The sequence below is a fragment of the Patiria miniata genome, unplaced genomic scaffold (assembly GCF_015706575.1).
Source record: "Patiria miniata isolate m_02_andy unplaced genomic scaffold, ASM1570657v1 HiC_scaffold_28, whole genome shotgun sequence".
In the NCBI taxonomy this organism is placed as follows: Eukaryota; Metazoa; Echinodermata; class Asteroidea; order Valvatida; family Asterinidae; genus Patiria; species Patiria miniata.
This window is the reverse complement of record NW_024037067.1, coordinates 1,032,778-1,276,355: the sequence shown is the minus strand read 5'-3', so window position 1 is coordinate 1,276,355 and position 243,578 is coordinate 1,032,778. Positions and strand designations below refer to the sequence as shown.

The 243,578-nt window shown below is 39.3% G+C and overlaps 7 protein-coding genes across 13 annotated transcripts in view; 4 read left to right on the top strand and 3 right to left on the bottom strand.

Annotated features, from left to right (window-relative positions):
• Positions 1-20,934: 20,934 nt before the first annotated feature.
• On the bottom strand, positions 20,935-32,966 carry LOC119734750 (monocyte to macrophage differentiation factor-like). Its single transcript, XM_038208295.1, has 7 exons — positions 32,259-32,966; positions 30,372-30,453; positions 28,199-28,356; positions 26,847-26,921; positions 25,122-25,223; positions 22,875-22,944; positions 20,935-21,875 (listed from the first exon to the last, which is right to left on the bottom strand). Exons 1-7 carry the CDS (start codon positions 32,282-32,284, stop codon positions 21,636-21,638), a joined length of 753 nt encoding a protein of 250 aa, XP_038064223.1. The 5' UTR covers positions 32,285-32,966; the 3' UTR covers positions 20,935-21,635.
• Positions 32,967-35,194: 2,228 nt separating this feature from the next.
• On the top strand, positions 35,195-85,088 carry LOC119734998 (myosin phosphatase Rho-interacting protein-like). The gene is given in 7 exon segments (XM_038208669.1): positions 35,195-35,886; positions 40,050-40,130; positions 61,088-61,153; positions 66,488-66,639; positions 77,371-77,470; positions 84,385-84,926; positions 84,928-85,088. Coding segments are annotated over 7 exon segments (1,218 nt in total). The 5' UTR covers positions 35,195-35,733; the 3' UTR covers positions 85,052-85,088.
• Positions 85,089-85,122: 34 nt separating this feature from the next.
• LOC119734996 (protein outspread-like) lies at positions 85,123-130,802 on the top strand. Of its 2 annotated transcripts, none has more exons than XM_038208665.1 (16): positions 85,123-85,250; positions 86,570-86,716; positions 98,502-98,594; positions 99,323-99,376; positions 101,921-101,992; positions 104,129-104,218; positions 104,640-105,554; positions 105,969-106,127; positions 107,911-109,635; positions 117,912-118,059; positions 120,487-120,592; positions 123,189-123,492; positions 124,403-124,489; positions 125,465-125,735; positions 126,054-126,130; positions 127,499-130,802. In XM_038208665.1, the coding sequence occupies exons 2-16, from the start codon at positions 86,573-86,575 to the stop codon at positions 127,520-127,522; spliced, it is 4,269 nt and encodes a 1,422-aa protein (XP_038064593.1). In that variant the 5' UTR covers positions 85,123-85,250; positions 86,570-86,572; the 3' UTR covers positions 127,523-130,802. The 2 variants fall into 2 exon arrangements, with proteins under 2 accessions (XP_038064593.1, XP_038064592.1); XM_038208664.1 differs by having other exon boundaries at positions 107,911-110,253.
• Positions 130,803-133,121: 2,319 nt separating this feature from the next.
• On the top strand, positions 133,122-200,412 carry LOC119734997 (regulator of G-protein signaling 9-like). 2 transcript variants are annotated; one of them, XM_038208666.1, is made up of 14 exons: positions 133,122-133,417; positions 145,594-145,690; positions 150,343-150,558; positions 157,588-157,652; positions 166,085-166,161; positions 167,389-167,470; positions 169,770-169,871; positions 176,508-176,569; positions 192,068-192,181; positions 193,477-193,680; positions 194,806-195,024; positions 195,856-196,038; positions 197,897-197,968; positions 198,959-200,411. In XM_038208666.1, exons 1-14 carry the CDS (start codon positions 133,367-133,369, stop codon positions 199,227-199,229), a joined length of 1,815 nt encoding a protein of 604 aa, XP_038064594.1. In that variant the 5' UTR covers positions 133,122-133,366; the 3' UTR covers positions 199,230-200,411. The 2 variants fall into 2 exon arrangements, with proteins under 2 accessions (XP_038064594.1, XP_038064595.1); XM_038208667.1 differs by lacking the exon at positions 197,897-197,968 and having other exon boundaries at positions 198,959-200,412.
• Positions 200,413-202,101: 1,689 nt separating this feature from the next.
• On the bottom strand, positions 202,102-216,385 carry LOC119734870 (protein-lysine N-methyltransferase EEF2KMT-like). 2 transcript variants are annotated; one of them, XR_005272125.1, is made up of 11 exons: positions 216,125-216,385; positions 215,098-215,163; positions 214,687-214,767; positions 213,352-213,462; positions 212,087-212,223; positions 211,234-211,376; positions 209,829-209,993; positions 208,022-208,174; positions 206,974-207,092; positions 205,151-205,292; positions 202,102-204,658 (listed from the first exon to the last, which is right to left on the bottom strand). XR_005272125.1 is itself a non-coding variant. In XM_038208476.1 (10 exons), the coding sequence occupies exons 1-9, from the start codon at positions 216,197-216,199 to the stop codon at positions 206,977-206,979; spliced, it is 1,047 nt and encodes a 348-aa protein (XP_038064404.1). In that variant the 5' UTR covers positions 216,200-216,385; the 3' UTR covers positions 202,102-204,658; positions 206,974-206,976. The 2 variants fall into 2 exon arrangements, 1 of the variants encoding a protein (XP_038064404.1); XM_038208476.1 differs by lacking the exon at positions 205,151-205,292.
• Positions 216,386-216,704: 319 nt separating this feature from the next.
• On the top strand, positions 216,705-225,988 carry LOC119734836 (coilin-like). The gene is made up of 6 exons (XM_038208415.1): positions 216,705-216,976; positions 218,634-219,903; positions 220,477-220,572; positions 221,317-221,364; positions 223,353-223,520; positions 224,960-225,988. The coding sequence occupies exons 1-6, from the start codon at positions 216,738-216,740 to the stop codon at positions 225,017-225,019; spliced, it is 1,881 nt and encodes a 626-aa protein (XP_038064343.1). The 5' UTR covers positions 216,705-216,737; the 3' UTR covers positions 225,020-225,988.
• Positions 225,989-239,022: 13,034 nt separating this feature from the next.
• The window catches only part of LOC119734924 (heparan sulfate glucosamine 3-O-sulfotransferase 2-like), a 10,526-nt gene continuing 5,970 nt past the window's right edge, over positions 239,023-243,578 (bottom strand). For all 4 annotated transcript variants that reach the window (XM_038208562.1, XM_038208559.1, XM_038208561.1 and 1 more), the window contains one exon: positions 239,023-241,348. In XM_038208562.1, the coding sequence (XP_038064490.1) occupies positions 239,846-241,276 (1,431 nt within the window). In that variant the 5' untranslated portion in view covers positions 241,277-241,348 and the 3' untranslated portion in view covers positions 239,023-239,845. The remainder of the gene's footprint in view (positions 241,349-243,578) is intronic.

Genomic DNA, 243,578 nt, shown 5'->3' with positions numbered 1-243,578 from the left:
TAGAGCATGCACATTCGTCACATGTAAGCAGCATGTGATTGAACACAGATTCGTTCACAAGACGTTGGGTGCTTGGCAGAAGGGCATATGAGCGTTCTGAAGCAAAAATCATTTAAACAAAACTGCACTGAAAGGTTCTATTGTTCCCCCACATGTATTATGAATCCAATGTTCTCCCAGCCGTATTATAAATCGTATGATTTTGAAATTTTTTCACACGTATTTATCATGAGTTTTGGAACAACCTGTATTAATTTCTGACGAAAAAGACAGTTTTCTGCCTATGCCCTTTTGCTGGGAACATTTTGGTGATTACCCGCTATTGCATACGCACATATGCCCTTCTGCCGGGCACACGACGAAGTGTATGTAAAGTTGATACATTTTCAAGGGCGGATCCAGAGAGGTTACTGGGGGGGGGGGGCTCTCACAAGTGAAAAATGACCTTATTTGTGCCGTGACGCAGATACCTTCTTGTTGTTTTTTTTAATGTAAAGTTTTATTTGAATTATTTATTATGGTTGGGGTTTTTTGTGTTGTTTTTTTCCCGCCTTGAATTATTTTTTATATATTTTCATCAGTCTTTTTGAAAAAAAAAACAGTAATAGTTTATTTTGTGAATACTTCTGCACAGTATATTGTAAATTGTATTATTTAATCAGTACTTGTATGCTTTATGAATGATTGTTATTTGTGATGATTATTTAGACAGCATTTTTTTCCTTATGTGGCTGTGTATGATATTGTAGGAAAATCCTGCAATAATATGAAACACTGTTCTGGTCACTGTGGTGTACCTGGCCAGTTCAAATTCATGGAAGTCCACACCAAATGGAGAATTTCTGGGTCATCAAAAGAATCAAAAATTACGTTGACCAATAAAAAGGGATACTCAAGGACAAATCAGTACTGCATACAGAAAGCTCCAATTGCAGTGAATGTTTAATTCCCCAAAAATTTGGAAGAAAACTGAAAATTCAGTTGTTTTTGTACATAGTGAACAGTAACACCACTCCTTGATTAAAGGCATATAGGATCATTTGCATTTATCCCAAAAGTTATCTACCAAAATATTATCAAAAAGCTCACTTGGATTAAAGATCGCACTCAGGTATTTCCCGTGAAATTCTGTCTGGCATGCTGTCATGTAAAAGTATAGTCCATCATTTGTAATTTGTGCATTTTGTTCGTTTGAAGCAACATACCTACTCAAAATCTGAAGAAGGGTGCTAAACAACTAACCTGATGAAGTTTCTGCTCAGCTTCAGCTGTATATGTCGAAAAAAAAACCAGCATTCTAGGATCTCGATTTCAAATCAAAAGTTGCTGAATCATGTTTTGAATTGGGCCTGAATTCAGCATCCGAGACACGTTCTTACTGAGCCGATTGCAGCTACGCGATGTCGCGCACTGATCCGACGAATTATAGATGGTGCGCCGGTGCGTGTGCTTCGTGTCAACGCTTGCGCGCTTCGCTGAATAAAAAAAAAATGAACTACTAACGGAAATTTCCAACGGTGCGTCTTAAGAAGCACCGTTGGAAAAGCCTTCTTTCGTTGATTTCTTCAAAATGACAGCATGCCAGAAAGAATAATTTCACAGGGAGTTTAGTCCCCTTACTATCTTTCAACCAAGTATGTTTTTCAACAATAATCACGTCGGTCACTTTTTGGATAGCTATAAATGATGGACTATAGCTTTAAGAAATCAAGAAATGTCAGTGTGATTTCTCAAAAAGTATAATATCCACTGAGCTGAAACTTCAACAGGTTAGGAATGCATTTAGCCCATTATGGGATAATCCAATATAATAACACTGCCCGACGCTCTCGCACCAGCCAATAACTAGGCCAAGTCGCAAGTGAGGGTCAGTAGGGGAGTCAGTCAGTCAATTGGGGAGTCAGTCATTCAGGTACCAGCGGTGACCAGCAATTACACAAGCATATGCTTGTACAAAGCGTTTAAAATGCACAAAAAGGTACTAAAGGAAAGGGGAGAAAATAGCCTTTTTTGTACATTGATGAAGAAAAAAAATTCTAAGGCTACTAGGCTGGATGTAAAACAATACCACTTGATATAATATATATTCTAAGAAGCATAGCAAACCACTGGACAACCCAAGGCTAAGGACATTTACAAAAACAAAAATGGTTTATATTGAATCATTTTATGCCTTAATTGTTTTCAAATTCTGTAGTAAATAAACTAGTCCGTCTCTAGTCCCTGTAAATGATGATTAATTTGATTCCAAAGGAGAAAGTCCTTCATTTCAGAATTTTTCTGTTTTTCAAGGTCAAGAAATAAATGCAGGGACAATTGTTGGGAGATGGTAATATTTTTGTGGAAAAATGATGGATGGAGATACTTTTTCCTTTTAATAAATCCATTTGCACGGATAATGTCCATCCACTGAATGAATGAAGCTATTAACATCATATTTAAGTCTGGAAGTCTCAGTATAATTAAATTGACTCAAGTTAGAACAGGGTCAACTAAAATTGTTTTATTTTATTTTTCTTTATTCCTTGAGAAACATCAACTGAGGAAAATTTACTTGCATTTTTAACCCTTACACCTAAGACATCCTTTAGGGCTGTGCAATTCCGAATAATTTAGTATTTGATTAATCGGATATGGATTCTGTGGATTATTGGAGTATTTGAAACACACCCAAGTGACCCAACAAGTTTGACATGCGCCAGCCTTAAATCGCTCGTGCCTGGCGGAAATTGCTGCATATGCCTGCCAGGAAGTACGTGCACACACCCTGGTTGAAATTCGCGTGCATCGATCGGAAATTGAATGGTCAAATGATCACGATAAATTCGTGCACAATGAGCTTATAATATTAAGAAGTCATGTACAGGGTGAGTCAAAGAGAAAGTGACCAAATCAGAAAAATATTAAATAAACTACGTGGCTTGCTCCATATCACAAAAAAATAACCTAGGGATAAAGAACATAATTTATTGTGAATATTTCACGTAATTTGCATACTCTACACGCCTATTTTAATATAAAGATCACAAAATTTCACGCTTTCCCACCTCAGAGGAAAATTGACAGAGGAAAACATTTCAAAACAGAGACAAATCACCATCAATATTTAAAACACAAAACCTGACAGTAAAAAAATGTTTCCGTCCCGAATGAAATGATTAAAATCTCCTTTGTATTTGAATGCCTGTGTGTAACCTGTAATTCTCACCCAGTTCAATAGCTTCCAATGGCATTCCACGGACAGCTCTAAAGAAAGGTTCTTTTACGGTAAAACATGTATAACTTCTGATAGCATGGATCCATTTCAGTAATTCTCTTTTTCAGATGAATGGAAGAACATCAATGCTCTTTTGAGACATACTTCATTGGTGTATCCAATTTGATTGCTTTTAGAGAAAAAAAATCATTAGTCCAGCCCCCGGTATGTATTTATATAAAGTAGCTGACTAACTGATGTGTGATATACATGTATTTTAAAGATGCAAACGTATACAATTAAAACGGCTCATATGTTTTGAATATTCAAATTGGTAGAAATTTGAATATTCTGTGGATGATCGAATATTTGAATATTCGCTTTATTCGGTAGAGGTGGGAAGTTGTTATTGTTTTACTTACCATTCTTGCTAGGAACTTTCTGAATCGTCTCAAATCAAATCTTGGCGCTAAACTGTCAAGGATCGAGCCCTAAATATAGCCTGAGATAGCATAAGGCTCTATACCTTTCTTCAATCCCGCAAAATCCTTCAAAACCTAGTAGTTGGCTTGGAAGGATCTTGAAGGCTAAGAGTGAATTCTGTTTAGATTTCAGGGTGCAGATACTGCATTGAAAAAAAGAAAGAATAAAAAGGTCCAAACAAAAGTAGAAATGGCCTCCTCCATTTTCCCTCATAGCCATTCCATGTCCTCACCATTTTATTGCTCACAATCTATTTTAAGTCAAACAACAACAACAACAACTTCCCACTTATTTGATACCAGTCATAATATTTACTTTGAAGTCTTTGTAATTCAATCCGTCGTTACTTTCTTGTGTATTTCTTGTGTATACTCTATTAGACTTCAAGATGAACCTAGACAGACCTTCCAAGGTTTGGCCGAGTTGTGTTTAAGGGACATTCTTGTCGCGAAAATTGGGATGACATTGGATCCTCAGGTACTTTCTGCTGCACCATGGGATATATCTCAGATGTGCCATTTCTCCATTAGAGTGCTGAAGACCCCAAAACTGGTTACTCAAATAACAAGTGGGCGGGAAGACCATGGATTTCCATCTATATATTGATGCAGATTAGTTGGATGAGCAAATGGATTGGCATCAGGCCCTTCCTTGTCATTTTTTCAGTGAAATACAACAGAAAGTGGAGATATTTGAAATCAGATTCCAGAAGTTTCCTTTGTTCAATATTCCATGGATATGCATTGTGTGCTGCATCGGCATTAGGTGTTTCTGCATAAGAGTGCTGGAGGCACCATAACTGCTTGCTCAAAGCTATTAGACTATGTGATAATAAGTGGGCGGGAAGACCATATGGATTCCCAACTATGTATTGACTCATTAGTTGGATGAACAAATGGGTTGGCACCAGGCCCTTCCTTCCCTAGCAAGATACAACAGAAAGCGGAGATAATCAAAATCCAATTCCAGAACTTTCCTTTGTTGATTATTCCATGGATAAGCATTGTGTGCTGCATCAGCATTAGGTGGTGTCGGCGCTAAATTCAGATCACTAGTTTCCATTGGTACTTGGTCCTTAAATAACTCGCCCACTTCCATACTTTCTTCTTCGTGTTGTTCCATTGTATTATTCATTTTAAACTTTAGTATTTCTTGTGTTTTTAATACAGTATAAAACAAAACGTATTTATAAGTATGTTTCCCAGTTGTTGTTGTTGTTGTTTCATTCTTCGAACTAACTGCAGACAGAGTTGCTATGAACATTTATATGTTGCACTTGGAAACCAAGACTTGTAGGAAGGGGGTTATTTTTCTTTGTAAAAAAAATGAGCATGTTATGTACCACAGCAATAGGTTATCCTCATAGGTTCAATATGGTAACTTAAGTCTTAAAGAAATTGTTGTAGTCATTACCGGTCAGGCACTGGCCCCTAGCAACCACAAATGATAAAACCTGGAATTTGGACACCATGGCAACACACCAGCAACCCATAACCAACAAAATGGACTGTTCCTACCTTTCCGAGTTAATACATAATGTTTGTGGCATTGTGCTCATAAAATAGATCGAGTTTCACAAAGAACCATCCAGAACAAGCTCATATACCAGTTTATTGTTACTATTGTCATGCAGATTTTTGATCCTATTTTTCATAGAAGGTGGGGGCGTGATTTTCTTTTATTCCACCAATGTGCTGGTCTATTGGATTAGCTATGATTATCGAGTTCGTGATATTTTTTTTGCATGAATGGAATTCCATTTTATTGATTCTTGGAACATCTGGTTTTGCCAAGGGGACACCACATGATGTGAAAAGAAATCTCCTCCAAAAAAAAGTCCAGGAAGAACAATACAAAGTAAGCCTATAGTGGGGTTGTTTGTGCGTTTGTTTGGGGGGGGGGGGGTGTTTTAATTGTTGCAGCCTGCAGTAAAACATCACAGTTGAAAGCCCAAGTGGCACTCTGCCAATTTGGACCAGTCGGTGATGGTGATATCAAAGAATACTGCTTGACAAATTAACTGGCTGAGCACAATTCAGCCAAGCACTTACCACAACACATGTATGTGATGTTTTGGTCTGTGTCCAGGTATGACAGAGCAAAGTTTCCTGCGTTGTGGCAACTGTGCGAAGTTAGCTTCCAACACTTACCACAGTTTAATTATTACTGTTCCATTAAAAAGCTTCACATTGATCAAAAATATCAAGTTCCCTGGCTTGACAAAACAATAACACCCAATAGAAATCATTCATTTCATTTTCACCTTTATAACATTTGTCTCAAAAATAATCCTGGTGCAGTTAAACTCGTGGGAGAAATTTTATAAATGTTGGTCACGGGAAAATAAACAATTCCATTGAAATTCTGTTGGCACCTATTATGGAATTCATGCAGGAACAGTGAATGAAGGGTGTTTGTGTATGGGACACACCACATGCATACAAACAAGTGTGTATTTGCCTCCATTCGGGGACCCCTATTGTCCCTCTTTTGCTGTACTTTTTAGGAAGACCTCCAATATGTTTTGATGATCACATGATCACCAAATTGTACAGGGGTGGATCCAGGATCAAGAGGGGGTTTAGTTGTTAAAGGGGGGGGGGGGGGTTGCAGGCATTTGCTACCCCCCCCCCTCCGATCCACCGCTTGAATAGAGCCTGTTCTTGAGCCTACTACAATACATTATAGTGTATGTTATTACATGACATACACTTGAACACCATTGCTATAGTGCATCAGGTGCTACAGTGCACCTATGGGTTTGTGCATCATTCCAATGCAAACATTTATGTGCACTATTGCACAGGAAACACTTGAGTTTATTTCTGCATCCAATTGGGGACATTGAACAATAGAGGACAATTATGGTCCCCAATTCCCGAAGGTCCCTGTTACCTTGGTACTTATTGCCATTCAAGTATCATTAAGAATGACTTCAAATGTTTGTTGAGTAGGTCGTTTGCTATTCATAATCACTCTTGGCGGACGATTGCATTAAGTGCATCCAAATTATAGAATCATCATTGTAACAGGGACAGGAACAAAAATCCGGACCCCAAATTTATAAAATGACCTTCATATTCCTTCTCATTCAAAGTACTCAGTCAGTTCAGCCTCGATGCTTAAGACTTGATACCTGCTATATTTATTGTTAAATTTCAGTCTATTTTGGGACTCGGATATGGACTTGAATACAACATTGTTCTCTTTGCCAACGAGTGAGATTTGGGAAAAAGGAAAAATCCATGAAATAATCAGCAGAGGGTTTGAGAATTCAGGTGACTCATGCATGAACACAAATCCGTTGGCAGCAGCTTCCGAGGTATTTCCGATCAAGCTTGTTTTCTATGTGAATTTTCAAAGGGAAAAAACACCTTCAGGTTAAAAACCTTGGGGATTCCAGATTTCAAAAGGGATTCTTATAAACAAAGAAAATCCCCAAATCAGGAAAACTCCCGACAACAAAACTCTGAAATCTAAAAAAAAATGTGAAAAATCTCACCCCTGCACTAGGTACTTGTGTTTAGAGTGTTTGACCGTACCAAGACATTTGTTAACACATACAAACAAGCTGCACATGTGAACTACACACAATTATTTCAATTACATCATCAGACAAAATGTCCCCATTGCAATCATGGCAAGACTTTATTTCTTAATACACGCCCAACATGTATCCATAAATACACTTTCTTGATTACTAACATTACAACGAATACTCAATCTTCTCGATGGCATAATAACACAAATCTGACAATAAATTAAGGAAAGTCATCCATTTGTACAAATAAATAATAACTTGCTATACGGAACACTTCATATATCATTGCTTGGACCTAAACTTCAAAAGATCTACTTTGAAATACTTCACTTGCAGAAAAAAACTTTAATAGTTAAAATTTCTGCATTTTTAAAAATCACTTATGAAATAGAAAGTATTGTATTCATAGCGTAACATGATATTGCAAACGTTATTAATAAACATTTATTTGCTTGTTTTTAAGACATGTACACAATTTTATTGGGGGAGTGGGTTATTAAATAACTCGCTATTGTTAAACAAAAAAATGCATTAAAATGTCTACAATGCAGAATCCTTCAAAGTTTTTAAAATTACATTTTGATATTTCTACTATGACATTATTCATAGATCGTAGCTATCTGTGCCAACTGAACATAAAATAAATACCATGAAATCTAATCTTTCTTTTTTAAACATTGAAAACATGATTAACATGATTAAAATTTTATTTTGGATAAAACTAGAGGTTTTTTGGTGACTAAAAAAATCAGACAAGTACTACACATATATAAGTATTTTCATTAAAATAAATTTATCTCTGCCTAATTTGTATCTTTTAATAATGTGGGGCCAATGTATGTGTTATTTAGCATAAAATATGGGCGTTTTGAAAAATGCTTCATACATTTTGGGTATGGCACTAAGTTGCTCTGTTACTAACCGTACCATTTTCTATCAAATATGCATACATTATCTGCTGTTCTAGCAGCACACTTGGTAAACTCGAGTGCAACATATATATTTTCTTTTACGTAAGTCACAATGCTAGCGCCACTAGAATACCCATACATCACCTACACGATGGTGCATATACATGTATTTCCACTTAAAGTCTGATTGCCACCCCACAATCAGTATCGATAAAATGCACTTACTAGGAGCCAGTCTGCTTACAAAGTGGATCTGTTTGTACCATAAACAGATTTTCCAGAGAGTTTCAGAGGTTGCAATTAGATTGCACGATAGAAACCAAGATACCAGTGTAACATTGTACATTTAGCATAGTACAATCCACCAATGAAAGAAATTGTGAGGAGAAATTACCAACAAACATGTTCGTATACAACTTGCCAGCATAGTTTGTTAATCGTTACTGCAACAGACTAGTTAGCTTTGGGTGCATACCTATGTTCCCCAACCCTAACCCTAAGGATTTTGGGGAACATTGGTATTGGGGAACATCGGGTAGACCCTGTTAGCTTCAATCATACAGACAGGATTTTATGATTTGTCCAAAATGTCGTCAAAACATTAAATATCCTGAGCCTGCAATTTGTTTTGAGCTTTGGAAGAAGATAGCTAAGTACAGTCTTGTGGAAGATACTTTAAAATAAAGTATTCAACAAGCATGCTACCTGCATACTTGAGAGAATTATTTACTTAGAATTGCTGTTGCCATGATATTTGTTTAAAATTTTTTTATTACAGTATATAATACTATTATAATAGACTGCTATTACAAATCACACACTGCCATTGATAACATTAAACAAGAAAATCAACAACTGAGCAACACATATCATTGACTGGTCCCTTCCCCCCCCCTCCCCCCCCCCCCCCCCCAATAAAATATGGGGACCGGTGTAGCGTGAATATCCGACTCCATGAAATGTGGACTCATTGGTAGTATTGCGCATCCGTAAGGACAATAATATGCTATTTTTAGGATCATTATGGGAGAGTGACCTGTGACATGTGAGTCGGATTTTCATATGACACCGGTAGCTAGCTCCCATTTCAAGCCACTGATTGGATCATCTCTGTGCGTTGATTTGTTTACTTTTGAAAGGATATTCACAGCTGTATGCATGGATGATACTTGAACACATGGTTATAAAAAAAACTGACTCTTAGTCTTGCCACAACCAGTAGGCAAAATCACCAGTGTCTATGGTGACTTTCATTCATTTCAACTGTATAGGTTTCAAATACTGACAAGTAGTGCCCCTCTCTTCATTGATAGTTGCCAGATAGAGACACTTTTGAATTCAGCAAAAATCAAAGCTCATTACCACAGAAATTGCACATTCATAGCCTTTTTGCCATTTTGAAATAGGTTGGTTCCACACAAACATTATCGTGATTTTTGATTCAAGTCCTGCATACAATATGCATACAATAGGAAGAAAACCTCTTATTGCATTCAAGATTTATTGCTAGCTACCTGTCTCTGCATTCAAAGTCCGAAGGACAATTGAGGGGTGCAGACCAGTAAATTGGTCTGACATTGCCTACGCCTGCCAAATCATGATTTGCATGCCCTCAAAATCTTCAGTATTTGAGCATACTGTGGGCCATGAACTTGAGGGTTTGTAGAAATATGGGTGGAAGCCGTGCACAGGACTGTGAGCTTGTAGTTCCATTCAATTTGGATGAAATTGGGGCCCTAAAAGCACTCTATTTTGCAATGGAGTGTAGGCACCGTTTTTCAAAATGGCGCTGGGCTTCAGGACTATTTTAAGGGGTGATCATCTTCGGTTGGAAATTTCTCCTAAAAAGTCATCAGTTGACACCCCCCCTCCCCGAAAATTGAAAAGAAAATGAAAGATGATGAAATAAGCTTTAATTTGATGTGTGTCTCGAACACCTTGGAGAGTTGTGAGTATTTTTCCCGAATTTCTGAAGTGGGAGCATTTATCATTGGGGTCTATGGAAGTTTATTTACTGGTCTGCAACCTGAGGGACGGGGAACTAGTCTACACATATCATCTTTAATAAGTCTGGTCAGTAAATATAACACATGCAATTCTCTTAAATTTCTATTTTTGAAGCTAGGGAACAAGACCTTGGATCACTGTCCAACCTTGTTGAAAGACTGAAGCCAATGGAAACACAGAGCAACCACAAAGTTAGTCTTGGTTCCAAGATGTCCTTAGAGGTGGGGTGTTTCAGTGCGCACAGGTTACTGGACTGTGCAACGACTCACCAAAGAGGGCGCCCTTTGCACACACGCCAACAAACCAGGTGCCGTTCCTCAACCGAGTCAGGTTCGCGGATGGGAACAGTAGAAAAAGGCACCCAAAACGGCAGATGCCACACAAAAGGGCACAACTTCTAAAAAAAAAAGGCATTTGTTCAGAAAGAAAGGGCAATTCTTAAAAAAAAGGGCACTCTTTACAAATTACGCTGGCTACTCCTATGATTTTAACAAAGTGAAGGATCTGCCCACACAGCAGCAATACCAGGTTTAAGGAAATCACGTTTTTTAAGTTGGTTGATTTTTCAAACTGTGTTGTCACATAGGCCTACATTTCTCCCCAAAAATTGAAAAGAGTAAAACAGCCCAGTAGTAAAATGACCATATCTTGTTTCCTTTTTCATAAAAGCATGTTTAATTAGGGAGATATTAAATACTTAACACATTTGTCACTTTGTCAAAACGGAAAAATTAGAGCATGCACATTCGTCACATGTAAGCAGCATGTGATTGAACACAGATTCGTTCACAAGACGTTGGGTGCTTGGCAGAAGGGCATATGAGCGTTCTGAAGCAAAAATCATTTAAACAAAACTGCACTGAAAGGTTCTATTGTTCCCCCACATGTATTATGAATCCAATGTTCTCCCAGCCGTATTATAAATCGTATGATTTTGAAATTTTTTCACACGTATTTATCATGAGTTTTGGAACAACCTGTATTAATTTCTGACGAAAAAGACAGTTTTCTGCCTATGCCCTTTTGCTGGGAACATTTTGGTGATTACCCGCTATTGCATACGCACATATGCCCTTCTGCCGGGCACACGACGAAGTGTATGTAAAGTTGATACATTTTCAAGGGCGGATCCAGAGAGGTTACTGGGGGGGGGGGGGCTCTCACAAGTGAAAAATGACCTTATTTGTGCCGTGACGCAGATACCTTCTTGTTGTTTTTTTTAATGTAAAGTTTTATTTGAATTATTTATTATGGTTGGGGTTTTTTGTGTTGTTTTTTTCCCGCCTTGAATTATTTTTTATATATTTTCATCAGTCTTTTTGAAAAAAAAAAACAGTAATAGTTTATTTTGTGAATACTTCTGCACAGTATATTGTAAATTGTATTATTTAATCAGTACTTGTATGCTTTATGAATGATTGTTATTTGTGATGATTATTTAGACAGCATTTTTTTCCTTATGTGGCTGTGTATGATATTGTAGGAAAATCCTGCAATAATATGAAACACTGTTCTGGTCACTGTGGTGTACCTGGCCAGTTCAAATTCATGGAAGTCCACACCAAATGGAGAATTTCTGGGTCATCAAAAGAATCAAAAATTACGTTGACCAATAAAAAGGGATACTCAAGGACAAATCAGTACTGCATACAGAAAGCTCCAATTGCAGTGAATGTTTAATTCCCCAAAAATTTGGAAGAAAACTGAAAATTCAGTTGTTTTTGTACATAGTGAACAGTAACACCACTCCTTGATTAAAGGCATATAGGATCATTTGCATTTATCCCAAAAGTTATCTACCAAAATATTATCAAAAAGCTCACTTGGATTAAAGATCGCACTCAGGTATTTCCCGTGAAATTCTGTCTGGCATGCTGTCATGTAAAAGTATAGTCCATCATTTGTAATTTGTGCATTTTGTTCGTTTGAAGCAACATACCTACTCAAAATCTGAAGAAGGGTGCTAAACAACTAACCTGATGAAGTTTCTGCTCAGCTTCAGCTGTATATGTCGAAAAAAAAACCAGCATTCTAGGATCTCGATTTCAAATCAAAAGTTGCTGAATCATGTTTTGAATTGGGCCTGAATTCAGCATCCGAGACACGTTCTTACTGAGCCGATTGCAGCTACGCGATGTCGCGCACTGATCCGACGAATTATAGATGGTGCGCCGGTGCGTGTGCTTCGTGTCAACGCTTGCGCGCTTCGCTGAATAAAAAAAAAATGAACTACTAACGGAAATTTCCAACGGTGCGTCTTAAGAAGCACCGTTGGAAAAGCCTTCTTTCGTTGATTTCTTCAAAATGACAGCATGCCAGAAAGAATAATTTCACAGGGAGTTTAGTCCCCTTACTATCTTTCAACCAAGTATGTTTTTCAACAATAATCACGTCGGTCACTTTTTGGATAGCTATAAATGATGGACTATAGCTTTAAGAAATCAAGAAATGTCAGTGTGATTTCTCAAAAAGTATAATATCCACTGAGCTGAAACTTCAACAGGTTAGGAATGCATTTAGCCCATTATGGGATAATCCAATATAATAACACTGCCCGACGCTCTCGCACCAGCCAATAACTAGGCCAAGTCGCAAGTGAGGGTCAGTAGGGGAGTCAGTCAGTCAATTGGGGAGTCAGTCATTCAGGTACCAGCGGTGACCAGCAATTACACAAGCATATGCTTGTACAAAGCGTTTAAAATGCACAAAAAGGTACTAAAGGAAAGGGGAGAAAATAGCCTTTTTTGTACATTGATGAAGAAAAAAAATTCTAAGGCTACTAGGCTGGATGTAAAACAATACCACTTGATATAATATATATTCTAAGAAGCATAGCAAACCACTGGACAACCCAAGGCTAAGGACATTTACAAAAACAAAAATGGTTTATATTGAATCATTTTATGCCTTAATTGTTTTCAAATTCTGTAGTAAATAAACTAGTCCGTCTCTAGTCCCTGTAAATGATGATTAATTTGATTCCAAAGGAGAAAGTCCTTCATTTCAGAATTTTTCTGTTTTTCAAGGTCAAGAAATAAATGCAGGGACAATTGTTGGGAGATGGTAATATTTTTGTGGAAAAATGATGGATGGAGATACTTTTTCCTTTTAATAAATCCATTTGCACGGATAATGTCCATCCACTGAATGAATGAAGCTATTAACATCATATTTAAGTCTGGAAGTCTCAGTATAATTAAATTGACTCAAGTTAGAACAGGGTCAACTAAAATTGTTTTATTTTATTTTTCTTTATTCCTTGAGAAACATCAACTGAGGAAAATTTACTTGCATTTTTAACCCTTACACCTAAGACATCCTTTAGGGCTGTGCAATTCCGAATAATTTAGTATTTGATTAATCGGATATGGATTCTGTGGATTATTGGAGTATTTGAAACACACCCAAGTGACCCAACAAGTTTGACATGCGCCAGCCTTAAATCGCTCGTGCCTGGCGGAAATTGCTGCATATGCCTGCCAGGAAGTACGTGCACACACCCTGGTTGAAATTCGCGTGCATCGATCGGAAATTGAATGGTCAAATGATCACGATAAATTCGTGCACAATGAGCTTATAATATTAAGAAGTCATGTACAGGGTGAGTCAAAGAGAAAGTGACCAAATCAGAAAAATATTAAATAAACTACGTGGCTTGCTCCATATCACAAAAAAATAACCTAGGGATAAAGAACATAATTTATTGTGAATATTTCACGTAATTTGCATACTCTACACGCCTATTTTAATATAAAGATCACAAAATTTCACGCTTTCCCACCTCAGAGGAAAATTGACAGAGGAAAACATTTCAAAACAGAGACAAATCACCATCAATATTTAAAACACAAAACCTGACAGTAAAAAAATGTTTCCGTCCCGAATGAAATGATTAAAATCTCCTTTGTATTTGAATGCCTGTGTGTAACCTGTAATTCTCACCCAGTTCAATAGCTTCCAATGGCATTCCACGGACAGCTCTAAAGAAAGGTTCTTTTACGGTAAAACATGTATAACTTCTGATAGCATGGATCCATTTCAGTAATTCTCTTTTTCAGATGAATGGAAGAACATCAATGCTCTTTTGAGACATACTTCATTGGTGTATCCAATTTGATTGCTTTTAGAGAAAAAAAATCATTAGTCCAGCCCCCGGTATGTATTTATATAAAGTAGCTGACTAACTGATGTGTGATATACATGTATTTTAAAGATGCAAACGTATACAATTAAAACGGCTCATATGTTTTGAATATTCAAATTGGTAGAAATTTGAATATTCTGTGGATGATCGAATATTTGAATATTCGCTTTATTCGGTAGAGGTGGGAAGTTGTTATTGTTTTACTTACCATTCTTGCTAGGAACTTTCTGAATCGTCTCAAATCAAATCTTGGCGCTAAACTGTCAAGGATCGAGCCCTAAATATAGCCTGAGATAGCATAAGGCTCTATACCTTTCTTCAATCCCGCAAAATCCTTCAAAACCTAGTAGTTGGCTTGGAAGGATCTTGAAGGCTAAGAGTGAATTCTGTTTAGATTTCAGGGTGCAGATACTGCATTGAAAAAAAGAAAGAATAAAAAGGTCCAAACAAAAGTAGAAATGGCCTCCTCCATTTTCCCTCATAGCCATTCCATGTCCTCACCATTTTATTGCTCACAATCTATTTTAAGTCAAACAACAACAACAACAACTTCCCACTTATTTGATACCAGTCATAATATTTACTTTGAAGTCTTTGTAATTCAATCCGTCGTTACTTTCTTGTGTATTTCTTGTGTATACTCTATTAGACTTCAAGATGAACCTAGACAGACCTTCCAAGGTTTGGCCGAGTTGTGTTTAAGGGACATTCTTGTCGCGAAAATTGGGATGACATTGGATCCTCAGGTACTTTCTGCTGCACCATGGGATATATCTCAGATGTGCCATTTCTCCATTAGAGTGCTGAAGACCCCAAAACTGGTTACTCAAATAACAAGTGGGCGGGAAGACCATGGATTTCCATCTATATATTGATGCAGATTAGTTGGATGAGCAAATGGATTGGCATCAGGCCCTTCCTTGTCATTTTTTCAGTGAAATACAACAGAAAGTGGAGATATTTGAAATCAGATTCCAGAAGTTTCCTTTGTTCAATATTCCATGGATATGCATTGTGTGCTGCATCGGCATTAGGTGTTTCTGCATAAGAGTGCTGGAGGCACCATAACTGCTTGCTCAAAGCTATTAGACTATGTGATAATAAGTGGGCGGGAAGACCATATGGATTCCCAACTATGTATTGACTCATTAGTTGGATGAACAAATGGGTTGGCACCAGGCCCTTCCTTCCCTAGCAAGATACAACAGAAAGCGGAGATAATCAAAATCCAATTCCAGAACTTTCCTTTGTTGATTATTCCATGGATAAGCATTGTGTGCTGCATCAGCATTAGGTGGTGTCGGCGCTAAATTCAGATCACTAGTTTCCATTGGTACTTGGTCCTTAAATAACTCGCCCACTTCCATACTTTCTTCTTCGTGTTGTTCCATTGTATTATTCATTTTAAACTTTAGTATTTCTTGTGTTTTTAATACAGTATAAAACAAAACGTATTTATAAGTATGTTTCCCAGTTGTTGTTGTTGTTGTTTCATTCTTCGAACTAACTGCAGACAGAGTTGCTATGAACATTTATATGTTGCACTTGGAAACCAAGACTTGTAGGAAGGGGGTTATTTTTCTTTGTAAAAAAAATGAGCATGTTATGTACCACAGCAATAGGTTATCCTCATAGGTTCAATATGGTAACTTAAGTCTTAAAGAAATTGTTGTAGTCATTACCGGTCAGGCACTGGCCCCTAGCAACCACAAATGATAAAACCTGGAATTTGGACACCATGGCAACACACCAGCAACCCATAACCAACAAAATGGACTGTTCCTACCTTTCCGAGTTAATACATAATGTTTGTGGCATTGTGCTCATAAAATAGATCGAGTTTCACAAAGAACCATCCAGAACAAGCTCATATACCAGTTTATTGTTACTATTGTCATGCAGATTTTTGATCCTATTTTTCATAGAAGGTGGGGGCGTGATTTTCTTTTATTCCACCAATGTGCTGGTCTATTGGATTAGCTATGATTATCGAGTTCGTGATATTTTTTTTGCATGAATGGAATTCCATTTTATTGATTCTTGGAACATCTGGTTTTGCCAAGGGGACACCACATGATGTGAAAAGAAATCTCCTCCAAAAAAAAGTCCAGGAAGAACAATACAAAGTAAGCCTATAGTGGGGTTGTTTGTGCGTTTGTTTGGGGGGGGGGGTGTTTTAATTGTTGCAGCCTGCAGTAAAACATCACAGTTGAAAGCCCAAGTGGCACTCTGCCAATTTGGACCAGTCGGTGATGGTGATATCAAAGAATACTGCTTGACAAATTAACTGGCTGAGCACAATTCAGCCAAGCACTTACCACAACACATGTATGTGATGTTTTGGTCTGTGTCCAGGTATGACAGAGCAAAGTTTCCTGCGTTGTGGCAACTGTGCGAAGTTAGCTTCCAACACTTACCACAGTTTAATTATTACTGTTCCATTAAAAAGCTTCACATTGATCAAAAATATCAAGTTCCCTGGCTTGACAAAACAATAACACCCAATAGAAATCATTCATTTCATTTTCACCTTTATAACATTTGTCTCAAAAATAATCCTGGTGCAGTTAAACTCGTGGGAGAAATTTTATAAATGTTGGTCACGGGAAAATAAACAATTCCATTGAAATTCTGTTGGCACCTATTATGGAATTCATGCAGGAACAGTGAATGAAGGGTGTTTGTGTATGGGACACACCACATGCATACAAACAAGTGTGTATTTGCCTCCATTCGGGGACCCCTATTGTCCCTCTTTTGCTGTACTTTTTAGGAAGACCTCCAATATGTTTTGATGATCACATGATCACCAAATTGTACAGGGGTGGATCCAGGATCAAGAGGGGGTTTAGTTGTTAAAGGGGGGGGGGGGTTGCAGGCATTTGCTACCCCCCCCCCCCTCCGATCCACCGCTTGAATAGAGCCTGTTCTTGAGCCTACTACAATACATTATAGTGTATGTTATTACATGACATACACTTGAACACCATTGCTATAGTGCATCAGGTGCTACAGTGCACCTATGGGTTTGTGCATCATTCCAATGCAAACATTTATGTGCACTATTGCACAGGAAACACTTGAGTTTATTTCTGCATCCAATTGGGGACATTGAACAATAGAGGACAATTATGGTCCCCAATTCCCGAAGGTCCCTGTTACCTTGGTACTTATTGCCATTCAAGTATCATTAAGAATGACTTCAAATGTTTGTTGAGTAGGTCGTTTGCTATTCATAATCACTCTTGGCGGACGATTGCATTAAGTGCATCCAAATTATAGAATCATCATTGTAACAGGGACAGGAACAAAAATCCGGACCCCAAATTTATAAAATGACCTTCATATTCCTTCTCATTCAAAGTACTCAGTCAGTTCAGCCTCGATGCTTAAGACTTGATACCTGCTATATTTATTGTTAAATTTCAGTCTATTTTGGGACTCGGATATGGACTTGAATACAACATTGTTCTCTTTGCCAACGAGTGAGATTTGGGAAAAAGGAAAAATCCATGAAATAATCAGCAGAGGGTTTGAGAATTCAGGTGACTCATGCATGAACACAAATCCGTTGGCAGCAGCTTCCGAGGTATTTCCGATCAAGCTTGTTTTCTATGTGAATTTTCAAAGGGAAAAAACACCTTCAGGTTAAAAACCTTGGGGATTCCAGATTTCAAAAGGGATTCTTATAAACAAAGAAAATCCCCAAATCAGGAAAACTCCCGACAACAAAACTCTGAAATCTAAAAAAAAATGTGAAAAATCTCACCCCTGCACTAGGTACTTGTGTTTAGAGTGTTTGACCGTACCAAGACATTTGTTAACACATACAAACAAGCTGCACATGTGAACTACACACAATTATTTCAATTACATCATCAGACAAAATGTCCCCATTGCAATCATGGCAAGACTTTATTTCTTAATACACGCCCAACATGTATCCATAAATACACTTTCTTGATTACTAACATTACAACGAATACTCAATCTTCTCGATGGCATAATAACACAAATCTGACAATAAATTAAGGAAAGTCATCCATTTGTACAAATAAATAATAACTTGCTATACGGAACACTTCATATATCATTGCTTGGACCTAAACTTCAAAAGATCTACTTTGAAATACTTCACTTGCAGAAAAAAACTTTAATAGTTAAAATTTCTGCATTTTTAAAAATCACTTATGAAATAGAAAGTATTGTATTCATAGCGTAACATGATATTGCAAACGTTATTAATAAACATTTATTTGCTTGTTTTTAAGACATGTACACAATTTTATTGGGGGAGTGGGTTATTAAATAACTCGCTATTGTTAAACAAAAAAATGCATTAAAATGTCTACAATGCAGAATCCTTCAAAGTTTTTAAAATTACATTTTGATATTTCTACTATGACATTATTCATAGATCGTAGCTATCTGTGCCAACTGAACATAAAATAAATACCATGAAATCTAATCTTTCTTTTTTAAACATTGAAAACATGATTAACATGATTAAAATTTTATTTTGGATAAAACTAGAGGTTTTTTGGTGACTAAAAAAATCAGACAAGTACTACACATATATAAGTATTTTCATTAAAATAAATTTATCTCTGCCTAATTTGTATCTTTTAATAATGTGGGGCCAATGTATGTGTTATTTAGCATAAAATATGGGCGTTTTGAAAAATGCTTCATACATTTTGGGTATGGCACTAAGTTGCTCTGTTACTAACCGTACCATTTTCTATCAAATATGCATACATTATCTGCTGTTCTAGCAGCACACTTGGTAAACTCGAGTGCAACATATATATTTTCTTTTACGTAAGTCACAATGCTAGCGCCACTAGAATACCCATACATCACCTACACGATGGTGCATATACATGTATTTCCACTTAAAGTCTGATTGCCACCCCACAATCAGTATCGATAAAATGCACTTACTAGGAGCCAGTCTGCTTACAAAGTGGATCTGTTTGTACCATAAACAGATTTTCCAGAGAGTTTCAGAGGTTGCAATTAGATTGCACGATAGAAACCAAGATACCAGTGTAACATTGTACATTTAGCATAGTACAATCCACCAATGAAAGAAATTGTGAGGAGAAATTACCAACAAACATGTTCGTATACAACTTGCCAGCATAGTTTGTTAATCGTTACTGCAACAGACTAGTTAGCTTTGGGTGCATACCTATGTTCCCCAACCCTAACCCTAAGGATTTTGGGGAACATTGGTATTGGGGAACATCGGGTAGACCCTGTTAGCTTCAATCATACAGACAGGATTTTATGATTTGTCCAAAATGTCGTCAAAACATTAAATATCCTGAGCCTGCAATTTGTTTTGAGCTTTGGAAGAAGATAGCTAAGTACAGTCTTGTGGAAGATACTTTAAAATAAAGTATTCAACAAGCATGCTACCTGCATACTTGAGAGAATTATTTACTTAGAATTGCTGTTGCCATGATATTTGTTTAAAATTTTTTTATTACAGTATATAATACTATTATAATAGACTGCTATTACAAATCACACACTGCCATTGATAACATTAAACAAGAAAATCAACAACTGAGCAACACATATCATTGACTGGTCCCTTCCCCCCCCCCCCTCCCCCCCCCCCAATAAAATATGGGGACCGGTGTAGCGTGAATATCCGACTCCATGAAATGTGGACTCATTGGTAGTATTGCGCATCCGTAAGGACAATAATATGCTATTTTTAGGATCATTATGGGAGAGTGACCTGTGACATGTGAGTCGGATTTTCATATGACACCGGTAGCTAGCTCCCATTTCAAGCCACTGATTGGATCATCTCTGTGCGTTGATTTGTTTACTTTTGAAAGGATATTCACAGCTGTATGCATGGATGATACTTGAACACATGGTTATAAAAAAAACTGACTCTTAGTCTTGCCACAACCAGTAGGCAAAATCACCAGTGTCTATGGTGACTTTCATTCATTTCAACTGTATAGGTTTCAAATACTGACAAGTAGTGCCCCTCTCTTCATTGATAGTTGCCAGATAGAGACACTTTTGAATTCAGCAAAAATCAAAGCTCATTACCACAGAAATTGCACATTCATAGCCTTTTTGCCATTTTGAAATAGGTTGGTTCCACACAAACATTATCGTGATTTTTGATTCAAGTCCTGCATACAATATGCATACAATAGGAAGAAAACCTCTTATTGCATTCAAGATTTATTGCTAGCTACCTGTCTCTGCATTCAAAGTCCGAAGGACAATTGAGGGGTGCAGACCAGTAAATTGGTCTGACATTGCCTACGCCTGCCAAATCATGATTTGCATGCCCTCAAAATCTTCAGTATTTGAGCATACTGTGGGCCATGAACTTGAGGGTTTGTAGAAATATGGGTGGAAGCCGTGCACAGGACTGTGAGCTTGTAGTTCCATTCAATTTGGATGAAATTGGGGCCCTAAAAGCACTCTATTTTGCAATGGAGTGTAGGCACCGTTTTTCAAAATGGCGCTGGGCTTCAGGACTATTTTAAGGGGTGATCATCTTCGGTTGGAAATTTCTCCTAAAAAGTCATCAGTTGACACCCCCCCTCCCCGAAAATTGAAAAGAAAATGAAAGATGATGAAATAAGCTTTAATTTGATGTGTGTCTCGAACACCTTGGAGAGTTGTGAGTATTTTTCCCGAATTTCTGAAGTGGGAGCATTTATCATTGGGGTCTATGGAAGTTTATTTACTGGTCTGCAACCTGAGGGACGGGGAACTAGTCTACACATATCATCTTTAATAAGTCTGGTCAGTAAATATAACACATGCAATTCTCTTAAATTTCTATTTTTGAAGCTAGGGAACAAGACCTTGGATCACTGTCCAACCTTGTTGAAAGACTGAAGCCAATGGAAACACAGAGCAACCACAAAGTTAGTCTTGGTTCCAAGATGTCCTTAGAGGTGGGGTGTTTCAGTGCGCACAGGTTACTGGACTGTGCAACGACTCACCAAAGAGGGCGCCCTTTGCACACACGCCAACAAACCAGGTGCCGTTCCTCAACCGAGTCAGGTTCGCGGATGGGAACAGTATGCCCTCTATCGGAACAACATGCTACAAGCATGCTGCTGTGCGGTACACAAAGGGTGTACCGTCTCTCGTGAATTAACCTGCGAAGAACGTCTTGCACCAAGACTACCACAAACTTAGCTTGTGCGTGTTTCTCAAAATCACTCAAAACAGAGATACAAAAAATTTGCAGTGACAGTAAAACATGCTCAGATGTTCCTGAAACTGAACAGATGTTAGAATCTCCTGATACATAAGCTAAGTTTGCCAAAAATATAAACACTTACGACTGCATCTCTCCATTCAGAAAGAGCCTATAAAGTGAACCGGGTGGGATGCGTCTTTCCCCTCCCCCAAACTGTCGGTGGAGCCCATGAGATAGGTGTGGATGGCATAGAAGTGAAGCCCCGCCCCCGCGGCGACAAACAGATGCCAGATGGCGTGGGCGAAAGGGATGATGCCGTCGCTCTTGAAGAATATAACGCCAAGAACGTAGACTAGTCCACCAAGTGCTAGTTCATAAATACCATCTTTGGAACATTGCTGCATCGACAAAGCCAAGTGAAAAAAATAAAATAAGAAAAAAAGTCTGCATGAACACGAATTTGCTGGCCTGCAGCTTCTGAGATAATGCGATTGAGCTTGTTTTTTAATCTTTAAGAAATCTTTATTTAAAGATCTATACATTAATTTAGTATTTTGGTTTGGAAAAAAATGAATACCTAGAAACTGGACTAATATTGGGCAAGGTGCATTCGGACATGCAAGTGAAAGTCAAAAAAAAAAAATTATAGTTTAATTTTGCATTCATAAATTCATTGGAAAATGACCTAGAAATTTATAATTTCATTTCCCAGCAAAATTCTAAGTTTATCCCTTGTTTATTTTTTCGCATGCCAATCAACTTACAAAAAAAAACAAAGTCCGGAAAACTGTAATTTTTGTTTTTCCCGGACCACCACACATATTAGGTGTATTCGAACCCCGTTCTCAAGAACTGTGTTCTCGAGTTGTTGATTGTGAACGCCGAAGTGGGTGTGGAGTGGCAGCTGGGCGAAAATTCAAGATGGCAGCCCCGCCATATTACAACGCCGAAAGGAGCAGAAGGGAGACCTAATTGTCTTACGAAAATAAGTTAAATCCCAGAACAGCTATAAATATGGTAAAGACAAGCCCACTCTGTGATCAATACAATTGTATTTTTTCATCATTAAAATTCTGCATGCACTAAATGAGAGCTTTCAATTTCAGGCACAAAAAACAAATGGAAGTTGGGGTAGCCCGCCATCTTTGTTCTTGACATTCTTCATTTACTCCCCGATAAGTGGGGAGTGAAAATCCTGTTCGCAAACACTGTTCGCGTGTTGCTTCTCGTCATTCGAAACACAGTTCTGGTGTTCATTCAACTAGAGAAAGGAGTTTCAAATACGCCTATTTGTGTCATTGATAGCTTGTAAAAGTGCATCTACAATGTTTTTTTCTGTAATCCTTCAACACTTGTCTTTCTTGATATTTGCGGATTTAGTAGGAAAGACAACTCACCACATCAAGAACAGCCACAGACGGACCGATGCCGAGAAGAAGATAGAGGGCGGTCTCTAGTTGTTTGTATCTTTAGACAAAAAAAAGACAGGTGAGTCTAAACAATGGTTGACTAAACAATATGGTTTAGTGGATGTTTGTATGGAACAGAGGCATCAACAACTGTTAAAGGCATATAGGATCATTTGCATTATCCCAAAGTAACCTACCACATTATAATCAAAAAGCTTACTTGGATTACAGATCGTACTGGTACTAAACACCCTGGCTTGCTGTCAATAGAAGAAATCAATTGACTGGTTTTTGGAAATAAAACGTTACATTTACGAAATCGTGTTTCATAATCAATGGTTGTGCAAGGTCTCTCACTGTTTTCTCGGAAAGTGTAATAATATCCGCTGAGCTGAAACTTCAACAGGTTAGGTTTTGCACATTCTTATTAACATTTTGAGTGGTGTTATTATTGCAACAAACAAAATGCAGGAAAAGCAAATGCTCCTATATGCCTTTAATGGGTAGTGTTGTCGAATCAGTAGATACATGAAGTGAAGGTGAATTTACACTTGTTTGAATCTAGATTATTCTAGAGTCATGCTGAACAAATCACTCTACCGGAAAAACTACTGGAACAATCATCCATTGATCGACTGTTGCGGTCATTCGGAACGACTCTATAGAGTCTAGTCAATAGGAACTTAATACATAACTGTCATCGGTCTGAAACCGAAATTCTTTTGGGGTCAAACTACGAGAAATGTATTCCACCAGCCATGGGGTACTTTGATTTTATGTCAACAAGTTGTGCTTGTTAGATAGTCATAAGAAAAAAGTGGTTAGACTTGAGTTATCTACCACTAAGAACACATTCTCTGTTTTCCAGTTCTGTCTTTCTTTTTTAAATCTATTTAATTTGTTGATTGCTTTTAACTACAACAGTAGTGAGGTTAGTATATTATACAAATAATGAATGTTTGTGAGTGCAGGGGTAAGGGTAATTTCATGAGGTGACAGAAAATGTTCCATTCCAAGAGGCAAAGCTGAGAGGAATGGAACATTCCATCTGTCACCGAATTAAATTATTTTTACCATTGCACTCACAAACATTCATTATTTGTTTTATGCAACACCCGAATAAATCCTTGTTATCTGATTGGTTGACTTGTCACCTGGTACTTACATCAATGTTCCACTTTTTCAATGGCAATAACTGGTGGTTCACTTTCAATATCCAATTTATTCTTGAGTTAAAACTGTTCGACAAGTTCAGAACTAGCCTATCCTATTCAATTTATCTCGGTTTAAAACTGTTCCACAACTAAGTTCAGAACTTTCATATCCAAATTTATTTATTTTAGAAACTGTTCTACCAATCTTATTCAAATTTGTCTAATCGTTTGGCAGCATAACTTATTTGCTTCTTTGTGTTAGCAGCGTCAGCTTCACCTACGAGTTCCAATATTTCGTCTTCTGTTATGGGACTCACAAACAGAGATTCTCACGTATGGTCTGCCAATTTTGCCATCCTGCGAATCAGATTCATGTTACAACGCCACAACCGGCAGTATAAATGAAACCGTGCAATGAAAGTTCTATTCACCGTGGAACAGAACTTCTGTTTATGTGGTGCGGCCGCGCCGTGCGTTAGGATGAATAATTCAATAACACGTGGTCAACGATCCACCAATCGGATGGTGGGGATTTATTTAGGTGTTATATAAAATACAAATAATGAATACCTATGGTAGGAATAACTTCATGAGGTGACAAAGGAATATTCTATGCCATGAGGCGAAGTGGATTGGAATGGAACATTCCATCCGTCACCAAATGAAATTATTTTTACCACTGCACTCATAACCATTCAATGTTTGTACATTATACAACACCTGAATAAATCCCCGTCATCTGATTGTATTTTGGCAGAATGGCTGGGCGGTGAGTTGGGACGAATAATTCAATGACACGTGATCAATGATCCACCAATCAGATGCCGGGAATTTATTCAGGCATGTATAATGGGAGATGATGTACGGTTTGTCTGTAGATTTGGATTTTGAATATACTAAAACATTATTGACAAAATGGGTTACCAGATTTATGGGGTTAAGTTGAGACAAAAAAACATATTCACAATCACGCACAGCTTTGTTGAAATCCCCTATTTAAAATGAGTCACATAAAAAATGTGTTGACATCAACGGTTTAGTGGATAATTACACATATAAATGACTGGTTGAGATTACTCACTTTTCATAGAAGCAGTAGGAATAGATGACACCGAGTATAGCACAGACCCAGACTACGCAGAATATACTCTGTCCGATCACACCCACTTTCTTGAGTGTCAGCCTTTCAGAATCAAAGATAAATGACGTCAAGATGAAAAAAAGTTTTAAATTAACCCACAAACTCCTATGTCTTGCCGTTCGGAATCGTTGTCTGAATAAAAAAGGGAAATTGTGCTGTGAGAGTCATGGTACCGTTTTCAATCAGTTTTTCTCAGAATTTGCATTTGAAAAGAGAAAGTGGAGGGTTACTGCTGTTGTGTCCTTGGGCAAGACACTTTTCTGCAATTGCCTCTATCCATGCAAAAGCAAATGGGCATCAGTGAGGGTAGTCCACGAAGTCAAGACGTGCAACACTACTGGTCTCTGTGCCTTAGCTGATTTTGACTCTCACTCTCCACTCTCAGTGGGAAGTCAAAATCATCCATCACCTTTTAAAAAAAAATTGACAAGGTAGGCACCAACTAACAAAATTTTGAAACTTTTTAAAGAAGTAGGCCACAACAATATATATTTTCTTCTTTGCTGTGAAAAAAATAAATAAAGATTAGGTCACAACAAGAACATTCTATAACACATCCACTGATTAAAAAAAATTTGAAATGCAACTAAAAATGTTTTGAAACATTGTAAGATATAGGCCCTAACATGAACTTTGTTCAATTTTAGTGTGAGGAAAAAAATTTGGTTGGACCACAACACGAAAACTGTGCAACATCTTACACTGACACTAAACACAAGTTTGGATGGTAGGCTGCAACTTGAAAAAAAAATTCTGATTCTAATTAATTTTTTTGTGGGATCTGGTCAAATCTGCGAATGTTCTCGGTCAGGCCATTGAGCAATGTCACCGGCTCCACGATGTAGGCGTTACATCAGTGCATCCAGATGTTGTGGCAGCCAGGGGCGTCAACCGCTTCTCAAAAGTGGGGGGACATATCTTGATCAGAACAATTAGAGCGCGAAGCCCTTATGGCGTGGGTTCGGGGCCCACTTAAGGGCCCCAAACAAAAATTGATTCTAGATGCTCTCTGTGGTGTGATCTGAGGCAATTTCTGACAACTTGAACTTTTTTGTTAGCAAAAGACATCATTTTAACATCATTTATCGAGAATGGAGTCACTGAAACAGCTACTCTGAGCTAAAGATGTGGGCTTCGGGGCACACTTAAGGGCCCCCCAAAAATTTGGATTCTAGATGGTCTGTGGTGTGATCTGAGGCGATTTCTGACCACTTTAACCATTTTCTTCTTAGCAAAAGATAATAATTTGATCATCCTTTTCAAGGTTGGAGTCACTGAATCAGCTATTCTGAGCTATAGGCGTGGGGTTCGGGGCCCGCTTAAGGGCCCCCCAAATTTTTGATCCTAAATGCTCTGTGGTGAGATCTGAAGCAATTTCTGACCACTTTAACCAATATTTTCTTAGCAAAAGATACATTGTAGTACATAATAGGGCCCTGTAAATGAGACACATGAGTTCAAAAATCTGAGGGAACATTTGATATTGTGTCCCCAATCCTTCAAAAATTGGGGGGGGGGGGAGTCCCCCTGTCCCCCCATGATTGACGCCCATGGTGGCAGCTGATTTGTCCCTCTGAGATCCAGAACATCGACCAATGAAAGAAGTGCATTTGACTCGTAAATATGTATGAGGTGTAATAATCTAGAACGAGGATATATCTTTACCATGGTGTGTAGGAAGCAGCAATGAAGAGATAAATAATGGCTCTGTCACTGATATGAAGATAAAACCTGAGTGTTCTGAAAAAGGACGAAAAGTGAAGGAATAAAAATGAATGAAACAAATAGAGTTACAAGCTTCACCAGAATCTCTAGAATAATTATAATTCTTCTTTTAACTTATTTTAACTTAGCCCATTCAGTGGAATCCACTGGTCTCCCATGGGGCCCAGTAAAGAAAAGACAATGTGAAGAATGAAAACTTATAGAGGTGGGAGGAAAACCCCAGGAAATATATTCGGGGGAAAACCCACGGAATCAGGCAAGGACTGAAAACCCAATCCACATATTGCCCTACGCAGGATTCGAACCCGGGTCACAGCAGTGGAAGGCAAGGAAAGTACTGCTACGCCAAGGTATCTCCCCCATATTAAGATTTAACAAAAAACTTAAAAACTTAGCATTTAGGCCGAACAATACAGCTATCGTGTATGAATGAAAATATACAATTAAAGTGTGTAAGTTAATGTTCCCTGGATATGAACAAGAATTCAAGCTGTTTTATAAGTTTACAAACATCCATGATTCTTTGAAAACAAAAACCAGAAGGCAGGTCACTTTTGATTCATGGTAAAATAAAACTGGAAGGGAGGTCACATTGAAACAAGGTTTTATTTTGAAAATTTGTTTTCTGTTAAACTGTTCCAGAAAATTTGTAAATGGATACACGTACATGTGAGGTTTTTCGTTGAACGGTTAAAGGCAGAGTACATCATTTGCAGCTATCAAAAAAAGTAACTGATGAAATTATTGTTCAAAAGCACACTTGGTTTAAAGATAGTATTGCCACTAAACTCCCTGTGAAATGATTCTTTCTGGCATGCGGTCATTTTGAAGAAAACAATAAATGAAGGTAATTTCCAACGATGCATCTAAAGATAAATTTTGGAAATTGCCATTAGTTCGTTTTTAATGTGGCGAAGTCTTAATGGGTGTGCGAGTGCGGTTGCTATTGTTCATCGTTTCAGCCTGCAACATCGATAGCTGCAATCGGCTGAATGAGAACGTGTCCCAGACGATGATTTTAGGCGCAATTCAAAACACGACTCGGCAACTTTTGAATTAAAATCAAGATCCTAGAATACTGTTTGTCTCGGAATATACAGCATTCACTGAGCTGAAACGTCATCTGGTTAGTTGTTCAGCACCCTTCATTAGATTTTGAGCACTTTTGTTACTTCAAACGAAACAAAATGCTCAAATGACAAATGAAATACTCTACCTTTTAACATATAGGCATCACCCCCACCCCCTCACCCAATTTATGCCACACCCCTCTGTGGATTATCCGCACTTACGCTTGCTTGCCGAACCAAGCAACCAAATGGAAGGTAGTGGAAACGATAAACACGCTGAGCAAGGCTACACAGAAGAGCACAGCGTTAGCCTTCTCTCCAGCAGTCGAGGCAGCCTCCATCATGTCATGACCTGCATAGAAGGTGGGTAGGATCCAGACCTGCCAAGAACAATGCAGCAGACAACAGAATGACCAAAGACCATTTACACAAATACAAAATTGGACTTTTTAAAATTGACTATTCTAACATTCAAGCCCATGCTGATGTGGACACAACTGCAATGTGGAAACAGGAATAAATGTATCAACATAAAAAGTGGGGGTAAAGTTGTTTTTGTTTATTTTTCATATACTGTACTTCAGGCTAAATAAAAAATACCATTTTCTCTACCCCATCTGTATCTTTTTTCTTGTTGCATCAATTTGTTTCTTTCGCTTTTTTTAACAGCGAAATCTGCCGTATTTTCTGATATTTTCACTATCAGAAATATCTATTGTCTTAACCCTCCTGCTATTTAAGCAGTCACGGACAGTCAAAATTCACTTCCAATTCCCCTGCTTTACTTTTAACAAAGGCTAGTCACCAGCAGTCAGATCATATGAAAAGCAAGCACTGTGGTCACAGCTGTTGTATCACTTTCCAGGAGTCAAACACAGCTGTATCAAGTTACTTAAGCAGTCCAAGGCAGTAAATCCTGGTTTATGTAGGCTGGGAATTCTTAACTGTTGAAACAGTCACTTTTGACTGCAAGGACAACTTGGCACAGAATGTATGTTTGCATAGGATGGTTAATACACGTATTTGTTTCCAACATGAATGAGTGGCCATTTTGAGGTTAAAAAGCAACCTAGTCTTAGAAAAGTGATGACGATTTTGGGAAAAACATCATCTGTCGTCTTGAAAAACAAATTACATGAAAGCGATGGACGTATTTAAAAAAAGACCATCCACCATCTTGGATACGTCATTGGTAACAACAAAAAGTGCCTGCACCCTCTTTTATTCAAAATGTTTGGATGAGAAACTAGTTATTTTATTTGGCCTTTAGAGACATTGTTCAGATCCCACAGCAATGAAATCACAGGCGTCCAATGTGACACATGTGTTTCCAGGGCTCATGTAAAACTTGTCCGAAAATCTGGGAATCTCAATACTGTTTATGAGAATCCTCAAACTTAAGGCAGTGAAAACATGCAACACAAGAAAATAGACTGGCACATGAAACAGCCAGTCCAACACCCCTTTAGTACTGCATCAATCAACTGTGTCAAAAGAAACATCTGGTACCCAGTCTTTATTTCTACATTCTCTGTATATATTTATCAGGTCATGCCACCAGACTACTGAAGGGTCGATCTTTTCAAAAAGTTGGACATGTACCAGTCTAGCCTTAGGCTTCAAATTGAAATCACTTGGCTTCACTCTTAGGTGCAAAACGTTGAAGAAAAGTCTCCTTTTACAAAATTAAATTGAGACCTCAAACTTGGCTGGTGAAATACTGAGGGCCTTGTCTTTGCCTCATGATAATTTTTGAGAATTTTGTCAGCTAAAGAGTGAGTAAAGTTGGCCTGATTTTGCTTTGCATGTTTTTCTACACTCAAGGTCCCAGTCTGGTGTAAAACATTTAATTTGCCTCCAAATCGGTTTAGTTTTCAGTATGTACAGACCCAGACTGGGACCTGGAGTGCTCTGAAACGTGCAAAACTATATCAGGCCAACTTTGCTCACACTTTAGCCAGCAAATTTCTCCAAAAATTCCAAATGGTCTTCAATATTTCACCAACCACTCTAATTCAATTTTTAAAGGAGACATTTCTTCAATATTTTGCACATGAGAGGGAAGTCAAGTGATTTCAAAATGAGGCTAAAGACTAGACTCGGTAAACTGGTACATGTCCAACCACGGACAAACTATTTGAAAAGACTGACCTCTTCATTCAGTGTCATTAGTCTGGTGGCGGACTATGGAGAAATGTGTAGTAAATAGAGACTAGTTCCCGGTTCATGCCACATGTTTCTTTTGGCACAGTTGATTGATGCAGTACTGCAGCGGTGTTGAACTGGTTGTTTGAGGTGCCAGTCTATGTTCTTGTATTGCATGTTTTCAATACCTTAAGTTTTGGGACCCTCATACACAGTATTGAGAGTCTCAAATTTTCGGACTAGTACAAACCCCGTGTGTAATGCAGTTTGCTAGATGCTCCACCACTGTGGGCTTGTACTGGAAACCTTTCTTGGCTGGACTGTTCATCAACCTGCAAGAGATGGGGGAAAAGGTATATGAATTGAAAAACTTGGCAACAGGATCTTAATAACTGTTGTACAATTTAGGGGGAAAATGATAATGTTACACAGAGTTAGTGGCACAATCATTGACATCACTGTTGATATAGCACTATTTTGGCAATTGTGTAGTTACAGGCCCCTTTTTCATTTTAGTCCTTAAGAGTATCTTTACATTCCAAAGTTGACTCCTGCACTCTTCTTATAATTCTAATGGCTGGTATTTTTGTATATTTGAACAGTATCTTTTGGTAGCCATGTGGGAAAGAATGTAGTATCCAGACACCACTTCTTTGGTTCTGTATCAAATCTATGGAGAGTCGAGAGCATTTTCAAAGTACTTTCGAACAAAATTGAAAATGTTTCTCAGTTTCAGATTCATGTCTTTTCAACATTTTTGCAATGACTGACCTTCATTGAGATACTATATGATGATAAAAAGTGGCGTCAGGTTGCAACAGTCTTTCCGATATATATGCAACTGTTCAGTTGATGCCATGTAAATCCACCTATGTGCACATTGTTACAGTCAGGAATTTAAATTCCATGTATCTGGGTCAGGCCAGCCGGAAGTCCGAAAATTTGGGACTCGCAATACTGTATATGAGAGTTATCCAAAATGATTTTTGGATAACTAGACCTCTGAAGGTACTGAATTTAACGATTTTGTGATATTTAACAGTCATACTATAGCTGGGTTGATTTTCTGCTGACAAAATCATTTTGATCTTTAATTAATTTTCGGCTCCCCCAGCAACGGGACCCTCCGTGCTTATACCACATGTGGGATGTGTGACGTTAAATATGGAGGTAGTCCAGTATTTCCGTCACATTTATGGGACTATGCATCGCAGTAATCATCATCTTTATTTTTGCTCCACCCCAAAAGTTACCTCAAAAAAATCAAAACCGTGCTGAAGTGATCTGTGACTGGTTTATTTGGATTTGTATACGTGCATTACTGTGCAGTATGTTTTGGCAAATTTAAAAAGAAAAAAGAAAAAAAAAGTTTTTAATTTTATTTGATGGTAATTACATTATTGTGAACTCGTCTCCTATAAAGCAAGTAGTCCGAGTAACTAGGACTCTACGAATTGAAAATTTTAACATTTGGAGATGGTCGGGCGATCTCCAAACGTTAAAAAAAGGCGATTCGTAGAGTCCTAGTTACTCAGATTATAAAGCAAGGTGGTTAATTCAAAGGAATTTATTCAACTGCAGCTAGTATAACTTGATAATCAACTTTATACAAATTTAATGTTATTTTAATTTAATGTCAAAAGTAATCAATTGTGATTTTTAAAACGCAGTGGCTATTGTTACGGCAGCCGTAACGCATTTCCCATTTTCTATCGTTACGGTAGACTGCAACTTTTATAAAAACATGACAAGAAAATATAAAATTAGAAGGAAAAAAGTGAATTTGAACGTTATGAAATTCGGACTTTATTTCCCTTTTAAAAAAAATCCTCCAAAGCCTCAGGTTAGAAAAGGAAAAAAATTCGAGTGCAAAACTGAGATTCGAACCCGCAACCTCGCGGTGCAAAATCCTACCCTCTATCGACTGAGCTGTCACACTGCTCGCTAAATCTTGTGGAAACAAATAATTATATACCTGCGTGCGTATCAAAAAAGTATCGAAGAGGGCGCTAAACAACGACTGCCGTAACAATAGCCACTTCGTTTTTAAAAACAATAGTTTCATGACTTTTGATAAATAAACCCAAGGCAGTCAGTTGAAGAACTGAAAGGGAATGCATACATAGTGCAGTCTTACCATTGTGACGAAGAAGATTTCTTCATTTTACTTAAACCATACAGCAAGGCGAGTCCAAGTCCAACTAAATTTGACACCGGGACGAAGCAGCACAGTAACACAGGGTGGTGACAATGTAAATGTTGCGCGGTGGACGTCGGCGCAGAGTGCTGTTGTTGTCGGCGGGTAAAATCTCCAAATACAGTGAAAATGTCCAAGTATCTACGATCTCAGCGGGGCATCATATTGTTTCTGATTTTAAATCGAATAAGATGGATGGATATACCGTTCATGCGTAGGCTTTTTTAATTAAAGATTCTCACATTTTTTTCTGCTGGTAGACCATATAGGCCTAGTCCGTCATTTTACCGGCATCTCATCACCCTCACAAATCATTATCAAAATAAAGGAAGTGCACGTTCAGTCGGATGACTCAACCCTGTTCTATATTTTTGCCACTCAAAGCGGCATACACTACAAAGGGTACCAGACACAGTGCTTCCGTTACCATGATCCGAGAGACCGGCATTTGCAAAACCTCGGCTTTGTTTCAGCATTACCTCTAAAGAAGAAAGATACATCATGTTCAAAAATGCGAATGTGGTACTTCGAAATTCGATGTTTCTGTACCGAAAAGGACCGCACTGAGCTGGTATTGCAAAAACAAAGCAGGAACTGTGTTTATAGCTCCATGGTATGAGCATGGCGGTCTGGCAAAGGAATGGGTGAACCAATGCAGCAGTGACCATCATATTGATATAGCGCCACCAAGAAAATGAGAGGAGACAACACCAAGAAAATGAGAGGGAACAAAGAAGTTCAGGCAAGGGCGGATCGGGGGGGGGGGGGGACGAACCCAATCAGTCGGGGAGTCAGTCGGGGAGTCAGTCAGTCAGTCAGTCAGTCAGTCGGATACAAAGAGCTCGAGGAGGCCAGGTTCTGAGGCCAGAAAAAAAAAACAGAAGCTCGACTGCTGCAATACATTTGGAGGACCTCCTGTTAAAACTTCCCTGTGGAGTCCTATGGAGGAGAACCAGCCAAGTACCAAGTACCTTTCCCTTGGAATAATTGGAAACAGAAAAACCAAATGACTTTCAATTCAGCTTCAGTGTATTTTTTTATCCTTATTTTCCAGTTTGTGTTAAACCATGGAGCTATAGCTCCATGGTTTAACTATCCTATTTCTTGTTCGGATGTTATTAAAGATGTATTTCCCGTGCTATTTTCGAGTTTCATCTCGAAAAATGGATTTGTTTATTTCAATTGCTATTTTCCATACAATATAAAAGTTATTCACTTTTGAATGATATGAGACAGTTAACAACAACATTCACTGACGTTTATTACTTGAGTTATTTCTTCACAAAATTCGAATTATTGGCTGCCAGCCAATGATAATTGGACTCAGACAAATGATACAAGACAAAAATGAAACAGACCAATAAAATCAAAGAAAGACTGAAAAAGCAAAAAAAGGGAATTTGACGCATACGGGTGGCGACACATGTAAACATTAAAAACTGTGAACAAATTATCTAAACATAATTGTCAGCATGGGGTGTGCAGAAAGATATAAAGATAAGTTTACAAAACAACACACACAAGCTTTTGCCTGCAACATTTTTGATGATAGAAATCGAAAAAGAAACAGAAAAAAAAAATTTCATCATACACTTTAAAGGGAATATACAACATTTGCAAACATCGAAATATAAAACTACCTATTTTTTACGAAATACCTTACTAGGATGTTGGTAAATGACAGTCTAAAGCATCCTGTAAAATTATGGCACCTGGTGTGAAGTCATTTTCAAGAAAATGGTATTTTTGTAAACATTTCCAACGGTGGTCGGCCGACCACCGTTGGAAAAACCTAACTATTTTTCAACTACTGCTCCAAATTAACCATTTTTTTCCAGTCCAAATTTTGTTTGTTATTGGTTACATGTTCATGAACGGGTGCAGGCTGGCTAGACTGGTTCCATTACCTTACAAGTTTCCGGCATCTGTAAATTGATCCATTTTATATTTAGTGGAGTCAGGGAATCAGACTACTTGAACATTTTTGTTTTTCTTGTTTTTTCCCCAGCATTTTCGAACACAAACCTTCAAACATGTCAGTCTAACAATATTTGATCTATTATACTAACCCCTAAAATAGTTCATTTCTGAAAATTACAGCAAAAGCCAATCATGTATATATTCCCTTTAAAAACCTTACAACAAAGTCTATTTAAACAAGCGAACAAAAAAGATCATTTATAACAACAAAAATGTCCTTAATTATCTGTCAACCGCTCAATGTTGACTTTATTACGAAAACCAAACATCCTTTTCTGCAAAAAAAAGAGAAAAAATGTAGGAAACATACCGTAAACTGTTTGATTACTTCCGACAAATAAAAAGCGGATATGGTTTGTCGCCGGGGTGGACAGAGGTTGGCATTCCAGTGGTTAAAAACTTCCGCACACGGAACAATAGATTTCCGAAAACTGCGTTACATTTTCCTCGGCACTTTAATGTACATTGTACTTCACTCGGCAGTTTGAAATGATAAAATTGTATCAACTTTGTTTGCACAAAACATAACCGCAAACGAGCCTTTTTTATTTTGAGTACCGGTTTTTTAATATTTTTTTTTACTTTTCCCATTTTCAAGTTGTTAATGTAACTTTTTTAAAGGGATTATCCTGATTTTTTTTTTTTATAGATATCATAATAACTTAAATAAGTTACATCGCCACAGGTTCAACTTTACGTGGGTGATATGGATACGCCTCTTTCACAGGGTACACGGTGCGTAATTGATCAATAATGTGTAAATGCTTTTGTGACAGTACGTACAATACAGACGGCAATTTGCATGAGAACGCGATGTAGTACATGTACGTCTGGTGCAGCGCCCACCACCAACGCGATTACTTTTACGACCACGCAGTTAGTACATGTACGCGTGTACACGCGGAGACCAGACTATTATTTACCATTTTCGTTGAATTCGCCGCCGGTGTCACGATGGTGGAGCTCGACAACTTCAAGAAATGTCGATAATTCAGGATTTCGAAGCCGCGTTTCCGCCCGTAAAATGCAGAGCAGACAAGTGTGCCGTGTGAAAACATGGCCTAGGCGTTCAGCAAACCCTTTCCGTCCACTTTGGGGGCCAGTTTGGGTCGTGAATTTTTGGGATTAAACGTGGCAAGTTTTCACCGGTTTCTGCTTGCGAGACAGCGCAGTCAACGCTTGTTGATCTTTGAGCGTGTATCGCGCGCTACCAGCACACAACCACAGCACCACCGCCAAACACGTGATTGGAATCACTTTAATACGTGTGCATTTGCAGTGGATATTTACATGAACATTCGCTTTTATGTGAACGACCGGTTAACCTATGATAGAACTTCGGTCTTGGGATTCTAGAAGGTGACTCCATTGCCCAATTCGGGCCATTTTTTTTTGACGTGGAGAGACCCGGGAACCCGCCGGTTTTCGTGCCACCATGATGGGCTTTCCGAAGCGCGGCGAGGGGAACCTCACCCGCGCCACTTCGCTATGCAAGAACTTCCAGCCGAACATGTTCAACAAGACCAAGTGCCAGAACTGCTTCAGGACCAGGGAGGCACACGATTTGGATGGCGGGGACGGTAGCAATGTATGTACTTTATTTTTATTAATCAATGTTGAAGGCATGGAACGTAACTGCTTTTTTAAAAGATAATAAAGTGTAATTTATGACACAAACATGACAAACGTCACAAAGTGTACAGTCATTGCATTAAGACACAACGGAGTCCAACCTGGGCTAAGTACTAATCCATATATACCGAGCAACACAATTCTTTCATTGACCCAAAAACCCAACATTGCCCAACAAAAACATCAGATTTTAACCTCAAAACGGCCTCACGATCGCGAGGGGAGCTCTCGGAATTGAACGGGAAATTTCACTTTTCATCTGGATTGTAAGTAAACTTCAGTACAACCATCTGAATCATCGATGTCTACTTTTACCCTAGGTGGCGTATCTAGTAATTTGTAGGCCATTTTGAGGGCGAAATCTGATGTTTTTGTTGGGCAATGTTGGGTTTTTGGGTCAAGGACAAAATTGTGTTGCTCGGCATACACGGATTAGCTTGGACCCTACTATCGCCAGACCATATCCGAATGTTGAAAAGGCGATAAGTTGGGTCCAAGTTACTCGGACTATGTTTCAAAATGAAATTGCAAATGACTGTCAAATTTTCCAAAATGACTTTTGCAGCCCCAGGCAGTGTTTTCTTTAAAAAATTTAGATTAACTCTACGTTTTTGTAATTTAAATTAGTGGGCGGAAAGAAAGTGTGTATTTCTTGACTGTTTAGACGTGCGCTGATGTTGGCGCTGTCATCATTTTAGTAACCCCATAATTTTCCTCATAAATACAAACCCTGCCCTCTTTCTACCGAATTAAGCCTGCCGATATTCAATATGGAAAGAATGTTGCAACCTGGCGCAATTTCAGCAGTTGTGTACAAAGTCTATGGAGAGTCAAGAAAATTTTTAAGTATTTCCGGACAAAATTGAAAATGTTTCTCAGTCCCAGATTCATGTCTTATCATTTCTTCAATGACTGACCCTCATTGAGATGATATATGAAGAAAAAAGCAGTGTCAGGTTGCAACATTCTTTCCTTCAATATGGTATTTTAGCACTTTCACTGCAATATACGCCATCTTGTATAAGGGGCAAAAAGAACAAGTGTTGCTAGATGCGAGCGCATATTAGAATGAACGCATGATGACTTGGAAGTGCAAAAGTTTTGGATTCACATGCATGCTCAGCAACGCATGTTGTTTTGCCAAGGGAACAAGATGGCGCATGTTACTGTGAAACATGTTGCTTATTCAATAAGTTGTGTTGCCTGCAGAACCACTAAAAACAATAAATAACAAGAGTCTTACAAGGAAAATGCATTTATCCTTTCCTTAATTAAGTTTGATGACAGGAGTAAAAGGAGATACATTTTTTAATAGTCTGAGTAGTGTCGTTTTTCTTATCTGGTCGAATTCTCCCCTTTACAATGTCAAGGAAAATGTCAACTGGAATTCCCTGTCAAACACCCCTTGGAAGAGTTTAATAACACGTATACTTTTTAAGCTGTATAGCTTTGTTTGACCATGGCCTTAAAACCAGGATGCTAAAGGCTTAAATTGTTAAGGGTGACTAGTTTGTTACAACACCGTACTAGTAAACTGATTGAAGAACCCAGGGAAACAAGGCTAAAAATAAACAAACGTAGTTTAAAATTGGAAATCGGTCATTGTACTTTTGGGAGTGGGGTTTGGAGTGAATACACGTTAATTTAATATATGGAATTTAAAACAAAAGTTAAGAAACTGAGACAAGAAAGTGTTTAACACTTTCTTGTCTCACAAAAAAGCTGTTTAATTTTTTGATTAAAAAAGAGACTTAAACCTTAGTATATTTGCAGAATATAAATAATAAAACAAGGCAAAGAGTGACTGACAATTTGCAAAAACATGTAAAACCTAGGCTAACACATTGAAAGTGACATCCATGAACATTTCCACAAATTAGATTATTCTATAAATGTTCATGTTTAGTTCATCATTTCATAGGCATGCTGTGAATTGTACTAGTTTGTACACTGCAATATGAGAATTATCGATACACACACAGTTTGTATGATTCATTCCTGTTCCTTGAAAGACATATGGAAAATCCATTAGGAATTCCCATAGAACTTCATGTAATATGCACATGCACATATATGACAAATAGCTGAAGTATTTCAGTGTTAGAAAACTAATATGCTGCCTAGGATCGGGACGTGATGTCAGTTAAATCTGTAGCAAGATTTATTGTTGGAGCAGGGGTCATGACCCCTGGCTGTATTTTGTCTTGTATAGTCTTTCAGGTTCCCCGTGCAGCTCTGCTTTTGTATGGTTGGTATCATTCAGCATGTCAGACAGTTGGATTTAAATTATAAATGTTCATGCACTCTTATGCTTTCTCCTGCCCCACATTTTGATGGCAAAGCTGTAAATCATGGATGGATAAGCACAATTTAGCAAAAAAATGTGCTTCAGTTGTTGGTGTTATCAGTAATTCTAGGGCTTGCTTCTGTAACTCCAGAATTTCAAAACAATACTCTGTTTTATGTCCATAAAGAAATCATTTACATTGTGTACATGTAGAACGTTGTACAACTTGTTTGTTTCAGAGCAATTCATATTCATATGTATGTTTCTGTGTTTATCTACAGTGTGTACGTGGACCAGACCTACGCGTACATTTGTACATCATTCATGCAAATTTTATGCAATGTGATAAAAACATCAGCTAAGCTTACCTGCGTTGTGCACATCAGGTCATGTTCACTAATAACATGAACTACATGTACATACCTGTACATGATACAAACAATGTACATTTATGTTTACATGTGGGTACACCAGAACATAACAGGTTGTAACCTTTTTTCCTGAAATTGAACACATTGCTCAAGGTCTCAAGGACATTTTGTCCTTATTTTGTTGATCGTCGGTCTTTTGTGTTCAAGTACAAGACACAACACGCAAGCCTTGTGTGAAGTGCACGTACAGGTAGTACAGCGTTGTTCAACACAATCAACTCTCACCTATAAGTGTAAGCTCCTTACTTTCAAAGTTGCTGAACAGATGAGAATGTTATTTTAGCAGTTTGTGTGGTTTTATGAATGAAAAAAATGTACATGTAGTGACAACCTAAATGTACATTGTGTAATTCTAACAATATTCAGTTGGTATCATAGAGCTATATTAAATTATTAGAGCGCTAACTCGATGTATGTAATGCCTGATGGGCGCATCCATGTTTGTGCACAAACCTATGGAGAACTAGAAAATTTGTACTGCTATTTGCATATCTGCGTTTGTATTCCATACCTGTGCGTCATCGAAGCCAATACGCCCAAAACCGACACGCACGATCAGCAAATGAGCGTGTCATTTTGCTCTACGCAAACAGCGCAATGCGTGCGCATCCCTCTGCTGCAGATGCTTTTTGCCATGACTTTCTTGAACTGTCATGACGCGCTTAAGTTGTTTGCGTATGTTCTACTTGCGCTTTGCATGTAGAGAACACTTTCAAAATTCAATCCATCTAATTTCATTATGTTCTACAAGTACGCACATGAATTCAAAATGTCTGCGCCCAGGAAGGCTTCAAAGCATCTCCGTGCGCAAGAATGAGGAGTTAACGCTCTAGTAATTTAATATAGCTCTATGGTTGGTACACTGTACACAGCAGCTACATGTAGATTCTTATTCAGATCAAGGTGAAAACTGAAAACAATCTTAGATCCCTTGAGTTGAATGGTAAATGGATGTCTACAACTAAGTTCCTGATTATTTTTACCTCCGCCAAGGAGGTTATGTTTTCATCGGATTTGGTTAGTTTGTTGATTTGTCTGTTAACAAGATAACTCAAAAAGTATAAACATTCTTGTAGGGATGGTTCTTGGTACAAGTACAAATCGTTTAGATTTTGGAAGTGATCTGGATCTGGGTCTGGATCCAGGATTTTTGTAAAGGATTCTTCACCATTTATGCGAGTATTTCTTTTGGGTGTACTTACAATATAACAGGGAATTGTTTAGCCTTGGCGGAGTTTTTTGCGCTCTGAGTGCTTTTCAGTTTATACTTGAATTTCTCCTTGCTAAGCCCAAGATTAAATTTCTGCAAATTGTTTGAATTTAGCCAAGGAAGAACAGGCACAGTGATCGAGGAATCGTTGATCCTAATCAAAACTCTATCCTTTTGTTGTTGTTACCCAGAAACCCAAGAAGGTTCTCCTGTGTGGCTACTTGTTCATCGCGCCAGGCTTGGACCCAGAGAACCCAATGTCGCGCTCAAGGGTAAGCTATTTTTACATGGTATTAATCCTTGGCTGTGGATGGCACAGCCTGCTTTGGACTATTTCTCCTTTATATTTTCATCGTCAACAGTGTGGACAGTGGAATTTTAAGAGCATTGTGTAACAGGGGACTACGGCTGAATTTCAGAATTTGCAGTAGGGCTCTGTGTGTTTGTCCAAGCCGCACTGTAAATAGAGTGCAGTAAAGGGCACTCACTTTGTCCTCTACACAGTTTATGTTGTAAGGGTGTTGTGTTCCTTTTTTCTGTACAAGCATCTTCTACTGTGGAGCACGCTTATATACTTTTTTAGAAGGCAAGGTGAAAAAGTAAAAGAGTAAAGAACAGATTTCAACCACATGCAGCCAGGTTTTGCCAAAATGTCATGTTTTAGATTGATTACTTTTCTTGTCTATACGTATTTGCCAAGCTTTGAAGTTTGAGCCAAGCTGTCAAGAAAAGACTGGCGCCCCATAAAATGTATATGAAACTCCATTGTGAGATCTCAGGTCCTGTGCGAGCTTCAGAATTATACAAATGGCAAGTGCACACGCATGTGAAGAATGTTTTGAAAAGAAATTTGTTTGACTGAAGTGATAAGTAGAGTTCCATTGGCTCAATTTGTTGTATCCCAAAATTACTTGAAAAAGTTTGAGTTTTGTGTGGAAAATCCAAGAAAAAAATGCTATTCTTGTAGTCTGGTTCCCTGACTCTACTTCAGATGAAACATCAATTTATAGACATTGGGGGAATTGTCAGGTCAGGGAACCAAACTAGCTGGCTTAAACCCGTTCATGATTGCAAACAAAATGTTGACTAACTAAATGTGGTAAATTGGGGGAAGTATTTGAAAAAAGTCATTCCCCCCAGCAATGTTTGGCCGACCATCGTTGGAAATTGATACAAGAAATTCACTTTTCTTGAAAATAACAGCACACCAGGTGCCATGATTTCACAGGATACTTGAGACTAGTATTAGGTTTTCCATAATAATTTGGTAGGCCTACTTTTGTTTCTTAACCCTAACCGCCCTGAATCCTCCAAAATCCTTTTTGCAAATCGGAGGATTTTGCAGGATTGAGGTTACATGGCAAAAGTGCGTTGCGAATTTCGGAGTACGCACTGTGTCAAGGTCTTGGGCCGGACCTTGTGTTGTTTATGCTCAGCCATGCATAAATTTAGTCCTTGATTATACTTGACATCCTCCGCACTGCTCCAGGATGTCACTGCCTCTGCCTCAGCCTATTGACAGTCATAGCCGGAGGATTTTGCAGGATTCAGGCAGTGGTCACCCCTCCATGGACCATATTCAAGAAATGATGGAGGAATTTGCAGGATTGAGGCTATATGCTATTTTTCCATGAGGCCAATTGGAGGATTTTGCAGGATTGAGGCTACATCCTAGCAAAAAGGCCTAGGGAATTAGGGTTAATGTTTGCGAATTAATTACCTTTAAAGGGAAAATACAACATTTGCAAACATCAAAAATAAAACTACCAAATCATTTTGAAATACCTTGCTGGACTGTTAGTGAATGACTGTGTAAAGCATCCTGTAAAATCATGGCACCTGGTATACTGTCATTTTCAAGAAAAGTGGTATTTTTGTATCAATTTCCAACGCTGGTCGGCCGACCAGCGTTGGAAAAAACTGGCTTTTTTTTCAAATACTGACCCCAATTGACCATTGCACTTGTTTGCAATCGATTACACACCTATGGACGGGTACAAGCCAGCTAGACTGGTTCCCTGACCTTACAATTCCCCAATGTATGTAAACTGCTCTGTTTCTTCTGATATGGAGTCAGGGAACCAGACTACAGAAAATTGATTGTTTTTTCTTGGTTTTTGTAGCATTTTCGAACCCAAAACCTAAAAAAAGTCATTGTAACTATATTTGCTATATTTTTCCAACCCCCCAATTCCATCCATTTCTGAAAATTACAGCAAAAGCAAATGATGTATATTCCCTTTAAAATGGGAGTTCATTCCTAGCTTTGACTCACACACCATGTATTGTTTTTTTTTAATCTGGTTGAAATGACAAGTGAATAAAATCCCATCCATATAAAAAATTGTGTACATCATACCAGTTTCAGATTATTTTTTTGAGTTACATGTAACTTAATGTAATGAATTTTGTTGGCCAAATGTTTCTCATCTACGTAAACCTGAAAAAGCATTGATATCCACCATGGTTGCCATGTCTCTGGTATTTTTTATTTCTGGTCAGACGTTAAAATTAAAAAGTAAAATTCTCAAATAAATTAGTTTGCGCTTTGCATGATATCTGAATCCACGCGTATTAAATAATGAACAAAATAGCCTCAAATTTTTCCCATTCAGTTGTTTGTCCAGAGTCTGCCCACATTCATAAATATTTTGGCAATAAGTTTTCAATGCAGTGTTTTGATTGTTGTCATAGTGACTCATTCCACTGGGTGTCTGCTGTTTTGCGATGCGTATAGTCAGATAGCACATTTACTGTTATTATCTAGCCCAATAGGATGTGGGTTTGCCCAGGAATATCTCATATCGAAACCAGCAGCCCTTAACCCCTGATACATATGGCCAGAAGGAACTTTCAATGTCTGTGTGTACACGTACTTCATTTACAAATTGTGCAATGTGATATGATCTATTTTTAAAGAAGAGGAAAAATTGGGCGTTGAGGTTGAAAATGTCAGGTCAGGTCATCATTAATGGGACTTTCCTTGCTGTACGTCTGGCACCCTGTCTCGGAGGCAATTATATAAAATACATGGAGTGGGTGTCAGTCTTAAATACTTCCTGAATTTTTCTTTCTGAAACTGAAACTTGCCTTGTCACCTTTGGAAAATTCTTGTGAATGCAACAGGCCTGCAAGTTTTCCTCTGATCCACTGATTTCCGCGCTTTTTACTTCTCATGAAAGCTGTTACAAATTGAAAAACACTGTACAAAGTCTTGTGTGGTCTGGAATTTCCTCTTTTTTTCCTAAATTCCCAGTTGCCTGCCTGATGCAAGTATTGCAAGAGAGAAAAGAAAAAACCTGAACCCCCAAAACCTTCCTTTAACCCTAACCCACCTCACTCCTCCAAAATCCTCCTGGCGGTTTTGGAGGATTCTAGAGGATTGAGGATGAATGGTGATTGAATCAAATGAGGATTCTGGAGGATTGAGGATGAATGGTGATTGAAGCACATGAGGATTTTGGAGGATTGAGGATGAATGGTGAATGAAGCACAAGAGGATTTTGGAGGATTGAGGATGAATGCATTTTGAGGCAGGACTGTCTGATGATTTTGAAGGATTTGGCGTTGGTTATCCTTCATTTAAACACGAGTGCAAAGTTTTGGGATGAGGAGGATTTTGGAGGATTGAAGATGAATGCATTTTGAGGCAGGACTGTCTGACAATTTTGAAAAATTTAGGCGGAGTTGAAAATTTTTGGAGGATTTTGGAGGATTGAGGATGGTTGTAAGCAACAAGGGCCTAGGGGGTTTTAAAGGGAATGTATGTACAACATTTGCGTTTGCTGCCATTTTTAAAAATAAATGGATTTGGAGGATTAGTAGGCCCTACATGTATATTATAGCAAATATGTGACCCGCTCTGCAAAAATGAGTCTGATGTCGCATAATTTGAATTCAAGCTTTTGCCATTTTGAAATGGAAACAGTAAAAATTTGCTCAAAATTTGAATCTTTTGTTTTTGTTTTATTTTGGTTGTTTGATAGTTTTAGTTCAAATATCTTACACAGAAATGTAAATATTGTAAGAAAAAGAACAAAAATATGAATCTTTGGTGCTTTTCTTGGTTAGTTACAGTGTATTTGTCATTTTTCAAAGCCTTTTTTCTCCATTGAGACACTTCTAGCTTTGCAAAAACTTTACAGAATGAAACAAGTCCAACAGTGCAACCAAATGTCCTATAGAGGTCCGTGATATACCAAAAGAAAGCTTATTTCATTCCCATTTTATTAACGTAGTTAACTCAAAATGTCAGTTTTGCCACAACAGACTCATTTTTGCGGAGCGGGTCACATATTGTTGAAATGACTTGTTTCACGTTTTGGGCTTGTAGATGCTGGAAAAAAACCAAGAAATCCAATCATGAACTTGGGAAAGATTTCCATATACGAAGTTCACTCAACACCCTGTGTCCAAACCCTATGAGATTGGACTGAACAATTCTAAGTGTTTTCTAAGAAAGTGCTTGTATTTTCTCACTGCTCAAATTGACTTTGATGACATGAAATTGCTATCTGGGGGCTTGTTAGCCAATACAGAGGAAAATTAGTGAACTTCTTATATGGAAATCTTTCCATGAACTTGTAGTCTGGTTCCCTGACCTCGCTTACGATGAAACAGAGCAATTTATGGACTTTAGGGAACTGCAAGGTCAGAGAATCAGTCTAGCAGGCTGGTACCCCTTCACAGGTGTGAAATCAATTGCAAAGAATACGTGCAATAACTTATTATGAAAAATTAGGAGCAGTTTTTGAAAAAGAGCCAGTAATCTCCAACGCTGGTCGGCCAACCAGTATTGGAAGAATACCATTTTCCTTAAAAATGACAGTACACCAGGAGCCACGATTTTACAGGATGATTTAGACTGTCATTCCCTAACAATCTAGTAAGGTATTTCGTGATACTTTGATCATTTCGTTTTGTGATGTTTGTAAATGTTGTATCTTCCCTTTAAATTTATATACTTGTCCATAAATTGGGAAATCTGAGACAGTTACATTGGTGTGCACTCATGGGTAGTACAGTTAAACATTGACATTAAGTAAAACATTAACATGGCATTAACAAAAATAAAAATGAGGTAAAATGAGACGCAACGGTGCAATTTCAAGGATAGTATTATTTTCAAGGATACATGTGGTATTTAGAAAAATTACATTGCGTGGTCCCTTTAGGCTTCGTGCACTCGTAGTCGAATATAAACTTTCATTAGTTTCGGATGATTGCGACATTATTGCATGTGTGTGTTTATTTAGCTGGGAATTAATTGCAAATAATACTGCTTTATTTGGACTTTACTCATCGCAGTTTGCAATTTTGTTGGCCTCACCCAATGATCTGCATAAGTATGATTGCACTAACGGTCAAGGGTGCCGGTAATTTTTTGATGAAAGTAGCCTTCAGGGAGAATTGATTTTGAAGCTGTCATTGGTTAGTCAGGGTGGTTATGTTTGACATCGTACATGTGTTACATGTATTTCAGTATTAGAAGAGTCTAACTTTGACCATCCTGTAAGAACCATACTCAGCCAGTTACTTTTGGCTAATGGATTGCTGAAACAGGTACATGTATACACAGGGAGATGTGTACATATATGTACATGAAGTATAGGATACTCAACAGGTTATTTTTATTAAAAGTTGATAATTAACACAGCAACATGATATGAAAATGATAGAAAACCTAAATAAAGTTCCAAAACAATTTTTTGAATGCATACCGGTACCTTTGTAAATCACATTCCTTGGTACTAATGGTGAATGTGTTTTTTTTGGTCACTGATATTCAAACTGTAACATTCATTTTTGCATTTGGGTGTCATACCGGTAGATAGCCTACATAACATACATGTAGGCTACACAGGGTTAAAATGATGCCTGACACCTTTTTGCCAAAATTGTTGCTGAGTCTCTAAAACTATTGATAAATGTGATTGATGACAGAACTGCTCAAATGACCTTGAGATGACATTGCAGTGTGCTCTTGACAATTGAATGAATGAATATCTACTTCTGTTTGTGCCTCATTCAATAATTTGTTGATGTACATACCGGTACATGTACATTGAAATGTCATGCTTGAAAAATCATTTCAATTTTCATTAGTCACACAGTATGCATTGGCAATCATGTGTTTCATATGGAGACTGTTGTCAATTAAACAAATTTAACTCAAGTCCAGTGCGGACAGCTGGTAAATTTCCAAAATTGTCAAGTGTCGATGCATGCTGCATGTGCTTTACCATTGTACATGATATACATTGTACATTTTGTGCATGGGTTTCATTACTGTGGTCTTTTGTGTGTGTGTGGAGGCATAAATGTGAGTAGACTTGATGACAAGTCGTTAGATAGTCATATTTTTTTCTGTGAACTTCACTTGAACTCAATCGGCGCGGCTGGTATAAGACGTTTTAACGGCCAAATCACTCAGCTTGGTCAATTGTGTATAGAAATAAAACGTATCATTGTGATATACTTGATTTATTTGAGTCGTGTATGCCCTATAATGAATTTTGGAATGTTACACTACACAACGCACAGACCCTCGGAGTAATGAGAATGACCTTCCGTTGTGGCCTAGAATACACGCTGGAATCTGAACCAATCAGAGTGCTTGCATAGAATAGCTAGCGATTCAAAATACTCCCATATGTTGTGTACAAAATAGAAAACGTTTTCGCCAAGTCGGTTATTGAACATCAATAGTCAGTATCATTTGGTCTGGGAACCAGGCTACGCGCTTTGCAGTGACATTTTGCGTGCGTGGAACAAGTAACGTACGTGAACAATAACCGACTTGGCACCAAGTCTAAAATGTGAGTTTTTTTTATGAGCAAATCCTTGTCCTTTTTGGCACTTTCTTTAGTTCAGATTGTGTTTCATTCCAATTTGGAAAAGTCTCCTTGTTTTTTTTGTGGGGCGTTATTTTTTTTTCGCTCCTTAAAAAACAGGAGCACGATAGGAGCGCCTTCACAATCGTGCTTCTCAACAATTATGGTCTGTAATGGCACTCACTTGGCAATTATAAAAAGTACATGTATGCCTCACTTGCTCTAGTCACTGTGCAAGTTCACAGTCATTACAAAATGAAAGTGACTATTACATTTGTCACTGCATTCTCTGTGATGGAAGATGCAGTGCCTCCCAGCGTGGGTGTAACCTGAGATGAATTAAATGGTACGTTCCCCAGTGGCTAGACAGCAGGGGAGGGAACTTGGATAATCAGCCACCAGAGTGGAGCGTAATACTGTCGGAATTCTCTTCTCTGTCATTTGACTGAGGGCAATGACCTTATCCTGGTATCAGCCAGCCAGACTGTTCCGTAATGAGGAAGATGTTCACTTGATACTGTTAGTTTTGTAAAGACCAAGGAAGGCTGGTGTTTATCAGAGCAGTTGTGGACACAGGAAAAACTCTACTCATGAAAACAACACAGGTTTAATTTGTGATGGAAATATCATATCAGTTAATGCATGTGGCACAATCTTAAAAATACAGGCATGGCCAGTTTTTTCTTTCTTACAACCCAAACATGACCAGTGTAAACATCAGTATGAAAACAAATACATGTAATCTTTTTTTCATAGTTTAGCAGTTTCTTGATCCATTTTTTAAACACTTTTTTGCAGTCTTCAACAGGTTTTACATGTAGGTTGGATCGAGAATAGGACAACTGCACTGTTGTGAAAAAATCTGTTGTCCAAATTGTTTCACTTTCGTTCAATGTGCAAATGCCAATAAAAATTTAAATAAATATTTATTAAAAATGTTCCTAACTTATCCAATAGTTATTTTTTTCTTCATCATACTGTATAAATTTCTGTTCAAATATCCAAAGTACATGTAATATGAAAGAATACATAAAATACCGTTCTTCATTGTCTGGTGACACTGTTGTTTACTTTGTACATGTAACTTAAACCCAAGGATGATGTTGTCTCGACTGTAATTAGAAAACAAATTAATTAACCCTAAACCTGCTCAATCTGACAGGATCCAACTATTTTACATACCCGCTAGAGCCTGTTGGATTGAACAGTAAACCCCTTGTATTCTTGTTGAAATCTGTTGGATTCAGCAGGCAACTGAAAACATTCAGAGTCGGATTCTGTTGGGTACTGGTAAATAACGCCAAGTTGGACTCTTTGTTGGATCCAGGAGACAACTAAAAAATAAGGCACAGTAGGGCTCGTTCAACGACGGCCGTTTCTGTAGGAGAAGTGCAACTGCGTATTTTCCGCAATCTAGCACGCATTGCGCAGTGCTGAAAATGTTCCAAACACGCGCACTTGTTGCTCAAAATGTGTTCAAAATATGAGGCAGCTGATGCACGTTATTCAAGTTGACGCTCAAAATGCCAATGCACGTGGATGGTCTGTAGGAAATGACGTTATTTGTACGAGACCTGTTGGATTCTTTTGGATTGAGCATGCCAGTCATACATTCAGGTACCCAACAACTTGGCAAGTTGGGTCGTTTGGGACTGTGTTGGATTCAGGGGTGTGAAATCTCAGCTTTAAAGCTGATTTCAGCTTTTTTTGTTTTGGATTTCAGCTTTTTTCCCTCACTTGCTGTGTACAAAAGTATAGGAGATTTCCAAAGTTCAGCTTTTTTACAACTTTTCCAGCTGTTTTCAGCTATTTTTTATCAGTGGTCACTCACACCCCTGTGGATTGAGCAGGAAACTCATATGAGTAACCGTCAGACTCTGTTGGATTTACAAATGTAGCAGGGTAGTCCTGAGGAACTACTAGGGGTTTAGGGTTAAGTGACGTTTAATAATTTTTAGCTTCCCCTGACAACAGACTGGTCCATTCAGCCCTGCCACATACATCCCCAAGGTAAACCTCCCGTTACTTTGTGTTTAATTTCACATTCTCTATAAATGTGATTGTTGTGGCTGCATTGTCTTGTCAAGTTGACAGTGCCGAGGCCTAGGGCAGGTTTTGCTGACGCATTAACTAGCTTTTCCAGCCGTCACCCATTGTGTTGTTCTTGTTCGGCTGTCCCAGACTTAAGTATGAAGAGCACATAAATTTGATCAAGTCACACGCACGACATGATTATCATCCAGACAATCGTTGTGGACTAGGTAACCGCTGACATGGGGGTGACCCTTTTTGTGTACCATGCTCTTCATTCCATCAGAGCTGGCGCTGTTTCAGTATCTTCCTAGGTGACAGTGACACACTTGATGAGTGCAAAGAAATTCAAATGTGCAGGCTCACAGATAATGTGATATTAAATATGAGTAAGCATCAAAAAGATAATTTCTGATCTCTACAGTCAAGATGAAGATTCACATTTTTGGTGCGGTCCATGTATCATAAGGGTCATTCACATTGCCCAAATTCTCTGTGTTTGACCCTGGTCAACACAGAGATTTGGTCAGGAACCCCTTTCATGCCAGTAATGTGGTGAGTGTGGTCTGGTGGTTAGGGTTCGTGACTCATGATCAGAGGGTCAGGGGTTCGAATCCAGCTGCTGGTCATATGTTGTGTCCTTGGGCAAGCCACTTCACATCACTTATCTCTCTCCACCCAGGAGTATAAATGGGTACCGGCATTAGCTGGAGGGTAACCTGCGATGGACTAGTATCCCATCTAGAAAGGGTAGTAGAAATATTCTCAGTCGTTTCATGCTACTGAAACCGGAGATAAACCCCAGCCTGATGGGCCACATTGGCTCGTGACAGACTTTATTATTTACTTTTCTTCCATACCAGCAAGAGTCCAACATGGCTTCTACACGGGCCCGGTGCTCTACACAGCTAAACTCCAACCCTTGCTGGGACCAGAACACTGCAGTGATAATGTCAAACAAAAATGTTGACATCTTCCCCCTTGACATTTTAGAAAAGATTCAGATTCAACAAAATCATAAAATAACATTCATTTTAACTTTTGCCAGAAAGTAGTACCCTGCCCAAAAATTTTCAACCAAAAGAAATGTATCAAAATAAATCTGAGCAATATGTTGTTCCGTCGACAAGTTAAATCGTGGATAACAACGATAGCGTATTTGTTCCACACACACACACAATAGACAAGACAAAACTTAGCGGTAGTTTGTTCGCTTGTTCTGTTTGGGAAAATGCGCTTACAATTTGAAGGTTTCTGTACAAGTGACTGTAGAGATAAATCTTTTGAAGCTTAATCACTTCAGTATCACATTATCTGTGAGTCTGCACATTTGAATTCTACTGAAAACAACGCCATCTCAGATTGAATTAAGAGAACTCAATCTGTGCACACGAATGTACATGTACCTATTCATGAACACTTGTAGTATACCTACATTTTTGTAAACCTTCAAATTGTAAGCCTTTTTTCCAAACAGAACAAGTGAACAAAGCACCGCTCAGTTTGTCTTGTCTATTATGTGTGTGGAACGAATACGCAATCGCTGTTATCCTCGATTTAACTTGTTCACCAGAACAACAGGTTAAAAAGACATTGGCCTTGGCATTATTCTTCAGCTGACATCAAAAGTGCAGTAATCCTACGGGAACTGTGTTGCAATGCCTGCCACTGACCTAAACCACAGGTCCTGACAATTTTGTCTCATTATTGACAACTGTAAAAACCCAAGGCTGAGTGGCCGTCAGTAAAAAATGGCTCAGTTGACTGAACAATTTTTGGATGATGGAAGATAGCGTGATCAAAAAAATGCCGCTGTTCTTCTTTTGAAAAATGCACAAAGCCATTGCAAAAATTAATCTTATTTACTCTAGGCTTAATTATGTAAATATGTACTTCATTAGCCATGCACATCATACACGTATCACTGAGTATAGGAAAAATACCCAAAACAGCAAAACAAAATCTACATTTACATACAAATTTGGGTGACAACCCTTCCAACACCGTACACGTACCGGTACGGTTGTGTATGCAAGGGTCATATCAGTGAACAGAAAAACATTGTGTAATTTTCTTTGAGAAAGCGTGTGTATTGGTGGAACCCTGTAATGTAAAGAAATGCATCGTATACGTACAAAGAATGTTGTTGTTAGCCAAAGTTGCTGATATTTTATGTACATGTACATGTAAATGAAATACCAACAGATTGTTTAATGGTGACAAAAAATGTTAAAGTATTGCACACTCACATTCATGTTGTACACAGATATCATACCGGTACATATGTCATGTTTACATGATCATGCTTACAATGTTTCTCCCGAACTTTGGGATTGATAGGCCTATTCTTCTTGTTCAAGAGAAGCTCCCGTCATTAAATTTTTTTTTTTTTTAAATGTGTAGCGTGACAGAAAAAAAATGAATTGGAACTGAGACAGTATCGATGTTTTATAAGTCAGTGTTATGCCATCCAGTTGGGGCAAAAAGCCTTTTTACACTTTTGTTGTCCCTACCCATGTTGAAATCAACACGGGTCCACCGTAAACCGAACTGGCTTCCATCGAAACATGGATAGGCAAGGAGAGCTGTTCATGGGTCGACTGTAGATGTTACATTTTCTACCCAGGTAGAGCCTCTTAACATGCTTAACCCTGGTCCCAACCAAGGTTGGATTTTAACGGTGTAGAGTGCCAGAGTCATGTAGAAGCCTTGAAGGGCTGTCCCGAATATACAAAATATTCAAATATTCAATCATCAACCGAATATGCGAATAGCTTTTTGCTGGTTTGAATATTTTGAAAAGAAAAAACTATGCACGTGCATACATGACTGTGATGTTATTTTACTCGTACAGTTGCCTTTTTTATTGTCCGATGCCATTTTGTATCGACCGTTACTTTTTTGTCTATTTATTTACACCTATTTATTGATCCCATTCTTTTACCTGGGTAGGCCCCTTGATGGTTGTACAGCACTCCTTCCTCCATGCTACAAAACACTCCAGCGGCCCATAATGTTATGCAACTTTTGACCAGTGAGGAAGGTAGCTGCAGCTGGAGAGTGTAAAACTTAATGGGCGAGTTGTGTATTCGAATATTTTGCAAGTGCATTTGGAATAATCAAATATTAAATTATTCGAAATGGACAGCACTGAATAAATAGCCTTGTTGCATGCTTGCTCTAGAGCGTGGAAGGGATTGAGGATACCGAAATCTCTGCTTTGGATACTTTGGATCCGGGTCCAACACAGTGACTCTTTATAGTGTGAAAGACCATTTAGTGGCCGATCGCCATTATGGCCAAAATGGTCGACCCCATGGAAAAACCACTTGATGCCTTGTCTGCTTTGTGTTGCATGGCCTGACTGTGTCTATCTGTCCAATGAAAGATCTGTCCTACCGCATTGTAGCTGTTGTGTACACGTGTAGCCATTGATGCTGATAGCGTTCAAATATAAGCTTTTGTGTAGGGGTGAACTCTAGCGCCAGTGTTGCGGGTTGCGGTTCGTTGGCTACAGAGACTTCAAGTGAAGCGGTCAGTCTAATCTGGTCTGATGAAACGTGGGTACTGAATGCCAAAATAGTGAATAAACGAAGAAAAACAATCTACTGAATTGGGCAAATCCACTTTAGAGGCAGCTCGTACATTGTACACTTCCAACAATCTATGCATTTCCAACCTTAACTTTCTCAAAACTTGAAACTAAATTGTCTCCCATGTGTTAAATTAAATGTAGCACGCTGACAAGTGTGTGAAAACCACACACTATTCTGTCTGTAGACAACATTTTAATAGAGTTTTGTCACAATATTTTGTCAGTTCAGAAATATGCATTATATTTATTTAGTGAAAAAAATTAACATAAACTGAAAAATAGTACTCGCTTAAAGATATAGTCCATCATTTGTAATTTGTGCATTTTGTTCGTTTGAAGCAACAAAAGTGTTCAGAATCTAAAGAAGGGTGCTGAACAACTAACCTGATGAAGTTCAGCTCAGCTTCAGCTGTATGTTCCGAGAAAAACAGCATTCTAGGATCTTAATTTCAAATCAAAAGTTGCTGAATCATGTTTTGAATTGGGCCTGAATTCAGCGTCCGAGACATGTTCTCACTGAGCCGATTGCAGCTACGCGATGTCATGCACTGATCCGACGAATTATAGCCATGATTATAGCAACTGTGTGCGTCGTGTCAACGCTTGCGCTCGCTTCGCCAAGTAAAAAAAAACGAACTGCTAACAGAAATTTCTAACGTTCGGTGCGTCTTAAGGCGCACCGTTGGAAGGGCCTTCTTTCGTTGATTACTTCAAAATGACAGCTTGCCAGAAAGAATAATTTCACAGGGAGTTTAGTCCCCTTACTATCTTGCAACTAAGTATGTTTTTCAACAATAAGTACGCCAGTTACTTTTTGGATAGCTGCAAATGATGGACTCTGGCTTTAACATTTTACGTTGTAAATGTAATGTATTGTTGATGTATAAAATACACTGCATACACATCGTGCACATTTAGTTAGTACATGTACCTGTTTAAAACACAAGTTGCATGTGCTTGGTTTCAATCAGATCTCCCTCAGAATTAAAATAAAAAAGTATGTCTACAACTTCTGGCTCACAGATTGTGGCTGATAAGCGCATACCTGACAGCCTCATAGGTGACGTTTGTGTACTTTTGCTGTCAATGTTATCTGTGTTTCGTCTTGCCTGTCACTGGGCCCCAGTGATTTGTTGCTATTTGTCAAGCCCACAGGGGAGGGCAGGTAGCGACCTTTGACCTGCGCCGGGAATGCAGCGGCTTTGTTGCCAGTGTTGATGAAACAAAAGTCAAGAGTCCAAATATGGCTGGATTCTCGTCAGGCTTTGTATTTTTATGTACATGGACAGCTGTGTAGTTTACATATGTGGGCAATTGTGTGGTTTCGTAGACTATTTGGCACCCTTTTATTGTCATTTTTAATATATTAATCTTGCAATTCCAACAATAAAACAAGTCAAGAGTCCTAAATGTGGCTGACCTCTCTTTGCGCTACGGTGTCTTTTTATTTCATTATTTGTATACATGTTGCGGTCCAGGTGAGGTCAATTAACCCCCCTTTAATTTATGTACCTAGGTTGACAATCGTTTGGCGGTCACGCCTCAGTGCTTGCCAGATGAACTAGAGGTGTCAACAATTTAGTCCCATTGCTACATCAGGCTACGTATGGTTGAATACTGATCAGGGTGACCAAAAGTGTGCTGAAAATTATGAAAGCTTGTTTTGTTATGAAAACTACATGTACGCACAATTACAAGTCAAAATACTTGCATGAAGGCTTACTTGTACTAAGTAAACAAGTACACAATGTACTATACCGGTATTTGAGTGGACAAAGGTACGTGTAAGTGTACTTGCAGACAAAAAAGATACAATTTGGAGCTGTTACATTTGTTTTAGAGTGTACACAGTACAAACATGGTATATTTTTGGGTGCAAATTTATTTTCCATAGTTGTTCGGACAATTGTGGTAAATAGTCCGTAAATATCTGACATGTAATAATAAACATGTACAATGTACATCTGACTGTAATACCACCCTCTGGTTTTGCATTCATTTCTTAAAAGAAAAAAATACTGTTTTGTGTTATCTGTTGTGATACAAACATTTATCTTCAAGTAAACTCGAATCCTCGATCCTGATTGGTCGATCCATGGCAACAAGCCGTGCTACTTATAACCATGTAGCACGGCCACGGTCCATACCGCACTCTGCGTTTTGCGGTATTCCAAGATGCGCGCGCCATTCCGTACAAACCATGCACGTGTAATAGGATAAGCACTTTGTGTACAGTGTGTGTTTCATCTTTATTGTGCATCAAGTTTGCTTGAAGATAAATTCGTTATCATGCTCGCGTTCGTGGAACATGGAAAATGTAGTGCGTCTGTGTCCCACATACCACTCGTCCTTCGGCCTCGTGGTATGTGGGACACAGACGCACTACATTATTCCGTGTTCCACTCGCGCTCGCGGGATAACTTATAGTACCGGTACATACATTTGTTGTACATAATAACACCAATCTGAGATCACAGAGAATATACTGGTATACATGTACATGTATGTATTTACTCAAATTCTCCCCCATTTTTATGGGCACATGTATGTACATGTACCAAATGGATATTTTAAAGGGCCATAAAATGAGTTTTTCTTAGGAACATATTATGTTCAAGTGCTCTTAAATGTATAAAAACTGCTTGACATCCCTTTTTGGTTTATATTTGTTGAAAAGTGCACTTCGTTAAACATTTAAAGTTTCCATGCTTTTCCAGACAACTGAGGGCGCTGTTGCTGTGATGTCATTTCAGGAAGACACTGTTCAGTTTAGGGGGTTTTCTGTTCAAATTGTGAACCCATAAATTTGCTTATTAAAAACATGCGAGAACAGTTGGCAAATTGGCATACTGCATTGTACTGACACAACAAATCAACGAATCAGCTTTTCAAAAATTGCATTCAAAAATTACATTGCATGGGCCCTTTAAGTGTTTCAGTTGGAGCCTCTGAATACAAGTTTTTATTTCACCCTGGCATCTTAGTATTTGTTGTTACAAAGGCCTTCTCTCCTAACATCCCCTTTGAAAGAATTCAAGCCCTAAAGCAAAGAAGTAAAAGAAAGTACCCAAGTCAAAAAAGATACTTTCTGTAAGCGCGAAGGGACATGAAGTGGCTATAAGTAGCATACATGTAGTTTGTGTATGGTAGTGTCCATTGGGAATTGGGATTGTTGCCTGCAATACAACTGGTGGTTGGTTGGTGACTTATCCCGGATTTCTGCATTTGAGTGTAAAAATCATTGCTGACTGCGATCGTGATCTCTTTTCAGTTATGTTTATGTACATATTCTTAGTTTGGTGATATTCTTATTTTTTTTAATGGAAAAAAGTCTTAACCCTAACCCTGCTCAGTCCAACAGAATCCAACTATTTTACATTTCCATTGGATCCTGTTAGATTGAGCAGTAACCCCCTGGTATATATTCCTGTTGAAATCTGTTTAGCAACTGAAAACATTCAGAGTCGGATTCTGTTGGGTACTGGTAAATAACGCCAAGCAGCAAACAGAAAAATAAGGCTCTGTTGGATTGAGCATGCCAGTCATTTTACATTTTTCAGGTACCCAACAACTTGGCAAGTTGGATTGTGTGGGACTGTGTTGGCTTGAGCAGGAAACTCATATGAGTAACCGTCGGACTCTGTTGGATTTAGCAGGGTAGTCCTGTGGAACTACTAGGGGGTTAGGGTTGAATTAAATACTTGCTTGTCTTCGAAATTCTACTTTTTGTCCATTTATTTGAAGGGGAGGGAAAAGTCATCAGTACTTTATCACGTGTACGTCATACCTACATGTGCATACAAAAAGTTTTTAGAACTACATTGTACGTGACGCAACCAGTAACCTACAATATAGCAAAGTCACTCGACTACAAGGTTAGGACAAAAGAGTAGGGGGGTTGGGGTTGGGAGAAGGGGTTGGTGGGAGTTTATATGGGTGCATCGTCGTTCCTATTCTTGTTCAACTGAATGACTAATGGTAGGTGATGGCACCTAGGAATAATGGGGAAGGAGGTGCTCCTGGTCGCCCAGTCCGGTCTTTTTTTTATCCCCTACTCTGGTCCGAGAGACCTTGGATTGTGCGGCCGGACTTCTTTTTAGTCATCCAGGGACGCTGAGGGGTTCTGAATTGAGAAGAAGCACAAAAAAAGAAGGAGTCCGAAGACGAGATTGAAAGTTGAATGGCCAGAGGGGGTCGTGGCTGGTCAGTTGGTTGACGCAAGTCTGTGCTGGTCATTTCAAGGTGTTTGCTGTTGTCAATTGTAAAGCTTGGGGACGTCTCTTCTTTTCTTTGGAGAACTTGTGTCATTTCTTTTTGGCCCTGCAAGTCCCAGAATGAAATTGAGAAAAAAGGTATTAGGAATCTTTGATGTACCTGGACAGAACGATTGTCATGACAATCATCCATGAAATGGGACATATATTGAAATCAAGGATTCCCTAGCAAAAGCACCTGATGCACTGTAGCTCAACAGCCTCATTTTGGCCCTGCAAGTCCCAGATTGAGAAAAAAAGGTTATATTATGAATCTTTAAAGTACCTGGATATAAAGATTGTCATAACAATCATCCATCAAATGGGACATATTGAAATCAAGGATTCCTTAAAAGTGCACGATGCACTGTTGCTCAAAAGCCTCAAGAAACCTGTAAAGATATTAGACAATAAAGAAATTACATTTTTAGACATGGGAGGAAAATCCCAGGAGAATATTCCGGGGACAAACCCACAGAATCAGGTAGGGACTGAAAACTCAATCCATGTATGTGGACCAGGGGAGGAATCGAACCTAGGCCATGGAGGTGAAAGGCGAGGAAAGAACCACTGTGCCAACCTGACTCCCAATTATTACTGTCATTTTTGATGAATTTCACTCAATCTTTGCCATTTCATGTTTTATCCCCCCCCCCCAAAAAAGCGCTAAACTAACATAAACTCTTCATTGTTGTGATGGAAGGTGGGAAAACATGTGGTTTATCTCATTTTTCTTATCAAAATGGATTCATGGTGATTTTTGTCTCTTTTGTAAGATTGTTGACAAAGACACCAAGAAAGTTAATTACTTTTATAATCACACATAGGGTATACATACATGTACATGTCATAAGTATTTATGCAAGATTGTATTCATTAACCTTGACTCCCTGCTAGGGTGTGTGGAAAATCACATTAAAATTGAAGGATTCAGGAGTGTTACTGTAGTGTTAGAGTTAAAGGAGCTACATGTAAATGATACTGAAGCCTCTTGATGAAATACATGTACCTGCAACCTAGCTTAAAGATTCTCAGTTCCCCTCTTAAGTCTCTCACCCATGGGAGCTAGAACTAACAAGCCAGTGTTACTCTAAGGAGACCCAGATACCGGTATAACTGTATACATGTACTCCCCAGCTCACCCAAGTTACTAAATCCTCATTGCCTTCTTTTCCTCCCATTGTTAAGCAGCTCAAATCACACAAGGGAGTCACGGCAGTGTTGTGTGTTGCTCATCTGTTGTCGGGCCGCTGTGCCCCTGTCCCATTTTTTTAAAATTGGGAGAGAGAGAAAAAAAAGACGTCAGCACCGAGCCCCTCAATGGGCCGTTTCCACTTGCGCTAATCCAGCTATTCATCCAGGAAAGGGGGATCTTGCCCTGAAAGGGCTGTCCGAGTCCTTGGGCTGACTTGAGGCGCTAGGTTCTTTGTCTCCTTTTGATTTTCAAGGCAAAACCCAGACCGGAGATAATAGTTTTGGAGGATTCGGTAGTGTGGTTTTGCAGCGGGGCGATGAGATGTTTCGGAAGAGGTGATTGTTGTGGCGGCTCAGATAGGTGCCAACCACAAGTGTGTTGTATTATCAGTGGGTTTGCCTATACCGGTAGCATCAGTTACATACATGTATAGTTAAGTTCACATTGCTGAGCTATGGTGCCATCCATGTTTTGTACCCCTGTAAAAAAGCTACTCAATGTAATGAATCTAAAAAAAAAAATGCATCATGGAATGTTTTTTGGGAACATGTACGGTACATTATACAGTACGCGTACCGGTGGACAGTATGTATGATATACAGTATGTACCGTTTAGTATAAACTCAGGTTTCCTACCAATCTTTCTCAGACCTGGTCCAGTCCCAGATCCTTCAAACTCCATCGAATGGTTTTGTAGGATATTGTATGAATTTAAAAGCTACATGTACATGTGGATCGTTCTATAAATTTGGGGTCCAAAGTGTTACCTTTTTCGTGTCCCCATATTAACTCTGAACTTTGTAATTTGCCATTCAAGTGTAATTAAAAATGACTTCAAACCAATTTGTATTTGTTGGATAGTTTGTGTGCTTCACATACAGTGTCATCACTCTTGGAGGAAGAATACATTGAGGAGTGCATCTAGAATAAACAAAATATAGACGGCAGATGTAACAGGGACAGAAAGTGGAAACTGCAGTAAATCCAGAGTGCCCCATGTACATTACATGTACAGCCAAATTCTTTACTTTATAGATTCCCTGTTGAAAGTTCAAGTACAAAACTATCAGGTTCCTGCAGAGTTAATGGATTGAGGAAGGTTTCTCTCAAAAATATCCCAGGATTTTTGTTATAACGCTCAGAGATTTCCACCAAGTCAAGACCTGTGTAGCTATGATAATCCGTGGAGAGACACACAGGTTCCCATGTCTGGAAACATATTAAATTAGTCTGGTGCCCTGAGGCCTCAGTTTGCATCAGGATGCAAGTTTTATCCTTGACCGGATGCAAACTCTGGGCCTTATCAGGTTCCCCTAGCTTCCTGAAGATCTAGTTATTCTCTCTTAAATCCAGGTCTCTCTTTTCCCCTGGCCCCCTTCCCAAGGTGTTGATGGAGACAGCCATAAATGCCAGTGTCATTGGTGTGCTGTAGGCAGGGAACAAGACAAGGATGTCATGTCATTAAAGTCATAGATAGGTGGACCCAGGCATGGTCACCTGTAGTTTGTCTCAGATGCATATTTTTGGAAAGTTAGTTTAAAGCACTTGGATCATAGTGTGTATTCAGTTAATTTAAGATTTTTTTTTAAAACTAATTTGCCGCGTATTTCACAAAGTAAAAATTTAGCAGGGCAGCATTACGGGACAAAATTTGTGCTTGCAAGTTACACAGGAGACAGAGGGCAGGGCACTCTTCCAAGAAAACTCTTCCTTTAAACATGACTATGATCAAGTCAGGAGGAACGCAAAAATTGGAAACAATTCCAGAAAATGACCCAAGGCCAAGGGGCAGGCTGTGTTTTTGGGTTATTCTAGTAGGGCTTTTGTTTGTTTATTTGTTGTTGTTTTTTTGTTTTTAAAAGACCTTCTTTCTACAGTATGAGGAAATGTTGTGGAGAATAATGCTTTGATTAGAACTTGTGCTGTCACAGCACACAGCACTGCTGTGTGTATGAAAAAAAAAGAAGTTCCATTCCGACACAATTTTTAAAGTGAATCATGTCTCTTTCCTCGTCCTAAATATTGGCCCCAGTCAAGGCCTTTCTCTGACTGCTAAATGTGTAATTCAGAAATTTCACCCAGACTCACTCACGGCATCCTAATAAAAAGTTCAGGGAGTTTGAAAGTTCAAGATTTTCCCTTCACAAAACCCAGTGTTGCAGAAATAAGCTTTTTAGCTATAAAATCCACAACCTTTGTACATAAGTATGCCAAGTTACCATATTTTTTTTTTGGGGGGGGGGGAATTTCATAACCCTAGGGCATTGTACAGAGTACTTTAACCCGATCAGTAAACTGGCTTTTGTTGTATTTCATTTTTTGAGAGCAGCAGATGGGAATTATGACGTGTCTTCATTATTTATGATGTGTATTATGTTACTGAGTGCAGTGCATTGAAAAACAGTTCAATACTGGATACAGTTATCACTGGATAGCAGTTGAGCTGTTGGACTGTAGGCAGTCTGACCCGATTAAATTTAGTGCACTGACTGGATGTGGCTTGTTCATTGCTAGTTTTTGAAAAAGAAAGAGTTTATTAACCCTAACTCCCTACTTTCTTTTACTAAGTACCGGACCAAGTCCAAATCCATCACTGACCCTGCTTCACATAATAATATATGACCAAATCCACTGAAATCCACCGAAATCCATAACAAGACCACCACTACTATCTGATTTTCATGGACTTGGTACAGATGGCTTGTCTGCCAAAATCCCCCCAAAGGGGGATGGCTTTTATGGAGTTGGAAAGGTTAGGGTTAGTACGGGTTTTTTGGGGGGAGGGAGGGAGGGTAAAGAACTTTGAATACATTAAAATTTGATTGCTCCAGACATGGAAAACAATGGAAGATAACCTAGAAAGAAGTTCTTTTGTATCCCACATCACTTTTTATTCCAGTATACTGCCCAAAACTGAAAAATATCTTACTAGATTCTAGAGTTATGTACATGTATTCACATGCACATTTAGTGGGCTGAACCGAAAGGTTAACTTGTTTAAATGGTACCTTTCGTAATTTGCACTTACGGAAAGAGGGTAATGCATGCATGAACATGCCTATATATATGATGAACAAAACTATAGTTTACGCACTTGTCTATTACCCCCCCCCTCCCTTGTCCTTGACGAATGTATTGTTCAATGAGAGAGACATTAGAGGAAAATTGCTTTGACCTTTTAAAAGTTCACAGGCTACATGTGATGATGTGAATTGATTAGTGTGTTTGCATTTGTCTTCATATACTCCAAAAAAATTAGCAGAATTTTTTATGTAGAGGCTTAATTGATTCTGATGTTTCCTTTTGATTTTGTTTTGCACAGAAATGGCAGCGTCGATGCTTCATCTTGTACGAGAATGGGGAACTTGCCTATGCCCTGGATGATAGCGTAAGTTGAAACTTAGAAAAGCAACAAACTGTACTAGTCTGACTTCAGGAAAAACACAGCCGGGTTTCGCATGATGTCTGCAAAAATTGGAGCAAGTTTAGTCGAGAACCATGAGTTGATCAGTGGTTGATTTATGATGTAACTTATGCCTGCGCACTAATTTCTTTCGTCTGAAGAAACAGACGTTTTCAAAATCTAAAGATGGGTGCTTAACAACTAAACTGATGAATTTGTGGCGCCTTGAATGCTGTACAATCCGAGCAAACAATATTCTAGTATCTCGGTTTTAATTCAAAAGTTGCCGAGTCATGTTTTGAATTGCTCTCAAAATCAGCTTCCGGGACATGTTCCCATTCAGTCAATTGGAGCTACATGATGTCATGCACTGAACCGACGAATTATAGCAACGGCACTCTTGTGCGCTCTGTCAACACTTGCGTAAACCCATTCACGGATTCACTGAATTACCAACCAACTACTAATAGAAATTTCCAAAAATGCATCACGTGACACATCTTTGGAAATGGCCTTCTTTTATTGTTTTCTTCAAATTGACAGCATGTGAAAAAGAATAATTTCACAGGGAGTTTAGTGTCATTACTATTTAAATCAAGTAAGCTTTTGAACAATAATTTTGACAGTTACTTTTTGGATAGCTGCAAATGATCTACTCTACCTTTAAGGGTGTGTGCAAACCCTCACCTTCAGTAATCATTGTCTTTAATGCCTACTTCCTCAAATTCTCCTGTAGTCACATTAATTGTTGGACAAATGCCAAATGATAATAATACAGGCTGAAGGGTGGTGATATTTTGAAATTCAAATATAATTTGCCACGGAGGGAAGTTACATAAATAGCGTTTCTAATTCATGACATCCTTCTGAATGTTATCTGTTTCACCTTTTGGGCTATTCCCCGGAATTATATACCTCAATGAAAAAAAAAATCTGTAAAAAATCCCAATGCCACAAATGACACTTGTGTATTATTTTGAAGCTGATTACATTTTTTTTTATTAAATTGAAATACAGTTTATTTCTAACAATGTTCAGCAGTTCAGCCATTACTTTTAACTGAAAACGTACATTAATTAACCCTAACCTTCCCAAACCCTCTAAAATCCTCTTTGCAAAATGGAGGATGTTGCAGGATTGAGGCTATATGGCAAACTGTGCTGCTGATTTCGGAGGATGCACTATGTCAAGGTCTTAGGCCTAACCTTGTGTTGTTTATTCTCAGCCTTGCATAAATTTAGGCCTACATGTAGATTATACTTGAAATCCTCCGCACTGCTCCAGGATGTCACTGGCTCTGTCTCAACATATTGACAGTGATTGCTGGAGGATTTTGCAGGATTGAGGCAGTGGTCACCCCTACAAGGACCATATTCAAGAAATAATGGAGGATTTTGGAAGATTCAGGCTGTATGCTTTTTTTACAAGGAGGCAGTCAGAGGATTTTGCAGGATTGAGGTTGCATCCTAGCAAAAATGCCTAGGGAGTTAGGGTTAACAGCAAAACAGTTGGATGAATAACTTCTTTTTAAACCATTGTAGTAACTGATTGATACATCTGAAATAGAATCCACTTTTTGATTACACTTCTTATTATGCACTGTTGAATTGTCCAAAATGTACGTCCGACACTGTGGAACAACCCTTTTACCCTATCTTTGGTTTTCTTTACATTTGGTTTTTCCTTTTACAAGTTCTCATAATGACTTGTATTGAGTCACCTGTCAGTAACAATATAATTCAGGTTTTGCTGGAGAGAGATGTTTTTTCCCGGGATTGCGTGTTGGAGGGTTAGCATCCTGGCATTTAGAAAAAATAATAATCTGCTTTCAACAAGTCGTAGGTCAAGGATTTTTAAAACCTTTAGCAGATTAGTTACACCTGTTACATTTGTCTTTACCAGTGAGACACCTTACACACACACCCCAATAGAAAAATGTATTGGAAGATTTTACCTAGAAATATATTCAGATAAAGGAAACAGGTTGTTTAAGTATCTCAATGTTGAGGGATAGATTAAATAAATTTATAAAAAATGCATACTCCTGCTAAGTCCGCCTACATCAGAGCCAATATTGTGCACACATTGTGTAAGTTTACCAGGCGCAGATTCAGAGGGGGTTTGGGGGGGTTGAAACCCCCCCCCCCCCCCTCTCTCTTTCTGACCCCCCCCCCCCCCAAAAAAAATTATAAAAAATTATAGTATTAACTAAATGTCCAGCTGTCCGCATCAATCAGACATACATGTACATGTACAAAAATCTGACGGACCTGGCACCCCCCCTGCAAAAATTTCTGGATCCACCCCTGTTTACTTTACTGATTTTCCACTTCATTCCTAGAAATAAATTTACAACATGGGATAATACACGTGTATAAAATACTAAACATGAAAGGACAACATGTGAAAGTAATAGGAAGTGGAGGGGACCCGTATGAAGCAGAGCTTGTCGAGTACTTGGCCCCTAAACTACAACATTTTGAAAAACCATGGGAACTTGCGAATCAAATTAAATTGGACGAGTTAGACAAAAGAAACAAACACGAAACAGATAACATTTTTAGAGGCAACAATTAAAATAAAAAAAGTTACATGTATGTCAACAAACAGATATTAACCCTAACCTTCTCAAGTCCTCCAGAATCCTCTTTGCAAAATGGAAGATTTTGCAGGATTGAGGCTACATATACACTATGTATGGCAAAAATGTGTGGCTGATTTTGGAGGATGGGCTGTGTCAAAGTCTTGGGCTGGACCTTGTGTTGTTTATTGCTCAGCCATGCATAAATCTAGGCCTAGATTATACCTGAAATCCTCCGCCCTGCTCCAAGATGTCACTGGCTCTGCCTCAACATATTGACAGTGATTGCTGGAGGATTTTGCAGGATTGAGGTAGTAGACACCCCTCCAGTGACCACATTCAAGAAAAAGCGGAGGATTTTTTGGATTGAGGCTGTATGCAATTTTTACATGGAGGCAGTTGGATGATTTTGCAGGATTGAGGTTGCATCCTAGCAAAAATGCCTGGGGAGTTAGGGTTAAATAAAATTATTAAAAACCCATATTTCTGCTGAGTGTCCCCACATCAGAGCCAGTAACGTGCCCACATCATCACGATCCATGTGAAAACACAAAAATTTAAAATGTATTAAAAAAACCAGTTGAGAGCTTGTGATATATTCACTTGCAGGACGCAAGTTTTTTAAGCGTACATTGAATTTTCACTGGCCAAGTTTCCCCATTTCTTGTGTTTTCCATTTTGCCATTGAAGCTTTTCAAATGCAACGTCACGCCCTGCAAGCCAATTTGTGTTGAAGTCATCTGCCCCACAAAATGTCCAGCAACCTTGACGTAACGCTCTCTGAACACCGAAACGTTGGCAGGAATTTGATTTGATGCAAGTGGGGTTTTCATCTGGAACCACATGTACATGCTAGAGTGTTTTGTTGTTATTTTGTTGTAGTACCGAAATTTTTGTCAAGTGATTCATTATTGAGGCTCTTGCTTTGTGAAAGTATTTTCTTGCCTGAATTTCAAAGGCTTGAATATAATATTTTTTATTAATAAAATAATTAGTGTACCGGTATATGCATTCCAGTTATTTGGCTAGATATTTGAAACCTCATAATAGAAAATTTAAAGATGCGCTTCACGTGAGTTTCACCTTGAAAAATACATTTTCTTTTTCAATTTACTATTTTTCTAGAAATAGGTATTTACTTTTGAATGAGACATCAAAACACAAAAAACACCCCCGTTTAGTATTTGAATGATTTCTTCACCAAATTCAAATTATTGGCTGCCAGGCAATAATTCGGCTCTCACAGGGCGAGTTCATTTGTGCGCCAAATGAAATTCCTTTTTCGGAGGGATGCCGATGTCCAAATTGGAACACAGTGGTTTTCAAAACAAACAAATTGAACATTGATTAGGAAAAACGGAATCTTTTTTTTTCGAAAAGGAATCCTTTTTTTTGAAAAGCATGAAATACACTCATTTTGACGTGTGCTTTTTTCAAACTTTAATCCATTTCTATTCAATTCTGAGTTTCTCCCAGAAAACTTTGCTCATGTACATGTACATGTACACTGTATTACCCCTCTGTACTTCTCAAATATAATTTTTGACCTTCGGCAGACTAGATTTGTGTTTAAATGCCAACAAGTTGGCATCTCTCATATTCCCAACAGGGAAAACTAGTCCTGCCCTCTGACACTTTCTCACTTCAAGCTGCCAACTTGGAGTCAACTTGGTTCATTGTTTGTAGAAAACTGATTTCACTGGCTTGGGGTACCGGGAGAAGTTGCTTACTGGGAGATTAAGCTCAAGGTTTTTTTCTTGAAAAGAAATTGACAACTTCCAGTTAACGCTTAAAGATGCTCAACATTTTAGGAAACTGCTATATTTTGTTAAAATGGTTTGAGAAATGTTTTGTCTATTTCAGATAAATGTTTTTTCCTCAATCGTGGCCTTACACGTACCGGTATGTACCGGTACTTGTAGTTGTAGCACCGAATGGCTGATTTGAAAACATGTGCATAACAACTCTCATCGTTGCAAGAATTTATTTGATTTAATAATGGGAACCAGGATAAACAGGTTTTTAAAGTTTCATGTATGTTTTAATTCCAACCAAAACCCCATTTTCCTTTTTTTGATGCTGCAAACTTCTTGAAAAAGGTTTTTGTTTTGGGCTCAAACAGATCCATTTTCCGAGCAGACTGGCTCCCTGCCCATACATTATCGATACCGATTGTGGGGCGGAACAGCGGCCTACATTTATAAGGAGAACGGAATTCTTGTCTGGCAGCCAATGATTCGAAATTGTAATGTAATAATTCAATAACTCAACATGAGCCAATTGTTTTTTTATTTCAGTCGATGTCTCATGCAAAAAAGAAAATAACTTTTTTATTGCTAGAAATATACATGTAGCAAGCAAAGGAATCTATTTTTTGTGATGAGACTTGAAAATAGCATGGGAAACACAACTTTAAATTGGCACAGGCTGGCTGGATAGTGGTCGTTTGCCGTTTTCAGGATTGAACGTGTCCGATGAGAACAGCTTTATGTTTGCCTGATATATCACTGTTAAACATCAGTCACTGAATGCATTTTTTTAAAATTCAGGTTGAAACCGACCCTTGTTCTCTAAGGTATGCCTGAAAATGTTTGGAAGATATCTTGACTGCAGATATTTTCTTTTAGGCCTTGGTGGAAATTGAAAACAACCCTTTTTTTCCTGGCCCCGTTTCTCCTCTGTACCTCATCTCACTCTTCTCATCACTGGAACTCCTGTCTCTCCTTCCCCAAACGCAGATCAACACCGTGCCCCAGGGTGTCATCAACATGTATCAATGCACTACGGTCTTCAACGCTGACACGCAGACCGGCCAGAAGTTCTCACTAGGCATACAGACGACCAAGGCGACGACGTTCATCCGCGCTGAGACGCGTGAAGAGAAAGACAGGTGGGCTTGCTTACGTCTTTTTTAAAAAAAACCACGTAATAGAAAAATAAATTATTTTAGAGGAACTAACTAGTCGGAACCAGCTAATTACCGGTATCTCTTATCAGGAACTATTTGCTGTTGTCGCAATTAAATTTCTGTATTTTGGTGACTTGCACGTTAAGTCATCCAATTACTAAAACATCACCGGTGTAGAAAGCTTTATATCCTGTTGGGCGTGTTTGGTCAAATCCTCCATAAAAACATTAGGACTCTATGAATGTTGTTCTTCAATCCTGGATCAAGCATGAGGAAATTTAATATTAATTGCAACAATAATGAAGACTCCAGCAGGAACCATCAGAGACTGATGTGATTTGTGTGTGTGTGTGTGTGTGGCAAAACACTCGAAAAGAGAATGCCAAAATGCAGCCATAATTTACGGCATTTTGAGAATGGCTATAAAAGCTAACTGCAAATGTACATAATGTATGAGGTCGTGCTTCCATTGGAAAACTTCTTTTCAAAGAACTGGTAGTCAAAACACCTTTTCTTTCATAAAACTCACACTACACACCGGCTCGCATTTTGCCTTTCAAACGTGCACGTGCATGTGCCAAAGTGTTATTTATTGTTGGCAAAGTGTAAATGAATACAGTTATATGCTGTGAGTGCCAATACGTTCCCCCCCCCCCCCCCCCCTCATTGAGAGCATGTCAATAAACAAATCCCACGTATTCATGATTGAAAATGAGGGTCAAAATTCCATGCCTTTTGAGAAAGAAGTATATGGCTTCCGTTCCGAAACCAGCCCTGTCATATGCGGCAATCATAAACAACATCAGTCCCCTGAAATCCAATATGAAAATTCCCGCTTTATTACACCGAAGCCCCTAGCCTGGGCAGGTCCACTTTGTCAATGATTCCTCTATGGGATGCATATGACAAGGCTAGGTGCAGTGAAGGGCTTGTCACACAAGCCATAAATCAGATGGGCTGTGTCTGTTGCTGTCCGCAAGGCAGAGCCTGTAGGTACGGAGCGTTTCCATCGTTTTTGATGTGTTGTTTGTGGAGGGAGTATGGTGATTAGGGTTGTACATGTACATGTATGTAGGTTGTGCTGGGGTCAGGTAGGGGTCAGTGCTAATGGCAAGGGATGGAAGGGTATGGTAGTGTTCAGCGTTTCAGTATATGACAAGATTATGTCATTCAGCATATATACATGTAAGTACAGTACACATACCTGTAGACAATTACATTTTACATAATGTACAACCCTCCTGCTATCTGAACAGTCACAGAAAGTCAAAATGTCAATCCTCTTCCCCTGCCGTGCCTTTTGCACAGGCTAGTCACCAACAGTCAGATCATATTTTAAGCAAGCACCGTGACTAGTCAAATTCTGTCAACAGACAAAAGTAGGAAAGTGGTAGGCACAGCTGGCTTATCAATCACCTACAGTCAAACATAGCTGTATACATAAACAGTCACAGCCAGTCAATCCTCCTTTATGCAGGCTGGGAGCTCTTAACTGGTGAAAACAGTCACTTGATTGATTTTGACTGAAAGGACAACTTGGCTCAGAATGTATGTTTGCATAGGAGGGTTAATGTGAAAATTCTTTCGTGAAATGATGGTCCAAAATATCATCTTGAAACTTTGTGGTCCTGTACATTGTACATTATGGTAAGAGTGGTGAGAGTGGTGAGAGTGGTTAAACCAGTGATTGGGACCAACCTCAGATGGCTCTTCCCAAATAGTCAACTAGAGACCAGTCCAATAGTCGACTAGCATAGGAACGGGCAAAGGTAGTCAAACTATGGTCAAGGATAGTTCTTGCTTGAACTTCCCCCTTGGCTATACATAATTGTTTTTAATATGAAGTCGCGTGATTAACAAGGCCAGAACGCAGATGCCGACATGCGAATCCTCCAGGAAATGAGAAAATGATGATGTAGCGTACATTTTTCCCAGGGATGCTCAATAAAGTTGAATAATTTCCTACTGCCATCGCGCAGCAATCACGTTTTGATGCTGTACGGAGTAGGGTGATTCATCAAATTGCTAACAGATGACACGCTACATTAAGACTTACATGTACCGGGACCCAACCCGGCCTATCACAAGATACTCTCATATCCAGTGGAGCCAACTTGTCTGCTAACATTTATCCCTGAAGACTACAAAATAAATTGTAAAACTCCCCAAAACAAAGCCATTAAAGAAATGACATCTCCCAAGCTGTATTCTGGATTCCGTGGGTCATGAATCACATGCTTTTTGCTATCTATTAGGGTAATATCCATGTGTTGACAGTCACAGGCTCCATTAGCGAGAAAGGATGCCCTAACTTACACTGTATCTCTTCTGGGTTTTTTTATAAGGCCAAGGCAAAAATACCTGCTTTCGATTAATGCTGTTTCAAAATAGAGAAGGAAATTTTTGTTTGCACATTTTTTTTTTAAGCTGATAAAATGTAGTCAAGGTCTAGGCCTACATGTATTTCGCACCAAAGGCGTATTTTCAGCCAAAAATGTTGTCATACAGCTCATCAGTGCTATCAAAACTGGGCCCTCTAAAGTAATGAAAAAGATTGCTTTAATTGAAGGGAAACAGAAACATTTATGCTGATGAAACTAAACAAAAATGGAGAATTTTAAGTTACGTGTACGCCACTAAATGCATAATGTATTAATTTGCTCAGTGCACAAGTACGCCTTCAACGGCCAGAAAATGAGAGCTGGGGGAGACCTTAGACTGGATTCCAGTTCATCAACTGCGTAATTCGAGTGATCCAAAGTTATTGGGGGTAGGGATAAGTCTAGGAGAACATTGCAAGTTTGATACGAATGTACTCGCGCGCAGACGATGCCTGACGCTCACAAGAAGACGCTGATAGCTTTGGCACATTCAGGAAGTCATGCATACATGTACTTTGTACAATCATCGTTCTTTAAAACATCAGGGAAAAAACAACAACAGAGGTTTCCTTTCGAAAAGATTAATTGTAAACAAGAGAATGACCAAACACGGACACCAGAAATTATAGGTACGACAAAATGGAAATTTATGCCTCGTTAATGTATTATTATCCTGTTACTTGCCACTAAAAAGTGTAGTATCAGGCCATAAATAGAGGCTCAGTTAGGAATCACATTTTTTGGGGGGGGGGGGGGCGAGGGAGAGGTGGCCAATGAAAACAAGCAGGGGTGCACAATAAGTTCTGGCCTGGTTCCAGAATGTCTCGCCTCGTATGCAAAATAGACGCGCATGCGCATCGATCGAGACAAACGGGTGTGTTCCGGAAACTTTCGCCAAGAGTGCATTTACTGATGACGACATTGCATTTGGTCAATTTTTTGGTCAGTTGGTAAACTTAGGGGGCCCATTTTTGGTCAATTTTCTGGGGACAGACGTACCTACCGACTGACCTGTTGACCGACCGACCAACTGACTGACTGACTGACCGACCGACCGACGGCGACCGACCTACCGTACCTTCCGTCCGACCAACCGATCGACCGACCACAAAGTGACACGTAGAAGCGCCTGCCCGAGCTCAAAAACCTCTTCACTTTCTTACCAAATCAATTTGAATGTCCAACTGCTTTACGCTTTGACAATACAAGTTTGCATATATGCTGAAGGACAGTGGATTTTGCAGTCAAACTGTTACAATGTACATGTGCATGTAGATTATGGGTGTACTTTGTGGGTGGGTTTTGTAGAAAAGACTTGTTTATAAAACAGTGCATTTGACCCTGTAATTGGCCACAAAGTTTGAGGTTGAAAATCAATGGCCTTTTCAAGGTGGCAAACCACAGAGTATTTGAATGGACTTACCCGAGCATGAAGCCCACACGAGGGCAGCATGGCCAGTATTACAATACTAGCGAGGAAATGAGCGGGCTTTGACGCATTAACGTCAGATCATGCCTTGGCACTGGACATTGAACGCTTCATCACAACACCTCAGATGGCTAACCAACCATTTACGAATCTGAATGGACTCAGTGGCTAAATATTAGGAATTGCTGTGCACGGTAAACAGAATGAAATACTTGGAACAATTTAGTCAAGTGTGGAGGAGACTCCTGTTATTGCAAACCACAGTTATTAAAATTCAAAAGATTAATTTGGTCCATTGATTTTGCAAAAATGTTCGGAATTCCATTTTTTTTCTTTTTGAAGAGCAAGATTTGAAGAACTTTTTATGTAATTCTTGTTTTTGGAAGAATCAGCATTAAATAATTTCTTTTTTGAAAAAAAAAGTTTGAAATGCTTAGTTTGAAGATTCGTATTTTCTGCACTGTTTTAGTATGCTGAATCATTATTGGACCAATGGGTACGAGTTTGAAAGAGTAGCAAACTCAAATGTGCTCCAATGTTTAAAGCCCAGTTTGCTCAAAACTTGGAAGAAAGTGGATTTTAGCCCCCCCCCCCTCCCAACTCCCACTTTCCAACTGTTTTTTAGAAGCACAATTGCTCTTCGTTCAATCAGGTATCAGTTGGAATTTACATACGTTTGTACATGTCTCTTATCTGTTATATATTTAATTTCTATAATCCACGGTTTTGCCAAAAGTGCGCATAACTTTGAAAATTAGAAAATTATATAAATGTCCACTCAGTTCAGTAAATTGTACTTTCAACATTTCATGCAAATTATGTAAAAAAAAAGTGTCTGAACGGCACCTACACATCAGTCTGGATAGAAGCAAATTACAAACACAAAGTCAAATCCATGAATTTGAATTGCAAAACTTGAACCCAAACACAGGACAGAACATGCACACTTCCTATTTTATTCATTTTTGTTGACAAAATTGATACCTGTCTGCTTCCTGTTTGACAGCGTGACCTCCAAACAGTCCACCGATTATGTACCCATACAAGGCTTCTGGTTAAGTTTTTATTAATAGTGCAGGTCTGACTGTGTATTTTTCAGTCAGCCACTCTGCATAGATAGTGTAAATATTGATAGCCTCACCTATAGTGTGCACTGGTAGCCGGTGTGTGGTTTTACATGTAAAGTGCTTAAAAGGTTAGTTCATACTCTCGTGCAAAAACAAACACGAATGCCAAATGTGTGACGCGACGTCATGGAAGTTGTTCGTGCGGCAAATTAGCAAAATTTAACACATTTCATATCCAATTGACATTTATATGCCAGAATGATTTAAAGAGTCATCAATTTTTTTCTATGGAATCATGCTAGCATAAAGTATAACTTGTACATGAACTGACGTTTTATTGTTGGTTGCTGTCATGTATTGTAGAAATTGTGTCTTGGCTAGTTAAAGTACTTTGGAGAAATTGGGCTAAGAAAATGCATTTATCATGAAATGATTATTATTAGTAGGAAAGATAGTTAAAAAGTAGAATATAAACCTTCACACAACTATAATTTGCTTTTTTTATGTAATTATCGCGCAAAGGTACTTACATGTAGGTCCTCAAAAATTCAGCTGTTGGGGCGCTTGCTGTATTTCCAGTAACAAATGATAATGTTCAAAAACTTGCCTCAAAGGTGTGTGCTAGGATTAGTGTGTACATATTAAATCTGAAATTTTTGCAAGACCTGATAATATTAAACAGTGAATTGTCACTTTGTGATGCATTTTATGTGTTGACTTTATTGACTGCTGGAAAAAAGGCTAGGCAAGGCAAAAATGGCGTCAGACATTCTTTGAAATATGGCTAGCAAACTCTACATTTTCCCATCTTACGCAAGTTACAATGTATTGTTAACCCTAACCTTCCCAATTCCTCCAAAATCCTCTTTGCATATAATGGAGGATTTTGAAGGATTGATGGTCTTTGAATATCAAAGCACTTGGATTTTGCAAGATTGAGGGCATAACAGGATTTTGCCAATGGAGGATAATGGAGGATCCAGGTTAGCAGGCCCAGACTGAGGCTGGATGAAATTGGAGGATTGAGGCTCTGGTTGGTTTCCCCCCCCCCAAAATAAAATGATTTTGGAGGATTCAGGCTGTTACATGTTATTGCTTTATGCATATATGTACTTAAGCAGGCATCCAACATATACCACTGTTTATTGTACAGCCTCTTTACTCCAACTATTTAGGGCCTTGACATTGCCAATCCACAATATTTACAGGATAGCAATGGATGATTTGCATAAGTCACACAGGCTAATGAACTCATAAGAGCATTGAAACCCGATTATGTGATAACATGCCAGCAAACCCAGCAGAGGATTTTGAAGGATCCAGGCAGAGGCCTCCAGGGACAACAAGTGTATGATTTTGAAGGATTCAGGTGCTTAGAGTTTTGAACTCTTTGCCATCAGGGGATATTGGAGGATTCAGGCTGCTTCTGGGCAAGAGAGCTTAGGGAGTTAGGGTTAACAATTATTTTTTTAATTTTGGTCTTGGCAAACAATGTAATAAAAGTTTTCGAAATGCCTCAGTACAAACAATGCGGCATTGCCATGTTTGCGAGTTTGTTGCTAGCAAGATTTGGAGTGCTTGTGAGTCAGTGCCTCATTGACTTTCAGGGATGCAAGAAAATTGATGGATCGTCTCTCAAATCCTAACAGATTCCTTTCGTTAAATGCACTCTGTTGCATTAAATGCACTCTTTGGTTAAACGCACTCTGTTCAGAGACACTAGGTCTACACAGTGTATTTTATTCAGTTACAATTTTCATTTGCGAAATTAAATCAGCCTTCAATCAATTGAAGTTGTAATCAAAGAGGAAATTTTCTGTAGGGAAAAAAAGCAGCGTATATATTGCAGGCCTTGGAGGCGTTTGCCCACTTCTAAAATATTTATAAAAAAATTGGCAGTTACAAACAGGCGGGGCTGAATTCCACTTCCCTTTCAAAGCCATTAAAAATGTCATGGCAATTGTTGTCAACGCATACGTTTTGTGTGTGATCAAAATGGTGTGTCACATATCTACATGCAAGTAATTTGTAAATTACACTTGTGTATTTTCCGAAAACCAAGTGTGGTCACAATTGTTGTTGAGAGTGTGAAAACCCTGCTCAATCCAGAAATACCTAACAGACACAGCTGAAATGTCTTTACGAATTTGATGCTCATCAAATCCTCCAAAATCTTATTGAAATTGCCAGCAGTCAGATATTGTCAGATACAGTAACCCTAACCCCCTAGGCACTTTTAGAGGAACCATCCTCATTCCTTCAAAATCCCCAATTGCCGCCATGTAAATATCATCCTTTATATCTTGACCTTGTTCAGTGGAGGGGTGACCATTGCCTCAATCCTTCAAAATCCTCCAACAATAACTGTTATGGGTTGAGGCAGTGCCGATGACATTCAGAAGCAGTGCGGATGATATCGAGCATAATGCAGGGCTCAATTATGCATGGCTGAACATAAACAATGCTGGGTACTGCCTACAAACTCGTGACAATGTACCCGGTATCCCCCGAAATCAACCAACACTTTTTGGCTATTCAGCCTCAATCCTCTAAAAGCCTCCAAACTGCCAGGAGGATTTTGGAGGATTGGGGTACATGTAGGTTAGTGTGGGCGTAACAATTACCACTTCTTTTCATGATATTTTGTGTATCACAAACTTAATCATGGCAGCTACCGGGTACTTGTATTCATTCATAAGTTGTTAGCATGCTGTACATTTAGGTGTGGGTTTGGTTTTATGCTTCTGATGTTTACAACTCTGTGCTGTTTCTTTCAAAATGACAAGGTATGTTGTCAACAAAGTCAGATTTTTGGTGCATGAAATGACTTCATCTTAGTTTCTCTGAGTGTTTTCATAGTTAAGTGTTGCTGTTTGGCAGAGTTTTCATATCGCAATTTGTCGCATACCATGATACATACATGTACATACATGTACTTTTAAAATGCCTAAAATAAATGGAAATGCACATGTATGTACACCAAAAATAAAGTGTGAATAAAATACATAAACATTTTATAATGTGTATGTACCAGTACCCGTACATGTATACATGTACGGTACATTAGCTAATTAGAGATGAACATGTGCACCCATACATGTACATACACGTACGAACATGTACCTCACCAGTCAACGATGTCAAGGAACCTTTTATTTTATCACTGTGGATCTTGTTGTAAAGGAAGGAGGATGAAGTCACACCCCTTCCCTGTCTAAACACACCCAAAGAAGATTAGTTTCACAGTCAACATGCAGACAAACCCAGGAAAACAGAGTCTTACATGTATGTGCTTCAAAACAGCATTTGAAAATTAAGACACTCAGGATTCTTCGATAATATTTTGCCCACCTGTGCTGAGTTACATGTACATTTCAATTACTTCCTCTAACTTCAAAAACATATCGTGCTTGCTTTTCAATAGCTAGACTTCAAGAAACGATTAAGTTCAAGGCCAAGGTTGCCTCATTACTCTTGCACAGTTTGCTAATGTAAATACCACGTGCAGAATTCCAAACACTGCATTTCACAGGTATACTGAGTGACTTTGTACATAGTACATGGTTAAACAGTTTAGTTGAAGTTAAGCGAGGCTGTTGATGAATACACATATTTAAACATGAATATCTACAATGTACATGGACTGAATTGTACACGCATGTACATTTGGATTTATGAATTTTAACAACATCCCATTTTGACTGTGAGAAAATCATTGCAGTTGTGTCTAATAACTTACTGAGAACTTACTGAGAACTGCAGTTTACAATGTACCGGTAGGCAGGTACCGGTACTTGCACCCACATGTACCGTTGTACATGTACATGTAGGTGGTTTGACATGTATGCTACATGTATGTACTCTGTGCAAGTACCCCCTCAGTGGTTACAAAGAGAGAGTTCAGAGAGACTCGAACGCATTGCCCCCATTTGCATGGCACTCACGTGAAGATGCTGTGGGCTTGCATTTTCAGATGCTTCAAACAAATGTATGTTTGATGCAGGGTGGGCACGCCGTGTCTCACACACGAGAATCACAAAGTACCATCCACTGTTCATGTACAGAGTCTGTAGGCCTTTTTACAATTTCAACTTACCGGTACTTTACCATGTTGAAATCAACACAGGTCCACCTGGGGTCTGCATCCGAGACAGATCCAACATTGGTTTGCAAGACATACCGGTACCGTTTACACTCGTACTGGTTTGTACGTATGAATGGGTCAGCCATAATTTGTACCTTACACATCGGTTAGTCTAGGGGCTAGCCGTTATTATGGTTTGATGCACGATAACCCGCTACCGCGGTTAACCCGCCGCAGCGAGAGGGCACTATCACGACCAACCAATATCGCCCACAAACCCGTCTAGGGAAATCCGTAAAATCTCCCCTTAAAAAATGGGGGAAACTAGTGCGCATGCGCTAACTCTGCATTTAATTACGGTCTATTTTCAGTCCCAGTTGCACAAAAGTCTTGCTGCATCTTTTATACTACTGGAAGAAATGTAAGAGTTTGGTTCGGAACTACAATGAAATGTTTTGTTTGCGCGCTGCATGTATTAGGCCAAACAGGTGCGTGCGCATTACACAACCGAATACAAAGTTCCCAAGACGTTGTTCCGACAGGTTCATGGGTGATATTGGTATCGCGGCAGTGGGTTATCGCGTATCAAACCATAACAACATCTAGCCTCGGACTAGTATACAATGTACAGACTAGTATACCATGTACAGACTAGTATACAATGTACAGACTAGTATACAATGTAGAGCCTCTCAACCCTGGTCCCGACCAGCACGGGTCAATGCTAGTCCCAACCAGAGAGCATGTTCAGCATATTCTAGTACTGACGTCGGTAGAAATAACTACAGGGTAAAGGATTCTTGGGAAGGGGGTTCGATGGCCCGGGGAGTGGGTGGGGAGGGCGGCCTAAATCAGCTGGTGCTGACCAAGGCTGAAGTTTACCTGTGGACCCGTGTAGAACCATGCTTGATTCTTGCTGGTTGTAAATTAGGTTCCCATAATCTCAGGTTGGACTCGCTACTTTTTGGACAGTATGAAAGGGCCATATACCAGTAGGCCTGGTATTAGATAGTGTCTTAGGGTTGGGAGCCACTTCAATGTGTGTTTGTGTTGTTGTGTGTGAAAGTTCAAGGGTTCTTTTTCAGTCATTTTTCAGTCTGCCTTTTTCAACAACCTCACTTCAAATTCAGGGCACTGTCAAGTGCCACTGCCCTACATGCGCATCCAATTAGCATAGCACACCACTTACAAGTGGAGCTCACTGTATTTTCCTTCAAATTGCATGGCCACTATATTTTAAATAAAGATATCAAATTTGTTCTTCTGACCATGTTTAGGCATATTGACTGTAATTTTTCTTTGAAAATCTGTATTAAAATTGTACAGTACGAGCAATTGCCCCCCTACTTCTCCCCCCAAAAAACCACAATAGTTATCTGTTGGCTTAAGATAGAAGTTGACTGACAATATTTTTTCCTAGTGGTGAAGAGAATTAAAATCACAACATTCTTGATTCTCACCCTTTTGGAACAAGTTCCCAAAACTACTAGAATGTCGCCTTCACATCCCCTGCTTTAATTTAAAGTTCATGTAAGTTAAATTGAGGTGTACATGTACATGAATAGTATAAAATGAGAAATGAAGTGTGTCTTTACTCCAACCACGGTATAATGTACATAGTTTTAAAATCCCCTACCCCTCTCCATCACTCAACAGACCACCCCCAGTCTGACAGGATTATGAAATAAAGTCCTTCTTAACTCATCTTTCTCTTGTCTCTTTCTACTACCCCCCCCCCTTCTCTCTTTATAGTTGGTTGGAGACGCTTTCGGAGTACCCTGAAATCAACAAAGAGAATGAGCGATTGAAGCAGAGACAACTGAAGCTTGCCGCACAACACGCTGCCAGAGAGGTTAGTATTTGGATACTTAGGTGTTATCGAAACCCAGGCTTCATCTCCCAGCTGTGACTTGGGCCACTCTGATTTGGTGTTAAGCCGTGTCCGCATTTGACTTTTTTGGGGTAAAGTTTACCTAGAAGATGGGTACCTTTGCCATTTTAAGTCCGGTGCAATCGGCCAAGAGATTTTTCTTCCGGTTACTTTACTGAGTCAAGTGGTTACTTTTACCAGTCAACTTTTGCCCGGGGAAAGTTCTCGGGATGAAAGTACAGTGCAGATGGTGCAAGTGGGTAAAACTGCAAGGAAAAGTTGTATACATCCAGTGATTGTGTAAAGGTCACACTTCACAGGCACACTGTTGTTTCTTCACACACTGCACTAGAATTTGTGTTCATTTTTTTATGAAAGTCATTGTAGATATTATGTACTTTATTTGACGTGTTAATATACTCTGTAACCAGGTATTATTCACTGATATCAATGAACAACAATCCATAATATACATTACGACAATCAAGGATATAGGACAGCTGATGGCATGGCGTGGTTATGCCCGGATCAGTTCCTTTGCCCACGGTCTCGGTAAAATTTTCCCGAGTCTTAAGTCCAAGTGCAGACACTGGTACGATTTTACCCGTCCAGTTTTTACCATCGTCTCGGTTCAATCTTTAAAAAGATTTCTTCAGGAACATCCACTCCTGTACATCCCGTGAGTCACTTATACATGAGGCCAAATTTAGGAGAACCGGTACGTGTATTCATTTCGTTTGAAGATTAATTTAATATGGCCTTTAAATTGTTCCCACACTTGAGATGAAGCCGAACTGAAATTCAAGCCAGAGGTGGAGTTAAGCCCCGGTTTCAAAAATGTTATTGGGTTAAGATCAAATCCTATTAATGAGTGGCAGAGTGAGAGTAGTCTGATTAGTCTTGTACCCTGGATGAACTCCATGCTATGCAGTGGGAGCACTCCTGTGTTATCAGTCTAATAACATGCGTCAATCTGCTGTCAGTTTTGTGCTTGTTTTCATTACTGTGTGCTCAGCATAATGCTCTGTTATTGCAGTAGCTTGAAGCTTCCGAACGTACAAATTGTGTGACTGTGCAGAATGTACACCAAGTGAAACATTGCCCTGTGAATTGTGCCCTGTTAATCCCCTTTTTAATGAATTGGGTAATTGCATGTTGTACCATATGTATGCAATCGAGTCAGGATCCAATTTTGAGGCACTGCTTACCTTATTCAAGTAATTTTTACTATAATATGCAAATGATGAATGTTTATGACTGCATTGGTAAGAATAATTTCATGAGGTGCTTACCTTATTCAAGTAATTTTTACTATAATATGCAAATGATGAATGTTTATGACTGCATTGGTAAGAATAATTTCATGAGGTGACGGATGGAATGTTCCATTCCATTAGGGGAATGGAACGTTCCATCTGTTACCTCATGAAACTATTCTTTCCATTGCACAAACTGTGAAAAATTCATTATTTGTTTTATACAACACCTGAATAAATCCCTGTCATCAGAGCCATGCTATAGCGCCACCAATAATTACCTTGCAATGGAACTTCTTTTAACCGTCAAATAGAACTTCTACTTTTGCGGTGCGGCCGAGCAGGGCCATTGGTTGGGATGAATAATTATTCAATGACACGTGATCAATGACACACCAATCAGATGACTTTTTTTTTTTCCAGGCGTTTTATAAAGCTAAATATTAAGCACTAACAGAAAGCGTGTCCCACAGTTTTGCAGAGGATTTTGGCCTGTTTGAGAATGCTTACATCCTATTACTAAGGGTTCCGTGTTTATATGTACGTGAAAGAATTACTTTGCTGGCGCTCTAGTACAGAATGGTCATCATAAGCACATATTCTGGTATTAGAAGAGCTTGTTGAATTGGACTCATATCACAGGACTAGTATCACCAAAGTCACACTTATGATGTGAATTAATACATAATCCAGAACAGCGCACCCTATCAAGGTTGTCTCTCAAACCATGGACAGCCTGCATTTGTAGCTGGTCAATTAGGAATGACAGCCAGTTTTGTAGGCTGGTCAATCACAAGTCCTCAGAAGCTATCACAAATCCATCATGAGTGAATCACAAGTCCGCACAAGTCCTCACAAGACCGCAAGACTCACAAGTCCTCACAGTACCGCAAGACCATCACAAGTGAATCACAAGACCATCACAAGTCCCCACAAGACAATCACAAGTCCCCACAAGACCGTCACAAGTGAACCACAAGACCATCACAAGTGAATCACAAGACCATCACAAGTAAATCACAAGACCATCACAAGTGAATCACAAGGGAATGCAGTCACAAGAAAAACATCCAGTCCAAATTCAAGTCACAAGCTATTCAATTGAACTCTGACAAAGGGATTCCTTTGTTACTAATTATGCACCTGCTACTTGCAACCAGACTTCTGAAGTTACTTGTGATTTTCTTGCGACGGGGCTTGTGATTCACTTTGTGCTGTAGTGATGGGCTGTTTCAACACAGCTAGCAGCTCAACCTTGACACTACTGAACTGTGTGAGTACCATTGATGTGCTGGCCATGGCCATTGTTTGGGTCAGTGACATAGCCATGCATGTAGCAGAGTCCATCTGGGTTAATTCAGACGTCAAGACGATTTCCGTCACTGGGGCAGCTGATACAACACATATGCATCTTTTCTTATTATTTTAATTTGATGATTTCATATTTGAAATCAACTACATCCCCTGTATCCTCCCAGTGAAGGACCTGTAATAAATTCCTGTGCCTTGAAAATATACAAAACTGCGGAATAAATTCCTGCACCATTCCTGCACCTTGAAAATATACAAAATTGCTGAAATAAGTTCCTGCACCTTGAAAATGACAAAATTACTGAGAAAAATTCCCTCATCTTAAAAATATGCTAAATAACTAATGTGGCATCTTGTTTGAAATAAACTTTTTTTACATTGGTCAGAAGAAAAGTTAGGTGACTCAAAACAGTTTTTGAATAGATTTTGATTCCATCCCTGAATCATGATTTCATTTGGAAACGACTCCAAATGTTCCTAGCTAAAAGGCAAAAGAAGCCACAGTTTACCTCCATAATATATCACAAACGAACTATAGATGTGAATCGCTAATGCAAGGTATCGGTATATTGAAGGTAAAATCCCTTGCTGTTATTATTCATCAAAAAGTCTGCATTGTAGTGTGGAATAGAATCTCGATGGATTCGCTACTACTGAGATGGAATTCTTCTAAAAATGGGTGCCACAATGCTGATTTCCCTGTTGGAGTTGATACTATTTCTGTAATTAGTTGCCCAAGCCTGGCCAAAAACTTTACTTATCAGTTGTAAAAGCATTGCTAAATATAATCAAAATTACATTGAGCATCTCAGACATAAAGCTCGCAATCAAGGATATAATGTAATGGGCAACAAACATCTGGATTTCGATTAAAATTTTGGACATAATTGGTTGTCTGTCTTCGAAGCGACATAATTGAGAAAACAGCCAGGGACATTCGATGCACTTTATTAACCAAGAATGAATTGCTGGGATTAAAAAACAACATTCATATGGCTGGGCTCAGCATGTGAAGACAATTACTGCCATTAAGGAGTGTGCGTAGCGCATCCAATTGGTTTGTTAACCAAAAAAAAGTGCAGCCCTCGTGGATTAATTTTAAGGCTGTCCATTGTTGTCATGTGAAGTGATCTTTCAAAATTAGATTATTTTATTGATAGAGCATGGAAGTACACAAACACATCTGAGGCAGTGGTGCACAGTATGTGGAAACTTTCAGATGCAGGGTATTTAAATTGTTGCCAAGGTTTTCTCTTATACCTGTAATGTAATGTGAGTTACAAAAAAAAATTGCCAAACCAACCAAACAGTTCACTGAAATCACTCGATACATCTATGGAAGGATTAAGGCTTCACTTCCACTTGGTAAAGACATCAAAGTTAACCTCTGTGTCAATACTTACACAAACTTGCCAATAACTGTTTAAAAACATCTGGCATCTTCAGTTTTCACTTTTCAAAGACACATACATGTACATGTACATGTACATCATGATTATGTACACATACCTACATGCACTGTAACATCACAACACAAATTGTAACTTTGAAAACAAATGCTGAGTGGCAGATTTTAGGTCATTTGATTTAAATTGTATGTTTTTTCCCTCCCTTTAAATCAGATGTACTCAGAGTTACTGTATGTATTTACATGTACATTAATATTGATGTTTCCAACATTTTCAAAAAGTCCATGCAACGCTGGTTTTTGTTGTTGTCTGTGGTGATTATTTTCTGTGTCTTCCATGGTGCAAATCACAGGGAGTCATTTAAAAAGTCCTACAAACACTCCAGCAGTTCATAAGTTTTTTTCTTGGTTTTTTTTTTGAGTTGGAGTCACTAAACTCTGCTGTGAAATAAAAAAAAAATCACATTGAAGCATGAAGTAAAATTGCAAAAAAAAGAAAAGAAAAGGAAGAGACAAGATGCCCTCAAATTGTTTTGATGTGGAATTGCGCCAGGCGTTATCCCATCTGTCGTCGTCAGGCACTCAGTAATCACGTAGCCTACAGAATCTTCCATCCTGCCTGATTAAACGGCAGGATTCCATATCTAGCTGACCTGATTGCAGTCATGTATAGACTGCAGGGCGCTGTCTGCGTCAGGTGCAGAGAGAAGAAGATGAGGATGCGACCATGAACATCAATCAGAACATCTTGAGGAACCCTAACATCTTCACTCAAGCGCAGATTGGCAAATTGAATCCTTTTGAACTGATTTTGATTCCATCCAGGAGTCACGATTCAGTTCCAAACTCCAAATCAACTCCTAATTCCCCCCTTTCCCCGCCAAAAAATATTACTGTGAAAGCCTCCAAAAAATCACATTGTACATTGTAAATGAATTGTAGTGAACTGCTCATGTGAAGTCATTCAGAAATGTTATCCAACCTAAACCATGATTTAAGTACAGGCTCATAAAATTATCTAAAATCAAATTACAATGCAAATGGGCACACTCAGTAAAATTGTGTACTGTCAAGTTGTGCATTCTAAGTAAACCCTCCTATTGCACTCTGCGCAAAGTTGTCCTTTCAGTCAAAATCAAGCAAGTGACTGCTTCAACAGTTATGAATTCCCAGCCTACATAAAGCAAGATTGACTGGCTGTGACTGATTATGTAACTTAATACAGTGCTTGCTTGACATTTGATCTGACTGTTGGTGACAAGCCTATTTTAAAAGTATAGCAGGGGAAGGGGATAGACATTTCGACTGTCTGTGACTGTTTAAATAGTAGGAGGGTTAAAGGATTTCACATTCTGCTTTTGTCCGATCAGTTTCTGTATCTAATTCTTCCCCCAGTATTCTAATCTTTACCCTTCAAGTAGTTGTTTCACTTATCTCAAAACGCACCCCCCCCCAAAAAAAAAACCCCTTAAACTAAACAATTTTTTTTCAAAGACATCAAGGACAACTGAACTGAAGGTTACCACAAGGAAAAAACCTGAAGCTGGAGTGAGATAGATAATCATTTTCCGAAAGCAGTGGTCATGCTGCCTGCACGCAGAGAAGATCAAAGGCTGGAGCCATACTGAGAAGCAATCTGGCTTAGCTTAGGCTCGTCATTAATATTCATTATTCATCTCAGCCAGGTTGGGCTGTCATGTAGGATTGGTTTAATCGGATTCAAGTTAGTGTAAGGGTGCTTTGAATCTTGCCGAGCCAGGAAATAGTGTGAAAAGTATTTGAGTTAACAACCTATGAGATAATTTCGATTTTGGAAAGCTGCATACGGGTTCCGTCACAGTGTACAAGTACTTGCAGTCCTTTGGGGATTCCATCCCTTTAAACTTATTCATAAATACTTGAGACAATTACTTTTACCCATTCCTATTGGTGAAGAGCCCGTCCCGTGGGTGGTTTTAAAACGCCGCTGTGTTCTGCATCACATCCCGCAGAATGCGTCAATTGCATGCCTCGCAATCTCCATATAAGGAGATTTTTAGCCCTGTGTGGGCAAGGAACATACAAAAGACATGGCCAGAGGGTTGCTTCACAAAACATGAAGTAAAATTGTTGAACAAAATTGTAGGAATGTTGTCAAGTTTTGATTTATGTTGGCTTTTTGACCGATTTTTTTGTTACTATTTGTGAATGGGAATAAATATGTGATGGTTTTAAACAAGTATGTTTAAAACCAGCTAGGGGCCTTGCCGCGGATAATGTTCAGCTCGGGCCATTATTGGTGAGCAGGTCCCTAGCCGATTTTAACCATACTTGTTTAAAACCGCCCAAGCACATATTCCATTAAAAATAGTTGTTTATTTAGATTAAACATTCATGCAAGTTTGTGCATAAAAAAATGTACAGAGGCATGTGACCCCTAACATTTTGTTTAACTCAGATTCCATTTTCTTCATTCTTGTTGGATCATTTTACAAGAAAATCCCAGACAAAGATTCAGATTCACAAGGAGAAGTGTTTGGAATGGGGCAGATGAAATTGTCATTTCTTAAAATCCAGTGTTGGAATTTTTTTTCTTAGTAAGCCAAAGTAGAATCGATGAGCATTGAAAGTGTTATAATAAAAAGTTAGTGTCACAAGTATTGTACATGTTTATGTATGCATGCATGTGAATCTGTTTGTGAGTTGTTTGTGTTTATGAAAATAAGGAGTTAATTGGACATTTTAAACAGTGTGCTCAGTTAGTCTTAAGAACAGAAGATCTGAATACAAAGCGGGTGCATTTTTGAACTGTCAAGTGAACCAGATCTGCAAATTTGTTAATCATTGATTGTCTATCGTGCAAAAGCTACTTTGGTTCTCTATCATGCAAAACCTATTAAGAGTATTATTTAATGGATTTGCCTTCTCTCCTTTGTATCCAGGAAAAATATGGAAAGCTGTATGCCACGTCTGATAGCCCACCTCCCAAGACTGAGCCAACTCCCAAGAATGATCTCAACCAGTCCTGGCCCAAGAGCTCAGACAAGGAGGCAGTCTTGAAGGAGTTGGACCAGCCTAAGGTTAACAACTCGCTGAAGCGATCGCAGAGTTCCGTAGATGCCAGGTCCCGGTACTCGGACCAAAGTTCCTCCGTGTCATACTCTCGTAGTACCTCGGTGATGCCTGGACTTGGAGTAGACCAGGAGGATTACGGGTCCCAGCCGCTGACCTCCAAGAGGAAGAATGAGATCCCGTCCAGTCTCTCCTCCAAGTCCATCCGCTCGGATGAGGTGATCCGTTCTGCCCCTCAGGCCAGGCAGCCGCAGGATGGTGAGACCCCAGCCGAAGCACTGAGCACCCGATCATCACGCCTACGGTCTCGCATCCGGGCTTCGGACACGGGCATCTCAGAGCTGTCTAAAAGTGGGGCAGCCTTGGCGCTTGGGATCCAGAAGAGCCGTAGTGATATTGTAGTGGATCGGTCACCTATGCACCACTGCACCAGAACAACAACAATGTCAACTCGGACCTGCCGGGGTTAGGCAGCCGCAGCGACCCACAGCGACGGAGCTGGCGGCTACGCAGCACTCAAGAGCAACCGTTACCTGAACTCCCGTCCCCTCAGGAGAAATCCCCCAGGGAAGTCCTCCCCCCAACCACCGTGCGGCCCGAGGACAGCGGGGCGTATGGCAGGGAGCGCTCCAGCACCAATGAGTCTCAGACATCAACGGTCAGTACAGGAAGCCAGTCAAGTGATGACTTTGAGAGACTGGACAATCCTAAAAAGTCAGGATTACGTGTCAACAAGGTGAATGCTAAAAACAATAGGCCATATAGTTTAGCAAACGAAAGCACAGTAAATACACCATTGGGTTCAAAGCAATTTTATCTTCAATCTCAAAATTGAAGATTGCTAAAAAGTAAGTTTTGAATTATTGCAACATGTAAGCCTCTGTCAATAGTCAAGCATTCACGTCTTTTTGTACCCCCAAACTTATGTCTTATGTTGAGTACCAGTTCAGCGGCTGATTTACCTTAGAAACAGTATGTATTACATTAAACTGACAGTATGCTATGTGTAGGATTTATGCATCACAGGTGTTGCATGAGTCTTGGTAAATGTTTGTAATTTGTTGAAGACAAGAACAGATTTCACTAAAGATTTAAAAAAAAAACATGCAAAAAACATACACCTACGCAGTTTACATGTAGCATGGACTCTGTGCACAAGTACCCCCCCCCCCCTCAAAAAGAGATACAGGTTTATGACAGGCATGGATGCAGAATTATTCTCATAAGAGAGATATTAAAGGCACTGAAATGCCATTGCTACTGATGGGTTTGCACACCTTTCAATAAAATGAACATCAGTCGCGCATACTTCATGTGATATGTGTGCAAACTGTAGCATGCACGCAGTGCATCCAAAACAATGGCACTATCATAAGCCTATTTGAGATATTGTGCGCTGAATAGGAGGGCACTAATTTGCTTGCGGAAAACACAAGATTTTACCCAAACCAGGGCCTACTTCACGGTGCTGCTGAACAGTTAGCAGAAAAATTGTGCTAACCTAAAGCACTATTTCATAGCATGGATGTGTATTGTTACATGTACGTCACTTATTTAAGCAAGTTTTTTGCCTCGGAGGTAAGCATGCCTTTTGTGTGCTTGCTGCTTACTCTCTCCATGAAATAGACGGAGGCTCTGTAAGCAAAAAATTGTGTGCTTAGCAGGGCCATGTAATTGGGTCTAGATAGTGCACTCATATTGTGTCCACCATATCTCATAAAAGGCTAGCGAGTAGACAGTTTCCATGAAATAGACGGAGGCTCTGTAAGCAGAAAATTGTGTGCTTAGCAGGGCCATGTAATTGGGTCTAGATAGTGCACTCATATTGTGTCCACCATATCTCATAAAAGGCTAGCGAGTAGACAGTTTCCATGAAATAGACGGAGGCTCTGTAAGCAGAAAATTGTATGCTTAGCAGGGCCATGTAATTGGGCCTAGACCACAGAATGCCATCAACTATTCATGCACGTTTCAGTCATGCATGTTCCATCACCATGACCAACATTAGTCCAGACAAATGACCTTTTCTGCTGATATTCTGGTTGTTTTTTTCAGGCGATGCTCGATGGAGATTCACCATCACCCAGCAAGAGGACGATAGAACGGCGGAAGCATGCCAACAACAGACGCGGTCGGCACACGGTGACAATAGACAGCAGCATGCACGTCATCCCGTCAAGCGATGAGAGTGAAACAAATAAGGTAAGCGGAAATAAAAAAGTACTTCATTACTCAAGCCATTTTACCCACACTTGCCTCTGTCATACAATCCAGGAGTATAAATGGATACTGGCATTAGCTGGGGAGTAACCTGCGATGGATTGGCATCCCATCCAGGGGGATCAGAAATATTCTCAGTCGTTTTATGCCAAGGAAACCGGAGATATATGATGGCCTGATGGGCCATATTGGCTCGTGACAGACTTTACTTACTCAAATGGGAACCGATCTGAATTATGCATTAATGTGCATGGCCAGACAATGTTGACGACTTCTCTTCATCAAATAAACCACACAGAGGTACTGACTAAGATGCATATTGTTATAACTGAAATATTATAACAAAGAAATTGTCAGGAGCGAGTTTTGACTGGTGCTGTACCAACTGAGCTATCCAGGCCTATGTTAGCAGTCTTTCAAGTAGTCAATGTCTTTGTCGGAATGCACTAGTCAGAAGCTGTTTTTTTGTTGGGGGGAGGGGTTGACATTTTTATGAACTTCATCTCGTTTTCATTGGAAATCACAATCTGGAAACATAATATTTGCCTACATCCAGCATTCTCAAAAATTGCCAGCATCGTTAAAATTAGAATATAATTTTGGTCACATTTTCAGCGATTCCTATTCACGAGTTGAGTGGTATTAAAAATACATGGCATTCAAAAAATGGCGAGTTGAGTGGTATTAAAAATACGTGGCATTCAAAAAATGGCGAGTTGAGTGGTATTAAAAATACGTGGCATTCAAAAAATGGCGCACCAGTTTCTGTCTTGTTTCGTGGAATTTCAGCTCCATACACGGTTACTATGGTCTCCGGAAAAAAAAAACCAATTGGTTCTGGTAGAAAACCACTAACATGCACAGTGTCTGAAAACCAAGGTATTTTAACCAGTTCACGCCGGGATTATTTTGACGAGAACGGAACAAGGCACAGGATTACTTGTCACTCGACCTCAAGCCAGGTGGGTTGAAGCCATCACCCTCAGGCAGCACACTCATATTCCAGCCTCGCTCGCTGTGAGCAGGTCGCTGACAGATACATGTATTTCCGCCTCGCTCCCTGCGTGTTTATCTGTCATCCGCAATACCGCAAAAATTGGCTTGACATTTTGTGACATTTCACCAGTCACCAGTACCTCTACATGGTACAGGTAGTCCACCTTTTTTTCCCCTACTTACTGCATCAGCCACTTTGTGAAAATCCTTTTACTTTGTATTTGTTGAAGTTATCGTTAAACTTCGACCTTGTCCCCAGTTCCTACTTTATTTCCAACCTCATTTCCAATAGTGGGCCCTGGGATGGGAATTCCTTACTCATGCTGTGATTGGACAGTGACACTATGGTACATACATGTATGTTCCATAGTTATTGATATTTACCTGTATTAACAATGCAAACCACCCATACTTACAAATAGGCCAATGTCTCTTTCATTTGTTAATAAAATCCATACGAGTACAATGTATGCAGATTCGATCTCAGTAGTTTCACCACGTATGATAAGGTGGCTTTAACTTTTTTTCATTTCTTATTTTTTTATTTCCTATCAAATTTGACTCACGTGCATGTACGTACAGACAGCAACATGACATGGCCTTGCCATGCATGGATTTTCCAATCAAGCTATTAAATCTAGTACCAAAGAGACTGCTGTGAAATTGATGAATTGTGAATTTTAGTATTACCACCAGACTATGATGTGCACCAGAACACATCACCCACAGGAAGCCTAAATTGGGTACGTATCCAAAATGTTTGGATATGCACCAGGGTGAGAGAGCAGGTAGTGGTGAGAACATACTTCTCGACACCCTAGGAATGAGGTTGCATTAAACACTTGATTGTTAATTGTTCCTAATTACATGTAGTATGCACTGTAAAATAATATTGTGTACATGTATACTGTGTCTACCGGTACATACACCATGCAGTATTGCTGCTGTATACACATGCAATTAGCATCTCCTTTTCAGATGCAATTTAGGGGCTTGGATATATATCACAAGAATAATGGCCCTAGTATGCCAGGCAGGCAGGGTAATTACATCTTTTGTCCCCGTTCTGCATCGTTGCATTGCTTAATATTGCCAGGAGTGACTCCCTAGTCAATGAAATTTGCTATTAATGTTCGACGGATTATGCATGAACCAGTCAGGATATGAAGTGCGGTTGATAATTGGTACATGCATGTACATTGTACGAAAGTGAGCATCATTACTGTAAATGTTTAAAAGAAACGAACATGAGAAAAATGATACAATCAATTAAGCTTTTCTTATCATTGAGGTGCACCTCTACAGTATTTGAAAGGACATGGTGGTGAAACAATGATTTTTCTCACCATCCGGATATTGTTTGAACTTCTTTTTTGCAAAGTCATACATTTCAAAATAATTCAGGCTTAAATAACTAGGCATGGCACGCACTATCATGGACCCACATCAAAGAAAGATCACAAAAGCACAGCAAAACATGTCTGTTTATGCAGTTGCCATGCCAATTGTTGAATGACACAGAGTATCAGAAGATGGAACCTGTTTGATATGTGGCACAAGAGGGCGGTGTTTCCCAGCTCTGTGGTCAGGCTTGCCTGAAGCCTTTTTGTGTGCATGCTAGGCATTCCTATGTTAACTTATTCCTCCATGGTTAACTAGTTTGGTGAGTCCAATGACCTAAAAGTTTATTTTTGTTCTCTAGGAACAGGGACCGTAACTACACAGTTGGCCTAATGATGTTGTAGTCCTAGAGCTTAACACAGAACTTGACAACATTTCAAAATAATGGCAAATGAATGTGTACGAAGTTTACAAATTTTTATTTCGGATGGACATTTAACCCTAACATACTAAAATCCATCAAAATCCATACCCCTATTTTGGAGTATTTTTGAAAGCCTAGCGGTACTGCAGGATTTTGATGGATTCAGGATACCTCCATACTGAGCAGTCACCAACACCAACATTTGTGTGCATGACACAATAGGTGGATTTGGCGGATTCAGGATACTTTCTAGTAAAAGTGCTCAAGGGGTTAGGGTTAATACACGTACCACCTCCACTTGGTATCAGAAGTTGACTAGATATCTACCTGAAGTTGCCTTGAGTTTACTTCACTTTGAAATTTTCAAGACAGATTTTCCACTAACATCCAACTTCTAGTCCAATGGATTCAAACATATGAAGCCTGTTTATTCCAACAAAATCTAATGTCATGTATTGCTCTTTGCTGAAATTAGCAACATTCAAGGGCAACTGTCCATTTTGGGATTTTTTTGGATTCAGCAGGAATTTTTTTAGTGGTTGATATACCGGTATTTTATTTCTTTGGTATACAATGTTTTGTTTTGAAATCTGCTTTTTGTGGACCATTTTCTTGTTACCGGTAAATTCAGGTACTTGTAAGTTTCGAATTAAAACTGAGTTCTCTGTGTTCTTCAACAAATTCAATTTTTTTTTTCTATTGATAAATTTTCAACTTCTATGTTTCATTCTAACTAAAAACCTCCTTTTTTGGGGTGTCCGCAAACGTCTGAAATTGTTTGTTTTGTTTTGGGCAAAAGCAGATCCCTTTTTAGAGCAGACTGGCGCTGGTCCGTACATAATCAATACTGATAATGAGGTGGGAACCAGCCTACCCCGCGAGAATGGAATTATTGTCCGGCAGCCAATAATTCAAAACTGTAAAGTAATAATTCAATAACTAAACACTGCAGATTTTTTGGGGGGTCAGTGTCTCATGCAAAAGTGAATAACTTTTGTGTTGTTAGAAAAATAGCAATTTAGAAAAGGAATCAATTTTTCAGGATGAAACTTAAAAATAGCACGGGGAACGCATCTTTAAAGGGAATATCATTTGCTTTTGCTGTAATTTTCAGAAATGGATGGAATTGGGGGGTTGGAAATATATACATGTAGCAAATATAGTTACACTGACTTTTTTGAGGTTTTGGGTTCGAAAATGCTATAAAAACCAAGAAAAACAATCATTTTCCTGTAGTCTGGCTCCCTGACTCCATATAAGAAGAAACAGAGCAGTTTACATACATTGGGGAATTGTAAGGTCAGGGAACCAGTCTAGCTGGCTTGTACCCTTTCATAGGTGTGTAATCGATTGCAAACAATTGCGATGGTCAATTGGGGCCAGTATTTGAAAAAAAGCCAGTTTTTTCCAATGCTGATCGGCCGACCAGCATGGGAAATTGATACAAAAATACCACTTTTCTTGAAAATGACAGTATACCAGGTGCCATGATTTTACAGGATGCTTTACACTGTCATTCACTAACAGTCCAGCAAGGTATTTCAAAATGATTTGGTAGTTTTATTTTTTGATGTTTGCAAATGTTGTATTTCCCTTTAAAAAGCCAACCAACCGCATGCACCTGGCATTTAGCATGGTACCCAAATCCACTGAATACTAGTGGGTCTGCATGAAAAAAGACCCCCTATTTGCATTCAAGGAATGTCCAGCAATGGATGACATATTTACAAACCCTCCTAAATCGTGGCTCATGAAGCTTATCAGCTGTTGCCTCCTGAAGATTCTGTCCCAGTAGAATCTTGTGGCTGCTTTAAGACATTGATGCTGGGAAAAAAAGAAGGAATCCACCGCCCCTGAGGTTTATACCGTGATCCACCTCTGACCTTCCGATTTCCTCTTGGGGGGCTGAGTCATTTTAGTTACATGTATGCTGAACCCCAGTTCCTCTAGCGTTTACGGATTCCCCTACCGCAATGGAACTATAAGATAGTTTGCAGTTTGTGTGGTGGTTTTGCAGATGGGTCTGTGACCCAGATTAACATAGAGTCTGAAGGTAAGTCATCAGAGTTTGGCTGCGATCTTTGTTGAGTACACTTTACCATCCTGCATGGGAACCATCAACTTCAACTTCTCCTGGCTTGCTGTTTTGCAGTCTCTTGTGTGCTGAGATCCCTGCCAGGTCTTTCAAAGTCAAGTTTGCCGCACCGTCTGGTTACAGTTGATTGCAATCTAAATTGACATGGCCAGGGCACGTTAGTAGGATTGTGCCTGACATTTATGGTGCACATGTATCATGACTCAATTTTTCCCCCAAGTGGGTACTGTCAGGGCTGCATGCAACTGGCAAAAAGCAGCCAGTCTCCTTATTACAGTTGGTGTTGATTCATATTACATACTGGTATATCTCAGGGACAGAAATACCATTGGATGCATAGTGTACAACATTCTTATCGTTCATGACCACTGGGCATCAGAGAAACAAGTACATGTACCATGTACCGGTACACAGGGTTTGCTGAGCACGTGGGACAGTGAAATAGTCATTACATGATAAAAGTGAGCATAGCTGATTTGACAATCGTTACAAGAAATGGCCATCCAAATTGTATTGTTCATTGCATCCCATAGGAGAGAAATGGCACCAGAACCATACAATTTCCACAAAATTTGGAACAGATATGAATAGGACAGTTGGTCCTAGTCAGGTATGCAGCGTTTGCTCAGATCAGCTGATATCCCTGTTTTTTTTTAAATTTTATTTTCACTGTTTTTTTTAATTTTCACTTCACATTTATGCCATTAAAAATAAAAATATTTTTTTTTTTTTTTTTTTTTTTAAATCCTGTTTAAAGTCTTGTTAAGCATGAAATTTCCTCTTCTTTTGGTTACTTTCCATTTGCATGCCTGCCTAGTACTTTTATTGTGGGTTCTTTTAGATTGTAGGGGACAGTAGGCTACAAGAAGCTGTAGTGAGTATACATAGCCCCCTCTATTGGCACATCATGTATCATTTAGATAGTAGCCAGAGTTGAATGTACAGTGTTCATGTTTTGTTTCCTGTTGCTGACAGATCAGTCTAGATTTTGATTGCTGCCCTCTTGTGGCGTTTCAATTTTAAAAAGCGACAGAAACACATAGCATTTCGACTGGAAATAACTGATGCAAAGAAGATGCAAAGAACGTTCACAACTTCACTGTATACATGTACACTGTTCACATACTTGTTACTGAGTTGTTGGAACCGCACACCATGTGTATCTTGTTTGATACGTGAAGGTTTTATGGTGACCTAAAAATTGTGGGGATCTTGAAACCACCAAATATAACTCCAACTAATAGAAAAATTCTCCAGAATGCTTTCCCTGCCAGGACAATATGACCAAAGGTGCAATTGGGAGGGGGGGGGGGGAGGGGGTCACAGTTGCTGGCATTTTGGATCTTGGTTTCTCAATTAGAAAATGGTACATTACATTACAGCCAGGTGCATTGCCAAAATTTAACTCCACAACACATAAAAAAAGAACTGAAACCTCGGAGCATGAAATCTTATTATGACAGCTCCTGCCAGACAGCAGGCAGTCCACTGTTGAGGGGTTTCACATGTAGTTGATAATGAACGCAGGCCAAGGATATATACTTCCTAATGCATGTAATGGCAGACATACTGAGTCACTGTCCCCTAGGGGAAGGAACAACCCACATTCTTACAGCTGAGCAAATCTCCGATGAAACCAATTCACGGCCGGCCGTACCAACTGAGTCTTTCCTGGCATACTCAATGCCAGGTTCAGTCTGTGGTGCACGTGTTTGCAGGCTTGGGGTTAATGTGGTACCACGGTGTGTGTCACCGTGTCTGGCACCCACCAAGGAGTGACATCAGAGAGGATTGCAAATCAAGGTGAGACCCTTGGGTTGTCACGGTGGAGTCTAGACTCTGTTTTACGATCCCTATTCCTCCAAGGTTAGAGGAGAAGTGAACCAGGGATATACCGGTATGTTGTAGGGGATTCTGGTTATGTATTACTGCAGGTGCTGGGCTGGACTGTGTCCCCATGTGAGGTTCGGTGGATTTGATCTTGGTAAGAGCGTGAACTGCATCATTTTCAGATCCTAGTGTTCTATCGGTGTGGCCCTCTGGAACCCACTGGTAGGCCACATGGAACAATACGCAACAAAGCAAAGTTGGGAAACTGTTAAGTCTGAGTGAACCACATAGACAGTTGCAGATACATGTATATATGTGCATGGCCTATAATTGGACATTTGCCCACCTCTGCCATATTAGTCAGCACACAAACAGTCCTGACACTGCTCAAAATTGAAAGTACTACATGAGTTAAAGTTGTCGGAGCAGTTTTTGTGTGTCCAATTTCTACTGTGACAAGATTGTTAAATAGTGCAAGAATTTGAGCCTATCGCAATACAGTTTAGAAAGTTGAAGATGGCTCTCGGCCAATTTGTCCAATTGGCATGGATTGTACAGGAAACGCTAATGGCTCGTTCTCATTTCCTGGATAGCTGGCTATACGAATGACGAATGACATCTAACCTGTGGGATCTATGGACTCTGCATGTCTCTTCTGGCAAGCAAAGGGCTTTTGATGGTTTCTTTCAAAGTGCAAAAACCGTGAAACACCATGGGTCCTCTGTGGTGATAGGGAACGTGTTGTGTGAAGTACCTGGATATCAGGAAGACAGTGCCCGGTGAGTGCTTGTGTAGTTGAAGGGGAGAACAGAGAGGTGAACAGATATGGTTAGGGCACCGGATAAGTCATCCATTTGTGTGGTCTTGTGATGTCACATGCAACTCACAATCTGCTAAGTGTGTTAAAACCCTAACCCTGCTAAATGCCACAGAATGCACCAGTAGTAAAAAGTTGTTGCAAGTTGTTGCATTTAGCAGTGTCCTGATCTGCATGCATTCCATGTCTGCATTCTGTTGCATTTGGCAGGGTAGGTACTTGGTACCAAGGTTGGCACTGCATTCTGTTGCATTTGGCAGGGTACCTAGAGAATACCCCATGGGGGTTAGGGTTGTTAACTTAATGGCATGGATATGTTGTGTGCTACGCGTCAGTGTGAAATGCATAGTAGTTGATTTTCGCCCTCTTCTGTGTTAATTTATTTAAGCATGTATGATTTACTTGAAGAGAAAGAATTGCTGAACATGTACATGTATGCTCCAGTTGTCTGTGTTTCAAAAGAGGATTTGCAGCGTTCATGAGGCTTTCATCCCAGGCTGCCATGTTGGGTTACTACATTTATTGGTAACAGTTGCGAAACAAGGAGTGTCAGTAATGGTTACAGACAACTAAACGTTTGTGTACACGTATCCATTTGGATACAAAACCTCTGTAAAGACTCTTTGGGATTTTTTTTTTTTTAATGAATTTTTTTCTTAACAATATACTTGTACATGTAATACAATGCAACTAACAAAAACAACTTCTACTTGACTTTGTGGATACAAGAATTTCGGAATGCGTGCACTGAAAGTGAATTGAAAAAAAAAAATCAAAAAAATCAGATTTAAAAAAAGAAAAAAATGGGAAAATTGGCTGGAAAAAACCCTCCTCTGCAGAACTATTTTCCAGTGGAGGTAACACGTTTTCTGGAAAGTTTAAAGGCTGTCTAAATTTATCTTTAAATAGGTCCTGCACTCTGTTACTTGTGCAAACATGTTTTTACGGTGATCAGTTGACAAATGCTACCCTTGTTGATTCGGTCTCGCTTGAGAAGCACTTGGGCTTCAATTTGGAGGAAGCATGGCAATTACACTCAATCTGACACTCACTTTCAACAATGTTTAGCTTCGTGTCAGGGCAAAACCTATTTGTAGCTGCGATCACTGAACTAACAAAGTTACTTTCAGTCATCCCAAGACCTTTCTTGGTGCACCACTATCTGTTCGTAACTACGACCCCTATTAGAGGAAATGCAGATGTACCTTTTCAAAGGAAGAACCAAGCTACCGGTAGTTGCTGCCAATAGGGATGTGCATCATCCTCAATCAAAATCAGATGTGAAGATGAAGTACATGTACCTAATACCAAAGATGCTGATACTCAGTATAGTTCAATTTTATAAAACAAATTAAGAAAAAACTTACAAAGATAGATATTGTTCAGGCAAAAAGAGAGAGGGGAGGGGTTAGCTTGAAAATTTGGCAGTTGAATATTTTTGAGTTTGGTCAGTAACCAAAACAATATCAATACTTTATTTGTTTTCTTATTTTCTTTTTTCAGTTATGCATTTAAAGTAGAAAATTGTATAGTAACTATGTTCATAATTTTCCCTATTGACCCTTTTTGGATGGGTTCCGTGCATAAGTACCCTCTCCAAAGTAAGAAAGGGAGAGTTGGGGGTGACCACTGGGAGAGACAAATGATTGCCGACAGCGCCTGATGCTCACACAAAGACGCTATGGCTTTGTGCACATTCAGAATGAAATTAGTCGTGCGTACTTACCACTATACGCGAGCAAACCGGTACGGGCATGCGGTGTGTTCCGTCCACGGGGCTCTCAAAAGTGTTAAAATAGCGCCTTGTCTTGTATGCAAATGGAGCCCATACCCATTAAAGGTATGTTTTTTGCACTGTCGGACTGGATAGTAATTGTACTATTTCACAGCACAAATTGTGCCACATCGCAACACATGATACGCCTTCTCTGCACACTGCAGGTCTATCCAAAGTCTAGGTATAGAGAAGTACCACAAAGTAGCCTTAATTAACCCTAGTCTGAAGAAAAAAAGTTATTTAAAGTACTGAGCAGTAGGATTCCAATTGACCCAGTAATTTCAGCTGCAGATAGTCATAATTTTCAGAGCCCCCTTCTCAACACAAATTATTAAAAATTTTGCTGACACACTGGATGTGAAGCATGATGTGCTCTGACCAGAAAATAGTGAATTTGGGGCCTGAAGATAATAAAAGACATTATACATGTACCGTAGGTACCATACACCTTGCACCATATCATTTAATTTGAAAGCTTCACCAAAGTCACGCCATTACCAAAATCAAAACAGGAATTTGTAATTATAAACCAAATGGGAATGACACCAGGAATTCCCTCATGTTGAAATTATTCAAATGGAATGAACACAAACACTCATTTGATACAGCAGTGGACATTCCTCCAATTTCCTGAATCTTGCCCGCTGGTGTCAAGTTATAGTTCCAGCCATTCCAGATGTGTAATAGATACGATTGCAGGCCACAGATCAGATCTTATCGCAAGCAGCTGCAACAAGAAAATGCAACCTCTTTCCTTGCAGCATGATTTTGTCCTCCATCCATGCTGACTAGTTATTTTTTCTTTGATGGGCTAATGATAAGTCAATTCAATGTGCTCTGGTGAATCACACGAATTGTAAATCACAAAGTTAATATTTTTAGTATGTGTGGGATAATTTAGAGGTAAAAGTAAGGTAAAGTCTGTCACGAGCCAATGTGGCCCATCAGGCCGGCGTTTATCTCTGGTTTCAGTAGCATGAAATGACTGAGATTATTTCTATTCCCCCTGGACCGGATGCCAATCCATCGCAGCTTACTCCCCAGCTAATGCCGGTACCTATGTATACTCCTGGATGGGGAGAGGCAAGTGGGGTTGAACTTGAAGTGGCTTGCCCAAGGACACAACACATGACCAGCAGCTGGATGCGAACCCCTGACCCTCTGATCATGAGTCACAAACCCTAAATAACCACTAGGCCACACTCCCCACATCATGCTTTACATTGTGGTTGTAGGCTATTGTGCAACTGTCATATCATATTATGGGTTCTGTTGCATGGATCAGACATGGTAAATCATCCTGCCACCCTTCCCTGTACCCTGCTGGGGACAGCAGGCAAGCTACTGTGTTAGTAAACACGGCCATGGACATGTATCAACACAGGTTGTGATGTGTGAAGCAGGTGACACAAGTACTCGGGAGCCAGACTTGTGACTTGTATGTTATAACTCATCAGCCATGATCACAGTGGATTTTTAGAGGGCAAACCAAAATCTCTCATTGTCAATGGTTACTTCACACGTTTTACATGTAAATCCAGTGCAAAGAGCCCTGGAAACTTCACCCTTCGTCACTTTCCTGGAGTCAAATGGTTACTTTTACAGACTTACCTCTGCCCAATAATTCTGCCCAGGGCAATTCCCCTTGACCCAAAGTCAGTACAATAGTGCAAGCCAGTAATTAGGCACGAACAAGCGGTCCATCTGGATCTATAAATACTGCCAGTTTCATTACTTGGTACAATTTTGGTACAAGTTGAATGTGTTTGCAGATGTAAATGCTCCCGCTCCCACAAAAAGTTTAATGTGAACGCAGCCTTATTTTTTTTACAAACATTTAGTATGCTCAGTATGTGACAGTACAGAAAGGAAGACAACTTCTGCTGAATTTTGTCAATCGGCAGGAACAAATGTTTTGTTATTGATGACATTGAATATAATTGGATTGAGCAGGTGTCACACTTTGCTATCTGTTGGACTCACTCACAGATTTGCAGGGGTTTTTTTGGTTTAACACAAAGAACTCAGGGATTTATAGTAGAAAGATAACAGAAATTGGTGACTTCTTACATTAGATTCTGCATGAAGAGAACTAATGAACAGTTTTGTAGTTTAGTCCATTTCATTTGGAAGTTTTGCAGGGAAGATTCAACATTGATTGATTTGAAAGATTAGCATCAATGTGTTCAGGTGTTAGCCAAAATGCTGAGTTTAAAAGTTGCAGCAAAGATTGGAATACAAGTGTAAATGTATCTCGCATAGCAGAAGGAAAAAGTGACGTTGTTTTGATTTTGACTTTTATTTATCGACAGGTATAGCTTCCATGATATTGAAATGCCCTCTTATGTGCAATTATATGTTGGTTCTGTATTTCCTGGTTTGTGTCGGGCAAATCCTGAAGCATGTCATCCGACCACATCCTAAACTTGGACTTATTTTATAAAAATCTCTCTTCCCGTTTGTTCTTTCCACATTCTCGCTTTGCAGGACACACCGACGTTAAAACGCTCCAATTCTGACCCCAATCTAGCAGACAGCGACGACATGTTGAAGCGCAAGCAGATCGCGATGACCTTCCCAGTAAGTACATAACGTGTAGCCTCTGTTTCTTTTGGAAATAGAATCTTTTGGCAAGATTTCAAGAAAGGAAAGGGCGGGGATAGGTGGATAGGAACTGTAAATCTTGTTGCGTGATAATTTGTGAGTGGGTTACACCTCTATGTTCTGACACCCCTATGTTCTGACTGCACATATTCCTAACCCTAACCCTAACCCTAACCCTAACCCTAACTGGGAGTAACACAATATTACATGAATGTGCAGGTTGTCGGAGCATAGGGGTGTTGGAACATAAGGGTGTCGGAACATAGAGCAGTCACCGATGCAGTGTATGGGACACACTGTGTATCTGTACAGATTCCCACATGTTTTGCACAAAGTACGCACAGTGAAATTTCACCTGATATATTGGCTCAAACCAATAGCTTCTTTGCGTAGGCCCCGGCTGCATGGCAGCAGTAATGTTTAATCATGACTATCTCCCATTCCTTGACATTGTTGACAGGGATTATTGTGCGCTGAGTCCATAGCAAGTTCGATTTGGTAATTGGTGATTATGTCCCTGGGCTAGATAGTTTACCACAATTACTTGTACCATGCTTCTCATTGTGGATGTTGGAGACTCTTCTTAAGGCAGTGCTGGTAGGCCAAGTATACAGTCAAGTAAACAGCACTTAAATTGCCAGTTTTTGTTCATGTTAAAAGATTGTTTAAAATTTAAACCACTCTTGCGATTATTTTCTGCGCAGGGTCTCTTCCATCTGAAGAAAGGATGGTTGATCAAACAGGGAGATGGCGAACAGGTGAGAAACCACATCTCTTTTTTCCATCAAGATTTTAAAAGCTCCATTGCAGACTGCAGGCATAAACTGGCATTTACAATGGATAAACCAAATTGTCAACCTTTCTCATTATTCCCATTTCCCCCAGTCTTTCTTCCATAATCCTCGGCAGACATTTTGCACAAAAACGAAGACATCTCTCAAAAGGAGAAACAAATTTCTATAATTGTTACACTCGGGCAAATCTTCAGTGGCCCATTACATGAAACCACTTGCACACTGGGTGGCATGACTCACTTCCATAATTTCTGGTATAATGAAAGTTTGAATGTCATCCTTAGGGGTTTGAGCAGTTATCAGCACCACCCATACATGTTCATGGTTTCCTTGGTTGTCATGGTAACCCAGGAGTATAAAAAAATCTCTTCCCCTAGTCCTGGAGTTACATGGTACCGTAAAAGAGAAATTTTTGTGTTGGAGGTTCCACTCCACTAGATACGCACTCATAGGAAACAACAGAAAATTGGACAGAAAATGCACTGCACGGTGGCACCCACGAGCAAGGCGGTAATCGGTTATTCACAGGAAATTAAAGATTACAACCTCTAGGACAATGTTCTTTTTTCATTTTACCAGAGATAGCGTAATTAATTTGTGTTTATATTCGCCTCCCCCCAAACCACCCCTAACATGGTTCCCAATTTCTGGCCCAGTTCTAAATGTAGGGCCCCCCCCCCCAATTCTATGCTTGATAGATCCAGACGTTGGGGTTTTTGTGAACGAAATCCCCCGAGTTACAAAGCCGCTAATCACAAATGCTTGATCTCCAGAAAGAGTTTTACAATCTGTCCCAAGAATAGGCCGCAAGGACCTCTTATACAAAATTATCTGAGGGATCACAAAAAAATCATGAGCTCGGGGGAAGATTTAGGTGAAATGCACCCTGAAGAGGATGAAGAGTCTGCTGGGTGCCAGGAGACCGGTTATAAGTCAATTAGGTTTGTTTACTGGATACCAGCCAATGTGGCATCTGTTCACCCATTGGCTGTATCTAAATCCGGTACTTTGTGACTTTGCCATTGTCATGCTGCAGTAGACAGCCATAGCCCTAGACAGCAGTGACTTTGTCGGACATGAATGTAGGCGTTTGTTGCCTTCCTTCCATGTCCAATCATTATGTAGGTGATTTCCAACGATCAGTCAATTGACTGATTTTTTACAAATACAGAGTATGGACAAAATCGTGTTTCGTGATCAAAAGGTTGTACATGGTTGTTCACTGTTTTCTCAAAGTGTAATTTCCACTGAGCTGAAACTTCAACAAGTTAGGTTTTGAACATTCTTCTTTGGATTTTGAGTGGGATACTTATTGAAAATGAAACAAATGCATAAAAAGCAAATGATCCTACAAGCTTTGTTGCATTGGGCCCAGTAGGCAACTACACATAACTGATTTTTGCAGTCTTTTACATTTTGTGGTTTGACGTTCAAATCCTGGTGCCTGACCTTTACTGGCCGGATCACAATGATAATGTGACCCATGCATATCCTGACTAAGGAAGCTTGGCACAACCAAAGCATCCTGGTAGATAAAAAAAAGGCTGTCCATTTGACATGTGATCCACTGGGAGTAAAATAAAACAACTTAGTACTTCCACATTGCATGAGGGGTGTCAGAAAACGTGGCTGCTGGTGAGTTTAAAGGTATAGAGTTACTTCTTGTAATATGGTAGTTTTGTTGTTGATAATTTCATTTGTATGCTGTGGAAAGATGTGAGATGGATTGTATTAAGTTAAGTTCTGACTGGTTGGTGAAATATTTGTAGTAGTTACTGTAATTATTTGTACAGCACATTTGTGAGTCATTCTGGCAAAATGAGACAGAACTAAGCAGAGGTTGAAATGAGGGTTTGCAGGTATTAGGAAAGAGAATGAGTATTATGAGATTCTCCTTAGAATACTGTTTGTTGCACTTCAATTGGACACATCTTTGACAAGTTCTGGCTGTTTAAAGTTTGCATTTTATTGACATGTCAAAAAGGTAGAACACTGAGAAAAAGGCCTTTAAATTTTCGAGTTTTATATTTGAATTGAAAGATGCCAATTGTTTTTTCCTTAAAAATACTTACATACTTACATACAAAATACATATCGTGTTTTATACTGTATTTTTAACATACATATCAAACATTACAAATATGAATAAATCTGAAAATTGGGGAAAAAAATCACCCCCATTTAGTTCATCACATTTTCTCCACTACGGCCTGTGCCCAGTTCCGTCTCATTTTGCAACAATGCCTCACATTTTATTGAATTGCTGAATACCAGATCGTTCTCATTGTAAATTACATGGAAGCAATCACACAAAAAATGTATCAACTGTAAAAAGTGAACAAATGTAATGAAAGTTTTTTGAACAGATAATCTCATTGTGAAGATACTATGTTTCTTGCTTTACATGTTCCAGTGAAGTACATGTTCCAGTGAACTGAGAAATTAGGGATGTTCATATTACCACATCTCTCAAAGTATTCTGTTTGTTTTGTTTTGTTTTCTCTCCAGGACTGGAGTAAACATTGGTTTGTGCTGTGTGACAACAAGCTGAGTTACTACAAAGACTCAAGTGACGAAGACGTAAGTTGCACATAGTAGAAATCCACAGAAAATAATATCCCGCCAAAATAAACAAAAACGCTGTTAAAAATGATTGCCATTTCTTAACTAGCTTTTAAGCACCATTATATATCACACAGATCAGATTTGTCAGGATTTTTCCTGATTTCAAGATCTTTTCCAAGATTTTTCCTTATTTCAGTATATTTTTTTAAAATCCCATTTGAAATCTGAAATTCCTTAATTTTTACCCTTTAAGTTTTTTACCTATAAATGTTTTTATAGAACACAAGGAAACAGGAAATTTCAGGGTGCTTTTAGGCAAATACAAACGTGTACCATGGACCTTACACTGCTCTGGGGCCCTTGGTGACCTTTAAATCCTCTGCTGACTGTTTCTACGATTGTTCATCCCCCCCCCCTCTCCCCCCCCCCCCCCAATCTCACCCCTGATATTAACATCTGTAACAAATGGTTCAAAAAGTTGAGTCCATGTTCATGTTCCAATCGTCATATTTGCTTTTTGGTTAAGCTTCAGAGCATCCATTCCCCTCCGCACAACTTAGAAGCTAAAATGTACAATGTCATGTTCAGTTAACAAAAAAGTCCACATATGGCCGCATTCACAGTGAAATTAATTTGTGAAAAGTTACTCTGAAATGTTAACATTTCATCCACACTTGGAATTAATTTCGGCCTGCTGAAAATCATTCAATGCGTAAACTTTACCGCACCGTTCTCTCTCTGAATCTTGTGAGGGCGCCCTACCATTGACTTTTAAACCTAACACCGATGTGGTTGTGGAAAAATGCACCAAATAATATTGCAGAACACATAACAGTGACAGTCTGCACAGGACTTTGCAGTTGTGTAAAACTAACAATGTAATTCTTTCGTGACCTAGTTGGCTGCGGACCATCAAACAAAAAATCGACATCTACACTGGACAATTTAAATAGTTTGCCAGCTGGCCGCACTGGTTAACTTGACAGTCTCTGTAAAGTTGACAACTGTCTTGGCTAGTGTAACCAAAATAAGTCCAGTGCGAACACAGCTTATGACAGAATTAAAATGGTTGCTATTGTCCAGTGCGAACATGGCTTATGGCAGAATTAAAAATGTTGCCAGTTTTCTCATTGTAATAACACTCCATTGACATCCTCACGCTTTGCTAAATATCCTCCCCTTGTCACCACTCTAAAGTGTCAAACACTTCATCGGTTCCTTTGCCCCGGAGGGTTTCCCTTTTGTCACAGGTCCGTGATCTTGTAGCAGGAAATACCTAATCACTTAAGACTGATAACGACTTGTTGCCTCCCGTTTTTTGATTCCAGTGATAAAAGATTCCTGCCTTGGGAGCCAATTAGATAGGGGATCGAGGGCTCTTCTTAATGCAAGGTTAAGAGGAAAATGTCCACTGTTCCTTTTAGTTTATCCTGAGGGGGAGTAGTTTAATAAGTGGCATTAGGAATATGTAGGATGGGGTTGCTTGGGGGGGGGGGGGGGGGGAGGTTGATGACCGACCTCACATCAAAGGAAATCCAAAAATGGATCCAGAAACTTCCACCAAATTCTTATATAATATCAGTTTATTTGTTCTGGAGAATTCTTTATTCTGGAATTGTAACTTAAAACCCCCAGAAACTAGACAGTGCCTGGTTTAAATGGCTTATTGAGTAAGTAAAAAAAAAATTCTGACATGAATGTCGGTGAATATGATCTTAAGCTCCATTTCATGAGAGATTTTGTTTTCTTATAAAAGTGACTACATGTGGGTACCGCAGTCAGTACAGATATGGGTCATTCCATAAATGTGGGGTCCAAAAGTGTGACCTTTTTGTGTCCCTGTTACACCTGACTTGTGTAGTTTGCCATGTAACTATCATTAAAATTGACTATTTTTAAAATTTGTTTGGCAACTACTTTGCTTTAAATAATCACTCTTGGAGATAGAAGGCATTAAAGAATGTCTCCTGAATTTACAAAATCTTACATCAGATGTGACAGGAACACACAAAAAACATGACACCAAATTTATGCAATGGCCCATAATATGATATTGCAGGTACTTTATTTGATTCAAAGTTAGGGACAATGAGTATCTGCAATAATGGTTCACTTACCATTGCAACTTTTGTACCTTGTTCTCTTTGCCAGCCCAATAGCCTGGACGGAGTCATTGAGCTGGCCAAATGCAATGAGGCTTCTGAAACACCAGTCAATAGGAACTATGGCTTCCAAATAGAGGTAACCACCAAACTGTTTTTCTTCATTGTATACAAAGAGTTTAAATGAAAAATTAAATTGATTATTGAACCTTTGGTATTTCTTACCAATAGTCCAATACAGTTGTGTCCATGCGACAGTTCATGTGGTAACCTTGAATGACAGGAAATTCAGTCCCTGTATGGATTAGCATTACTCTGGTTCCTGCTGCTTTCATTTCCTTGATAAGAATGCCAAATGTCCATATGCATTGTTTGGTGCAGATCTGGGCTCCAGAATACAATCATAAGCATGCTTTCAGCTGTATTTGTGTATTTATTCAGAAGCAGCACTTAAACGAGTGGAATGAAGTGACAATTGATTCAAAGTTTTGGTTTTTAAAAGCGAAATCTGTTCAACGTTCTAAAGATAATGTCTTGATTGTTCTTCTTTTGCGGATCAGCTTGATACTGGCGTCATCATTCTGGCTGCAATGACATCAGGCATCCGCAACAACTGGGTTGGAGCCATCAACAAAGCCATCAAGACAGCTAGAGAAGACAGTGCCAAGAAGAGCAGTGAACCCACCTCTCTGTTGAAGGAGAACCAGCCCCTAGTATCCAGGACCAACAAGCCCAACTCCCTACCCCTATCCAAGAGCACCTCAGATGTGCAGCCCAGGGAAGAGCAATCCTCGCCCCTGCAGCCAGCCAGAAGGAGCCTCAACAATGTGGACTTGATTCCGCCTTCCAGCCGCCTGACGCAAACTGACAGTAAGTCAGCCACTCAGTCTCCAGTCGAACTGAAACCACACCTGGAGAGGAGATCAACCTCTCCGTCCCAACCCACCAAGACATCTCCCTCAGAAGGCCTTCCTCCGCACTCTGGCAAGCCTGAAGGCAGGCGCAGCTCAGTCACCAAAGCCCCGTCCTCTGAATCGAGACCCAGGCGAGGATCCGTCCCCAAAGAGGGCGCATCCTCCACAGGGGCCAGGCGGAACTCTGTCACCAAAGACCCTGGGATGAGTGCCGACGGGAAACAGAAATCAGTCACAAGGGATCGTTCAGGCTCAGACTTGACAAAACCAAAGGAGAAGTCCAAGGAGAGGCGTGGTAGGAGAGGGTCACGGTCAGAGAAGAGATCCCAAGAGGATACTGCAGCAGCCGTCACAGCCGCCCTTTCAAAAAGGACTTCCAACACAGACTCTAAGCAGAGCACCACAGTCAGAAAGTCTAGGAGTAATTCACAACCTGAGGAACCTGTCACACCATCCTCAAACTCTGAGCAGGAGATTTCCCCTCGTTCTAGGACTGATTCGAATAGTAAGAAGCAGCCAGCTACTGTGGATACTACTGTCATGTCGCTTCTTGAACAGGAGGTATATAATGTGAATCTCTTGTTTGTCCTCTTGCAGTTTAATTCTTGTGTAGTGTTGTTGATTTCAAGTTGCCTCAGAAATATTAGCTTTAAGAGAGAAGGTTTGTTCTTAAAATCAAAGATTTAACAAGATGTTTTGCTTGTATTTTTATTAGTAGAAGATTCAATCATCTGTAGAGCTCAACCACTTTTATTAATATTGGGGCTTAATACCCAAAAAGTCAAGTCCAAAAGAATGCATATTAACAGAACAACATTAGATTTGATTGGATGATATTAGGAACATTTTAAGGGTTAGAGTAAATATATAAATGAGATGATTGGTGTTTGGTTTAATGATGTCATTGTGAAGGACATTATCTTTATTCCATTGAAAATCACACAAATTATGAAACAAACATTGTTTTTGCAACAGGTGGACACACTGAAGGCCCAACTGGAGCAGAAGCAGAAGGACTGTGCCCGGCTGCAGCACCAGAATGTCAACCTGAAAGCGCAGCTGAACTCTGAGCAGAGAGACCACAAGGAGAGCTTCCAAGACCTTGAGAATGAACAGTCAGGGTACATGACCCAGGTAGGACATGATCAGTTGCCAGGATGCAAATGTTTTTCCCCAAATGACATAAGCAAATAGGGGTGTAGGGTATGAGGTTTTGGACTTAACTTCCCTAAAAACATGAGAAAAATATATATTTATAAAAAAAGAAAATGAATTTGAACCTAATGAAATGCGGACTTTATTTCCCTTTAAAAAAAATCCTCTCAAGTGCAAAATAGAAAAGAAAAAAAAGAAATGGAAAAATGTGGTTTCATACTCAAACCCTCCGATCTCAAAACCATGACGTTATCCAGCTGAGCCATCGGAGAGCGCGACAGCAAACCGTAATTCATGGCATTATATACCTGCATACGTATGATAACAGTATTGTAGAGGGCGCACAACAACCATCCATGCAGTGTTGTTGGGAAGGATTGGGGCACAGCAAGGGCGTTATAGTACGGCAGATAGGTGATGGGATTGTGCCTTTAATGATACACGCATGGCTTTGGGCACACAGTCAGAGTATGTCATGAAAGTATGTCATGGCCAAATTTGTCCTTTGAAAAAATATAGGTAGAATGGCAAGCAATGGCAGCTATTTTGAAAATTTTGAAAATTTTGAAATTGCTTGTTATTCTACCTATATTTTTTCAAAGGATAAATCTGCATTTGCCCTTTAGCCAAATATCTTTCTCAAGACATACTCTGACTGTGTGCCAAATGTCATGCTTGTATCATCAAAGGCACAATTCCCCCAAATATCTCCCCTATCTGCCCCACAATTATGTAAAGTCTGGATCCTAAGACCAGTGTTAACTCATAGGCAGTGTTGTAGTCAAGGTACTTCTGATGGAGTACATGCACATAGCAAGTCCGGTCACAAGTCAATCACAAGTCAATTCACCAGTCACAAGTAAAAAGGCATGAATCAAGTACATGTACAACAACATAGGAATGCCTTTGTCTCAGTTCATTTGAATAGTTGTTCAGTTGACTTAGGAGTGGATGACTTGTGATAGGCTTATGACGACTAGTGATCTGATACAAGTAGCTCGCCTACATGACTGCTGATAAGCTTCCTTCGCACACAAACAGATTCTGCAATCATAACAATGATATTCTGTAATTTCTTGTGCACGGATTATATTGATATATACAGGGTGGTAAAAAAAACCGGAATGGCATACTTCCACTACCCTGAGACTCAAACCACCTATACCAATGCATGGAGAATCTTTTTAAAAGACAAATGATACCAAGATCGCCCGATTCAGTCCAGTAGTTTTTGTTGTAGAGCTTATTTTGTGAAGCAAGGTGGGGGTCATTTTTGTCCCAATGAATTACTAACTGCGCCTGGGGATTTGACTTACATTGTAATTGATAAAGGGATTTTTATGTAATAACAACCACATGAAAGAAGTGTGCTTCACAAAATAGGCTCTGCAGCAAAAACTACTAGACCGAATCGGGAGATCTTGGTATCATAATTCTCCTTAAAGGATTCTCCATCAGTTGGTACAGGTGGTTTGAGTCTCAAGGCAGTGGAAGTATGCTGTTCTGTTTTTTGGGACCACCCTGTATATGTCTGTGCTTGCATTGTAGAAAGCTTGAATTTTTTTTTTCAAAGTGAAGCCTTTTCCCTTGTCAATATATTATTGAATAAATACCAAAGACTGTAAATCTTACAGACTTGGAAAAAATTCACTCTGACTGCAATGCCACACCTTTGTTAAGGAAAATAAAAACCACTGCGTGAAGTTGACTTTAAACACTTGAGTAATCTAATCTTTGGTTTATTTTTTAAAATCTTTTACAGATTGAGCAGATGGAAAAGACCAACCAAAAACTGCAGGCTGAGCTGCGACAGTCCAAGAATGCAACCCAGCAACTCCAGCAGCAGAACCAGCAGCTAGGCAGCAAATTCAACGCTGTTGAGTTGGAGGCCCAGGGACGTGACCGAGAGTTGGCGACACTGAAAGCTCGATTTGAGGACATTGTCCGAGACCTCACTGTGACCCGTTCAAATCTGAAGGAGGAACGCGAGCGCAGTGAAACCCTCGAAACAGAGTTGACTGACACCTGGACAAAGCTTAGGGAGAGCGGTCGAGAGGGAGTCGATGTGGATGTTATTGGACGTTTGTCAATAAAACTGGATGAAGCACGGGTGAGATTGGAGGAGAGTGAGAGTGATGCCATCGAGAAGGAGAAGAAACTTGAGGAGCGCTTCAGTCTCATGCAGAGTCAGTATCACTCAGAGAATGCTTCCTTGCAAGGAAGGCTCCAGGCAGCCATGGATGAGACTAACAAGCTTCAAAGGAGGCTTACAGAAAAGAGTGAGCAGGTTGAAAAGACAGAAGCTGCCGTGCAAAAGGCAGGACAGACTGACAAACCGTCTTCTGAGACTAATGTCGGAGTTGCTGAACTTGAAGCTACTGTTCAGAAACTGAAGTCTGAGTTAAAAGCAGAAGTGACAGCAAAATCAGAGGTGCAGCGAAAGTATGATGACTTGGTAGCTCAGTCAGCCCACCAGTTTCTTGAAGGACAGGGTGATATGGCCTCCACAGGTAGTGATGACAATGCCGTCAGGCTGGAAACAGAATTGGATCTGGCAGAAAGAGAGCTTGAGAAACTGAAAAAGCATAGTGCATCTGAGAAGGAGAAAAAGATATTACTTGAGAAAGCCTTCCAAAAGGAGCAAGCTCTCAGGAAACAGCTGGAAGAGAGAATAGGTCAATCAACTCAGGAAAGTGGCAGCTCAAAAGTTGACATTGAACAAAAGAACTCAGAGGTTGCAAGCGTCCGTGATGAGTTGAAAAAGGCAAAGAAGGAGCGGGAAGCAGTCAACTTGGTTCGGAAACAACTTGTAACAGCTGTGGACAGTTTAAATAGCCAGTTAGCCGAAAAGGAAAGAAAGATTGAGACACTCAGTGCTGAAGTGGAGACCCGCGGCAGTCAGAATAGTCAATTAGAGCAGCAGTTACAAGCAAGTCTTTCTAAAGGGTTGAATTTGCAAAGTAGAGTGGAGAATTTAGAAGCAGAGTTGAAGCAAGTGTCCGAGAAGAGAGAGACAGATGCTAGTGCCCAGCTGGGAGCACTACAGTCAGAACATCGACAGCTTAAACGACAAATTGGCACCTTAGAGGAGCAGCATGCATTGGAGATGCACAACCGACAAAGTGAACTGGAGACAGCTGGAGATCGCATAAATAGTCTCCAGGATAAAGTGGCAGAGCTGGAGATAAAGCTGAAAACAGCAATGGAAAGAGCTGCCAGGATTGAGGATGAGGCAGCAGCCAGCATACTTGATATGCAGAAGGAGGATGAACTGCTGAGGTCCAAATGTGAGCGTGGAGAGAAGGAGATCAAACGTCTCCGTGGTGAGCTTCATGGAGCACAGGATAACTATGATGAACTGGAGTTTCAGTTCATTACACAGCGCGAGGACCTGAAGCGGATGGAGCACGACCGTGGAAAGGAGATTGGGCAGATGGGATACAGGATCCAGGACCTCACCAACAAGTTGGCGGCAGCGGAGCGAAAGGTGAGAGATCTGAGGGGGGTAGATCACAGAAATAGGGCAAAAGGTGGAGTGGGGGCAGCTGGAGGGATGGGAATGCAACTAACCCAAACTCGGCAGATGGAAAATAAGCTGAAGGAGCTGGAGTCTAAGTTGGGGGATGTAGAGAGCACCTTGCAGGACCAAGATCAGGACACTACCAGTCTGCTGGGCAAAATTGTCTCAGTAGAGCAGCAGGTCCAGGCTAGGGCTCAGCTGCCTTCTTCCAGCAGCGTATCCAGTGTGGATGCTGAGCATCAGCTGCAATCCCAGGCAGTGCAGCCACTCTCTCGTGGCTCTTCTGCTGCTAGTGTACCCTGCGATAGTGTCTCAACTTCAGGTGCTGACCTCTCTGAGGACTCGGAACCAGCCGAGTCCCCAGACAGAGCAAAGCAGAATTTCCGTGCCCGGTTCCTAGAGACGAAACTGAGCGAGACGGAGCTGAAGCTGAAGGAGGTGACAAGAAAGCTTGTTGATGTAACAACTCGTGAGTTGGAGAACCGGAAGGCTTACCAGGGGAAGAGTGTCTCTGAGAGCCGTTTGAAGGAGAAGTTGAAGGTCATGGAGCGTGAGGTGGAAGCAGTGACCAAGGAGCTCCAACAGGTACAGTCAAACAGTCGAACCTTTGCCTGTGCTATGCGGGCTACCTTGACTGACTGTGGACAACTCTTGGGGGACATTAAATCTGGCATAGAATGGGTTGATTTAGAGGTGGGCTTGGACAGGAATGCCAGGGATGGGCTGCAGCGGGTGGAGGTAGCCACTAACCCAAATACTACTAGTCACACCAACATGCTTTCATGCCTCAAATCCCTGCTCACCGATGCATGCCACAAAGTAGATCAGTGTAAACAGACTGCCTTGTCCCAACAGACCCATATTGAAAAGCAGAGTAGGGAATCTGTAAATTTGTTGATTAGGGAACGGAGTGGTGAGGGCAGTTCGGCCGGTAGTAGCTTTGCATCAACCGCAGCTTCGAGTTTTGAGAGCACAGAGTTACACATTTCAGAATCTTGCTCAACAAAACCTCGCCAGAGAAACCCAAGTGTCATTGGGACATTGGAGCGTTTTGCTAACAGGCTGTCTGCTGAGGTGATTCTTCTGGGAGAGTCCACCTTCCTCCTCCATCAAACAGATAGGCAAAAACTTGCCAAGATACAAATGTGTTTCAGGGAAAGTGAGTCGCTCACTACAGCCATGACAGAGCTAGAAAGTGCATTAGGTTCAGAGCATAGTGATATGAATCAATCTACTCTCACTCATACTTCCCAGACAATCAATGATCTTCTTTCCCCAAGGTATCTCTTGCAGGCTGAAGCTTGTTACAACAACCAGGCTCCTCCTAAAAATCAAATGGAAGGTTCAACATCACAGTTTACTTGGCCCTTTATTGACAGGCATTCTAAATCAAGATCCCCTCTTAAGAGGCAGAAAAGAACGAACACACCGACGAGTCAGTTCACACATTCCAAATCTCTTGAACACTCCTCAGTTTGGACCCCAACATTAGATAATTTTGCAAACTCATTGGCAAATACAGTTATTAAAGCTGGGCAGGTTGAGTATCTGTCAAACACTAAGAAGGGTATGAATGTTGAACCATCTGTAGTAGGAAATGATGTATTTTCAAAGCTGCACAGCTCTGAGCTTAAGCTTGAAGAGATAGCTGTCTCACTCCAACACAAACACAAAAAGTTCAGTGAAGTATTTGATGGACATCTGAAAAGGGTGACACAAAGACTGTCGGAAATTCTGGCTCATGTAAACAATAGGCGGGTAAGGTCTGAGAAGGAGCGAAATCGGAAGGCTGGCCTGTGTGTTCATGATGATGATGTATTTGGCAGCTTCAATGACATTGTTCCATTAGCTGCAAAAGATGTGGATATTGTGGGTATACTAGACTCAGTGGGTCAAGACCTAGTGTCATACGCAAAGCAGATAGCTTTGCAGGAAGCTAGAGGGACGGCTGTGAGTTTGGTTGAGGACAAGATGCTGCTTGTTGAAGTCTTCCATCTGCTACAGGTGAGGGTCACTGACTTCCTGAAAAAGGTCTCTCTGGAGCGCAGCACTTGTCAAGTGGTTCTCAGAGCTCTGAGTGATGTTGGGAAGAAGAGATACTCCTACATTGAGACCCTCTTAGAAGAACAACTCGTCTTGGTCAAGCAGGAGCTCTTTCAAAGTTATCAGAATGCTGTTGCTGATGTACGAGAGGGTAAAGGCGTGACTTGTGGAGATGGTGTTGATCTTCACCACATGTTGGGTGATTACGTTGGTCTCTTAGGAAACCTGATGATCAGGAAGGTAGTTGTTGGGGGTCTGGTGCAGCACATTCAGGAGCAAATGCCACACTCATGCAACTATGAAATTGTTCCTTTGAATGATCATGATGTCAGTCTGGACCTGATGGCAGGTAGCTTTGAGCAGTTTGAACCTGAACGTGTCATTTCACGTGTCCCTGAGCCAGTCAGTGCTGAATATGAAAACATGGCAATCTGTTTGGCAGATGCAGCCATAGAGCGTGCCGAGATCGCACATTTGTCCAGCCAGTTTCAGGATGAGTGGGAGCAGATAATGCAGAAAGGGCATTGCAGTCCCATTGCACATATCACAGCTGAGCATGCCCGGAATATGGCAGAGGTTCGGCGACGTTATGAGACCCAACTCAAGGCTGAAGAGTTGCAGCACGAACAGGAGTTGAGTGCTCTACAAGAGAAGTACAAAGAAGCCCTAATGAAAGTTGAAGAGTTGGAAGCAAAGTTGCAAGGAATGCAATTCAGGCGTGCCAGCAAACCGGAGATTACCCTGACCTTGGAGGAAGACTTGAACGACACGCTGGATGACCTGGTGGCGACGCGTTTAGGAGAAATTCTTGCCGAGCTGGAGAGTACCAGGGAAAATCTTGCCAAAGCCAAAGAGATGACGGCGACTGCGGAGAAGGAACACATCAAGGAAGTGGATGCCATCACAGATGTGATGGAGAACATGGAACAGCGGTATCAAGCTGAGATACAGACTCTTAAGACAGCTCACAGAGAGATGGTCTGGGACCTGCAGAGGGATTTCCAGGATCGCCTAGAGCAACTGAAGAAGCAGCATTCGCTGGAGATGACCCAGTTGAAACACCAGCAGATCTACAAGAGTCCGCAAAAAGAGACGACCTCAGCCACCAGTCCTGACAAAATGGGTCAGGTAAGAACCGGTCGGGGCTAGTTTTTGTCATGTTGACATGATGTGGACTGGTTTGGATGTTTTTCAGTTTAAGGTTGCATCGTTTCTTCCCTGCTTCTGTTGTTGCAAACCTCTGGTCCCAAGTCAAACCTTGTTTACTTTTTTTTTGCTACGGGCTGCAACTTGCATGTTGGCTGGGATGCATTATATCTACAATTTGAGCCGTCACGTACAACTCACACGCTTCTCTGCAGCTGCATCAGCACTCCGTGTCTTGTGCCCCACCCTCAAGTTCTCAAACACACTCTGCTTTGTTCCGTCCCCTAGTTTGGCCGTGTACACGCATGTTGACATGCACGATACCCGTGTTGTCAAGCCCTTGAGCATGTACACAGTGATGCATGCCCGTTGTACTAATAACCCATAAGTTTCCCTATTCTAGTATTGTAACACATTGTCAACATTACTCTCCTCTTGAGTATTCTGTCACCCCCCCCCCCCCCCCGAGATATGATAAGTTAATAGCATGTTGTCTTTGTGGCATGTATCGTGTAATAACGTATCTATATACTGTATATATATATCTCACAATGCTATTGCCATAATCAGCATTTGTCAGCATTATGTTTTGTTTTGCTTTCTGCGCCGCAAGCAGCTATGGTATTCAATAATATGTGTTCTGTGATAACCGGTAATAAATGCCTTGGTGTACTAACATTGGTGTTTGAGTGTTCCGTGTTGTTTTGTTGTCAACTCAAAGCATTAACCTATTGTACTCAACCAGAAGCTGTGCATTGCGGAAGGGCCTAGATAAAACAAAGTTTGATGTGATGCAAAAATAACCACAGCCCTTGGCTTTACTACCAAATTGTAAACATTTGCACGACTAAATTGTCATTGAGTTGTAAAGAAAGCAGGGTGGTTTAACTCTCCAAATCGGCAGTGATTGGTTTGGATTTGTCTTTCAAGGAATGGAGGTTTCAGACTCTTGAGCATTTTTAAGGCCATGAGAGCACAGTGCTTTGATTTAACAAGTCAAGCACTTGAAATCTTGTCTAATGAGTTATGCAGTAATGTGAGCCTGTCACCTCAGACCGAGTATTATCTAGACCCTACCGCTCTCAGATTTTATTTTCTTTATAGGTTGTTTCGGCATACATCGGTGTTTGTTTTCAGCGCCATTCTTTTTTTTGGATGTTGAATGTTTCAGAACCTGTTGGTGTCATTTATTTGTGTATATGGTTCGTTGCAAACTATGTTTTGTTTTGTTTTGAGGTTTTCATATCGGTATTCACTGCAGATATGTAGTGTGATGTAGTCTTTTGAAAGAGGTTGGAAAAAAATTATTGTGATCACGCTGTTATGTTTGCTTTTCTTTGGGAAGTGTGCAGTAGACTTCAAGACATGTTCAGTACTAGTATTGAAATGGTCTGTATATTACCCAAAGGGTGTTAAAGTTGCCTTGTCAAGTGCAAGTCAGGGAAAGTTTTTTTGTGACTTTTATGGAACTATATATAAGCTGTGTTGTCAAAGCAACAATTATCAAGTAGAACATCTTCTTAGTTTGTTAAAATGCATAGATAGATTGTTTTTGGATGAATCAGATGTACATGTATGTTGCATAGTCCCTTAGCTTTGTTAGCCTTGCATGTTCACTGTTCTTTTCATGGCATGATGCATTTGATGCTGCTTCTCATCCATGCACTGTGATCTTCCATTTTAATATTTCATGACCAATATTTCAGTGAACATTTGTCAGCGGGTTCCCTGGGAATTGAGAATTGTTCAGAAGTTGTACTTTTCCAAGAGTGCGATTTTTTAGTCCGCAATATGACAAAAGATTGCTAGGTTTCTTAAATCTGTGACAATTTTTTAATGAGAGGTGTGAAACATTTTTAGCTTGTCTTGATTTGTAAAAGTTTCCAGAATCAAGATGGTCCCCTCCCCCATAAAAAAGTGAACACAGTTTAGAAATGTTTCTCTGTAATATTGAAAGGAATTGAAGATAACTCTGAAAAGATGTTTACTCTTTCCAATGTTTTGATTTAACATCAGTGATTTTTTTTTAGCAATACATTGAGAACCCCCCCCCCCCAAAAAAAGAGTATTGGCTAATGTAAAAAAAAAAAAACATAACAGATAAATGAAAAAATGGTTAGTGGCACTCACTTTAAAAACACTTCTAACTTCAAGTACTGAACCTTTCTGTACTTCATTCAGATTATTGTAATTCAATGTATGTACCGTAGCATCTTGTGCATGCTTGTAGTATGTCATTGCAGCATATGTAGCTTGCTTCCATGTCAATTCTTTACAAAAAAATGTTCGTCACAGCAAAACAAAATCATCCCAAGATACATTAGAAACAGTGAAAAAGTCTGTTTGACAAAGGTAGAGAGCAATTCCAAACTTTGAAAGTTACTTTCTTAAGTTGAACAAAAAATCTCAAAATGTTTTGAATAAACAAGAACCTTATTAACAGTTCTGTTTTCTGTGAAACAGGCAATACATTTCTTGTTTGCTTAGGAAGCGTACACACTTGGTTGCCTTGGAAGGAGTTTTGTAAAATACTGAGCATACATGTAGCATTTGGGATGTTGCTGTGAAGTACACAACCATTGTCTATAGTTCATTGCATGAGGGGAAACCGTAGACTAAGACCAGATTGTCAATAATACTGTCATCCATGATCATGATCCATGTAGCATTCAGGATTACACATGGGGTGACCATGATCCATAACTTTCAGGATTACATATAGGGTGACATACAAGGTTACACATGGGTGACATACAGGGTTACACATGGGTGACATACAGGGTTACACATGGGTGACATACAGGGTTACACATGGGTGACATACAGGGTTACACATGGGTGACATACAGGGTTACACATGGGTGACATACAGTGTTACACATGGGTGACATACAGGGTTACACATGGGTGACATACAGGGTTACACATGGGTGACATACAGGGTTACACATGGGGTGACATACAGGGTTACACATGGGGTGGCATACAGGGTAACGTTGGGTGAGACACAGAAGCAACATGATAGCAATATACATGTAATATTAAACATGGTGACAAATAGGAAAACACACAGGTTGACACACACAAGGTGACTCACTGACTGACACTCGGGGTGACACAAAGAATGACACACATGATGACACACAGGGTGACACACACAGCCTTACACATACAGGGTGATGCACAGGTTGACACTCAGGATGATGCATGCATGTAGGTTGACACACAGTGTGGTACAGGGAACTGAAAGCCTTGATACATGTACATATTCGAAAGTGACAGAAAGAAAATACTTGTAGTGCAACCCTGCATATTTTTGAAAATCGAAAGAGCATGCAAGGATTAAAATATTTTATCCACAAAGTACTGAAGCAAAATTTTGACTACAGACAGCCATGACATATGCTGCTGTACATGAAGAACAAAAATCATTCAAAAATAGCTGGGGTAAAACAAGAAATTAGTAGGGGGAAAAAGTTCTTATGAACAGCAATATGAGGCTTGAAATAGCTGTTGCTTTTTGCACCCATGTAGATATTTCAGTTTTTGCACCAGTTGAATTCATGCACAGAATAACTGAGCAAAAGTTGATCCAGTGAAACGATGTCAAATATTTTCTGCTCTTGACAAATTGTTGTCCAAATCTTGTTATTTTGCTTCCGTTTCCCCTGAAATTTAAAATTGTTTTGGTTGCTTGTAGTATATGACTTCTCAAAGGAAATAACCTGCTTATTTGAAATGTCATGTATGTTAAGTGTGTTTGACACAGCTAACTGTGACCCAAACTGAAATGTGAATTTTATTTTGTTTAATTCATTTGAAAGTATGTATTATTTTGTTTTGCCTTAACCTGTTTTTGCAGCTTACATAATTTGCCGATGTAATGCACAATGCCATTTTCAAGTAACTTGTATGTGCAAGTGCATTCTGATCTGCCTGGAATGTTATAGTTTGCGGGGAAACAGTCGACCAACCCCAAACTTTTTTATTTTTGTCCATGAAATTATTTATCCAAATCATGTTGGTTTGTAGCCGGCATTTATTGCAAACCTCATTAACCCTAACTCCCTAGGCATTTTGATATGATGCAATAGAATAGAAGAAGAAATGATTACAGCATACTGTAAACATACAGTGATTGTTGCAAACGTTTTGTACTCGTAAATTCTTTCTTTTCTTGTTTTAAAATGAACATTTTGTCAACCACTTAGATTTGGGGTTTGGTTGGCTGTTTCACCGATCACTCACTCCATTGCAGATTATACTAATCGTTGTCTCTGTTTCCCTCCCCTTTTTCCTCCTTGGTTCCGGGTTCATGGACATTTTCACATCTGTATTTTTCTCTTTGCCTCCTGATTCCCATTCTCCCTGAACACATGACATATTCCTGTTTGTTTATCCCTCCACCACGCTGACCTTTGTTTTTTTCCACCACACTGACCGTCCTGTCTCACCTCCATTTTACCCCCTTGATCTGGAAATCTCCATTCGTGCTGCTCGTCTTCTACTTTTTCTTCGCGACTTGTTTGTTGGCTTCTTTCATTAATTTAATTCCTTGTCCACTCCCGCGTGCTTCTCTGTGTTGCCTTGTGCCCGTCTGACTTTCCAACCCTTAAATGCTTAACTTCGATATCCTCTTGAAACTCGAAACTCTTTTTCCTTATATTTATCTTGTTGTCACCTTTATTTTTCTGTGTGAAATTTCCTCAACCATCCTCACAAAATGTTTGTCATCTTCAACATCTACCCCTCCACCATTTCCCCCTTCTTATGTTCCTTAATTCATGGAATTCCATTCCCATTCTTGTGCTTTTAATCTCTGGAATTCCATTCTCATTCTTGTGCTTTTAATCTCTGAAATATCGTCTTTTTTCTCTACTTGCAACCACCCTTTTACTCTCCCGTAAAACACACACCCTACACCCTTCCAATCCCCGCTCCTCTCCACCTTGCAATATCAATCCCCTGTCATTAAAACTCTTCCCTCTGCATCTCTTTTCCCCTGCCCTCTCTGCGGTTCCCCTTATCACCTCCAAACACCCCTCCGACAACAGACAAGGAACAATGGCGACCTGGTTCTCCAGGAGAAATCTCACCGGGAGATCCTGGAAGAGATGAGGCGATCTCACAACCAGGAGATCAAGGCGCTGGAAGAAGAAAAAGAAACGGAGCTAGAGGAAGAGAGAAAAGCTACCTCAATCAGTAAGTCTTTGTCAATTATTTGCTTATCCTGCCCTAAGCAATGAAACCTCTCATTTCCATGAGGGGGGGGGGGGGATTTTGTGAAGCTGCGCAGGATGTAGTCTTAGTCCAAGACTGGATTTGAATTTTTATTCCCCTATTTTGCAGTTAGTCCTGTGACAAATGCGGTTAAGTTGCTGCGGCAGTGGAGTTCTCTATCAACAAGATCAATCGAATCCAGACTTGGCAATATTGGCAGGCTACCCAGGAAATTCTGAGCATACCTCACACGCGTGCATTAGCGTGAATACAGCGCGCATGAGGTATGCTGGGAAATTTCCTAGGTAGCGCTGCCATCATTGCCAAGACTGAATGTGATTAATCTTGTTGATAGTGACTTCGCTTGTTACGGACTGGCTGTATAAGGGGAGTAAAAAACAAACCCAGTCTTGGACCAAGACTACTAAGCACAGAAATTTGCCAAGCGCAGAAAGTATTTGCTTGACAAAAACAGAGTACCAGCCAAAACATTATGCAAGGTATATTGATTGTCACCGGTTCTCAGCTGATATAAATTTTCCAAGCAAAACTTTCTTCTTAGGAGCTCTATAAAATTGGGCCATACATGTATTTCTTTTTCGATTCAACTTGTATCAGAAGTCTTTTCAGTGTTTTTGAAACAGGTCTACTTTTAGATGTAGCTTTTTTTTTCACTAGACTTGGTGTTCATTACAGCATGATTTCCATTTCCAAAAATCATTTCTTAAACCCTTGAATCTTCGCCCTTCACTAAACACTCCCAATAATGCTCACCGTTCAGCCATTGCGATGCTGAAGGACGCCCACCGTGAGGAGTTGGAGAGAGAGCGACAGATGCTGCGTCAGATCGTCCCAAAGGGGGGTACCCCACCCCTCCTGCCTCCCTCGAAGAAAGAGAAAAAGTTCGCCAAGCCATCCAAACGTGCCACCGGTTTGTTGACAGACACTCCCTGCTGTTCAAAATCCTTTGCCTTTATTTTGTTTTGTTCGCCTTTGCCAGCTTCAGCTGTTGTGAATGGTCATCCTTCTAGTCCAGCTGAGTAGTTTTATACACTGAGATGCTGCTCTCTGTGGTGCACGCGATGGGGCGCTAAGGAAACTAACATTTTTTTTGCTGTGTGCGGTCACACGTGATCCCTGCACAGAAGAAAAACTAAACGAGCATTCAGAAAAAAGTCGTTTCTAGTTTGCCAACATATTGATTAATTCTAAAAGCACATTCTTAAAAGTGGTCTTTCTGGTTTGTGTATAGATTGATACAGCTTTGTGTGTTCTTAGTATTAAAAAGCACCTTCTTGGCAGAACTTGACTCCTCTTCTTTGGTTACTGTTGTGATTACATGTATTGTGAAAGTTGCTATATTAGTAGTTTTTGTTGTGCATTATATAGTGAAGACTTGTCGGCTGTGCAGGTTAGAGTACAAATCTACCTTTTTCCCCCTAGTAATTTAGAAGGGAAAATACTGTCTTTGTTAGTCCTTTTCAATAAAAAATTATTTCCACACTCTTGCTTTCTCTTTGCTATTCCCTCTGGTTTTTTTGTGTATGTTGGTTTTTGGATGGTTTTCTTGTAACGTTCCGCCCGTGAATTAAAGCTATTGCTTGGATCAGAAGTTAGGTCCTCCTAACAACTTACTTCACACAACAGAAAACCCAACTTTCTTCACATTGTAGTTGGTGATCTACTTGGACAAATCGGTGTAGTTTCTTGTGGCAGGTTCTGGGAAAGCACCAAGCATACTGTGCTACACAGTCAGTTGTCAACCTTTAGGAGTGACAACAGCGTTGCTGCGTTATCAGCACTTTCACTCTCGCTTGCTTTTACACCCTTAATTTTCCTGGTAGTTTTCTCTCTACTGTAGATACTCATTCTGAAGCAGTTTGAGTGAATATTGCCAACTTTCTTATCTTCCAAAAAAGGATTGCCATTTTTGTCCTGGGTCATTTTCTTCTATGGTGATCTGTAGTTATTGAACATTAACACTACACAGATGGGTCCTGAAGACGCAGGTAGACTTGGGTAGATTTTTTAAGGTGTGTCACATATCTCTCCCTGTTCTCAGTCTCTCTGCACCAAGTACTTGTTTTACATCTTCTTGGAGGCACACGCAGAACTGCATAAACAACCTTTGGTGGAGGATTGAGATTTTTTTTGTAATTTTTAAATAACAAATGCTCCAGTGTATGAGGTTTTTGTCCAGTAGTTGACAACAATTCATCTGATTCAATATTGAATATGTTAGGCATGTCATTTAGCAGTTTTGTTTGCCATTTTTTCCCACATCATAATATACTTAATGTACTAAATACGAAGTGAAACATTTTTTTTTTAGATTTTGAACTTTGACCGTTTGACCTCTGACCTTTGACCTGATCGGTGACCTTTTGCTGGTGCTTGCTTACTCCCCAGGCATAACGGCTCTGCACAAAGCCCACAAGCATGAGCTGGAACAGCAGCGGGCAGATATGCAACAGAATGTCTCCAATGATGTGGAAGTGGTCATGAAACGGCACAGGTGAGAGGACTGGTAACAAGTCGTTTGTTTATGTCCCTCCTATAGTGGAATCCGGCGACCAGAATTAGAAGTTTTTACTACAGTGGTGTCAGGCTCACGCGCATACTGCATGCGTTCTTAAAGACGAGGTGCACGCGCATTTTGGTATTCCTATTGGTCAAAGGAGCCCAGAGTGCGTGTGTGATACCTGAGCGCGAATCGCGCGAGCCTTGCGCCATTGCAGAAAATGGCTGCTGCCAGATTTGTCTATAGAAGAATTCAAATGTACTTCAGTGTACATCTGCCAACCATATACATGTATGAGTGTAGGGTTCTCTCGCGACCTAGCCTACATTCAGGTACTGGACAGACTGCGTCGCCATTGTAGTAGGCAAAGATCGTATAGTGTAACGCGTAGTAGGTAGTATGCAAGCCTTCGAACTGTAATGGATGGCAAAAACCGAGAAAAAACGTGGAGCCAACACCCAGTGCTGGGTCGGCATGATTGTGACAACTGTACACAGCACAGATAGTGACCATTTGGACGTTTGATAATGAATTCGCGGTTATTTAATGTAAAAATAACTCCTACTATCTATCTATCTTACAATGCAACGCACGACGTGGTTGCTAACCAAATGCTTGCCTACTGCATAGCGGCCTATCACAGGGAAACCAGATGTTCACGTGGTACTTAAATGTCATACGATTGAACCCTGTAGGTACACACTGATAAGTGATGCATACATTTTCCTTCATAAAGTAAATCATTCACAGTTGCAGAAATACAGTTAAAGATTAAGATATATCGAATGAGAAATCAGTTTAAAGGGAATGTACAACATTTGCTTTTGCTGGAATTTTCAGAAACAAATAGATTTGGAGGATTAGTATGTTAGAGAAAATATTGTTAAACTGACTTGTTTCACGTTTTGGGCTTGTAAATGCTGGAAAAACCAAGAAAACCTATCATGTTCTTGTAGTCTGGTTCCCTGACCCCACTTAAGATGAAACGGAGCAATTAATTCACTTTGGGGAATTGTAAGGTCAGAGAATCAGTCTAGCAGGCTTGTACCCCTTCATAGGTGTGCAATCAATTTCAAAGAAAAGTCAGAATAACTAAATATGAAAAATTAGAAACAGTTGTTGGAAAAAGCCAGTTTTCTCCAACGCTGGTCGGCCGACCAGCGTTGGAAAAATAAAGTTTTTCTTCAAAATGTCAGCACACCAGGAGCCACGATTTTAAAGGATGCTTTAGAATGTCTGTCCCCAACAATTCAGTAACCTATTTCGTGATAATTTGATCATTTCGTTTTTTGATGTTTGCAAATGTTGTATCTTCCCTTTAAGGGAAGAAGTCATGTCTTGTAGACAGAAATGGAAAATTTGCTATTTTAGCTGAGAGAAGTTTTTTTGATAACTTTTTAAGAACCTTGTAGGATGATGGTTTTACAATGTTCTTTGTGCCCAAACGTTGACCGGTTGAAAAAAAATAAATAAAAAACAGTTTTAAAGATAATAGTGGAAACAATGAAAATGTACATGGTTCCGTTACAATGTGTCTGTGGTTTGAATTTCTTCGAATTTTTGATGAACAGTGGTTTGTTGATTTGTTCCCAACAACGTGACTAACATTTGAATGTTTTCTGTTGGATGACTTTTTTCAACCTTTCGTTGGATTGTTTTCTTGCTCACAACTTTATTAGGTCGACTTGCACGATTGTGCTGTCAGGTCAGTTTGAAACGTTGAAAAGAAGTTTGAAAGTCTGACGAGTTCAAATGTTGCACGATTTGTAAAATAGTAATGCACTATATATTTTTTTCCTTTTTCATTCTTGAAAATGTGAACCAAAGAATGAAGTGAACTTTAACTGTGCATGACAAAGTACTTCACCAAATATGGTCGTCTCTTTTGTGTACTTGCTACTTTTTGTAATTTGTATCATCACAATATTTGTTTATATTGTCGTGTCATATGTGCAAATCTAAGATACCTTCAATGATTCTATTTGTTTAGTGTGATGCTTTGAATCTTTCTTATGTCTGTCAATTTAGTGTGGACTACTGTCATTCGCAAACGAGACATATAGGTTGTTGAAATTTGCCCAGCACTATTGTCGGTCTGAAAAGATGTGATGTCAAGTTTCTTTTGTGCAAAAAAGATTAATTCAGGAATCTTTGTTCAAAAATGGTCAGTCCACATTTCATTATGAAGGCTTTGTGTGAATGTTTAGAAGCTTATTAAACTGTTTCTCTTTTTCAAGATCATTTGAATGTTTAAATGTTTAAAATTTCACAGCCTTACTCAATGCCGGTGTTGTATTTGTCCTCAATAGCCCTCACAAGTCCATCGCAAGTCAATCATAATTCATCCAGTCTCAAGTCAAGTCCCAAGCTGTTCCATTGAACTGTGACAAAAGTGTTCCTTTGTCATTGTTCATCCCATGTTGCTTGTGACTGGATTTGTGACTGGACTTGTCATGTGACTAGAGTTGTTACGGACTTGTGATGGATTCGATTTCAACACTGCACAATGCATGATTTGTCATGGGCATTCTTACGGGTGGATGAACTCTTACATTAAGAAGGTGACTTTATGTCCCTCGTTCCAAATCAGGGAGGTAATTACCAAGATGGACCAAGAGTGGAAGATCATCTCGGACAAGTTCACCCATGTCTGCGCCAACAACGCCACCCTGAAGAAGCAGGTGGAGACCCTGGAGAAGGGCCTGGTCGAGACGCGGCGGGAGATGGAATCCTGGAAGGCACAGGTTCGGCTACTGGTCGGACAGAAGGCAGAGGACATGGCGGCACTCAAGGAGCAGAGAGGGGGCGGGGCTGGCAATGATGGGGAGGAGGAGGAAGGCGGGCAGGATGACTGGGGAGTGGATGGCAATGACAATGAGAAGAATCCCTTGCAGGTTGGTGTGATAATAATAACTGTAATGCGTATATATAAAGTGCACGTATCCACCAGTTTTGGTGCTCAAAATGCTACATTATCATTACCCTGCTCATTGGGCCAATGAAACATTCCAAAGACAATCTCAGCTCCCTGGGGAGTATACAGCTCGATAATGCCATTTCAGCACAAAGCAGCTAAAACCAACCACAATAACCATCTCTGCCCTTGCAGTTACCCATTTTCTCCTGGGTGGGGAGAGGCAATGAGTAACAAAGTGCCTTGGCCAATGGCTTGTTGCTTGGGAGTGGTAGGGAGGGTGGGGGAGTGGTAGGGAGGGTGGGGGAGTGGTAGGGAGGGTGGGGGAGTGGTAGGGAGGGTGGGGGAGTGGTAGGGAGGGTGGGGGAGTGGTAGGGAGGGTGGGGGAGTGGTAGGGAGGGTGGGGGATTGGAGGGATCTGGTCAATTTTAGGGGATTGCCCTGTCTGCAGTCCAGATAGCATTATCCATAGAGCTGCTAAGAACACAGATGTGCTAAAGTGCAGAAGAACATGATTTGTTAACTGACCAAAAGGTCATATAATGTAACTTGCTTTCACCTGTTCTCTGCTGGCATGTACTTTGCATGTTAAGCAGTTGTTATTATTATTGGGTATTTTAAATTTTGTTGGGGGGGGGGTAAGTTTGTGTTTTGGAGTCAATCAAATCAGGACTAATCAAACGGAAGCACGATAATAAAGCAAAACAGCAAAGTTTTAGTCTTTAAATCAAATGTGAGACAAAGGTGGTTGATTTCTAAAGCTTTGTTGAAAAACCAATATTCTTTTCTAAAAACAGAAAATGTGAAGTAATATTAAGCTTTATGTTTTGTGATGCAGCTTCTTAGATGTTGGAATATCCACCTCTTTTCTTATTTTTGAACTCTTGTAGGTGTTGTTGAGATTTCGCGAGGCTGAGTTACAGTGCATCAATAACGAGATAAACCAACTCACAGCAGCTCTAGAAGAGGCTGAAAAGGTAATGAGAAACCAATCTCTCCAGATGTTCTTAAGGTAGACCGATCCACTAGGCCCTGCTCACTGTGCGCAGTTGCAACAACAAGTCCACCTTTTTAATGCCACAGTGCAGGTTCCTGCCCACTGCATGATTAGTCAGTCGGAAAGCTGTTTTAAGTCGGATGGAAATTGTTGCAGCTGTGACCTTGGTTTATGTGTACACCTCATTAGAGCAGTGGCGTTATTAGGGGGAGGGGGGTGTTTGGGGTTGGTCCCCCCAGCAGATGTCCATGCCACCGCAACCCTTCCCCCTGTTGAATTGAGCAAAAAAATGTATTACTTGCCTTCAGTCCCCCCCCCCCCCCTTGAAAAAGTTGTGCACCCCCAGGTGCCCCCTCAGAAGTTTGACCCTAGTTTATGCCACTGCATTAGAGCCACTTGGTTACAACACACAGCATGTACGCACCCAGCCTTTCACACATATACTTATGGGGAAGACCTTTGTTTCCCTTCACTTGTTTTCCTTTGTTCCTATTGAAATCTCAAACTTTATTGCGTTCCCTTATGGGGCAGATAGATTTCTAAAGACTTCCTTATGGGGTCTATTCTATTGTGTTTTCTACCCAATTGTGTTTTCTACCCAATAAGAAACCATTAATATTGAAGAAGTGCTTTTGCGGGGAGTCCAATGCAAAATATGGACCTGTTATGAATCAGCGTCCCCAAACGAAGGTGTTTAAACCCCTTTTAAAAATAAAAGTCATATAGGTTTTATTAGTCTTGACACACTGTTATGGGTGTTGTAGTGAGTTCAAAACAAGTCTTCACCAGTTCATCACAAGTTATCAAGGCCGTAAGCCAAATTACAAGCTATTCAAATGAACCGTGGCAAAGACATGAGTTTGTTATTGTTCATCCCCTGTTACTTGAACTTGAGATGGAATCATAAAGGACTTGATTACAAGGCTGACTGTTATTCCCCCTCCCTCCCCCACAGCAACGGACCAAAGCGATAGAGCAGAACGTCTTCCTGGAGGGCCAGCACCAGTCCCAGGAGGAGCACATCAAGCAGCTGATGCTGGCCCTTGAGGAGTTACAGCACCAGGTGGAGATTGTCCGGACCAGCGGGGAGGGCCAGGCAGCCCAGGACCAGATACAGGAGATGTCTGGGGCAGAGGGCAGCAGCAGCCAGCACAACCCCCCACAAGGCAGCGGAGATGCAAAGCAAGACGTCAAGCTCAGATCATGGCTGCCTTTCCTTAAGAGAGGTAAGAATATTGAGAAGTAAAGTCCGTTCCGAGCCAAATGGCTCATCAAGCTGGAATTTACCTCCGGTTTCCATGACATGAGAAGACTGAGAATATTTCTACCCCCCCCCCCACCCCAAATGTTCTAAACACGTGCTTGTTGCTCAAAATTTCTTTGAAATACGGTGCAGCCGATGCGCTTTCAGGAAATAAAAATTTGACTCCCAATCTGTAGGAAGTGACGTCATTTGAGAGAGACCTATTTGAACTAAAATCACTGTTGTGTGGTGTATTATGAGACGCTAAGAGGTGCTATGTTTGTTTATTTTTTCAATCTAGAACGAAGTGACTCAGCAGGGAAAGGATCAAGGAGACGGACGGGTTCCGATGGGACCCAGACAGCTGCCAAACTCAAGGTGAGAAATTTTGCTTGTCGGGAAGGGGGGGGGGGGGGATAGAGACGGGTTCAACAAAAACAATTACGCCTGTTTAAATGCATTTCTATACTGAGATTGCGGTTTTACACAGTTGAAGCCATCACAAGCCTGTCACAATTCATCCAGTCTCAAGTCAAGTCACAAGCTATTCAAAGTCACTCTGACAAAGGCCTTCCATTGTTGTTATTAATTTCCTCTTTCTTGATGGGGTCGACTGCACCAGTGATTTGTTCTACAAAGGGAATTTCATGCACAAGTGGACATGGGTCATTCCGTTTCTGACCTCATTATTATTCGTAATTCAAAAACAAAAAGAAGTATTTCCAAATATGAAAGTGGAAATGTTTTGAAAATGTCTTTTGTTTATGAATTACGAATAATAATCAGGTCAGTAACAGAATGACACATGGTCACTTTTGCATGGAATTGCCCACAGTGCAGTGTACTGGTTACACATCATTTGACATGCCAATGCAAGTAATTTCTATACATACTGGTACTGCACTAAAAATCAGGAGATCGTTAAAAGAAGATTTACAAGTTAGATTTTCCAATCATGACAGAGTATATAATTATATAACAATGAATGTCTACCCATGAGTATTCCAGTGAAACGTAAGCAACACCCTCCTCAAAGGTGGCCATATACATTAGGTCAGTCGTGCAGTCAGACATTGCATTTGCGATGTCCAAATGCTCTGCACACTTTTGTTCGGGACTGAACTATTTAACTATGGAACTTATCGCCTTAACTAGACGAAATTAAAAACAAAGTGGCTCAACATATACAAAGTATTCATAAATGAGTTTACCAATTCCTGTTGGTTGAGACCCCATCACGTGGGTGGTTTTATACGGCCGGTAAAACACCGCTGCGTCCTTCGCTACATCACGCAGTATGCGCCCTGTCTTCCAATTTCCATATAAGGAGATTTATAGCACTAGGCCAGTGAGGCACTTACCATAGACATAGACACTTACCATGGCCAGAGAGGTGTTTCACAAAACATGAAGAAATATTGTTGCACAAAATCAGAAATTTTAGAGTTTTTGTCTTGTTTTGACTTTTTGACGGAAAGGTATTTATGAATGGGAATAAAAATGTGCTTGGCTGGTTTTAAACAAGTACATTTAAAACCGGCTGGGAGCCTGGTCGCAGATAATGACCCTCACCTTCTGCCCGGTCCACTATCCGTGACCAGGCCCCTAGCCGGTTTTGATCGTACTTGTTTAAAACCAGCCAAGCACATGTTTATTCCCTCATTAAGCCACAGTGTCCATTCAGTTGTAATGTAATATCAAAATGTTAAATGTTAGATTTGATTTGGTGTGTCTTGTTACATGCAGAAGGGTGCTTCCACGACTGAATGAACTCTGGAAATCTCAGACAACTCTCACCGATTGATCTGCCAAGTGGAAGTCCGACCGATGGTGCACGCACGAACCTAATTGAACAGAATTGTCCGCACAGGGAATTGCTGATGGATCTCCACACGCCTCCGACCTCAAAAACACCTGAGAAGAGAATCAATATTGCCTAGTGGTTGAGGTTTGTGACTCATGATCAGAGGGTCAGTGGTTCGAATCCAGCTGCTGATCATATGTTGCATCCTTGGCAAGCTACTTCACCCCCACTTATCTCTCTTCACCCAGGAGTATGAATCGCAAAAATATTCTCAGTCGTTTCATGCCATGGATTTTCAACTCGCAAGACCTTTCTGTTTTGGAGCCTCATTGAACCCTCCAGTACCCATCACATTGACCATTAAGCAGGCACCCCATAGCACCTTCTTTTACCTTCTATTAAGGGACAATCAAGATAATGGACACCATTTGCAAAAATTGTAGGATTCTGTTAAAAGCGCCATGTGAGAAAATGATGGTAATTACTCTTTTCTTGAAAAATGACAGCATACCAGGTGTAATGATTTGAAGGATGCTTGATACTATTATCTACCTACAATCAGGTAGGATATTTCACAATATTTTGACAGTTCCTGTTTTGAATGTTTGCAAATGGTGTCGGGTTACCTTAAGCCCCTATGTTTAGACACACAAATGGCTGGGTTTGACTTGCCCGAATTCTGCTCTGTAACTCCAAATGCTTGGATTTTGAAGTTTTTAAGGACGATTAGTTAAATTTGAGTACAGCAGCAGCCAATTTCACGAAACTTGACGCAATGGTGCAACTCCGCTTGCGCCACAATTTATTGCGTAAGTGTCGCAGTATTTCACTACTGGCAGATTTCACGTAAATACTGTTATTATCCTTGTCCAAGATTATTAGATTATTTAAAACGTTGCGCAGCTACGCAAAGTTTATGTGAAATCGATCGCAAGTTTATCGCGCAGCTGCGCAACAAATTTGTTGCGTAGGTCTTACACATGGCGCAAGCTGTGCACTTTTTTGTGAAATCGGCTGCAGGTGATTGCATGAAGCACTGCGTATCTTCCTGAAGCATTTGAGGAATTGCTTGGACGATTGATGCACACATTCTTGAGAAAATCATGGCCGTGAATTACAGACATCGAATTATGAATTGTTGATAATTATTTTGTACATGTATCTAAAAAAAAAGAGCAATTCACTCTGCCTAGAAGTAGTTTCTACCTCAAATTCCAATGCCAGACGAACATACACAACGAGTGCCTTGATTTTATGTTAATTGAATGCAAGAAAGTACATTGAAAATACATACAATATTATGTCAAGGGATGTTGCAGTGTCACGCTGTAACACTGCATCCAAAACTGTTCTACAATGTATACATTTTACTCTTTTTTCCTGAGATAAAGTTTTTCAGTTTTAGGACTATGTAACCCTTGCAGTGCCCAGTGCTAATAATGGGACCAAAATGCCATCTTTTGACCATGATAGTCATGTGACCTTGCACTTTACTGAATAACCCATGAGGTTTTGTATTACACTGTATTACATTGTACTACATTGTATTTATATTGTATTCAGTGTATGACATTGTATATGTTCCCTGATGAATCTATGAAACCATAGAGTGCTGGGGCGATTTGGGATGGTATATGGAGTTATAGGTAAGGCGGTTTGGGGCAGTACACGGAGTAATGGGTTTATGTGTTGTTTGCCAATAATTGAACTTACTTGGTTAAGATTTCATTAGTTACATACGTGTGGCAATCAGTTGCGGTTGTGTGCTCACTGGGAAAAAGTCTTTGTTTTAGAATCACAGTTGTCAGAGAATACACGTATCCTCGATGTACCGGTTTTCGAGGATGTAAGGATTTATTTCAAGCAAGAGAAAAACACCGATATCGCCTTCAGTTTCCAAATTTTTTGGGCTGGCAGTGGAACACATACTGCACTTGCAACAGATCAGCTGGTTGTGTGGTACGAATCTGTGTGTGTGCATAGCTACTAGGTCAAACCCCGAAAACAGGATTCCTCGAAAACAGGAACACGGACGATATGTCCATCTTTGGGAGGGGGTGGGGCACAGAAATTATTGTGTCTCGTTCTAAAGGTCATTTTGAAGCCTTGGCTTTAGGCTCAGATTTTGACTTCCTGCTTTCAAGCCCTGGTGGTTGTTTTTACTTGATCTTGTTTGATATGACAAGACAAGAAAAACTGGCCCAGGAATTGACAAGGAGTTGAAACTGGAATCAGGTTTTCAGAAATGGGCCCTTCTCATGTCTGGTTCCAAGAATGCAACATAGTGTCCATTGTCCAACTCCTGTTTTGCCGTCAGTCATCGGACTATGGAGAATGAGTCTTATACTGTACTCAGCCATTCTGCAATAAGAACACACATAGCTCAAATATCATGCAAGGTTATTCATAACGCAATGTAGTGTAAGATATATCGTTGGATGGGGTTGCCCTAAACACACTTCATGGTGCTGCCTGCATTTCTCCAAGCATCTTATATTTTTGTACAATATATTATGTAGTCTGTTCTTCTCTATGCATTTAGTCTTTTAAACAACGAGGCCCATTAGATCAAGTTTAGCCCAAAATGGCACAAGAGTTTTTGTTTGATTTGTAAACAAATCAGGTATAAAACCAATCCAATAACTTTTACCAACAAAAGTGCTAGAGCTTATACATGTGTTTAACTAGTGCTTAAGTTAGGAATTTTTCATTTTTGGATTCACTTGTAGGCAGCTGTTTTGTTTTGTTTTGTTTTTTTTCCATTTTGATATGCACTTTATTTCAGTTTCTAGTTGACAGTTCAAACAATTTTTTGGTTTTGAGGGCTGAACAAAAGCTCTGCATGGGGTTATAATTAATTATGCGTACAGAAATACACATGAAGAACGTGCCTTAAACAAGTTTTTGTGCTATTTTAATACTTATTTCAAAAAAGGCTTCCATATTTGATTTACTTTTTTTTTTACTTATTAAAGGTAATATTGTATTCAAGATTTGTGGTCATGTACAATGTGCTATTGTGAATTTAGGTACAAAAAGATCGGCGGGGATAGGGGGTTAAAAAAAATGGAAAATACTTAGCTTTTCACAGTGCAGCCTTGCAAACGTAGTCCCGGACTTGTATTTTTGGATGCATTGTTTTGCACACAGTAACATGGAACATATAATACTGTGATAGGTGTTTTGACTCATACAGATGTAGGGTCTGTGATGTATTCACATTATCACACTCTATCAATTCAATTTTTCATTACAACAAAAGTGGTGCACACAAATCCACTGCATCTTTGTATGCAAATCAAGTGAAATTTCAAAAGCTTGAAAATGCAGTTAACTTTTCCGTGACCTTTTGAAAATTCTGAAATGACTACCAATATTTGTTTTTTTTAGTGATTTAATGCTGAACTTTCAGAATCCTATGAAATTCAGTGCCATTTCTAATGATGATTTAAGAACTGACTTTTGCAAAAACCTTGAAAAGAGCATATTTTATACTTTAAAGTGGCTCCACTCCGATTTGACCAATTTTACCTTGTCACGTTTGAAATACATGTAGTCGCCACATATTCTGGGGGAAAACCCTGTACTTGATTTCCAGCCTTATTTAAGAGACCGCCAATTTGTGGTGATGTTTTGGTGTGGGCAAGCATACTGTTATTTGTGCATTGTTGTCGTATTAGTTGTTTTGAGATTTCCATTGTCACTTAGTTCAGCAGGAAGATAAACCTTAATTTATACGTATATACTCAAAGCTTTTAAAGTATGTTTTCAAATAGCTTTAAAGGGTAGAGATTCGTCAACTGTGCATTGAAATTCTTGAATGTATTTCAGGAGAGATTAAGTTTTGTATAGCGTAGTTCGTGTTCATATTTAACTGGCTAAAACACTAATTGTTTATACACACGCATGTGGGCATTGTTCCATTAGATTAAAGTTTTTGTTTTTACTAGTTAACTTATTAATTAATGAGGGAAGGACCTGGATTAAATTAAAAATCCGGTTTCCTTTCCGTAATTACTCACATTTGATATACAGATAACAGATTGTCACACACTAATATTCATATTTGTCATGTATTTATGCTGAAAGTTACAGAGAAAATTGGTAAATTACTACCTATAATTTCATAATTACTTGTAAACAATTGTATCATTAAAATAAATAATTAAAACAAATGGAAAGAAAACATTCAGACTCTTTTGTGGACAACTTTTTCTGCAGGTATTTGTATGTTGCAATTCAAATACGAAATAACGAATAAACGTCCGCCCACACATTCCCAGTGGGCCCCCCCCCCCAGGTGCTCCCCACAAAAAAACCCTGAAGTGTCCCGCTTGCCAAGGAAGCGTTTTTGTAAAGTATCTGTTTGATTTATGAAACAGAAGAGGAGTGAAGTTGACTATATTTGTATCGATTCTATCCCCCTTTGATTGACCCTACATAATATGGAGAAGTTAATATATTGGTGAGAAAAAAAGAGCGTTCTCTAGCGTAAAAAGAGGTCCCCCACCGCCCCGCTTTTCGAATTTGCAGCACCTGGGAATTTGGGGAAATTTTCCTTGGGGTTTGCCCTTGGTGCCGCCCCATAATATGCTGGTGCCTTCCCCCCCCCCCCCCCCCCCCCCCTCCACTGTTCACTGCCCAAGACCAATTTTTTTCCTCAAAGATATTAATCAAAATATTATGCAAGACCAAAACGTGCAGGAACAATAAGTAATTCAAGATCACATATACGGCCACAATTTTCATTCAAGACCAAAATTGTATTCAACACGTTTCAAAACCAAAATTCACGCAAGACCAGAATGAAAATTATTTAATTCACGACCAAAGAATAAAATGTTGCTCTTGCATGAATTTTTGTTTTTTAAGAAAATTTAACAAGCGAATATTTTGGTCTTGCATGAAATTGGTGTCGAACGCATTTTCGGTCTTCGAAGGTATTTTTGTTGTTCTTGCACAAAATGTATGTCTTGCGTAATATTTTGATGGTAGGTAGGCCTAATCCTTATTTAAGGACCCCGTTCCTATATAAGGTTAAAAGACTCACCAAAACAGCTGAGATCTTGACAATGACTGATCCAACACTCGCGTAAATTCACAGGAAGCCTAACAAGTAAGTGATTTACCTATTGGCAAAATTCCTATACGTGGTTATATGTAGTGGATCAAACGATATAATGATTTCGCTTGTATTTATGCCAAGGGAAGTGCGTGGCGTTGTATGCTTTGAAAATGACAACTAACATGAGTTTATCTGAAGAAAAAAGACTGCTTTAGCCTGCAAAAGTCACTTTGGTACTGGCCAGTCATCTGCAAAAGTCAGTTTTGAACAGAACTCGTAAAAATAGAGGTGTCCTAAAGATAAGGATTACTATTTTGATCTTATCTTGGATGGGAAAAAAAGCGGATGAGCGTAGCGAAGGAGCATGAAAGCGGTCTAGGATCCTTGTTTTTAGGCCATCCGCGAATTTGCATAGCGCCCTCTTCTGGTACGGTAGCCACTTGCTTGCGGTCGACGGTCGTGAATTTACGTGAGATCGTTTTCGCGAGCGCTCGCTAGTTAAGTTGCAGACGAAAAAACTGCAAAATTATTCGGTCGGTCTATATCTAGTGATCTAGTCTATCAACAAGCGTGCCGTACATGCACTTTGCCTCTGGATCATGTCTCTTTAGAGAATTGTTTTCATGTGAGTCTTTCAAGCCAGCCTTACGCCCATTTCATGGAATATTTTGGGGATATATGTGATGACAAAACGGGGACTTTGGAATAATAATCCTGCCAAGTATGCTCGTTGCGACTCGAAGAAATGATGGATTTAGACCAAAGTGCCGCACCGAAGCAACTGGTATTCGCCAAGGTAGGTTTATCATGATGGAAACACATTTCACTCTGTTGCGGCGGTCGTGCGCGCACAACATCTAGCTTAACCATCTCATATCATAATCATCAAAAGCGCTCAGGTTGGAGTGCAGTTATATAGATTTGCAATGGTGTTTTTGCAATGGCCACTACGTTTTTTTTGTAGCCTAATAGTCCGAGTTACTTGGACTGTAGAGTTAACAGCGGTTGGGACTTATTTGGGCATGACGTCTCTGACAAGTCCGGTTAGGCACTTGCGATCTAGTGGGTGTGTACTCGGGGGGTGTTACTGCTGGCTGATATTAAGATGGGATGACAATGAAGACTGAGACACCAGATGGTATTCACTGAACAGTACACCTTCTGAATTTATTATAAACTCTTCCAGATGCACACAAGAGAATAGCTGATAACAACAGACAGTTGTTGATGGTGGTGCCTACAGTTCACCGTGTCACTTACTTGCTTGCTTATGCTGTTAATGAAGTAAACAATAAACAACAGTTATAATTCAAACCTGTAACTTCTTATGATTAAAATGGAGACATGGACCCAGTTAAGTTATAAAATGCCCTCTTGACTGTAATATTAGGAACCCCTATTAAACTGAGGAATATAACCCAGATCGATGGTTCTCTGATTGAATTATCATTTAACCCCTTATAATCCCCCCTGATACTTTAACATGATTAAACACGTGACAAATCCACCATATCGCCCCCAATACCTGAACCATATAGTGAAGAGTAAAGTAGCCCATCGGTAAAATAAACATGCAATTAAAGTCCCTAAAATACGAGTTTCATGGATCTGTTCTGTTCCCCAAAGTGACTACGATTTGCTATAACTATTACAATAAGTATCTTACCCAGTCAGTCAACGATGGCCCCGTTTAGGACATACAAATATTGAATGATTTTGAGGACGAATTGGGAATTCCTCAACATGGCAGCGGGGAAAGCTGGCGCGAAAGCAGCTGCATGCTGAACAGCGCCCTCTCGCTGGCGGCACGAGCGCCCTCTCGCATTGCTGAGCGTAAGTTCCAACACGGCCGCCCTCGAATTTACTAAGGAAATTCGAATTAATACTTACCAACAGGAACTGTTACTAACAGGAACTTTGGACGAATGCCTGAAAAGTTAAACTGGAAGAACAAATACAAAAAAACACACTAACTTTACCTTTTGCGGGCTCACCTAGGGTACCAGTCTGAAGGGAACCCTGCACTGTGTGAGCACTATGTTGGCTGCGTTGGGCAGGACTCCGGGTTCATGTTTACCCAATCTGACTAGTCGGGCTACTGGACGCTCATACTCACGACCACCTACCTTAACACGAACAGCCCTGACGCGGTCGTCACTGGATGGGAGTAGTTCAGAAACTTTACCAACTGGCCATTGGGACCTAGTGAGCTGGGGATCAACGATCATTACAACTTCTCCAACTGCAAGATTTCCTACTTCCTGTTGCCACTTTTGGCGTACTTGCATGGCAGGCAGGTAGGAACGAATGAATTGACGCCAAAACTGGTCGGCCAAAATCTGACTGTGACGCCAACTGCGTCGTCCCCTTAAATCAGACTCATCATACAGAACCATTGGTAAGGCAGGGTCCCGCCGCCCCATCAACAACATGTTGGGGGTGACTGGATCGGCATCAGCAATATCTGTGGAGGCATAACCTAATGGTTTGGAGTTCATCATACCTTCGACTTCGACTAAGAGGGTATGTAGTACAGGCTCAAAAACTGTACGGTCTTGCAGCACAGCCCGTAGAGCCCCCTTCACAGAACGAACTTCTCGCTCCCAAGTTCCACCAAAATGGGGAGCGTTAGGAGGGTTAAATCGAAAGCGAACCTTGTACTTGGAGAGTTTCTGCACCATAGCTGGTTCCATCTCCTCCTTCGTCTGTAGAGCGTAAGTAGGCAACTGCGCCATAGAGTTTCTCAGAGGCATCACAGAACACATGGAGACTCCTTTTTGCACTGCCAGTGTCAACCTGAAACGGAGTGTAGCAACGCGGAAGCCGAACCAAAGGAATATGTTGTAGTTCTGAACACCATTCTTGCCACCTGTTTTGGATATCTACACTAGTCACCTCTTCATCCCAATCGAGTTTGGACATCCATAACTCCTGAACAATCAACTTTGCCCTGGCCGTGAAAGGGGCAATGTCACCAAGGGGTTCAAACTGACTCGCTAGCAACCTGAGCGCAGTTCGCTTGGTGAGCGGTCCAAGCTGAGGAAGTTTGGCTGGGTGATATAACTCATCACTTCTGCAATCCCAGTGAAGTCCTAATGCTGGTTCCGGATCCCCATCCCACTGATCTAGGGAGAGGGACCGAACATGACGATCAGATCGGGCCTCTTGTGGCAAGTGCTCGACTGCTTCTGTATGGCTACTGGCGTACTTTACCATCTGGAAGCCAGCTTCCTGCAGGCACTGGCGTGTACTGTTGACCAGGTTCCTGGCTTGCTCGACAGTATCCCTACTCGCCAGCTGGTTGTCAACATAGGTTTCTTGTTCGATTGTGTCCCGAACAAGAGGGTACTGTTGGTTGAAATCCCTGGCATGCTTTTGCAGAGCAAACGTTGCACAACACGGGCTGCAGGCAGCACCAAATGGCAAGACCACCCATTCAACAACTACCCATTTTTCTGAGGCTTCATCCCACCACAAGAACCTGAATGCCCGTCGTTCAGAAGGGGACAACCTGATCTGATGAAACATGGCAGTTATATCCCCAGAGACTGCCACTCTTCGTTGTCTGAAACGCAGGAGTACTTCCAACAATGATGGACCCAGTGTTGGACCTGCCAACAACACCTCATTCAAATTCTGGCCAGCAAAAGTGAAAGAGCAGTTGAAAACCAACCGATGTTTGCCGCTGCTGTAGACGACATGATATGGTATGTACCACCCCTGCAGTGCATCAGGCGTCAAGTCCTCCACTGGGCCGAGGCATTGAACATGTCCTTGGTCTCTCAACTTCTGCATATATGTCCGACAATATTCGGCCATGGCTGGGTTGGCTATCATCTTCCTCCGGTGGGAGCGTGCCAATGCACGAACAGATTCTGGGGTACCGGATGGAAGTTCTCTCCCTGACTTCTTCAGCAATGGCGTTTGAAGGCGTTGAACCCCATCTACCTTCACACGTTCTGTGTTTTCCTCAAGAATTTTGATTGCAAGTTTGTCCTCCTTGGAGCGGGTTACCTCCTTTGTGTTGACATGTGGCAACTTATCGATGGTCATGAACCGATCCATCATACGGTGGAGCTGGTGCTCTGGGTCTTGACACGCAGTGAACAAAATTTGCTTGCTCTCAGGAATGGTTCCGGAATACTGCAAACCCTGTCTGCCCTGAACCGTCCAGCCGAAGAGTGTGTTCACTGCTACTGGGGACCTCATCTTGGGCCCAGTGCGTACTTCAGTGGAGAGGGTCAACTCAATGTTGTCAGCCCCGATTAACACTGCTGGTTTTACTCGATCCGCAGAGAACAGAGGCAGATCCTCAGATGTGGCCACTTGGATTGCAACCTGTCAGCTGAAACACTGTAGTCAGTCAACTGAATGTTGTCGGCGGTGAACGCACATGTGATCAGGAACTGCTGGCCGGGATCTCCTCGGGCTGACACTGCAAAGTCAACACATTTGCCTGCCCAGTTGGTGTCTCCCATGACAGTCTCAACTCTTAGAGTTTCTTCCTTCCCTGGAATGTTCAACATTTTTGCAGCCCAAGGGACAATCATGGTTCTCTCTGCACACTCATCAAGTACCCCAAAGGTGTTTAACTCCCCCTCCGGTCCATACAGAGTGAGTGGAACTGTCTTTATTAAGACATCCCGTTCATAGTCAAGACTCAGGGTTTTAGTACCAACCCCTGTGCAGAGCGCAGCACCCTTTGGTTTTGCAGCTGACTTCGTAGCCACATCATGTAGGCTGCTTCGGTGATCACCCTCACACTCCTTGCACCTTTTAGGGAATTGGCAATCTTTTCCATGTTTCTTGCCACACTTGAAGCATCTGTCATTTTCTTTCAGCCACTTCATCTTTTGCTCCAGATTCAACTTGAGGAATCTGTCACACGTCTCCAGATAATGGCCTGATTCACTGACCTGGCAGAACAGACATGTTGCCCTCTTGGCCGCCCAGTCTGCTGACCCATTGCTACCAATCTTAGCTCTATCTGGCTGGGGTGAGTTTGTCTTGGCTACGTATGTCCCCGCAGACGGCGGAGCACCAAATGCAGGTTTTCTTGGTGGTTGTCGGTGACTGTTGCCATATTGTTGCTTTTGGACTGAACCCTTACTTGACTTGACCTTCTGTGACTTCTCCAAAAGAATAAGCCCAACGGGACCACTCTTCCTTTCCAGCCATTCACTGAGATGCTCTACGGTGTACGTCAATCCACGATCTCGATGCCACATCTTCGACAAAAAATCTGTATGCAGCCGTGCTGGGAGTTTACTTGCTAACTCTACAGCATACTTATGGTGCCTGAGCTCCACCTCAAAGCCCAATTTCTTGGACGTCTGAATCATCGTGGCAACCTCATCGGAAAAATCTCGCAAGCCTGCCCAATCACTGTTTGAAAGTTGGGAATACGTTTCCAGCTGGCTCAGCAAACCTTGAACAACCCTTCCTGGTTCTCCAAACACCTTCTGGAATTGCTTCATCGTTGTCGAATAAGCGTCGTCCCCGAGGACAAGATTTCTATCTGCAATCGCCAAGGGACGCCCACCCAGATGACCACGCAAATAAGCGAATTTGGTAGCCTCTGGTAAACCACACTCTGATCTGTTCATGATACTGTCCCAAAGAGACCTGAAGGTGACATATTGTTTCACATTGTGCTCGTCGTTGAACTTGGGAATGTCGAGCTTCGGTAGACTGTCCCTCAGCATACCATACCCATAGGTAAGTGGTGCAGGAACACTTGGAACCGGAGCTGGACTTGATCTGGCTTGGGAAGTGGAGACCATGCTGGACTCGTGGTCGTTCTTTCTGCAAATGCAATCACAGTCATTTTTAGATGGGGTGCCAGCACGACTCGAATCACTCAGGTTGGGATTAGCTGGTTTAATACAACCAGACTCATCCTGCTGTGAGTGTTCCGGTGACCTTGGCAACTTGTTACCTGCCGGCAGGGCCGGGTTACGATGATCATTCTCACCTCCTGGCATCTGGGAATTGGCGGGTGATGAGATGATCCCCAACTTGGCACTCGGTAGGACACTGGGAAGCCGCCCATCTACAGCAGGCTGTGGAGAGACTGAGGTAACTACAACAGTAGGAGTGAAAGGGACTGACATTGGATTAAGTACCGAAGGCACTGACCTGAAGTTAGTATTCGCTGCCCCTACATCGCCATACAGATATGCGGAATTCGACGCGCGCTGCACCAGCGTGACGGATGCTGGTGGGCAAGCAAGGGTATAGCTCGCTGGATGCAATCTCGGCATAGCTGTTGAGGAAGTTATCCCAAGGAAATCGGTAACCGTACCCCCCACTTTAGTCACTGAACCATGATTTGATTGAACTGATCCACTGAAACTCATACTTACGGGTTCACCAGATGTTGCTAAAATGGGCTCAATGTTGGGGGTATCATCGCCTACAGCCTCAGAATGGTCACGATCAGAAGCTACACTGTCATTAACCCAGTTCAAAGTTCTGCTCCTACGGTTACTCTCAAGAAGTTCCCTCTGCTGGAGGTCTGTATCCTGTGTCTCGAGTTCCTGAAGGAGCAAATCGGATTCAAGCTGGCTTTCTGCCTTCCTGAGCTCGAAGTCAATTTGACGCATATGCTCTTCATCTTCGAGACTGGCTAACCTTTGGCTTGCTTCACGCTGAATTGCCTCTCGACGAATCCTTGCTCGTTCGTTCTCGGCTGCTCTAGCCAGCACCAGAAGCTTTTGACGAGACTGCTGCTCAGCCAACTGTCGTGCAAGTTCTGATGGGGAGCGTGAGGTGACTGACCTTGAACTCCTACCACTACGTGATGGAGTTGGTCTTCTCGAATCCATAGGTCGCGCAAGGTGAGAAGCGTCATCATGTAGGTGGCTGACAGAGCTTTGGAGGAGGGGTAGACCAGGCGTCAGCGGCAAGGTACTGATTGCTGCGGAATCACCATCCACGACTGCGGTGGTTCCAAATGGTGCCGTTGAAACGACTGCTTGATCCACGGGGGCACTGGTAGACACCAACGACATGACGATCTATCACAGAGACAGTCAGGTTGTCCAAATAATCCGGCTCGAAGGACCAAATTTTGTAGAGTTAACAGCGGTTGGGACTTATTTGGGCATGACGTCTCTGACAAGTCCGGTTAGGCACTTGCGATCTAGTGGGTGTGTACTCGGGGGGTGTTACTGCTGGCTGATATTAAGATGGGATGACAATGAAGACTGAGACACCAGATGGTATTCACTGAACAGTACACCTTCTGAATTTATTATAAACTCTTCCAGATGCACACAAGAGAATAGCTGATAACAACAGACAGTTGTTGATGGTGGTGCCTACAGTTCACCGTGTCACTTACTTGCTTGCTTATGCTGTTAATGAAGTAAACAATAAACAACAGTTATAATTCAAACCTGTAACTTCTTATGATTAAAATGGAGACATGGACCCAGTTAAGTTATAAAATGCCCTCTTGACTGTAATATTAGGAACCCCTATTAAACTGAGGAATATAACCCAGATCGATGGTTCTCTGATTGAATTATCATTTAACCCCTTATAATCCCCCCTGATACTTTAACATGATTAAACACGTGACAAATCCACCATATCGCCCCCAATACCTGAACCATATAGTGAAGAGTAAAGTAGCCCATCGGTAAAATAAACATGCAATTAAAGTCCCTAAAATACGAGTTTCATGGATCTGTTCTGTTCCCCAAAGTGACTACGATTTGCTATAACTATTACAATAAGTATCTTACCCAGTCAGTCAACGATGGCCCCGTTTAGGACATACAAATATTGAATGATTTTGAGGACGAATTGGGAATTCCTCAACATGGCAGCGGGGAAAGCTGGCGCGAAAGCAGCTGCATGCTGAACAGCGCCCTCTCGCTGGCGGCACGAGCGCCCTCTCGCATTGCTGAGCGTAAGTTCCAACATGGACCCTACAAATTTCGCCTTTTTTTTAACATTCAGACATGGTCTGAATGTTAAAAACTGATTGTTTGTAGTGCCAGACCATGTCCGAATGTTTAAAAAAGGCAATTTGTAGGGTTGAAGTTACTCGGACTAGGCCTGTCCTTAGCCACGTTCACGGGTCTAGGCTAGCTCTACTGAGTGGAGCGTTGAATTACGGGTACCCCTCCATACAAACGTTTGTATGGAGGGGTACCCGTAATTCAACGCTCCACTCAGTAGAGCTAGGTCTAGGCCTACCTAGGCCCTAGTAGTACTTTGGTGATTGTGTAGACCTTTACACTTACAGGCCCCGTTTCTGTAAGCTCTCTTAAGCCGACACATTTTTTACTGTTCTAAAGGCTAATCGTTCATAAACCATTTTGTATTTAAACTTAAAGTAGGGCCTACTGTGAAACGGTCCTGCTTTTTTCTGCTCTTGTTCCTGTACTTCCTTGATCTGTGCATGGTCATAATTTAAACAAGTACACATTATGAGATATTAAATTACCCCATCGAACCAAAGCAAATGTGTGGCTTGGTGGTTTAACATGTTTAAAGGGAGAGCGCTTAAAGGGAGGACTTCCTTATCCAACCTCCAGTTCCCTAGGTTCCCCAAGGTTTTCCAGTGTCTGAGCTTTTTAAATGGGCTGAGCTACAATCACGAATATTGGCTTAATGCAGAGAGGTCACTGAGCCAAGCCCACAGACTCATTAAGAATTAGTCAATGTCACCAAAGGATTAACAGCCCAGTGGCCAACAGGATGAACAATAGCCAGCTTAATCTTCCCCTGCCAGCTGTAGTTAAGTGATTATTGGATTAAAGCATCTACCCATAAAAGCCTTTTTAACAAGTTAGAGAACTGCCTAGTTGGTTTAAGGATTGCTATTCTTTGTTTAGGCCCTACCTCTGGAACTTCAGACATCCCTGAGACAGGTACTATTAGGCCCCCTAGATGGACAAAGTTCTGACACACTGGTCACAAAAACATCCAAATGTTGCTCATGTTCAGTGCAGTGCCGGTACAAGAGCGAAAACAATTGGGGACCGGTTCATGGTAAAATAGTGCTGCCTTTTTTAACAAACTTGTGCGAGTGCATAATAAGTTCTGGTCATGTTGCAAAAACCTTGCATGAAAGTCTTGCATGAAATCGCTCAAACTGATCCCTGCCAGAGCCAAAAAAATGCGACGCGGAAAAATATGATGCCAATGGCACACATGGAACACCATTCTTTTGGTCAATTTTCAGGACAGACAGACTGACCGACCAGCAAGTGACATGTAGAAGCTCCTGCCAGAGCTTATTATAAAGGTTTTGGAAGCCACATATTTTGGTGTCAATTGACAGTCCAGTATAGTAGGCCTAAAGTAAATCTGAGCTCATAGCCGTTTTAATTTTCAAAATTGGATAATGAATCACTGAGATATAACCTTTACAAAATTCGTCTTGAAGGTACTTTTTGGATCAATTCTCTGTGATGAAACTTGGCATGAAACTTGGCATGAAACTTTGCCTTGTTTACAGACCCTTTTGTGAGGTAAACAATTTCACAATTAAATCAATTACCATTTATTCAGACAGTCTAGGATAAGGAATACAATGTCCATTTATGTATGCACGCCTAGGGAATGCCCCAGTTCAGATGAGGGGATATCAAATTGGAACCTTTGCGAGCTTGATCACTAGTTACCATGGAAATAACTATATGGAGGTGTATCCTCGACCCTCCATTATCTGCGCAGGTAACGCTTGCAAGCATACACGCGCACGTTGTCACACACAAATTGAAGGTAAATGCGTAGAAAAAGGACCGCGTAGCTTTAGGGGGTCTGACGATTATATGTTTGTCATGAGTTGACATCTATGAAACTAAACAGTGTTTTTCAAATGATTGTAAATTACATTTGTTTTCTACTTTCTGTATGTAAACTGAGTTGTAAACAAATTATGAGTTAACAAATTAAAATGGTCAGTGCTCTTTAAACAAATTGGGGGGGGGGGCAGTAAACTTGATTATGTTAGCTCTTGCACAGGTGGTGACTTGTCTAGGTTTGCCATGTACCATGGTTGCCATTGTTACTGATCTAAAAACTCGGTACTAGTCAACAATAATACTGGTAGGCCTATATGGGTGTTTTTTTGTCGGCAAAAATCAAGTTTTCTTTGCCTAAACATATCAGGCACATATTCCCTCAGGGCCCAAATCATGGTCCTGCGATCAAATGCAATGCATTGTGGGAATCAAACTTTGCTGCCTGCGACACCAAGAGCCATTTTCTAATTGACACCGTTTTTTTGCTTGTTTGTTTGCATGTTTCTTTATTTTCATAAAGCTACAATCAAAAATATTGTTTGAAATTAGTTAGTGGACTGGATCTGACTTGAAGGCCTACCATTTTGTACACATGTACATCAGGAAACAGTACTGATGAAATTTCCACATTGATCCAGACATTTTTTCAAGTTCCAATTCTCCTCTTATTTCTGGAGTTGACAGGTCCTGTGCGAATGACAATTCGTGGATAGCCTCATTGTATAGTACTTTACATACTCTCATAATTATTGTGGAAGTAAAAGTGACAGATCGAGAGTCTCTGTTTTTCCAACACATGTTTACGGGTGTACCCATAAGCAAGTGTTATGCATGTATGTGTGTATAAAAAATAGCCAATAGATATAAAAGAGTCAATGCCGTTGTATAATCTAAATCGTTTGTCCTCCTGATGTTTGAAATTTGTTTTTGATGTCATTGTTTTCCTAACTTTTCACTAGGGAAGCAACATTGTAGGTCTGGGGATGTTACAGAACCAGGTTGGTGTACATGTATGGTCCGAAGACAGTGTGATAGTTACCAGGGTGAAATGGCCCTGAGGCTGTTAGCAAACACTGATCATAGTGATAATCCAGTTATCTTATAAAGATAGTCATGATACCCAAAGGGACAGAGGGGATTTAAATTAGACCACAAGGACAGTAGGGCTAGGACAAATGTCTAGTATCTAAAAAATATCTGACCTGTAAAAAAAGCACCTTGCTTGAAGTTGCTGCCATTGTTTGCAGCGTACAATGTACACTGTATGTATATGCATCATGTACTACATTTATGCAGAGTTAAGGTACATAATATGCTCATGTAGTATGTATACATCATGTGCATGAATAGTGACTGATACAAATGGAACAAATGTGTTAATGTGGACCTAATTTCCATGCTTACAATTACATACAGTATACATGTGTGTCTACAATCATCATTCACCAGCAAAAGAAATTTTGCTGACCCGGTTAGAACAAGTTCCTGAGTTACAATGATGAGGCTCCTAATGCTAACCTTGCCTGCAGTTGACTCAATCTATAAATGCATCATGGACGATCTGCAGTCTGCTGTGCTGTCCCCTGTGTAACCTTAGCAACAGGTGGTTAATAACTAACTCACCATGGCAACAGATTTTGCTTTGATGGGCGTCTCTTTCGCTCCTGTAACAAAGAAGACACTTTAAATGTAGTAAAGCTTGATGGATAGCTGGCAAGATACTTGGTCATGTAATATTTTCTATAGCAATATTATAGTACATGTATGTAGATGCTAGTGTTTATGTCAAATTTGTGACAACATGTAAGTTAACAGGTACATGTACGTTGTGCACATGTATGCATGTGGTTCTGTACTAATAGGCCTACTGTACATCGGGAACCAGTATTTCAGTGGAAAGAAGGCTTAAAATTGAATAATTTCATGTGTGCATGTACATGAATTGTATGAATTTCCGCTATCCCATGTTGCTTGAAAATGGTGAATACATGTGAAATTGATTTTTATATACATGTACATGTACATATGTATGTATTGTCTTCAGAAATCTGATAATATTTTGACTATAGATACATGTAGAAGGTGTTCCTTTGAGAACCCTGTACAAGACCTTTCTCGAGGTCGCCATCTTGATAATCAAAGCGAGGCATAACACAAACAAACATGGCGGCGTAAATAGTGTGTGCTGTGAATGGTGACTCTTGCAAAGTTTGACGTGAACTGACACATGCTGCAACACTCCTACTAATAATTTTACTCTGTGGACATAACAAAATCTGGATGTCAGTGGTGAAGTAAATTAATCCTGTGGGAGTTGTTTCCATAGGCACTGTTCATGATCTGTAAACCAAAAATGGGAAGAGTTCTGTTTTCCTTGGGAACACTGTGGCCATAATTGCTTCACAAACAATTCCCCCATGAACATGCAACTTGCATCTGGGTCATTTTATAAATTTAAGGTCAGCTGCAACAGCATGTCCCTGTTAAATTCCGGTACATACCATTATTTTGTTTCACCATTTGGGTTTCCTCATAAATGAAAATAGTAAACGAACCATTGACCTTTTTGTCATTTTACAGTGTTTTTTTTTGTAAAACGGTCAAACGGTAATAAGTCCCCAAAAAACAATTAAATCTTTTGTTGTTTTAAAAAAAACCGATTAAACAGTTACTGATAGTTACTTTATTTTTAGAGTGTTATTTTACAAAAACATGACAATGACAAAACAGTCAACAGTCTTGTCGACCATTTTTGGGTTCAGGTTTGGCAATCGAGTCACTGCCTGGGAAATTCTGAAAAGTGTGGTAACCATGTCACAAGTAGTGCGGCTTGCCAGGATACGACCATTGACATCCAGGCTGACTTTTTTTTTTCGCGGATGCGATCCACTACTCAGGCATGATGTTTAGCAGCATCTTCTACAACTACATGTACATGTACATGTATACAGATTCTGTTAGGATTAACCTCCATCATGAGGACGTAACAGTCCACAAGCCCCACCAACTGAATCGCAGTAGATGTGGGTCAGGATCACGCCAGGAATCATACCACGCAAACACCCTTGCCCACTGGCAAAAAATGCACCACAGACTGTTAACTATGACACTGAAATAAATAACATACATACTGATCAGACTTTGAAAAAGGACTTGACAAAAAGTTGTCCCGTAAAGTGAACTTTGTCTAATTTTGTACCATTTGCAGATAGAGAAAATAATCCGGGATATGCAGCACCATGACAGAGGGATCAAGACCAGATCACAGAAGGTGTTCCTGACATCCATCCCGTGTGCATTCACAGGTAACAAACTGTACACTGATGACAACCGAGTCCCCAAATTTGTGAGGCGTTCGGGCAAAATGAGACACAACTGGGTAGAGGTTAAAATGAGGGTTTGCAGACCTGTTTTAGTAAAAAAAAATGAGATTCTTCTTAATACAGCCGTATGGTTGCGAACGCCAAAGCATGCCGGTTGTTAAGGAAAGCTTATCCGATTACGTACTGAGATGCTGTAACAGAGCAATGAAATTCATGCCAAAAAACACGGCCTTTTGAACGTTGTGTTTCTCAGAAAATATGCTCCATATGATTGGAATGTTAACGGGAGACGAAATTCTGAACTTCATGTCAGTGAAAAAATTGCTGTCATCGATGCCGAAACGTCAGTACTGGTTACTGGTAAAGCTGACCTTCAAGTCTGGAAGATATCATTCGAAAACTTCCCCAAATCTATTTCTAGGAATCTACTCAAGTTGTTATCTCACGAGTAGTTGAACACTTACATGTATATCATCCAAGTACCGGTATATTCCAAATTTCAGCTTAATCTGTTGTTAGAAATTATGCTAGTTTTACACCTTGAACTATCTCCAATTTCGACAAGGTTTTTTTGCCAACCAAACCCACGTGCATATGGTTTTCAGCAAAGATCCTATAGCGTTGTAGGCGCTATGGTTGACTGATTTTGGCCCAGCAACACAATGACGAAATGCATATTAGCGTATTCATTAGCATCACTCGGCGTAACACTGTTCGTTGCACTTTAATCGGACAGTTGACAAGTTATGAATGTTTAAAGTTTTCATTTTTCGACCTGTCAAAAGGGCAAAATACTGAGAAAACGGTCGCCTTTAAAGTTTTAAGTTTTATAGTCCTGCAAATGAAAGATGCCAATTGGTTTTCCTTAAAAAAAATATATATTCCACAATTTTTATACTATTTCTTTAAAAGATGTGTAGTAGACATATCAAAGGTTAGAAATAACAATAAACTGAAAATCGAAAACATCACTCCATTTAGTTTTTGGCATTTTTTTTAACTATGGCCTGTGTCCAGTTCCGTCTTGTTTTTGCCAGAACGCCTCACATTTTACAACATTAAGGCTTTTTCACATTATCCGATATCTCCCTGTTGAAAGTGGGTCCAAGATTTCGGGAACCCTTTTCACACTAGCAAGTATTCAACACCGCTTCTACATGGGTCTTGCGCTCTACACAATAAAAATCCAACCCTGGTTGGGACCGGGGTTGAGAGGCCGTACTCCGGTAGAAAATTTGAAATACACGGCGGACCCGTGCACACACTAACGGTATTCCTCATCTAGGCATGTTGGATCATGACACCCATTTCCACTTTTGTTGAAGCTGTGTAAGGTGCAACGGTTAAGAAAAGGCTAAATGTATGCATGTAGAGTCGCAAGTGGTATGAGCCTTTGAAAGTATAAAGAGGGCCTTTTTTTTAGGTGCGAGCTTTTGAATTTGTTTTCACCTTTTACTATTGAATTTTCGTTTTAATTGAGTTAAAAAATTAAGAGTTTGATTTAATACCAGTATGTGTCCTTTCATTCGTGGTAAACCGGTCTTAAAACCTTAGTTTTGTTCGTAAACTCAACATTTTGAGCCTAACAAAATGGATAATTAAACTTTTCATTGTGTCATGGAAGATTTTGAAATTCACTTTTACAGTTCACTGATATCAATGGTAAAACCAGGAAATTTGATACCAGTTTTGGTGCATCATACATGTATATTTATATACAGTATTGAACCATTTCTCTGGTTGTATCTGAATTGCTTTATGGGGTGATATTGGTAAAATAAAAGATTGGTAATTTTAAGTTTAAAAGATTGAAAATTATCATTTTGAATTGAAGGGAAAAGGAAACAGTAGGGTAAAGGCTCCATTACTAAACATTCAGGCAGCATTTGAACATCTAACCTCACTAATGAACACATGTAAATCCGAAACATGAATCCTTTTTATGTCTTCACATGCTGTTTAAAAACCACCCTCGATTCAAATAGTGGGGTGTAAAAAGTCATTTATAAACAGATTATTCTAGACATTGCCTACAAACATGACAAAATAGTGTTTCCGTTCTTTTTTGTACTTTGGCCTTTACGGAAATTGCTCCATGTGTATTCAAAATGACAAACACGAACTGTTTGGCTAAACGTCAATTGCGCAGAACCTCATCTTTGGAAAGTGATCGTGGTCAATAATTATTAACTTGCTGAAAGCACCTGATTGACTAATTGGACTGAATGAAGCTGAAAGGCATGCAATGAAAGGCTTGGGTGGCTAGGTGGCTTGTGCGTAAATCGTTCGCCTCTCACCAAGGTGACCACGGTTCGAATCCTGGCAGCGGATCGCATTTGAGTAGAGTTGTGCGTTGGTTTTCTCCTGTGCCATGAGGGTTTTTCTCCGGGCCCTCCGGTTTTCCTCCCTCCGGAAAAATCAAACACTTTCGATCTCAGGCTGTGCTCCGTGGTCATATAGTCGTGTTCCCTAACGTGGCGCACTTCGAAGCTTACCCGACTTTCCTCATGTAGTGTTGCCAAACCTCTTTGTTGACAAATCTCAAATTCATGCAGTAAAATACTAGTACTTTTACATCATTAATGCTTGCTATTTAACCTCTGTGAACAATTTCGGTTTCAAACATTTTAATCCGAAATTCGAAAACGGTGGCGTCCGGAAATTGGGCACAAATTGGCGGAGTGTTCCCTAACGTGGTGCACTTAAATAAATCTCGGAAAATTCCAAATTAACATTTAAGAATTTCTGTAAACTTGATAAATTCTGATAAATCATTATTATTTCTACTTACATACCCAGCCAGATGTTTGTCAGAAAATTATTTTCTTATTTTTCGGGGCATTTTCAAAGGGTTCACTTTGCACTTGAAAATAAAATCGGAAAATCATGCCAAAATACATTTTTCTTTTAACTTTGTAACGGGTGAATAAACTCGCGATTTATGAACGGGAGTGTTTAGATCTTGATGAAATGTCACTTTCTGTGAAATTTCAGTTAAAACTTTTGCTCTAGCTAGGCGCTACAGGCGAAAAATCAAAGTGCGCCATGTTAGGGGCCGCGCCACGTTAGGGTACATCAACAATACATGTGTATGGGTCGATGTGGCCGGCAGCCATAGGTGCCTTTACGTGCCAGCGGCCCGACCACGTTGTAGCCACGTCCTTCGCAATTCAGCATCCAAGCTGCGAGTAAGGATAATTAGCTTCCCAAATTATTATTATTATTATTATTATTATTAATTCAAAAATCACCTCTGTTGACACTTGTAATACAGGTGTGTACACGTATTGGCAATTCCATGAGGAAGTGGACATCGCTGAAAAAATGGGGAAATTTTCTCTGGGAAAAATCCACCCCCCCCCAAAAAAAATGGTTTGACTTAATTAACAATACAGAGTTTACAAAAGACCCCCTCGAAATGTACACGCATGTAACGTGAGTTACCATGGGATTGCCCACATGTATGCAAGTTTGTTAATACAAATACCGGTACCAAACAACTGTACGTGCATAAATGACGAGTGGAGAGCCCTGTTCATGGGCGTATTATTTGAATAAATATGAAGCTTTCCCAGAAGTGAAATTTTCAATCACAACAACTTTTTTGTATCTAAAAATATATATTCTCAGTCTCTGTTTGTGTGCATGTATCCACAGTTGACATTGTACGTGTCTTTGCCTGGGCAAATCAAATCACAATATTATTGCAAGCTCTTGGTCAGCACTGACGGTAAAATGCTAATAACATTACGTTAATAAAGGGCTCACATTATTCAAAATTCCTATCTCCCTGACGGAATATTCCCTTGTGCAGGATATTACTTTTGTCTGAAAGAGTTATTGATTTTCAAAGGAATAAGAGTTACTCAAGTAGTGTTGTGCAGCCTGTGCTGTACACAAAAATTTTACATGATGAATTTCTTTGTTAAATCTGAAATCTGAGTGAATCTGATCATTTTCCAAATTACGCAAAATTGTGTAGTCTGAAAGGGTTGCAGCATATGGAGCTTCGTACATGTACGTGTACACGCTCACGTAGTTCCATCCATGTGTTTGATCCTTAAACCTGTGAACTTAATTGGTTTTATGGCTTTTGGACACCTCAGAACAAACTCACAAAGACAATAAATAATGATTGTTGGGAGAGTATCAGCATATTGAGGGATCCATTCCAGTTGATTTCAGAGGTTTCTAATTGTAGTAATCTAGGGTTTCCCGAATAAACAGAATATTTGAATATTCTATCAAGTATTCCAATAGCTTTTTGCTGGTTCAAATAACAAAAACTGGAAGAAAAACTGTACATAAATGCACACACACGACTGTTATGTTATTTTTTTTGTAAATTTGCAACACTTTATTGTCAGATGCCACCTGTTTTGTTGATGGCGGTTCATTGTTCCCATCTGTTTTGCAGGTTGAAGCCCTTGACAGTTATAAAATACTTACCACATACAGGTACAAACTCTCCAACGGCCTATATTATTGATCACCGCACGCAAAATTTAACCAGCGCGCATTGCGTCAAGGATCCACAACATCCATTTGTAACATCCTGTGCTACAAACTTTGCTGGTCTTGTGCCCATGAAACATTTACATTGTAATTATGCCGTAAGTTTTTTTTTGCCACAGGTTCGGAGCTGATCGAATGGATAATGGACAAGCTGCATGTTCACAATGCCATAGAGGCTGTCCACATCGGCAACCTCATCTGTCACTATGGCTACATCTTTCCTGTTCAAGAGGCCAAAGTGGTCTTACTGAAGGACGACTCGGCACTCTACCGGTTCCAGAGCCCTTACTTCTGGCCCTCACGGAGTAATTTGGATCCTGATAACACTGATTATGGTGAGTCATTGGGCATCTGCAGATCAGGATTTTTGTAAATTTCATTTGACCAACCAGCACTATTCTCCCAAGGAAACCAAGGGTGCTGCTAAGCATACAATTTTCTGGTCATAGAATCTTGATCCATTCCATAAAGACCACAAACAGTTAAGTAGGACTACTGATACAAATCACAAACATGGCAAAGAACATGCTAATCTCAGAGGCAGAAGCTTTGCAACAATAGAAATCTCCAAATGCATGAGTTACATGTACTGTGTCTTTGTCATGCAACGGGCGATAGTAAGCATTTTGGTGCTGTGAGGCACCGTAGCACTGTGAAGTTATCTCAAAATCAGCTGTAGTGGATCATACCGTATGGGCAATTCCATGGCAACTCATCTTACATTTGGATTGGGTTGCCCATCTGAACTCGGTGCTGTTATTCTATAAAATTGAAGCACCGAGGGTGGATTTTCAACAAAAATACACTTAACCATACTGCATCACTGCCACATCAAATGAAAGGTCTTGTTGTCCCATATTGATACCCCATTTGAAGCTGTTGATGCTTGTAGTTTTGAAGATTTAATGATTTTTTTCATTTTTTTCAGGTCCTGAAATTGTCAATATACTAATTGCAGAACATCATTAGGGCATGTCTGATTAGTCTACAAAGTGTTGATTTGGTCTTGTAATTCTGACAACATCTCGAGACATGCTGACACTAGATGTAGAGCTGTAGCTCTGGAGGCCCGTTCAATATAAGGATTATGAACATTAGGATTGAGTTATTTCACCAGAAGTGGGTCTTGTACAGCAGGAATTGCTCTCAGTTGCAGGCGTTCAACTTCTCCTTGGATCCGTTGATTTCCTCGTTTTTTTACCTCTCATGAATGCCATTACAAATTGAAAATACTGTACAAAGTCTTGTGTGCTTTGGAGTTTCCTTGTTTTTTTCTCAATTCCCAGTTGCATGCCTGCAGTTGGCAAGTGTACCAGGGGGAATTCAAGAGAAACAAAGGAAAAGACTAAGTATTTTGTAGAAGGGACATGTGTACGTGACTTGGCATGAAGCATTACATGTCCTCTACAGTAACGAAGTCTTCCCCTATCTTTTAGAAGACATACATTGTACCCCCATTACTAACTAGTACAAGTATGTACATGTACTTCTAATGCTTCCTAAAATTACTTCAAAGTATCAGCACAGAATATGTCACTTCATTTGAAAAAGAAAGGTGTAGGCCCTAACTGAAGACATACAGTTTTACTTTAACATACATTGTACAGTAGTACATGTATACTGATGTACACATACATGTATGTACTGTACATTTTCCTGAATGAATCTTTGCAAATACCAAAGCCAAAGGTGCAGCTCTGTACCTGTACGTGACAGGGCACAATAACAAAATGATAAAAATAAATTGCTCTTTTTCTTCTGAAGTAGCGTCAGAGAACCAGACTACAGAAACTACATTATTTTCCCTTGGTTTTCTAGCATCTGTGAACACAAAACCTTGAACCCAGGTCGGTATAACAATATCTGCGATAAAATACTCAACCCCCGCCATCCATTTCTGAAAACTACAGCAAAAGCAAATGTTGTACAAGTATCCTTTGATTAAAGAAGCAAAATAAAATAATAATAAACAAATTGGGTGGCATGGGTGGCTTGTGTCGCCTCTCACCACTGTGGCCCTGGTTCGAATCCCGTCCGCGGACCATACATGTACATGTACCGTACATGCCATACATGAGTAGAGTTGTGTGTTGGTTTTCTCCTGTGACACAAGGTTTTTTTCTCCGGGCCCTCTGGTTTTCCTCCCTCCAGAAAATTTCAACCACTTTCGATCTTGGGCTGTGCTCTGTGGTCATATATGGGTCAACGTGGCTGGAGGCGCCTTTACATGTACCGGTACATGCCTGCGGCTTGATCACATTGTAGTGGCGTCCTTCGCATTTCAGCTTCTCAGCTGCGAGTAACGATGATTAGCCTCCCAAATTATTATTATAAACCCCAGCTCATTCAAAATATACGGTAGCACATCGGACAATGCTTGCTGAACGTGCATGCAATAATGCTCGGACTTGAGTTCTTTCAAAGTGCAGATTTTACACACTGTGACAAAAATACAGAAGCACATGGACACATTGATGGGAAATTATCTGGGCAATTTAATGCTCTCACTCGTCCCAGCAGGGAATTACTTTGGTAGTTGATGACGCACGACTGATAAGATTACAAGAGACTGCACATTGGGGGAGGAAACTCTTGAATCAGTTTTAACTTGAGATAAAGTGTGATGGGCATAAATTGAGGGGCTGGGTGATGGTATACATACTATGCAAGATATTTCTCCATAGAAAAATTCACACAAAAAATAAAAAAAATGTAAATTAGTGCTGTTCATGGTCATGAATATTCAATTTTCATGAAAAATGCTGGTACTTCATAATGTACAATGTATATATGCACGTATGTAGGTTTAATCTTCTAAACCAGTGATACCAAAAATGCAGTAGCCGATCTGCCGAACCAAACCAAAATTCGCCAAACATACATGTAGCACAATGGAACCGAACTGAACCACACCGAGCTGAACTAAACTCAGTTGTTCAGTTCAGCAAACATGATTTTAGGCGCTGTGTAGTTTATATTTGAACAACCACATAACTTTTCTAATTACGTGTAAAAGAAAACAATATTTGGCTGACATTGCGGGACTTAAAATGACAGGAAATTACAAGGTACATGTATACATGTGTGCACTGAGCAACCATGTGTTCACTGAGTGACCATGTGCACGCACCATGGCAATTTGGACAAATCATGCTGCTCAGAGTCACATTATGGATCCAAGTTTCAATACTGAAAATAAATACATTAAAAAATACATGTACGTGTATAAACATTTTTACAAATGAAAATTCTAGTTTTGTGAATAATTATTTGCTGAAGTTCTTTAATTAATTAACAAACTTTGTGTTACCAAACATCTTAGACAATAAAGCTTGTTTGCCAAGATATGATCTGTACAGGGTGAGTAAAAAAAAACGAAACCCAAATGTTGGGACTATTGTTTTATTGAAGTTCTGCATAGCACTTTAAAAATCTAGGATGTGAAAGCCCAATTCACAAGCTTTCTTTGAGTACAAGAATCATTCAAATCACTTATGTACTTTTCAAGTTACAGAATTTTAAACACAACCACCATTTTAAGGTTCTGTCCACGGATCACAAAAAAAGGTGTGCGTTCTTTCAGCAAAACGAAAACAATTCCCACACATCCCTATCTGATTTGTTTTGTTTTGCTGAAAGAACACTGAACTTTTTTGTGATCTGTGAACAGAACCTTAAAACGGTGGTTGTGTTTAAAATTCCGTAACTTGAAAAGTACATAAGTGATTTGAATGATGAATATGGCTTTTATATCCAAGATTTTGAAAATTTTACATGCAGAACTTCCCTAAAACAATGGTCCCAACATTTGGGTTTCGTTTTGTTTACTCACCCTGTACAGTTTAGGCATGTACAAAATGTATGTGAATTATGTACATTTACATTGTACATTACATGTATACACATGGATGTACCGGTACAAGGGATGCTTACATGTTTGTGCATCATGTAATCTTGAACCAACATTATTAATGCCCACATGTAACACGAGTGTTAATCAATAAAACCGTTAGCTGATTCAGCCCCTACTTAAAGGTTGTATAATGTTGTATAACATTAATCTTCATTGATGCATCATTTGACAGATAAATAGGGCTGCAAATTGCTTTTTTCTTGCCCGGCAAAGACTCCGCAGTGAACTTTGAATTTTATGTCCTCAACAACAACTCGATTGGCTCGTGAAAAAATTATTCCGCGCCTTCATCATCGAAGCAGGAGCCATCAAGCACTCCGGCCGAGAGATTACATTTTTTTTGCGGTTTCTTAGCAACCTGACTCGTTTACAGGAAAAGCAGTGGAGCTTGCCAACAGGCGCACTAGCTTTTGATGGCTCTGCGGTGTTTGATGCCATTAAGATGAATAATTGAGACCGATGGGGGTCTTTTGTTTGGGGAATCTGATTCAACTTGGGCCATTTCGTTTTCAGGGACGAATTGTGTAATTTTTAGGGCAAGGCCGTTTCCACAATCAGTTGTGATATATTGGGGGGGGGGGGGGGGGGTACGCCCAGGCTAAGTGCTATATTTCTAAGGCCAAAAAAAAAAAGTCTCCGGTTTCTGGTACCGGTATGGAGCTTGCCCCAAAGGTGGTGCGGTGACACAGCTTTTTTCTTTTTTTTTACCTATTTTCTTCAAATGTCGGCTGATGTCTGCAAATGGCGCCAGACTAAATTTAGTGCAAAATTTATGGGAGTCCAGAGAGGCCACATAAAGCTTATACTCGATCGTAGCCCCATCTAAAAACACGTTTCAATTGTGCTGCAGCAGGATTCCAGTCAAACCAGTGAGTTTGGCAGTTTTGAGACATCATCTTACATTGAAAAAAACTTTTTCATTTTGCCGATGCGCATGGCAATGATGACGTGCGCGCAGACCAGTAACCGGAGCCTTTTTTTGGCCTAACGTAGGTCACCAAAAAATTAGAAAGAAGCATCCTGCATTGTACATTTAGAGCATGAAGGCCAGTGCTTACAAATGTGCAAAAAAGTATAAATATGCTAAACATGCTACACATGTGTGATGAAAATCAAATTTCTGTTCATTTGGATTTTATATAGTATTGTTATACAACAAATATCACCATTGGTTCCCACTACATGTAGTATGTGAACAGTATGTGTACAATGTATGCAATACCGGTAGCTTGTAAAAATACCAAATTTGACTACAGATGAAGACTCTGTGGTTTCACCATGATGGTGTAGAATAAATAAACATACCCATGTAATGTACATTGAAACAAAAAACACAAATGCCTCTGGAAGATTGATCCAATGTTTTAGTCTAAAAATGTAACTAGGGGTGAACGTGTACATCGGAACCGGGTACCTGAGGACCTGACAACTGATGTCTGCAGGAACCGGTCTAGATTATGGGATCGGGTACCCGTAACCAACTTTACAAACATGTACCGCCTGTATAGTAACTTCTCTTCTCAGATAATGAAAGAAAGGTTTTTGTTGCCAATTGTGGGGAATCTTTACAATGAAAACCAGGCTACATGGAAAATCAAAAGGAGATTTCACGTTAATGTGCAGTTTTAACGGGCAACAGATGACGCTCACTAAAGTTTGTAGTTACACTGTAAAGCTATAAAGCAGACAACTTCCGGGATTTAAATTTTGGGGTTGGGTTTCTTTTGTACGGGTACCCTGTGTTTAACTAGTCTGAGTATCACCCGTTATCCATGGAGCCAAGTCTCCTGTATAATGTCTGATATGTCTAGACATGCAGATTTATGCAAACCACGCCCCAGCCAATCAGAGTCGACTTTACTAAATCTAGACATCATTTCATTCCCAAATCAGGATGAAATGGTTTGATTGGTTAATTCGAATGCAGTGTTTTGTAATACAACAAAAGCCGGGCGCATATCGCGTAACATGATGCAGAGCTTATGACACAGTTACCGGTACGTGTATTTTATCCATTGTCTATGACGCACAACGGGTGAATGCGCATGACCGAAGACCATATAGAAAGCGCCCGCTGCTTGGTCAAAATCTAGAGATCAAGAGGCGGTTGTCTTGCCTAATTAATTAGCGAATCTGCTCACATAGACTAGTGTTTTACTTCAAGAGGTTGTGGAATGCTCGAAGACATTTCTGTCATTTTTCGGGTATATGTAGCCTAAGGTGTGATGAAATAAAAACGACTATTGTTTCTGTCATGAAATGAGTACAAAAGGTACTTTTGAGAGCTGTTTTTCAGGTCCAGTTTCGACCCGTACCCGAACAGGACTCGTGCATGCTACTGTGCATCAGGAGTCCAGTTTATTACGTCACGATTTACTGTGTTTTGTTTGCTGCCCGCAACGACGACTTTTACACAGTTGCATGTTCGGGTCGAAACTGGACCTGAAAAACAGCTCTCAAAAGTACCTTTTGTACTCATTTCATGACAGAAACAATAGTGGTTTTTATTTCATCACACCTTAGGCTACATATACCCGAAAAATGACGGAAATGTCTTGGAGCATTCCACAACCTCTTTAAATAGGGTATCAGTTCCCATACTACAATGTACCTGTAAATGCACACCACTAAATCGTGTTCAGATTGTGAGAGCTGTTTGCCAATACCGATGTTTTCACACGCTTCTCACAATTTGGTGTAACATGCAAAAATCTGAGTGCACAGACACCTCTGACTTGTATGGTATACACACTGAATGTATACAACAGGTTTTGGCTGCACCAAATTCATTCATTCATTCATTCATTCATATTTATTTCAACTTAATCATTTTGAAGGGAAAAGGTTTAGACAATAATTTAGAGAAACGGATAAGATTAAGCGTCGGGCTTCTCCAAAACGCAAGCTTGTCAAGTGGAGAAGTCCATTATGTGTAGAAGAAAATATATATATTAAGATAAATACTAATTACATTTGTTCTTTTAACTTAACTACACAACGAAGTACCGGTACACTTAAAGTTACATACAGAAACAAGGGACCAACACAAACAGGACAAGACAAAAACAAATCAAGTAAAATCAGAACCCACATGGGATATCCTTAGAAGAATATGTTCACAGCAAATATTAAGTAAAACTAAAATTAAGCATTATTGTAACTTAATAAGCAGAGACTTTAGCTTTTTCTTGAATAAAGGGCTACTACTGACAATTCCAAAGACCTTATCAACATGGGTAGATTTCATGGAAGTTCCTACAATTCGTTCCTTGATCATAATACACATGTACGTGTACACCCTGAAATTGATACATACATGTACATGTACTTGGACTGTTTGGACACAATTGGCCATGTTTAATATTCAGATTTCACAGTGTTAAAATGAAAATGATTTCTGTGAATGAACTTTTTACTAAATAGAAATTGTTCATCTTTTGTTTCATTGTAGCTATTTATCTGGCCAAGAGATCAATGAGGAACAAGCAACAGCATGGATTGGAGGAATTTGAAACAGTAAGTATCTTTTTGTTGCATAAATGAATCAAATTTACACCCCATCAGGACCCAGATTCGAGTAAAAGGTCTGCTACGCCCGAGGCTAATTCATTTATTTGTCAAGAATAAGAATATCATGCTCATACAGTAATTTCTACAGTAGTGTTCTCTTTTCTCTCAAAACTACTGTTTTCTTGTACAATCTGTTGGCATTGATCATGTACGTGGCTTGTTTTTCCCCCTTACTGTCTTGTATTGTTTGCAACAAAACTTAATTTGATGAGATGTGTACTTCATTCCAATCAAACCTCATTAGTTTAGTTCAGTACATTCTTTGTGAGGCAGGAAATTCCTTAGAGCTTTCTACATGTAGCTTCTCATATTCAGACAGTGAAAATCTGCCTTCAAAAAAAAAGTGGGGGTACAGTGCGTAAATATACGTGTTTGTCATGAAAACAGATTGTGGATTTAATTAGGTCGCTAGCTGACTTTTTTGTACCATTATCATCAAAACAACATCCAAGGAACTGAATTTGCTCCGAGTCTGTTTCTGTTCGTACATGTTTGGCATCAAGTTGGAAAATCTTTTGTCTGTCTTTATTATCTACCGGTAGTACTTGTAAATGTTTAACTGATTATTTGTAATAAAAAATGTATCCTCTCTGAATGATGCCCGTTTGGTATTTCCTGGGTTTGCAAGATAATTGCTAATGTTGCTAGCATCCCGACTTTGAGCATGATCCCTGGATACATGGCATATTGACTTAATGGGGAAACTGCTGACATACCAGTATAAGGCTAGATAGCTTGGTTGCTAGAGCACCAGAACAGCAGTCCGAGGTCCCAGGTTCAAACCCCATGCCAGTCAATTTCTTTGTTCAATTTTTTATTGATTTACCAATGTTAATTGTTGGCTACTTTTTAATTCAGAAACCCCAGTGCATTGTGACACTATGGAACCCTCCCAAATCCTCTCAAAACTCTCCTTTGTACATAAACCAAAGGCACAGTACTTCATAACCTTCCATATGGATCAAGCTTCATGCTATTAACGTGAATTAAAGGGTTCTTGTGTCCTGGAAAGTGCCCAATTGGGCACAAAATCCGTTGTAAAACTAAATGATATTAGAAACATTATTTAAAGGGCTCATACAATGCAATGCTTGAAAATGCACCTTTACTGTATACATGTCCTATTTCCCATTTTTCAATTTTCGGTTTGCCATTTTCAAGGGTATTTTGGTGACTTTTTAGTACTCTTTTGCAAATCTCCATAGATTCATGAGCAAAAGTGTGATGTCATAAACAGGACTCCTGATGCAGCGTAGTATTTATAAACGAGTCCTGTTTATTACGTCATGATTTACTATGTTTTATTTACTGCCCCAAACGACGACTTTTACACAAATTGCACGTTCGGATCGAAACAGGACCTGAAAAACAGCTCTCAAAAGTACCTTTGTACTCATTTTATGACAGACACAATAGTCGTTTTTATTTCATCACACCTTAGGCTACATATACCCGAAAAATGACGGAAATGTCTTCAGGCATTCCTCAACCTCTTTAAAATCATCTGCCAGAAGCTGGAAATATGTATGCGTATGTCATACAAAATGTACCCTGCGTCAGAAGTAAACAACCATGTTTTTCCCCGTCTTTTTCTCAGGAATGGTGCAACATTAGGTTAGCTTCCTTTCAGACCTTTGAAATAGGACAAGTAAACAATCTTATCATTAAAATTTTGGCAATTTCAGGACGATGTGCCCGTTTAAAAGTGGCTTGTATGTACATGTACATGCTATCTTCCTCAATACTGAAACGTTATTATAAATCTCCTGTTTGAGTTTGAATAATCTTGGAGGGTTAAGACTAAAATACACACTACATGTATGTACGTTCATACTCGGCTGTTTTTTGTAAAATTTACCAAAATGTTGGTAATTTACATGTACCCATTTATTTACCCCGAGCAAAGAGTCAATCCCTGGTGGTTTTGACCAAGCAGGACTGGTTAACTTTTACTTGTCTACCCTGGACTAGTAGAATTGACATCTGCATTGGTTTGACATACCAATTAGTCTTGTGCAAACATTGCGACAAAACACAGGATGTTTGGTCGTACCATTAACACATTTACAGTGTGATTGAAGTCATACATGAATCATGCCTCACACAGGTCTTTTGCAAATATATTCCTTGTTAATAATTTTTTTTGTAATTCTTTTTTCTTGGGTATTTTTTTTTTGGGGGGGGGGGGGGAGAATTGAACAAACAAATACATGTGTACTGGTATTAATAAAACTTGAAAATTTCATTAGTATGTGTAAAAAAAAAAATTCCACTTTGCTCTGATGGACAATCATTTGTAATAAGTTTCAAACAAGAATGGAATGTACTTGCACACCATGGTATATTATGCACAGACATCCTGTGAGTGTTCAAATACAACTTTATTACATTGCTGGGTTGTTAAATACATGTACATACATTGTGAATAACTGTGTCGGCAATTGACGTTTATTGTTTGTGCTAACATCGCACACCATGCAACCAGACAAAGATGAATGACGTTCATCCTCACCCGTCGTTCCTTCCTCTTCACTCATTGTCCCTTCCTCTATTGGAGGAAATGAAACTGGTCTATTGTACAGACTTTTCCCCCTACCCTACATTGGTTGCCTCAAAATTTGACAATGAGAGGATGGACGTCATGGCAACTGTTGCCTAGAAACCAAGATGAGGCCGCGAGTGGGGAATACATTTTGATTGGACATTGGGGATTATTTCAAGCACATAAATGGTTCACTTTCTCTTCACTGACAGAGAAACTTGAGTCTTTAGGATAAGGGCACCATCATCATGGAAGAGTAATAACTGTGTCTGGATACATTTAGTGCTGCAGCCGAATTGCCGAACCGAGCTCAATTTTGCCGAACATACCACTCCAAACCTGGCTGATATACATTGTATTCTATGATTCATAACCTTCAAAAGTCTTTGATTTTGTTGGTTGTTCCCTGAATCCCTTATCTACTTGGCTATATGATACATATGTACCAGTATGTATAGGCCTACGTGTAAGCCGATTAAACAGAGGCTTACATGTATTCTAATCCAAATCCTTCCCTCACGTGAGGGACGGACATCAATGCATTGATTGCTCTGCCAAATTATTCTGAAACAGTTGTACTCAATAAGATGTTTATGTTTATGGCCCTTATAGGCATCGTTCAGACACAGTTTGAAATTCCCCTAAAATAACGGTTGAACTCGATTTGGTGTACATGTAACTTTAAGCTCGTGCTCTATGCCGAGGTGGATGTTCTACGTGAACTCCGAAATTGAGAAACTGAGAAACTGAGACTGAACTTGCCTTACGTAAAGCGATGTCTGAACGTCAGTAGTGTAATTTTTACGACCAGCCTCCCGTGGAGAGCTGCTGTTTTAACTTTTACAGTTTTAAGTTTTACCGTTTTAACTTTTACCGTTTTAACTTAAAACGCTGGCTTAACATACCACATCCAGATTAATCCTTCTTTGTAAGAGCAAATTTGAGAGCGTGAAGGACGTCCATCACTACCTTCACCTCATATCACAGTTTCAGATTTTTTTTTCATTGAAACTTGGAATCCTGCAGGTTTTATTGATAACGATACTACACTGCCACCCAGAAAATTCATAGTACATCTTCCTGTGTCTACGCAAACAAACTAATTTAATAATCTATTTCTTTAGGTTATACAGAACTTGGTCTGTGGACCTGGCAAAGATCACATATGGTCCTTGCAAGCATGAAACGTCTTCCTCCCTTCTGAAAGACCAGACAGGAATCAAACATTGGCAAATTTACCCTTAGGCAAATTCCAGGCAACAACCGTCTCAGACTGAAGTTGCTTGGCAATCCAAATTGATCGTCAAGTGCTCGTCAAGCCCCAAGGTTATTAATATGTACAGTGCACATGTACTGTATAGTACATTATATAATTTGAGGCTGTGCATAGTTGAATGAGAGTAGGCTATAATTCTCTCTGTCTTTGGCCGTGTTGAATCTCTACTGGTAGTCTAGAGCTACTGTCTAGGTCTTTGCCCATTACAACTACGTGGGAACATGGAACAAGCGGACAAAAGATATTCCGGTTCAGTGAAATCTCAATAAGTCAAAGCCTGTTAACGCAAACCCTGCTAACTCAAAGTAAAAACTCATTCCTGTCAATTGTTGTTGAATAGAAAATCCATTAGATAACTCAAAACTCGGCTTAACTCACAATTTGAGCCAATTGCCCTGAGGTTTGACTTATCGAGACTCCACTGTACCTGTACATGTAGTAGCTGTGGAAGCTAATTTCAGCCATGGCCTGTGGGCTCTGTGCACAAGTACCCCCTCAACGGTGCAAAAGGGGGAGTTGGGGGGATTCATGGTGTACATGTGTGAAAAACATGTGCGAAAAAAAGCATTTGCTCTTTGTGCCCTTTTTATTGTTCCGAGCAACAGAAGTGCTCAAAATCTTCAGTAGGATGCATAATAACTTACCTGTTGAAGTTTTATCTCGGTGGCTACTACACATTGAGAGGAAAAAGGAAAAACATATGTGCAATTCTTTGTGGTCATGTAGTTATATTCCGTTATTATTATTATTATTTATTCGGCATTAAAAACACATACAAACAACAAACATTCACAAAATATAAAAAAACAAAAACCAAGAAAACAAAAACAAAAGCAAGGGGCATATGCCCGGAATTAAAAAAGTTTACCTAAAAACTGTGGCCCGAAGGCCTTCAATTCCAATACCTCTGGCTACACAGAGAAATATATAAATCTATAAAAATCTATAAAAATGTATTAACAATGAACACATATATTAAAAATGGCAGAGGTATAAATGCTAAAAAGTTAACGTCCCCGTTAAAAAAAAAATAGATATGGTTATCCCCAAAATTATTATCAAAATACCACGTTGAGAAAAAAAAAGATAAAGAATAAAAAACAAAACAAAAAAATAGTCCAGCAAAAAGAAGGGGTAAAAAAATGTCCCCCCATTAGTTCAAAGACCCAATTATTGTGGATGTTCACATTAAACATTAAAAAGGTTAATAAGTTTCAATGCACGCAATTTAAAAACAAATATTAAAAAATGAGCAAACAAATTAAACAAAAGATGAGAAAAATGCCAAACCCCCCAGTTAAAAAAGTTTCGTTGCAAGTTAAAAGACGTAAAATTACCCTGAAAAAAAAGTTGAGAATTAGCAAAAAAACAACAAGCATGACAAGTTCTTTTTAGAACTAAACATCTGCTGAGCCGCAGTTATCATCACATGTTGTTACTGCAAACCAAAATGATACAAAAAACTATTAAGCAAAAGATATACGACTTGAAGTTTGCATGGCGGATGGCATATAAAGTAGATAAAATCACGGGCAACGCCATGTGGAAAGAAATCTCTTCCTGGAAGAAGTTTGATTCTGAAAAGAACCGGTTTTCAAGACGAGATCTCCCTCCACACGGCGCCACCCGAAACCCTGTCCACTTTTAAGCAAGAGATGAGAAAAAATGTCAACCCCCCCCCCCCCCCCCCCCCCCCGTTAAAAAACACACAAAGAGCTAAAAAGACCCAGTACAGTTACTGTGGTCGGCAGAGGTGGCATCTTAGGGAATTGATCCAGCTTTTTAACGACATTTCAACGACGCCAGATCTCAGAGATTCCGGTAGCTCGTCCCATTCACGAGCAAACACATTCACTGCAGAGCCGTGAAGTCTTTGTGTGCGAGCTCTAAGATGACAAAACCGCACTGTTTCTGTGTGTTGACTGTTGACCACAATGCCGTGTCTAACAATGTTACAAGTAATGAGGCCATACATTGCTTCATGACGTATGAGATTAAAGGGAACTTGCGTCATGCCACAAGAGAGGACCAATGTAAAAGATTCAGTCAGTCAGTGTAGTTCATTTTCATTCTCTGTTTTAGGATCATTCTTGTAGCGTGACGCTGAACACTTTCAATCTTATCAATGAGATTATTATTATGAATGTGCCACACTGGCTGACCATATTCTAAAATGGGTAAAACCAAGGCCTTGTAGAGTGCTAATTTGGCCTTCAGAGATATGTCCTTGGCAACACTAAATATGAAGTTTTTGTTGGCCTTAGAAACAACATAGTTCACATGATCAATCCAAGTTAATTTACTGTTTAAAAAACACCCAGATATTTGTAATTTGCGACAACATCAAGAGGAGAATTATTAATATTATACGTAGGAACACCGGGATTTCTAGAACAAGTGATACGCATAACTTTAGTTTTCTTAATATTTGGATTCATCCTGTTGTCTACATGTACACACCACCTGTGGATTTGGTTAAAGAGGTTGTGGAATGCTCGAAGACATTTCCGTCATTTTTCGGGTATATGTAGCCTAAGGTGTGATGAAATAAAAACCACTATTGTTTCTGTCATGAAATGAGTACAAAAGGTACTTTTGAGAGCTGTTTTTCAGGTCCAGTTTCGACCCGAACGTGCAACTGTGTAAAAGTTGTCGTTGCGGGCAGCAAACAAAACACAGTAAATCGTGACATAATAAACAGGACTCGTGTATGCTACTGTGCATCGGGAGTCCTGTTTATTACGTCACGATTTACTGTGTTTTGTTTGCTGCCCGCAACGACGACTTTTACACAGTTGCACGTTCCGGGCGAAACTGGACCTGAAAAACAGCTCTCAAAAGTACCTTTTGTACTCATTTCATGACAGAAACAATAGTGGTTTTTATTTCATCACACCTTAGGCTACATATCCGAAAAATGACGGAAATGTCTTCGAGCATTCCACAACCTCTTTAAGATCCTCCTGTAAAATATGATCCTGTTGGCAAGATATAGGTCTGAATAATAATGTATCATCTGCAAACAACAGACAGGCAGAAGAAGTACATGAGGGAAGGTTATTGATAAACAAGTTGAACAAAAGTGGCCCTAAAACACTACCCTGGGGTACTCCTGATGATACTGGAAGCCAGTTGCTAACTCACTGAAAAAAACGTGCCAGTGGGCACGCTTTTTTAAAACCACTTTCACTGATCATTTTCTTTCGATCGCAACCATATCTGGTACTCTAATTTTACAGGGTATTGGAACAGCCCTTAGTCACTTCGAGCAAGATTTTTCTCATAAAATTGGTACCTTTGTTTCTACATGTGGGGGTACGTACCTTTAAATTTGTTTTGTGAGTTCCTAACATACATACATGTACATACATTGCATCGCATATTTTGCTCATGATTGTCAGGGAGTGCAAACCAACAAGCCAGACTGTCCTCCCAATAATGGTTCTGTGACTCCAGTGTAAATACAGCTCAATCATCTCATCTTACATATAAATGGCTGACTTGGCCCCTCATGCTGATATATGACTGTCATTAATCAGGCATGTCTAGTGAGTAGGATTCTGAAGGAACTGTCATGTTTTTATAGTGGCACTGCACTGTACCTGCGTGTATAGTACTCGTATCATGTACAAGAACAGGTATTTTGTCTTACATGAACATCAGGATGTGTCGAATCAGTCACTTTTTAGTTTTTTTTCAAATTTTACATGAAAATTACACGTCGCTTATCTCCAGGAAACCAATAGAATCTCTTTGTACTATTCTCTAACTTTCAAGCGGCATCGAGCACCAAAATGCACCGTTTCGCTATAATATGCATAAACGATAAACGATATTCGTGAATTGTGGTAGGCCTACTGTAGAAATAAGCAAATGAAATGATGTACCGTATTTGCTGATCTCTACGTTTCTCAATTCTGCCAGGTTCTCCAGGCGTATTTTGAATGATCTGAAATTATTTTGTAATCCTGGTAAGGTGACAACTGTTTCATACTTGCATATCAAATCCGGCAGAATCCAATTATTCCTCTGTACACGAAACATTTGATGCTTAAAAAAAACGAGAGAAACTTCATTTGCAGGAAATTGACAGAGCGACTGTTGCAGTCATTAACCCCTTTACGCCGGTATTGTCATGCCTCACTTTACCAGCTTACACGGTGTACACGCATGACTGCACAGCGGCCTTTGTTTGGTGGCAGCAGCATGGCCCACAGACTACATTCCACGGCATACATGTAGCACGGCTTACAACACACCGGACTTATTAGCGGATGACGGCTATGCCCGTCAGCCAGGGTTAAGAACATCTCAATTTCAGACATCGCTTTATGTAGTTATTGAAAGTACCGGTATAATGCTTAAAGTTTGCCATTTTGAAACCCAAGTCTACATGTATGTTGGTCGACTTGAGCCGCTCTTAATTAATTCATTTTGGTTCGGCCCAACTCTAGAATGCTAATCTGAATACATTCTACATAAATATGTACAGAACCACATTTATGTGTCATTTTGGATTTCATATTGAATTCTCTGGTCTTGAACATTTTTCATTGACAGACTGCCTTTAACAAACTCCAACGGATGCTGAGACACAAGTGGGACTTTGTGCTCGTCCAAGCCCAAGAACAACTCAGGTAAACTTGATGTTGAATCCTCATTGGAATTTGTCTTGTGTAGGTTTGTTATTCATCAAATAGTCTTTTTCTGCTGTGGTCTGATCGTTACAATGGGTTCATACAATTTGATTTACCTCACATGAATGACATGCATGCACCACTTGTCACAAATTTAATACATGTGTATAATAAGTCTGAGGCAGTTCTTCCAATTTTTTTCTTTTCTTATATTTTTGCTAAAACTGAAAGTAATTGTTTGTGGGGTGCACTTACGTTCAAACTCGCGCAGAAATGTCTGTCGGTGTACATGTACATGTGTCACTGTTATAAAGTGGCAGCTACTTCCCCGCGGCATCCATAGAATCTTGCAATGTTTCTTGTGAGGTCTCTGGAGTGGTTCCCAATCCATTAAACAATCAGTGTTGGTAAACCTTACAATGGACTGCCCCTTTGCCACAGGAAGGTTACATGTCTTTGTAAATTTGCGATAGAAGCTTCAGCTTTGTCAAATAAATTGGCAGATAATACTCAGATTCTTAGCTTTCAAAGCCCCTTGGGTCTTGTGGGAAGATTTGACATGTATAATAACGAATGCAGGGTTATTGACTCCAATTGACTTTTTTTATGGTAAGTACTGCAATTGTACAAAGGCTGGCCACTTACTTTTACTTTTACTTTTACATTACAAATTGTACATCCTTCCAAATAAAGTAGACTGCTTTGTCGCTAACTTATTTACTTTGTTGTGTACATTTATCTTTACTTGCGTCATACAGTATTTTATAACAGTCATCAACATCAGCATTCAATACTTTTTCCAAAACTTTTCTAACTTTTGACAGTATTCCAAATGCATACTTACCGGTAAATGCATGTGTAATTTAACCCTAACCCTCAGGCCCATTTTATTAGGAACCATCCTCAATCCTCTAAAATGCTCCAAAATGTTGCATTTTTGTTCAAATGAAGGATACCCAGTGCCTCAATCCTTCAAAATCATCAGACAGTCCTGCCTGTCAAAATGCCTTCATCCTCAATCCTCCAAAATCTTGTGTTTCTCCTCAACCTTCCAAATCCTTCAAAACTGCCAGGAGGATTTTGGAGGGTTGAGGCGGGTTATGGTTAATAGGAGTCACATCCAGACAAAATTTAATTTGTGTCTTCTTCTCTTTCAATCTCTCATTCCCCTCCATTTTTCATTGAATTCCTGAAAGAATCATTTTCTTTCATTTTCTTGCCACTCAGACTGGCCAAGCATCGGAAGAAAGCTGACCGACTTGTCGTCGACAATCAGGAGAAAGCCTATTGGAAGACGCACCGACCTCCGGTAAGACAAGGCCGTTTGTTACGTCATGCCCATTTCTGAGCAAGAAAATTTCGTGAAAATACGTAAAATTTGATTTAGACTGTATTTTTCCGTAGTAGTGAGGACGAAAATTGTTTTTGAGTGTTTACAGTAACACTACAGCCTAAAAATTATCCAGGTAGGTACATGTAGGTAGGAAAATAATTGTCTTCAGTAGCTTTTGTTATGTTTGTCTGAAGTAACTTTCAAAGACTCTGTTAAAAGGAACATTGATGTAAATAGACAATATATAGTTTCCTTCACATGTAGACTGGACTATATAAAACCCAGATCCCTCAGCACTGTTGATTTGATTTGATCTGATTTGATTTGAAAACTTTCTGTGTCCTCTACAATCAACCACTGTGAAACAAACAGATATGACATATTATTACACTCACGCTGTTCAAAGATTGTTTAGAGATTTTTTTCAATTGCTATCTTCCTAGCAATTCAAAATGTATTCACTATTGAATGAGACATCAAAAGAAAAAAAACACACACCAATGTTTAATTATTGAATTACTTTCTCCCAAAATTCGAATTATTGGCTGCCAGACAATAATTGGGCTCTCCCTAGAGTAGGTTCATTAGTGTGTAAAATAAAAGCCTTTTTTTCCCAGAGGGTTACAGAAGCAAAAAATCGGAATGAAGTAGGTTTTTCCCAGTGAAAGCAAAACGTACAAATTGAAAATTTGTTAGAAGAAAAGGGTGTGCAACTTTAAGATTTTATACGTGTACAGTAGAACGCCACTATAATGAACATAACAGGGTCCATTAAAAATGTTCCTTATAGTGGTTGTTCGTTATAGTGATTGTGCATTATAATAGAATGGAATATTTCGGGAGCCTAAAAAAAATTGACCTGGTTTTCATAAGAGACTTACATGCAGGGTCACAATTGTGTGCATTATTTTACTTGTAAATTTATGCACAGTGTGTCCGTGCAGTGGGGAAATTTAAGTGTCTGTAATTCAGAGGCAGAGAAATGATTTGATTGCATTGCCTGCAGTGCTGTGCCTCTCCAACTGCTGCCTTCAAATTATAAATTGTCTTTCTTCACTTGTAGTGTTATTGTCAGGGGAAATTATTATGCAAATTGATCGCATGCTTTTATGTGCCGCTCTGGGGTACAATTGTACATGTGTATTAGTTATGTGTCTTTAGAATATGAATCTACAAAGCTCTTTACGTGTGCATTTTTCATGTACCGGATCAATAGGCCTAATCTTTTATCACAGTGTCATTCGCAATTTGTACAATGCACTTCTCATACAAGATTGAACTCACAGACTTTTGGAACGCCACACTGAATAACCATTTATATTGGTTGAATGTGGGTATTTAGGTCGAGAAATTTGTCTCATGTTTTTCGGGGTGGGGTGGGGAGGGGGCTGGGGGATTAGATTGGCTACAAAAGCACATGTACATGTAGAAGTGTGCTTTGTGCACACTTGTTGAATGTACAGTGTATCACTTTGATAATTATTGATTTTTTTGTAGTTTTGTGTTTTAATATTTGTTCGTTTAGCAACCTTAATATAAATTTTGGCATGAAAATTTATGTACATTTATGTATGCATGAGACTACATCAAAACAAATGCATAAAAGGATTATTCAATATTGTGGTAAGGCCAAAAAAAAAAATAATCGGTCTCTGGTCAGTGTGCACGTCGATTTTAATCATGCGCGTCAACCTTTTTTTTTTTTTCAAATTAACACGGAAGCTACAACAGCGCCCTCTTTTGCCGCGCCCCCTCAAATTTTTGTACCAAGGAGCACCAAGGAATGCGGAAATTGCACCAAGGCAAATGATAAAGGGCACCAAGGCAAGTTATGGAGGACACCAATGTATAATGAGGACACAAAAAAGCAAAATAGTACCCACCTTGTCTGTACAATACAAGCTTGGAAAAAAAGCCACAACCCCCCCCCCCCCAAAAAAAAACGTGTCGCCGCATCAATTCCAGAACTTCGGTCTGACCAGAGACCGAATTTTTGTTGTTGTTGGCCTAATTCATTTTTTTTTATGAGCTCAGTTGTATTGCCTTTTGTGAGATACGAAAATAAGTTGTTTTCCCACATAATGTTTATCCTCATGTACAGTGCGTGTACATGTGCGTTTACATACATGTATACACATGCAGATGATACATTTGTGTAATACAGGAATATCTTAGTTGAAAACTGTCATTTTATATGGATTCGAAGTAACAAAGATCTACCAATTTGAAATTTCACTTCCCTGAGTATTTTTTGTAACTATTTTGTTCACCACAGCCTGGCCAGATCAACTCCTTGGAGAAAGACATCCGGAGATCCTACCGGCCCTTTGCCCTGGTGCAGAGCAAGAAACGAACCGTAGAGGACTTGAAGAAAGAGGTATGTCCAGTAATGAATGCCCATTCTCTCAGATGCATTCCTCTTTGTTTGCCTTCAACAGCTGCCATTCCATGGAAGCGCAAGGTTCAAGATGTGTTTGGTCGTTAATTGAGGGGAAAATTAATTAAATTTTTGTTTGCGTGTGGTCTGAATGTGTGCCTCTGGTTAATTGTAACTTGGACTCAATAGCTATGTTTGTATAACAGATCCAATAGACCTCGGACGTAATGACGTCATGCTTTGTTGAGATTTTTGCACATATGACACAAAGCATGACGTTATTGTAGGGCCTTTTACACAGTTCCACAGAGTTTTTGTGAACCCCTTTCACACTATGAAGAATGCAACATGGCTTCTGGATGGGTCTGGTGGTCTACACAGGGAATCCAACCCCGATCGGGACCAGCACCCGATTGCATGTAACTCATCATAACGTCGTTTCCCTAGAATGCATTGCAGCTGCGACGCGTCCTGCGATTCATTTCACAAAACACGTCGTAAGTGCCACGCGTCATACATGTAGACCTGTGTATTTATAGCACAACACAGTGTTTGTTATATGTGTTTATTCAACGTACAGCAAATAGTCGTCTGATATTCAGTAAAGAGTCATCGGTGCTCCTCTTGAAAGGTTTTTTAAAACGTAAAACAAAATGGCGGACTTGTGATGCAGTTTTAAAGGAAAACAAGATCATGGTGGACTGTATAGCTACTTAGAAAGTTCAACTGCAATATTCCAGGCTAATTCATATTTTCTTCAATGCATTTTCCATTTTCAACTTCACACACATTGTTTCGGTATGATAGTCTCGTTAATGTAATTTGTATGGCATAAAGCTGGCTAGGAAAAGGACACTTCTTATTTTGCGATGACCACTAGACACGTTGTAACTTGCGACGTGATTTAAGCCATTGTCAAGGAACTTACGACGCATTCAACACATTGTAAGTTTCATGAAATGGATCATACGACGCCTTGCAAATTGTGATGTGTTGTGCGTAGCAACTCGAGTTGAAACGCGTTGCAGCGCTTCGTGAAATTGGGTGCAGGGTTGAGAGGCTTTACCCGGGTAGAAAAAGTACATATATTTAGCACACCTGTGAACACACTGATCGGTGTGACTTGCCTTGCCTAACCATGTTCGATGACACCAAGCTTCCACTTTCGCTGAAGCTGTGTTTCACCGCGTTCCCACTTGATTTGGAAAAAAGTGGATCAAGATCCGGCATTTTGGTGTGATCGTTATCTTACCGCAACGAAACCGCAAGTCGCGTTCCCACTTATGCTTGATCCACCTTTTCGTACGGAAATGTTGGGTCCGAAAGGTCACTGAGTTCGGAATTACGCGCGCTCTGTGGGAGTGCCATTGTTGCATGGTTGCATGCTAGGCCAGGATGGGTCAGTTTTCAAACAGCACTATCAGAATTCACAGACAAAAATTACGCGAATTCAACAACATAAATCACGGATCCGTAGAGGATCCGTGCGTGCATAAGTTAAAAGGTGAAATCCAACAGAGCCGCTCACGTGTGACATCACGGCAGAAACCAATGCATCGATAAGGGATTCCCTGGTTCTGAAGCTTCTCATTGGTTAGAAACGGTCACATGATGTACTACGACATCATTTTCCAATTTTCTATAATCAATACTTCAGATTTGTCACCTCCGTATGTACCGCGTTATCGGCACTATTCTCATCGCATACTCGTAAGCTTTTCAATGATTCTGTGCCAAAGTGAAGTCTTTTGGTGAGTGCGGACTCAGAGTCATTTATGGATGGAAAAATAAGTAAAATTTCAGGAATGAAAAAGGTTTAGTAATGGACGAACACGCAACAAAAATAAGGCCTATAGTGTAGTTTTAGGATACCACGTGCGCTTTTGCATGCGCGGTGCTAGCCCGTAGTTCAGCGGTTGTTTATTGTGCATGTTGTAAACGCTGGAAATGTTCACATGAGCTACACGCCTGAAAACGTGTTTCTTCGTTCATGAGACCGCAACATTTTCGCGCCACTCGTGCACCGGGCGGATGTTAACAGGTCAAATTGCCGGATCAGATCCACCTTTTGCGTTCCCATCTGATCGTGATCCGGCAATTGCCGGATCTGATCCACCAATTGGGGGATCTGTATCCTGGTCCAGAGGTGGATCAGAAAAGGTAGATCTGATCCTGATCCACCTTATAACGGTTAGCGTTCCCACTACACACAATTGCCGGATCTGATCCACCAATTGGGGGATCTGATCCGGCAATTTGGCAAAAGGTGGATCAGATCCCCCAATTAGTGGATCAAGTGGGAACGGGGTCTTTGTTTCATCACCAGTAGGCCAAATAATGGTGTGAAAAGGCCTACGTGTAGAGTCACAAGTGGTGTGACCTTTTGGAATGGTGTTGCTTTGCCACTGAATTCTAGAACCTTTCACACTATTCAAAATGGCTAGGCAAGATGAGAGTGTCCAACAGCGCTACAGTTTTAATCTTGGCTTTAATTAATGAGTATAGCCTACTGAGTATTTTCTATTGTAGTAGGTACCCTTAAATGAAACTGCAATCTGTAATGGATATCTTTTGAGTATGGAATTCATCCCCGTAATTAGACAGAATTAAACAATGTGCTATGACATTTGAGTAGATATTATTGGCTTGTCGTCTCCAGTGGTTTTAGCCGAGGTGATCCATGGAGCATTCTAATTTCCTGAGGCAAAGCCGAGGCAAAATAGGATGCTCCATGGATGATTGAGGGATTAAAGCAGTCAATATTTGTTTTATAATACCTCACCCACAGATTCTGCTTGATTTTAAGCGATAACTGATTAATTTAATCTAAAAACAATTAAAATAATTTCTTTTTCAATACGAAATTAGTTGAAAATTTACCTGAATTTTTTCAAAACACCCCTTCACAAAATGTAAGAACCCAGATCTGTAGCGCTAGCGCTTGGGAACAATACGCGCAACGTGCACACCCGTATGCATTTGCACACAATATCGGTTGCTTATAGTACTTTGCTTGCTATGCGTAAAGTACTTTGGTTGGTATGTGTTTCAGTCTTTTTTGCCGTGCACAGCAAGATAGCAAAAATAGCAAATACCATGTGACTTGCTCTCGGCCAATTGAGATACAGAATCTGTGGGGTACCCGGTAGGTGTTATAATAATAGTAATGCCATTCTTTGTACAGCTAATACACTGTCACACATTTTGAATTGTGTTGTCTTCAGGACATAATTCTCATTCAGCTGATTGTAGTTATGTGATGTCACACACGGAACCGTTACAAATAATAGTAACTGCGCGCATCTGCATCGTGTGAAAGATTGCACCCATTCACGGATTCGCCCAACTACAAATGGAAATTTCAAAAATGTGTCACCTGACACATCTTTGGAATAACCTTCTTTTGTTTTCTTCCAAATGACAACATGCCAGAAGAAATAATTTCACACTGAGTTTAGTGTTATTACTATCTTTAAACCAAGTAAGCTTTTAAACAATAATTTGGTGGGTTACTTTTTGGATAGCTGCAAATGGTATATTCTTCCTTTCAAGCAGTACCGTTCATTCTCTAATCTCTTCAAAATTATATTTTTCTCTTCAGAGAATTTTCAGCTTGTATGTTTGATTGTAATGAATAACTTCTTTATTTCTACATGTATTTCGAGCATCACCAACACTCGAAAAAGGCTTTTATGATGGGTTGCTTTTGTGCACAAACAGACCTGGGCCCAGTTGTGCTTACTAAAGTTGTGCTTACTATAGCAGAAAATCATGCTGCTACTTAGGCACTATTTCATGCCGTGAATGTTCTTACAGTTGCGCGCGCATGGAGATTTCTATTGTTACGTCACTGATTTAAGCAAAGTTTTCTTCTGAGGTTAAGCCTGCTTTTGCTGTGCTTACTGCTTAACGGTCCCTTTTAAATAGATGGAGGCTCGGTAAGCACAAAGTCGGCTGTTAAGCAGCGCTATGAAATTGGGCCCAGCTAGGATTGAAATCCAGACTTTAGCTAAAACTGGCAGAAGTTCCTGCAGTTTGAAATAATCACACATGTTTAACCTAGAAAACAAAAACAAATACAAAGTTAATATTTCACTTGAACCATGGAGGTATAATATAGCTCCCTGCTTGAACAAAGTATACCATCTGTTGAAGTACATGTCCATCCATAATGGAGTGTATATTTCACATTTCAATTTAACCCCCAAAGTCATTATATTGTGACAGCCAAGTTAAACAGACCGACTAAATATAGATTTTGCCTTCTGTGGATGGCCATCAGTGTTAACGGCTAATTTTAATATATAATTGTAATAGAATACACTATAAAAAAGACGTGCATGCAATCCACGCCATTGTAGTGTAATGAAATCACTGACGTTCACTGTGATTGACGGTAATTATATTGATTTTTGTGACCGACAAAAAGTTCTTCTTGCCCAACCCAAAAGATGTAATTCCATCTGTGTATTTTAAGAGAAAACCTGCAAATCTTTTAGGCAGTGGTCCATGTAAAAGTATTATAGTAAGTACTTTTACTGATGCAAAATATAGATTTTGTCATCAATTCCCTCTAATTTGATTCCATCGTTACCTTTGTTATCATGCGGCAGATTGAAATACTGAGTGTGTTTTCCTGCCTGCAGACGAAACAGAGATTTCTATTCCAATTCTCTGATTGTGTAATTTCATATCGGCTTCTTTCCATACTGATCGTTGAGCAGCAGGCCCTTGAGCCTGGCCCGTGCTCCTCTCCTGAATCAACAAGAAGAGAGCTAGGCTGAAAGTATGCAAGATCCCCCACCCCCGAAACAGAAGAGCAGATGTTGAACTTGCCCTAATTTTTTTTTAAAATATCTTACTGATGCCATCCAAAGCTTGAGGAATTTCTGCTTTTGTTTTTCTTGTTTCCTTTTAGCACAGATATGCAGATATTACATGTTTATCTTCAAGCAAACTTGTATCCTCGATCCTAATTGGTCGATCCTTTGCAACAACAGTGTGATATGAGGCTGTATTGCACGGTCCATATGGCTGCATGCGCTAAACCGCAGAAAGGTTCGTGTAAAGCGATGGTCCAACTTTACTGTGCGTCAAGTTTGCTTGAAGATAAATACAGTTTAATCATCATAAGTGTAATCATCATAAATCATCTTGAAAAAATTTGCTGCCTTCGCTGTTAAACATACAACATCCAACAAATATTTGCAGTTATGACTTTCAAACTGCTCAAGCATTGATGTTCAAGCACCTCCCGACATTAAACAATTTACAGGAAAAAACATGGATTATAAACTGCACAATCCACGGTCCAAATCCTATCAGTATGTTTTGCCGACAGAATAGACCTCAATTTTCAGTTCCACTCACCGGAAAAACCATTAAAGTATGAACTGCACAATCCACTGACCGCCAATAATTCTATCAGTATGTTTTTCCGACAGAATAGACCCCAATTTTTCTGTCCCACTCGTTGAAATTGAATTTGCCGGTGGTCCATGCTATGGACTCAAACCAGGTCAAACAGAGATGCTGATCAAATTGAACACGGGACAGGAATTGCATCAGCTGTCAGATTTCTGTTGTACTGATATTCCCAAGCATGGCTACAAACATGATACATTCGTATGTGTATTGTTGGCAAGAAGAATACTGCTATTTGTAACAATCATTTGGCTCTGACAGACATCACTTTTTGTCCAAGCTGCCAACCCTTCAACATTTCCTATTATAAAGCCATGTGGTTAAATAAACTATACATGTAAATGTACTTGATGAACTTAACTACATGTACAATATCAATATTATTATAATATCATGGTATGGTATTTGTACATTTGTACATCTGGACAATCCCATTTTTACGGACGTTACATTCGGGAGCCAAAAACCAATTTGAAACAACAAAATATAATACTTGCAGTAAAAGCAAATTTTATATATTTGGCACAACACTAGCTTGGGCCTTAATTAATGTACAACATGACATTGTTAATGTAGTGTTAGCTGAATTAATTAATGAGGTATAAGCACTGAAAACAACCGTTATGTACATGTGTGCGTTACACTAGATTTGTGATCTTCAGTAAGCAATGATAAAAGTCTGTGAACTTTCTTGCAAGAAATTAATGAAATAACTATGTTGTCGTAGATATAGCTTCACTCTATAAGAACACCAATGATATTTTGCAAAAAGGAACTTTGATATTATGGAAACATCATGTTTTTGTTGTTATGGACATTACATTAAACGTTACGGATCTTAGGTGTCTGAAATCAACTTCATCTACGTGATAAAAAACATACTGTTACATGATATTTACATATCATGATATTTTACGTTCTGTGTGTTATTATTATTTTTTTTAAAAATAAAATATGAACCTTTCTCTCTGCCTTAAAAACAAAAACCTCACATTAACACTTGCATTTTGCATATTAAAGCAAGATTCCAAAATGACCACCTTGTTTTGTTGTCTAGCCAATCATATATGTGCATGTACCTTTCCTCTTGTTTTTGGTTTTGTTTTGTGATTTTTTTTTTTTTTTTAAATCATAAATCTTTTCCTCAAACCTATTACTGTTTGTCAAACTATTTAAAGCTCTATTCCTGTTTTGTTTTATTATATTCAATAGGTGACTTATTTACAGAGACGGTCAGCCAGAGCCAAGATCACAACTCACAAAGCTGCAGAAGGGTGAGTACTCAAGAACATTCAATTCAATTTTTGTTTTCCATGCAGGGAGTCTTCAAATATAAATGCCAACTGTCAATTTAGATTCCCTTTGCGTGAAGTCTTCACTATGTGCCATGATACTTGCCTCTGGCATCTGTGGCAATTAGTAAGACCTTATTTATTTCACACCCCCTCTCCCCCCCAATTTGTGCTGATTTATTCCTTGGGGCTTCAGGAGACAAAGTTAAACTTGTTGCACGCGAGCGGTGATGTTTTTTTTGGCGGTTTTTGTTTTTAGAAACCTTTCAGGAGCATTGGGTTTTTCTTGTTGTGTTTTTGGGCATGTTTTGTCAACAGAATACACCAGAGGTCTAGAAAGAGAAGTGTTGATGTTTTGGATTTTTTTTAAATTGTAATTTGATCGTTCACTGGCTGTTTTGCAGCAGTTTTGGGTGTACCTGACCAGATGTTGTAGTGTTTTTCCGAAACAGAGGTGCACGGCACAACGTTGTTCGTTGAAGTAGTCTTAAAAACAAGTCTTTTGTTGTTGCAGAGCCTGCATGCGATACAGGCAGCCAACGTACTTGCACGCAGTGTACAATGGCACCTCGCGCGTGCTTCACTGCGTGCGGGCGTGTTATGTGCTAAGCACAAGTAGCATTCGGCCTGGACATCAAGTCTAGCATTTCAGTTATGGGTGGTTTCCAATCACAATGATATACATGTATGTGAATAAAAAAACGCTGGATACCAACCATGTTTTCGTCGTGCGCATTGCGTAGTGCAAAGGTCATGTACATTTGTACACCGACAGTGTTGTGGAATCGTGCATGTTTGGTGTACATTATTATTACGTTGGAAATTCGGGTAGGCAGAATAAATAATAGGAATATGGAAAAGGTCAAAGTGATTGAAGGAACCGACAGCTTAAAGGCCATAGAATCAAAATTAAAAAATAAACGGAACTGGGCTTGGCTACAAGATAAAGATGACAACAAGGACTTTGTGTCTGAGTGGCTTTTTCACAAAAAATACAGTTCCGTTTTTTTAAAGCAGCTGTTCCATTTTTTTTTTCAAGCAGACCCAGTTCCGGTTTTTTTTTTCAAGCAGACCCAGTTCCGCTTTTTTTTTTTAAGCAGACCCTGTGGCATTTCTGGTTAAAATGTATTTTAAAAAAACCACACACACACAAACTATACCCAAATAGTACTGCAAGTCATGAATTCAATTTGCAAAGCCAAACTTCAAAGTTAATATTTGGGCAATTCTTTGGTAACGGAATTACGGAATTTTGTCACTTTGTCAAGGATTATTCTTTCCCAAGAAAATATGTTCTATGCTAGGCAACTAATCTAAACATGGAAAGGGAGCCAAGACCCAGTAGAATTAATTGACCGCTAAAAAAAAAAAAATCCCACAAGATTACCCTTTAAGGGGCGGAGCTTAATATCGGTAACGGAATTACGGACGGAGGACAAGCATATTTGAGTTGTCGCATAAATTAACAAAACTCTCTGAAGTTTTGAAATTTTAAAATTGGACACTACCTGTTATTTGTAGAGTTCAGGGATGTTGTTAACTACAATGCAGAACAAAGTTGAAAAAATAATCACTCTTTTCATAATTTGCATTTTAATCACGGTAACGGAATTACGCCTGGGCGGTAACGGAATTACGCCATAGGTTTACATGTAATAGGTGAATGCAATACATTAACATTGAATTTAACATAAACTCATCACAATACAAATTTTAGAAGTTTATAAAATGCCACAAGGGGAAAGCTAAGTGAAAATTAGCAGATCAAAATGTTAATGTAGGCCTAAACATGTCTGGGCTTCATTTTTTAGGTCAAAGGTCAAGGTCAAATGAAAGCAGTCTGGTGATGGGTGCATTGCCTGTTAGCAATGTATATTTTTTTTTACCGAAAATCGAATTTTACTATGAACAATTGTATTATCATATTTCACTAGTTTATCGTGGAAAATACAATAAAACTGCACTGGTTGGCATCTCTGAGCAAGGGAAGATGTTAAGTAATGCCAAGTAGAAGTACAAGTACAGTCTGGTACCCAACTTTCATATACTTGTTGTGGAATATATTTTCTGTGGGTACCAGACAACGGCTTTGGCAACACAGATTTAAAGGGAATGTACATCATTGGCTTTTGCTGTAATTTTCAGAAATGAACTATTTGAGGGGTGAGTATAATAGATCAAATATTGTTACACTGACATGTTTGAAGTTTTGCGTTCGAAAATGCTGGAAAAACCAAGAAAAACATAACTGTTCAAGTAGCCTGGTTCCTTGACTCCACTAAAGGTTTAAATGGATTAATTTATAGATGCCGGAAAATTGGAGGGTAAGGGAACCAGACTAGCTGGCCTGCACCCGTTCATGAATATGTAACAAATAGCAAACAAAATTTGGACTGGAAAGAGTGTAAAGTTGGAGCAGTAGTTGAAAAATAGTTGGGTTTTTCCAACGGTGGTCGGCCGACCACCGTTGGAAATGTATACCAAAATATCATTTTCTTGAAAATGACTTCACACCAGGTGCCATAATTTTACAGGATGCTTTAGACTGTTATTTACCAACATTCTAGTAAGGTATTTCGTAAAAACTTGGTAGTTTTATTTTCTGATGTTTGCAAATGTTGTATATTCCCTTTTAAGCATCCAAACAACTATTAGCATTTTTTAAATAGTAAAAAAGAAAAAGTAAAAGTAAAAAATATCAATGGAACACCTGATTATTTTTAATTCTATAATAGCAAATTAAAGAGGGAAATGATTTAACAAGTAATTTAGTATTTAAAGTTATTGTCCAAGGTTACATGCAAATCTCCTATTTAATATGTCATGTACATAATCTGGAGGAAGTGTGCATACTTTGTGCATGCGTAATTCCGTTACCGTAATTCCGTTACCGTTTCGTAATTCCGTTACCACTTGGAAAAATGCCAAGAAATTACTATTTTAAAGTTTTTATTTTTCATTTATGTTTATAGTAGGGTCTTTTCTCAACATACATGTACATGATTTGAAGAAAAAAAACAAGAAAATTTGTGAAATAAGTAACTTTTGCCATTTTTTCGGTAACGGAATTACGTGCTAATTTTGACATTTTTAAATGAAGGCCTACACTATATATATATATATATATATTTAGATTTTTAGATTTTTTTTTAATGACCCTGAGTAATGTTAGTAACTTGTAACATCATAAAATAAATCAAATCTTTTCCCTATAATTCAGAAAGTAATACATACACAAAATTATTTTTTTTTACCAAATCTGAACGTTTTTAATCATAAATTGCAAAAATCACTGTTTTTACCAGAAATATGTATTTTTTTTCAATTTCGTTTTTTGAGCTGAATTCCCCATTTAATTGAGGTCTGGAAAAAGTGCAAAAAAGGTTTAATATGTAAATATTTATTTTTGACATTTTTTGCTCTCCCATGGAGAATTGCCCATTTACATGTACCTTGGTTTTCACAAAACTCCAAACTAAAGTCAGTTAAGCTGTGGATATTCTAACAAGTTGCTTTTTGATTGTGAAATCAAGTCGTTATGAAATTAGGAGAATTGTATTAAATAATAAGTTGATGTACTCCTTAAGGGCAGTGTCTTGAGTTGATCTACTTGCTATGCAGCCAAAGAAGTTGGCGTCTTGCAAATTTATGGAATTATTCACCTAAAAGATCATGTCATCCGGCAGTAAGAGACTTTGAAAATTGGATTTTGAATAGTCTGTGTATGGAAGGGACAGGTCCCCTTGGAATTCTGCGTCGGGATAATTGACACCTCAGAACCCAGCTTTGATGATCTCCCTGTGGAGATGGCTCAATCACTCAAGGTTTCAGTCAAGGAAACAAAGACTATTGGCAAAATCGTCGGGATTTGTCAAATCTCGAGCTTAATGCAAGTGCAACCGAATATTTTTCTGGCAATTGCATGAAAAAATCAACAAAAAGAGGTAGTGTGCTCACCTTCCCAGGAATTGTCACCTTAGAGGCATATAGCATCATTTGCTTTTCATGGATTTTGTTCGTTTACAATAATATTTCACTCAAAATTCAAGGAAGATAGTTCAAAAGCTAACCTGTTGATGTTTCAGCTCAGTGGATATTAATTACACTTTTCGAGAAAATGGTGAAAAGCCATTCACAACGTTTTGATCACAGAACACATTTTTGTCTATAGCACTCTTTATTTCCCAAAATCAGTCAGTTGACTGATCGTTGGAAATCCCTACATGTACATTGCTTGATTTCTTCTAAATGACAGCAAGCCAGTTGGAATAATTTCAAAGGGTGTTTAGTACCAGTATGATCTTTCATCCAAGGAAGCTTTTTGATAATAATTTGGTAGGTTACTAAGGGAATAAATATGTGCTTGGCCGGTTTTAGTCAAGTATGTTTAAAACTGGCTAGAGGCCTGGAAGCTGATAATGCGGGGACCAGGCTCCCAGCCGGTTTTAAATGCACTTGTTTAATACCGGCCAAGCACATATTTATTCCCATTCAAAAATACCTCTCATTCAGAAAGTCAAAACAAGTCAAAAATTTAAAATTTCCAAGGATTTTGTTCAACAGTTGGACTTCATGTTTTGTGAAACACCCACTAGCTATGTTTATGGTATGTGGCTCTCGCAAGCAGTACTAAAAAAATCTCCTTATATTGAGACTGGCGCGTGCGTGGGTACTGCGCGATGTGGCGCAGAACACAGCAGTGCCAGAAAAAAGTGTTTAAAACCAGTCGGTGTTTTATCAACCACCCACATGATGGGCTCTTGACCAATAGGAATGGGTGAATTTATGAATTTGGGATAGCTGTTAAACTATACAGTATACAGAAATTCAAGCCAATCTTATATTGCACAAATTTCAGAATAAACATACACATTGAACCTTTTCAACTTGGTTCCAGTTTAACTCAGTTGGGAAGAGACAGAGTGAAACAAATTAAGAATTATTCATTAGGTTAATGAATATTGAATAATCAAAATACACTACCCCAAAATGTCAATAAGATGGAGGGCAATGTGAAAGTTTGGGCAAATTGTCAACCATATGGTCAAAATTTACACAAAACCATGACTGCCAAAAATGGTGGCCAATGTTTTGGCAATTTTAGGACTTTTATACATGTAAATTTGAGTTCCATGTAAATAAACACAGCAGCAAAATTGCCTCAAACTACCAGGATATATATTTTCATCAATCTTGTGTACTTAGCTTTTCATTATTGCATGTGAGCAGTACATGTACAAATGTACAAGTACGCTCGATCATGCCTACGATAGAAAAATACCAATAAAAGTATATGGTGCATAAAAACATACGCACACAGCACGGGAGTTTCAAATTTGATTTGCTCTCTTTGTGGTGCAAATGCAGGTAGTCCATTACAAAACACACTGATGTCACTCCCTTCAGCACTGTTAAAGGAAAGGCTGAAAAAAATACAGATGGGAGAATTTTTTTTCTTCAGTTGGTTAAAGGTAATATACCGGTACAATTACATTTACAAACATCAAAAAACAAAAATACCAAATTTTTATGAAATACATGTACCTTACTTGACTGTAAGTGAATAATAGTCTCAAGCATCCTGTGAAATCATGACACCTGGTGTGCTGTCATTTTCAAGAAACGTGGAACTATTGTATCATTTTCCAATGATTGTTGGCCGACCATCATTGTCGACAAAACTGACTTTTGCAAATACTGCCTCCAATTGACTAGTTAGTCCACATTTTGTTTACAATGGGTTACACATCCGTGAACGAATGAGAAGGTTCCAGCTATTCTGGTCTCCTGACCTGACAATTCCCCGATGTCTATACACTGCTCTGTTTTGTCTGAAGTAGGGTCAGGGAACCAGACTACAACACAGAATTTTGTTTGTCGGTTTTTCCATCATCTATGAACACAAAACTTTAAACAGGTCAGTACAACAATATTGCTATAAAATACAAACCCCCAAATCCATCCATTTATGAAAATTACAGCAAAAGCAAGTCGTATAATACGGTACCTTTAAGCCTGGGGGTTCAGTACATGTACGTAAATTCCACTATCGTTGGATTAATTTGTGAAATTGACTCTATATTAAGTGCATTCCTTTAGCCTGCAGATATGGGGGCATGTTTCCATGGCCCTTACTACATGTACATGTACATGTACAAACATCTTTTTGACGTCATAGCGATGCCTAGAATTTTGGCATTTATTTTGTGGGTAAATGGCAAACCAAGCAATTGTGTGGCAGTCTGCGTTTTGCTCATCAACCACTCAGTGACTCCAGCGTATTAGCGCAGGACAGTGCTGCTGGTGCATGTAGTTTGTTTTCAAAAACCCCATGACATTTATTCTTTACTATTTTTGTAAAAACAAAGTTGTTTGGCAGTCAGAAACTTTGTATGGTTTCAAAACTATAGTTTTAGAACATTAAAGGAATTACCCTTCGTCCATGTATTATAATATGAGGGCATTTCTATGGTGTCGGACATTCATTTTGGACAAGGCAACAGTGTGCGTGATAAAAGTGATAATCATAAAAGTGGATTTCAATTATGATGAAAAATATCAGTCAGTTACTATAATGATTAAAAACAAGACACTATTCATTAACTTTCATCAAAATGATATACCGGTATGTTTCATAAGATGGAATTTACGTTGGAGTGATGTAAATTCAATATTGCTTTTTTTGTGGTCGAGTGTTTACTGCACTAATAAGCAAGAGGTTGTTGGTTCAAGTCCCACCCTAGTAGTCAGTAATTTTTTGCTCATACATGTATTCACTTGGGACAACACTGAGTATACACTGTTTAAGAAAATGTCGGCGTAAGGGCTTAAAAAACCACCATTGTTGAATATACAGGGTGGGTCAGAATGATTTGGATCCAAAATCAAAGAAAATGTCAAAAATATGTAGCAATTATCAAGACAAGTGCCCATGAGATATGTTATGGGCTGGTAGTTTGGACATATCTGGTGAAAATTCATGTATATCCATTGTATAATTTTTCAGAAAGCGCTAGCAAAGAACACTGGCTACAGAACACTCTGACCACACGGTTCCATGGTTCCACAAATTTATTGAAATCGCGTACTGATGTGACTGCATTTCAAACAATGCAGTCGCATCAGTACATGTTTCACTTGTGGCATTTGGATTTTTTAAAGTTTCAACAGTACGGTTTATATTTCCTTGGAATTTGCAAATATCTTCCTATCAGTTGTAAAAGCAAATCATCAGTTTATCTGAGACACCCAGAATATTATATGTCTTTGAGCACAGTTTCTAATACTGACTGGGTGTGGTTTCATAAGGGTCAGGTCTCATAGATTTCCAAAGGGATCAATTATAAGAATGTTTTATATCCATTTGTTGGTTTTGTTGTTGGATGAAAACACATCAGACAGTTTTTTTTACCACTCATTTCTCAAAGGCATATATTGCATTTTCCCCAAAAGTATTAGCTACCAAATTATTATCAAAAAGCTTAATTGCTGGGATTGGATTGGATTTTTGAGAAGAGATTGATGCCCTTGGTGCCAACAGGCTTTACGACCTATACCAGTTGGGCCTGGCTTGATTTGAACAGTACTCTGTACCGGTACTTTAATGGCGTCAACATTAACTTGGTGCCGGTGCCTAGGGCAGATATCTAGGGCCTACAGTACACTGGTGCCTAGGGCCTGCGAAACACTTAATCCGGCCTGATCAGTCAATTGACTGATTTTTTGGAAATACAGAGTGCTAGGGACGAAATCTTGTTTCGTGGTTAAGGGTTGTGCATGGTGTTTCACTTTTTTCTTGAAAAGTGTAATATCCGCTGAGCTGAAACTTCAACAGGTTAGGTTTTGAACATTCTTCATTGGATTTTGAGTGGCGATATCATTAGAAACAAACAAAATACATGAAAAGCAAATGATTGTATATGTATACATGTGTTAAAAAAAATTCCCTTTTTCTTTTCAGACATCCTTACTGTCTTCAAATATACATGTACATACAATCCACATTTGGTTCTTAACATTGCATTTAGTAAGTAGTGTTTTCAGTATTACAAAAGTTTCTCAGGGAAAGGAAAGTCTAATAGCAAATGGCGTAAATACTCCGTTCAAAAGTTTCTTTTGCCTATGGTAATAAATGCCTTGAAGTGATGCACATTACAAGGGATGTTGTTAAATCGTCTGCTCGTTGAAAGTGCTATAATGCAGAAAAATATTAATAAATAAAAAGGAATATGACAAAATTATCTGTGTAGTGCCAATCCCATGGTAACTGTGCAACGCGCATTACGGACCAGTGGGCACTAACGATACAAACCATAATAAACAAGGCCAGTGGCTGGCTGGTTCCAATCCGTTTCCATGGCAACCATCATAAACAATGCTGGTAAATATTGATTGCTAGGATGTAATATTTTTTTAGGGGGGGGGGGGGTTTGTTGCGTTTTAACCTTGGGCAGCCGAATCCAAAACCCTGGAAATGATCCACGGAGGAAATGCTCATTAAGAGGTATTGTGCTCTTCGTGGTGCTCGTATTTCTTAATTATACCACCATACAGACGCCCAAGTGTATTTCTCTGTGTTATTACATTAAAGGGTCCATGACATAAATTGTCGTGTCCATGCAACAAGGTTGTATCTCCTAAAATGTTATGTCATGTACGTGAAATGTGAGTTTTCAATGTCCAAAGGTCGTATCTCACTTAAAATAACCCGGATGTACATTCAAAGTCAATAGACGTCACGATACATGACATATGACCTTGTTGCAAGAATCGTATTCTCGTGAGATACGACCCTTGTTGAACTGATGCGACAAAGTTTTCTTCAAACATATTTTTTGCAACTTTCTACTCATCTTAAATGTATGAAAATTACTGTTAATTGACATCCCTTTTGGTTTATAATTTTATTGAAAAACAAATTTGCTTCTTAGAAAATATTTGCGAGAAAAGTTTGCTCATTGGCTTACTGCCATGTACTGACACAAGAACAAATCATCAGAGAAAGGAAAAACAGCAAAATATCCAGAATTCTGGCTACTTTTGGTGCAGAAAGAGCTGCAACATTGATGTTTCTGCCTGAAATGACATCACACTTTTGCTCATAAATATGGAAATTTGCATTAGCATGAAAACCAAAAAGGCACCAAAATACCCTTGAAAATAAAATGAAAATTGAAAATAAGTTTACATTGTAAATGGGACACAAAGGTGCATTTTCAAGGATTGTATAAACAAAAAATGACATTGCATGGGCCCTTTAAACCTTCTTTGCAGATTCTAACACAACTTTTCTGTCAGGGAGTCACAACTGTATTATCTGCTCATGTTCAAATGTGTTTTGAGTCCAGTTGCTGTCACAAATTTACGTTCAGACAATCAACATTGCATTTGATAGTAGGCTATTGTTGTGAATTTCTAAAGAGAGGTTTTGAGTTTTAGCTACGAGTCCATTTACTGACGATTCCCTCCATCCAACTTGCCTTTGACAATGTATCAATTATTGGTGAGAGCTTTCTTACAAATGTCCTTGAAATGTCAAGTAGTGACTAAAAGCTATCTTTTTTGGTTATTAGGCCATCGTAAATGTGTTTCTAGATGAGAGAAGTGTTCTGTATCTATTGTTAGTGTCTGTTCACAATAACTTTGAATACACATGGATATTTTTTTGGGGGGGGGGGGAGAGGGAGGTGAGCCTTGGTTCTATACGCCGTAGAAGTGTGACGTCACGCGGTGTCGTCTCCAATAGTGACCATTCACGCAATGTCTCGTCCGCCCTTTTTACCGTACGTTTCAAATGGGCGATTAAGGTGAACATTTTCGAGTTGAGATTTCTCAGTCAGACATTTAGAAAATGGGACAGAGCTTCATAGCTAACTGTATTCATCTCTGAGAACGTGACGGATGCTGATATTTATTTTTTTCTACGGATTAAAAAATTGATGAGAAAGTGGGCACCTTAGCGATTACAGCCAGGTTTGTGTGGAACGGGTGACCTTGGCAACGCATGACCTCGGCAGGTAACCACTTCTACAGCATATAGATAAAATGGGAAATAAAAATAGCGGTGTGCTGGCATATAAAAACACCAATAATGTATCCTTGGGTTTGTCGTGTTTTTAAACTGTAATTTATAATTCCACGGGGTCCCAACCATTATGACAATGGGTTTCTGGTTAAAAGATATACCAGTAAAAGCACACCCTTGTTACGTCCCCCCCCCCTTCAAAAATTTGCAAGATTGACTAAACATGCATATAATATACTTAAAGATTTTTTCATGAACATGTAGATGCTGTAACCAAAATGTATTACAATTAGATATGTTGTACACAAAGTGTTTCAGAAAAAAAAATATATATATATATATATATATATGAAAATTTAAAATAAAATTTAAAATTAAAAAAAAATAAAAAAAAAAAATTCATGTATTTAGAAAGGAGAATAGGGTTTATCTTTTAATATGGGGAAATAAATTAAACATTTTCAAATATATTGCTTTAATCATATTTACGTATTTAGTCATTTAGTTGTCACAGCATTCATCAGCACTTAATGTAATTGCTTTTACCTTCAATTCATGCGTCCAAGCTTTCATGCTCTTAAAATAAGCGCTTTTAGTTAAATTGCTCTCCTCATATTGATTAATCATCATATTTTATAACAAGGGTGTTTTGCAATCTTTATTTTGTTCTTGCCACTTCACTGACGGGCAATTAATATGCGTAGATATATACACACGCTGTGACCTTTGGCCTGTGGCTGTCGGTTATTGTTGAGGCCTTGGTTGCCATGGCAGCATATGGAAAGAAATGGGTCGCTGCTAAACATTTCGGGCATCTGAGGTCCAGTCTTAAGTACATGTAAACACTGGTCGTATGTGTTGAGCATGCTGTTAGTGTTAGCGTGTGCAACCCGTACAGGGTAGAATTGGCTAGTCAGAGATTTCCATTATGGAAATGTTTAGTTTTTCTGTAGTTGAAGAAATTATAAATTCTGCTTTAAACGGTTTTAAAAAAATCTGCATTGTTGGAAAAAAGATGAGCTTTTCATTTACCATTCCTTTTTTAACAATTTTGCCATGAACATTTCTGAACAGATCCAGTTGAGGTTGTGACTTGTGTTGAAAAATCTCTTTTGTTTAATTGTGCTTTCGTTTGTTTGTGCTCCGGCCATTATCCGCGTCCAGGCCCCTTGCCGGTTTTAAACGTACTTGGTTTAAAACTGGCCAGGTACATATTAAGTCCCTTATTTACAGTTGATACATCATTGGTGACAGTGGAAAATAATTCAGTTAACAAACATTCCCTTTTGAAATAGGAATTAGTTATGGAACTAAACACAAAGGTGTGACACAAAGAGCAAACACAGAGATTTTTCAAAACAAGTCAAAATTTCACAAATTTCCAATGATTTTATATTCAACAATTTTTGTTCATGTTTTGTGAAACACCCCTCTTGCCATGTCTAAAATGTGCTTTAAATGTATTGTCCTAAAATCTCCTTATAATCTCCTTATATGGAAATTGGCTCGTGGCACGTAGTGCCTTGATGTGGCCTAGAACGCAGCTGTGCTTTTACCGGCAGTTTAAAACCACCCATGTGACAGGCTCTCGACTAATATAGGAATTGTTAAATTGGTAAATAGAAAATTGGTAACGTACATGTATAAATGAATATTCATTCAAAACAGTTGTAGCTAGACGAAGTACGTGATAGAGAAATTTCATCCTTAGTATTTTTTTAAGACTTGTGTTAAACAGTGCCCCCAAAAAGGACAGCATATCCGTAACGTACACGTGCATACAAAATTAAGCCAAAACTCCAACCAAAAAAATGCCACTAAACTCAAAGAGGATGGAGTTGATTCACATGCAGTTATTTTTAATGCTAGGCTACTTTCTGGCAGCATAGAATGTTTATGTAAACAGGAGGATTGATGGATGTAGGTTCAACTTCCAAGGGTCAGACATGCTTGAGAAGATGCTACACATATGAGTACCGTACATAAATACGCTGCTGAAAAGTACATATGGGCAATTCCATGAGAATGTGGACATACAATGTAGCTGAAAATGGAAAATTTATGAAATCTTCAAAACTTTAAGCACCATAACCTCAAATGTGGTACAAATTAAAGGGGGCAACAAGACCTGTCATTCGAATGATGTGCCAGTGACATGGAATATTGTTAAGTGTATATTTTTTTTTACTGGTATTTTGCCCAAAATTATGGATTCTGGCACCTTGTTTATGTATGCAATATGCAAACTTGTGTTATTGTGTGTTGCTGGTTTTTAGGAAGAGAAAAGGGTTCATACATGTATCCCATGCCGAAAGATTTTGTTTTGATAATTAGTTTCTTAAATGCTTAAACTTGTAGCTCCACAGGCAGACAAACTGTCATGTGAGTTACTGTATAACGTGAGTTACCAAAACACATCCCTCTGGAGATTTTATGATTGATAATTTTTTACAATTATAATGGTAGAGTAGTATGACTTATACTCTAATGATGTAAGGGCACTAACAAGATTTTTCCATCTGCACAGTATGAGGAAAACTTGCAAATGCAAGGTATTTAAATTTGTTCCATGTTCTTTGTGTGTAACGTGAGGGTTACCAATTTAAAAACTTATTGCCAAACCAATAGAAGGTCATTTTGTTGGCGTTTAGTCACTTCATTTCAAGGGATCTTCTGTGGGGAAAAAACACACCCGAAATGCTTTGACTTTATACAGCACAGAGTTGCCCTTCCAAATGTAATGTGAGTTGGCATGGAATTTCCCGTATGTAAATAATAAGTTGTTTATTCTAGAAATGACCGTACAATTTGCATGCATACTTAAATAGTATATGGGGAATATTTGCAAACATCAAAAAACAAAACTACCAAATTATTATGAAATACCTTACTGGACTGTTAGTGAATGACAGTCTAAAGCATCCTGTAAAAACTAGCTTTTTTCAAATACTGCCCCCAATTTACCATATTAGTCCGCATTTTGTTTGCCATCGATTACACACCAATGAACTGATACAAGCCAGCTAAACTGGTTCCCTGACCTTAAAATTCCCTGACGTCTACAAATTGCTCCGTTTCATCTTAAGTTGGGTCAGGGAACCAGACTACAGGAACGTGATTGTTTTTCCAGCATCTACAAACACAAAACTTCAAACAAATCAGTTTAAAACAATATTTGCTATAAAATACTAACCCCCTAAATCCATCCATTTCTGAAAATTACAGCGAAAGCAAATGTTGTATATTCCCTTTTTACACGTAACGTAAGCTTTTCTAGATTGGCTTACGTGACTGTCTCCACATGATGTGTTAAATTGCTACAACACTGATTTGCATTTGTGCAGAATTGGTTACGTAAGGCCTCTCAAGATTTGTATTGTGTCTTTGTGTTTGCAAATCTTTAATTGGCTCATCTGCATTCTGGCTGATCAACCAGGGACTGATCACGGGCAGATCCAATTAAAGTGTTGGTCATAAAATATTTAAAGGGAATATCCAACATTTGTAAACATCAAAAAACAAAACTACCAAGTTATTATGAAATAGCTTACTAGATACTGGACTGGTAGTGAATGACAGTCTAAAGCATCCTGTAAAATCATGGCACCTGGTGTGCTATCATTTTTAAGAAAAGTGGTATTTTTGTATCAATTTCCAACGCTGGTCGACCAGCATTGAAAAAAAACTGGCTTTTTATAAATACTGCCCCCAGTTTACCATATTTAGTTAGTCTGCATTTTGTTTGCAATCGATTACACGCCCTATGAATGTGTACAAGCCAGCTAGACTGGTTCCCTGACCTTACAATTCTCCGACGTCTATAAATTGCTCTGTTTCATCTTAAGTGGGGTCGTGGAACCAGACTTCAGGAACATGAGTGTTTTTCTTGGTTTTTCCAGCATCTATGAACACAAAACTTCAGCAAGTGACAATATTTGCTATAAAATGCTAACCCCCAAATAAATCCATTTCTGAAACTTACAGCGAAAGCAAATGTTGTAATTATTCCCATTTTACATGTACATGTAAGCTTTTCTAGATTGGTTACTTGAGCTTTTCTACGTGACTGTCTCCACCACTGATTTGCATTTTGTGCAGAATTGGTTACGTAAGGCCTCGCAAGACTTGTATTGTGTCTTTGTGTTTGCAAATGTTTAATTGGCTCATCTGCATTCTGGCTGATCAACCAGGGACTGATCATTATCCAATTAGAGTGTTCATAAGTACTTAAAAGGGAAGGCCCACTTTTAGTTACCCTTTGGGAATTAATTAGATTTTATGATGTTTAATTTGGCCTTTTTTTAATGGATCCAATGTGCTGCTGAAGGAGCTGGGTTCTGCCCCCCCCCCCCACCCCAAAGAAAATCTTGGAAATGTACATTTGATTTTGTCGACCGTGGGTTTCAAGAAGAGACATCTATTTTTATAAGATATATATTAAAATGAGCTCCTTCAGACAAACTATTTAAAAAAAATTACGGTTATTATAACATCCCATACTTCGGTTATTATAACATCCCATACTTCCATCTGTAAAAGGAGTGCGTTTTCTAGTAAACGTTCACTGAAAACGAGAGATTGTTTGCGGCCCATTCCCAGGAAGTTTGAGAATTGGGAATAAGGGAATAAATGTGTGCTCTGGAGGTTTTTATCACTCGTTTAATACCGCTTAGAGTCTGGGTGCTGATAATTACCCGAGCCAGAGGCTCGGGTAATTATCAGCACCCAGACTCTAAGCGGTATTAAACAGAGTGATAAATACCGACCGAGCACATATTTATTCCCATTCATAAATACCTTATCCGTAAAAAAATCCCGATTTTGTTCAACAAGTTCACTTCATGCTTTTTGAAACATCCCTCTAGCAAAATAATGGAGTGTTCAGCTGGCGAGTAAGATGTAAACAACCCTTTTATGGAGATTGACGCGCGCGTAACATGTTCTGCGCGATGTCACGCAGAACGTACCTGGGGCGTTGCGTTTTGAATTTAGAACTATAAAATTCTGACTCGCTTGTAGTGTTGCGCATGCCTACGTGAGGATTGTGAACGTTCAACCAATGAAAGGGTAAGAGGCACTGGATTTTTAGGAGTCCACATTTTATTGTGACACTGGAAAAGTGTTTAAGACCAGCTAGCCATGTCTTTATCATCCGTTTAAGACCGGCCACGTGACGGGCTCTCGACCAATAGGAATAGCTAAACTGTCTGAGGTATTTATGAATGTCCAATAAAAAAGGTGTCAAAACAAATAAACTGGGTGGGAAGGGGGGGGGGGTTATTCTGCAAGCCCCCCCCCCTCCCCTGGCACTTTTACAGAACAACCATTAAATTTTCACTGTTTTACGGTTCAAGACACCATCCAACTGCATGACAGCACATAACAAATCCATTAATTGTCTCAACTCATGTCTTGAATTCTTTACTTAAATTTCCATCCCACCTTTCTCCCTGCAGGATGATGCGACGATGTAACCGCTACGCAGAGCATGACCCGTTCCTGGCTGGGGCGCAGCCTAGCAACCCTTGGATAACAGACGACACCACAATGTGGACGCTCAACACTATGCTGTGAGTTTCACTGAGCGCACCGTCAATAAAAGCCTGTCGATTAACTTTACGTCAATGCTCTGGCCATGCAAATTTTAGATCTTGTTTATTTTTGAATGGATCCACCAAACAATATTGTACAGTCCTTAAATAAATTTGTAGATGTTCATTCCTTTCAGTGATAAATGAAATTGATCAGCAGAGTGATGAAGATTTGTGAAATATTTGTGTTTAATTTTCTGTAGTTATAAAGGAAGGCAGGCACTATTGCAAGGCATTGAAAACCTGTCAGTGGACAGAGTACCTGAAACAAGACTAAAGTTTCGGGTGGCCTAGTTAAACACATTTTACTGTTGTTTGCGTGCGGGTGTTTCATGTGATTGTGGTAGTGAAGTATATTGCACTCTCTTGTGTATTAATATTGAAAGGCATTTTGAAGCCTCGTATTTTGATTTTCAGCTTTCAACAGTAAACAAGAAGATTTTGTTTTTGTTATTTGTGCATGTCCTCTCTCAATGAAGATTAGGAAACCAAGTCAAGAAACACGTTTGTTATCCACATGATGTTGATCAAGTTTTTCTTTAAGTAAGAAAATGACAGTATACAGAGACAGCCATCCTTGGATCAAACGTGTATGATAGGAACATGGTTTTGTTCTTAATATCGATGGGAAGTGATATTTTAAACATTTTCTGGGATTTAATTTTTTTCAGAATAACATTGAAAGGAGAAAGGAGCTATCAAATAAAAGTTATGATGCACCACTCAAAGAAAAGCACAGATAAGCTGACGTCTGTCTGAAATGTTGAGTCCACCTCGGAGCCCAAAGGAAATCATTACTTTATCCCACAAAACAATTGAGTTACGTTATTTTATCCTAGAAATCTTTGTGATTTGAGCATATCAAAGAGATATGTATCCAAATAAGTAAATCCAGATGTGCAATTGAAAATACTGTCAAAAATGTAAAAGGTTTTGGTTTAATGTGTTATTTGGTGGTTTTAGAACTGTTTGTCAATTTTTAAAAACTGTGCTAATGGAGAATATGTTTTTACAGCTAAGGCTATGCATTATAGCAGGACAATTTTGAAAGAAGCCTATTGGAGAACAATTGGAGTTGGGGATAATTTCAGCTACAGTTTGGGGTTAACAACTACATGTACAATGGTCTTTTGATCGCAAGTTCAATGGCAGTGTCAAAATCTTCAGATTTTTGCTGTTGTCCTGCTATAATGCATAGCCTTAGCTGTAAAAACATATTCTCATTTTGAAAGAAGCCTAATATTCATCCTTGTGTTTTTATGTTGAATTTCCAGGGTAGATACGCCCACCGAGCGGCGGGTACGTCGTTGGTGTATCAGCCTACGGGAGCTCCTGCGTGACGCCACGGGCCGGCACGAGTTTGAGATGTTCCTGAAGAAAGAGTATAGTCAGGAGAACATCCGGTTCTGGCAGGCCTGTGAGCAGCTGAAATATGCCCCCCAGTCCTCCGTGCCTGAGCAGGTGCATGAGATATACAGGTGATTTATCTCTCCTTCTGTATTTGTTTAAAAAAATATTAATATCGTCGATAGCTTGTCGGCAACCTGAGGCTATTTGTACAGAAAAGAACATAGTCAAGCTACTGCAGATTAGAAGTAGGCAGATGGGAGTTTTGGAACATGATGATGAAAGGCATATTACATGTACCCGGTAGGATCATTTGCTTTTTCATGGATTTTGTTCATTTCAATAATAACACCACTCCAAATCCAAAGAAGAAGGTTCAAAACCCAACTTGTTGAAGTTTCAGCTCAGTGGATATTACTCTGTTTGAGAATACAGTGAAAATCGTGCACAAACTTTTCACCACAGAACACGATTTCGTCACAAGCACTCTTTATGTGCAAAAATCAGTCAGTTGACTGATCATAGGAAATCGCCTACTGGTACATCTCTTGATTATTTCTAAATGACAGCAAGCCAGACGGAATAATTTCCCGGTCGTGTTTAGTACCAGTACGATCTTTAATCCAAGTAAGCGTTTTGATAATAATCAGTAGGTTACTTTTGGGATGAATGCAAATGATTCTACATGTTGAAGTTTTGCTGTCCTATTAAAATTGATACTGCCCAGCTTTTCCTAACAGTAACACCACCCTTTTTACATTTTAGCCAAACAAAAAGATTGTGTGACCACATAAATTCCAGATGATTTAGAAATAATGTCAAAATGAGGAAAATTAAGCAATGTAGTATAATGGAAATCTCTTGTCATTACCACAACATAAAGGTTTGAAGTCGTTAATATAAATTGACACCTTGAAAGAGTATCATATGAAATTTTTACTTGAAAAAAAAAGAACTGGAGTAAAAACAATTAGAAAAGGTTTAAAAATCATATTTGTATCTGATTGCCATTTGTGTTCAGTTAGCAATTTTAAAGGTAATGCACAACATTTGCAAACATTAAAAAAAACTAAACTACCATAGTATTATAAAATACCTTACTTGACTGTAAGTGCATAATAGTCTCAAGCATCCTGTGAAATCTTGCGCCTGGTTTGCTGTCATTTTCCAAAAAAGTGAGATTTCATCCTCTGAGAACTTAATTCTGCTTTTGATTTTAAGTGAAAACATTGCGTGTATTGCACATTTATTTGCAGGGAGTTCCTGGCCCCTGGTGCCCGCTGTGAAATCAACGTGGATGGTCGGACCGTTGAGATGACCCAGCTAGCTCTACGCAAGCCTAACCGCTTTGCCTTTGAGGCGGCCCAACACCACATCTTCCTTCTGATGAAGAAGGATAGCTACCCCCGGTTCCTGCGATCCAATGAATTCAAGAAACTGCTGGCCAACGCCATGCACACCAACACCAAGAAGAAGTAAGATGGCTGTATTATACTCTTTATATGCTGGGTTGTCCCCTTGATTGCCCCGCTTTTACCCTTCACCAACGTAATTTTTAGTTCTCCAAAGGAAAAATCAATTAAAAGTGTCAGTGAAGTTCTTCAGGATTTCTCTTAGGCTTCTCCCAAATATTCAAGTTTTATGTCACTAGGGCAGTCCTAAGGAAGGAGTTTTAAAAGATACAATATTACATGTCAGTTTAGAAGACATGTTTGTGCTTTTAGAACATGCTGTTAAAGACATGATTGCTAAACTAATCCTGGTTGATACAAGAATTCAACAGTGCTCTCTGTTTTTTAGGATAATGAAATACTTGTTTCTTTATTGGAGGATTTTTGTGTGTTGTCGGATAATATAATGAAGAATACAAAACTTTTGTGAAAATGGCATGTAAGCTAAATCAGTAACAGTAATAGCCATTGTAAAAATGGTAATTTAACTTATTCAAGTTGTATTAAAACGAGCTGGATCGGTCTCAGAAGCTGCGGGCCAACAAATTGTGTTCATGCATGAGTCACGTGACTGATTGTGCCATGCAATTTCTGGAAGGAGAAGTGTTTTTGAATAAACAAAATCAGCTTTTTGACCCGAGTGACCCCATGATGACCTTTGACCCCAGATTGAAATCAGTCAAAATATTTAGGAGCAATAGACAATGTCAGCGTTTGTTGCTAACTAATGTACTAACGGAGAGACACGATGATTTGCTACCCGCAGCTAAAAATTGTACATGTTGTAGTAACACCAAGTTTCATGGAATCAGTTGCTGATTTATCTCTCTCTCTCTCTTGCTCTATGTGACACAGATTCTTTCCTTTTGGCCGGAACTTCATGCGGACGGCCAAAGTCACGCCCGATGCCACACCCATGGCCCTCAGGAGGCGGGGCAGTCTGGGAGACGAGGAAGGGGAGGGGCAATCCATCGGTGAGACTGGCATGGTGCATTCACTGAGTGCCAGCAACCTGCAAGACTACGAAATGACTAAAATGTAAGTGCTTCCATCAACCACCTCAACATTTCCAACCTAACACAATCATGGGCTTTTAGGACCCAGCGACATCCTTCACATTTTCTTTTTTTTAACTCTAATTTCTCAAAGGATAAAACTGTGGCCAGACGTCAGACATTTACCAAAATTTTGTATTTATAATTGCATTGTAAAAGCTTGAAATTGATTGTGCCTTGTCACTTTTGTCAAAGCAGTTTATAATAAAACTAATATCAGGGAGTTAATAGCATTATAGCAAAGTCTTAAAACGCTTCACAATATTACCCATTTCATCAGGCCATGAGACCACTTTTCTACAGCCAAGATCAGCGCAATCTGGTCTCTACCTTCACTGGTAACCATTTATACTCCAAGGTGAAGTTAGGCAATTGTAGTAAAGCGTCTTGCCCAAGAACACAAGCAACATGTTCCCTGTCTGGGTTCGAACCCATGTACTGTCACTCATGAGTCAAAGTCCCTAGCCCTCTGCTTGCCCCTATAAATATTTTTGCTAGGAATCTTCAAGGATTTTGGTAGAATTTGGGTGGTCTGCACCCGATTTCATCAAACTCTTCGTAACTTATGATGCATCGCAGCGATGTGACGCGTCGTATCTCTACGATGCGTCGCAGCTGCGACGCATCCTGCGATCCATTTCACAAAACACGTCGTAAATGCGACGCGTCGTAGGTGTATTTATAGCACAACTCGGTGACTGTTTTATGTATTTAGTCAGTGTACAGTAAATAGTCGTCTGATATTCAACAAAGAGTCGTCGGATCTCAGCTCGAAATTTGTTAAAACGTAAAACAAAATGGCGGCCGTGCGATGCAATTTTGAAGGAAAACAATCTCTTATTGGACTGTATAGCTACTTTGAAATTTCAACTCTAATATTCCGGTCTAATTCATAATTATTCAATGAATTTTCTATTGAATTTTCTATCGTAATTCGAGTTGCAACGCGTCACAGCGCTTCGTAAAATCGGGTGCGGGCTTATGAAATCATTTTGAACCGTATTTTGCTGTTGACCATTTCAATCCCAGAGCCATTAAAGGGTCCATGCGATGATTTTTCTTAGGAACACATTTTGTGCAATTTTCTACTCCTCTTATAAAATGTATGAAGCGTATTTATGAAATCCCTTTTTGGTTAATTTTATGGAAAATTGCACTTCATGAAACATTTAAATTGTCCATGCTTATTTGAACAACTGAGGGCGCTGTTGCTGTGATGTCATTCCAGGAAGACACTGTTCAGTTTATGGGTTTTCTGTTCTGTTCAAATTGTGAACCCAAAATTTGCTCATTGAAAAAAATTGTGAGAAAGGGTTGGGTTGCTCATTGGCTCACTGCCATGTACTGACACTACAACGAATCACCAAAGAAAAGAAAGTTTATGACAGTGAAATATCCAACATTCCGGCAACTTTTTGTGCTGAAATAGCTGTTGAGCATTGAGGTTTCTGCCTGGAATGACATCACGGTTTTGCCCATGAAAATGGAAATTCGCATTAGCATAAAAACCAAGAAGCACCAAAATACCCCCGGTACCCCTTAAAAATGGCTAATGAAAATTGAAAATATGATAAAATGGGACACGGGTGCATTTTCGAGGATTGCAATAAAACATAACATTGCATGGGATCAAATCGGAGTCCGAAAAAAAATGACAAAACTACAACCTGAAGCCAAAGCTGAGATTTGTGAATTGTCTATGTGGTGTCCCAACCAAGATGCCACATACTCTTCCACCATGTGTCAAAGTTTCTGTGATCATATCCCCCAACCCTCAATGATTCTTGCAACAAGGATGTATATATATTGTTAATGATATTGTTAATTGTTAATCTGGACAGATACAATCCTGCTGTACAGAATGGCCACAGTGCTGAGGACAATAACATCAAACAGCCCAAGAAATCAATCAGGTACAGCTGTAGACCATGTGCCCTGTGATGTCATGCCGACAGGCAAGCGCCGGGCAAGGGCAACCCAAACATTTGAAGCATCTTTGGCATGATATTTGGCCACATTTATTGGAACTTTTTTTTTAAACCATTCATATTTTACGAGATATACATGCAGTGCAGAAGAGAACCGTTGGCTGAAAGATGGCAGCACGTCACCACAACATCCAATTTGTGAACAAATGTCACATAGTTTATAGATTCTAAGTTACTTTATAGAGTAGACAAGTACTATAATGGTATCACTACTCGGTCATGAATGTGGAAATTGACTTTGGCATAAAATCTTAAGGTTTGTTCGAATTTTCGGAAGCAGCTCTGAAAGCAGTAATTAAGTAATAACGTAGTAAGTGAAAGCAGTAAGTGCAGTGGCTTCGTGGTCTGGAGCATTGAATTCATAGTCTGGAGCATTGAAGTTGTGGTCTGGGGGTAATTCTGCAGGTTGTGGGTTAGAGTCCAGCCTGGGGCTATGGTGCGTGTGCCCTTGGGCAAGGCACTTTGTCACTCATTGCTTCTCTCCACCCAGGAGTAAATGGGTACCTGTGAGGGCAGAGATGGTTACTGTGATTGATTTTAGCTGCTTTGCGCCAAAATGGCAGCATCGAGCTGTATACTCCCCAGGGAGCTGAGATTGTCTTTGGAATGTTTCATTGGCCCAATGAGCAGGGGTAATAATGATGTAGCGCCTTGAGCACCAATAATGGTGGATACGTGTGCTTTATAAATACACTTTATTATTATTAAGTATGAAGTAATGCAAACACCTAATGCAAAAGCCTTGCACTACTACTCTCTCAAAAACAATTTCAATGTTTGCTTCAGATCATGCCCATGCTCAGTGCAATAACAGAAACAAAATGGTGAGTGCCAAGCTTACCCCCAGACGAGCACTCTCGAAATAAGTGTATTCTGAGTCTTATTACTGAGAGTATATTTTTATTCCATGTCCAGGTTTTCTTCATTACAACCACTCCACTCGGCCGCCTTGGTGCGCAACGGCTCCCTCACCAGGCTGGAGCTGGCCAGCCAGAACGGCCTAGCCGAGAGGGGGGAGGGTGGAGGACGAGACAACGGCGCCCACGTCACCACGACGACATTCACCGTCAGTAGCAACGGACACCACGGCAACATCAACAGCACCTGCCAGCTGTTCACCGTGCCCTCGTGCACCCTGCCCACCAAGAAAAGCCTCATCACGCCCTGGGAGGAGGACGGGAGCTGACCCTAGGGCAAGAGGGGTCAAAGGTCGTAATGTTAATGTTAACCCCTGGGCAAGTTTGATCAAGAAGAACCACTCAACGACTCACTTCCAATTTGTTACACTGGTTTTAGACTGGCATTCCAGAGACACGCTAAACTAAATTATTCTGACGATCTGAGTTAAGTGAATGGAGAATAACAACTTTTGAGCAACCTCATCAAAAGGTTGATGAACAAGATTAGGCAAGCCTGGGTCTAGATGGTCTTCAGAGTGAATTTTATTTGGCCAATGTGAGGCTTAAGCAAGTCTTAGTCACAGAGGGGAGTCAGTCAGTCAGTCAGTCAGTCAGGTACCAGTGAGTCAGTCAGGTGGGCTGACCCTCTCAGACCAGAAAAAATTGAATACATAACATTCACTTGTCACAAACCAAAATCTGCTTTGGTCAACTTGAGTCTCTCTCAGGGCTTGTCTCAGTTCATATCTGGAATGAGTTCCGGACATGTCCTGGACATTGCATCAGGTATAAGTTGCAGGATTCAGAACAACTTCCCCTGCAATCTTCCTACAATGATGTTATCAGTATTGGCGAGGCAAGGAATCGCTAATGAACATTTCCCCGAAGCACGTCCGGGACAAATGCAGAGCTTCTTCTGGGCAAGTGAATGATTCTACCCTCAACTTGTCCGGAATTGAGACGGGCCCTTAGTGTAATTTGGTTCACGACTCTGGGACGCCAGTCTGATAACAGGTGTTTTAATAGCTCACATCTGCTGGTATGTGAACATCAGTAGTCCAGACACAATCAAATACCATTGCAATACCTCTTGGGCCTGGCTCCCTGCTGTACATTGCATTGCATGCAGCCATCGGTAACCAGTGATGCAACCAACCTCCATGCGCTGGTTCCAAAATGTCAAGAAAATTAGTCTTGCTGTGGTTGACTATATTTTGGTGGAATTGTGATTAACCATATTTCTTGATCAAACTTGCCTAATGTATTTCAAATCGAGAATAGACAGATTTCAAATTAGCTTCAAAATCAAGGGCCAAGGTCCACTTGCGACATGAAAGGATTTGGGAAAATTATGTCCTTAAAGTTGCATTCTCCGTGCTATTTTTGAGTTTCATCCCGAAAAATAGATTCCTTTTCAAAATTGCTATTTTTCTAGCAATACAAAAGTTATTTTCTTTTGAATGAGACATCGACTGAAAAAATTGGCCTATGTTTAGTTATTGAATTATTACTTTACAATTTTGAATTATTGGCTGCCAGACAATAATTCTGTTCTAGCCAGGTAGGCTGGTTCCCGCCCCACAATCAGTACAAATAATGTACGAACCGGGAGCTAGTCTGCTTGCAAAGCAGATCTGTTTGTACTCAGAACAAAGTTTTGCAGACATCGAGAAAAATAAAGGAAAAAGGAGGGGTTTTTGGTTGGAATACAACAACATTTTTGAATTTGTTGAAGAGCATAGGTAATGCGACTTTAGTGTTCCTCAAAGGCCTTGCACTGAAATGGCTTTGTTTTTTTAATGCTAATTTGTAATTTATCTATAGAATACTACTCATCGGGCAACTTTGTTTTGCCTCAAAATATCTTTGAAATTTCAGCTTTGTAATTAGTGTAAACATTTGCTCATTCAGTTTGTGTACGTGTGCTAAAAGAAGACAGTGGCAGTGCCTCTAAGGACTATGACTGGATGGTGCTGTGAGAGCATATTCAGCAGAAGCAGCTTTCTTTTATAACTGAGCTTTCATAATTCATAGATCAGATATCGTTTGTGTGTGTGCTAATAGAAGTTGGCCGTTCCTAACTCAAAACATGATGTAAATTAACTGTTAAATTGCATTGTTTAAATATTATTGTATTTGTATGAATACAACTTCTATTTAGTGTACTCATCAAAATAAAGATGACCACATTCCAAGGGCTGGAGTAACCTTTCCTGATCACGCAATGCCACCAAATTTAGGGATGTGAATTTCTGTCTGATAGTTTTTTCTATTTGATAATTGTTAACATCTTTAGGGCAAGTTTATACCTACATGTAATGCTAAATGCAGTTGCAAACATTCAATATGGTGTTGCACATGTATCAATTGACATACCACGATAGAATCGCGTCAACGCAGTTTGTGAAATATTGTCCAATTATGAGGTTATACAAATGGATGAGGAACGCGCAACATCTGAGACAAACAAAACTTAGTGTACAAAAACTCCATAGGGTTGTCTAAGGAGCGTGGCTAACCCGCAAATGGCGATAGGTCAATTGGTGAGCTTTGCTGCTAAAGCCACTCATTGGATACATTTTCCTACCGGTTCTGATGCAGAGCTTTCAATTTTCTTTTCTAATTCTGCTATATCTTATCTTTGGGGTGGTTTAGGCTGTTGTGTGTGGGCTGCTTGCAGTGGCAAACACCTTTCTCCTTGTTTGCTTAAATATATTCTAATAATTATCCTAAAGTATGAAACGGCCTTTATATGAGGCCAACGTCCTGCATGAATTACAAAGGAATAGCCCCCGTCTCCATTTCTCACTGCAGTACAAGGCTACATGGTCATATTCTCTAGTGTTCATTTGATGGTTCTTTTGGGAAATTACTCTGCTGCAGTGTACCACGAGAGAGTGGAAATTGAGATTATGATGAGCAGTTTGGGAAATCTGACATAGATGTAATATAATAATGGTTGAACTTACATGCATTCCTTGTGTATTAATATACATGTAGTAAGTATCAGGAGCATTTCTTATTATTCATTCCCTTTTCCCTAATGAAAAGGGCTTTGATTGTGTGCTAGGTTTTTTTTCTATCAGTTTGTGTGTGTGTGTACAAAACAACGCAAACATTTGTACAGAAAAGAAGAGATTTTATAACTGTACATATAAATGTATAAATACGAATTGTACATAGATATTTATTTATAATTAAAACCAGAACTGGTGTTCAATCGGGTTGGTATTTATTATTAAAGTAATATATTTATTGACTGTTCATACGAATATTAATGGAAAATCCCATTATATTTGATAAAAATTATAACCAAAGCCTGAATAAGCATGAAAAAAAAACTCATATAATAATAGGCTTACAAGGTGCTTCACTAGGATCAAAATTCAAAACCTTACTGTAAGATATTTTACATTATACAATAGAAATAAAGAAACAAGAACAAAGGAAATTTACAACTCTAACAAAGAAATTGACTTGAGCAGTGTTTGAAGCAGCGACCTCCATATTACTGTACCTACCAACTGAGCTATCCAGCCCTATGTCAATACCTTTGTTCAAGGGGCGCTAGTCAGAAGCCATATACCCTGTATGCCAAGGATCATGCCCAAAGTCACGATGCCAGTAAATGACGATATTGACAAAATAGGGAACCACTAACATAGGGCTGGATAGCTTGGTAGTAGAGCACCTGAACAGCAATCCAAAGGTGGCAGGTTCGAACCCCACTCCAGTCAATTTTCTTTGTTCAACTTTAAAAGACAATTTAAGAAAGAATATGTGTACATGGTGAACAGGTAGAGAATCTAGATTTCTTTAAATAAAGAGGATAATACAAGCATCGTGTCAAAAGTGGTTGGCAACGAGTTTTGGCCAAAATGACATGTTTTAGAGGGAACTGTTGTCATCTAGTTTTTGTAGTTTTGTTTTTCCATTGTTAAATAATGTTGGATATTTTGACAACTTTTTGTGAATTGAATTTTTGATTTTGTTTTACCGTGGCAGCCATCTATAGTTCAGCCATTGGTCAAACTATGGCTGTGAAAATGCGCACAGAACTTAGTTTTTTCTGCTCTCCCCCCCCCCCCCTTCAACAGCAGTGATAATTCTGTTGTATATTATGTATTAGCACTGCATACTCGGTGCCATCTCAGAGCTTGGGAGAAAAAATAAGTTCCCAATCTTACTCAGGTGGGATCTGAACCCACAACCTTGTGCTAACTTGGTGCAGTTTTCTTTGTAATGTAAGCTTAGTGTGTGTGCTTGCTTCTTTTAAAGCAATTGTTCAATATAATTTGCTGCATTTTTTCTAGCCCCTTTTGAGCCCCCCCCCCCCCCCCTTTAAAAAGCACAGAAAGTGGAATGGTGCATGTAAAATGGACTGGTGCTTTCCACATGGCCCTTTCTCTTTCTCAGTTTCTAATGATACTATTCTACATGTTAAAGGGGCCTGAAAAGGAAAATGGTTTTATTATCTGTGAAACCAATTATTTTCACAGTAACTAAAGGGTTAAACATTTCAACATTCATAAATTACATACAGTCTAAAGGAGTGGTTTATTATTTAAGTATAGTGTGCATTACATGTACTAAAGTGTTAAGTGTTAAAAGGGATAAACATTTCAACCTTCAGTGAGTAACAGCCTTATTATGAACCAATACGAGTTTGTCAACTTTTAATAGTAGACGGCACAAAAACAAGGTCCCTCAGTTAAACATTTTGGAAAAGGTACAAACAGATTTTTATCTTTTTTTTTAACATTTGAAAGTTTGAAATGACACATACAAACTAACTTCTGAATTTCTGTCACTGCATTAACTTCACAGGGTTATTTCACTTTGGTTGATAATATTCAACCGGATTTAAGTAAAACCAACCTCGATTATGAAGTGGATTAAAAGTAGGTTGTGCTTCTTCTTTGAATACAAATACCAATCGACCAATTACCATTGTGTAGAAGTTAAACTGTCTTTTATCATAAGTAATTGTAAGAACTCTGGCGAAGTTGTAAATATGACATTTGTAACATTAATTTAAATGTTTATTTAATTCAATGGATGAAAGTGAAGTTTTGTCATTACTTTTTGGCTTAACTAGTTTAACGAGAATTGCCTAATAAAAAGAGAAGTTTCTTCTCTTTCTGATGCCTTTGAAGAAATTGGAGTGTCACAATCTTTCTTTTTTGTGTGTTTCATTGATCTGAAGGATGGGTGATAATTAAGATAATGGACAAAAGTGGAAGAATTCTGGGTCGGACCGAAAAAATGTCATTTTGTACTTTCTAAAAAATGGCAATTTATTTATTAAGTTTTCTACCCAATGATTGATGGCCCATTGGGCACGCTCGACCTTGTTCTGGCGGTGTGCGCCAAGGTAGTAGTTGGCGGGCGGCAAAATGACCGACCAAAACGTCATAGTTTTGGGCAATAAGGCCGCGAGACGGTCAGCACACATTTGTTTGCCTCCAAGATTGCTGTTTTGGGGGAATCCCCAGATAGTTGGTACCAACATTGATTATAATGTAGTCCCGGTTGGATTGTTGGGACTCCCAGCAGTGATGCAAACAGTCATTGAGCTCGGTCAGGTGTAGGCCCCGCTTCCCCAGCCAACGGACATTCACCACGTCGTACAGCATTTCCCCAGCTGATGAGGCTGCAACCCAGCAGGTCCACTGCACAACGGAATCTCTGACAACCCACACCAACGGCTTGTACACTGGTTGCACCATGGCCCATGAAAGTAAAAGAAAATACAAAAAGCACTTGCTTCAAAGCTGATTTTCCATTCAAAACAGTAACCGCATTATTTCTATAGATTGGCTGCATTATTATTAAGAGGTGGAAAATAAGGGACAACTAAGCAACATTACAGCTATTTTCAAGTTTCACTGTGAAAAATAAAAAATAAAAAGTTTCATTCAGCAATGACAAAAGTTATTCACTTTTGAATGAGATCTCTACCGGAAAAAATGGCGCATTTTTCGTAATTTTTGACAGGTAATTTTGACATCTTTACCAAGGTATTGTTGAGTTAGAGAGTTCCACATACATGGAAGGTACATTCCCAAGCAAAGTGTGTGGCCACGTAAATGGTACATGATCGTGCCTTCCTCATGATCAACTGAGGACATCTTTTGGTACTCTACAGACTGAGTACTTCCAGTCTATGTCTTTTGAAATAGAATTTTCAAATTGATTTCTTTTTTACCTGATGACTTCTGGTGCACAGAACTACAGCATGTTCTGTACATGTACAGCCCTCCCCAATGTCAGCACTGCATGAGCTGGGGCAACTGGTGCAGGGCTTCAGATCTTTGCATCTTGAGTTTGACAATACCGTCCTTAAAACACTGGAATTTCAAAGACAAAATCCGATATAGTATTAAGTAGCAATGATTGTGGGCTTGAGTTCTGTCAGATAGGGTTGTACGAATATGAGCTCTTTGCACAAGTACCCCCTTAACGGTAAGAAATGGAGAGTTGAGGGAGACCACAAAAATCTGCTGGTCACACACATCAAAAAGCAACATGATATTTACATGATGTTCTTAATATTCTATTAAGCTCATTGTCATTTTTCTATCCTGAGCAGAGATGCATAATATAATTCCCGGCAAGGGAATGCAATTTAGGCCGACACACTTTCAATTTGATTGGTGTGTTTCGAGTAATTGAATATTCAATCAAATCCACATTTAAATATTCACACCAAAAAAACCTACATGTACGTGTAAGCACAGCTTGCAGGAAGAATTTAGTAACGATCAACTGCGTGCACAGGGTACAGTGTTAAAGTGAGCATGATTTTGCCAATTTCTCACTACCTTTGTGATTGCTGCATAACACATGGCAATCAACGCGCCTTCTCCAGTTTTTATTGGCCCATAAAGAGACATTTGCTTGTGGTGGCCGGCGCTTGTGAATATTACACTTTTTGAGAAAACAGCCTCCACACACAGCCGTTTGATCACAATAAAAAAAAAACGATATTGTCCATAGCACTCTTTATTCCAAAAATCACTTAATTTACTGATTGTTGGAAATCACCTATATTTCTTGATTTCTTCTAAATGACATCAAGCCAGATGGAGTATTTTTAGTACCAGTATGATCTTTAATCCAAGTAAGCTTTTTGATAATACATGTACATGTCATTCGGTTGATTACTTTCGGGATAAATGCAAATGATCCTCTATACCTTTTACAAGATTTTTGCATACTAAACCTACTAATTTTGCTTTCCATGTGTGATATGCTACTTGTTTGTCTGTTTTCAACTGATAATCAGTTGTGTGTTCTGCATGCCATCCATGCATGAGAACTTTCCATATGAAATTGTAAAATGGACAAAATAAAAGGGTACACAAAAATACCAGAGAACAATATTTGTCTGGGTCTCAATTCTATGCAGACTGAAGCTATGGGCATCAGTGTGATTTACTTATAGGTAAAATACAACATTTGCAAACATCAAAAAACAAAACTACCAACTTATTATGAAATACCTCACTTGACTGTAAGTGAATAATAGTCATAAGCATCCTGTGAAATCATGGCACCTGATGTGCTGTCATTTTCAAGAAAAGTGGAATTTTTGCACCAATTTCCAACGATGGTTGGCCGACCATCGTTGAAAAAAACCCTGACTTTTTTTCAATTACTGCACCCAATTGACCAAATTTAGTTAGTCCACATTTTGTTTGCAAATCTGATTTGCCATCTAATCTGGTTCCCTGACCGGACAAGTCCCCGACGTCTATAAAATGCTGTGTTTTGTCTGAAGTAGGGTCAGGGAACCAGACTACAAGAACAGTATTTTTTTAACACAAAACTTAAACAGGTCAGTGTAACAATATCTGCTATAAAATACTAATCCCCAAATCCATCCATTTCTGAAAATTACAGCAAAAGTAAATGTTGTATATTACCTTTAAAATATGGAGATTGGCTTGCGAAATATACAGTGTACTTTTTAAAAATGCCTAATATCAATTAGATTTTATTTAAAAAAAAAAAAAAAATAGCAGTTACCTGTTATGTGTGTGTCGTGCTGACATGTAAATGCAGCAACTCTATGGGACAGCTTCGGTCATAGTGTAATGTCTTGTGTTTTGGACCATGGATCTTTTCAACCAAAATGTTGCATCTCTCTGTAAACGACCAACAAAATACGATTCATGATTTGCAAAATAATAATAGTGTGTTTGTTTTGGATAATTTACAAGTATAGGAACTCCCAAAAAGTCAACTGGAAATCAGATTTTGTGTATATAAGAACTTTTCCCTTTTTTTGTGCAGCTTAATTTGCAATGATAAAAATTGACATTTTTAGATGAATCTGAAGACAGTACGAAATGCATGGCCAATTGGTTCCATACAAATCCACACAACATAAGGGTTGATTTGAGTATTTAGGTCTGATTTGAGTATTTCTGTTTATCCTATAAACATGGCTCCTGCACCTTCAGGACAATAAAAATCCATGACTTTTTTTCATGACTTTTCCATGACCAAATTATGAAAATCCATGACCTAGTTCATCAAAATGCGGATCAAAACTGTAAAATTTGTTTGTTATAAAAGTGCTTAACAGAAACAGAAAAGCAACAAAACAAAGCAATAGGGGCCTAATGTCTTCCAAAATCAAAATGCTTGTATCAGCAAAATTTGTCGCATTTTGTCGAGTATAAAATCAGATAACTTATGAATATATAAAGTTTGAAATTAAAACTGGTCCTCATAATATTCCATGACTATTTTTTAGGCCTGGAAATTGAAAATAAAATTACATTACATTAATAAAATATCCATAACTAGAAATGAAGAGTACTTTGATGATGGAGTACAATATCAAATAGTCAAGTCCAAGTACTTTACTTCTCAAGTACGAGTACCATGAATTCAAGTCCGAGTATTTTGACATTCGAGTAGGAGTGCAAGTACGAGTGCGAGTACGAGTATTCTCAAAAAGTACTTGAGTACAACAATGACAGCTACGCAACAAATTACATGAAATCGGCTGCTGATCTGTGTCTGTGATCCCCAAGTGTTCAACATTACACTGTTCAGCGGTGCATACCTACAGCCTCCCGGAATGCAGCATATGTCTCCTTATTTCTGACAGTGGATGCCACAATTGCCACAGGTCTTCCCTGGCCGTCCCCCTGACATCGCAGTAACATGTGCAGCAGGTGGACTAATGGCTCAATGATTCTGGTGTCATACACCACATCTGTGAGGGAAACGCACAATTTATACTACGATAAAAACATGGGGAACTGTGACTGACAGTAGACATCTGTGGAATCGTTAGAAAGGACCTACATTTCTTGATTTCTTCTATTTTTATGACAGCAAGCCAGATAGAATGATTTCACAGTGTGTTTAGTACCAGTACGACCTTTAATCAGAGTAATTAGCTTTTTTTAATTCTGTAGGCTACTTTTAGGATAAATGCAAATGATGCTATGTGCTTTAACAAGAGAGTACATTGTGTCACTGATTATAAATATCATGACGCTGCTCATGTTCATATGAAAGATATAATATAGGGGGCAAACAGACTTCAAATATTTCTAGTTTTCTACTTTTCTTGCTGCTTTTTACCAACATCAGTTTGAATCAACGGCCCTGCTCATACATAGTAATTCCAGTGTAAGTACAACTCCAAAACTAAAGCCTCAACATACAAATTTGATACCTGAAGAATAAGCCTATTGATGTTTGGACCAAGAGGTCCAAACATCAATAGGCTTAATTTCTCCTCATCGTTCTCTTTATTATCGTTTTGAGTTATCTTGAGGAAACTGATAACTGAAGTGTAGTGCTAGGTTCACACATTCCCAAATGATTGCCACAAATGCCCCGATCTATCCCAAATGAAAATTCTTGATGGCATTGGGAGAAATTAGCCCCGATTCGCTGTTTGTAAGAACAACTTAAAAATGAAACAGAAATAATCAAGTACTAGGTGCGAATTGGAAGCCGAATCAGATCGAATAATGCAGAATAATTGCGATTTAGTGCAGAAAAAAATGAAATTGTAGCAGTTTTGTCAAGAATAATATACGAATAACTCCAGAATCCTCCAGAATGACCCAGAATTATGCCGATTTAGTGTATTCGTAAGTTATTTTTATAATATTCGTACATTTCTTGAAACATTCGAAATGATTCGGCATGATTCTGGACTGTTAACACCAAAATAACTCTACGAAACTTGTAAGAATACTGTAAGAACATCAAGATTGCTGTAAGAATATCCGAAAACTTTGAACATGTTCAAAATTGTCAATGCGCTTCCCGATCTTTCACCGAACTAACAGAATCATCCCTAGGCAGCCAAGTACCATTCCCCGATTTACTCAACAATTGCTATTCTCGGTGATTTGGCTTCAAATTCGGGAATGTGTGAACCTAGAACAAATTATAAACTCATGATCTTGTAGGTAATTCTGCAGGTTGTGGGTTGGAGTCCAGCCTGCAGCTATGGTGCGTGTACCCTTGGGCAAGGCATTTTGTCACTCATTGCTTCTCTCCACCCAGGAGTAAATTTGGTAACTGTGCGGGCAGAGATGGTTATGTGTTTGATTTAGCCGATTGCACCGATCTCACTCGTTGAGAAGTTTCAACATGATGCAGACATTTTTCATGTTTGTATGATCTCCAATTTTCCTCTTATATCTGAGGAATGACAAGTCCTGTGCGAATGGCAATACAGGGATAGCCTCATAATGAAAGTACTTTACAAGCACGTTCTATTTCAGATCATAAAATGTTGCGGATGTAAACGTGAAAGACCAAATGTCTCGACATTTTTCCAACTCATGGCTGTGAATACCGCCATGTTTTGGAGTCCAAGTTGAAGGGGTACTTGTGCACTATACCTGCTGCTAGAATGACTCCAGAGTTCCAGCTCTGGACTGCTTTATCTTGCACCGCTTCCCAATCCAGACATTCTACAGCAATGACTGTTTCCTTTGCTTTTCCTTCTTCAGATGCACCCAGTCCTTCGGAAGGAAATTTCTTGGGTTCTTCCCTCGAGTCCCAATCTGAATTGAAATCACAATAGAGTCATGTTTTACATATACACTAGTTACAATGCTGGTAGGAACCGTGTGATTTGCAACAAAACTGCTCATCACAATCTTGTGTAGAGTGCACACCAACTATTTAAACCTGTTGACATTTTAGCTTAGTTGCTACTACAAATTTTCAACAACAAAAAAAACAGAGAAAACGTATGAACACTTTGGGGGTCTCAAAACTAAAATTCGAGTTCCTAACATTTTTTTAAAACCTCATTCAATTATTGTTTTCTTTAGATCAAAACGATTTCAAGCGCAATCATTTCATGGGGTATTTGGTAGCAGTCCCGGCCTCACTTTGAGCAAGCTTTTTCTCATTAGGGTTCCCACAGATATGAAATTCCATGAGTTTCCTTGATTTTTCCAGGACAAAATTAGACCTTTCCATGACCAATTCCCACGCTGTTTTTGGCATCTTAGGAATCTATTTTATTTTTCCAATAAACTGGCCAGTTATAAAACTCAGGCAAGCCTTCCAGTTTGACACAAGACCACTGAGCACTACAAGAACATCCCAATGGTGCATTGAACATGCAACAAATAAAGAGCATGCATGCATAAAGAGGAAGTATCCGCTCCAGTCACAAGCACACCCCCCCCCCCCCCCCCCCCCCCACCGGCAAAGAAAATTCAGTTGGGGTGACCGACTGACGCCATCTTGCCTGACTGCAATTTTGCCGCGACGCGCGGCCGTACTACTGCGTGTACTTATCCCCTGGTGTACGTGCGTCACACACAAGGAACGGTGCCAGTCAACCAGCTAAATGTCCCGCCCATAGGACCTCGTTGCTAGGTAAAAGGGCGCCCTCTTTCGTTGGCGCACAGAGCCCATAGTAAACTGGAATGCAAACTGGAAGACTGCCACGACCCAATACAACGCATCATCATGTATGGGGTTCACTTAAAATATCAACTTGTCAATACAAAATTACGAGTTTCCACGACAGCTTAAAAATCTGGATTTTCCAGGCTTTTCCAAGACTGTGGGTAATTGTCCCAATGAACAGACCTTATGCGTAGTCTCATCTTAAAGGGCATCTTTTAATTTAATTCAGTAACAATGAAGTCCCAAATGGTTCACTCATGCATATCCAAGCAAAACAAAGGTATTGCCCTCTAAGATGGCTGCTACGTTTATGGCCTGTCAGTAGGTACGTTTCCAGGCAATAACAAAATGTTTCTACATGCCTTTAATTTGACAAACCTGGGACATTAATGTCAATATTGTCTCTGAGACCTCTCAGTACACTGTCATGGCAGTCAGAGAAGACATAGCAAGCTGGCTGGCAGACTTTGCAGATGGCTAGACCAGTCAGCCCCATGCCACTGCCAAGTTCCAGAACAGATCTATACAAAGAGGAAAAATACTACAAAGTTCCAGAACCAATCTACATGCACAAAGTTAATATACATGTACCGTGCCGTTCCAGAACAAATGCAAAAGGAAAATGTAAAAATACTAAACATATACTTAACCATAAGAATGGCACAGTCAGTCATAAAAAAAAGTATAAAAGAAAAATGGCAAGGATCCATGTTTTTTCCCCAGCTTTTGTCCATAATTAAGGGAAAAGTAATTTTGTTTTATGTCAGCCAGTGCCTGCCACTGCCATTGCAAGGCGATTAAGTAAATGAAGAGGAATCTAAATTTCTGAGCTATTTCTATTATGGGAGTAATTGTAGAATACACCGCAACTCAAAAATAAGCCCCCAAAATCAATTGCTACACAGTTGAAGAAGCCAAATGGCCAAAACAGTTGAATAAATCAGTAACAGCGTAAATTGAATGGGGACTATAAAAAAAGACCAAGTCGAAAGTGTTCCCCTGGAATGGCTACGTGTATACGGAGTGGGAGTGCAATGGAGCATGATGCGTGTACATGCTAGTTGCACTGAGGTTTATTGCGGGCAATCAACCGTGACTCCCTAGCCGACTACGAGGTGGGTAAATAAATGGCGACCTATTCTGCAATTGTGCCTTATTAAGATTATCCAAATATGAGTCGGTCACTTCCCCTCCTAGCTCAAGGCATTTTGGCATGGAACTCCCCACTTACCTCCCAGAGAATATGTCCTGGTTCTCCATGGCCCATTCTGTCAAGTAGCTGGCAGCAGGCCAGGTATTGAGCCCCGTGGTACCCAGGGATATCATGCTGACCGATTCTTTCAGAGTCACTGTACAACTCTCATCTGACTTTACCGTCAAAAACAAGAATTTAAAATACTTCCAAAATCAAAATGCTGTACAAACTTTAATATTAGCCAAGTCCATCACAAGGAGTTTGTCTCAGTTCAGTTGATTACCTTGTGACTCAACTTGGGACTGGTTGACTTGTGATTGTCTGGGGATGAACTTGTGGGGATTTGTGAGGACTTGTGATTGACTAAGTATAACACTGAAAGATGCAATATATGATTTTGCCCATCACCGACGTTATTTGTTACAAACACTGTATACACAGGAAGAGATATTTTACATGTATTTGGGGAAAATGTATGCAGCTCCTAATGTGATGCTGATTTTATTCAAGATTGTAATCGAGTCCGTTACAAGTCAACGGAAGTCATAACAACAAGTCTTCCAGTCTCAAGTCAAGTCACACACTATTCAAATGAGGCAATATCGTTCGTCACCCGTTATCTTGTGATACAGGACTTGTGCATTGACTTTTGATAAACGTGTGATTGACTCAATTACAACTCTGACTGCACCACCATTTTGTCTGGATATTTCACCCACAGATCCACATCTTGACATTCTGAAATAACATGCATACTGCCAACATAGTGCCAGATGAAATCCCAGATCCAACAAATGAGTCTTTAAGACTTTTTCTTGCACACTCCTAGGCAGTGGAAAGGGCATACTGTGCTCTTTATTTAGATACTCAGTTTGAAATGTAAGTGGAAATGTCAACTGTTACTTATTTCCATCATGTAATATTTGTAAAAAGCAACTCTAGTGAGTTGCGATTCATTTTGTTGAGTTGGGTCAAAATGTGTGATGTAACCTGCAACTTTTTTTTCCAGAACCAACTTTTTTCATATCCAGTGTTGTAGTGCAGTCCTGTTACAAGTCCTTTCACAAGTAAAAGGATGAACAATGATAAAGGATTGCTTTTATAACAGTTCATTTCAATAGCTAAATGACTTGACTTGAGACTGAAGGACTTGTGATGGATTTTTGATGGACTCGCAGGGACTTGTGATGGACTCCATTACAACACTGTCTCCTATACCCAATTTTGAACAGTCTCTAATGAATGGGCTCTGTTTCAGAAATATACAGAAATCTTGATTATTGCTAGGACTGCAATCTCACCACTATGTAGGTCCTGTAGCAGCAGTCTTGCATCTCTGGCTGTGGTGTGCTGAGCAGTGCAGTGTACGTCTCATATATCTCATCAGCAAGCTCACTATCACTCGCCTCACACTGAAAAACAACATACAACGTAAAGGTCAGTGGCTGTCTTAATTACGAAGCAAATTTGTTACAAAAGTTATATTGATGAGTATGTTAGATGTATCGTCATTTTTTTCAAAAAGAAAAAAGAATGTTGATATTGTAATAAAAGTAAGGTTTTTGGCAGTACAGAGCAACAGGCAGTGTGGTTGGGAGCGGTATAGGAACTAATGGGCATATTTAAAACCACTTTTGCATGTTGAATGAACCACGAGAATTGGGTTTCGAATGATGAGAACCAACACACGAACAATTTTCACTCCCCATTTGTTGGGGCAGATGGAGAACATCAAGGACAAGGATTATTCAATTATTCATATGATGGAAAGCTTGGCAAGCTTGGTGGTCTAGTGGTAAGACAACTGCACTAGAAAGCAGGAGGTCGTGGGTTCGAGTCCCACCTGAGTGATTTCTTGTAACTTTTACTTGGGAGGTTACACACTGAGTATAGTGTTTATACATTGGTGAAGGGCAAAACCTAATATTGAAAGAACAAAGACGGCGGATACCAAACCCTGCATTAATATTTTTGTGAAAAAAAATTGAAAACACCCATTCACTGCAGGAGCAGTAAAAATCAGTGTGATATTAAAAAAGTATAAACATTGTGCATGATCATATAGAGTGGGTTTGTCTTTGCCGATTTTTATAGCAAAAGATAGTTATAGTCTTCCCTTCTTTTCATTTGGTGTTTTAATATGGCGGCTACCATCTTGAATGCGCGGCCAGCTGCACTCCACTCGATTTGGGCGTTTGTAATCGGCAACCTTAAAACACTGTTTGCTTGTCACTTGAGAACAGGGTTTGGAATACACCAAATGGGTTCAGCGAAACTAGAGCCATATTGTAACCTTTGTTGTGAACTTAGTGTTTAGGACAAAGTTGTTTGCCCAAGGCTAACTGTTAGCGTTTTGTTACTGTTCGTTATGCGTCTGTGTGAAGTGGCTTCAGCCGCTTCCATAACCGCGTATGTGTAATTGCTAGCCGCAGCCAAGTCATTCTGATGCAGCCTAACATATTGCATTTTTTATATGCTGGGATTTTTAACGGGGTGGTGGCCAAATATCCGTTTCATAAAAAGTCTACGTATGAACGTTGTAGAGAATAAAAAAAACACAAAAGTCTTCTTTCAAGGAAAAAAAACCCTGATATTATGAACATTAGTCCAGAATTGTTTTGTTTTGAAATCCTTACCTTTTGTATGAGGGACTTAAGAAAAGACTGTTGGTATGACAATGAAGGAGGGTACTTGTTGCAGATATCACACTTCACTGTCTATTGGGATAAAGTAATAAAATAATCATAATAAAAATTAAAAAGATTTCTGTTGATCAATTGGAAAAAAGAGTTGAATTTGATTCAATCACAGTGTTTTACATGTTTCAACTACACGTATGTAACATCTACATTCGATATTCATACTCTAGTGGATATGAAATCTTTGACTTTGTGCATTTAGTTTGCATCTTCACAATCTATGTGATGCAAAGGTTATCGAACACAACTGCTTTTCTGACAACTCGTGTCAAACATCAAACATTTATTAATGCAAACTTTCAACTCAACTTGAAAGTCTGCAAAAAAAAATCTATATACAATACGTACCACTTTGAGTATTTGAATTTGTGATTCCACGCATTGTAGGACATCCACCACAAACTGGTCTGAAACCTGTTGCAACAAACAAAATACCCTGAAATATGAAAAATCACACTATACAAACATGTTATAAAAGTAAGGATTAACCCTAACTACCTCTAGAGGCATTTGTGCTAGGATGCAACCACAATCCTGCAAAATCGTCCACCTGCCTCCATGTGAAAATGGAGTAAACACAATTCTAAACACTTTCTTGCTATCACCTCATGCTTAACATGTTTAGCATGTAAACATGTTTACAAACTGATAGCAAGAAATTGTTTAGAATTATGTTTACTCGCTAAACACATTTTTGTAGGCCAGGCAATAATCCACACGGAGGCTATTAGGATACCTCTGTCCCTAAGCCTAAAATTGAAAACTTGGTCCCATGGTCAATTTGACCTCTCTTGGAAAATTACTCATAACTCTGTCAAAAATTATCAGATTTTGACATTTTGATGTCTCATTTTAAAGTGGAAAGGCTTATCTTTCAAACCATGTTGGTTACACATTCTACGTCTGGCATTCTGTTGCATTTTGTTTGCGTTTTTTTCTTATACACACTTGTACAAACCTCTTCGGTCTGTATTCTACAATGCAAAATGCAAAAGCGCATACCACTAAATGTCAACAACTAAAGTTTCATTCTACATGTATTATTGGTTGATACCAAAAGGATTTTAGTTTGATTTCAATGTACATAATGTATCATTTTGGTGTGTTTTTTTTTTTATTACATTTGCAATATATTTTGTATTTTTTATTTGTTTCTAACAACATTGTAGCTATGTATAGAAAGGGTGAGGGCTACTTTTTGGACACAATGTTGTATCAGCAAAAGAGTTGAGAAAATGGAAGAATCCATCCGCCATCTTGGAAACATGCTATCTTGGGGAAAAAAGGGGGCTGCCTCCTTCATTTTATTAAAAAAAACCAAAATGAGAAGCTGTTTGTTTTTTACTTGGCCCAATTTGGAAGCTGCTCGTCTTACCATCCACACAAAATTCCTGACTGACATCATTGACAGAAACTGTGCATGAATTGTCGCAAGTAAGGAGTCATCCATGTCTCTGCTGGAAGTACTAGACCGACTCAAATAATGTAGGTGTCTTCAAGTCTCAGTCAGTCAACCATCTGAGCTCCTACCAGTCTTGGCAATGTAAAGTGTATGCTGAGGGTGATCGTACTCGTAGTTTGTCAATGGTCCACAATGTGTCCACTTCAACCCTGGAGTCAAATAAACAATAGTTTGGAATAGATCATCTACCGGTAATTATTACATGTAGGTACATATGCTGCAGACGTATGAATAACCCTCCTGCTGTCTGAACAGTCACAGAGAGTCAAAAAATCAATCCACTTCCCATGCCATGCCTTTTACACAGGCTAGTCACCAACAGTCAGATCAATATTTCAAGCAAGCACTTTGACTAGTCAAATTCAGTCAAGGGACAAAAGCAGGCAGGTAAAGCTGGCTTATTAATCACCTACAGTCAAAGTATAGCTATCAATAGTATCATTCCATAGACATAAAGAACCGTGCTACATCCCGAAATTAAATGACCGATAAACAAGCACGCCCTCATCGGTCAAACAAATTCAAGATGGCGGCCTCCATGAGACTGCGGCTTCATTTTGATGGGAATGTTTGTACGCAGTTATCACCGAGAAAATGCTGGTTCTTGGTGAATTTAGACAACTGCAATATCGTTGCCGATTTAGAGTACTTGATAAGAGAACGATTCCAGCTCGATCGGGGCTTGAATATCCATTTGTACCTTGATGATTTTCTGCTCCCATCAATGGAGAAAATTCACGTGATTCGAGATAACGACACGCTATGGTGAGAAGTTTTATTTAATTGAAAATTTCAATGCTTATTAGTGTGTTTGAAAAGTAGTTCAATTCAATTGTTTAAATTTAGTTGCAGTGATTTAAATCACTGAGGTGATTTTACATACCCAAAATAAAATAAACAACTAGGCCTACAAGAACAGGCCTAATCAAATGATAGGCCTAAATGAATGAATGCGTAATTTTTCTAAAGCACTTTTACTTTAATTTTATGTAGTGGCTATCGTTACGGCAGCCGTAGTGCAATTTTCAATTGCTATCAATAATGGTTTTGCAAAATCAGCATTGCGAATCTATACACATTGTTACCCGTCCAATGATCCAACCAGAACGCTTTGGTAGCTCGATCGATAGTCGTGTTCCCTAACGTGGCGCACTTCGAAGCTTACCAACTTTCTTCGTGTAGTGTTTCCAAACCTCTTTGTTGACAAACCTGAAATTCATGCAGTAAAATACTAGTACTTTTACCTTATTAATGCTTGCTATTTAACCTCTCTGAACAATTTCGGTTTGATAAAATTCAATCCGAAATTCAAAAACAGTGGCGTCCGGAAATTGGGCACAAATTGGCGGAGTGTTCCCTAACATGGCGCACTTGAATAAATCTCGGAAAATTCCAAATTATCATTTAAGAATTTCTGTAAACTTGATAAATTCTGATAAAAAATATATTATCTCTACTTACATACCCAGCCACATGTTTGTCAGAAAATTGTTTTCTTATTTCTCGGGGCATTTTCAAAGGGTTCACTTTGCACTTAAAATAAATTTTTCTTCTAACTTTGTTACAGGTAAATAAACTCGCGATTTATGAACAGGAGTGTTTAGAACTTGATGAAATTTCACTTTCTGTGAAATTTCAGTTAAAAATTTTGCTCTAGGTAGGCGATACAGGCAAAAAATCAAAGTGCGCCACGCTGGGGGCCGCGCCACGTTAGGGCACATCAACAATACATGTTCGACTACTGTGCCGGGAATCTGGGTTCAGAACTGCTGCAGCGCTGCTCAAATGTTTTTCTTAATTTTTTTTTTAACATAATAGTTTCTTTACTTTCATGTTTTTAATCAAATCGTTTTTTTAATTTAAGATAGAGGATTTAAAAAAAGGGAAATTAAGGCCGAGAATCATTCGGTTGAACGATAGTCAGGTTCCAACAGTCAAAGGTCCTGACTTTGAATACTATTAGGTCAGGGAACCAGACAGTTCCGTAATGTTAGCACTTGAAAATTGCATTACGGCTGCCCTAACGATGGTTTTAATATTTTCAACAGATTTGACATAAAATATGCTCTTACCCGTTTTGGCACTTGTGGCCATGCAACTCAAACCCAATTTTCAGCACCTACTGTATATCATGTATGAGCTGTAATCGCTAACCTAATATCCAAGTTTTGTTTGTCTAATCATCATCATTTTACCCCATAAGTTCTCTCAAAAATCAAAACCCTGTCCTCTTTCCACAACGTGATCATTGCTTTTTCAACAACGCAAGCTTGTCTTTGTGAGTAGTCCCAATACAAAACTGTGGATTTCTGTTTTCTTACAGGAACAGGATCCTGATGTACATATGATTTTACTCCTCTGACAACTCAAACATTTCAAATTATCAACAAGACTTTAAGATTTTTTTATTATTATTTAACAGGGTTAAACTTACTGAAATTGAAGATCATCTGCTGCAGAGACTTGATGCATCACCAACACCACCCAGTGAACCGAATGCCAATGAAGAGATTTTGTCCACTCCAGAAAGGCAACAAAAGAAGAGATCAAAGAGTAAAACTAAGAAGAGGAAGTCTTCTTCTAGAAGCCCAGAAAATAGCCACAGAAAACAAAAAAGTTGCAAGTTTGACAACAATCTTGACCAGGAGACAGTGGGTGCAGATGGTATCAGGGTTCAGACCAAGAGACAAAAACTGCGACACAAGAAAAAACTATCAAATGAAAAGACAAAGGATTTTGACAAAGAACAAAGGGTTGATTATTCTGACGAGAGTCTCAAACCCACACTGCAGCACTGTGATGCTTCAGATGATGTTGATAAAACCAACACAACTTTGAAATCAAAGACAGGTAGCAGTCAAGATCATCAAAAGAAACCGGGTAAAAAGCCATCAAAACAAGATTCACCTACTACAACATCAAAAAGCAAAAGGAAAGAAAAAAAGAGAAGTAAAGCGGGGACTGAGAGAAATCATGACAATCTCAAAAAAGCAAAACTAGGTGAGAGGTCGAGTGAGGGTTCAAACTCATCCAAGAAACATGAATCTGCCTCGGAGACGAGGAATTTTGTTGACAAAGGCAGTGAAAAGCAGGGTAAGGTTGCAAAATTGTCTGGTGTGGTATCAAATGGGTCAACACCTAAACTCACAGATGCTGTCACTTCTGGTGGAAGCCAGGATGGGATAGTTGAGGCAACCGCTGACCAAAGTTCTAGTGATGGAAGAAAAATGCTAAATGGTCCGAGAAAAAATAAATTGACACCAGTTTGCCTCTCAGTGGGTCATATTCGTTTTGATTCAGCATCAGAGTCGGATTCTAACTCATCCTCTGAAAACCTGGATCAAGTCATTGAAGAGCCTGCCAAGAAGGTAAAGAATAAAGAGCAAATAAACTCGGAAATAGTTTCAGAGAACTCTGTAGAGAAATCGCCAACTGCTTCTGACCAGCCGTTGACTGAGTATAGAACTACAGAGGGATCAGTGCCTGCTCCTTCAGAAAGAGACATTCTGGAAGTACAACCTCCGCCCTCTGGTCAAGTCACCAATAAGGGACAGTTTCAAAGGAACAGCAGTCCTTCTCCAAGAGGAGCATTCGGTGCCAGAGGGAGGGGATTTGCTATAGGGAACAGGGGGAACTGGGACAAGAAGAGCCAATTTGCAGCAGTCCAGAGCAACAAGTCGGTCATCATTCAGGTACATGAGGTAGTTTAGGTACTAGTGATGGACCACAAATCATCCAGTCAACACACAAACTACATGTATTGTTCATCCACCGTTACTTGTGACTGGACTTGTGAATTGACGGAAAGAATGTAGTATCCAGACACCACTTCTTTGGTTGTGTACAAAGTCTATGGAGAGTTGCATGCAGTTTCAAAGTATTTTTTAACAAAAGTGAAAATGTTTCTCAGTCCCAGATTCATGTCTTTTCAACATTTTTGCAATGACTGACCTTCGTTGAGTTAATATATGATTAAAAAGGTGGCGTCAGGATGCAACATTAGACTTGTGATTTACTTATGACCGAACTTGTGATGGACTTGTGATCCATCACAATTACCTCGATTACAATGTTACTTTCAGAAAACATTTTCTTGTTGCTGATATATTTATTTGTTGCTGATATTCCATACGCTTATTCGCAAGTCTTGATAAATTCCATAAAATCTTTATTTCTTGTGTATTTATGTTTTTGAAGAACTATTTCTTTCCCTTTTTACAGCCTTTTAGAGCCTGATTTTCATTGCCAAATGTTTTCCTTTTTAGAATAGCCCAGCAGAACCTGCACCTCCACCTAAGGACTTCACCTCCTTCCCTTCACTGGTTGGTCCTCCTAGACAAGGTGACGTCATTGCTTACAAGGTACATGTAAATCCATTTTTATATAACCCTATAACCTTCCCAATATTGGAGGATGCACTGTGTCAAGGTCTTGGGCCGGGCCTGGTGTTGTTTATGCTCAGCTGTGCAAAAATTTAGGCCTAGATTATACTTGAAATCCTCCGCACTGCTCCAGGATGTCACTGGCTCTGCCTCAACATACTGACAGTGATTGCTTTTGCAGGATTGAGGCAGTGGTCGCCCTTCAAAAAACCACATTCAAAAAATAACGGAAGATTTTGCAGGATTGAGGCAGTTGGAGGATTTTGCAGGATTGAGGTTGCGTCCTAGGAAAATGCCTAAGGAGTAAGGGTTAAAGAGATGTAAACCCTTGCCACATGTGGTTCCTTCAATTTCCTTTTCTTTTTTGTCTGGGGCACAGTACAAGTTAGACAAATGTAGAGATTGTTTAGAGCATTGTCAGATGGTGATTGTATAAAACTAACTGCCTGTATTTGACATCCACGAGTTGGTTACCATTTCACTAATTTTTTTATGCATTCTCTCGCATCTTTTGAAAGGGAAGCCATCATTTTCGCTATTTGGTTCAGTTTTCAATTAATCAAACGGAAAATGGAACCTAATAACCAACACAAAGATTGATTTCTTGAATAACCAAAACTCCTTGCTGGCCTCAACATTGTTGAAAATTTTTCAGTAAGATTGAAGATACGTATTAATGCTTTACAAACCATTTGTGGTTTCTGTTCCTGTCTTCCTTGGTAGATCCTGGAGTTATCTGAATCTTACTGCCCAGAGTTATCAGACTTCAAGGTGAGTCGTTGGCCTTATTTAAAAAAAAAAAAGTCTAAAGAAAGAGCAAAATTTTGTTGAACCAAATCTGCCAGTTTTTAAATATGATTATGAGTACAACTTATTGACCAATAACATGCCTTCCCAAACCAAAATGTACTTGGAGCGAATCAACAGATCAAGTTAACCAAAAATTTGGTTTCAGAGAGACAACCTCTATGCACTAATCCCCTTTTTCGGGCCTCTCTTAGAGTAATTTCAGTTCACTTCAACAGTTGCTCCTTCACATGTAGATACTAGTTGTTCACACATCAAACTTAATTGTAATATTTGGTATACTTTAGTTTGGAACTCTAAAAGAAGGCAGGCTGATTTTACGGAACAACTTTCTTTTCTTGAGCTGCTTACTACATTTTTGTTTCTATCTAAGATTAGGCCCCCCCCAAAAAAAATATTCGGTCTCTGGTCAGACCAAAGTTCCGGAATTGACGCGGCCACGCGGCTTTTTTTTTTTTTTTGGTGTCCTCATGTACATTGGTGTCCTCCATAATTTGCCTTGGTGCTTTCGATCATTTGCCTTGGTGCAATTTCCCATTCCTTGGTGCTCTTTGGTAAAAAAAATTGAGGTGCGGAAATAGAGGGCGCTGTTGGGGCTACCGCGGAACATTTTGGAGAAAAAAAAGATTGACGCGCATGATTAAAATAGACGCGCGCGCTGACCAGAGACCGACTTATTATTTTTTTTGGCTTTACTATGATTTTTTAACTTTAACTTCAACCCCTTTCATTTTTCATGAAGGTGTCTATTAATGCAAATTGCAGTGTTGTCCATCACAAGTCCATTTATAAATCTGGTCACAAGTGACGGGATAAAAGAAAGGAATGTCTTACACTTCGTTTGAATAGCTTGTGACTTGACTTGAAAGGCCTGGTGATGGACTCAAATACAACACTTTCAAATTTAATATTCATATATTCATGGCAATGCAACAAATCTGAGCATTTCACAGAAAAAAAGTTTCTTATGTGAAGTGTGAAAAGATAACATTGATAAATGTTGCAACATGTGTCATGGGGTCTTTACTTTACAGAATAGAAGATTGCTAAAAAGAAATGGCAAAATTCTAAGTTAAATATTTCTTATGATTTTTATTTGTTCAGCATCAGCCCAATTTTCTGAGAAAAACTATCTAGAGCAGAGGCATGTACTCTGTGATGTCATGCCGACAGGCAACAGCTGAGCAACAAAAGACATTTATTTGGCCCACATTAAACAGTATATTCATAAACCCATATTCATATTTCAGAAACCTATTCATATTACCCATTCCCAATTGTCGAGAGCCTTTCATGTGGCCGGTCTTAAACGGATAATAAAGACATGGCTGACTGGTCTTAAAACACCTCGCCAGTGTCACATGAAATTTGGACTCCTATGCAATCCAGTGCATTTGACCATTTTATTGGTTGAACGTTCACAATCCTCACGTAGGATACATGCGCAATACTACCAGTGAGTCAGTATTTCATAGTCCTTTATAAATTCACAACACACTCACCAGAGCTGCATCTGCGCGTCATCATGCAGTACGCACGACGCGTGTGACAATCTCCATTAGAGGAGTTTTTAAGTCTTACTCATGAGCTGGACACTCCATTATATAGCTAGAGTGGTGATTCGAAAAACAGAAAGTAAAATTGTTGAACCAAATTGTTAGAAATTTTAAATTTTTGACTTTTGGACCGAAAAGGTATTTACCCTCGGCTTCGCCCTTGGGTAATTATCAGCATTCCAGACTCCAACCAGTCTTAAACATAGTGTTTAACACCTCCCAAGCACACATTTATTCCCTTATTTTTAAAACACTTTTAAAACACTTTTAAACCATTCATATTTCAGGAGATATACTTAACATCACACGACCACAACATCCAATAAAACAAATGCCACATGGTCTATATGTTTACTGACATTTTAATATAGTGGGTGTTGTCTGATTAAATCGCAGGAGGCCACAGTTTTGAGCGTTGATGTGCCAAGTGGCAAGGTGGAGGTTGAACTGCCGTCAGTTGCCATGGTAACCAAACCTTCCAAACAAGGGAAATTTGACCTGCAGTGGGAGGATGAGGAAGACTCCGAGGCTGTCTGCAGTGACAAGATTGACCAACATTTAACGGTAAGAAAGAATGCAATGGATAACGAGCAGTAGGGATACCCCTGAAATACCATACAAGTAATGAATGTTTATGAGTGCAATGGTAAGAATAATTTGGTGACAGCTGACAATCATTTTAATGAGGTGACAGATGGAATGTTCCATTGAGGCACAGTCAAGTAGAATGGAGCATTCTATGTGTCATTGAAGAAATTATTCTTCCGTTGCATGAATGTGAACCATTCATTATTTGTTTCATAAAATACCTCAATAAATCCTCATCATCTGATTGGTTGTTAGTGTGACCGTGTAATTGTATTGAACATGTAATGGAACTTTTGTTTTTGCGGTTCCACCAGGCCGTGAGTTGGGATGAATAATTCAATGGCACATGATCAACAACCAACCAGTTAGACGACAGGGATTTATTCAGGTGTTGTATAAACCATGATATTTAAATCGTGAAATTTCATTGGTTGGGGACGGTTCATGTGTCATGTGACGTATATTAATATACATGTACAATATTGTCTGCTTTGATGTAGTCTGTGGTGATTGGTACACCCGAGGGGTGCAATGGTGGCACAAGCATGGGGTGCCATTTACCCCAGAGTATACACAAACCTATAGACTATTGGCCTTTCACAGCAGACAATTGATTGTTCAACTGTGTTAGGTTTTTATAATTTGATTGAGTCTTTGCGTTGCCACCTGCATGCCCTACCTACATGTACATGTACCTTGTGTGCAGGGTCTGTTCTACATGTACCTGTGTTGTACAAAGCAGCAGGGACAAAATTATTTGAACAGTTCTCATTCAACCAATGAAATTCACAACCATGGTATAACAAGAGAGAGTGTAGTTGAGTGCTGCAAAAGTTAAAAAAAAGCACATTGTAGGGTATTCATCTACATGTAGATAACATGCATCAAGGTATTATAAACAAAAATTGTAACTATTTTGCGGAAATAAAGTTAAATAAGTAGGCTATGACCATACATCACTATTACTTTTAGGATTTCGAGCAAGAAATTTCAAACTTTTCCATCTCAAAAAACAGGAGGTTTGGAAATAAGACCCTTAAATGGAAAACCTCATAAAAGGAACACTCTTAAGGACAAGTCAAAGAATTTGCGCACCCTGTGTCCCATACATATGTTTAACTCCCTAAGATATTAACGGATTTCAGTGGTTTTTTTTAAACTCTGTCGTTGGGTATCTGCAAGGAGAAAACCCACAATAATTTTTGTGTTATTAGTCTTTGCAATGATTACGTACTGAAAGAAAACCTGGTGTTACGTATGGGACCTTTTTTTGGACTTGTATACCAGTCAAAGGGTCATTTCAAAACTGTAGATTGAGATGGAAAAGTTGTCAATTGAAGAAAAATTGACAATAATTAATAATCAACATTTGAAAATTGATATTTTAATTAATAATCAATATTCATTTGTTGCAGGTGTGCTTGCAGCTGCAGGATCTTGTTGATCCACGCCTCGTTCCGTCAACATCCGCTTAGATCAATGAAGTCCATCAACAGAAGTCCACATCAGAACCAGGTGTTGTGGAAGCCACACGAAACAGCTTTTCATTTCCAGAAGTACATACATGTACTTTTGTTTCAGACAGGCAAACACCGTGCCTTAAATTTTGATTGAAAGGGCAATGCTTATCAAATTTTGTGAGGTCATTCTTCCGTAGAGCTATGTGTACGTGTTCTACATAACCCCCGAGGACCGACACTCAAAGGGAGAACAACAAATCCTTTCAGTCCTCAGGAGTTGGGTCTTTTGTTGGAAACAGTCCTCTGTAGTAAGTTTGTGTGCTTAGTCTACTGGAGAGGGTTATATATCAGGGACAAAGGAAAACACAAAGCATTGTCCTCGAGAGTATAGTAAAACAAGAGTGTGTGCTCATGCTTTAGGTTCGGCTCAAATCTGAAATCAGTTTGCTTCAGAGTTTTCTAATAGACTAAAACCGTCCATCTTTGACTTCGTTGAAACTTCTTTGTCACAACTCTGGGATACAAATGTTTTTTTTATAACAACTTGTCGGTCTAAACTTCTTTTAATGTACTGCCTAAAGTCCAGCAGACGATTTCACGACACAAGTGCTTAACTAATGCCATGCGTAGTACTTACGCAACAGATTCGTTGCGCAGCTACACAATAAAATTATGATCGATTTCACGAAACTTGGTGTAGCTGTGCAACGTTTTAATACTGTAATCGAAACGTCTTGGACGAGGACAATAACAGCATTGTCAACGGCTTTTTGTGTATGATTTTGTTCGGTCATGAAACAGTCGTTGAATCCCCTCTGACCGCCATTTTGAGAAATGAAATTGTCCGACTTTCTTTGGAATCGTGCAACAACTTTAAAAAATCTGTCACAAGTAAAATAGCAATTAATGTACCTCAAACACAAAGCTGTGAGTGTCTTGTATCAACCTTGATACGGTTATGATTTGCTTGTTAAATATTTCATTTTCAGGCGCTTCCCCACAACTCACGCCACCTAAAATGATTGCACAAGTCACGCCATAATTTGTTGCGCAAGTCAAGGACTTACGCACTGTAAATCTTTCCTGAAATGTGTCATAACTGAAATGTTGCGCAACGTGAAATGTTGTGCAACTTACAAAATAAATTGTTGGGCAAGTGGAGTTATGCAATTGCTTACAGTGTTGTGAAATCAGCTGCAGTTCATACTTCACACAAAATTTGCTAGAATTGAAACGATTCAAACTTGTGCAAAATCCCTGTGCGAAAACTTGCTGTGACATCACAATTCTCATTCGCTTTTGTGTTGAATATAAACTGGCCTTAAAACTGCTGGTCTGTCATTGTACTGCCTGATTTCCAAGGCAGTTTGGGAAGGTACAGATAGTGACTGAAGGACTGTGACTATAGATACCACGAAAACAAAGATGGCCATTTCAGCAGCTAGCCCCACCTGGACTGTAAACTCATTACAACATAAATGTATACAGGGCGAGTCAAAAAGAAAGTGACCAAATTAGAAAAAGCATATTTTAAAAAATATTTGACTCACACTATTTCATAAAAAAATAGCATAGGGATAAAGTGCGTGTTATTGACTAGTAACTGTGAAAATTTTTCATTTAATTTGCATACTCTCTTCCCAAGTTATGTCTTTTTAATAAAAAGAACACAAAATTCAGCTGTCCACCACTGATCATTTATCATTTTACGAATTGATGAGTATCCATATTAAATACAGTGAAACATGAACATTTTTCCACCTCCACGAATGAACAAAAAACTTGCAAAGGAAAACAGACTAAAATCGCCATCAATATTTCAGAAAAAGAAGAGTTGACTTGCTCCTCATATTAAAAACACAAATCTGACAGTAAAATTAATGTTTCAGTCTTGATTCAAATGTCTAAAATCCCATTTGTATTTGACTGTGTGTAATCTGTAATTCTCACTCAGCTCAATAGCTTCCAATGGCATTCCATGGACAGCTATAAAAACATATGCCTTTAGTAAAACATGCACAGCTTCTGATAGCGTGGATCAATTTCAGTAATTCTTTTATTCAGATGAGTGGAAGAACATGCTCTTTTAGGACATACTTCATTCGTGAATTAAATTCGATTGCTTTTTAAGAAAAAAAAATCATGAATCCAGGTCACTATCTTTTTGACTAACCCTGTATGTACAATTATAATTTAATATTTGACTGGCACGGCATTTTGTCAGTGGTCGAATGTGGAAAAAAAAATGCCAAATTTTGATATTTATTTTTGTAGGATAACAATGTACATGTATAAATCTACCTGTCTTTATATGCATGAAGAGTGTTTTAAAATTTTAACCAGAAAGATACAAAGCATTGTTGAAGGAAATATAAAAACGAGACAGGAAGAATATGAAACGCTACTGAAACTGTAAAATTTGGAATCCCATTTTCGATATATATTTTTAATACAATGTTGAAAGTTCCCTTTGTTTCAGTTGCCGTTTGTAAATGCTGTGTGGAGACCGTGTGGAGCGTGCAATGGCCTTGTAATGCTCCGGTTATGAGAGTGAAAGAAACAAATAAAACAAACTCATAAAAAATGAAACAACATGTGCAGATAATTGCACACGATAATTCGTTTGACCAGCTGTTAGCATAAAGTGTTGGTATATGACGAGACAAAAGGCGAGGCAAAGTTTGCATTCATTACTGTGGAAACAGGTGTTATAATAACAAAACCACTCATTATTGTATCTTTGTCAAAATTAATTTGAATAATAAAAAGCCATCAAATATTTCAAGTTGAATTAATATTCCTGTAAGCAGTATATTATTGTTTTTTTTTGGTTTTTTTAAGTAAGCACTACCTGAAGTTTTTAGTCACAACATATGGAGGCCTTGGTAATTCGTATGAATTAATTCATTAGATAGATTAAACATTTGTTTATAATTTGACACCTGACTATTTTGGACCAACGGAATTATAGCATCTACACAGTGTAACAATAGACCTTATTCATGAGGAAGCCATTTTCGATCGTGTTCCTGATCCTATTTTATAAATAGTAAACTGTTGAATGGGATGGTGCCAGACTATTTTATGATTGGTGTGCATGTCAAGCATCACTTTCAAATTTTTTTAAATTGTGGCTTAAAACATAAGGGTATGTTTAAATACAATTTTATATTATTCATCAGAGCAGACTGGTATTAATTTGTAATGAACTTATCTTTCATTGCTTTCATTTCTACTCGCAAGGTCCAAAAATGATGAGTTTACATCGCTTTCAGTTTAATATGGCTGACTCGTGAACAAAGTCTATTGAGTTTGAGTTAAGCAACATTATTATATTCGTGAAAAAAAAATATTATCATGAACCCAAACATCATATAAAATAGATGAAAACACTCCCGGCAAAAAAAAGCTAGTCTTTATTAATGAACCCTCCTGCTATTTAAACAGTCACAGAGAGTCAAAATTTCCATCCACTTCCCCTGCTATACTTTTAACACAGACTAGTCACCAGCAGTCAGATCATATTTTAAGCAAGCACTGTGACTAGTCAAACTCAGTCAACAGACCATGAACAGACACAGCAGGCAAGTTGTGGGCACAGCTGGCTTATCAATTACCCACAGCCAAAGCAAAACATAAACAGTCACGGCCAGTTTTATAATCTTGCTTTATGTAGGCTGGGAATTAACTGTTAAAAATAGTCACTTGATTGATTTTGACTGAAAGGACTACTAGGCATGGAATGTACGTTTTCATAGGAGGGTTTCAATTAATTGAATTGTTGGTTTTTGTTTTGCCAAAGGTTATCCATGAATGAATTGACGGAATAAAATTCCTAGATTATTGCAAAATGAAAATGAATGAAATTTAAAAGCACCATCTGTGGCCAGTCCATTTGTAATTTTCTCCATTTCTTCAATATGTCAATATTGACAATTGCAGTGGATAAATTGACATTTCCTCCGCCATATGTTTTATGTTTCCAGATGGAGGAATTAAACTTGTGAAGCATGGAAAAAATGCCACGCTGTTGTCCTTTCAATAATTAAATCGTGCAGCATGAAGCGTGAACTGTATTGGGATTAAACATCCCTAGATGTGTTTTGTACATGTACTTGCACAAAAATAGACTTTGAGGTGTATGTCTGAGTTTACATATTTTCTTGCAAAGCGAAATACAAATCTTCACTGTTTGCCATTCATATATTCATTTTTTGGAAAAACATGTCGGCATTTTTTTTTTTTTTTTTTTACAAATGTGTGGTACAATTTTTGATACACTTTTTTCAACTCTAACTTTGTACTGGATAATAAATGAATACAAATATGTAACTTGCGTCTGAATGTTGACTTTGTTGAACGTGTTTCAAATGTGATAATTTAAATGTTATTATAAAGTTTAATTTTAACTGGAGATTAAATTTGGGAACTTAAGCATTCTATTTATTACTTTTGGCACCATTTTACTAGTAGCATAAAATTGCACAATAGCTGAAGGGGGAGGGGGAGCAGATCCCCCTACAACCACTGATGTTATGAGTTGAAGGGAGAAAAGAATAGTATATTTTTTTTATCAGTAAGTGTTTTTGTGGACAATTGTAACATTTCAACATCACATTTGATTTAAGAGCCTAAAGCAGGCATGAGATTTTTAGACTTGGCTGAATCAGACTTTTGTGAATCTGAGATTAAGACATTTTTAGTATAGAAAGATATGCATTTTGCAGACATTTTGTCAATCTTCGAAAAAAAAAATTGCAATTGACAATCTCATCCCTGCTAAAGGAACGCAGTGGTATTTGCAGCCAATCTAAGTCAATGCCGAAATTGTAGAAATGTCAAATGATATGAATCATCATAACCATCATATGTATATTATGGGCTGTCATATGATGCACTTTTTGTCAAGGGAGAATATCTAATATAATGCCATTGTCTATAGCTCTGGAGGTGTAACCAATTTTGACTTTAAACCTTTGCAAAGGATTTCCGGTATTTTGCATGTGACTTATTGGAATCAAATGTAAAATACCCTCGTAGTGTCTGGACTGAGTACCTGTGATTCAGACATTTGGAGAATGGCCAAGATCCGTATTTGGCACATGAACGAGTGTTAGAATGCAAACATGACAAAAGATTTAACTTGATGGCATGACTTTCAGCATAGTTTTAGTCCCCCGTGCATTTTTGAAATGGAATTTCTTTAAAAGTGCCATTTTTGAAATGAGTTGTTGTTTGGTGTCAATTTTTTTTGGGGGGGGGGAGGGGTTAAAAAATGTTTAAAAAATTTTTTTGGGGGGGGGGAGAGGGAGGGGCCCGCAAATGAATTAAAGGGCTGCAGAATGTGTTCCACTGATGTTGTAAATGACGGTGATACTTCCGTTTAGAATTTGATTATAAATGCTTGCCAGATAAACAGGGGATGAAGTTTAATACTCATATAGCAAAGAACCAAACAATGACCATGTGGAAGGGATATGACTAAAAGAATTTTTCTTGTATTTTATCAAATCAAAATTTAATTAAGAAGGACGCCCTGTGGAGCAGGAATAGCCAGTGTTTCCTTGGATAGCCTAGCTGTATGTGTTGGAATTTAAAAATATACTTTTTTTAGTGCCTAGGCTTAGAGTATGAAGTTCAAGGGATAATCCTATTTCCGGATAATCCTCCCCAGTCCTTGGGCTAGCTTCCGAAAGTCTAGATACTTTTTTTTTCCTCAAGGGCCTTAGATGGTACAACAGCAGAAAGTTGAGCTAACCTTAAAGGTGTATTCCCTGTGGTCTTCAAAAACTGGATTTTTTCTCCAAATAACTTATCAATTTGCACGTTTTGTTTTAATGAAACCTGTTTTATTCCAATTTGGGCATCTCACTATGCCAGAGTCACATTATTGTCTGGCAGCTAATAATTGATTTTTGCGAAGAAATAATTCAGTAAGCAAAAGTCGACGGATTTTTTCGTTCGAAATCTCATTCAAAAGTAAATAACTGTTATATTTCTAGGTAAATAGCAATTGACATAAATCTGATTTTCGAGTTGAAACTTGAAAATAGCACGGGGAAGCATATTAAGCACTGTATTTTAAGCGCAAATGGTTGCATGGGCATAGAGCTATCTATTGTTGCATCACTATTAATTTAACCAAAGAAGTGCTTACTGCAGTAAGCAGTAACAGTATCTGTGCAAAAGAAATAGGCTCATTTGCAAAATTTTGTGCGCGTAGCAGTGCCACGAAATAGGGCTTAGAGTGAACTGGTGAAGTGTAGGCTACTTTCAATACCTTGTGAAACAGGTCATTCATGTGCCCTCCAATCAGGTGGGTTTTTTTGAGGGGCAAAGATTGAGCTGAAACTCTGAGAATGGCCTTTGATAAAATACTCATGGAAAGTCTACACATTTAGCCAACATACTGGCTCAGTGTCACATACAGTGTAAGTCATCTGGAGAGCATTGAACAGCATAAATTCAACTTTTAATACTTACTTAGATTGGCCAAGAAAAACAGATCACTGGGGGAGATAACATACATGGATGCCAACAAAAGAATTAAGATGAAAAACAAAATGATGAATTTGCATTGTTTTGGTCTCTAAAATGTCCATACATTTCCTCTTCAAACTTTTAAATTGGGCTGATATGATATTTTCACAATCTGTTGTTAGCGCCATACCTTGTCGACTCTGGCTTTGATGAATTCACTTCGGCTCTTCACCCCCTTCCTATCTGATATCTAGGTCCGCCCCTTGGGGGAATGAATTTACACAATTCTGTGATCCAAAAGAAAAAAAAGGATATATTTTCACCTACTTACTCATGTCTAGCTTTAATAGCCGACATACCCATTCCTGTGTGATGGAATTATCTCAGGAAATTACGTGTCCCAGTGGTAATACGGCAGGCTCACACGAAACACTTACATTGTACATCATGGGCAAAAACTGTTAATGCATTCAGCAGACGAGGTTTAACAACTGATAAAAATCATGTGCAAGTCTGAAAAATATTTGTTGTTCAGGGCCAAAATTCATGGCTCCGCCAACCATGGAATTGTGCACTTATGATCGCCATTCCATGCTTACACTGCTAACCAAGTGAGCACAGAATCCTTAGCTACAGGATAAATTCAATGTGGGCAGTTCCAGTGTTGGACGTACATCAATATCTTAAGGTAGAATAACAAGCAATTGTCCGCAGTTGTTGTTATTCTACCTTTATTTTTTTCAGAGGACAAATCTGTGATGGCCCTATAGCCAAATATCTTTCTCAGGACACACTGTGACTGTGTGCTAAATGCCATGCTTGTACAATCAAAGGCACAATTCCCCCAAATATTTCCCCTATCTGCCCCACTATTATATATGTGGCATTTTGTTTTGGTTGTTTTTTTTTCCAGAGAGGTTTATAATTCTGTTGCATTGCCCATATGCTACTTGTTAGTGCAGAATTTTTCTGCAACATTTTAGATAAAAATTGTTGGTCACAGTTAACAGACCATGGGCCAGCACAGTGACACAATTTTTATGAAATTCACATGGGGAAGCCATTGGCAGATCTACGAGGGGGGGGGGGAGGGGTTATACACCCCCTCCCCCTTTGGTTGAGCCGCAAAAATAGGAATTTAACGCAACAAAAGTAGAAAAAAATTGCTGCTAACACCCCTCCCCCCTTGAGCCAAAGCTGGATCTGCCAGACTTGTATCACTCGTGACTTGAGTCCCATTTTCCGTGACTCGGACTCGAGTCGGGATGACAAATGACTCGGACTCGAACTCGACCCTGAGGACTCGGACTTGACCTGCATGACTTGGGACTCAGACTCGGGAGAGGTGACTCGGACTCAGACTCGATGTTTGGTGACTCAAATACAAGTCTGGGATCTGCACCTGTAATCTGCGGAAACCTAAAAGCCAATATGCGCATGGAAAAAAGGCATGTAAGAGTAAGAGTACAAAATATTTTACAAACACATATACACATTTTCAATAATACCATGTGGACCCTTTGTGATTTGCTGCCATAAAATTTGCTTTTTATTTCAATAAAATATACACAGACTTTTTGTGCTGAACATGCACACTGAGGTGGGAGTGGCTTCATATGAGTATATTAACATGTACTTACATGCACACCCAAGCTGTGCATGGTGGCTTCATCAGATCAATCACAAGTCCTTTTGTCTGAGTCAAGTGACATGTTTTTTTTTTCAAACGAACCAAGAAAATGGCATCCTTTGTCACTGTGACTTGTGATTTGACGTGTGATTGGCTTGTAATCCAATTCATTACAGCATCAGTGATCATAATCCAATACTAAAGACACATAGGATCATTTGCATTTATCCTAAAAGTAACCCACCAAATTATTATCAAAAAGCTCACTTGGAATAAAAATCAATCAAGTGACTGGTTTTAACAGTTGTTTGCTCCCTGCCTTCATTATGCAGGATTGACTGGCTGCGGTAGTTGTGCCTACCAATTTGCTTTTGTCTGTTGATGGAATTTGACTGTCACAGTGCCTACATGTACATGTACAAGAAATATGATGCCATAATAAAAGGCATGGCAGGGGAATAGGATTGAATTTCTGACTGTCTGTGACTGATCAAACAAAAGGAGGGTTTTAAGATCTGACTGGTAATAACACCCTGTAAAATATTCCATCTGGCTTGCTGTCATTTAGAAGAAATCAAGAAATGTAGGCGATATTTCCAACGATAGACGAAACCATGTTCGTGATCAAAAGGCTGTGCATGTTTTTTCACTGTTTTCTCAAAAAGTGTAATATCCACTGAGCTGAACCTTAATTCAACAGGTTATAGGTTTTGAACATTCTTCTTTGGATATTGAGTGGTGTTATCATTGAAAGCAAACAATATGCATGAAAAGCAAGTGATCCTGTATGACTTTACAACACAAACCTAATAAATGGTACACTTTTTCTGCATGTCATCAGGGCCCAATTTCAATGCTCTGCTTACCACAGAATTCTGTGCTTACTATAACCATTCTGTGCTAACAGTACTAGAAAAGAATCCTGAATTACAGGATGTATACATGGGTATATGAAAAAGTCCTTGCTACCTAGTGAAATATGCTACTGTAACTGTTAGCACAAGTTTCTGGTACAGTAAGCGAGAAATTTTCGCTTAAGGTAAGAAAACGCCATGAAATTGGGCCCGATTACTAAATTACAAATCTCTGGTCTAGGGCTTTTTTACAATTACAACTACATGCACATGCTGTCAATAGATTCAGCCATACTAGCTCTAGATGCTCATTTCAGACTTAGCCCAATAGACTTGCAAAGGTGTAACCACCTCAGTACATGTACATGTACATATGCATCTAAAAAGTGTCTTTGGTTTTTATACAAAAATATATGTATATCAATTAATGTATCATTAATCTATGTTGGGGAGAATTTTCTATGACATGAGCACATACAATGTACATGTATATCAAAGCTGTTCACTCTGTCTCGCTAAGGTCATGCAATATAAACTGGTACACATTGTATCGGCTTGACATGTTCAAAGAACGGGAAGCAAAAACTTTTTAACGGTTCTATTCATAAATACCACGGACAGTTTACCTATTCCAATTGGTTGAGAATCTGTCACATGGGTGGTTTAAAACTGCTGTTTAAAAACCGGTCAGCGATGTTTAAAACTGTTCGCGAGAGTCTGCGCTCCACGCCACATGTGCACACTTTTAATTCATACATTTGCAATATATTTTGCAAATTTACATTGTCAATATATTGTCTTTCTATCTGCTTCTAACAAAATTCTAGCTACATGTATATGTACAATGTATGTAGAAAGGGTTATGGCTCCTTTGGACACAATTTTGCATCAGCAAAATAGTCCAGACAATTGAAATTCATCTGCCATCTTGATTGAAAAAAAGGGGGGCGTACCTCCTTCATTTTTTCAAAAAGCCCGGACGAGAAACTATTTTTTGTTTTTACTTTTACTCTGCGTTAGCCCTTGCCTTCGGCTGTGGCCATTATCGGCAACCAGGCCCTTAAAGGGAATATACAACATTTGCAAACAATGAAAAATAAAACTACCACGTTTTTACGAAACACCTTACTAGGATGTTGGTAAATAAGGGTCTTAAGCATCCTGTAAAATTATGGCACCTGGTGTCAAGTCATTTTCAAGAAAATGGTATTTTTGTATACATTTCCAACGGTGGTCAGCCGACAACCGTTGGAAAAACCTAACTATTTCTCAACTACTGCTCCAAATTTACAAATTTTTTTCAATCCAAATTTTGTTTGCTATTGGTTACATGTTCATGAACGGGTGCAGCCCAGCTAGACTGGGTCCCTTACCTTACAATTTTCCGACATCTATCAATTGATCCATTTTATCTTTAGTGGAGTCAGGGAACCAGACTACTTAAACATTTTTGTTTTTTTCTTGGTTTTTCAAACATTTTCTAACACAAAACTTCAAACATGTCAGCTAAACAATATTTGATGTATTATACGAACCCCTCAAATAGTTCATTTCTGAAAATTACAGCAAAAGCCAATCATGTACATTCCCTTTAACTGGTTGTAAACCACACATTCATAACTATTCCCTCAAAATATTATCGCCTTTTAGTAAAGCGTCAGTAAAAACAAAACTTTGGTTGAGAACCTGTGTACCACTTTGGCAGAGCACTGGCATTTATGTACATAGCCTACAATACAATCATACAGTGTGCATCACACAATCTGCAGGATTATACAAAACACACAAATAGTGGGATGCACATCTACATGTATACAATACTGTAGTTATCTCTAACTATAAAGTATAATCTAAAACAAATAATAACAAAGAAGGCCTACTTATTACATTACAATTGGGAGAACAAAACTGGAAATGAGAGGTTTCTTTTGCTGTTCCTTGGAACTTTTGAAACCATTGCACAAATTGCATGTACATGTAAATCCAAAATATTTGCTTAAATTTGTAAGTAGTTATTGATAATAAATACTGTTTGTGTTTATCCTTAGCAGACGACCATGTAACAATCTGCATTTGTACATGTGCGTCATTTGGAATAAATTGGAATGAAGCAATATAGTTTGTAGGAAAAATAGGAATGTATAAAAATAGATTTAACTCTACGAAAACCTGAACACCCCTCGGGTACATTCCTAACGATATAATAAAATACTGAAAAATACTGAAATATAATGTTGAACTCTTAAATTTAAGGAATTGGAACTGCCACATCGTGAACAAACACACAATAGGTTCTTTTACAATGTACGTTATTGTTAGCTTCTATAAGCTTTCATGTAAGAATTCTTTCAAGTACATGTAGTCAAAACTTGCCACTGCAGTCTGCAGGAAAAATGATCTCAAAATTCAGCCGACTTAAGCCTTGTGAATCCAAAATGAGATAGAGGGGTAGAATATATCAATAAATTATTTTATGGCCCTAATTATTTAATGTCATGAAATATTCACCACGAAATTTGCCTGATTGGACATGTGTTTAACTTTGCAAATTCACAAAAAAAAACCTTGCCATGACTCACAGATTCGTGTTCACATTCACTTTCGTGCTAAGAACAATCACTGTTCTATTCCTTCAATAATTGTACATGGACATTGTACAAGGCTTCCCTGATAAATGTTACAACAACTTTGACATGCTTGAATGTTTTCTTGCTCTAAAAATGTCCCAGGATAGTTTAGAATGCGTATTAGCTTCGGAACCCTATGCCATAACTGCTTTTGTGTTTTGCACTTTTGTTTGGTGTGGGTTTTTTTTTTTTTGGGGGGGGGGGGTGGGGTTCCAAGACCAATTCCTTAGCTTTTTCTTCAGTCCAGCCCTCAAAAGAGCCACCCCGAACAGAATATACACTGGGCAAAGTGTACAACTTGTAGTCTGTACAAGGGTACAAATACAGCTTTCCAACATGTCCAATGAAGCTATTGGGGATACAATATTAGAGTTCTTCTTTGGTGATTTCAGTTCCAGTACAGTGATTTACACAACCAAAAATTATCCAGTATTATCCAAAGTCCTATCGCAATAGATTCACAACAACAGTACATGTAAATTTAACATCGGGTTTTGCCCTTCACCGACATATTTTTTATAAATACTGCATACGCGGTGTTGTCCCAAGAAAAAAAATCACAAACTACACAGGTGAGACTCGAACCCACAACCTCCTGCTTATAGACCTTATTCACTAGGAAACCATTTTTGATCATGTTCCCTGAATCTATTCTATAAATTGTAAACTGTTGAATGGGATGGTGCCAGACTACCGGTATTTTATAATTGGAGTGCGTTCCAAACCTTACTTTCAATTGTTTTTTTGAAATGTGGCTTAAAACATCAGGGTGTGTTTAATCGCAAAGTTTAATTATTTGTCAGAGCAGACAGTTATAAATTTGTAATGAACTTTTATTTCATTGCTTTCATTTCTACTCGCAAGGTCCAAAAATGAAGAGTTTACCTCACTTCCAATTTAATATGGCCAAATCATGAATGAAGTCTATAAATGCGTCTTACCACTCAACCACCGAGCTTTGCTGGTTCAAATCTGATGATGCAAAATTCCATCTAGTGAATACTTCGCTTGCAGTACTCGCTGCTATATCAGATTCGAACTAGCCAGATTTGAACCAACGCAAAATTCCATCTTATGAACAGTATTTCATACAGCACCAAACCAGTTCAGCGCATATTATGACTGTGCATGTACTTTTGGAAATCGTGTTCACTGCTGCACTATGTACGTGAAGAAAAGATTGCGCTTTTTAATGATTTTCGACAGTGTCTTTGCTTGAGCGTAAAGCTCAAGTATGTTTGAATGTCCCTCCCAGTGGTCTCCCCCAACTCTCCCTTTGTAACCATTAAGGAGTTACATGTACTTGTACATGACGTCCATTGTCTTAATTACATTTATTGATGGAATGGTAGGGAATATAAGGGGTTAAATCTATAGCAAGTCACATTCTTCATTAATTAAAAAAAAAATTGGTACAAAGATAATATTTTTTTCTTACATACATATAATTTGGCACCGCGTTCTCGAATGCAAATTTAAAGCAATGAAAAGTTCAGGAAAGTTTGTTTTAGCACATAATTTTGATTAGCTCAATCCTACAACTAATGTGTCAAGATTTTGTAAAAAATTCATTCAAACCTAAATTGCAGACTTGTTATTCCGAATTTAATTGTTTCACATTTTTAGAGTCCGCTGAATGGAATGATTTTTAATTGCCCGTTGGGATGAATAGAGTTTTATTGACTGATTGAGGGATTGAAATGTCTTAAGTCTTTAAAAAAAAAACCCTGTCTTGGACATGTTGGAAGAATACTTCACATTACTAACTAAAGAACATAAAATACTTCAGGTTTAAAAAAAAATGTTCTCATCTCACAATTGACCAAAACTAACTTGTCCATAAAAGCATACATATAAGGAATTTCAGTAGTTATGTACAATGCAATAGCCATTATTAATTTAACCCTAACCGCCCTGAATCCTCCAAAATCCTTTTTGCAAATTGGAGGAATTTGCAGGATTGAGGTTACATGGCAAAAGTGCGTTGCTGATTTCGGAGTACGCACTGTGTCAAGGTCTTGGGCCGGACCTTGTGTTGTTTATGCTCAGCCGTGCATAAATTTAGTCCTTGATTATTACTTGACATCCTCCGCACTGCTCCAGGATGTCACTGCCTCTGCCTCAGCCTATTGACAGACATAGCCGGAGGATTTTGCAGGATTCAGGCAGTGGTCATCCCTCCATGAACCATATTCAAGAAATAGCGGAGGAATTTGCAGGATTGAGGCTATATGCTATTTTTCCATGAGGCCAATTGGAGGATTTTGCAGGATTGAGGCTACATCCTAGCAAAAATGCCTAGGGAGTTAGGGTTAACCTATGTAAAGATTCAATTTCAATAACATTTTGTTCTGTCAAAACTCAAAAGCAAAGTAAAAGCACCGTGAGAACAAAAAGTAGTTATAATAAGATTTTAAAAAAGCCAAATTAATTTTAAAAAAGCCAAAGCTTATTACGAATATATTTTATACTATTTTACATACATCTTTCATATATGGTACAATAAGCACACATGAGTAACTTGTAAACAAATGCACGATTTGTTACCACTGGCCTAGAAATGAAGCCCCGTGTTTGTTTACATGAAACATGGCCACGATGTCTTGTTCCGTAGCTGTGGGGACATACATGTACACTCGACTGTACGAGGTATTTGTGGGGACCGAAAATGCAGTTACTTTTTAATTCAATAGTTATAGTTATGTTTTCAATTTTAAAAGTTGCTCTCACATGTAGGCCTATTTCAGTTTCACTCCGAAAAATATAGACATTTACTTTAAAATTGCTACTTTCAAGCAATACAAAAGTTATTTGCTTCTGAATGAAGCATTAATGGATAAAATCCCCCATGTACAGTATTAGTTATGGACTAAACAAAGTTTGAATTATTTACAACGCAACAATAATTCAGGCCCAACAATAATTCCAGGCTGCAACCCAACATAAGAGCAAACTTTTTTTCAGAGGGTCACAGCTGCCCAAAGCAAAAAAAAGAGGAACCCAAAATAAAACATACAAATTGAAAATTTATACAAAATCAACTTGTCCGAGAACAAGGAAGAGCATGAAAATACATCAACAAAAGTAATTCCCTGTTTCAGGGGCTACATGTACATTTGTACGTGACATTGTGTGGGGAGTAGATCATATAAAGTATCTATTATGAGCAAAAGAACGAAAAGGATTCAAAAGAATTATAAACTAACAATATTTCATGCACCATCTTAAAAAAAAAAATCAAAACTCTGATTCATAGATTTGTCCATGAGAATTTCATCTGGGTAAGCTTTTCAAATTCTTGATTATACGGACGATAGAAATCCCTCAGTTTTTCAACGACCTCTGGGCTGGGGTCTGCCTTGGGCAGAAAGCCTGGTGTGCTCTTAGCTGGGCAGGGTCTGGGCTCAACTTTCATACAAGGAGCATGGATCTCCCTGTTGTAGTAGAACATGTCCTTCTTGAAGAATGGCTTTAAACCGAGAAACTTCTCAACATTTTTCATTTCCCCGTAGATGTCTTTATTCACCCGCTCGTCGCTCAAAATGTAGAATCGATTGCGAGGGAAGGTCTCCAGCCAATTTTGAAAGTGCTTGGAGTACATGCTGGTTCTGACTATGTCGTTGGATGCATTCACTTGGCCGTTCATATCGAGTACTGTTTGTTCAAATTTCTTACCTTGCGAGGTCGGGGTTTCGGATTTTGCCTGCGTTCTGACTTTGGCTTTGTCCGACACGCCGCGGCGCATCCCCAACTCCTCTTCATGCCTGAATTCCGACTTGGCGCGTTCCACAGGGTCCCGCACACAAATCACAAATTTGACATGGCCTGGGAGGTCCTTCAAGATTTTCCTGGGCGCGTCCGGCGTGACAAAGTACCGAGGTGTTTTTTCAAAGCTGAACTGGTTGGCCTTGGAGAACATCATGCGGGAGCGGTAGTACTCAATGCCCTTGTCGTAGTTCCAGTCAAAGTAGTGGACCTCGTTGCCGATGGAGTGGGCAATCTGCGGATGCTGGGAGATGAAAAAGCCAAAGGCGTTTGTCCCGCTCTTTTTGACGCCTATGTTGATGATGACCGGAAGTCGCTGCTCATAGCCCAACTCATTCATGCCTTGGATAAACGCCGCCCATTTCTCCTGGACATTTCGTATGGGTGATTTATGGGCAAAAGGCACAGGAGATTTTTGGTATAAATGTGGATCACCTAAAATCCTGTTTTCCATCCTAACTGACCTCACAACATCACTGGGCAGTTTGCTGATGACCTTCTTCAGAAGGAAGCCTGCCCGGGGGTCTGGAACTTCAACATAATAGTTATTCTTGGACACACGCTGGGCCACTGGATGGGTTTTGGCTGCCGGTGGTTTTGTTTCCAATTCGTAAGCATAGTCTTCAAAAATATCTGTTTCGTTTTGGGTGAAGAATGTCTTTGCGATATCATTGACGAGAGCTTCTCCCGGGCCCATCCAATCCTCTTGTCTGGATTCCGTGACGTTATTCCCGCTGTCGGCCTTGACATGCTGTCCTCGTATCCTCTTGCTCAAATTGGGCAGCGAGGCCACAGCCGCCGGAAATTGGAAAGACGTCTTTGAGTTTAGTTTGGTGGTCAGAATGCAACCCACGGTGAAGGACGCCAGACACAGGAGAGCAACAATTGCCTTTTTCCTTACACTGATGTAGGACATTGTGGCGATAGTACATTAGACCATCCGCAACCAAATACCGTCACTGTGCTTTCTGGTTATATCTCCTCATCACTGTTTCAAAACAAAACAAAAATTGGTAAAACCAAACTTAGAAAGACAAATTTGACATTCTGTAAAACAATCAGCAATATAATGAACTGTTCCTATCTAGATGCATTCATAATTCTGCACAACCAGTGTCAACCACCAATTGTCAACTGTTGATCATGTATGTATCAGTTTACCACACCAAGCAGTTACTGCTATGGGCTAGGTTAGCAGTAGCGTTTATACTGCTTCTAGTTTAAATTAATCGTCCATTACATGCCGCATACAGCACTAACGTGCACTGACCAAGTACACTGGTACAATTTACCTTGCAATTATAATGCTTGTTGCATGAAAACAACCCGGCCCAATGCGCTGGCATTTGAATAACACAAGATATCTAGTACCGGTGACCGGAACACGTGAAAACTAAGCAAATACCGATGCAACGCAGCTTGCAATTGGTACAACCTGCATACATATACGCAATGGGGCAGACTGGCCCTATGAGTATGAATATGTTTCAAATACTGGACTTCTCCGTATGGTGAGTTGCACAGCGATGTATGCTAAATTTCCTTGAGGTCATCAGTTATGCACTTAGAACTCTTGATTTTCCCTGCTTATTAACAAGATATAAAGTACATGTACATAGCTTCCAAAGCGATAATCATGTGAACAACAGGATAACAGATTTCAAAATTAGTCTTTATCGCTGTGTGGCCATACGTTGTGTATCTGATGCACAGCATAGTAACGAGTTTGGCGAGTCCAAAAACCTAAACAATTAATTTTTGTTCTCTTATATTTATAGAAACAGGACCAGCAACTATCAATCGCCAGAATAACCACCAGCCTGTCTCTTTACTATACAGGTACCTACAAACGATCGTTCTTCGGGTTTATGCTGATCAGAAGGTATTATGGGGCGATTTCAACATGTTATTGGTCATCATCATAATTTGTTTACGTCTCTCAATCACGTAAAAAAAGCTGGGAAAATATCGCATATTTTTAAGCCGAAATAGTCCATCTCAAAATGGGGCTCAACTTCAGACTGATTTTTCACATATAAGGGGCTCTAGCTTTTGGGGCCATTCTCAAAAATGAACAGAACGATATATACATGTACTTATTACTAAATAAAGTCAAATTTCAATTCAAAAATTACACCTGATGGAAAGCGACAGTTTCGGCATTGCGGGACAGGTGGCCTTGAAATAAAGTCAATAATTTGTCCAGTTTTGTTCCCATGTTGCGCTATCGCATATCGCGTTGTTCCACAATACAAAGTATAGATGCATATGGCTATTCACGGATAGTCTAGTGACTTGTCTGCAAGTCTACAGGGACAGGCTTACGATGTTCTGCCAAATTATCTGTTCCTATATTTTTGAAAAACATACTAGTTCCCATTGGAATACATATTTGTGTTTTATTTCTGATAGGCCTATATCAGGCTGCATTTTGGGCCCACTTTAAAAAGAAATGTGATGAAAAATAGTGATCGATTTTGGCTTGCAAATGAGTATGGTATGTAATGAGTATACAAATGTAGTATGGTGATGTCGCCTCATTTTGATGATTGGTGTAGGACGCCCAAAGTATCATGCAGTGCTGCAACTGATCCTCAAAGTTTGGTTCGGTTCGGTTCGGTTGTGGTTCGATTTTTTTTCTCCAAACATCGGTTCTTACATAACGTACATGTCCATGGCCCGATATCCTATTGTACATTGTATGCCTGGCTAGAAGTAGAACACTGCAAATAACGAAGATGAATGCGGTGACCTGTCAACACGGTAAATTCAATCATCTGTGCACTTTAATTTTGGCGATCGTGTACCTACGGGCCTGGTTCCTATAAGGGAACAAAATCCACTTTTAAATTATTTGACCTACCAAATTAGTTGGCGACATTAAGAACATACAGGTAAAGGGTAATAGATAAAGGGCAGGGTTTTGAATTTTTGACGGAAATTTGGGGGTAAAATGGCGATGACAATGACAAAACGCAACACGAAAATAAAGATGGCAATCACCGCGCGATCCCGTGAGCACACAAGTCGTGCTGCATGTCATCAATCAACGGGCCCGCAAACCGCTTAGGAAAATCATAATTTCTACCCCCCCCCCAACAATGTTCAAAAATTACCAAAAAGGTGTCATAACATAGAGAGAAGTCTGCTTTAGGTTGACAATGTCATTTTTTAGTTGTAAAAAAAATTGTTGATTCTAATTTGATCGAAACAAAACA

Bases quoted from the DNA above. Each gene is read 5' to 3' on its own strand.
- LOC119734750 (XM_038208295.1), bottom strand. From the start codon at position 32,284: ATGAAGAAATCTTCTTCGTCACAATG. The intron at 28,357-30,371 runs GTTTGTACTAGT...TGTTCTTGGCAG, and splicing joins CAAACTGCATTACACACGGG to GTCTGGATCCTACCCACCTT. The intron at 21,876-22,874 runs GTGAGTTGTCTT...TTGTCGATGCAG, and splicing joins CTGTGGCTGTTCTTGATGTG to CAATGTTCCAAAGATGGTAT.
- LOC119734996 (XM_038208664.1), top strand. From the start codon at position 86,573: ATGCTCGATGGAGATTCACCATCACCCAGCAAGAGGACGATAGAACGG. The intron at 106,128-107,910 runs GTAGGACATGAT...AATCTTTTACAG, and splicing joins AGTCAGGGTACATGACCCAG to ATTGAGCAGATGGAAAAGAC. The intron at 118,060-120,486 runs GTAAGTCTTTGT...CTTACTCCCCAG, and splicing joins GAGAAAAGCTACCTCAATCA to GCATAACGGCTCTGCACAAA.
- LOC119734836 (XM_038208415.1), top strand. From the start codon at position 216,738: ATGGCGGCCTCCATGAGACTGCGGCTTCATTTTGATGGGAATGTTTGT. The intron at 220,573-221,316 runs GTACATGTAAAT...CTTCCTTGGTAG, and splicing joins GTGACGTCATTGCTTACAAG to ATCCTGGAGTTATCTGAATC. The intron at 223,521-224,959 runs GTAAGAAAGAAT...CATTTGTTGCAG, and splicing joins AGATTGACCAACATTTAACG to GTGTGCTTGCAGCTGCAGGA.
- LOC119734997 (XM_038208666.1), top strand. From the start codon at position 133,367: ATGATGGATTTAGACCAAAGTGCCGCACCGAAGCAACTGGTATTCGCC. The intron at 133,418-145,593 runs GTAGGTTTATCA...TACCATTTGCAG, and splicing joins AGCAACTGGTATTCGCCAAG to ATAGAGAAAATAATCCGGGA. The intron at 193,681-194,805 runs GTGATTTATCTC...ATTTATTTGCAG, and splicing joins CAGGTGCATGAGATATACAG to GGAGTTCCTGGCCCCTGGTG.
- LOC119734870 (XM_038208476.1), bottom strand. From the start codon at position 216,199: ATGGATGACTCCTTACTTGCGACAATTCATGCACAGTTTCTGTCAATG. The intron at 215,164-216,124 runs GTAAGACGAGCA...TTGTTGCAACAG, and splicing joins TCAGGAATTTTGTGTGGATG to GTTTCAGACCAGTTTGTGGT. The intron at 214,768-215,097 runs GTACGTATTGTA...TTATCCCAATAG, and splicing joins AAATTCAAATACTCAAAGTG to ACAGTGAAGTGTGATATCTG.